Here is a 288,358-nt window from a genome sequence, read left to right as displayed (position 1 = left end):
CCGTGCATGAATTTTGTGCACCAGGCCTCTAGTATAGGATAATAAAGCATGACCTAGTTGTGTTTATCTCAGTAATTCAAGCATGGAATGGTTCAACATTTGAAAATCTATTAAAGTATACTACTTGAACAGATTAAAGAAGACAAACCCACTTAATCAACACAATAGATTTGGAAAAAAAAATATTTGCTAAAATTCAATACTCATACAATTGGATATGTTAAATGGAGTGTATAGTTAATAATGTAAAGGAATTATTGTTAAATTTCTTTGACAATGGTATTACGGTTATTTTCATTTTTTAAAGAATTCTTATCTTTTAGGGATACATACTAAAATATTTATAGATAACATGATGTAATGTCTGACCTTTGTTTCAGATAACACAGAAAGGGAAGAATTTAGCAGAGATATAGCTAAAACAAGACTGACGGTAAGCCAACAGTCATTGAGGCTGTGTAATGGACAGACAGGTTTATTATACTAGGTTGCCTACTTTTGTGTGTGCTTTAATTTTCCTATGAGGAAGACTTCAGAAAATTCAGACTCACTCAAGACTTTAAAAAAAAAAAAGAAGAAGAAGAAGAGAAGTCAATGCCCTTACCTTGACAAATGTCATGTATCAAACTTAGAGTTAAAATTACTTTTGTAGAGGAACTTAAAAACATTGTTATTAAATCAAGAACTAGATGAAGATGCTTATTATCACTGCTTCTACTCACCTCCTAGAGGTCCTAGCCAATACAATAAAAGAAGGAAAAGAAAGAAGACGTATAAGAAGTGAGGGTCGGGGACAGAGGGAAAAACTATCCTTATTTGCAGATAATATGATAGTATGTATAAAAAATTTTTTAACTGGCAAACTATTAAAACTAATAGAAAAGCTCAGCAAGTAAGTCTAATAAGGAAAAAAAAACAACAATGATATTTACAGTCACAACAAACTAATCCAGTATCTAGGAATAAATCTAATGAAGGATATGCTTTCTGAAGAAAATTATAAGACATTATTATTAAAGAACCTAGAAGAAGACTTGAATAAGTGGGTAAGGATATCATGTTTACAAACAGGAAGCTTCAATCTTGTAAAAATACCAATTACTCCAAATTTAATATATGAATTTAATGCAATTCCAATGAAGATCCCAACCAGTTTTTTCTTAAAACTTCACAAGGTTATCTGAAATTCACATTAAAGATCAAGAGTCAAAAAAAGCAAAGACAATTTTGAAAAAGAAAGAGAACTTGCCCTAACAGATGTCAAAGCTTCTTCTAAATCTTTAATAGTTAATTCAGTAAGATAACTGAGGAGGAATAGATAACAGACAATGAAATAGAATAAAAAGCTCAGAAACTTGCATATCTTTGGAAATTTGACATATGACAGAGGAAATAGCCCTAAACATCAGTAGAAAAAGAATAAATTATTTTGTAAATGGTACTAAGATATTCACCTGGGGAAAAAAAAATCAGATGTCTATTTCACACCATCTAGAAAACATAAAATCCAGGTGTTCAAAAGACATAAATATAAAAATTATAACTTTAAAACTTTTAAAAGAAAATATAAGAGGAAAAAATATATAGGAGGATATCTTTATGACCTCAATATTTAAAAGGAGTACTTAAATAAAACACTAAAGCCTAATCCATAAAAGAAAAGACTGATAAATTTGACTAATGAAATGTAAAACTTACATTTAAGATATAACTTATAAAAATTTAAAGCCAACGATCAGTATACCTATATGATAAGGACTTCTTAAATATCAATTTAGGAGAGTTTCCAGTTCCAGCAAGATGAAGTAAGCATGACCCACCTTGTCTCTCCCATTAAATGCAATTATAAATCTCACACAGACTGTATGGAGCAGCTAGCAATCAAAAGACACTGAAAAGTAAATGGTAATCAGCAGACTAGAGAAAGACACCAGAATTCAAAGTTCTATCCAACCAGTGGCAATGTTACCATTTTCTCCTCTTTAATATTATCTGGCCTGAAGAAAGCCCAAAATCCAGAAGTACGTAAAAGATGAGGATAGAAAAAGGAGACATATGTACTACTATTTGTAATACTTTAAACAATAAAAAAAAAAAAAGAATTAAAGAGCATATAAGACATGTAAAAAAATGGGGAATTATTTTGTGCAATAAAATAGATTAAAAATTAGAAAAGGGAGGTTGTTGACCTCAAAAACAAATGTCAATATAAGAATTTTGGCCAACACAACTTCTGATTAAATCTGAAGATAAAGCCATAAATGTTCTCTGAAAATAAACTCTTTGGTGGAAAATAAAAATAAAATAAAATTTAAAAAGATGAGGCTAGAAAGAACTCCAAGAGAAACCTACTATTTCTGGCTTGAGGAAGGGGAAAGAGGACTAATTGCATCAGAAAAGGTTCACTATTTTGTGTTCTCTCTCTCTCTCTCTCTCTCTCTCTCTCTCTCTCTCTCTCTCTCTCTCTCTCCCCCTCTCCCACTACAGCTCCTAGGCAATAATGAAGTGAAGGCATGCTATTGCAGGTGCCAAAACTCAGACGGACACAGTGGAGCTGTGGTCTCCAGAGTGTCGGGCAAGGTCCCATTTTGTGTTACTCTCTGGTTTAAATGACTGCAGATTTCTCATTAGAAACTATGGAGGCCAGAAGGAGGAGAAACGACATTTTTAAAGTGCTGAATGGAAAAACCTGTGAACCAAGAATTCAATGCATATTTATATCTATTTCGATATAAGCCCTATCAAAATACCAATTGTGTATTTTGGCAGCAATGGACAAACTGATCCTGGAATTCATATAGAATTGCAATGGACCCCTAATAGCCAAATCAATTTTGAAAAAGAGGAACAAAGTTGGAGGATTCATATTTCTCTATTTCTACACCTACCTCAAAACTACAGGAATCAAAACAGTGTGGTACTGGCATAAGAAAAATACATAGTTCAAAGGAATAGAACTGACAGCCTAGATATAAACCAATATGTCTATATTTAATTAATTTTTTACTGGGATGGAAGATAATGGGAAAAGAATCATCTTCAACAAATAATAACTAGATAACCAGATGCAAAAAAAATGAAGTTGGGCCTTTACCTCACATCAATGCAAAAATAAACTCAAAAGGGTCAAAGACCTAAATATAAGAGCTAAAACAATAAGTCTCTTAGAATAAAACAAGTGTAAGTCTCTGTGATCTTAGATTTGGTAATGGAGTCTTAGATATAACACAAAAGTATAAGATAATAGATAAATTAGACTTTATCAAAATTAAAACGTTTTGGACATCAGAAGATACTATCAAGCCCTAGCCGGTTTTGCCCAGTGGATAGAGCATTGGCCTGCGGACTCAAGGGTCCCAGGTTCTATTCGGTCAAGGGCATGTACCTTGGTTGCGGGCACATTCCCAGTAGGGGGTGTGCAGGAGGTAACTGATTGATGTTTCTCTCTCATCGATGTTTCTAACTCTCTCTCCCTCTCCCTTCCTCTCTGTAAAAAAATCAATAAAATGTATTTTTTTTAAAAGATACTATCAAGAAAATGAAAAAATAACCTACAGAATGAGAGAAAATATATTATTATATATCTAGTAGCTAAGACATATAAAGAACTCATGCAACTTAACAACAAAAAGAAAAACATTGCAATTCAAAAACTGGCAAAAGATTTTAATAGATACTGCCCCCCAAAAGTTATACAAACATCCAATAAGCACATAAAAAGATGTTCAGCATTATTAGCAGCAGGAAAATGCAAATAAAAAAAACCACAATGAGATACCACTTCACACCCATGGCTAAAATAAAAATAAATAAATAAACAGAAAATAACAAGTGTTATAAAGATGTGGAAAAATTGAAAACCTCATATATTGCTGATGGGAATATAAAATAGTGCAGCCACTGTGGAAAAACAGTTTGGCAGTTCCTCACAAAGTTAAACATAGAATTATTATATGACCTAGCAATTCCATTCCTGGGTATATATCCAAGAGAATTGAAAACAGGTGTTCAAACAAAAAACTTGTACACGAATGTTCATAGCATCATTATTCATAATAGCCAAAAAGTGAGAAAAACCCAAATGTCAGTCAACTGATGAATGGATAAACAAGATGTGATGTATTCATACAATAGGATATTATTCAATCATAGAAAAGAATGAAGTACTGATACATGCTATGACGTGGATAAACCTTGAAAACATTATGCTAAGTGCAAAAAGCCAAACATAAAATGTCACATTTTTTATTATCACATTTATAGGAAATGTTCAGAATAGGGAACTGTATAGAGACAACGAGCAAATTAGTGGTTTCCAGAGGCTTGGAGGAGGGTAAAATAGGGAAAAAGTGCTTGATGGGTATGAAATTTCTTTTGGGGCTAATGAAAATTAGATAGTGATCTGGAGTTAGATAGTGATGATTGCACAACGTTATGAATGTACTAAAAGCCACTGAACTATACACTTCAAAATGGTTGAAATGGTGAATTATATATTATGTGAACTTCACCTCAATTTAACAAAAAGAGTTCTATATTCAGTGAAAATATTCTTTAAGAATGAGAGTGAAATAGACATTCTTGTTTTTTGTTTTATGTTTTTTCTTTTTTTCTTTTTAATCTTTATTGTTCAGATTATTACAGTTGTTTCTCTTTTTTCCCCCCATAGCTCCCCTCCACACCGTTCCCACCCCACCCCATGCCCTTACCCCCCCACACACTGTCCTAATCCATAGGTGTATGATTTTTGTCCAGTCTCTTCCCGCAACCCCACACCTCTTTCCCCTCAAGGATTGTCAGTCCACTCCCTTTATATACCCCTGATTCTATTATATTCACCAGATTATTCTGTTCATCAGATTTTTTATTCACTAGATTTTTAGATTCACTTGTTGATAGATATGTATTTGTTGTTCATAATTTTTATCTTTACCTTTTTCTTCTTCTTCCTCTTCTTAAAGAATACCTTTCAGCATTTCATATAATACTGGTTTGGCGGTGATGAATTCCTTTAGCTTTTTCTTATCTGTGAAGCTCTTTATCTGACCTTCAATTCTGAATGATAGTTTTGCTGGGTAGAGTAATCTTGGTTGTAGGTTCTTGCTATTCATCACTTTGAATATTTCTTGCCACTCCCTTCTGGCCTGCATAGTTTCTGTTGAGAAATCAGCTGACAATCGTATGGGTACTCCCTTGTAGGTAACTAACTGTTTTTCTCTTGCTGCTTTTAATATTCTCTCTTTGTCTTTTGCTCTTGGCATTTTAATTATGATGTGTCTTGGTGTGGTCCTCTTCAGATTCCTTTTGTTTGGGGTTCTCTGCGATACCTGGACTTGTAAGTCTATTTTTTTCACCAGGTGGGGAAAATTTTCTGTCATTATTTCTTCAAATATGTTTTCAGTATCTTGCTCTCTCTCCTCTTCTGGCACCCCCATAATTCGGATGTTGGTAAGCTTGAAGTTGTCCCAGAGGTTCCTTACACTATCTTCATATTGTTGGATTCTTTTTTCTTTTAGTTTTTCTGGTTGGGTGTTTTTTGCTTCTTTGTTTTTCAAATCTTTGACTTGATTCTTGTGATACTTTAGTCTGCTGTTGGATCTCTATATATTATTTTTTATTTCAGTCAGTGTGTGCTTAATTTCTAGTTGGTCCTTTTTCATATCCTCGAGGGTCTCGCTAAATTTATAGGCCTTTTCTAGAAAATTCTTGAAAAACCTTATAACCATGGTTTTGAACTCTATATCCAGTAGTTTGCTTTCCTCCATTTCTTTCATTTGTGACCTGTTTCTTTATCTCTGCATTTTGGCTGCTTCCCTGAGTTGTTAGAGTGGCTTTGTGTGCTAGGTGTCCTATAGGGCCCAGTGGCTCAGCCTCCCCAGTTACTTGAGGTAGACACTCTTGGTGCACCCCTTTGTGGGCTGTGTGCACAGTCTTATTGTAGTTAAGCCTTGATTGTTGTTGTTGGTATCACTGACCTCCAGTTCCATTGGCTGTGAGGATCAGCTGTGTCTACTATGGGAGAACTTCTGTGCTGCAGACAAGACTTACTTCAGTGGGGCTTTGGTGCTCACTGAGTCTGCCCCGTGAGTGTGTCCCTTATGGATCTGAGGAGTTGTAATCTGGATGGTCCCACTCTGACCCCTGGGTACACTGGCTCTTGGATCTCCAAGGAGGTGCTAATTTAGCCTCTGCCTGAGGCCACCCAACTGGAGCTAGGGAGAGATCTGCAGATTCCTCTTCTTTGTTTGGGTTTTGGAGGTGCCCAGATGATGCCCAGCTGTGAAGCAATGCAAGCTGCTGTGGGGTCTTGGGCCTTCTTTTGGATGTTCTGGGTCTCACTGACTCAGCTGCAGTTTGTTAGGTAAGTTTAGAATTCAAGGGACCAGGCCATTCATATGCAAAAGCCTCTGCACTCAGCTTGGATGGGGTGGAGTCTCAGGGTGGAGCAAACAGCAATGGCTTCCCATCAGCCCTGCCCTAAGAGGCCCCCGGGTCTCAGTGTCCCGCGGTAATCGCTGTAAGCACCTCTGAGAGAAAGCTGCCCTTGAGTTTCGCCCACTGCCAGACAGTCCAGTTTCTCCCTGTATGAGTCTGGGTCCCCAGAGTCTCATGCAGAACTGGAGTTCAGAGCAGTCGGGAGCTTTTGTCTCCCACCAGCTTGAAAAAGATAGTCACGTACTCAGTTGCCAGCCCTCTCCGTGCACGCACCTCCATACCTCTGCAATTCCACAGCTCCTGTGAGTCTCAGTGTGCTTTTCTCTTTCCTTCTAGTTGTAGAATATCTACTCAGCCAGCCTTCCTGTGGTGCTGGATGATGTCTGTTTTGTCTTTTAGTTGTAGTTTTGAAGTGGTTGTGCATGGCAGCAAGTTCAGGTGTTTACCTATGCCGCCATCTTGATTTCTCTTTGACATTCTCAAATAATAAAAAACTAACAGAATTTGTCATCAACAGACTTGTTCTTAAATATGCTTTTTAAAAAAAATTCCTTCAACTGGAAGGAGAGTAATACCTAAAAGAAACTTAGACTATCAGGAATGAAGAAAAAGAACCAAAAATGGTAAAAATCTGGTTAAATATAACAGACTATTCTTCTCTTAAGTTCTTTAAAATATGTATAACAACTGAAAACAAAAATTATAACAAGTTTAGTGAATTTTGGGTGTATATATATGTAATACATATGACAACTACAAGATGAAGGGGGAGGATAATGGGACCTATGTCATGGTACGGTTTCTGCATTCTACATGTAGTGGTAAAATATTAATTCTAAGTAGACTGTGAAATATTAAGTATATATGTTATAACCCCTGAGCAACCACTGAAAACAATTTAAATATACAAAGAGATATACTGTAAAACTCAACAGTAAATTAAAATGGGGTGCAAAATATTAAAAATGTAGATCTGATTTCAAACACATTAATACTTATATGAAATGAAAGTGGTCTGAAAGACAGGGGTTATCAGATTAGATTTAAAAACAGACAAACTAACAAAACCCAATTATTTGCTGTCTATAATTTTGTAATATAGGCAGGTTAAAAGTAAAAGAATAGGAAAAGATATACCATGCAAACACTAATCAAAAGGAAGCTGGAGTGGCTGTATTAATATTAGACAAAAAAAAGAATGCATAGCAAGGATAATTTCCAGGAATAAAGCAGGGCAATACATAATAATAAAAGAGTAAATTCATCAAGAAGACATAGCAATTTTAAATGTGTATGTACCAAACAAAAGAGCTTCAAAATACACGCAACAAAGGCTAGCTAACAGAATTGAAAGAATTAGAGAAATCCACAATTATATTTGGGGACTTCAACACTCCTTTCTCAATAATTAATAGAATACGCCAACAGAAAATCAGCTAATAGATAGAAGAACTGAACTATTCCATCTACCAACTGGATTCAGTTGACATTTATGGTACACTCTCCCCGACCATAACATAATATGCATTCTTGTCAAAGAACATAGAACAGTCACTATGATAGATTATACCTAGAGTCATAAAACAAACCTTAATAACTTTAATAGACTTGAAATCATACAAAGTATGACTATAATGAAATTAAACTAGCAATCAATAATAGAAAGATAACTGGAAAGCCTCCAAACACTTGAAAACTAAATACCATAATAATCCATGGGTCAAAGAGACTCTCTCAAAGGAAATTAGAAAATATTTTGACCTAAATGAAACATATCAGAATTTGTGGGGTGCCGCTAAAGCTGTATTTAGAGGTAAATGCATACTATCAAATGCTTATATTTGAAATAAAAGTTTTAAGTCTAAACTTGCAATTTAAGAAACTAGAAAAAGAAGAGCAAAGTAAACCCAAAACAATCAGAAGAAAGGAAAGAATAAAGAAACCAATGAAATTTAAAACAACAATAGAGACAACCAATAATTAAATGAAAAGCTGATTTTTAAAAATGTCAATAACTTTGATAAATCTCTAGCCAGACAAATAAAGGGGCGGGGGGGGGGGGGGAACACATAAATTACCAATATCTGGAATGAAAGAGGGGATATCACTACAGACCCCACAGACATTAAAGAATAATAACAACTCTACACAAATATGACAACTTAGATAAAATGAAGCAATTCCTTGAAAGCCACAAATGACCAAAGCTTCCCTAAGAAGATAACCCAATCCATATCTAGTAAGACATTGAATTAATAAAGTATTTAATAGTTTCTTGGGATAATGAAACTGTTCTCTAACCCAATTGCTGTGGGGATTCCATGAACCTACACATATCTTAAAACTCAAAATTACCAGCGCCCCTCCTCAAAAAAGTCAAATTTACTCTCTTAAAATTGAAAAATAAATCAATTCAGGAAAAGCCAAATTAATTAATATCAAAATGGACAAAAGTAAATATGACCTGACCGGTTTGGCTCAGTGGATAGAGCGTCGGCCTGTGGACTCAAGGGTCCCGGGTTCGATTCTGGTCAAGGGCATGTACCTTGGTTGCGGGCACATACCCAGTAGGGAGTGTGCAAGAGGCAGCTGATCGATGTTTCTCTCTCATGGATGTTTCTAACTCTCTATCCCTCTCCCTTCCTCTCTGTAAAAAAATCAATAAAATATATTTTTTTAAAAAAGTAAATAGGAAATATACAGAAAAAACACACCCATATCCAAACTGGAAAGATACTAAGTTTCCCTAGTCCTCAGAGAATGCAATTAAAATAATAGTAAAAAGTCATTTGGTATCTAAAGTGTGATCAAAGCAAGTAATGGGAGGCTGCAGACAACAGGACTCTTACTGCAGGTAAGACTACAGCTGCCTAATCCCCTGGAGTGGAATTTCACAAGCTGAAGCTAAAAATGGGCCTACCCCCTCCAGCCCCCATCCTCCCACCCCTCTTCCCTACAACCAGCAATGCCTCCTAAAATTCTCATAGGAACACAAAAAAGCACATGCCCAAGAAGGATCATCTGCAACATCCTATCTAATAAAAGAGTGATATGCAAATTAACCATAACTCTGCCACGCCCACCAGGAGCGAGTATGCAAATTAACCCAACGAAGATGGCTGTGGCCACGGAGCAAGCAGGAGGCTTGGGTTTCCCCGGTAATGGAGGAAGCCACGCTTTCTGCACACCCTGGCTGGCCCAGGCCTCCACTCAAGGCTACAAAGTTTCAATTATAGAAAATAAATAAATCCCAACAAAAATGGCTGCAGCCACGGAGCAAGCAGGAGGCTTGGCTCCACTCAAGGCTACAAAGTTTCAATTATAGAAGATATATAAATCCCAGATACCAGGGCCTCCACTTGGGTCGCCGGGGCGCATGGCCAGCCTGCAAACCACCACAGGCCCCTCGCCCAGGCCGCCCCATGCCCCAAGGGAACCCCCACCCTGATCCGGGACACCCTTCAGGGCAAACCAGCTGGCCCCCACCCATACACCAAGCCTCTATCCTATCTAATGAAAGAGTAATATGCAAATTGACCATCACTCCAACACACAAGATGGCCGCCACAAGATGGCCAGCAGGGGAGGACAGTTGGGAGGGACCAAGCCTGCAAGGGAGGGCAGTTGTGGGTGATCAGGCCAGCAGGGGAGGGCAGTTGGGAGGGACCAGGCCTGCAAGGGAGGGCAGTTTGGGGTGACCAGGCCAGCAGAGAAGTTGGGGGTGACTGGGCCTGCAGGGAAGGGCAGTTGGAGGGGACCCAGGCCTGCAGGGGAGAGTAGTTGGGGGGGACCAGGCCTGCAGGGGAGGGCAGTTACGAGTGACCAGGCCTGCAGGGGAGGGCAGTTAGGGGTGACCAGGCCTGCAGGGGAGGGCAGTTAGGGGCAAACAGGCTGGCAGGGGAGCAGTTAGGCATCAATCAGGCTGGCAGGGGAGTGGTTAGGGGGTGATCAGGCTGGCAGGCAGAAGTGGTTAGGGGCAATCAGGAAGGTAGGCAGGTGAGCAGTTGGGAGCCAGCAGTCTTGGATTGTGAGACGATGTCCAACTGCCCGGGCCTAAACGGGCAGTCGGACATCCCTCGAGGGGTCCCAGATTGGAGAGGGTGCAGGCTGAGCTGAGGGACACACCCCCGTACATGAATTTCATGCACAGCGCCGCTAGTTGTCTATAATAGCAAAACATTCTTTAAAGTTACAGAATTAATACATGGTATATTATTTATACTGAAATACTATGCAATATTTTAAATGATATTTCATGATAAGCTATTTTAAATAAATGAACTTAGATCTATGTGAAATCAGCTTAGACATTTAGATACTGTTGATGGATATACACAAATGCTTTAATGTATAAAGCACGCCTAGGAAAAATAAACACAAACTCAGTATAGGTACTATCTCAGGGGAAAGAGAGGAATGTGTTCAGGGTACAACACACTAAATTGTAATTTCTTTTCTTTTTGAGAAAAACAAAGCAAGCAGGGCAAAATTAGAATTCGGTGGAGATGGATAATGGATTCATGGGACTTCATCATGTTATTCTTTGTATTCTTAAAAATATTTGAAGTATTTTGTAATCAAAATAATCGTTACCACAGCACACAGTAATACATACCAGTGGTGAGAGCCCTTAGAAGTGAGCACTGCAGCTGGCTGCCCAGGCTCTGCTCCCCTTTCTGCTCCTCTCTAGCTATGTGACTCAGAAAAAATTACTTCCCTTTTCTGAGGGAAAATTACTTCCCTTTTCTCAGTCTCCTTATCAGTAAAATAAGGATAATGATAATAGTATTTTTGTAAGGGTTGCACGAATTAAAACATAAAATGCTTAGTATAATGCCAGGCACATAGCAAATACAATATGTGTTCAAGTGTTAAAACGTAATTATTATTATTATCCCTCATCTTTTGAAACTCAACTGTCATCTCTGTGAAACTTTCCCTAACACTATCCCCATGCCTAACCCATCTATCAATCCTGGGCCAAGGAGAACCGAGCACGCCATCCTGACTTACCACCTTGCTTAACTGTAGCTTAACTATTTGTCTGTCTTTCTGACTATATTATTTTCTTTTTTATTTTTGTATCCCAAATGCCTGGTAAGATATGTACACATATAATACCTTAATAAAAATATATATTTAAAAAAAAGAAATATAGCCGAAACCAGTTTGGCTCAGTGGATAGAGCGTCGGCCTGTGGACTGAAGGGTCCCAGGTTCGATTCCGGTCAAGGGCATGTACCTTGGTTGCGGGCACAACCCCAGTGGGAGGTGTGCAGGAGGCAGCTGATCGGTGTTTCTCTCTCACCGATGTTTCTAGCTCTCTATCCCTCTCCCTTCCTCTCTGTAAAATATCAATAAAATATATTTTAAAAAAAAAAGAAAGAAATATAAGAATCGTTATGAATAACTAAAAGAGCAAATAAATGAACGGACAGGTGAATATCCTTCCTGCCTCCAATAAACCCACTAGTGTTTTCTCCTCCTCCTCCCTCCTCTTCCCGAGGGCCCTGGACTTATTAGACTGCCTTAAGGCCCTCTAATCACAGAAGAAATACTTAACAAGGAGTCATTACTCCAAACATACACTCTTTTTGGATGGGAAAAGAAACCCATGTGTAGAAATCAAGCTTAAAACAAAGGAAAGCGTCTCTAATGGTAGAATTTCAGACTCTAAGGTCACACACACACACCGTCTTTCTTTCCTCAGAAAGGGACTGTATCAACAAGTGAGAAATATTGGAAGATAATGTGGGAACAGAGTCCTCAGAAGAAAGTTTGAATATTCTCTTCAAAAGTGGTGTGTGAGTCACATTTTTTAGAAACACAAGCCATATTCTTAGTGAGCAAAAGAATGTTTTTAATTTACTGCAGAAGCTGGCTAGTTAAGTCTTATTGTGAATTATTTACTAAAGACTAAAGTAAGGAATTCTTTTGTTAAGTAAATATCCAGGCCCTTCCTTGCCAAAGAGCTTTTGAAATCGTTACTGTAATTATGCTGATGTTTTCTGTGTTTATATGTTAAATACCTAGAGCTTAATTGTTAATGGGTAAATAAGAGAAGCCCCACGGTTCTTGCCAAAAGAGGCCAAGAGCTGGGGCTGGGAGAACAATGGCTCGGCGGGACTCCCCTGGAGTGGGTTGGAGGCAGTTAGGGAAAGAGCAGCAGCTTCGCTCTATTCTCTCTGGACGCTGCTTGCTGGGAGCCAGGGAAGGGACAGACCTGGGCTAAGACAAAGGGGACTCCTCAGTTGTGGACCTGGGCCTGAACAGAGGTGTGGGGTGGCTCTTCGTTTCTCCTCACCACCAGTAGTCAAGCATCCCAGCTGCCCTCAAAAAAACTGACCAGAGAATCATGAGGCCGGAACAACTAACTGTCTACCAAATAGCAGGGAGAGCTGGGGTCAGGGGCTGATTTCCCAAGGCAGGTGGCCTGGGGTGGAACACCACACCCACCACCCATAAGCCCTGCATGCCATGTAAGCTCTTTCCTGGGATCCTCATCAATGTAATGGGGATAAAGGTATCTACCTCATAAGGGTTTTATAAAAATAAATGTTAATATTGTGGGAAAATGCTTAGAGCCCTGTCTGGCACATAGTAAGTGCTATGCAAGTTAAATATTTAACTGAGAGTTAAGTAAACATTGTGTTAGGTTTCCATAGATCACATTTCCCTGGAGCAGAGGTGCAAACAACACTTATGGCTGTGGATGGTTTGCCCCCGTTACGGTGGACGGACATACACGTTTGATTGGTCCTCCCCCACACCAATGCATGCTTAAGTATAGTGTAGCCTCTCTACTCTCTGCAACACGTCCTCTGGAGGATTACGTGCAGAGGCTAAGAATTTGAAAAGAAACTTCTGCCTACTTCGATTGAAAGCTCAACATGGTGTGTCAGAGCAACCCTGTCATCTTCATCCTAGAGCTTCTCCCCTTAGGGACTGAGGCTCTTGGCAGAGAGCCCGAGCCTGCCATGGTATCTCCAAGATAATCTAAGCTGTCCTAGGTAGAGTAACCTGAAATCCAAAGTCAGCAGATCAGTCAGAAGGAAGGAGTTAACGGGAAAGCTCTCTCAGTTTGCTGAGGAAGCCTTTTCTAATGTTGACACGGGGAGAGGAGCAGAGGATACTCCAAGGAGAGTACAGGCTCGAGGCAAAGACTCTGTCCGGTAAGACAAGACAGGGCCCTCTGGAATCTAGAACTTCAGATGACTAGAAGGTGGTCACACAAGTAGCGGGGGAAAAAACACTCTCAGGCTTACTAGACTCTTAAAATTTCAGCATTGAAAGGGGGCATTTCAGCCCTCAGCTAAACGCAGCCAGCCAAGAGCTAAGAGTTCCCATGTTTCCAGGCCCTGGGTCTCAGCATCACTGAACCAGCACCTCCTTAGGTGTGAACTTCCTCAGAGCACAGCTGTGGATGGGGCGATCTGCAAAGAAGGTGCCACCATCCTCTCTCCTGGACAGAGGAGTGTGTCAAGGAACAGTCACATCCATAATCCCACCGGAGTCCCACCACCACATCTGACAGCCAAGGAAGTCGTCACTAATGACACACCCAGGGCCATATAGCTATTAATGACTTAGGCAAATGTCTGGGCGTCCTGATCCAGGCCTGTGCTCTTCATCAGAATCCATTACATTCTCTCTCATCTTGGAGGGATCCCCAAGAGAAAGAGGAAGAAACAAGTGTTTTGCTCCTATCTTCCCATTCCCTGCAGGGGAAGGCAGGTCAGCAACCACCACACACAGATCTTGGTGGGCAGCAAACTCCTCCTTCCTCTGCAGTCTCCCCCCACCCCGATTTGTTCCCACTGTGGGGTAGGCACCTCGGAAGAACCAGGGCCTGCAGCCCATTATCTGCCTTCAGAATGGGCTTTTCTTCTCTACACTTTCAGAAGCAGCTGGGCCCAGGGATGGGTCCTCCAGAGGCCCCACACTTCCTTCTGCCCAGGCTCCTGGGAAGAGAAGGTGTGTTCTCAGAGACTATACTCCAGAGGTGCAGGCAGGTCCTAACAGGTGACCAACCCTCAGTTCCCCGCTTCTGTGAGGTACTGGAGACCCTCCTGCCAAGACCCTCTGAGGAAGCCAGGAGGAGATACACACCCAGGTCAGGGAGGGGATGACACCCCATGGGGAAAGGACTCCTCGCTGCTACAGTTTATTAAAAACAAAGAGCCTCAGACCTGGAAAGGGCCTTGGAGATGGTGGGGTTCTGGCTGAGGAGCATTGGAGCAAGAGAAACTGGCTGAGGAGCATTGGAGCAAGAGACCAAAACCAGCCAAGTTGGGGACGGAAGGGAAGGAAGGGGTTGAGCAGTGCACAGAAAGACAAAGAACAGGCAGTTCCAACGAGCCAAAAACGCAAATCATTTGCAGACGCCAGTGCGATCCTCAACCTCCAAGGCTCCTGTGGGAGTGCCTGTCGCTGTGGGCTTGGGCACGTCCACAGGTCCCCGTGAGTGTGAGCCTGCGTGTGTAAAGGTCCCCGGTGAGTCATTCCATGTGTGTAATGATCTGTCAGTCTGTGAGTCATGGAGCGTGTGTCAGAGCTGGGCCGTGTGTGTGTGTGTGTGTGTGTGTGTGTGTGTGTGTGTGTGTGTGTTCCAGTGTGCAGCCTGCCAGGGCTGCTCATGCCCACAGTGACGCTGGAATGTGAATGAAAGCCAGACAGCGCAGCGGAGGGCAGAGCACTCCCAGGGTGAAGCTGTATTTAAAAGGCACCAGGCTTCATTCACACCATACATCACACACCACATTTCTGAACCTGTTCCAGAGAAAGCCATCTGTCCCCCTTCCTGCTGAAACCCACTATCTAGGGAGCAGCAGTGTCAAATTCTTCAGGCTTAAGGGGTTGTTTTCAGAATCAGAGATAGCCACAATCTTAGAACCCTAAATTTCAACCCTTCTTTTAAAGAAAGAAAACTGGCAGAGAAAGCCAACACCGTGGTCCCAGAGTCACAGAGCTGGCTTATGGCAAAACCAGGTGGGGACACGATGTCCTGACCACCCACCCCCGCCCCAGACCTCTGCCTACTGGCACAGAGTGGGTCTGTTTTTCTTTCTCCTCAGGCATGTGATGAGATCACTTTTTTACTAAAATGCACCCACACCCTCCCATGGAATGAAACACTGATGTTGTGTTCTAGTCTGGGAATAACCTCATAGGCAAAGCTGGGGCATCTCTGGTGAGATGGCTGTAGACCTAGAGTCATCTCTTCTCCAAGGTCTCACTCTCACCCCACCCAGGTCAGGAGGAGCCCCCAAGGAGACCAGTTCTTAGGTCTTCATGTCGGTAACTGACCAGGCCCTCTGGCAGACTTGACATTTTGTGATTCACACGTTGCTTATGAGACATCTATGAATGTCTCACTCAGAACTCCTGATTTTTCTCTTCCACTTCCTGGTAGCTGTTTCACTGCTCTGTTTCACTTGTGCCACACACACACACACACACACACACACACACACACACACACAAAGCCTGAACATATAACTATGAAGATGAGGCTTGGGATTATCTATGAGTCAATTAACCATTCCATTCATTCTTCTCAGATGGCTCAGAGTTGACCAGAACTTTAAAGGGATCACTTCAGCCACTGGATTTATTGTTCTTATTTTATATTAATTAAGTACTTACTAGACACACAGTGCTGCTGAGCCCATTCAGTAGGCACAGCCTCTGCCCTGCATCCCTGGAGGGCAGAGATTGATTATCTCATTTATTTGGACTTCAAAGCCCTTTAACTCCAATCATCTCATCATGGACTGTGGAGGCTGCTGGGATGCAGAGGGCACGACAGGGCAGGGCGAATGGGAGGGACAGAGAAATCTGATCAGGGCTAGAGAAAGGCTGGTCTTACACCTGAGGCCAGGTTCTGCATTCACAGAATGGTGTTTTTTAAACAGAACTCTGCTAAACACCTGCCTTGGGAAAGAGAGTTAAGATGTTTTCTTGTGTGGTGAACAGACTGACAAACCAAGTAAATATCAATATAGTAAGTGTCCCTCACATGTAGCACCTGGGCCAAAGAGAATAACCAAATGTTTCCTTGAATATAAATAAATATATTTACAAGAGTATTTATTTCAGAATTATATGTAATAGCAAAAAAAAAGATATAAATAACCTGAAAAAAATTTTAATAGATTAGTTAAATAAATCATGCTACATCCATACAACGTATAACAATGCTGCTGTGAAGAAGAAAGAATTATATCTACATGCATTGACTTGAAAAGTGATTATTAGGTTAAAAAAAAAGCAAGTTACAGAATATGATCTTATTTTGTATTTAAAAATTTAAAAGGGGTAGCCTATAAGTAGATATATGTTTACATATGTTTGCATATATAAAAAAGTGGGGATAATATGTATGCGTGGAATAATGTGGAAAACTGTGTGTATGGGAAAAATGTAGAAGGACACACAGAAATTTGATGACCTTGGTTACTCCAGAGGGTGGGGTTGGAATGGGTAAGAAAATTAATTTTTTATAAACTAAGTATTGTTTTATTTGTAAGCATGAATTATTCTTATAACTTATAACTTCAATAAAGAAGAATAAAATATATTGTAAAAATAAAGAGGATAGCCCTGGCTAGGTAGCTCAGTTGGTTAGAACATCATCCTGATATGCCAAGGTTGTGAGTTCAATCCCCAGTCAGGATACATACAAGAATCAACCAATGAATACATAAATTAGTGGAACAACAAATTGATATCTCTCTCTCTCTTTCTCTCTCTGTAAAAAGTTAATAAATAAAAATATCAGGAAAAAATAATGACGAGAATGATAATGGGTCTGAAGACGATTACTGGCCACACTCACCATCGGAGCTTGCTCCGTGTGAAATGCCGTAGCTATAACGACATTCGGGGAGCTGGCAGCCATCACTTGAGAAAATATGGCATATTTGGCCTCTGCAGTAGCATCATGGAACAAAACAAGGACTCCAGCTGTCAGCTCAAAAGAAAAATACTGATTTACATAAACATATGTGACATAAATGTATTCAATGACTTTGAAATATCTCACTCTAAATAGATAAAATTAATTAAAACTAGTGCAAGTTTCTGGCAACTGTACTCCATCTCCCCATTATTTATCCAGGACATTGAAAATTGGAACACATCACAGATTCTTAAATCATATCCTGAATCAGGAGGAGGGAAGGGGAAGAGAAAGAGCGTTTGCTGTATGTGCCAGGCACAGTGCCTACCTCATCCCATTTGATCCTTATTCAGCCAGGTAGGAGGAAAGGGGACACACACACACACACACACACACTCAAGCATACACTAGAAACTGCAGAAAAACGCAAGAGGAGACCAACAGAGGGATAGTCTAAGGCTCAGGGAAGCAATATCTCCTATAGCCTTATGATGGGCACCGAGCAGCTACTCATTAGTCCAGGATAGCAGTAATTCTGGGGTCCCTTGGACACCTTGGCCAGGAGAGTATCTGGCTTGGCACTGCCTGGCTCTACTACTTTATCTCCCTCGAGAGTCTGAAGCTCTGGGGATGGGACTTAGCATGAAAGGAAGCTATAGTAGTCAGGACTCTTCATTGCAAGTGACTGAAACCAAACTCAAACCAGCTTAGGCAAAACATTGAATTATTTGGCTGTCATAACTAAAAATGTCCATGAGTAGATGGCTGAGTGGGATCAGGACTTAACTTAGGTCAATCAGGACTCATTCTGTCTCTATATTTCTCAGCTCTGTTTTCCTGTGTTGGCTTCATTTTTCAGGCAAGTTCTTTTGACATCGCAGCAAAGACGGTCTCAGAAATTCCGTGTTACTTGGCCCCTTGCAATTATCTATTCCAATGAAAATAAAGCGCTTGGTTTTCAATAGTTTCAGCAAAAATGCCAGGGATGACACTCGTGGGCCCAGCTGGAGTCACGCACCCATTCCTGAATTAATTACCATGGTGATGTGATTGACCAGGCTAAGTCAGCCCTTCCCAGATCACATGGATTCGGAATGGGGGACTGATCTCTCATCCAAAATTGAAAGATGCTACCAAAAGGAGAAGGAAGGGGTGTTGGGAAAGCAGAACATAGATACACATCACAATGTTACGTGGAAACCTACCAGCAAATTATAAACTGTAAGAAACTGGCAGGTGTTGGTTGTTTGTACCTGTCATCCATTGGGAACCATAAGGCCCTTGGAAATTGTTCTACACAATAATAAAAATTCTGAAGACTCTAAGGACCTTCTTCTCCATTGCCAAGGTGAAGAGCATGGTGAAATGCCCAAGAACAGCCTGAGAACTCTTGTCAGTAAACACAGGAACCATCAGTTCCAGGCTGTGGGGAATACCAGTTGCCTAAAGAGCTGTAAGGACACAAGGTTCCTCAATGATGTGGAGGCTGGAAACATCTTAGGGAGAACTCTGGACTAAAAGCCAGATCCCTGGGTTCCAGCTCAAGTTCTGCCTGTAAGAAGCCATAAGATATGATCTGGAACAAGTGCCTTAAGTTCTCTGGTGTCAGAGTCCTCATATATAGAAATAAAGGGACCAGGGCAAAGCATGTTATCTGATGTTATCTTCAGCTTTAAAATTTTGATTCAAGGTCAGGAAAAGTTGGAAGTTTACAAGTTGAAAAAAAGTTTATGGGTGTCTCTGTGAATAAACGAGATAATAATAGGCTGAAAAAACATAAAACACCCACTGGTCAAATCCACGGCAATTTGGTCAACAAAATAAATGATGATAGTAATGGAATATAATCCATGAATAAAATAAAAGTCTATGAATTCAAACTGATATACAGAGATACATAGATATATACATGCATACATGAGAAGGAAAAGTTCTTCTTTAGGGTAAAATGTCAACTAGAAGGAACAGTGAAGCTCGAAAACCATCAATGGATATTAGAGGGTGAAAGTTTGATGAAAAACAGGATATTTACAAAGTTTCAAGCTATCACCCCATAGATTTCTTACTAATTGCAAAGAGCCCGGCCAGCGTGGTTGAGCGTCGACCTATGAACCAGGAAGAGAGGGTTCAATTCCTGGTCAGGGCACATGCCCCAGTTGCAGGCTTGATCCCCAGTGTGGGGTGTGCTGGAGGCAGCCAATCAATGATTCTCTCTAATCACTGATGTTTCTCTCTCTCTCTCTCTCTCTCTCTCTCTCTCTCTCCCTTCCTCCCTGAAATCAATAAAAATATATATTTTTTAAAAATTTACAAAGGGGAAACAATAGTAACTTTATAGTGATGAAACCTGGAGGCCACTACCTTAACCAATGATCAAAATTAATATCACCAATGTTGGAATAAATCAACCTTGTGTGTTTCCGATATGGTGCACTGTGAAGGCCACAGCATCCCTTCGTGCCTATCTGTCCAAAATACATAACCTAATCTAACCACAAGAAATTGAGGGAAATTTTACTTAATGATTGACCTGTACTATTTTAAAATGACAAAGTCTAATTTGAAAATCTTTAATTAAAAAAAAAAAAGTCAAGAAGAGAAACCAAGGTGGTGGCATAGGTAAACACCTAAACTGCTGCCTCACAAAACAATTTCAAAACTACAACTAAAAGACAAAACGGACATCATCCAGAACCACAGGAAGGCTGGCTGAGTAGACATTCTACAACTAGAAGGAAAGAGAAAAGCACACGGAGACTTACAGGAGCTGCTAAAGGCAGAGATACAAAGGTGTGCGCGTGTGGAGAGGGCTGGCTTTCTCAATCAGGAGGGAGACAAAAGCTCCCGACTGCTCTGAACTCCAGTTTCAGGCAAGACTCTGGGGACCCAGACTCATACGGGGAGAAACTGGACTGTCTGGCAGCGGGCAGAACTCAAGGGCGGCTTTCTCTCAGAGGTGCTTGCAGTGATTACCACAGGACACTGAGAACCAGGCACCTCTTGGGGCAGGGCTGACGGGAAGCCATCGCTGTTTGCCCCGCCCTGTGATCCCACCCCACGAAGCCATAGCTGTTTGCTGTGCCATGAGACTCCACCCCATCCAAGCTGAGCGCAGAGGCTTTTGCATATGAATGGCCTGGTCCTTTGAATTCTAAACTTACCTACAGCTGAGTCAGTGAGACCCAGAACATCCAAAAGAAGGCCCAAGACTCCCCAGCAGCTTGCATTGCTTCACAGCTGGGCCTCATCTGGGCACCTCCAAAACCCAAACAAAGAAGAGGAATCTGCAGATCTCTCCGTAGCTCCTGCTGGGGGACCTCAGGCAGAGGCTAAATTAGCACCTCCTTGGAGATCCAAGAGCCAGTGTACCCAGGGATCAGAGTGGGACCATCCAGATTACAACTCCTCAGATCCATAAGGGACACACTCACAGGGTAGACTCAGTGAGCACCAAAGCCCCACTGAAGTAAGTCTTGTCTCATAAGGGTGTCTCCAGCACAGAAGTTCTCCCATAGTAGACACAGCTGATCCTCATAGCCAATTAGCCTGGAGGTCAATTCCCCCCAGTGATACCAACAACAATCAAGGCTTAACTACAACAAGACTGTACACACAGCCCACAAAGAGGTTCACTAAGAGTGTCCACCTCAGGTAACTGGGGAAGCTGAGCCACTGGGCCCTATAGGACACCTAGCACACAAAGCCACTCTATCAACTCAGGGAAGCAGCCAAAATGCAAAGACAAAGAAACAGGTCACAAATGAAAGAAATGGAGGAAAGCAAACTACTGGATATAGAGTTCAAAACCACGGTTATAGGTTTTTCAAGAATTTTTTTAGAAATGCCAATAAATTTAGCGAGACCCTCAAGGATATGAAAAAGGACCAACTAGAAATTAAGCATACACTGACTGAAATAAAAAATAATATACAGAGATCCAAGAGCAGACTACAGGATTGCAAGAATCAAGTCAAAGATTTGAAAAACAAAGAAGCAAAAAACACCCAATCGGAAAAGCAAAATGAAAAAAGAATCCAAAAATATGAAGATAGTATAAGGAGCCTCTGGGACAACTTCAAGCTTACCAACATCCAAATTATGGGGGTGCCAGAAGAGGAGAGAGAGCAAGATACTGAAAACCTATTTGAAGAAATAGTGACAGAAAACTTCCCCCACCTGGTGAAAGAAATAGACTTACAAGTCCAGGAAGTGCAGAGAACCCCAAACAAAAGAAATCCAAAGAGGACCACACCAAGACACATCATAATTAAAATGCCAAGAGCAAAAGACAAAGAGAATATTAAAAGTAGCAAGAGAAAAACAGTTAGTTACCTACAAGAAAGCACCCATATGACTGTCAGGTGATTTCTCAACAGAAACTATGCAGACCAGAAGGGAGTGGCAAGAAATATTCAAAGTAATGAATAGCAAGAACCTACAACCAAGATTACTCTACCCAGCAAAGCTATCATTCAGAACTGAAGGTCAGATAAAGAGCTTCACAGATAAGAAAAAGCTAAAGGAGTTCATCACCGCCAAACCAGTATTATATGAAATGCTGAAAGGTATTCTTTAAGAAGAGGAAGAAGAAGAAAAAGGTAAAGATAAAAATTATGAACAACAAATACATATCTATCAACAAGTGAATCTAAAAATCTAGTGAATAAAAAATCTGATGAACAGAATAAACTGGTGAATATAATAGAATCAGGGGCATAGAAAGGGAGTGGACTGACAATAGTCAGGGGGAAAGGAGTGTGGGGGGTGCAGGAAGAGACTGGACAAAAATCGTACACCTATGGATGAGGACAGTGGAGGGGGTGGGTAAGGGCAGAGGGTGGGATGGGAACCAAATGGAGGGGAGCTATGGGGGGAAAAAAGAGGAACAATTGTAATAATCTGAACAATAAAGATTTATTAAAAAAAAAAAAGTCAAGGTCATGAAATGCTAAAGAATTATCCTAAAGAGACCATGACAATTAAATGCAAGGTGTGACCCTGGATTGGATCCTGAACAGGGAAAAAATAGTTACAGAGAACCTTATGGGGATAATTGATGAACTGGAATATGGATGATGACAGATGCATACACAGCAACCTGGCTGGAGGAATCGCTTAGGATTATCCTAATGATGCCCATGTTACAACTGAAGAAGCCAAGGCTCAGAGAGATTTAAAAACTTCTCTGTACCTCACACTACTTTAAAAGATAAAATCCAAGTGATTATAGAAACGTTTAACCACTATGCTGTACCCTGAGACTAATATAATGTTGAATGCCAACTGTAATTGAAAAAAAAATTTTTTAATGAAAAAAAAAATCCTTTCAAAGCACTTCAAAAAAATAAATTAAATGAAATCCAAGTGGATTAGCAATTTAAATGTATTTTTTAAATAAAGAAATATAGAATATTTGTATAACCTCAGGACACTGGAGACCTGCACAGACTCTGTATTAGAAGACTTAAAGAAAAGATAGATTTGAACACATAAAATGTAAAATGTGGTAAAAGATAACTTCAATAAAGTTTAAAGTTGAAACACTGAAAGAAAATATTTACAACACATTTATAACATATATAAGAATGAATAACCCTAATATTCAAAAGTTGCCTACAAATTGACTAGAAAAAGACAAAGGAAAAGGGAGAAAGGTTATAAAGGCAATTCATCAAAGAGAAAATACAATAGACAATTATTGTATGAAAATACAATCAACCTTCCTTGTTGGCTATTGTTAGAAAAAGGCAATATGGCCGAAACCGGTTTGGCTCAGTGGATAGAGCGTCGGCCTGTGGACTGAAAGGTCCCAGGTTCGATTCCGGTCAAGGGCATGTACCTTGGTTGCGGGCACATCCCCAGTGGGGGGTGTGCAGGAGGCAGCTGATCGATGTTTCTCTCTCATCGATGTTTCTGGCTCTCTATCCCTCTCCCTTACTCTCTGTAAAAATCAATAAAATATATTTTTTTAAAAAAAAGGCAATATGAAGCAATGGTGAGCTATATACATAATTATTTAATACATTAAATATAGCAAAAAGATTGATACTTGCCAGGGTACAGGAGAATGGGTATTTATATACAAGACAAATAGAAAATGTGAATGCTAAAACATTTTTGAAATATTGTTGGGAAAAATTAAAATTATACATACACATTGACCTAAAATCCCACTTTAATGAATTTAAGCTACAGAAATGAGTACCAGTACATAACAAAATATGTAAAAATATGTTTATTATTGCATTGTTTGAAGTAGCCAAAAATAAAAAAAGAAATGACTTTAATGTTCATTAACTGAGAAATGATTGAATAATTTTATAGTACAACTAGAGGCCTGGTGCACGAAATTTATGCATGAGTAAGGTGTAAGGAACTCCTGGTCCCTAGAACTGGCTGACGATCAGGGCTGATCAGGTTTCCCGCTTCTTCCTTCCCTTGCAACCAGTGCAGTATCCCCCCCTCCCTGCCTCCTCCTTCCCTCTGTGCCCTGCCGCTGGTCGCCCACAATGTTCTGCACTGTTCCCTGGTGGTCAGCACACATCACAGTGAGCGATCGAACTCCTGGTCTCCCGGTCGAACTCCCAAGGGGACACTTTGCTCATTAGCCTTTCATATATATAGATTCTACTATGGATCATGTGGCTATCAAATCCTATATAATATCCTATATAATAAAAGGCTAATATGCAAATAGACCAAATGGTGGAACAACCAAACAACCGCTCACTATGACATGCGCTGACCACCAGGGGGCGTGTGTGGAACATGGCGAGCATTGGCCACAGCAGGATGGTGGAGCAGGTGAGCAGGGGCACCAGACCAAGGTGGGGTGCCGGTTGCTTTCATCGGGGCAAGCCTCTGGTGGTTACTGAAAATTTTTTGCTCCCATGCGCCATAGTCCCGCCCCGCGCTTGCACCTGCTGCTGGCGCCAGCCCCTGCAGTCAATGCTGGCACCCGCTGCCAGTGCCTGGTGCCAGTCCCGATCACTCAACGCCATCAGCAGGTTTGAGTGGCAGCTGCCGGCCCTGATCACCCCTGAGGGCTTCTCCACCTCCCCCTGCTCCTGAGGGGCGATCAGGGCAGCAGCCGCCACTCGCACCCACTGACGTCACCGGCCCTAATCACACCCACTGCTGGTGCCGGCCCCAATCACTCTGTACCGTCAGCATGTGGGAGCAGCAGGAGCGGGGCTGTGGCGGGAGGGGCCGGGTGGGGGCGCAGAGGATGGGCCGATACCCACTCCTGTGTCTACTGCAGCCTCGCAGGACACAGTTCCTTTCAAGGTGCATGAATTCATGCACTGGGCCCTTAGTATAATAATAAATGGATCTCGATATATTGGCTCAGACTCAGGATTTCCATGATATATTCTTTTTTTAAAAAAAAATATGTTTTATTGATTTTTTTACAGAGAGGAAGGGAGAGGGATAGAGAGTTAGAAACATCAATGAGAGAGAAACATCCATCAGCTGCCTCCTGCACACCCCCCCACTGGGGATGTGCCTGCAACCAAGGTACATACCCCTGACTGGAACTGAACCTGTGATCCTTCAGTCCGCAGGCCAATGCTCTATCCACTGAGCCAAACCGGTCAGGGCTCCATGATATATTCTTAACTTTAAAAAATGCATCTATATTATCATTCCATTTTGTTAAAACACTTAAGGAAAAAACCCTATGTATGTTTGTTTACATTTCCCTTAGCATTCGGAAAATAGTAAAGATATGAAAGCAAATAACACTGTTTAGTAGTATAAGGAAGAGAAGCAAAAGACAGAGAGGGTGATTGTTCAATTTGTTTTTATACCCTTTTATTTAGTTTCATTGGTTATAAAAGAGCATGTAACTTTTGTAACTTTTCAAATAAAAAATAATTTGAAGTACTTCTTTAAGTTCAAGGGGCACTATATACAGTTGTTCAGACTGAGCACTGTACAGGATCTGGTAGGGAGGAGGCAGTCACATTGAGGACGTGAGAGAGTGAAAGGAAGGGTACAGATCCCAGTCCCTGAGTCCTGAAGCTGCAGGGGAAAAGTCCTCTCCTACTTAAACCCACACCCATACGCTGGAACATGCACACACACAGAAGAACAAGTGCATGCATTGCTGGCACACTCTGATCTGTGTCAACGTCCGTGCCACACTCCAGGTGTTCCCAAAGATTAAGTCTCTTTCTTGCCCTCCACTCTTGGAGATCTCGTTCCTTACCCTGCCTTACTTTGAATCTGATATGACCCCTTTACTTAATGGGAGGATGAGGGTGGATGGAGATGGGCTGCCAGAGGGGAGTGGGGGTGGGGGAGGGGTGTCCTGGCAGTAGGAAAAGGGGTGGGCAGGGAATATGTGAAGGGTGGGCACATTAGTGTCTCTGTCAGACTGCTGCATCTGGGGTTCATCGAAGCTCTCTGCGGGGCACAGCCAGGCTAGGGCTGCCTTGTACACTGCTCAAGCTACGCAGTGAGATTCTAAAATGTAACTGAATTGTACTTGAGGAAGGGCACCTTTTTCTAATCCTCACAGAGATGCCATATGGGCAAGCAGAAGCCCTGCTAACAAGTGACAGAGACAGAATACAGTCACCAGGCCACACTCCTTTATTAGCTGTGTGACTTTGGGGATAAAAATATGATCATACATGTTACAGCACTTTTTGAAACAATTCTCCAGTTCACTAGCCAGCAGAGTGCTGGAGGTTATCTAATCTGTTCCCAGTCTCTGTGCATATGAGAACACAGGCCACTGGAAGAGACTGATGTCCATGGTTCCCTTAAAGATACCATACCCACAGCAACGACACATTTTTCCATTTCAATTACATTTGGGGCTGTATCAGGTACTTAGAAATTAATGTTTTATAATATTGATATTCTTTCTTTGAAAGGATATTGTCTATGGTGTGTGTGTATACACATAGGTGTGGGCATGTGTGCAACCATGTGCATATATGTGTCCACCCTCAGGAAGATTTGAAACTCTTAGAAGAAAGACATAGTTCTTCTTTGCACCACCCACAAGCCACTGTTTTCTTATGGTCCCTGTGTTAAGATTTCAACAAATGAAAACACATGTAATAGAGATCAAATTCAATAACACATAAATGATGGGCAGATAGTATGTAGCTTATGATAAATACTGTTACATATTTCTTTCCCCTCACTCCTGATGCCGAAAAAATAAGAATATTTGTTCAACAATATTAATTTGAGGTCATTTTTTAAAGGCCAGGCATTGTGCTGGGTGTTGGGAATACAATGATACATCAGAAATAATCTCTTCTTCTCAAGTTCTGTGGTCCATCTGCCAGAAAAATACCCTTGATTGTAATCTCTCACACATTATAAGGAATCGTGAACAAGGAGGCAGTCTTGAATGGAGGGTAGCAGAAGGATAATTTGGTGGTTTTGGTGATTTTCTGGGGTTGGAAGGAGGGTAGGAGATGCCAGTTTGGAAGGTGATGTTTATATAGGATCTTGAAGGATGCATAGGAGTTCACAAAGCCAAAAAACAAAAGAAGAGAAGCCACTTCCAATAGTAAAAGTAAGCTTGACTATAATCAGCTTCTTGAACAGAATTCTGATCCATTGCAACTGCTCAGGAAAAGATCTCACATCCAAAGTAGTTGATTGGAAGCAAGAACAGTGCTTCAGAGCTGGCTACACCATCAATCATTCACACTCAGGGCTCTTCGGGGCCTGGCACTTGGCTTTACATACTTTTATGTTCGGAGCTTTTTAAATTATGCATGTTATTAGATTCCATTATCTAGAGAGGAACTGTTTCTAACGCCAAAGACCTAAAGCTGCAACACCCAGGAATTAATTTTAAACCTAGGAATTTCCCTGAAGCCCGGAATTTGATGTCTGGGTTCCAGATTTGGGGGTGATAGTTGGGCTCCCTTTTCAGGCCTGCCCACATGTGTGTCTACAGCTTCCCTCCACCCCATGTGCACCATCTGTTCAGCAGGGCATAGCTTTCCAAAGCCTTAGGTCAGCCTCTCCTGGTAACTCTACCTGGGGAGAAAAGCAGCTCTGATGACCCACCAGATCAAAGATAAAGCCCTGAATGTTTACAGTATCAACTTTCACTCCCTGGAGGGAAGGGCTGTATCTTTCTCTATGGCTGCAAAACCCAACTGTAGCTTTTTGAATGACTGGCCCCGTTGGCACCTCCAGGCCCAGGAGCCCAGCTGCTGCTCTAGCCCAGCCCAGGGAGGGAGGCTGCTGACAGGCCGCCCAGAAGGAGAACAAAGCTATCAGCCCCATCTCTGCAGGGTACCAGCCTCGCCCTCACACCTGCCAGGCGGGCCTTCTCTTTCTTGGTAAACTTCTTTGTCCACTTAGTTCAGCATTGGGCACATGGGAGACTTTCAATTAGGGCTTGTGGTTTATTAGCAGCTCAGTTTTGTGGCGAGACCTGGAGATCTGGAATCAGGAGATCTAAGTTGACACTCTCCTTCCACCTATGACCACATGTCTGTCTGAGCCTCATGTTCCTCATCTTTAAAATGGCGATGAGAATCATGTCTGACCTAGCTGTCTCTCAAGGTTGTTCACTCATTTATAAGGAGTGCAGGAGGCAGTGTGGGATGAAGGCTAAGAGCTCAGCTCCTGCATTAAGCTGCCTGGGTTCACATATCAGTCTGTTATTTCCTCTTTATATAACCCTGGGTAAGTTACATAACTTCTCTGATGCCTCAGTGTTCCTCACCTGTAAAATGGGATTATAATAGTTCCTACTTCACTGGGTCATTAGGAGGATTAAATGAGTTAAGACTTATAAAGAGCTTAGTACAGTGTCTGGCTCATTATAAAGTGTATCCAGTAGCTCCCCCGCGGAACTTAAAGTGTGGTAACTGTGAAGAGAATCAAATATACACTAATAAAAGAGAAAGATGCAAATTGACCATACCTTCACGATGCCCACCAGCCAATCAGGAGTGAGCATGCAAATTAACCCAACAAAGATGGTGGTGGGTTAATTTGCATACACAGGCACTGAGCGGCCTGGGTGGGACGCTGGCGTATGGTGACAACACAGGCATTCTGCACCGCCCTAGCATCTAGGGGCCTCTGGGCAGCATGGGAAGACGGAAAGGCAGCTCTGGCTGGAGTGAAGGTGGTGTGGGCAGCCAGGGGAAGGAAGGCCCATTCTTGTACGAATCTTTGTGCATCAGGCCTCTAGTAAAATAATAAATGTAAAGCAAATCCTGTTGTGAACCCTCCCCACACACACCTCCCTTCAAAAATCTCGTGTGTGCTTGTGTGTGTGTCCTCACTACGTGATACGGCCCCTGCCTGCGGACCCAGTCCCTTGTTCTTTACCCTCCAGACTCCTTTCTAAGTCCTTGAACCCCACCAAGCTCTTCCTGCTTCCCGGCCTTAGCTGTCTGTCCCTTCCGCTTTAACAAGTAGTTCCTAGACTGGAGGCAACACATCCTCTGGGAACTTGCTAGAAATGATCATTCTCCAGCCCCACCTCAGCCCTCCTATCGGGAACTCTGGCCAGGCCCAGCAATCGGTGCACGCGGACACACACGAACGTTAATGAACCACTGGTCCAGAGCACTCTTCCCTCTGTTCTTCTCGAGCCTGGCTGTGTCCTCTCAGAAGAATGCCTGCCACCAAGAGGCTTGCGCCTTCCTTGTTGATTGATCATTTACTTCGAAAGAAAGGAGAAGTCTCTTTAAGAAGCCAGTGTGGAACCCCTGTGGGAACAGTTCTGGATGGATGAAGTTAGAGGCGCTGGGGGCAAGCACAGGGACACGTAGATTTCCTGGCCGTAGGGCCATTTCAGAAAGAGCAAATGGCAAGCACAGAGGGCTGGAGCAGGTGAACGGGCTGAATGTGGAGAGAAACTAAGTCACTTGGGAATATTTAGCACCTAATGTAAAAGCAGGAATGTTAAGGAGGTAATTAGCACCTGTATCCTAACCTCAGTAGCTAAGTACAGACTTATACATAAGCTTGAAAGTAACAAAATAGCTCCAGGAAGGCAAGAAAAATCTAGAAAGATGTTACTAAAAATAGTAAAGTGAGAGTTACCTAGAGTATGTGTTTTTTAACATATTGTCTCATTGTAGTTAACCAAAAAAAAAAAATCCAAGTTCATTAATTTATGGCTTTTGTCTAAATATTGGTCAACACAGAGGTAAGTATATTCTTGACATACCTCTGGTGTGCCTGACCCAGGCAGGCACGCCCCCACTCACCTGATAAATAGCACCGTCCTCCCTGTACAAGCAGAGAGAGAACCTGGAAGGTGCGAAAGGCTCCACAAGATTCCATTTTAGCGACAAGAATGCAACAAGGTCATGCACAGGGAGAGCAGCCCAGGCACTGATGTGCACGAACAGACCTCCTCATCCGGTGCACTTCTGCAGAAATAATGCAATTGTCAGGGGCCAGAGAAGCCACAAATAGAACAAAGGGAGGAAAGGAAAAATCAATATGCAGTCAGAGGAGGAAGGGAGCCAGCTTGATGTCTGAATCTTGCTGGCAAGAAAGGGGAGCAGCCCAGCTGGTGTCGCTCAGTGGTTGAGCATGGACCTATGAACCAAGAGGACACAGTTCGATTCCTGGTCAGGGCACATGCCAGGGTTGCAGGCTTGATCCCCAGTAGGGGGCGTGCAGGAGGCAGCCAATCAATGATTCTCATCATTGATGTTTCTGTCTCTCCCTCTCCCTTCCTCTCCGAAACCAATAAAAATATCTTTAGCCCCAGCTGTTTTGGCTCAGTGGATAGAGCGTCGGCCTGTGGACTGAAGGATCCCGGGTTCGATTCCAGTCAAGGGCACATGCTGGGGTTGTGGGCTCGATCCCCAGTAGGGGGCGTGCGGGAGGCGGCCTATCAATGATTCTCTCTCGTCATTGATGTTTCAGTCTCTCCCTTCCTCTCTGAAATCAATAAAAATATATTTTTTTAAAATCTTTAGACAAAAAGAAAAGGAAACAGGCGGTGGTCTGGGTAGATGGTCCTTCACCCCACATCCCGGGGTCTGGGCATGGACAGTGTTCCCAGGCCATTTCCTGGCCAATCTCCACAAATCCCTCCACAGGGGTTTGTGCAGGTTGTGCTGACGACTACCAGGCACTAGTATCCATCTTCCAAACACGGGGATCAAGAGTGAGGAAGATTACGTAACTTGCTCCAATTCCCATCATAAATGAAAAGCGCTGAGATTGGAACCCAGAGTCCCAAACCCTGGGGCCAAGCTCTTTCTCAGCCAGCACATCCGCCTGATCCGTGAGGACACGCATGGAATATGAGCCACGGCCAGTGTGGAAGGAGAGACGACCACTTTACCCGTGTTTATGGAGTTGGCTCCCCAAGGCCGATTCACCTGGGAAACAGCCTCTGGGGAAACTTGACTCCCTGCCTCTACCTGCGCTGCACACACTGATGTCTATCTCTCTGAAAGCAGCCCGTGTGAGACCAGCTAGTGGCCTTCACTCGGACCTCAGAAGAGGCACACCTTGCTGCTTGGGGATCCCCACGCAAAAGAGAAAGAGGGGCGCTCTGATGTGGCAGGTGTGGACTCCCTAGCAGGGACGACCCTTCATAGATCTTCACCCTGAGCTCTGAGGCCCGCATCAGCCCTCTCCCTCCCAACCACTCCGCAGTGTTTTAGTTAGAGAGTAAGGCAGAACTCGCTAAATCAAAGTGGTTTCCCCAGCAACAGTGGGAGAAGCAGGTTTACATATGCCAGGTAAATAATGCATGAGCCCAGGCTGGGAAATACAGCAACCAAGTTCATGTTACTAACGGGTTCACTGAACCTCGCAGCTCGGCTCCCGAGCCCGAGTCCCAGGGGATAAGGTTGCAATTTCCCACCCGCCCCGCCCTTCCAAAGGAATCCTTTCTGCATTCAGGTTGCTTTTTTTTTTTTTTTTTTTTTTTAATTTTTTTCTCTTGACTATTTTCTATTCCCTAAATCAAACTGTTTCTGCCTTCAAGAGCCAGAGACTAAACACCTATCCTCATGTGACTTCTCTCATTTTAAACACAGGGTTCTGGAAAAGGCTCAATTTTGCAAAGTCCCACAAAGCAGCTCGCACTGGCTCCCTGGTCTGCCAGACAATGGTTCATTTCCAAATCCAGGAGGTACTCCTGACAGGTCGGCCAGGTCCCCATGCTCCCAGGCACAGATGCAGTCTGCCAAGAAGAAATGTAAACTGAACCAAATTGTGAAGGAACAACTCGTGATAAAGACCGAGTGCTCCTCCCTCCCCCTGAGAATAACTGATACTGAATCTACATCTCTCTACCCTCCCAAGCGAGGTTGCACCTTCTCTGATTGGTATTCTGAATGTAATAAGCTTTTTAAATTTTATAAATGCGAAGTTATAGAATACTATAGGAAAAAAAGTTTCCAAATTACACAGCACCCTCCCAATTTGACATCCTTCCCCACCCCCACCCCAACCCCAAAGAGAATCCCTCATTTAGATGATTGAAAATTCAGTACAAGGAGAAATTTTACACCAATCATAATCAAGTGGAAGGTTGATGACTAGGGGGACAGGTGAAGATTAGTGCCTGCCCAGAAGGACTTGCTACCTCTTGGGTTCCCCTACGAGGGTAGCTCAGCCTCCAAAGTTGCGTAAGATAAATTGCTTACAGATGTGTATAGCACCTGATTGTCCATCTGTCCCAACAGATGTGCAGAGAGTGGCTGGGTCTTTATTTACCTGACATCCTTAGCACTTGGCACACTGCCTTGTGCACAGTAGATACCATCTAGATGAATAAGAGAGGAGGGAAAAGCTGATGAAAGCATCTAGTTCCCATGGAAAAAAATTAACAACTTGAAAAAAAATTAAGAACTTGCCTCAACTCAAGCAATGAGATTTAGGCAACATTTGCCATTTGCTGTGTCTGTTCAAACACATTCCTGGTATTATAAACTGGCCCAACGCAGACCTTGTAGAAAATGTCAGAGTGTTAATGAGTAACAACTATCCGTGGAAGCGCTCCTATTGAAAGCCTCCCTTTTTCTCAGGTGGAAAGGAAATAATTCACCCTGACAATAGATACCGCTCCACGATTGCAAAATTAGGCAAATTTTCAGTGTGTATCATAGCAATCTAGTTGGTCTGTGAAAATTGTGGCAGTTTTGCATTAAAACCTGAAAACTGAGCAGCAAAATCTATTAGGAAGCTATTTTTTTAAAAGACCCAGGAGGAAGGAGACTCTGACATATGCTGCAAACATGGATGAACCTGGAGGACATCATGCTAAGTGAAGTAAGTCAGCCACAGAAAGATAAATGCTGTATGATTCCACTTATACGAGATACTTAGAGCAGCCAAAATAATAGAGACAGAGAGTAGAATGGTGGTTTGCAGGGCTGGGGGTAGAGAGGAATGGGAAGCTGTTGTTTAATGTGTATAGGGTTTTACCAATTGAGAAGAGTTATGGAGATGGATGGTGGTGATGGCTGTACAACATTATAAATGTATTTAACACCGGTGAACTGTACATTTAAAAAACGGTTAAGATGGGCCCTGGCCAGTGTGGCTCAGTTAGTTGTCAACCTGTGCACTGAGAGGTCACTGGTTCAATTCCTGGTCAGGGCACATGCCCAGATTGTGGGAGGCAACCAATCAATGTTTCTCTCTCAGATCCATATTTCTCTCTCTATCTCCCTCTCACCTCTTCTCTCTCTGAAAATCAATAAAAACATATTTAGAACAAAAAACGGTTAAGATGGTACATTTTATGTTATATGTATTTGACCACAGTAAAACATGGGACAGGGCGTGGGGGAGACCCTGTAGCAAATATACACAGGACACCCTAAAACACCTTCAGGTGTCTATTGAAGTAGCTCAAGCGAAATTATACCGATAAAGCAACGTCTGACTTGTAACTGAACTACAGTGAAGTGTTTGGACTGAAAATTTGTTTACTTGATCCAGGGTCATACATTCACCACTAAAATTATGACAAGCACATAAGAAATGAAAACTTGCTCCATAACACCAACTGAGGAAATGACGGAAGGTTTAATGGGAGGGCACGCACCCTGTCTGCCGCAGATCATGCAGCAGGTATATAACAATTACACAGCAGCCGTCATCCCTCAAATGTGGGCTGATAAATGGATTGTGCAACACGATAGCACACACTGAAGAACGCTTTGGGAAATAACCACCACAAAATGTCCTGGAATTGAGCCCTAACAGCCCATCAACAAATCCTGTCCAACTGAGCAAACAGTCTGTCTATTGAAGAAAATGAATAATTACTGTGGAAGTAATTGACAGAAGCACAAAAGTCCTGGTAGAAACATCACAAAACCTATTTAGAAAAATAAAACAATGTATGTCCCTGGCAGAACAGCCCTAGAGCAACTGTGGAACCTGAGAAACACATAGAGTAAAACCTGCCTCCCCTTTGGAAACTGGAGAGGTACCCAGACGCTTACTGCCCATTTTCCAGGTTTCAGGCCCTAACACGCTTTGGCATCAAGTCAAAAAGCAGTACATGTAGACTAGGCATGTCAAACTTCCAGCCCACGGGCCGCATATGGCCAACAACGAATACTAATCAATGATTACTCATTTATTTCAGCCCTTTGTATTCAGCACGTCTCTATTGAAATAAACCTACGTTTCTATGGAATTTGAAGCTTTTGTATTTTTTTTTTTTTTTTTTTTTTTTTTTGCGGCCCACATAAACTTAAACCTTGCTTGATCTAAACGATGCTTGATCTAAACGATGGCCATATCAATATGACATTCCTGTCCCAACAACAGGTTATTCTCACATTCTTGGCTAATACAGCAGAGACTGTTATAAGAAGTTACATAAACACAGTAATGTTCTTCCTTAACATTTCACAGTAAATATAATACTTTCAAAGCACTATTGGCCCTTTTATAAAATTTATACTTTTGTTTCTATGTTGTTTTTCCCATTTACGACTCCAAGAAAGCTACAGGACGAGCTGAAATAGCATTTACCGGAGAGAGAGACCAGGGTCTTCCAGGGACCCCCAGCCTTGTCTTTGTGGCCGGTGCCATCATTGTAGCTACATTGGGACAGTCACCCCTTCATGGACACGTCCCCACAGGTCATTCCAAATGATACCTTCCCCTTGTTACCCAATAATTGAGAGGAAATGTCAGAAGTGTTCAGGGCCCTAAGTTGCTAGACAATTGCCAAACCTGCACCTCATTTAGTGCCATGGAAACCAAAAGATCTGTATGGCTCTGAGAGCTGGTAGAATGGGCACTCCCTCCCGTCCTGTCCCCGGCCCTGCCACATCACCAGTGCCATGCACATCCCCCCACGACGGCCTTGCCCTAGGCTCTGACTCACCTAATCACAGCCCTGTGCCTCTCCATGAACTGCAGGGAGTGACTTAGGAGTTTGGGCTTATGGAGTGCCAATCAACCCAGCCTCCGGGAGGGAAGGCCTCACAGAGCCGCTGAGGCCTCAGGTCAGGGCAGCCTGGACTGCACAGCAGAAGAGGAAAGGCCAGTGGTCAGCGGGACAGAGATCCCAACGGGAATTGGGCGGTGCTCACAAAAGGGCTCTGTCCTGCAGCACCGAGACCCTGCCCCCAAGCAGGTGAGGACCAGGTGAAGGCCTCTTAGGAGGCAACAGGTATGGCCTGTGTCCTAAGTCTCTGATGCGTTTGAGGGGGTCCTGGGAGTCCCCAGTTACTGTCAGCAAGAATGATCCACTCTGCTGTGCGGCCACAGAGCTCGGGCCTTCCTCTACTGGAGCAGATTGCACGCCACCCATCTCTGAGCCTGGCCCACCCAGAGCTCTGTCTGCTCTTAGCATATCAGAGCTCAGGCTCCTCTTCTGCTCCTGAAAGGGAAACTGAACTACTTTCTCAGATGGGCCCCCACCTCTTAGACGCCCCCCACCCCCGCCATGCTCCTTACCTGCCCCCCAGCCTCTGGAGGAAGTCTGAGGACTGATGGAAGCAGGAAGAATCAGAAGGCCTCCAGGAGGTTTCTGGCCTCCAGGACCGGGCACTATATTCCACCTCCCCCTCCCCCCCACCCACCCCAAACACACAATCTCACACACAGCCACATCGCATTTGGGGTTTGGAAAGCACCCTCAGTTCTGCAGCATCATAGAGTCTCAAATGTACTTTCCCACACGGGCAAAAGCCCTGCAGGGCAGGATCTATTACCTCTTCCACAGAAGGAAACTGAGGCTCCGAGGGTTAAGCCCGTAGGGTAGAAAGTGGTTGGGACAGTGAGTGGCAGAGCAGGAACTGAGCCGGCGCACTGGTCCCCAGCTCAGAGCTCTCTGTGACATCTTCTAACCTCTCCATGTTCCTCTCGCTGTCCCACGGCACCTGCCCTTGCCAGGAAGGACCCTGCTCTTCTTCAGGCCTCCTTTACCTCTTTGGAAACTGGGGCACTATGAATTACAGCAGTGCCAGGAAGCCAGGCTCTCCTTTGATCTTGCTTTGAGGAGCATGTGGAGGCACAGAACATGAGAAACACTGCCAGGATTGGGGCCCCAGACAGCACAAGGGACAGCTTGCGGGAGAGCCGCCCCTCCCGCGGCCCCTCCTGTGACGTCAGGTTCTATTGTGGGCCGCTGCCCCGGAGGGGTCTGGCCTCTGCTGGCGCAGGCACCCCCTGCTCTGGGTCCTTCTGTGGGAAGGCTTGAGAGGCACTGCTGGGCCTCTGAGACTTCAGCGGCCTAATGGGATGCAAATTAGAATTTGCTCCCATAAAGATATATTATGCATGGACTTTCTATTAGATTTCACTTGGAAACTCATCATCCATCACCCCGGCAGGGCCTGCACAACCTCGGGCCTGTGTCAGCAGTTTCTTTTCATCTAGTGAATGCTGCCAAAGTCCTCTCCTTCGCTGGGGACTGGGGGACTCCAAAGGTTTGGAACGTGGCCTGGGTAGAACGGGAAACCACTTCCTGGCATCCTCTGCGGTTGTCCTGCCCTTGCTAGAAGAGGGCAAGCCTGACCTGCACAGCTGGGACTGTCTCCATCGGGAGCAGATGACTTGAGGGAGAAGTTCGGGCTGGAGGGGAAGGGTGGGTGAACACTGTCCGAGGGCCCACATGCCAATCAAGGAGGCCCAGGACCACACAGTCTTGTACCCATGGGGGTAAATAAAGGCCTGAGTCTTCTAATAGGATCATCTGGAAGGTTCTTCCTCCCTTACATACACACACACATATGCCCTCACACCCACCCGCACATACATATACAACCCACACTCCTGTACCACACACACACAACCGCTGTACTTGCACACATACACCCTACCCACACCCTTACATATACATATGCACCACTCAGTCTCAAACACGTGCTCCCACTCTCATTCACATATATACAATGTACATAAATATTCTCTCACACATAGCCCAATGCTCATACATGTACACACTCATACCCACCTGCTTCCACACACTCACACACAAACACATGCGACATTGCAACACAAACACTCATACCCTCACACACTCACACTCACATAGCACACATCTTATATAATAAAAAGCTAATATGCAAATCAACCGAACAGCAGAACAACCGGTCGCTATGATGCGCACTGACCACCAGGGGGCAGATGCTCAACACAGGAGCTGCCCCTGGTGGTCAGTGCACTCCCACAGGGGGAGTGCCACTCAGCCAGAAGCCCTGAGCCGGCTCATAGCTGGGGAGCACAGCGGCGGTGGCAGGAGCCTCTCCCGCCTCCATGGTAGCGCTAAGGATGTCCGAATGCCAATAGTCGGACATCCCCCCAAGGGCTCCCAGACTGTGAGAGGGCACAGGCCGGGCTGACGGACCCCTTCCCCAAGTGCACGAATTTCATGCACTGGGCCTCTAGTATACTTATATACATGCACACTCACACTTCTATACATACCCACAATCCACATTTTATAACACATAATCCCTGATCCCACTTCCCACATATACACATGCAACACACACCCACCCCCTCACACACACTCACTCACACATAGTCATACATGCACACATACACACACGTTCAGTATTACCTCTGAGGCCACAGAAGAGAGCTTTTCTACATTCATGAAAGTCTGGGGGTGCAACTTTCCACAGTCGCTAGGAGACAGACCCTGTGGGTGTTATGGAGCAATGGCCAGTCCCCATGCTCCTTGGGAGCACTGCTCAGGGAAGTGGGAGTCATGTTCCCTTCTGCAGCGTCTTCCCACCACTGGAGGGGCAGATGGGCAATAAAGCACCAGAAACCCAACAGGAAGAAGCAACTGGGCATTGGAGATATGATACACTGCCACGTGAGAAAGAGCAGTTTTAGCCCCTGAAGGCTGTGAAACCAATAAACTCAATAGCCACTGTTGACTGAGCATCTACTAGGTGCCAGGGCTGAGCTAAGGGGCCTCTGAGACCACCGAGAAGACACCGAGCCAATTCACAAAAGAAAACCCACAGCCAAGGGCAGTATATGACATACCAAACAAGGTCTTTCACGCCATATGTGCTGGTCTGGGCAGTCAGAGAGGGGCAGAGTCACCATGGGCTGGAGTGATCAGAGGAGGAGAAGGGAAGAAGGTGTGAGTTAAGACTTAAAGGTAGGTCTATGGAAGGTATGGGATGAGGAGTCAGTCTGGAAAAATTGGGGGTAAAGGGTCTGGTCCCTGGGTTGCACTAAGGCTAGGAGCCTGGTTTTAAACTCATCTTTGCTTCACCTGAGGAAGGAGAAAGGCATCTGCGTGTCCTTCAGCCATTCTTCCAGGCTCACCTCCTCCAGGAAGCCACCGAGATCTCTCCCTCCTCAGAGCCCAGTCCATTTCATCTGTTGCCTTAAGACTGTTTTCTTGTCATCTCACATTTAGACCAACTCAGCACGCAGTCAGATTTCATGCTAATCCCCTGATGTAAAGAGCAGAATCCCTATCTACCAGGGCAAGTTATAACCATCAGAGCTACACTAGCAATCTTTTGTTGTTGTTGGTAATCCTCACCTGAGGGTATTTTTCCCATTGATTTTCAGAGAAAGCGGAAGGGCGGGAGGGAGGGAAGGAGAGAGAGAGAAACATAGATGTGAGAGACAGACACACTTGGATCAGTTGCCTCCTGCACGTGCCCCTGCTGGGGATGGGGATCGAACCTGCAACCCAGGTACGTGCCCTTGACTGGGAATCGAACCCATGACCCTTCAGTGTGAGGGCTGATGCTCTAATCACTGAGCAGCATCGGCCAGGACTAAGTGCCATTGCTTAACAGTCTTATAAGGGTTGAGAGAAGGAAGAGAAAATATCTGGATAGGAATCAGAAAAGGCTTCATAGAGCAGATGGTGTTCAAGGACAGGATGAATGTGTTATTTCATTGTTCATCAGCTTACATCTCTCCCACACTAAATTGTGCTTATGTCTCATACCTCTTCATCCCCTGTAATGCCTCGCACAGAATTATAAGTTCTCAAAAAAAAAAAAACTTATTATCTTGCTCATTCATTCAATATCTACATGCTTGCTCACTCACTGAGCTCCTAGACTGATTTTTCACTCTCAGAAAAGTCAGAGCCCACATCCAGCCTATTCCCAGCTATGTGAGGGTGGCATTTCTGAGGAAGGCTGGCATGCTACCCAGGCAGTCCGGTGGCTGCCACCTCTACAGGTCAGAGTGTAGTAATAGAGTGTAATTTAGAATCTTAGAACTAGGACCTCAGAGATATTCTATGTCTTCCTTTTACAGCCAAAGCCCAGGGATATTAAGTGGCTATGCAAAGTCCCAAAGGTGATTAGATGAAATCATACATTAAAAAATCAGCTTTTGCCCTGGCTGGTTTGCTCAGTTAGAGCATCGGCCTGCAGATGGAAGGGTCATGGGTTCGATTTCCAGTCAAGGGCACATAACTCAGTTGCAGGTCCCCCAGCCCCAGTAGGGGTGCGTGTGGGAGGCAACCGATCAATGAGCCTCTCTCATGTCGATGTTTTTCTCTCTCTCTTCCTTCCTCCCTCCCTTCCACACTCTCTAGAAATCAATGAGAAAAAAAATACCCTCTGGTGAAGATTAAATAGATAAATTAAATTAAATTTAATTTAAAAGTCAACTATGAAATAACTTTACAGTGGATAACAATAAATACTATCTCAATCACATGACCAAGATCAACACCAACAATGACAAGTCATGCTGATATTACATGCTCTAGATATGATATGCCGAACATGGCACTTTACTCCTGCATCCTTTCTCCCCAAACATAACTCCAGTCAAATCATGACAAAAACATCAGGAAATCCCAACAGAGAGACAGTCTACAAAACACCTGACCAATATTCCTCAAACAGCCAAGGTCATCAAACATAAGGAAATTCTGAGAAAACTGTCACAGCTAAGAAGAGGCTCGGGAGACATGACCAATAAATGCAATGTGAAATCCTGGAACAGAAAAGGAACTTGAAAGAGATCTAAATAAAGTTTAGAGACTTGAGTTAATAATAATGTATCAACAGTGGTTCATTAATTGTCACAAATGGACCATATTAATGTAAAATGTTAATAATAGGGGAAACGGAGTGGGGGTATATGGGAACTCGCTATACTATCTTTGCTTTTCTTCTGTAAGTCTAAACTGTTCTAAATGCAAATTTAATTTTTAAAATTATGCTTTGAAACAGTAAAAGCTACCCAGCTGGAGTGGCTCAGTGGTTGAGCATTAACCTATGAACCATGAGGTCAAGTTTCAATTCCCAGTTAGGGCACATGCCCGGGTTTTGGGTTTGATCCCCAGTGTGGGGTGTGCAGGAGGCAGCCAATCAATGGTTCTCTCATCATTGATATCTCTCTCTCTCTCTCTCTCTCTCTCTCTCTCTCTCTCTCTCTGCCTTCCTCTCAGAAATCAATAAAAATATTTTTTTAAAAAAAGAAAAGAAACAGTAAAAGCACACTACCATTCTTAGCTCATAACAGACTGTCCGTCCAGTGTGCATCCTGTCCCATCACGGTTTTGCTAGACATAGTCATGTCTGTCGCTTTAAGCGCCTCTTGGTTGTGACCCTTTCTCATACTTTCCTTGTTTTTGATGACCTTGGCAGTTCTGAGGAGTACCAATCAGGTATTTTGTAGAATGTCCCTCTGTCAGGATTTATCTGATGTTTTTCTCTTCTTCCCCCTGGGCAAGTACGAGGGGTGGGGCACTTCCATGTCCCTGCATTATGAGGACTCTGTGTCCAGGACACTGAGGAGCCGGGGCAGCTGGGTAAACCCATGCTTCAGGGAGCATTGGGCTGGCCAAAAAAACAGCCCTGGCATCCTCACCCCACCAGCACTGGGCCTGATATTTCCTCCAGCTTCACCTGGTCCAGCCTCCAGCCAAGATGGATCCAAGAGGGAGAGGGTCTTGGCTTGGGACTAGATATTTCAGAGGACTTGTCTCTGTTCGCATCTTTCTAGAGCTAGCCAAGGGTTCAGTGAGTCCACGGGGACCTATGAGACTGTGGATTCTGGGACTTACAGAGAAGTTGCCTTGACAACCCATCCTTCCAGGTGTGTGGGAGAGGAGAATGCCTGTGTGAGTTCTGAAAAAGATTCTAGGATGTAGAGCTGTTGTTAAGGGTGTTGGCATCTTTATTCTCCCCTGAGTCTCTTCATTATACAATTTCTTCACGTCAATCCTCCAGGACTCGGTCCTGGTGAGGGGGAGGCAGCCACTGGGTACTGAACGGCGTGGGTTTGACTTAGCTGGCAAGCAAACTCAGCATGCTAAATCCAGTGGACCATTCGAGATGTCTAGACAGGAAGCCAGGCTGCGAGAAAAGCAAGGACACTCCCCTCACGCTGGAGCCCAGAGGCTGCCAGGCAGGCTGCTGCCACTGCTTCAGGAGCCCAGAGGATCAGTCCCCTGGGGGCTGAGTGCCGGCTCAGGGCACATACTTAGGGAAGCAAAGGGTGTGCCTGCCCCAGCCCAAGTACAGCAGGGATGTGGCAGGTGGAGCAGACATACTGCCAGTGGGTGGTGCGCAGATGAAAGTGGCCCAGCATGACCTTGAAGTTGAGGCTGGGAGAGTGGGCCTGGCATCAGAGCCAGTACTGGGCATGCTCTGAATGTCACTCAACATCCAAGTGGGGTAGTGGAGGGAACAGAGTCTTGGGAGTCTAGCTCAGGCCAGCCAGTGCCAGCCAGTGTTTAGCACTGGGACCTTGAACAAGTTAATCTGTCTCTCAGTTTCCCCTTTTGAAAAATGGGGCTAATTTTATACCTGCCTCACCTGCTTGCTGGGTAATTATGAGGTGCAGATGAAATGATATATGGGAAAGGGCCTGTGTAAAGTGCTCGGCGGGCCTGACTGTAACAAATGATGTTTATATTGTAAGCTTCAAGGCTGTTAAGGTATTCAGGCCCATTGATCTGGGAGACTTGGCTTCCTCTGGCTGTCATGCACCGAGTTGCTTAGATTGAAAAGAGTTGTACAGGTTCTGTCTCTGCCAGCGCCGATTCTTCTGGCGCTAAACATCTTCATCTCATCTCCAGCACCAGCAACACAGCCCAACAGCCTTCATTTGCATTTTAGTGCACACCCACTCTCCACAGCTTATCCTATAACCCAGTGGTCGGCAAACTGCGGCTCGCGAGCCACATGCGGCTCACGAGCCGCGGTTTGCCGCTCTGTTGACTAATGAGTTTGCCGACCACTGCTATAACCAAACACCCATGCCAGAGTCTGGGATCTTTAAGGAAACACACTAGAGTGAAAGACACAACAGAAGGATGATAAGCAAGGGTTCCTTTGGAGCTCCGCCAGCGTGGATCGGCAGTTCGCCTCAAACTCCCGCCCTCAATCTGTTCACCAGCCTGTTTCTCTCCTCATTCAAGCTGCTCCTGAAAGCCTCTCCTCTGGGAAGTCTTCCCAGATCAACTAAGCTACTGGCAGCCACCAGGGGTTGGCCCTGTCTGAACCTAGTACTTCCTTGGGTGTTCCTCACCCACCTTCCACCTCCACAGGCCCTTGGCCTGGTCCTCCACTCCCAGCGGCTAGGCCAAGCTTTCACTTCCTCTCCTGGCTTCTGAGCAAGAAACTACCCGGTCTCTGCTGTTTGCCAGTCTGCCCTAATTCCAGTCACATCCTTGACATATATTTGATTTTGATTTTATTGTCTCTTGATGTATTCGCCTCCTGCTTTTATTTGGTCACGAGCCTGCCCTCCCCTTATTTCCTCATGTCTGTGTTGTCTGAATCACATCTAACTCAGGGGTCTCATTATCAAGAAGGGAGAATTGCTTGCCTCTGTCCTTTGGTTGATTCAATCAGGACTCCATCCTCTCTGCTTTAAACAGGTCCAAATCCCATGTCTCATCAGCCTTAGCTGCAAAGCTCAGATAGGAGTTCCTCCTGTCCGTACAGTCTCTGTACTGACATGCAGCAATTCTCTCTTTGATTTTTTTTAGCCTAACTACTGGACAGACAGAACAACTCCATCTTTTTCCGCCCCCTCAGACTTTCTGCTTACCCTGACCATCTACTATCTAATGATCGTGTTGTTTAAAAGGAGCCTTTGGAAATGCTGCCATTATATAAAAACCAGGAGAGACAGAATCTACACACACACACACACACACACACACACACACACACACACACGTACATGCATGTTTTGCTGTCAAATATGACTTATCTTTGAATGATATCAGTATAAATCATCTCTGTAAATATACATTGTCTCTGAATGATGCACAAAAATCTGAAAAGAAAAAAAAACAGATTTTGCCTTCAGAGAAAGATTTTCATTACATACTTTCTTCTACCTTTTGAACTTTTAAAACATTTTTATAATGAATTATTTCATATGTACAAAGAATATCTGAAATGAATGTATATCCTGAGATAGAACAATAATTAATTCTGCCCTGTGGATCCGCCATCCATCATAAGATATAGGACATTGCCAATAGTGTTGCTACTGCCTGCATCTCCTCCCTGATCCCACAGAGGTAACCACTATCCTGTTATCCTCTATTTTGCTTGCCTCCAGAGTTTTATCACAAATATGTGTCTCTCTAAGTAATACATTATTAGCTCATTTGACTTGTTTTGAATTTTGTAAAACTGGTGTCACACTGTATCTATTTTTCTGTAACAAGCAAATTTCCCTCACCATTGTTCGAAAATTCATCCATGCTGATGCTCGCAACTTTAAGTCATATACTTTCATTGTAATGTAAATTTCATTGGGTGAGTATACCCACTTTATTTATCTATTGTCCTGGTGTTAGACATTGGGCTTTTTCCCATTTGAGCTGTTGTGAACTTCCTCATGCTCATCTCTGGGTGCACAAGTGAGAGAGTCCTGGAGGGTTTGATCCTGGCAGTGGGACTGCTGGGCCAGTGATGGGCCTTCCGCTCAGCGACCATTTGCCAAATGGTTTCCAAAGTAGTTGTGCCAATTTACATTCCCACCAGCAGCATGAAGGGGTTTTGTTCTTTTGCATTCTCACCAACACTTAATATTAACAGATTTTCATTTTTTTTGCCAATCTAGTGTGTGTGACATGGTGTGCTATTATCAGCTTCATTTACATTTCTCTGGTTACTAGTACCTCTTCTTATGTTTATTGTCCCTTCATGTTTCCTCTTCAATGACTTTTTTTATTTTGAAACATGAATGTATTACCTGTTCAAAAAAATATATATTTATTAAAATGTGCCTGCAATATCTCATTTTCCATTTGCAAAGGGCTCCACCACTCTCCCCCAAAGCACACAATACTATCTCTGAACAGTTTTACAATAAGTAAAATTGCTAACAACACATTGATGAGTGTTATGAGCTGAATTGTGTCCTGCCCACCCCCCCTTAAAAAATTCATATGTTGAAGCCCTAACACCCAATATCTCAGAGTGTAATGTCTTTAAAGAGGCAATTAAGTCACCCTAGTCAGGTAGCTCAGTTGGTTAGAGGGTTATCCCAATATGCCAAGGTATTTCCGGCCAGGGCATATGCAAGAAGCAACCAATGAATGCATAAGTAAGTGGAACAACAAATTGATGTGTTCTCTCTCTCTCTCTCTCTCTCTCTCTCTCTCTCTCTCTCTCTCTCTCGTCAATTTTTAAAAAGAGTTAATTAAGTTAAAATGAAGTTTATAGGGTAGGCATTAACACAATATGACTGTTGTCCTTATAAAAAGAGGAGATTAGGACACAAACAACACAAACCAAGGGACAACCAAGTGAGGTCACCGGGAGAAGATGACCATCTGCAGGCTAAGGGGAGAGACCTCAGAGGAAACCAAACTTGCCAACATTTTGATCTTGGACTTCCAGCCTCCAGAACTGTGAGAAAATAAATCGGTGTTATGTAAGCAATCCAGTTTGTGTCATTTTTATAGCAGCTCAAGCAGACCACAGCAGTGAGCACATTACTGTTTACACAGTGCTTCCACATACTGTTCCATCTACTCACTCATCATCAAATATTAATCAAGCATGTCCTGGGTCGAAGGGCACATTTCATTGTTAAATCCTCACTGCCATCCTTTAAGTCAGGAACAAGTTTCCTTGATTTTAAAATGAGGGGTGTCGTATATGGGTGAATTCAGAGGAGGACCACTGGGAAGGCAAAGGGACTGTAGACCGTATGTGAAGGGCCAGAGACAAGAAAACTCAGGCAGATACGGTTATCATCTTTAGGTAGTGTAAGATGGTCTGTCATGAGGGCAAGGGAGTCCATTTTTCTTTATGGCACAAAGGAATAGAACTGAGATGCATAGGAAGAAACACCAGGAAGACAAATTTCACTTGAACAGAAAGAAAAACATCGTCAGAGTTGGAATTGCCTAAAGATGCAACAAGATGTTTTGAGTGTTTGAGTTGTCTCTACAGAAGCTGGACAGCCACTTCATGGGGGTTGTGTGTGTGTGTGTGTGTGAGTGTGTGTGTATGTGTGTGTGTGCGTGTGTGTGTGTGTGTGTGTGTGCGCGCGCGCAGATTGAAGGTCAAGCTTCAGATGTGTGGCTGGAGAACATGATATTGAAGGTACTGCCCTATCCAGAGAGTCCGTGATGTCTCTGAGACCAGGTGACTAGTAAGTGGTGGGCCAGGAACAGAGCCTGTCTTCTGGACTCTGATTCTCTAGTCTTTCCACCAGGCCAAGCTGCCTCTAAACAGGTTAGTGGCAGAACAATGACTTCTAATGATGATAGCATTCACTCAGCTGCCTGGGGACAGGGCATATATAGCTTTTGAAATGAGAGAATTAATTATTTACTTTTCTCTTTTCAGAAGTCTGATAATAGCCAGGTAGGTAGCAAGAAGCAGGAAGGAACAAGCGATTTGGAGAGCCTCCTAGGCACCAGGTTTTTCATGGGCCTTATCCTCATTTAAACTTTTGCATTCCCTCCAGCTGAAATATTATTCCTTATCTCCACTTTACAGATGTGGAAGCTGAGTCTCAAAGGGGCGAGGCAACTGTCCAAATTCCCTAACCTCAGTTTTTGAGCCAACGCCTGCCTGATTCCAAAATCCACATCTTGTTAACCTAATGGGTATTGGAATGTAAAAAGTTCGGCTTTTATTTCTGTAAATGCAGACTGCTGTTCTTCAGTACCAAACACAAGATAAACAAGTTGTTGTGAAAAGGATTTACATGCCAGAAGGGCATGGGAGTTGGGGGGTGGGGGGGGCGCACTGCCTTCATGGTCTTTGATTCGGAAAATGACCCTTTCTCGGCTTCAGTGTGATGCTTCAAGCCCTGGCTTCAGACCAGATTGCTGCCCTAAAGCCCCTCCATAATGAAACTCTCCACTAACGTAACTAACGCTTCCTTCTGCAGGGAGTGCTCTCTCCTCCCTCTCCGAATGCTTTTATTCCAGAAGACAGTAAGGCCCACTCCTAGCACAATCTCTCAGCAGAGGAGGGCCTACCACGGGACACAGCACAAAGGCCTGAATGATCTATTCAGCCCTCATTTCATCTGCAAACTGGGCTGAGAGCCCTTTAAGCAGAGTGAGGAGTGCACTGTGCTCCTCTTTCCGCTTTATTTTTTGCCCTAAGGCAAAGTGTAACTTCTGTTTTAGTGGAGCCCCACCCTCCTTGGTTAGGACAGTAAACACGAAGCCGGCAGCAGACAGCGGTTCCCGCAGTCGGTAACAATGCCAAGGGGAGGTACTGGACTGGATCATTGTTTTTTTGCTCGGGAGATGGGAGGACTGGGTGAATCCACTCCCCGCTTCAGTAGCCTGCCAGAGGGAGGAAGCCGGGAAGGTTCTACAACAGGCAGGAACCTCCCCCACTCTCTGCCAGCCTTGCTCTGACTTCTGGGACCTTTAAACTCCCTCCTCCATGTCCAGAAACCTTAGAACCTAGGTCCTTCCCAATACTCTGGGGTCTGCCAGGACTAGATTTTCCTCTCCTCTCAAGTTGTGCTTCCAGAATCCTTCCCCCCCACCTCCCAGCTCCAGCCTGCCTTATTATTCTTAATAATAATAATAAGCCCATCTTACCTTACGGAACTCAGAACAGAGTGCATGGCATTGTTAGAGATAATGGGCCCAAAGGGGTGGAGAGTTATAGAACAAAGAGAAGAAACTGTCCCTTCCCTCAGGAAGTTTAATTTAGTTTAGGTGAGCACAAAGCTAAGCCAGTTAAATACGGAATTTATGAGCCAGCGTCAGATCGACTGCAAGTCTGGCGGGGAGCCTTGCTCAGTGTGTCTCATTCCTGCCTTTTAGGGATGACTTTGTGCGGGAGCCCAGCTCGGAGCTGCCATGAAGGGGAGTGCAAGCTGCTGTCTGCTTTGTAAGGGGAGATGAGGTGCACCATGCAAAGGAGCCAACACAGAGAGAGCCGATGGCAGCTGGTTAGAAGACAGGGACTGAGGCTCTGACACCAGACCCAACATTCCACAGGCCCATGGCACAACCCCCCCTGGGTGGGGAACACTGATGACCACAGGCACAGCGTGGCTGAGGCTGCTTACCTGCCGATGACCTTGGACTAGTCTCTGGTGCTTGTTGGACTTCAGTGTTCCCACCTACATTGGGAAGGGGTTAGATTTGATCAATGATTCCTCAATGTGGGGCCAGTCCAATTTACTAAAAGTTTGCTAAAACAACCTTATATTGCCAAACAAGAATATTTTTAAAGTATCACCATCTAGCCCCGGCCAGTGTGGCTCATGGTTAGAGCGTCGGCCTGTGCACCGAAGGGTCGCAGATTCCGATTCCTGGTCAAGGGCACAAAACCTGGGTTGCAGGTTCAATGCTCAGCCCCAGTCAGGGCATGTGCGGGAGGCAACCAATCAATGTGTCTCTCTCACATTGATGTTTCTTTCTCTCTCCTTCTCTCTCCCCCTCCCTCCCTTCCACTCTCTCTTAAAAAAGGGGGGAAAATGTCCTCAAATAAGGATTAACAACAACAACAAAAACCAAAACACATGCATTTCAGTCCTGAAAAGGAGACGTAATCTTAGAACACTAAGGAGAGTCCCTTAAAAATATATATATGGAAAAATCCACTACACATAATCTTAGTTATTTCATTGCACACTAGTGAAAGCTTCCTCACAGAAGAAAACCAACTCCAGAATCTGGTAACTAGTAGATGAGTTCAGAGGAGCTTCCTGACTCTGAAAATTCCATGATTTGAATCCCACCTGGGCCAGGGACCCACCCTCCCTTTGACTCACACTCTATTTGACTCTGTGCAGGTGACTCCTGAGACCTGGAATGCAAGTTATCATTCCCCTTTTCAGACACCATTTTTCTCTGCTTCCGAAAAGCCCAGTGATGCCTCCTTTCCTCTTCCACAGGAGGCGGTAGGTCACTCAGGAGGAGAAAGGGTCTCACTCATCGCTGCAGTGCTTGCAGGTAAAGTCTTCCCCTGACTCGATACTGGATTTAACATCTGTACTCTGAGGCCCAGGGGTGCCGGCGTCCACACAAATAAAGCGGTTGTATGTGCACAGTTGCAATAGACCCCACCCCAAGGAGGCTGCAACCTCTGGAATTTAGCACCAGATCAGCCAGGGGGGAGGGAGACACTCTTCCCTGGAACTGTCATTTCTTTGGTCATAGAAACAATTCCCCACACAGCTCAGGAGCCTGAGGCAGGCCCAGGGACAGCTGCCCTGGCTGGACAAACCGCAGTGGGACTCTCTGGCGGGACTGTTGTCTGGAGACAATGCAGCCCATGTGACAGGCACTAATGAGCCCCTCCTGGAGCCCCACAATGGCCAAGCGGCAGAGGCTCCCTGTGAATAGGTCTCTCTCTTCTCAGCAGTGAGCACTCCTTGTGACCAACTTCTCTCTCATTCTGCGATTCTCTCCCTTCTTGTCCTTTCTTTCTCGTCATCTTTGTCTTTTAGTTACTTTAATTCTCCTGTTCCCTTTGACCTGTTTCTTCTCCTTCATCTCCCCACCTCCCCATTTCTGTTCTATCTCCCATCATGCCCTCTTAGACACAAAATCACCCTCCCCTATGCCATGTGGCCACACTACTCCTGGATTGTCTAGCTCAATGGCTATTCCTTTACGTGCATGCCATCTCTCCCTACTCTGCTACCCCCACTCCAAGGAAGCTGCTTTTAAATCATGCTTTCCCTTCTGCTGCAAGAGTGGGGGAGTCAGCAAGGTGATTGGAAATAACTTACTGTAATGTAAGTTAATTGTACATGTTGCCATTCCCTCAAGTTATTTAAAGTTCCCCCAGGCACAAGCAAGATGGCTTCCTTTTTTCTGCCATTAAAAAGAATCTCAAAGGTCTGATCCAAGAGGTGCACAATGAGGTACGTTTACCTTCCCATTCTCACTTCCTCGATTTGCCGCAAAAGGGGCCATCAGTAGCCATGGTTGACCCAAACATGGGCATAGGGTCACATTTAGGGCATCTCCTGGGTGCCTTCCCTACAGCCTGGCTGGCTGGCTTGGGGCTGCCAATCTGTCTGTACGAAGCCCCATTGCTGGGGAGGGTCAGCCTCTGTTACTTGGCTTTTCTTCTCTATTCACCCCTCAGCCTGCACTCCCCACGCCCACAGCACCTCTCAGGAACCAGAGCTGTAGGAAAATCAGCCTTGATGAATGGGGATTACAAGGCTCTGTTTCACAAAACGTGGTCAGGAAATACTGAGGGTCCTCCCTAGTTCACTAGTGGATTCCCTGGAGAAGGGTAACGCAATGGAGGAGGGATTGGAAGGGGCAAGAAGGGCAGCGGGCTGTGCCAGGGAGGTGGGAAGTGAGGCAGAGGGCAGGAGCCAGGGCTGGGAACACTGTGGACACTCCATACATCTCTAGCTTTACGTCATTCTGTTACAGCCTGGCTGTGAAACACGAAGAGAAGGAGAATCTGAGGCCAGAGTGAAAGAGAGAGATTGCCAAGGAGGTTATTGAGAAAAAGAAATTTGAGAACCCCCATCTGTTTCATTCTCTTGCTTGCTCACCGTTTTCTCTGCCTCAATTACTTTTTCTTTGATATCTGTCTTTACAAAACCTAGGTGCTGTGCGTTCGTCTCAGGATGAAATGCTGAGTGGGGACGGGGGCAGATGAATATCATTGATGGTGGTAAACAAGAATAAAGAAGGTAAAAGAAACGAGAAGGTCCCTGCCTCTTTAGATCCACACTGGGATAAATGTGGGTGATAGCTTTAAAATAGCTCAGTGGGGTGGCGGGCCTGATACCCACCCCCCAAATCTCTGAATGTTAAGCTGGAGCATCGTTCAGGGCTCCCTGCCTGGTGCTGACTATAGTGGCTCAGGTTAAGTCAGTCCACATTTAAGGGGCACCTGCTAAGTGTCAGGCATTGTTCAGGGTTTTCAATGGATTGTTTTTTTACAACTTCATGACCCTTATATATCCATTTTACAGGTGAGGAAATTGAGTCTCAGAGAGGCTGCTCAACTCGCCAAGGTGACAAAAGAAAAAACTCATGTGGACAGACCGGTGCTTACCTAGCCTCAGGGGCATATGGGAAAGGCAGGGAAGCAGAACGCTAAGGAGGACTCTGGTTAGCCTGTATTTTTGATCAAGGCTAGAGAAAGTCTCATTGAGATCCTCCAACCGGCTTTAGAGTTTAAATAAAAGGCCACCTGAAGCAGAAACAGGAAAAGGAGGGCAGGGAGGGGGCATGACTGCTCACCAGTCCCAGCACAAAGCACCTCCAGCCAGGGCCAGGGCAGCACAACCTGTGGTTGGACTAAGTCGGGTGTGCAGTCACTGTCCCAATGTGTTCCCAGCCGTTCCCGACCTGCCATCAACATTCTGTATGTGTGGGTTTTTGTTTGTTTTGTTTTGTTTTGTTTTGTTTGTGTGTGGTTTTTTTTTTTTGCAGCCACCAACACACGATAATCTGACCTGGAAGGTAAAAAGGGGAATGGAGGAATCTGTAGAAATAAACATCGTCAAATGTCCTGGCTCCCTTCCCAGAGTTTCAATAAAAATGCAGGAAGGAAGAAGCCACAGAACTGAGCCCGATCAGCAAGTAAGTCTTCCCTGAGTCTCCATTTAGTCATGAAGAGAGGGCTTTGTAGCTTCAGTGCCGATGACCGGGTGCTGCTGCGGAGGGTGGCCCTCCCGGGGGAGGGACAGGCTTGGTGACAGGTAGGGACACGAAGTATGAGCTTGGGTACTTGACTTCCTGGATTGCCTTCCTTCACCCCCATATTCAACTTTTTGCCATTACAAACTTTGATTGTTTAAATCATGTTCACTGCACTTAAAAACTTGGTTTGGAGTCACAGTATTAAGCACAGCTCCAATTAGGGCAACTAGTGACCCGAAATAGACTCTTGGGAAGGTGGGAGGCAGGGGCAGGGGCCTGCTTCTGGGATCTTTTATGGAGGTGAGGAAACACTCCATTCAAATAAGAGTTTCTGCTGAAGTGAAGCTGGCAGTGAAGTGAAACACCAAACCATGGCTCTAATCAGAATACTGCCTCTTGCTTCACTCCTCGAAACTTTGAAAGACAGAAGGAGATGGAATTATAAGCAGGCGAGGGTAGGGGGTATGGAAAAAGATTAAAATGAAAAATAAACTTGAAACATACCTAGCAGAAAGCACATTTATTTGAAAGATTCTTTCCATCTCAATTCTCTGTGGGCCTATTCATAACAGAGATATGGTTACTTAAAATACAGTTTGTGCACGGACTGGTTGAGTCTCCTTAAAAATGCCTTCCATATTTTCACTAGCCCCTGCTTTGGCATTAACTCATAATTCCCGAACAACACCTCCAACAGGGCCAGTTGAACTTGAGCAGAGTGATTCTAAAACTTACTGACACCCCTTAAGTGACACTGAGACTTGGGCCCACAGGTATCAGATTTCAGCTCTTTTTTCCCTACAACCCCACTCCTTATCCCCAGCGCACACACACACACACACCACACACACACAGTCACAAGATCCCACAAGGCAGAACTATTTTAGAAAAATGGTACTGGTGTTGATTCAAGCAGATCAGTAACAAGTTCTCTCAAACACACACTCAAACTGTTACAATTCTGTTTGGTGTGGTTTAAACTTTTTTTTAATGGTTGAATTTACAAAGAAGGAGTGGTTTTAAATTCCCTTCTTTAGACAATGTTAATCAAGCAGCCTCTTTTTCGAAGGTGGAATAGCTGGCACGAAGGCTCTGGAGTCAGACCGTCTGGACATATAGCCTTGCCTCCTTACCTAACCACTTGTAGGTCTATTGAGCCTCCCTAAGCCTCAGTCTTCTCACCTGTGAAATGGGAGCTAAAATAGTACAGGCATACCTTATTTTATTGCACTTCACTCTATTGTGCTTCATAGATGTTGTGTTTTTGTTTTTGTTTTACAAATGGAACCCGCAAAAAGATTTTGACTCACTTTACTGCAATGCTTGCTTTGTTACAGTGGTATGGAAGTTAACCTGCAATACCTCTAAGTTGTGCCTGTATCTATCTCATTGTGATGTTTAAATGAGATGACCTGTATAAAAGGGTTGAGCAAGGTGCCTGCTCATAGTAAGCATTCATTAAATTATCAGCTAGTGTGGCCTCAAAACAAAACATAAAAAAAAATTTGTTATTATTTTTTTAAATCCTCACCCAAGGATATTTTTCCATTGATTTTTTTAGAGAACATGGAAAAGAGAGGGAAAGACAGAGAGATATGTCAATGTGAGCGAAACACATCAATTGGTTGCCCCCTGCATGAGCCCTGACCAGGGCGTGGGCCAGGGAGGAGCCTGCAACCGAGGTACGTGCCCTTGACTGGAATCGAATCCAGGACGCTTCAGTATGCAGGCCGACACTCTATCCACTGAGCCAACCCAGGCAGGACACAAAACATTCTTTTAAAGCCTCAAGCAGAGAGATCAAATCTAACTCTATTTGTATTTTCTATACACTTCTTAGAAAATAAGCTCACATGCTTGGAAACCTATCAGAGTCAAACCAGTGGCTTTCGGAACACAGCAGTGAATTCTTAGCCTCTATCTCACCTTAGTAAGAAACTTCCTGGAAGACCTAAGAGGACCCAACACCCATCCACCCCACTGACTCAGCAAAAGCCACGCCTAGAGAACCCACCCCTTCAGCAGATGACCAAAGTCACGTACGGACGGCAGGGCACTGTGGGAGAGGCAGGCCTCTGGCTCAGGCAGGCTCCACAGAGGGGCCTCGTGAGGGCTCTCCACTGGGCTGGCGTGGAGAAAAGCAGGCTTCAGAGGCATCTCCAGCCCTTGCTGAACCCAAAGTACTGTCCAGTTAACTGAGATTCCAGACTAGCTTTCACACTGTCTCTCTCTCTCTCTCTCTCTCTTCAGATGAAGGGTCATTTTGCAGGCTGGTCGGGGTTGTGACACTATGAGTGAGGGCCCAGAAGTGCCTTGTGAAGGCTTGAAAGTGGCCACTTCACTGTTGCCCAAATGCACTTGCATGTGGCAGGGCCTTTCTTCATGATCTCTCTTCTTGCCGAAAGATAAAATCACACCACTCAGTGTATGTTTGCTTTTTGTAAATATGCAATTATTATTATTTCACTAATCATAAAAGTAGTGCATGGTCAGGGCCAGGGTGACTTTGAGCAAGTCGGAAGAAGGTGCCACTTCCTCTGGGCAGGTGTAGCTCTGAAAGGGCACACAGAACTCCAGCCCCTGCCACACTCGTACACAACCTGCTCAACCATCAGATGACGCTGTCAACATACTCCTTGCAAAAAACTCAAACGGAATAAAGGTATGTAAAAAAGAAAGTGTACGACTCGTACAATCACATCCCAAAGAAAATCACTTTGAACAGTTTAGTTAATAGACCTTTGTTTTGTTTAAAACAGAATAATGAAATTCAACTGTTTGGCTGGGAGGGGTGCGAGGGAGGGACAGAATATAGACAGCTACATGATGAAATTTTTAAATAGTGCCAAAGGGCATTGTCTAAAAGTCCCCTTTACATCCCTGAACTCCTATTGTTCAATTCACCAGCTGTGTATGTGTGAGTTTCCTTCCAGGTAGTTTATATATAGATAAATATATACGTATATAGGTATCTGTATGTGTGTGTGTGCGCGCCCCTGTCTTTTTTTACACAAGTCATCTCATATACACAGTACGAAGTTTCTTGCTCTTTCCCCTTCATATCAGGAGATCCGTCTTATTCCTTGTAACAGATGGGCAATTTTGCATTTGCAGATGAGCCATGATTTATTTCACCAAGTCCCCTGTGGACCAGTCAGATGGTGGACATGTATACTGTTTTCTGTGTTTTTCAGCTACACACAATGCTGTAACAATTATCATTGTATGTATATTATACACATAGTGTTCCTATATATACATGCAAGGACATCTGTATATTAAATTCCTAGAAGAAGAATTATTGGGTCAAACAGTCTGTAAAGTAGGTACTTAGGAAACGTTGATAAACATTTATCAAAAAGGCTATCCAATCACTATCCAAACATTATCAAAGAGGCACTCCCACCAACAATGGCTTTGAGTTTTCCCATAATCTCACTAACACTTTTATCTTCCAGTCTTTTAAAATGCATATCTGTCTTTTTTAACTTATCTGGGAGAACACTGTCTATTTTTAAATTGTCTTCCTCTCCAACCACACCCATTCCCATATCACCAAAAGTTCTTAACAACCCAGGAGATGTCATCTGCAACTTGTCATCTGCATATCCTTGGAAAGAATCCACTTCAAAGTTGAAGCCTCAAGTATCCCAGTCCAACCCGAAACTTTGATCTTTGTCCCTAAGCTGGGCAGAAGCCTAAGGGACTGGGTCCCCTGCTCCTGGGGGGTCCTCAGAAATGCAAATTGTCCACTGTTCTGCTTACTGCCACCTCTGTCACCTCTTCAGTCCCTAGCACAGTGCTTTGGATGAGTGGCTTTTACGGGGAAAGGGTTAGAAGTTGGGGTCAGAAAGAGGGGAGAGTTTGGGGAGCTCTGAAGAAAAGCAGAAGACAGAGGCTAGCTTTGCAGCGAGCATTCTGAAGGGAGTCTGAAACCTAGACCAGGAACCATGGTTGCAAGGATCTGCTGAGGTTTTATAAGCCTTCTTAGTTTCTCCATATGTAGTGTTGTTGTTTTCTTGACTCACAGTAAGACCTATAACAAAAGTGGCTGCTTATCTTGGGGCGTCAGCAAGGAAGGCGAAGATTAGTGGAAAAAATATATCCTTTTCTGTAGCAAGTCTTGGGGGACGGAGAGCCTAGAGGTGGCGGCAGTGAATAGATAGTAACACTGCAAAGATACCTGGAAAATAGGTTCCAAGAGAGGTGTCTTGGGCCAAGAAAAGTTCCTGAGCTAAATTGTAGCAACAGCGGCTACTAGTTATTGAGCACTTACTATGTGCCAGGCACTGAGTTCATCCCTTCAGAACAAGAGAACACAGAAGCTTCAACACCCCACATGCACTCTCCAGTCTTACCTTCCTCGATTGATCCAGAGGAGCCTGTGGATTTTCACATGCTCTTTGTCATCTTTTAAGACTCTGGCATCAGTTCCCCTGACTTGTCTCCTTTCCTGATCTCTCCTCCCCATATGTTCTGCAGGTGCCCCTGATGTGGCACGATTTGCAATGTTTGGTCTCCTCCACCAGGTTGTGAGCTCCCCAAGACTGCAACCTTGTTTTTTCCATCTTTGGATTCACTGTGCCTAGCCCAGTGTCTGACACATGAGAAGTGCGCTCCCCACTCCCAATGCTCAGTAAATAAATGTACTAGGGCCAAACAGAGTTGTCACTACTATGAGCTCCCAGCTCCCTTTTCCACTCCCAGTTGGTAGGAGAGGGTGAAATGTTATTTACAAAAACACCAAGCCAAACAAGGCCCTCCCTTTCCTGATATGCTGAAGCTGTGCTGAAAACAGCCAGGGGTCACCAAATGGCAGCCAGATGGTAATTGACTGCTGCTCCCTAACTCCAGGGGCCTGGGGCAAAAGGCTTGGTCGCCCACCTGCTCCCAGGGACCTGTGAACATCCACTTTGTAGGGACAAACCCAGACAGGTCCCTCCTCCTGAATCCCTTCCTGCAACAGCTCTCAGAGCAGCTGAGCCTCCGCTGGTTCCCACCAGTCTGAGGGACTCTCAGAGCTGGCTGGAGCAGCTCTGTGGCCCAGTCTCGCCCCAGCATAGGGATTGCTAGCCTCCCCCCACACACACACTTTTTCCGTAACAGGGAGTTGTTAACTATGTAGTACCAATCCAGTGTAGGGGGGTGGGAACAGCTGGGCATGAAATCGTTTAACTCAGATGGAGCAGAGGAGCACCAGAAGAGAGGAAGAACTCTGAGGACACCAGAGTCTGGAGGAAGAGGGAAGGGATTTTCTGCAGTGTTCCCAAACAAAGAGAACTGATCGGGCTTTGGGGAGAGCTCGGTTTCCCTCTGTTTCATTCAGCACAAGTCCCCTCCTCCCACAGATCCAGGAGGCAACAGGCCCCCAACTGGTTATCAGGTCCTCCAGCGTGAGGGCTTTTGTCTCCCCCTCAGACATCTAGCTGGCAGGGCAAGGGGCCTACAAATCCTCCCTGACCCTCCCAGCTCTTTGTTATCTCAGAGGGAAGATTACATTTCTGTGTGGGGAGGCAAGGTGCCAGGAGGCCTCAGAGCAGGACAGAGGCAGGCAGAGCGATTGTCTGACCCCCTCTGCCTGGAGCTGGTCAGGACTGCCTTGGGGATGCTCTCCCTCCACTGGCCTGGGGCCTATCCCCAAGTGGAGGGTCTGCATTTCAGAAAGAGGAGGGGGAGAAGCAGCACACAAGGGGAGTGGAGACTAGAAGGATAAAAGCAGGCAGCTCTCAATTATTCAGGAGCCATGTCTGTGGTCTGTGGATGGCCCATGCATTCTCTGGGTTTCTCACCTTCTCCATTCTCCTGTCTTTGGCTGTTTCCCTGAGAACTGGGGGAGGGAGAGCTCTCAAGTTGGCCACTAGCTTTCATTTCAGCTTCTTAGCTAAATCTATAGAGAAATTTGTTCAGTATCAGGTCTGGGCCCCTTAACTCCAAACCGACAAACATTTAGATCATTCTCTTTCTGTTTAAATCAAGGGTACATTCATCAACCTCCTCTTTTGGGTTCAAGATACTCCTAAAATGCTTGCAAATCAAAAGGAAAAAGAGCTGGTTTGAAAACCCCTGGTTGTAGAAGAATCATAGAGAGGATGAGTGATATATTCTCCTTTAGTAATAAAGAGGGAAATAGTAGTTAGGTGTTAATATTAAATGCTGCATTTTCCATGGCTTGTCTTTCTAATCATATTCCCTCAAATTGTATTTTCTCCTCTGGTCGCCCTCACCAAACTCACCAACAACAAATATATATGATACACCTCCTGAGTAGTCCTGAGCTAGGTCAGATACAGAGATGGGATCCTTGCCCTAGTACAGTTTAGGAGAAAGAGTTAAAAAGACAACTAACCACGTTATGTTTGGTATCAAATCAGTGAGACATAACAGACTGTCAGTAGGGGTTCCATGGACTGGGATTGGCAGGGAAGGCCTCTCCAAAAGAGAAGGGTATTAGTTTGCTCTTCTTACAGGCCTCGAAAGAGCATTCTTTAAAATAAAGGAGGCCTAATGGTTGGGCAGCTTAAATGGGAGGAAATAAACAGCCTGATCAAGAGCCGAATGGTTGAAGGATGGAGAGAGGCCAGGTCTATGGGGGAGAAAAACTCTAGAAACAATGGCTGGAATTCATTTATTCCACAAATATATGTGTTCCTGCTTTTTACTTAGGTTTAAACTTATTCATTCAATAAGTATTTATTGAATATTTACTCTTTGGTCAGTCAATAAACATTTCTTGAGCTACTACTATGTGAATGATGCTGTGTTGGTCACTATTCTTTCACCTGCTGGTCAAATAGAGAAATAACTTAGAGACTCTGCTTAATTTTAGGAAGAAGGGAGTTACCTTGTTCAGTATTCGAGATTCCACAACCTTATGAGTTTAGGCAGGGTGAGAATGAGCTAACAGGCCCTACCATTCACTTACATGGTGACTTCTATTTGTGCAACATTTTGGGTGCAGTGATATGTTATTTTATTTAATTTGATACTCATGACAACCTTGTGAAGGAGTCCTAACCAACTGGGGCTAATATGTAAATAAACGCTTGTTTTTTTTTCAGATGCATGACTCGAACAAAATTTGAGTTCATAAGTAGGGGACCAGAATGGAGGTATCTTTCATACCTACTGTGACATACCTCTTACCCTACCAGTCATCCCCAGCCTGGCACCACGGGAGCTGTAGAAAAGATACCAACTCTTTGCTTCTTCGATCCGAGCAGGTCCAAGAACTGTGTCTTTTTCAGAAGTTTCCCAAAGGACTCATGTCCATTAGAGAACCAGTAGTATGCACCACTCTGTGGAAGGATCCAGGGCAAAGGACGTTTTAGTCACTTTCCCTTCGGTTCCATAGAGTACTGGAGTGTGTTCTGGGTGGGTTCTGATTAACTTCCAAACCAACACCACCCAACTCCCCACTCACTCTTTGCTTCCGAATCATTAACCTCAGGCTGGAGGCCATGAATGGCGCTGCAAATTTTACAGGACCCCGCTTCCCATGGAACACAAAACCTAACCACTGTGGCTGGGGAAAATGAGATGGAAGGGAAGGGTCTGAGGATGGGGGTCGACCTTCGCGTGAATAAAAAATTTGCATTTATTAACTGTATGCCAGGCCCTCAACTCTATACGGAAAGTACTATTATCCCCCTTTTACAAATGAGAAAACAGAGATGTAGAGCAAGGAAATTATATCCCCCCCAAGCACACAGTCAGACTCCCAAGCCCGCGCTGCCACGTACAACCTCACACCCCAAACTGCTAATCGGTCCACTGCCTGAAATTCGGGCGCCCTCCCGGGCGATGCTCGGAAGGAGGGGCAGGCGCGCACTCGGATGCTGACCGGACTGCAGGAAAGGAGTGGCCGAGCGCGGGCAGCTCAGCCGGCTCCCACTTCTCCCGGCCGAGGCTCGGGAACTACAAAGCCCAGCAGGCAGCTGCAGGGGAGGAGGAGGGGGTGGGACCAGCGCGGGGTGGGAGTGAGAGAGCAGCCTCGCGCCTCGCCGGCGCACAGCGCTCGGAGCGCTCCTGCGGGCACTGGGACGGCGCCTCGGCAGCCGCGGCGGCGAGCGGGAGCCCGGACTCGGGTGCAGCGGCAGCGCGCGGAGGAGACCGGCTGGTGCCCGGAGCTGGGCGGCGACGCCTGGACAGGACCGACACTCTGCTTAGCGCATTGCGGCGACCTCGCCTTGCCCGGCCGTGAGCGCGCGCCGCCGCGGGAAAGCCGCGGAGACTGAGGACTTTTCTCTGGTCCGAGGGGTGCCCCGCGGGGCGCACGGTGCCAGTACCGCAGCCGGGCACGCCGCGGCGCCCGGGTCCCCTCACGGAGATGGAGCCCGGGCTGCAAAAAGCGTGAGACGCCGCCGCCGGGTCTGGAGAGGGGGCCACAGGGTCTGGAGACCCCGGGCGCGGACGGAGCCCTCCCCCAGCCCCGCCTCCGGGGCACCCGCTTCTGCTCCATTGTTCCCGCCCGGACTGGAGGCACCGGGCGCCGAGCGCCGCCGGGAGTCGAGAGCCGGCCGCGGGGCTGTCGCGGCCCCGCCAGGAGCCCGGGGGCGGCGGGCCGGAGCGGGGGACGCGGGCGCCCGCCCGCCCGATCAAGCCACGGCGGACTCTCCAGAGGCGGAACCGCAGCGCCGAGTGAGGTAGGAATCGCGGCGCCCCCAGATCCGGGGCGGGCTTGGCATCCCCAGCGACCCCGGCGCCGGAGCCTCCTGGCTGCGCGCTGCCCCTGCCGCCGGCGGCTCGAGTCGGGCGCCTCCCTCCGCGGGCTGCCCGCCCCCTCCACCCCGACTCCCTCTCCAGCGCTCGGCGCCCCCCTTTTGTCTCCCCTGCCTTCTCTCCGCTCGCGTCGCCTTCTGCGCCCCCTGCCCGCGCCCGTCCCGCCGCCCAACTTTTCCGCCAACTCGCGCTGGGAGCTGGCGAGGCGGCGGTGGCGGCGGCTCCTCGGTGAGTCGGGGGGGACGGCCGGGACCAGGGTGGCGGCGGCCCTCGACGTCCTTGGACTGGGGAGGCGGGTGGGAGTGGGCAGCGAGGTGGAGTGTGTGTGTGTGTGTGTGTGTTTTGCACTCCACTCCTCTCTTTAGTCCACTCACGGGGACTCACCCCAATTCCGCAGGTAGCTTTGAATGGAACGTTAAAAATCCGGGGTGTTTTTAAGTCCTTTATCACCTCGGGAAAGTCTCGGGTAGGGGTTAGGGATGGGTAGATGGGTGGGGGCAAGAAGAAGGAAAGATGTGGTGGGCCAAGTTAGCTTCTCTCCGAATTGGTTTAAGTCCTGTGTCGTCACCAAATGGCCGAATGTGCTTTTGCGGAGCGAGAAAGGAATTCCCTTTTCCAGAGGGGCTTATCTTCTGCGGAGTCCTTCTCGGAAAGGGCCCGAAGTTTGGGGAAGGGGCGGGCGCCCAGCGGGTGTGTGAAGTCCTACGCTGGGGTCTGGGGGAGGGGGACGTTCTATTCCAATCTGGTTCTAGGAGGTGGGGGAGGGGATGAGGGTTTCGTCCGGTGCGGTCCACTCGGCAGCGATGCTTGTTGCTTCTCTGGCCCAGACCCTTCTGCCCCGACCCTCCCCCCGTCGTATTTGGGGTTTTGGGAGAAGAAGGGGTAGCAGAACCCTCATTTGCGGAGGAATTTATTGACGTTGTAGATTGAGTTCATTTAGCACATAGCCTGTGAAGGCAGCCAGACCTTTAGGAGAAGGGGTGAAGCCTGCTTCTCCTTTCTGAGCCCAGAAGCGATTAGCCCATTTAAAACTTTCTGCAGTGTCCTTCTCCCCCAACACGTCCCCCCACCCCCCATTTTCCAGATGTAGCAGCCGCATCTGGTGGTTTCACCCCACATGGGTACACCGCAGCCACGTTATTAACATCCTTCTTCTTCCCTTTCCACTTCCCTCTTTAAAATTTCTTAAGACTTGGAGATGAGGCGTTGGGATCTGGGGAGCAAAAGAAGTTACCCTGGATCCTAAGTTACTTAGGATCTGATGGTGTTGGTGCTTTATAGATTGTGCGGAAAAGAGGCTTCGTAGAACATGGGGCCAAGGTTTTAGGGGGTGGCACCTGAAAACGGTTCATCTGCCGGCGGTGGACTTTTGGTCATAGGTCGACCCTGAACTGGCCCTGACGGAAGTTTCTGGAACTGAAGTATTGCTTCTTGTCCCTTCAGTTACAGCTGGGGCGGCAGGAGCATCTGACCCTGTCCGGCGGTGGCGTCCCTGCGGGTCCCTTTTCCGCCCTCCCGGGAGCAAGCCCCGAGTGCAGTGGCTGGGGGCGTTGGGGAGGGGCTGTAGCTGTTGCTGCCAGAGGCGCTGCCTGTGTGTTTTAAAGGAGTTATTTGGGCTGCGGCCCTGGAAACTAAAGTGGGACATTTTACCATTGAAATAACAGCTACAGTTTTGAAAGTGGGGGTTGGATTGTTAAGGGGTGTGTGTGTGTGTGTGTGTGTGTGTGTGTGTGTGTGTGTTTTGTAACGTCCTTTGAGGTAGGAAAGCACCTTGTGGTCCACAGTTGCAGGAGGGTGGGGAGAGTTGTTGGTCTCTCTCACCCTCTCCTTTCCAGTCTCTTTCAAATTGAAAACACTTCTCTGGTTTCTCCTTTGGGCGGTAGTTTTGGAGGCTGTAATGAAATCGCACTTTCTCTAGACATGGTAATTAAGGTGACTGTTTCCTCCACAGATGTGCCCTGCCCTTTGCACCTCCGGGCCAGTGCTTTTTTTGGAATACCATCTAAATTGTAGAACCTTAGCCTTGAGACTGTTTAGCAGAAAGTGGCCATTTTCTCCCCTTGGCCCAGGCTCACAGTTTCTCTCTGAGGCTTGTTGAAAAGCTAAGTAGTAGGACCCCATGGGACGTGCTGTGGTTAATTACCCCCAAGCCTGGGTCATCTCCTTTCCTTTCAGTGACTGGAGAGGGAGAGGGAGAGCCATTGCCCACCGAGGCTGTCCTGGTGGCCTGCTTATCTAATTACTTATTTACATATCTCCCTCCCCCCCACACCCCACTTGGTTGGGAGAAGTTCCAGGGCTGCTGCTGACCCCAAAGGAGCACAGGGTGTTGGGGTCAAGGAGGCTACTGGGGCCTGGCTCCAGCCTGGATGGTTGTATTCTGACTGCATCAGTGACCGGCTCCTTGAACTATTTGTTGCATTTACTCTTCTTAGTCATAGCTGAGTGTCAGCTTTTTATTGGGGGCCGTCCGGATGGATAGCCACTGGACACGTGTGCTTTCACTGCCTGTTCTTATCATGCTTGTAGAAATGCTCATCTTAGAGGCATTTTTCACAAATGGGATTTGGGCCAGAGTGGACACTACTTCTTCTATTGGTTCTCAAGAAGACAGTCCTGGATATTTCTCCATCTTTGCCTCTGGCCACGGAGGATGTTAGGTTAGGCACCCTTAGAATAGTAAGGGAAGCAAAAAGCACAGGAAGAAATAGAGAAGGAACCTCACAGATGCTATTGTTCCACCTCTCCAGAGGGAGAGGATCAGAGTAAGTACCTCCAGGCACTGTCAGCCTGGGCTGGCTTTCTTCCTGGGGGACTGCAGGGAGGTTGAGTTGAGCCTTGAGTAGGCTGACTCCAGGCATGGAGACCAAGGCAAAGCCATGGGTTTTTGCTTTGAGTAAGCTTTTTTTGTTTGTTTTGGATGTTGACCTGAAACAAGACTCCTTAAAATAGGCGATTTGTTCCTGTGAGCGTAGGGTTTTAGCAGCCAGCTCCTCTGAACGCTTTCTTCTTGCCTCCATTTTTTAATCTTTCATCAAAATGGCTGTTAGTTAAGAGCTCCCTAGGAAAGTTGGAGCCTGTTGCTGATGCAGGAAAGGGCGGTAGAGAGAATTGATTCATAGGTCTTATTCACATCACTGGAGTTTAATTTCCTCTTGGGAAATTTGTCTTGCATTTGTTTTCCCAAGAGCTTTGTAAAAGGTCTGAATGTGCCAGGGACTGGTGGGAGTCCAGATGTAGAGCTTTAGAGAAGATTCTGGTGCTTCCAGAGAGGATTAAATGCCAGACTCAGGCTAGGATATTTGCCTTCCCCCCTACACTTGCATCTACCTTAAACAGAAATCCTCTCCTTACCACCATTCCCCCTTGCAATTAAAGGAACTATGTTTGGTCCCCAAGTAAATAGTCCTCACTGGGTGAACAATGCCAAGAATATGGTGGCGGTCCACTAATCCATCCTGTCTTCAATTGCAAGGTTTCCTAGTTTATATACCTCACTCCCAAGGACATTTTGTTGTTAATCCTCACCTGAGGATATTTTTTCCATTGATTTTTAGAGTGAGTGGAAGGGAAGGGGAGAGACAAAGAGAGAGAAACATTGATGTGAGGGAGACACATTGATTAGTTGCCTCCCACACGCACCCTGTCGGAGGCCTGGGATCGAGCCTGCAACCGATTTGTATGCCCTTGACCAGGAATCGAACTGGAGACCCTTCAATCCAAGGGCTGACGCTGTAACCACTGAACAACCAGCCAGGGCCTCAAGACATTTAGATACTTTTTTACAGGAACTCAAAAATTTAAAATTCGTGTTTTCCTTGGATCAACTAAAATTCCGCAAGCTGAGCTGCATAAGTTTTTTCAGATGTTTAATGAGTATTTGCTCTGCCACTCTCAACAGTGAGCAGAAAATGCTCACTTTTGGGAAAGGCAACCATTCTGTTAAGAAGTGAGTCTTATTCCCGTCTAAAGGAATTAATGTTGTGGTGTTACTTCCTCAAGTCTGAGGAATTGAGAGGTTTACAAAATGTCCCAGTTGGTGTATTTTGAGCTTGGCTGGCTAACAAGGAGTACTTGACTATTGCTTTTCTCTGGCATTCTCAACCTCTTTTCTGCAAGAGTATCTATATCCGTCTCTTTTCAATCAGCCTTTCTTTCTTTTATTCATTTATTCATCCAGTTAATAAATGTGTCGGCATCTGCTGTGTACATGTTAGATGCTAAGGGTATTAACAAAGGCTAGTCAGGTCCAGACCCTGCTCTTAAGGAGCTAGGGATCCCATGGTGCTTTTTGGAAATTCAGAGGGATGAGACCCTCAGTTAGAAGGCCCAAGAAAGGGTTGTAGCTTTTTGAGATGGGGCTCAGAATGTGAAAGGTAGACTCGTGGAAGATAGAGGAAAAGGCAAAGAAACAACTTTGGCAGTGTATGGAGGTTGCCTAGAGCTGTGCTGTCCCATAGAAATAAAACATAAGCTACTTGTAATCTTAGATTTTCTAGTAGCCAAGTTAGAAATTAAGTAAAAAGAAACAAGGCAGAATTAATTTTTATTAATTAATTTGTTTAGCTTTTGAGAATATACTTAATTTAGCCCAATATAGCCAAAATATTATAATTTAAACACGTAATCAATATAAACATTATTGAGATACTTTACTTTTTTCTATACCAAGTTTTCATTTCTAGTACACCCCAGTTCCCACTAGCCACGTTTCAGTTGCTCAGTAGCCACAAGTAGCTGGTGGCCATCAGATGGGACAGCTAGGTTTAGAGTATGGGGCTTGAAGATGGCTAGTGAGAAATCGCTTTGTAAAGGTAGGAAGTTTGTCCTACTGCTGCCAATTACCAAAATATCCTGAGAGTGCTGTCTAGGAGTGACTCCAAGCACAGTGTTTGTAATTCTTTACATTTGGTTAGAACTTCAGAGAGGAGAGAGCAGGTACTTTCACCCATGCTGCCCATTTGATCCTCATAACCTGTGATGTAGGCAAGGCAAATATTTTAGCCCCCATCCAACAAGTGGGAAACTGAGGCTCAGAACAGTTCAGTGACTCTCTCAGGGTGGCAGGGCCATAAATGGAAGGGTAGTAATTAGTTACTTTTTCCAGAGTACAAAGAAAAGGCCTGGAACTCATAAGCTAGTTTTCCTTACATCATTTTTGGACAAGGAGATCTGATGGTCATACAATCTTTACTCTTAGAATTCAAGAGAAATGCAAGGTCATATATTCTAGCCCCTGCTTTCTCACCAGCCACTATCTCATTTTACATTGAATTAGTACTTAGAGAGGAGAGAGCAGGTACTTTTGCCTGCGCTGCCCATTTGATCCTCATAACCACCTGTGGTGTAGGCAAGACAAATATTTTAGCCCCTCCAACAAGTGAGATGTAAGTGTGTCTCCTCCCCGCCCCCACTCCCCCTTCGATAGTGAGGAGCTCTGCACCCAGGCAGAGTTGGCGGCCAATCCCAGGAGACCTGACATATGGGGAGCCAGCTGTACGGTCTCTGAGGAAGCTGCTGTGTACACCTTCACATCTGTCCAGCAGTGAAGGAAGGAGACTGTTTCTAAGGGATTTTAATAATGCATTAATTAGTAGAATGAGAAGAAGGTGAGGTGAAGGAGAAGGTGGCAAGTACCTAGGGTCCTAGGCAGTGTGTGGATTAGTGGTTTGCATCATTGTGTTTAATGCAATGGGATGTGTGCCCATGTACCTTCTCATTCCAGGAGTTGGTGCCAGACAGAGACTGAGTTTTCTTAACATCCTTTGTTTTACAGATGTGGGATTTGAGGCCCAGAGGGGAAGCAGAAGAAGAGACTTTTGTAGGGAAGCTGCCAGATTAGTTTGAAGTGCAGTGACTGCACAGCTGAACGAGGACAGCCGACAGCCAACTCACACATGTGAGGAGGTGGGCAGGCTTTTCAGGGGACAGAGTGGTCAGGTGGTGGTGAAAACTGCCTGTCTGCTACATTTGAAAACAAGTTTAATCATCTCAAGATGATACCATGCTTTCCCACTGGATACTAAACATTCATTGATTACGCTGATGGTACCTGTGGGACTTGGTTCTTAGTTGGGAGTACCTTCTTGGGTGATAGGCCTGCATCAATTTGGTGTGTCTTTGGGAGGTAATGAGATGTGGAATGTCGTTTAGGGATGTCCTCTGGCAAGCATCCCCTCAATCCCAGGCCAGGGACCATGCCCCATCCTATGTCCTAGATGGCACATCGGTGAGCTGTTTCCAAGGGTCTTTCAACCGATGGAATTGAAAATCAAGGCTCTCTCATTTCTAGAGTTACCTGGGATCTGTCCTTACCTACTTGGTTTCGCCATGGCACAGGGATAGATACTCTTCAAAGAAAATGAGTTTGCATCAGATAGAGCCAGATAGGATCATCCTGTAATTTGCTTCCTCTCACCTTGTTCTTCAGCATCTGAAAACCTGGGTGATGGAAGTTTTGGTGCTATTGCTTACCTGCTGCACATCCTTGGGCAAAAACACTTAACCTCTTTGAGTCTCCGTTTTCCCATGGCATAAAAGGGAATAATAATTCCTGCCCCCCTTAAGTTTATAGTGAAGAAGCAATGAAGTTGTTTTTTTTGTTTGTTTTGTTATTGATTTCAGAGAGGAAGGGCGAGGGAGAGATAGAAACATCAATGATGAGAGAGAATCATTAATCCACGCCCTCCACTGGGGATTGAGCCAGAAACCCAGGCATGTGCCCTTGACTGGAATCGAACCTGGAACCCTTCAGTCTGCAAGCCGATGCTCTATCCACTGAGCAAAACCGGCTAGGGCTGAAGTTTTATACTTACAGATTTTACCTACTACATGCTTGGCATGTAGTGGGTGTTCAATAAACATTTGTTCTGGTCTCTCTCTTCTGGTCCCTTTCCTAAATTTAGAAAAATAAAAATGTTCACTACTCCTTTGATTTGAAATCATTAAAAAAAATTTAGGAAAGCCTTCGGAGGGAGGTGGTGGGTAGTGTATTTGTACTCCCGCTGGCAAACACATGTGAACGAAGCCAAGAATCCGGGGGGTTTCTGCCAGCCCAGACTGACTCACTCACAGGGGCCCTGTCTGGCTGAGAGGAGGCAGGGCTGAAGCACCACATTAGGGCATGTTCCGGGGAAGTGGATTCTCTGAATAACTTGGATGGTTCCCTAGAGTATTTAGGACAAAAGCCACCTGGACGATGGAAATGGTCACTCCGATATAGCCCAAACAGTGCCCAGAAAGTCTTATCACTTGGTAAATGTTTATCAGCAACAATCCCTTGTTCCTTAAGACCCCGGGGGGTTGTCTTAGATTTTACCACTAGAAAGGTAAAGGGCTGTAGATTATGCTTTTAACCAGGGCTGACATGAGCCATCTTTGGTCAGCCCTTACAAGAGCCCTTTGACTCTTCAGCACAACCTTTTGTTTCCCACTTCTGGATTCATTTCTATTGGCCATCAGCTGTCACCTTCACATATCAGAGAAGAAAACTGGACCCACCTCACGGTTCCGCACTCTAAGGCTCTTTTTAAGGAGTTGGTGAGAGTTGTGTTCTCTCCCTGAGGGAAGCTGATAGAACCTGAGATCCCTGCGATGCATACAGTTCTCAAGACAAAAAGAAAGCACCTTGGAGATCTTTTTTTTCAGCTTCCTCATCACATAGGTCGAGAGAGGGTCAGTATCTTACTTGGCTCCCATTTCCTAGTCCTTGCCTTAATGCTTGATTCTTCATATATATCTCTCTCTCTCTTTCAATCTCTCAATCCTTACCTGAGGATATACTGGGGCGGGAGGGGCGGGGGGGGCGGGAGATGTGAGAGCTGAACATCAATTGGCTGCCTCCTGCACGCCCCCTACAGGGCATACTGAAGGCTCCAGCATACTCCGTGATGCCATTGCCTATGAAGCGGCAGACTTGTTTGGGATTTTCATAGTCATTTGCTTTCCCAGCACAAATGATCTTAGTGCTTATGCCTTGGAGAACTTCATGACGATTTTCGCAGCAAAGCTTGTACACAGTCCACACTCAATAAATAATTGAGAACTGAATGAAAACACTCCTTTCTCTGAGTAAGGCCTTTAACCTTGAACTCAACATTGGGTCAGACCACAGTTCTCTTCTCTGTGCTTAAAGGAGTAAGGTATTGCTTCAGGCATCCTCTGGACAGGGTGACTGTGTGCCTGCTTTAACTTCTTTTGCTCCTTGCTCTCCCCCCCACCAATGCAGACCCTCCTAAGTTTTCGTTTTTTTCTTTCCTCAGAGTCAGCTTGAAAAGGAGGTTCAAGCTCAGGGCGGAGTCTCCATGGAGGTGTGGAGCCTTGTCACCAACCTCTAACTGCAGAACTGGGATGTGGAGCTGGAAGTGCCTCCTCTTCTGGGCTGTGCTGGTCACAGCCACACTCTGCACTGCCAGGCCAGCCCCGACCTTGCCTGAACAAGGTAAGGCACCGGCTGAAAGCCTGGACTTCTGGCCCTCGGAAACAAGGCAGGCTGGGACGGAGGTGATGTGTTTGGAGGTGATGTGGAAGGCCCATCCCAGGTGGAGCAAAGAGCTCTTTTCCTGTAGGAAAGACTCCCAAGATACCTGGGCTGGTTCGGGCCTGATTTTAAACATAACCAACCTCACGAGAGGTTGGGTCATGAAGGCTGGTGACATCATTTGTCAGAGGTGACATGCTCTAGGTGGGTTTATGCTTTTCTCTTCTGAAAAAAAGAACTCTTGATTGGGATCCAAGAGCCAGCTCTCTAACCTAGGCGATTAATGAAATGGAGTTGGGTGATGCAATGGGGAGTGAATGACCTATGAATTTGGAGTTAGAACTTACATCAGGCTACAGGGGATGTTGAGGGATGTGGGAGCTTGATAAAGACCTCTGGCTTCTAAAATTGTTCCAAAGACACATCTTCTGTGAGGGTTGGCAGCTATGGCCACGTGCTTGCCATTTACCTTTCTTGACCACATCTCACAGGCCCTGTTTGGAGGTGGTCTGAGGGTATGTACTGCTGGAGAGTTTTGGAAGAGATTGAGAACCAGGGAGCATAATGGGGTCTGGGAGCTGGGAGAGATCTACAGCTTGTTGGAAATGCAGAGAGCTTATTACATTAGTAATGGGAAGGACTTGCCCTGCTGCTCATGGGATTTGCTGGAGTTATACAAATACTTCAAAGATACCTGGTGACTTTCATGGATCTCTAAGAATTAATATGTGAGCTTTTCTGCAGCCAAAGGGTATGTGGCTTGTGATTCAGTGGCTGATCACATAAATAGAGAAGGTTGGCAGGCAGTGGGTAAAAAGCTCAGTGTGCCCATGGCATGGTGACTGCATTTAAAGGAGTTGTCAGCCTCAGCTGTCAGGACCTATTTGAATCATAAATGATGAGTGAGAATATTTGTCTGCTTGTGTAGTGATGGGAAAGGAGGAGGGAAGGGTGGGTGAGACTTTCTAGAGTGTGCACTGGCTGAAGCAGGCAGATTAATGTTGCATTCAGCAACAGAACTAAAGACAAGACCTGAGCTAGTACATGACAAAGACCCAAAGCAGGAGAGACCTTCTCCACCATCTGGTAGTGGCGAGATAAGTACAGAGGTTATCTAAATCCAAGGTAGACCATGTTTAAAACCACACAATGGAGTTACAACAAAATGCAATGGGCATGCAGAGGACGAGGGGAGCAGAGAACATCTGAGATGGGTCCAGAGGGATGGGAAGGGGTTTGGAAGAGCGAACTAATAGACATTCCAGGTGGAACAGCATGAGTGAAGGTACTGAGGCAGGATGTATAAGGTGTACAGAGAATGATTTACCTGGTAAGTAGGTAGGTAGGTGGGAAGTAACACCCAGAAAAATTAGATTGAGTTATGAGCATATGGAAGGCCTTAATGCCCTGCTATATTTAATTGGTAGATACTGGGAATCTTGAAAACTTTTATACTTTTAGAAAACTAACCTGGTAGCTGAATTTGGATGGATGGGAAGAAGAAGATGGACTTGTTTGAATTCTGCTCCAGCACTTAATAGCTGCATTACTTGCTTTGACAAATTAGTCAAACACACTAAGCCTTGGTTTGCTCATCTTTTTTTTTTTTATGTTATTTATTGATTTTTAGAGAGACACATCGATTTGTTGTTCCACTTGTTTATGCATTCATCTATTGATTCTTGTATGTGCCCTGACCAGGGATTGAACCCACAACCTTGGTATTTTGGGACGACATGCTAACCAACTCAGCCAGGACAGTTTGCTCATCTTTAAAATGGGGACAGCAATAAAGGGTTAAGTGAGCTAATCCAGACAAAAGCACTTAAATGTAAAATGTTAGGAGCTCCGGAAAGAGAGTTAGACGTTTGTTTTTAATGTTTAGCTAAATGAAGTGAGGGTATAAACTAGCTTGGGGGCCCTGAGGTTGTAAAGGAAGGAAAAAATAGTGGCGACACTATAGAAATAGAATCTATGGGTTGGTTTAAGTAGGTTGGATGGCAACTCCAGTGACTAGAGACACAGACAAGGTGAGGTCAGGGCAGTAAGTTAGGTGGGGAGGTTTGAGAGGAGTAGAGACGATTTGGATCAGCCACAGTGAAGATGGTGATAAGAGAGTCCAAAAGCAAGGAGGGCTTGAATGAGGTTTGAGAATGTGAGTTTATAATGGACCCTAAAGTACTTTTAAACAGAAAAACACCTTTCTCTAAGAAACTCTTTTGCAGCCCCCAAATGGAGGGTAGCCTGGGCCCTTATAAGCAGAAAGGGGATGTGTAAGGGTACAAGCATTGGAATTTTAGGGGTGGTGGTAGAGGTGGTGGAGGGGGGATAGTGAAGCTGCTGGCTGTGGGTCCAAGCAGGGAAAGGAAGCTGGGAGAGTGAGGAAGGATGGAGCCAGAGTGCTGAAGGTCCTGATGAGGACAAAGTACAGGCCCCCTCAACAGGAAGGAGGGAACAGGAGAGGTGGAGGGGGCATTAGGAGGCTGTGCAGCAGTAAAGAGTTAAGTCAGATGGCCACTTAAAAAAATCAACTTGATTGAGGTATAATTTACATTCTGTAAAATAGATCATTTTAATTGTATAGTTCAATGTCTTTTGATAAACATAACTACCAGCCCCATCAAGATATAGAACATTTTTATCCCCCTCAAAACTTCCCTCAGGCCCCTTTGTAACACAGACCCCTGGCAACCACTGATCCACTTACTTTTTTTTCTTTTTCTTTTCTTAAAATATAGTTTTATTGATTTCAGAGAGGAAGGGAGAGAGAGATAGTAGCATCAGTAATGAGAGAGAATCATTGATCAGCTGTCTCCTGCACATCCCCTACTGGAGATCAAGCCCAAAACCCTGGCATGTGCCTGACAGGGAATCGAACCCTGACCTCCTGGTTCATAGGTCAATGCTCAACCACGGAGCCACACCGGCTGAGCCTGATCCACTTTCTGTCAGTACAGCTTACCTTTGCCTGTTCTAGAATCATATATAATGGAATTATATGGTGAATATGTATTCATTCACCTGTTAATGGTCCTTTAGGTCAGCCGTCGCCAACCTTTCAGACCTCATGCACCACCAGTGGTCCACGGACCATCGGTTGGTGACGGCTGCTTTAGGTTGTTAACAGTTTTGGCTATCATTACTAAAATTCCTGTGAACATTTGTGTACAAATCTTTGTGTGAGCATAAGTTTTCTCTGGACTTCCTTGGTTTTGATTTTGGCTCTATTTCTGACTGTTGGCTCTTGGGAAAATTCTTCTTTGCACCTCAGTAACTTATATTGATAATGAACATCTACTCCTAACATCATAGTGAACATGAAATGAAACTGTATACAAAGCTCCTAGAACAGTGGTCGGCAAACTGCTGCTCGCGAGCCACATGCGGCTCTTTGGCCCCTTGAGTGTGGCTCTTCCACAAAATACCACGGCCTGGGCGAGTCTATTTTGAAGAAGTGGTGTTAGAAGAAGTTTAAGTTTAAAAAATTTGGCTCTCAAAAGAAATTTCAATCGTTGTACTGTTGATATTTGGCTCTGTTGACTAAGGAGTTTGCCGACCACTGTCCTAGAACAATAAACGGCAGCTGTGGGTACCATTTCCTGGGACCCCTCCCCCCAGGAGACAGCACATGATGAGGGGCTTGATTCATGAGTGGACTTGGAATGTCTGAGGACACAGAAGTAGAAATCCACTGTACCTGGAGAACAGTTCTCTGTTTGATTGCATAAGTCCCTCTCCTAGTGCAGCCCTTTCACACAACTTGGCCCTCTTTTTTTTTTTAATTTAATTTAATTTTTTTAATTGTTTGAAGTATTACAAATAGTAGTACATATGTCTCCTTTTTTTCCCCCACATTGACCTCCCCCCGGCCTCCCCTATCCCCCAGTACATGCCTTTATCTGCCCCCCCGCCCAGTGTCTTGTATCCATTGGTTATGCTTATATGCATGTGTACAAGTCCTTCGGTTGATCTCTTACAGCCCCCCCCCCAACCTCCCCTGCCTTCCCGCTGTAGTTTGACAGTCTGTTCAATGCTTCATTGCCACCATGTGCCCACCATCCAGATATCATTGCTGACATGTGCACATAAGGAACTGTTGGACATTGAAATTGGGACTCAAACTTTTTTTGTTATTATATGTTTATTTCTAGTCTGCAGAGGCAAGATTTTTTAAAGGAAAGAAATGGGGGGGAAAAATAGATACAGAGGCAAAGAAGCATTGAACAACTTGGCCCTCTTAAGCTTTGTGATAACGGGACACATGCCCCATCGTTTTCAGAGAACTATTGTGAAGACACAAGGGACAGTCTGTCTTCATGCTTTGTAAACTATATGGTATCTCACAAATAAATGTAAAATATTGTTATATAGTCTTGGCCCTTCTGATTGTTAAATAATAATCCTGCCGTTGTCTTCAGAAAAAGAGTGTAATCCGTGTGTAAAAAGTCTGTGCAAAGGTTTAAAGCAAACTACCCAAAACCTTACTCACACTGAGAGCTTTTCCTCTTTAGAAAGGCTTTGCTGTGAGTGTGAATGTGTGTGCGTGTGCATGTGTGTGTGTGTGTGTGTGTGTGTGTGTGTGTGTGTTGAAAACCCCTCCCCCAGTCTGCAAATGCTCCTGAGGGAGTGGGGAGGGCCTGGAGTTTCTGGCTGTCTTTGGAAAGTTGATTTAATAAGGGTTCCAGGAAAACCAGCCTCCCTCCCTCCCTCTCCTTTTTCTTCTCCGGTTTAGGAACTTAAAGACTCAGCTTGTTTCAGATCAGGCTTTGAGGGAGGGGGCGTTGTGTGGATAGACTAAAGCTGGGTCATGGGTGGAGCACCCCTTTAAAAAGATAAACGCCATTCTGAAAGACATTCTGAGCTTGAGGAGGGTTGTGTTTGTGTCTTTTTCTCTTTTTTTAGAGTAAGACTTGGGGAAAAGCAAGTAAAACGTTTGCAAGGCCACTTCTTGCAATTGGGCATGGGGGTCCTGCCCCCTCTTCTGCATAACGTGGTTAAATACCCCAGACTCTGTGGTTGAGGGGACAGTATGAGACTATGCAGTCTCAAAAATACTTGCCTACATGCTTGGAAATCTGCAACTAATAAGCAATTTAATGGGCAGGGGCTTACAGCTCCTCCCACCTCTCCAGATTTGAAGGAGTCTGGTGGCCGGTTGAAGGGGGAGAGGTTACACTTAATGGAAAAGCTGCAGTTTCCAATTCTGGCTGCAAGCCCCCTGGATGCCGTGCGCTACAAAGCAAGGCTTTGTCTTCGTGTTCCGCAGAAACCTGCGACCATGGGGGAGAGGCTGCAAGTGGTACCAGAGACATGGCTCCAGCCTCAAGTTTATGCCCTGGCCACCCCAGGCAACCCCCTCCCCAGGGGTCCCATGGCTGCCTGTGGCCCAAAGAGATATGCATTTCAGCCTATCTGCAGAGGAGCCCTCCAGTAGGTGCTTGAGGCTATCCCACTCCCAGCCTCCGACAGGCGCTGATCCCGCTGGCTGCAGCCCATTGGTGTGGCCCGAGGACCAGGGTCCAGTGGCTCCCCTGGGACACATGCAGGAACGCTCCTCCACCCCACCGCGCGCCCCGACATCATCTCTTCTTGCGAAAAGAACCTGTTTACTTCTGACTCACACACTGTGTGTACGAGAGGAGTTTCTTCACCCCAAGTGGGATTACGTGGAGCAAAAGGTGATGGTGGCTGACCCACTTGAGAACAAGGGCGGTGGATTCAGGACTGAAGAAATCTGCAGGGTGCTGAGCCTCCAGGTTTTCCCAGAGGATCTGCTCTGTCCCACATCCTTCTCCCCAGAGAGGGGTGTCTAGAGTGCTTTTGAAAGAGTGTTTGCAAGTGTTTTGCTGAGCTGAGCAAGGTGGGGGTGGGGCGGCCAGCGCTCAGCATGTGAGAGAATGTGAGGGAGGAGTGCTTGACCAGGCCGGCGAGTGCAGCAAAGCCACTCCAGAGCTGTGTTCTTGGCTCTTGCTTCTGCATTGCTACACCATTAGCTCCACTGATTTTCCACTCTGGCTTTGCCAGCCAGCTCCCCGAAGTCTGTGAGGAGGAATTTCTCAGGGAAGAACAAATGGCTGTCCAGAGCCCTTGCCTTTGGTGGGGGAGGGGAGGGAGCCCAAACAAAGAATCAGGCCAGGATTCTGTCACCCGGATTCTGTGACTACCTGGAGTCTGCAATGGCAGGCAGGAACCCGAGAGAGAGAGAGAGAGAGAGAGAGAGAGAGAGAGAGAGAGAGAGAGAGAGAGAGAGACCGACCGAGAGACCTCGTTTTGGCGTGGCCCTAGCACAGAGGTGGGTCATCAGGGCTCAGCCAGGGTGCTTGCTCTGGTCCAGCAGAAGCAGTGAGTGATGGCTTGTGTCTGGGGTGCTGACGGATGGCCTTGGGAGAAGGGAGTCCTAGGGAGTCATTATCCCGGGAGGGCGAGGTCCAGGGTCAGAGAGCCTGACCAGCAGCTGCGCCCTGTTTTTACAGTGCCTTGTTCCTCTGGGGCCGCTGGGGACTCCAGCTCACCCTGTAGACACCACCTCTGCCTCTTCCTTCCTTCCCTAAAGCCTGGAAATGAGACAACTGTTTCCCTGCTGACTGGGGAAAGTCCAGCTGCTCTGAAGCTCCTGGCCTCCCCAGTCCAGCTGCCCAGGCCTCCCTGTTCATTCTGGAGTCTGATTGCAAACATTCTCTTCTCTCTACCTCCTACCTCCCATGCCAGGCCCCAAGTGATTGAGCTAAAAGTTAACTGCTCTACCTGAGTTCCTAAGGACCTGGAGTAAATCCCAAACTGTCCTCTTAGAAGAAGCCTTAGGGTGCTCCTGAACTTGGGGGGAGGGGAGTGCTCTGACTTCCAGCTGGTGATGGCCAAGAAGAGGAGCAATTGCCTGAAGCCCCCCAAGGTAGGTTTGTTGCCTCTTAGACATTGCGCTCCTGCCCTCAGAGTTCCCCTCTTATTTCTTGGTTCATGCAGACTCTTACCTTTCCACTGGCCAAATGAGGTGGCCACTGCCTGCATTTAAAGGGTTTGTGGTCCTAACCAATTTGGCTCAGTGGATAGAGTGTCGGCCTGTGGACTGAAGGGTCCCAGGTTCAATTCCAGTCAAGGGCACATGCCCAGGTTGCAGGTTCAATCCCCAGTTAGGGGATGTGCAGGAGGCAGCAGATCAATGATTCTCTCTCATCATTGATGTTTCTATCTCTCTCCCTCTCCCTTTCTCTCTGAAATCAATAAAAATATATTTTAAAAAGATAAAGGGTTTGTGCCCTGCTCTACCTAGTGTGCCTCAGTTGTTTGGAGCATCATCCCATGTACCAGAAGTGACAGGTTTGATTCCCGGTCAGGGCACATACCCAAGTTGTGTGTTCGATTCACATTCAGGGCACATACAGGAGGCAGCCGATCTATGTTGATGTTTCTCTCTCAAATCAATAAAAATATATCATCAGATGAGGATTTTTTAAAATAATAATAAAAATAAAGGGTTTGTGCCCTGTAAACTGGGGAATGCTGGGGTGAGGGGTCTGTCCAGTGAGATCAGGCACGGAGAAAGATTGGCTCCTGCAGAGCTTGAAACTCAATGCTCCTTTCTCATCCCACATGTTGTGGTGTGGCTGAGCCTCCTGGGATGGGTTGTGTAAAGGGAGGTGAATGTTGGGGCAGCAGACCCTGCCATTTGAGTGAATGCCACTGTGTTTCCCAGGCCTTGGATGTGTAGACCCATTGAACCTCTCAAGGGTCAAGGAGTTCAGCAAAGTGTGGACTTCAGTGGTTGTGAGCTGGACAAGGAAAGAGATTAAAAACCAGCAACACTGAAGTTTCAATTCTTAATCAACAAAGAAAGTTGAATTTCGCGAGACCTAGCCCCTGGCTAATGGTCCTTTCTTTTTTCATTCACTGGCTAACCCAACTCTTCCTTTTTCCTTTTTGAATGCAACATACACATTCCTACCTAACCATTACTTAACCTGGTCCCTTGCTGGAAGTGACCATCTCTATCCTTTGATCCTTTCACTTTTTTGGTAATTCCCATTCTTAGCTTAAGGTTTAACTTGGGTTTAGCCTAAGGCTGTGGTAGGCAAACTGCGGCTCGCGAGCCACATGCGGCTCTTTGGCCCCTTGAGTGTGGCTCTTCCACAAAATACCACGGCCTGGGCGAGTTTATTTTGAAGAAGTGGTGTTAGAAGAAGTTTAAGTTTAAAAAATTTGGCTCTCAAAAGAAATTTCAATAGTTGTACTGTTGATATTTGGCTCTGTTGACTAATGAGTTTGCAGACCACTGGCCTAAGGCATAGTTTAGGGCCATCTCCTTGAAGCCTTCCTTTGTCTCCAAACTAATCATTTCTTTTTTCCCCTTTCTGTTTAACTTTACTCTGCTTTACAGTATATGTAGTTTTTAACAGAGCTGTTTCCTCCACTTAGAGTAATCAGAAAGAATACTTTTATTGCTCTGTTAAAACATGGACATTTTGATATATAATCTAGGGTCATTAGAGGAAATTCAGAAAATACTGATTTAAAAAGAAAAACTCATTCTTATCATCCAAAAATAATCACTGCTGTGAATATTCCTTTAGACCAGGAGTGGGGAATGTCTGGCTCGAGGGCCGTATAAGGCCCACAAAATCATTTGGTCTGACCCTGCCTAGGCATTAAGGGTGAGTTAATTAAATGTTTAACCAAATACAGCAGGCTAATTTTTAAGTTGAAAATTTTGTATGGCTTGGGAATGATGTTATAAAATATATAAATGGCCCTTAGCAGAAAAAAAGTCCCCCACCCCTGCTTTAGACTATTTTTTCTTGCATTTATACAAATGTAACTTTTCAACAATGGGTTTATATGCTTGTTTGTTAAGCACATATTTATTGCAGAGAAAAATTTTTCATCATGCTTAATAACCACGTATAACTCCATTGTATGGTTGTGCAACGTTTATTTACTTACCAGTCCTCTACTGCTGGGTGTTTAGGTTATTTTCAATATTTTCACTTAAGTGAATAGACTTTTACAAATAAAATTTGTTTATGTATCCAAGGATACTTACATTTCGAAATTGTTGATTACATAGTGCCAAATTGCCCTTAAAAGCCCTGCCCTTGTTGCTCAGTGGTTAGAGTGTTGCCCATGCATCCAGGAGTTTCAGTCCCCAGTCAAGGGTACATACCTGGGTTACAGGTTCGATCCCTGGTGCCAGTCTAGGTGCATTCAGGAGGCAAGCAATCAATGTGTCTCTGTCTCTTTCACATTGAGGTTGTTCTCTCCCCCTGCCCCCCTCACCCCTACCTCTCTGTCTCCCTCCCTTCCACTCTAAAATCAATGGAAAAATATCCTCCAGGCCCTAGCTGGTTTGACTCAGTAGATAGAGCATTGGCCTGTACACTGATGGGTCCCAGGTTCGATTCTGGTCCAGGGCACATGCCTGGATTTCCGGGTGGATCCTCAGTGGGTGGAGTGCAGGAGTGGGTGGAATGATTCTCTCTCATCATTGATGTTTCTATCTCTCTTTGCCTCTCCCTTCCTCTCTGAAATCAATAAAAATATATTTTTTACAAAACGAAAAAAAGAAAAATATCCTCGGGTGAGGACCAACGACAACAAAAAAATTGCCCTAAAAAAGTTATACAGTAAAGAAAGGTATTTTACAATAATAATTAATAAATACTACTTATTGCATCTTTACAACCTGCATGCTTTACATTTCTGTATCTTTGCACTGATCCCATAGCCATAGGTTTATTCCCATAATCGGAAAAGGACAAGGAGTTAAGTAACTTGTTTAAGGTAATATAGTTGGTGCAAAGGTAGAACTGGGATTCAGACTCAGGTAGCTCTGATTCCAGTGTTTTTTTCCAGTCCATTACATTATATCCCTACATTAGACTACGTTTTCCCTAAAACTTTGGGCAGACCAGCACTTCAGTTTAAACATTGCTAGGTCAGTCCCCTTGACCTCACAGGGAGCAGGCTTCACCTCCCTTCCTGGAGCGGTATGTACCTGTGTGGGAGGTTGGGGTAAGGGCCGCTGGAGATGCAGCCATTTCTTGTGTGATGTTCTGCTGTTAACTTCGAAGTGATGCATCGGTCATAGGTCTGTGAGCTGCCCTAATGAAAAGTGGTTTCCTAGCCCAGAATCATCAATAGGAGAAAAACCCCATTGAGGCTGCCTTTTGCACTGTAGCCAAGACCTCCTACATGGAGAAGGTCTAGGGTCAGAGGTCCCCAAAGTGTCAGGTGCTACACCCAGGTTTTCTTGGCGGGTCACACTTATTCTAGAAGGCAGTGGGGTTGCCGGGACACATAAACCACCTAGATTGCTTCTGAAATGGCTGTGGTCCCACGATGTCTGATGGATGGAGGTTCAGAGAGGCTGTACCATTGGCATTGTTTTAAGGCTACCAGTTACTTTTTAAAAAACTGGAAGAAATGCAAAAAATGGGGGAACAAGAAAAATTTTGTTTTTCTTAGGCTTTACATTTAACAAATTAATCGTTTTAAAGATATATATTACAGTGTAGTTGGCCTGGTCATCGAATAATTACAGGATTTTAAAAGTACATATTAGCTTATGGTATACTATCTGAAGTGTGTGCCCAGGAATAAAACAAGGATTTACGGGAGTTGTTCGGTAAATGTCTTCTTCCAGGTCTGTCCGTAACTATCTGGGTAAACTTTTCGGGGAGAAACATCAAGAGTCTTGGAGGCCCCTCTTGAATGGGAAGCCCAGAACAAATGCCATCATCCCTCCGCCTAGCCTCGCCATGGGTTAGGGCGGCCAGCCCTGGCAGCGTTACTCTTAGGAGACTTACGCAAATACAATAAGTGACTCATTTACAAAGTGTCATCCAAAGACTACATCAAATAAGGACATAAACCCAGGTTATAAGAACATATGAAAACACAGAGAGGGCCTCTTTCCTTAAGTGAAATGACAAATTAACCATTATTTGTGGGCTCTGATGAGGTGTCTGTGTGTGTCTGTGTGTGTGTGTGTATGTGTATGTGTGTACGTGTGCATAAGCCATGTAGGAAAGGTTTTGTTTTGTCTTTTATTCACTACAGCACCTTAGAATAATTTATTGTTTAATATATATTAACTAATACTTTTTGAATAAATGAATTCATGCATGAACACACAGTTAAGTGATCATTTTCTTTTTTTAAAAGTACCTAAATTTTCTAGTTGTGAAAAGGAAAAGATAGGAATAAAATCCTTTTCAATAGGAAGGTAAGGGAAATAGGTGATAACTAGTTATTGCTACCACATATTGAGCTCATATTATCCAGTGCAGTGATTCTCAGATTTGCTTTTTAAAGCTTTTATTTTTTTATTTTTTTATTAATTTCTTTATTGATTAAGGTATCACGATTCTCAGATTTTCACTGCACAGACCTCACTAGGCCGGCTTGTTAAAACCCATGGGTGTGTTCCTTCCCAGAGCTCTTGAATCTGAAGCGGGACCCCGAGCTTGAGGGTTTTAACAAGTTCCTAGAGAATGCGTATGCTACCCATCCAGGGGCCACACGTTGAGAATCTCTGATGCAATTAATTCTCCCCCGAAAAACATCTATAAGGTAGATGTTATTTCCACTTATCAGTTTTAGGAAACTGACTCAGAGAGAGTGCTCCAACAAAAGCTTGCCGAGGTTAAGCAGCAAATAAGTCAATCTCTGAACTCCTGTGCTGGGGAGAGATGAGGCAAGTGGAAAGTCTGAGAGCTGAGGAAGAGAAATACAACAATAGGTAGGGAGGGAGAGGGGAAAGGTAGAAGAAGGCTAAGTCGGTTAGCCCGGGGGTATTGAGGAGGGAGGGAGGACAGAGTGGGAAGGTGGTCTAAAGCTTTCCTTGGAAAGTAGGAGACCCTCTTCCTGGAGCTTTAAGTCAATTATCACAGCCTTTGGAATGCTGATCAGCTCTCCAGCCGGTTAGAAAGAGTCCAATTGCATTCAGAAATCTCTGCTCATTTATTGTCAACCTTCAGAGTTTACATTTGGAATTAAGGTTTATTTTCCTTAGGTTTTAGGAATTAGCTTTTGAACCTTAGAAGAGTCAGGTTCCTTGACTAACTACTGAATGAAGTTCTCCCTTCGGCCTTCAAAACTTTTATCAATGTTATCTGAGCAATCAAGGCTGTATTACTGCCTGAAGGGTACATTTGGAGGCTGCACTTATTTTATGCCTGCCCTTCACTATCCTCAGACTCCAAATCCATTTTGAAAATTTATTTACCTTGCCAGGTCTCCGTGAAATAAATCCTTCTAGAATAACTGGGCTCCGGCATTCTGCCAGGCACAGCCTCTTGGCCACTCCATATTTTCCATCCTAAAGCTTCTGGTAAGAACGGGCCAGAGAGAAGAGATGAAGAGAAATATTTATTGAAGGTGCTGATGTCTGGAGCTCTGTGAACAAAACAGAACCCCCTCTTGCCTTCCTTCACACCCAAGGGAGCTTTGTGCTAGGTGGGGGTAGGAGGGGGCAGCGGTGAGTTATGCTCAACTCGCAAGGCCCAGCTGAAAGTTGGAATGTTGGCTAGCGCTGGAGCTTGTCAGGTCCATCAGCCTTTCCATGTCACACTTGAGGCCTGAGTGTGGGGGGCGGGGGGACTTGCCTGGGGCCACACAGGCAGTGATGGCACCAGTCATCTCAGTGATTTCTACTCAGATGCCCTTTCTGCTGCACCCAGCCAGTTATAACCACCTGTGGCCAAGCAGAGTTTGGAACTAAGGATTTCAAACGAGGCTCTCATGCTCATCCCTCAGGTCCTTGCCATCCTGCAATTCTGTGGGACAGACCAGTCATCCCAGATTTTTAAATGTCATGGGCCAAAGTGTCCCTCCTCCTATATTTTAGAAACTACATCGGGTTGACAACTTATTTTGCCAAGTAAAAACCTGTTTTAAAAACCAACACTACCACTGCCACTTTTTTATTGTGATAAAATATACATTACATAAAATTGACTGTTTTCACCCTTTTCAAGTGTACAGATATGTGGCGTGAGCACATTGCATTGCTGTGCAGCCATCACTCCAGATGGTTTGTTCACCTTCCCAACCAGCTCTTCCCCCTACCCCTTGCCCAGTCCTGGCCACCACCAGTCCACACCTTTCATTTTCAAAGGATGTTTAGCACCTTTATTCTCATAATGTAAAAGACAAAGGGCATTTCTTTAACATTGAGCCCACTCCTTTCCCCGCTGCAGTGGGCAGTGACCCTTCTTACACAGAGCTCTGTGACCAGACCCTCCATGGCATTGATGGGATCCGATTGGGAGAGAAGACGGCAGGCGCCTTGGGGTGCTGAGAGCCCCGGTGAATTGTGCTCTCATGCACCCATTTTTGTTTTGGGGGGCTAAAAGGCAAATTCTGACACAGCTGAAGCCTCTACTAATTCATCAGCAAGTTTAGGGAGCAGCAACTTTTTCCTGCCCAGCTGCTAGTTGTGTTTCTTTCCCCAAACTATCTCTGCTGGGCGTGGGGGAGGGGACGCCCTCCATCAGAGAGGCCCTCGTAGGGGGTGGGGTGGGGGGAAGGCAATACATTCCTCTTCTTTAAGGAACCTGACTGGACTTTAAGGTTAGAGCACAGCGGAGTGCGAGCTGCAGGGTTACCTTTTCCTCGTTGATTCATCTCACTCCCCTCCCTCCCCCACGCTTAATGATCTTTCCATTACAGAACCCAGACCAGGAAGTGCATGACAGGTCGCAGCTGCAGACACATGGCTGGGAGGCCTGGGCTCTCGGCCAGTGGTGGGAGGGTCTGCGGAGGGTCTGCACTCCGCTCTAGCAGCAGGACCATATACATACACACACACAGCATGCACACACGTGCACACAATACACACGCGCATGCATGCACACCCTTCAGCTGCTTGTCCAGCTTTTCCCTTACAACTTGGTGGAAGGTGTTTTTACTTCTGTGTTGTAACAGTTAGCTGGTGGCCAGCTGTACTTTTGATTTGACTTTAGGATGTGATTTTTAATAAAGGCAGGAGAAGACCCCCTAAATTTCAGCCTATACAAGTGGCCCGTACTGGGCTTGGGGTTCTTCTGGGGGAGTTTTCATTGATGAACAGAGGTGCTCTGGCTTCTTTTTCCAAAACAGGACCCGCCTACGTGGCTTTAGAAGCTCACAAGTGTCCAGGGGAGTTGTTGGGCACAGTCTTAATGCCTCCTAAAATCCATTTTCCTCGTCAGGATTCTGTCTGTAAATGCCAGGTTCAGTAGTACATGTTTTGGGGGGAGAGGTCTAGATGCAAGGGCATGAACTTTGCAAACATGAAGCCCTGGGTTCGAATCACAGTGAATGAGTAGAGCCACCTTCATTCTTGTGTTGATTGGGGACAGCTCCTTCCACATACAAGTTTGCTCAGGAAATGTTAATTTACCCTAAACTGTGTCCTAGGGGGCAGTTGTCACACAGGAGTTTCTGTCTCCACCACCAGCTGTGTTGTTGGCTTTCTTCCCTGAATCTGCCAGGCCAATTCCTCTGGTGCCAACTGTGAGGTGGTGACACAAACTTCTAGGAACTGTGAGCTCAGACCCTTCCCCTAACTGTAGGGCATCCGCCTTTGCCTCTACCGTTGCTCTCCCTGGGCCAGAGGGTTCTACACCTCCTGCGCGTCTCCAGTGGACTTTCCTCTCCCCAGGGCACCTCTTTCTTCCTGGGAAGGAGGGAAGCAAAGTGTACTGGAAATCCTTTCGGGAAATGGATGTAGAAGAGGTTTTTATTCCGGATCTGTGGGTAGTGCGTCAGTAAATAGTTGGGGTGAAAGCTTTTGCTGGGGAGAAAGGAAGAAGGGGGATTTCTTTTAAAACAACTCCTGGGCACATTCCTTTGTTAATCACTTAATTACAGTCTTTGTCCCCAGCGTGCTAGCGCTCTCCCCACAGTGGGAGGTAGGGAGAGGTGGGGGACACCACCCCTAGTTGGGAAAACAGTATGCTATGAAGGTATGAAGGAGGCCTCAGGTGGAACCCAGCACAGGGACTTGAACCCAGGCTCCATCTGACGCTATGTTACCCCTCGCAACATCTGTTTGAAGGTTCACACCAAACTCTCTGGGCCCCAGCTACCTTCCGCCTGGGTCTCCTGAGTGGGGTTCTGCGTGCCTGGGCCTCCTCTTGCCCAACTACTGGGGAGCTGTATTTGGGGGGTCGTGCAGTGGCGCGGGGCCCCGGCTGCAGCTTTGGCCCTCGCAGGTGGCTCTGCACTAAATTACAGTGATGAGGTGGGACACACAAAAGACTGAAATCTTTTTTTAATAAAGACAAAACAAAACGCCGGCCCCAAGCCTCTGGGCTGCTGAATGGCGATGGCTTCCTGTCAGGATTAGCCGGGCTGCCTGGGCATGTGTGCACTGCTTTCTCCTCAGGAAATACCTTTAGTAAGCCCCGGTGGGGTCCCCATGGCAACACGTGAGGGGACCTGCTGACAGAGGCCATTCAGCCCGCCATTGTTCCTCAGCCCCTTTGTCGGGAGCTGTATTGCTGCCCCTCTGGCAAACACAGCAGTTTGCAGTTTTGTGGGGCTGAATGTGGAGTTTTTACATTTTAATGGGCTCTTCTGGCTGTGGCCCATTTGCATGCAGAAAGGTCCTTCTTACTTTTTTTTCCCTTTTTCTATTAAAGAAAACAACACACCCTACACTCCAAATCCCCTGGGTGGGGACGGGTGCGGGCTGCTGGATCAGGGTGTCAGGTCCCGCTAATTGATTTGGTGTTCCTGTCTCCCACGCTCCCCATGTCCTCAGCTTTCCCTGTATCTTGGGGACCTCATGAATTCAGGGCATCCTGTATCTTTAGGGCATCCTCTCTGTACCCCAAGCCTTGTAAGATAATAGTTGTTCCCGGGATTTTGGTGAGATCCCCCCTCTGGCCTGGCCTTGTCAGACCAAAGTAAGTTTTCAGTTCCATTTCAAAGCCAAAATAACATAATAAAAAACCTTCGCAGAGGTCTCCCAGAGCCCCGCTGGGCTGTTCTGTGTTTCTTTTAAGTTTGCTTTCAAAGCCACCCCTAGTTCCTCCCCCACCCACAATTGCCCCCTCATTTATCTCTGGAGAGTTTGTGCCAAGACTGTAAACATTCCTGGACCACCAGTCCCCCCGCGTTACTTGAAGAGGATGGCGTTCTCCCTTAATTTTCTTAACCCAGAAATCCAAAATCAAAAGGATTTCAAAGGGATGACAGAAATTGCGACCCTGAAACATCATTCCTGGATTTTGCTGGGGGCTGAGTATTCAGGCCCTGCCAACTTTGGAGTGTGGAATGTAGAGACACGCTCCTGACTTAGAGTGTAGATAAGACACACAATGTCCATGGACTAACCCACAGCCAAGCAGAATGAATAAGCACAAGATAAAGCCATGAAAATGCGTAAATCATATTAAAAATGAGATGAATGTAGTTGGGGACGTCTTAGGGAAGTGATGGAGCAATAGGAGGAGAAAGACATTCTAGTGGAAGCGAAGTCCTTTGGGTGGGAGAAAGCAAAATAAAAGGGGCAGTGAAGGCATTGGCTTGGCTGGAGAGGTGGGACCTGGAGACTGGACAGCTGCGGTGGGGGAAGGGAGGTAGTCAGAAGCTCCAGATTCTGGAGGAGGAGGAAACGGGCTCTCAGGAGTGTGAGGGGATGCGATGCAGAGTGCTGTGCTGAGTGGTGGGTCTGAGGACGTGTGATCAGGAGAGCTGGCCCCAGGGGACGGTTGATGAGCCCCTTTGCCTAATGTTCTTAATCTTCTCAGTGGAGTCAGGCAGGGGTCATCAGAGGTCATCAACTCAGCTGTAAACTAATCAAGGGTGAGGGGCTTGGGACATGGCAGGGTATCAGGTGACTGATCCAAGATTGAACCAGGGACACAGGGAGGGAAGGAGGAGCTGTGCTGTCTACCTGTGGCCAAGGCAGAGCTGTAAGTACCTGAGTGGTCACCTTGCTGTCCCGTGTGCTGCATGAGAGTGAGGTGCTATGGAGGGGCCCGGAACCAGCATCTAGAGCCAATGCTCTCCCCTTTTGTGGCTTTGGGAGAAGTTCCTCATACCCTCCATTGTCTCGTGTTTGAATGGGAATGAACAAAAATAACAGGAACATGAATTAACATGCCTTGTAGAGTACCAAGTGTCATACCAAAACAGGGCATTGTTACTAGTCTGCCACTGTCACACTGCGCTCCCTCTCCCCCTATTTCCTCACCTGCCAGATGTGCACAGTCCCATCTGCTCAACTTTAAAGGCCTAGAGTGTGGACAGGAGCGTGCTTATATAAGTTAAAAGCCCCAAGTTGTAAGGTCATGGTTGTGGGGCTGAGGAAATTTTGGGAATGAAAAAGGGAGGGTCAGGCCAAAGCAGCCAACTTGAGAATCCCATGTGTGAGCTAAGAGACATTGGTGCCATTAGACAGGGTCAGACGATTGAACAGAAAGGTTTTCAATCTTTTTTCTGAAGTCAAGGATTGCAAAAGACACGGTGAAGGTAGAGGCTGTCTTTCAAAGCGGTGGCCCTGGGATCTGGATTTGTGTGGCTTCTGAGAGCCAGGCCAGCTGGGTTTGAACCACTAGCGGGTGGCCAAGCTAGGTAGGCTGTCTCGGGCACATACTGAACCTCTCTGTGCCTCAGTGTCCACTGTGTAAAATGAGGGTAATAATAGTGTCTACTTCACAGGGTTCGTGTGAGGCTTACATGAGAACTGTGCTCAGCACATAGTAAGTAAGTGGACACATCCAGAGGGTAGAGATAATATAGTATCACCATCATGGAAGTGGTGTGTGGGTTAAATGATAGTCTGGGGTAAGAGCCATCACAGTATATGGGCTATAGTAAGCAAGCTATAAATTATTAGCCAATATTAGTTTTACCATTTTCAGAGTTATTTAAGGATCCCAAACCCAATATATGGGAAGGCACGTGCTAAATTGCAGAGTGCCATGCAAATATATTGCTATTTGTCACTGGTTTCAGGTTAAGTTGTGGGGTTTTGGGGGTGGATAATTTCCAGACCAAACTGGCTGTTAGGGGATCAGGGCTGGTGAAGTGGTATTTCAAAATACATGTTCAGGTATATTTGTCTATGTGGCATGAATGGCCTGCATTCATAGTCTACAGAGAATGTGCTCCCTGGGACTTTTTTAGTGGTTTTATTTGTTTGTTGTTTTTTTTACTATTTTCTACCATGAACCTTCAGTTCCATGCTGGCCATAGAGTCTGACCTCGTGTCCCACCCCGCCTCATCCCAAGGCACTACCCTTCTCATAAGCACCTTACCTTTTCTGTTGCCCTCCAAGTTTTCATCCTCACTCTAAATCATTATTTAATTCCCCTTTTTCCTTACCATTATGTCCATCCTCTGCTGTGAATACCACTGTCTGCCCTGACCACCAATATTTAAGTTCTGTAACCTCAGAGCTTCTACTGGGCTCTTACATTCTTCAGTTGTCTCATGTTGCAGACAAAGTGCCTTATACATATCAAGGTGTATTGTAAATCTGATCACTCTGGGTAGGGCCAGACATAGGTCTGCTGTTCCTTTGCTTAAGCTGTTTCTTCTTACAAGGGCTCACAGAGGCACCTAATTAATGATAGCCATGTTGAAGAAAGTTCCCATCTTCTTGGATTTGGGGGAACTGGGGTCTCATCTCTAAGAATAAAAGGTTTGGGCCTCCTGTGACTTCATTCCCCCGCCCCACATGACACCCGTGGCTGGTAGGAGACACAGAGATTTAGAATCAAGAACTCAGATCTGATCGGATGTACCCAAGGCAGAACTGCCTGCTCGATGACTGTGGCAGGTTTCTGGCTAGTGCTGTCATAGCAAAATGCTGCATCCTGATGGCTTGTTAGAGATGACAAAGCTATGGTATTTTGGAGGAAAGTAGGAAGGGAAAGGGACTTGTGGGGCCCTGTTAACATTTATCATGTTCTTAGACTTGAGAACACCATGCTAGATGCTTCCATGAGGATTATTAAAAAGTGTGGGTCCCCGATCTAGATTCCTTTGAGGGGATAGAGAGACTTCATTAGAGAAGCATGTGGGATTGGTGATTGCTCTATGACTCCCTTTCCCTCACACTGAAGGGGTACCCATCCAGCCTGCACAGCCTTCCATGGGCAAATTGCCATCCGCACTGTCCCAGGAAACCGCCTCAGGGCTAGAGGCTCCTGGGCCTCAGATTCATGCAGCTAAGCAGGAGTCTTTGTTTTCTCCTGTTTTCTGGAGCGTTCTCTAAGGCATTGTCAGCCTTCATCCTCTAAGGATGTTCAAGTCAAGCCTTAGCCCTAACCCTAAACTCCCTGCTGCCAGTGAAGATAATAGTGACTCTGTGTTGTGCGCCTCGAAGCACAATGCACCTTTTTTCCACAGTGCACTTTGAACACATGGCACCTAGAGTCTGTGAGAGCGAATTTGACTCACGCCAAACATTTTCAGCCTCCTACTAGGTCACCATGGAATCCAGATACCAAATATCCTCCAGCTTCCATTCCCCATCTCGTCTCTCAGGAAACAAGACGCACAATGCAAGTGCTTTGGTCTGCCACTTACCTCCCAGTATCCCTGTTGCAATTAATCAGGTTCTCTTAGATTTGGAATGCTGGTTTCAAGTGGCTGAGCAATAAACTGGCTTTCTTTCCTTCATCTTTCATGGCCAGCCTAATAAAGGTGTCAATTAGCTCCTTTCTTGTTAGCTAATATATAACAACAGCATAGCCCTGGACCATCGGTCTTGATCAGAGAAAGGCCAGCTCAGAGGAGATGGAGCCACAGATGCAAGAGCCTTTCAGTGAGGGCATAAATGGGGACACTGGGAAGACCAAAAGAGAATGGAGAGTAGTGACTTGATTGCTGTGGCTACCAGTGAGCAGTGATGCCCTCACATCTGCCACCTTACATAGGGACTCCCTAAGGTCAGGACCTCAGCTCTGGGCAGTGACACAGGTGGGTAAGGCCTGGTAAACCAGTGGTTGGTTACCTTTCCATCATCTCCCAGAAAAAAGTGCATTATCCTTGCTTTGTAAATGGAGACTTTGACATCCAAGAGCACTGTTAGCCATGAAAAAATCCACTGGAGCCCAAAGGCCATAGGATGATCTTTTGGTTCCTCTAAAAATTAGCCTTGGCCAGATGCTAAATTCAATTCAAGACCCATTAGGCACTTCCTATGTTTCTGACTTTGTTGGGCACCGTGGGAAAATTATAATAGTCAATTCTGCTCTGAGTTGCTTACGCTGTTTCTTCAGAGAGGTGAGACATGGACACTTTTGGCAGGAAACAATACACCCAACTATCCATCAATCAGTGAACGAATAAACGAAATGTGGTATGTCCATATAATGAAATATTATTTAGCCGTTAGAAACAGTGAAATACTGAGCCATGCGATAGCACAGAAGAACCTTGAGAACATGCTAAATGAAAGAAGCTGTCACAAAAGACCATACATTGTATGATTTCATTGACATGTAGTATCCAGTATAGGCAAATCTGTAGAGCATATCAGTGGTTGCTTAAACTGGGGGAGGGATAGTGACTGCTAACGGGTACAGGGTTTCTTTTTGGGGTGATAAAAATGTTCTAAAGTTCATTGTGGTAATGGTTGCATAACTGTGGATATACTAAAAAACATTGAATTATACAGGGGTGGGCAGAAGTAGGTTTACAGTTGTGAGTACATGAAACAAGAGTTTATTCTTATATTATTATTTATTAATTATTGTATTATTTGTCAACTACAAACCTACTTTTTCCCACCCTGTATGCTCTAAATGGGTGGATTTTATGGTATATGGATTATATCTCAATAGAGGTGTTTACAAAAGAAACCATACAAGATGCTATGCAATTGAGTGCAATTTTGTTCAGTTCAGAGAGCACCTGTTTTACAGAAAATGAGGGTTGAGACACTAGCACCAACAGAAGGCTTCCTGGATGTCTTTGATGATGCGCTTTGAGTAGGATAGGGTAGGAGGACTAGAGAGATGGCTGACAGGGTTGAGCAGAAGTAAGTTTTGTTGTGGGGGAGAACGCATTCGGTGAAGAGAACAGCCAGACCTGGAGTGGAAGGTAGGGAAAAGAAGGTTGCATGGAGAGGTGGGAACAGATTGTAAGGAACCTTGGGTATCAAGCAGGGCTTTAGGTTTTATCCTATATACACAGTGTAAACTTTTAAAAACGTTTTCATTTATTGATTTTAGAGAGAGAAGGAATGGGGAGGGGGCGGAGAGAGAAACATTGATTTGTCATTCCACTTATTTATGCATTCATTGGTTGCTTCTTACTCTCCTCCTCCCCTCCCCCGGCACACATGTCCAGTCTCCCTCACCTCCCTTTCCCTGGAGCCCCTGTGGTTCACAACTCCCAAGATCTGATAGGACCCTGTCCATACACCCATCCCTCTCACCAACAACTCCACACTCACACTGACAAGAGAGCCTGAACCTTGGCACATTTTTGTGCCCTGACCCACAACCTTGGCATATGGGGACAATGCTCTAACCAACTGAGCTACCCGGCTAGGTCCCCACAATGTAGGATCTTGATGAGGAGTATAATGGACACAGCGCACCAAGGCCTGGAGCATCAGGGTGAGTTTGAACTCCAGAGGCAAGAAAAAGAAAGCAGGTTTGGAGGCTTTTTGTAGATCATGCAGAAGAGGTTTGTTTGCACATCCTGGTTGGGATGAGTGGGAAGTTAGGAATCCAAGCTAGAATCAGCCAGAGCCAGTCTCAGCAGGGCCAGTGTCCCTCTCCTGCTTCCTCTTAGGGACATGCCCGTGTTCTCCTCACTACCTTTTTGTCTCTGGGGCCTGTCAAAATAGGCTGTGATGCCAGCGACTAAGAATTTGAGTTTACTGAGTTTACTGTTTGACCAACGGCTGGTACAGATCACGAGCTGCAAAATGTTTAATCTGTGAGGTCACTGAAGGGAAATGAGATTGGATCAATAGGAGTGTCTGCTGTTTCCTTAAGGGTCAAGTCTGAACTGCTTTTCTTCTACTTTCTTTTGGCAAAACCACAAACCGTTAAAAATGGAAAGAATCACATTTTTTTTAGGACCCACAAAAGCTTATTTTTAATCAGTTGTGTGGTCTGCTCACCTTTGTGGTTGGTGTTCTTCTTGACCCGATTCACAAAAATAAATGATTGCTAACCTAGTGGTTTCCAAACCCTTTCAAAGCAACACCCCCCTTTTGATGACTCAGTATTTACCCAATATTTAAGATAGAGCCCTTGGGTTGCAGCCTTGGCTCCAAAGCCTGCTTTGAGGCCCCACTGAGGAAAATTGCTCCCTGGTGCCACCTGTCTTCTTCGTTCGCAAGGTTTCTAGTGGACACCTGTTTAGCACTTCAGAATGAGTTCTGTAAAATGAGGGTGGTGAAGGAGGAAAGGGAACTTACAAAGGAATGCAATGAAGGGACAGTGTGGCTGTGCATGTGTCATTCTTGCATTATCCAGCAAGCATTTATTGGGCAATTCTTGTGTGCCAGGCGCCATACTACGTGTTGGGGATTTAAAGGTAAATATGACATGTCCCTACCCTCACAACTCAGTTGAGAAAGGGACTTTGCTTCAGTGTGATAGGTGTGATGGGAGGGCCCCTGACCCCAATAGAGTTGGAAAAGGCTTCGGGACAGAGTTACCAGCTGGGCTGAGACCTGGAGGGTGAGTGAACAGAACTAGGTAGAGACATGAGCCCCGCAGGGGGAGGGAGTGTGTGAGGAGTCCCAGGTGTGAGCCTCTGATGGTGAACCAGTGGTGAGAAATAAGGCTTCCCCAAACAGTGGAGACCAAGTCAGGTGGTAGATTTGAGCTGCAACCAGCACCTTTTTGGTGGGGGTGGACACTTGCAGAAGACGCCAGGAGCATACCTGCAGCTCTTGAAAGGAAGTAGAATCTGCATTTCCCCCTGGTTCGTGAAGAGAGGGGTGCTCAGGAGATGGGGAACTGCCCTGCATGGTGGACTCCTAGGTGTGTCTAGCTTCAGGCTCTCTTGTCAGTGTGAGTGTGGAGTTGTTGGTGAGAGGGATGGGTGTATGGACAGGGTCCTATCAGATCTTGGGAGTTGTGAACCACAGGGGCTCCAGGGAAAGGGAGGTGAGGAAGACTAGACATGTGTGCCGGGGGGAGGGGAGGAGGAGAGGAAGGTGGGGGGGCTCAGAGGGGGGCGCCCTGCAGTGGGGAGGAGAAAAGAGCTTTGTGTGCACCAGCTTAGGCTGCCAGCACAAGTGTGGGTTTGGTGGCAGCTGCAGGCCTCCATTCCTAATATAGGCAAAAGCTCCGAGTCCTCTGGCCTGACACCTGTTAGCTAGAGGCTCCCCTGAGCTGACCTCTGCTGGGCTGTCTCTCCCCCGTATTCATCTTATGCATCTGACTCATTGGGGGGCCAGAACCACACCCCCCAATCACTTGAACCAAGAGCGGCCTCGTTGATACATTGCCTTCTCTCAACTTGGGTGGGGTCTGCTAGATGTTTGAGGGTTTGGGGTTTGTTCAACTGTTACTTGGGGAAAGACTGACCTAGCCAAAAGGAAAGGCGGTGTTTCTCTGGGAAGTGGCCATTCTTGGCAGGGAACTGAGTGTGTGGGGAGGGGCCACTCTGGACACAGAGAAGTCCTGGGGAGGGCTGGCTGTGTCCCCCTAGGATGGAGGGAAATGAAATGTGAACCGCTTAATGCTGCTGCAGCTGCTTCCTAACTTTTCCTCTTTCTACCTTTGACCTTTGGAGGAGGGGGGTAGAGAAGAAGAGATGGGGGTTCCCAGGTAGCCAGCCATTTCCTGACTGACCCATATTCCAGTCCCCATCTCCCCAGCTCTGTGGCCCCTGGGATGTGGCAGCTCAGTGCCTCTAGCGTAATTCCCTTTGTCTCTCCCTCCTTCCCTCTCCCTCTCTTCCTCTCCGGTCCCTTGGTTCCTCTTCCCGGCCCCTGTGGTGGCTGCAGCCCAGCCCTGGGGAGCCCCTGTGGAAGTGGAGTCCTTCCTGGTCCACCCTGGTGACCTGCTGCAGCTCCGCTGTCGGCTGCGGGACGATGTCCAGAGCATCAACTGGCTGCGGGACGGGGTACAGCTGGTGGAAAGCAACCGTACCCGCATCACAGGGGAGGAGGTGGAGGTGCGGGATTCTGTGCCCGCTGACTCCGGCCTCTACGCTTGCGTGACCAGCAGCCCCTCGGGCAGCGACACCACCTACTTCTCCGTCAATGTCTCAGGTTGGTAGCCAAGCCCTGCCCTCACCTTCTTCCTGGTTCCCCCCTTCTACCCCTCTCTGCTAGTCTCAGGGGGAGGTGAATCTCCTCCCCTTCCATGACCTGCCCCCCATTCTGCTTCAGAAACTGCTGCCCACTAACATTGCTCCCTGCCCGCGCGTGGCTTAGCTCTCAGAGGGGTGACCAGGGGGTGTGGGCCCCAGGCTTCTCAGATCTACCTGGGAGGTGATTGCTGATACTCTGGGCGCAAACACTGACTTCACCACAGCTTGCCCAGATTCCAGGGTGCTGCGTAGGGCTCAGCCAGCTTCCACCCTGTCATTCCCTTGCCATTTGGTCTTGTTACTTGGTTTAGTGATTAGAGCCCCAGAATACGTTGTGAGGTCCCTGCTGTGATGGGGAAGGATCCAGGTGCACCGCCACATCCACAGGGTTTGCAGAAAATATCCGTCCCCCAGCTTCTGGAGCAATTAGGGCAGCCAGGGAACCCTAGAGCTCTGTGACTTTGGGAATCTGTCACATTTAGAGTGCAACTTTCACAAAGCAGGATGAAACAAAATAGAACTGAAATTTCCTTTATGCCATTTGTGGATCTCCGGGTGCACGCTTGGCACCTGCCCCACTTGGGCATCCTTTAGAATCTGCCCCCAACAGGGACTTGACACCTCTATTTCCCTCCAGACACCAAAAGCGCTAGCAAGGACTAGAGAAAGATCTGGCATAAGCCCCGATTGGTGGTTACATGTGTGTCAAACCTCTTAAAAGGGATGGATACTTGTTGGGGAGAGGTGATGGCAGCTGTGGACTGGTGTATTAGGCTCCCTATCTGCTCTGGCAAAAGGAGCAGCTTCCAGACTTTAGCAGATGCATGCTGGGAAAATTCCACTATAAGTTGTTCAGCTCATGGCTTTGGAAATAGCTCCCGGCCTCAGTGTGTCTAGATCTGTCTGATTTCCCAATGGTTAGCAGGCCAGAGGAGGATATAGGTTCCCTGGGTGCTAGTTCTGGGACCCAGCACATCCAGTGGTACCATTAGGGGGGAGAGCCTCTGAATGCGGGGTGGTATTAAATTAAAGAGGCCCACTGCCCCTGAGGAAGTGTAAAGAGCTCTGGGCAGAGAGGGGCAGTGACTTAGGTTGGGGAAGGAAAGGGACAAGCATAGAGCGTGCAGTTCTTAGTGAACAGTTTCTCTCCCACTGACAGAGAGAGAGTCGATAAGGGCCTGGGGCTCGGTATGGGGAAGGTGTCTGCGTTCATCTATCACTGGACTGGCCTTTATGTGTAGGGGATGTTGATATGGATGGAAATCTAGAGGAACCTCTCCCCCTGGAGGGATCTCAGAGCCCCTTCTCCTTCTCGCAGATGCTCTCCCCTCCTCGGAGGACGACGATGACGATGATGACTCCTCTTCAGAGGAGAAAGAGACAGATAACACCAAACCAAACCGTATGCGTGAGACACTGTTTCCTACCTTACTGCCCTATGGGTCTGGCTGTTGGGTTGGGTGGGAAGGGGGAGTTCAGGTGATTGGAGCCCTCGAGGAGGAGCGGGCACATGGAGTGGTGATGCTTGGCAGTGGGATCCCTTGGGCATCCTGATGAGTGCAGGCACTGTTCACAAGTGTTGGGCAGGTGGGCAGGGTGTCTCCAGGTCCTGGCCTGGGCCCTTGCTCCTGAGCCTGACCAGCCCGCCGTCTCTCTCGGCTTTTCCTGGGCAGCTGTGGCTCCATACTGGACGTCTCCAGAAAAAATGGAAAAGAAACTACATGCAGTACCAGCTGCCAAAACAGTAAAGTTCAAATGCCCTTCCAGTGGGACTCCTAACCCCACACTGCGCTGGTTGAAAAATGGCAAAGAATTCAAACCTGACCACAGGATTGGAGGCTACAAGGTATGTGTGTCTGTATGAGCATTAGAGTAGAAACGGGAGAAGCTGGTTAAAGAAATCCTTGTTACATGCCTTTACTTGTTTCAAATAAAGCTTTCTAACTATAGAAGTAATACATTTTATAAACATTTCAAATACAAAAATGTGCAAATGAAGTTGGATTTTTCAGCCTTTTTTCTCTGTATATGGTTTTTAGTTAATTACACCGTGTATGTACTTTCTTATCTTGTCACGTGTTAACATTATAGCATGAGTCTTTTGCCATGCATTTTAAAGATAACTTTTCACAAGTGCGTAATATTCCATTATTAAAATGTCCAATAATTTGATGGACTATTTTGTGTTACTCGTCTTCTAGTTTTTCAATATTATAATTAATATTATAATTAGTATCTTTGTACTTAAATGTTTGTCGGCATTTTTAAATGTTCTTCCTTAGGACGGATTGCTAGAAGTGAAATTACTAATTCAAAGTGCTAGCATTTTCTTTAAGCCCTTGACGCATATTACTCAGTTACCTTTTTCCTGGTAATTAGGTTATTTTACTTATTTATTCACATTCATTTATCACATGAACATTTCTTTGAACACATGTCTTTCCAGAGAGTATACTAGGCAAGAGAGAGTTCAAAGTACAATGGGAAGGTATAACATTTTTATTGTGACATTTGCTCTAATGGAGGATGATGATGTGGGTGATGAATTGAGTATAGCCTTATTTTATTTTTAAATTTTATTTTATTTTACTTTCTTAAAAAGAGAAAGTAATTTGCCCTCCAATAACAAAGCATGAGAATAAGCTCACTATACCTTTGCCCCAGATTTGATAAGTGAAAATAACTTGTTTTCTTGTGTGTTATTTTGCTTGTCAACAGACTTAGAATTTTCTTATGTTAATGAACAATTTCCATTTCCTGTTGTGTAAATTGTCCATGTTCTCTGCCCATCTACGTTGTAGGAAGAACATTTTCATTGGAACCTCTTTTTTAGAGTCTCTGATCCTCCTTATAGTCCCTCTTTTTCTCCCATCCCACCTCGCTGCTCTTTTCTCATTAATCTTATTAAGAAAAGCACAGGAGGGCAGGAAAAACAGGGGAACATTTTAAATTTTGCTATGTATAAGACACTGTGCTGCGAATGGTACAAGACAGCGCTCCTGCTGTAAAGAATTTCAGTCTCAGGAGGGCAGCTGTCCATGAGCACTGTCATGAAAAGCAGGCTGTGATCAGTGCTTCATTAGAGGGACAGTGAGAACAACTCTGACCCCTGATCAGGCTGGAGGAGCCGGTTTTGAAGTGAGACATCAAGGGCAGACAGGGCCAGACTCATACCGGGGAGCCAGACCCGCACAGGAACAGCCTGGATAGAGCGCAGCATTTGGGAAACTTCCCGGTGTATTTGGGGGGGTGCAGAAGGCACATTAGTCCAGGTCATGATGGCCTTGGTTGTTGTGGGCAGACATGAAGAGTTTGAGTGTGAATGGGCTGGGGTGGGCAGACCTGCCTTGTCCTGTCTCACGGTGCTGCATTGGCCCTGTGCTCTGCTCAGATTGGAGGGTAAGTGCCACAGGGCGCCAATGCCGCCATGCAGCTTCTGCCTGCATTTTCCTCCACACCCTCAATGGAGCCCTTCGGCATGTTTCCCCTCAGGTCCGTTATGCCACCTGGAGCATCATCATGGACTCCGTGGTGCCTTCCGATAAGGGCAACTACACCTGCATTGTGGAAAATGAGTATGGCAGCATTAACCACACCTACCAGCTTGACGTTGTGGGTAAGAATGCCAGTGGCGACAGGAATGGGAGCTTAGAGGAGAGAGAGCAGGGGCGTTGAGACACCAGCCATGAGATCCAGCTTTAGTTAGGGATAGAGCCAGGATGGTGGAGGCACTTTATAGCTCTGTCACTTTAAGCAGGTCACTTTCCTCTTTGTGCCTCACGTATCTGTAAGTAGAGTCAAGAGGATCAGATAGTGCTATGACTCACTACAAAGTGAAAGGTGCTGTTGATAGTCTCTCCTGAAAGAGGTGACTAGAGTAGTGATGTGAAATTCAGCATAACAGTGGCTCTTGCTTCATGAATGACAGCAGTGTGCTACACACTTAAACACATCACCTGCAATTCTCCTGGCACCCCTGCAAGGCAGGCACTGTTATTCCTGCTGTACAGAACAAACTGGGACTCAGAAAGGTCCATGCTGACTCAGAACCCCAGGCCCATGCTGACTCCAGGGCATCGCATGAGACCCGAGGGGCTGTTCCTACTACCTATTCCTTGTAGCCAGTCTGAATCTCATTCTAGGAATCTTAAGGTGAAGAGTTTCACAACCAGCGTTCTGTCTTGGTTTTGAGGAGATGGTCTAAAAAGAAGCTTCTGGGCCATCCAGCATTTCCAACAAGCTTGTAGGTGATGCTAGTCTGCTTCTTTGGACCACACTTGTAACAGCAAGAGTCTAAGTGACTTCCCTTTGTGGCCTTTGGGATGCTGTCTGTCAGCATTCCTGACAAGCCTGTCCTCTTCCTTCCTCCACAGAGCGGTCCCCTCACCGGCCCATCCTGCAGGCAGGGTTGCCTGCCAACAAGACCGTGGCCCTGGGCAGCAATGTGGAGTTCATGTGTAAGGTGTACAGTGACCCACAGCCCCACATCCAGTGGCTAAAGCACATCGAGGTGAATGGGAGTAAGATTGGTCCGGACAACCTGCCTTATGTCCAGATCTTGAAGGTAACCTTGACCCCAGTCTCCGGGGGCTGGGTGCTGGGAAGGAGACCAGTATTTCCTGGGACCCAAGGATCTGTGATCTGGCTCCATGCCCACGATTGGGACTCATCCTTTACCCTTTCGGCGCACATGCTCCATCTTAAATAGGGACCTCGCCACGTTCCCCAGGACTAGTGACAGGTCACAGAATGGAGGTGTGATGGGAGGTGGTTGGGCATTGCTGGTTCCTAAGGACCTTTGACAGTGACTTCTGGGTCAGCTACTCAAGGAAGGCCTTTGGAGGCCTGCTTTCCCATTGCTCAGGACCATAGCCTTTCCAGCAAGCATTTCCCAGCCTCGGTCCTCTTTTCCAAGTCACGTTCTTTCTGGCAAGTAGGGTGATTGATAAGGGCACGGCTTAATTAGAGTTGAAACAGCAAATGCCACAGGTAAATTCTAAGCAGTATGAGGAGTAATGGCATTTTCTTCCTTTTTCCTGTCACTCCCAGACATTTGATTGTCCCTGAATGCTCCATTAATCCAGGGAAGGTAATTGCCTAATTCTCCAGTGGATCTTGCAACAGGAAGTAACCAGAAGCTGGGAAAGTGGTTTACCTCCTGGTCCCAGAGTTAGACCTCATCCTCCCCTCACTCGGCTGTCCCAGAGATTTACTGGCCATCCCTTCTCTTCACTACCGGTGCTGAAACTGCGGTGTGGGAAACGGACTGTCCTTGGCCATTCATAGTCCCTGCCCTAGTCTTGGAGGAAGGGTTTCAATATAAACAGAGTTTGATTGGGGGCAGTGCTTTTTTTTTTTTTTTTTTTTAAGTTTATTTTGCAGTCAAATGCTTCAGACCTTTGAAGAGTACTTCTTTTGTCCTCCTAAAAAGGGAAAGATGATAAATCTCAATGTCTCCGTTGCCTTAGCTCCCTGTCTTCACATTACATGGGAGCAAAGTATGGCCACATCTCAGTGTTTGCCCAACTGACTGGCGTGTCGTTGGTTTGTTCCAGCATTCGGGGATTAATAGCTCGGATGCGGAAGTGCTGACCCTGTTCAATGTGACAGAGGCCCAAAGCGGGGAGTATGTGTGTAAGGTTTCCAATTATATTGGTGAAGCTAACCAGTCTGCGTGGCTCACTGTCACCAGACCTGTGGCAAAAGGTAATGGGGAGATGGATGGGGCCCTGTGCTGGGAATTTGATTTCGGCCCCAAGCTGCTGGGGCCGGTGGGGAAGCCAGCACCCAACTCTCCCTGTTATCCTGCTGTGTTCCTAGTGCCCAGAGCCATGGAAAAATACCCGGCCTGGGAGGCTGGTTTGGTTTGGTGCTGTGTTGGTGTCTGCTCCCTCTGTGCCTTCTGTGTGTCCCTTGGCTGTGTGTGCGTTCACAGGACAGTCTTGCTGCACTACAGTCATGCAGACTGGAGGTTTGAGTGGTGGGTATGAGAAGGGACCAGGCATTCCCTAGGGAACCACCATCCTCAGGCCGTGTGTGTGTGTGTGTGCGTGTGTGTGTGTGTGTGTGTGACTGCAGCACCCTTTCCATCCCTCCTGTGTGTGCCCTCTGACTTTCTTTACCTGAAACCAAACAGCCCCCCCACCCACCGGGCCCCATTTCTCCATGCTGCCCACCGCCCGCATGCTTGGATGGGCCAGGGGCTGCCAGCGTCTGGTGAAGGGTCGTAACCAGCCCGCGGCGTCGCAGGTCTGCGGAGTTCCTCCCTCAGGGTCTCACTCTCTTCCTCTAACAGGTCTCGCTGCCTGGTGGTTTTGTTTGTTCGTTGTCGCAAAGGAGACGCTGGGGAGCATCTCTTCCTCTGGTTATCCACCCCCTCTTTCTTCCTCTCTCTGTGTCTCTTAGAGGTCTCACGTCCGGTGCTTGTCCATTTTGCTTCCGTTGTCTCTTCTAGACTGCCGGAGTTAATACCACCGACAAAGAGATGGAAGTGCTTCACTTAAGGAATGTCTCCTTTGAGGACGCGGGGGAGTATACGTGCTTGGCGGGTAACTCTATCGGACTCTCCCATCACTCTGCATGGTTGACCGTTCTGGAAGGTATACACTGTACTTCTCCTCTCGATGTCCTGCCCTCGCCACGGGCACGGGGGGACCATGCATTGCGGGGCTGGGGGAGACACAGAGGCAGGAGAGGTTGAGGAATGGGCTCCAGGGGGCCGGTAGGCGGCTCCAGCCATTAATCCAACCTTGAGAGTCGATTCCTCAGGCTCCCACAGGAGCTTTCCTCGTTTGCAAGAACGCGGAGGCCTCCCACCTGTACACCTGCATCTGGCTCTCCCCTGGGCCCACGTAATGCATGCATGAGATCTGGATTTAACCTTGGCCGGGCTCTCCTCCAGGGCGGGCTCCTTCCATCCTTCGGTCCAGCGACTGTCCCTGACTTGTCTGGCCCTTTTTGTCCAGCCCCCCAAAGTCTCAGAGAGGGCCCCACTTCTCCTCTAACTGAATGTACACACTCTAAAGGGGGGCTTGCTGCTTGCTAGCAGTGCTAGCCCAGCCTCCTGTACGGCCCCCCTCTGATCTCAGGAGAGGTTCTACCCAGTTGAGTGGACTTGAGCCGAGTGAGGCCTAGTCACATGTATCCTCTTTGAGTCTGTGTGTTGGGCCAGGAAGGAAGGAGCCTGCAGCCTGTTCAGGGTGGTGGGCTGGTGACTGCAGGGCTGGAGCTGGTTGTCGCTGCCTCTCTGAGGGTCCTGCATGTGGGTCTGGGCGCTGTGCTGTTCCTGTTGCTGCTCACGCTGCCCTCTCTTCTCCCTCCTCCTCTGCCCTGCTCTGCCCTGCAGGGTCTGATAACGCCCCTGCTCGAGGCAGAGAAGTGTTCTGTTTTTGTCATTGTCACTGTCTTTGTCCGCGTGTGCTCCCACTCACTTGTCTTCGTTTCTCACTGCTGGGGAAAGAGAAAAACAGAAACACTTCTTGTTATCAGCTCTGCAGTCTCCTTGTCAGGCCCGGGAGTTCTCTTGGGGCTCAGTCGGGGTCACACCAGAGCCTCTTGGGGGAGGTCCCCAGTGGGCTTGCCTCTGGGCTGGCTGGAGTGTTTTAAAGGGGAGGGTCGGGGGAAGGCTGTGGAAGCAAAAGGGACGTGCACACTGGTGAGGATGGAGTGTTCTCCGCAGCCAGCGCTGTGGGTGTTGGGTGTAACCCATTCTCAGGCGGGAGGGAACGGTGCATTGAATGGATGGGCCTCTGTGGGAACCGGGTTTGAATTCTAAGTGGAAGATGGGAGAACAGAATAGAGTATGCCCCCTCAGCTTGAGGAGTTAGGGGCTGTGGGTAGTATTCCTAAGAACTGCAGAAACATTTACACTTCTCATCTCGAGCAGTGCAGACACGTTTGGAAATTAGTTCTGCCTGTGGTTTGGCTAGGTGTAAATATTTACACATCTGACCTGAGACAGGTGACAGAAGTGAAAGGTGAGATATGAAGTCAGGACACAGGCACACTCCTTCCTCCCACCCTCATTTGTCCTCATCCTGCAAGTGCCACTATAAGCCAGGCACTGTGGACTACAGAAAAATAAACAAGGCGCCATCCCCACCCTCAGACCATCAGAGACAAGATGGTCGATCTGCCCCGGGTGATAGGTGTGTGCATGCTGAGCTGAGGCGCTTCAGAAAAGGACCACATGCTTTCATGAGGAGGCTGAGAAAGGCACCCAGAGGAATGTCATCCGCCCCTTGCAGGGTACCTGGTACCCGTGTAGCCCAGCAGTCCAGCTGAGTGAATAGGGCTCCTGAATTAATGAGGATGGGCCACGTGCAGCAAGATGGTTCTAGCTCATCCCTCCTGGAGGATTCGGGTCAGGATCAGCAAGCTCCAAGGAGCACAAGATATCTGATCTGCCCCATGCCAGAGCCCCAATCCTAGCTAGGATTCTTCTCTTCCCTAAAGATTCCCAGAGGAAAGGAGATGGGTGTTGTTTGTCTTATGGAGCTAGGAGCTAGGGACACCAGTGGGCTGGGCCCCCGGAGCTTGCTAACACCCTATTCACATGACTCAGCCCTGGAAGAGAGACCTGCAGTGATGACCTCGCCCCTGTACCTGGAGATCATCATCTACTGCACGGGGGCCTTCCTCATCTCCTGCATGGTGGGGTCTGTCATCATCTACAAGATGAAGAGTGGCACCAAGAAGAGCGACTTCCATAGCCAGATGGCCGTGCACAAGCTGGCCAAGAGCATTCCCCTGCGCAGACAGGTAACAGAAAGTAGATAGGGGATTTGCACTCTCTGCCTCCCTTCTCTCCCTGTGCCCCCAGGGGCTTCTCTAGGAACCCCTAACTGCCTGCCTCCCCACTGTCCCCAGCCTACTGCTTCCAGCTTTGCTTTCTGGCTGTGGGCCAGGGGCAGGGGGGATGTCCTGACCCAGGTGCTCCCTTGTCAGGTGCCCAGCCCATGAATTCCATATGCCCACCATGCCCCAGCTGCAAGTCCCCTGCTCACCTGGCACGTGGATCGGGAGAAAGTCCTAGCTGGGGCAAATGTGCATTGGCTACTGCACGTTAGAACTATCCCCAAAGGCCAGTTAGAGGTGCAAAGATACAGAATAGAAAGGAAGACCTGAACTGGGTCCCACGATGCCCTCTCCTGTGTGCCCACCCTCCCTTCCTCCAAGGAACTGGAACAGAAGGTGAAGGCTGTGAGAGGAGGCAACGTTCATGCAGAACTATGCTAAGTATGGGAGGCGCTTTGGAAGTTGGAAATCCATAACTAGGGGCAGGGTTTTTACAAAGAGTCAGGACAGAATAGAGCTGTTGTTGCAATGATCATTTCTGTCCGTTTGGTAGAGGTATGTAGGGTATGTTCGTGTTAAAGGTGAGTAAACTGAAGCCCAGTAAGGCTAGTTGGTGGCAAAAGAAGTCCGATTTAGAACTTCAGTCTTCTGACCTCTTGTGGTCTTTCCGCCGCTCTGCCTGGGAAGGGACATCAGGTACTGGTGAAAAGCCCTGACTGGTAGCTGGAAGAATCTGCGTCACTCCCCGCCTCCTTGCTAGAAGGGTGACCTAACGCTTCCCTGTAGGTGTCGGCTGACTCCAGCGCATCCATGAACTCTGGGGTTCTGCTCGTGCGGCCCTCACGCCTCTCCTCCAGCGGAACCCCCATGCTGGCTGGGGTCTCTGAATATGAGCTTCCCGAAGACCCTCGCTGGGAGCTGCCTCGAGACAGGTGTGAGGAAGTCCCCTGCTTATAATTCTGATGGTGGGAGTTGTATGTACGGAGACCTCCTAGGGGGTGAAGGTGCACCAGGTGTATCAAGAAGCAATTTCCATCCAGCTGGGTGAAATATGGAGAAGTAGTGATGGGGTGTCCTCGGGTTTGAACTTCACCAGCCCCATCTTACACCACCCTTTGTTTCCCCAAAGGCTGGTTCTAGGCAAACCCCTGGGAGAGGGCTGCTTTGGGCAGGTGGTGTTGGCAGAGGCCATTGGCCTGGACAAGGACAAACCCAACCGTGTGACCAAAGTGGCTGTGAAGATGTTGAAGTGTAAGTGATGCTTCCGTCCTGGTAAAAACGGCCCCTTCCCTTGCCAAGCGAACTGTGGGCCTTGGGCCAAGTGGAACACCCTCTCTGGTGCTCTTTTCCTTGCCCACACCTGCTACACACCTGCCTAGGGTGGCCTGGGAGTGGAGGGGGCGCTCTGCCTCCTGAGATTGCCATGACCTGGAGCCAGCCTGGGTTGTGGTCAGGTGTTTATTCTAAATTCCATTGCTAGCTAATTGTCCTTACCGTATCCTCTGCCCCACTCAGCGCCACGTATTTCCACAACGGCTGTCATGAGAGGGAAGGGAAAGGGGAGGAGGAAAGCCACTCGAGGAGAAAAGGGACTCCTCAGGCATACACCTCACCTCATACCCCGTCCCATGGCTTTTCTCCTATCGCCCTCCCTCCCAAAGTAAATGAGTCTCCTCCCCTTCTCTTGTTTGTGTGCAAAGCGGATGCAACAGAGAAAGACCTGTCTGACCTGATCTCAGAAATGGAGATGATGAAGATGATCGGAAAGCACAAGAACATCATCAACCTGCTGGGGGCCTGCACGCAGGATGGTAGGCACTGAGCCCGGCCAGCTCTTCCACCCGCTCCGGGGGAGGGTCTCAGATGGGAACCTGGGCCTGCTGCTCCCATACAGTATCTGCCAGGGAGAAGATACTGAGCTGTTAGCCATGTTAGGGAAGCGGCATACGGAGAGAGGCAGGGCTAGCAGTAGTTGGAATGTATGGGGTCTGAGCTGATGCCCATTTGTATTCATCTGAGAATACAGGTACCTAGATTCATAGACACTGTGTGGATAGGAACAGGTGAGTAGTAATAGTGGTCTGGATTAGGGCTATGAACCCCAGTTTTGCTTGGTAACTTTCTGGACTATGCTGGAAAGAATTAGTTCCCCGATTCTCTCTCTCTCTGAGCAGTGGAAAGAATTTCCCTGGTTCCCTAAAGGGGAGCTTAGGTCAGGGTGTGCCATTGGGTGTGGGGTTTTCTCCAGGTGAAGCGAAACCTGCGTACTGGCCTAATGGCCTGGCCTGATGGCCTCTCCATCCACACATCTCACCCTCCCGCCCCCAGGTCCTTTGTACGTCATCGTGGAGTATGCCTCCAAGGGCAACCTCCGGGAGTACCTGCAGGCCCGGAGGCCTCCTGGGCTGGAATACTGTTACAACCCCAGCCACAACCCCGAGGAGCAGCTCTCCTCCAAGGACCTGGTATCTTGTGCCTACCAGGTGGCCCGAGGCATGGAGTATCTCGCCTCCAAGAAGGTATGGCACCTGCCGGCTCCCCTGGGTGATGTCGGGGTGGGAACAGATGTTATGACTTTCTGTCCTTGGTGGAATGGTCAGTGAGCACTGACTCACTCTATGTGCTGTCTTAGGCCCTCAGGGAACACCAAAGTGAGGAGAGCCAGTGTAACCTGTGTGGCCGGGGCTAGGTTCCAATCTGTGCACTGTCACTTTCTGAGCAACCTCGGGCAGCTACTTAACATTTTCTGTTTCTGTTTCTTCAAATATAAAGTAACGATTATGGGAGAAATATGAAGAGTGAGAGTGTTAAGGACAGTTGTGGCTGCTCAGTAAATGCTGGCTTTGGGCCGGCCGGAGTGGCTCAGTGGTTGAGCGTCGACCTATGAACCAGGAGGTCACAGGTTCGATTCCGGTCAGGGCATATGCCTGGCTTGCGGGCTCCATCCCCAGTGGGGGGCGTGCAGGAGGCAGCTGATTCATGGTTCTCTCTCATCCTTGATGTTTCTGTCTCTCCCTTCCTCTCTGAAATCAATAAAAATATATTTAAAAAAAAAAAATGCTGGCTTTGGGCCCCAGCCCAGTGCAGTTACGCTGGGCCTGGGGAGATAGGGCTTGTGAGCACACTTCTGTATAGTTGGGACAGAAGCATAAAGGTTCAGCCTTTCTGGGTACAGATCCAAAGCTAAGAGTTGGAAGGACCAGGAGAGGAGGCAAATGCAAGGGGGTTTGCTGAAGTGATCGAGAGGCCTGGAGCTGGAGGTGTTTGAATGGCTGAGTGTGAAGTGGAGAAGAGGGACCATCTAGCAGGGAACTGGAATGTTTAGGAGGTGAGCAGTGTGGCAGGAGAGAGCCTGAGGGTAGCTGGGCCTGCCAGCTGCAAAGTGAGTGCTGGCGTACAGTGTGACTCAGACAGCTGGACGTGGATACATGTCTACAGTTTTATGGCCTCACCTGCATCCCACCCTCCTCTCTCCCATCCCTTTTTCCCCCGGCTTCCCCTCCTGTCTCCACAGTGCATACACCGAGACCTGGCTGCCAGGAATGTCCTGGTGACGGAGGACAATGTGATGAAGATCGCAGACTTTGGCCTCGCTCGGGACATTCACCACATCGACTACTATAAAAAGACAACCAATGTACGTCCTCTGCCCTAAGACTCTGCTGTGCTAGGCTTTCTCCCATGTACACTTTTCTGCTGTAGCCCAGTGAGGTGGCTTTGCCTAGAAACTGTGGTGGGAGGAGCTGAATGTGTGCATTCCTTCCCACGTCCAGTTCCTCACATACCCCGCCTCCCCGCTCCCTATTCCCTCATTGCTCTGCCCTGGGCCACTCCAACTTCCCCATACTGCTTGCAGGGCCGACTGCCTGTGAAGTGGATGGCACCCGAGGCATTGTTTGACCGGATCTACACCCACCAGAGTGATGTGTGAGTTTGACATGGGCAATTGCCAGGGATACTTGGGATAGAAAATGTCTGGTACAATAGGGTCCTGTCCTCCTCTCTGAATTGAAGAGGGTCTCCTTCTATTTTGAGGAGAAAACAAAACAATATGTTGTATATAACCATTTACTTTGTTCCTGGCGGTGGAAGGCTTGTCTGTCTTCTGCTCTCCCCTGGTATTCCCCTGGGAATTAAGGGTTTTCATTGGAGAGGGTGGGTTCAGGATGAGTATCTGACATGTTGGTGAAGGAGAGATGGAAAGGATTCTAGGTTGGCCCAGCCCTGTGCCCACAACACCCATGGGCTCTGTGCTCCTCCACAGGTGGTCTTTTGGGGTGCTCCTGTGGGAAATCTTCACTCTGGGAGGCTCCCCATATCCTGGAGTGCCTGTGGAGGAGCTTTTCAAGCTGCTGAAGGAGGGTCATCGGATGGACAAGCCCAGCAACTGTACCAACGAGCTGTAAGCATGAGAAGATGCCAAGGTCCTGAGTTAGGCCCTGGAGGCTGAGTGGGTTTGCTGGGAAGAGGAAGAAAGGGGTGTTTAGATGGAGAAAACAGCCACTCCTGGTCACTCCTCCCACAGTCCCTCCTCCGTAAGCTGCTTAATCTCTCCACTTAGGTGTTTCCTCCCCTGACCTTACAATCCTGCCACAGGTACATGATGATGCGGGATTGTTGGCACGCAGTACCCTCTCAGAGACCTACCTTCAAGCAGCTGGTAGAAGACCTGGACCGCATTGTGGCCTTGACCTCCAACCAGGTGAGGCTGTCCCGTGCTAGCCCTTCAGTCGTCGTCATTTAGGTACGTCTCTGTGAATTAAGACTGCCGCAGGGAGGAGAGTGCCGATCCGTCACTCTTCTGTTTTTCCCATCACAGGAATATTTGGACCTGTCAATGCCCCTGGACCAATACTCGCCCAGCTTTCCCGACACCCGAAGCTCTACCTGCTCCTCGGGGGAGGATTCTGTCTTCTCTCATGAGCCGTTGCCTGAGGAGCCCTGTCTGCCCCGACACCCAGCCCAGCTTGCCAATGGCGGACTCAAACGACGCTGACTAGCACCCCAGCACTGCCCTCCCCAAACTCCATCATCAGCTGTAACTCACCTGTCACTCCCCACAGGACTCACTGCCTCCCCTTTGCCCCTTCCCTGCTGGCGGGAGCCAGCTGCCTAGCTGAGGCCTTCACCCCACTGAGTTCGCCTCTCTTCCTCCTCCTCCTCCTCTCAACCTGCTTATGAGAGAGAGGAGTAGAGAGGCTGGTACTTGCTGATGGCCACTCTGTTCCCTCCCCAATGGTGGACCAACACCCCTCCCCGCCACCTGGCACTGCCTGGAGGGGTGGGAGTGGGAGGTAAGCGTGCTAAGCAGGCATGCTAGTGAGAGCTGACTGAGCTTACTTGTGTTGGTTTTGTCTGCTTCACCGTCACCCATAAGCCCTTGTGTTCCGGTAGCAGGTGCCTCGTCCTCAAGGCTACAGTAGTAGGGAGGGGAAGTCTCTGCTTCGGGCCTCAGTTGAAGGCAACTTCTGCTCCAGAGAGATGGTGCCGTTGGCTTGTTAATTCTGATACTAATTTGCTTTGCTGACCAAATACTTGGTACCAGAGGACAGGGAGGCAAAGGCTGGGAGCAGTGTCGTGGCCCTGGGGCCCAGCCCCAACTGGGGGCTTTGTACATAGCTATGAAGAAAACACAAAGTGTATAAATCTGAGTATATATTTACATGTCTTTTTAAAAGGGTCATTACCAGAGATTTACCCATTGGGTAAGATGCTCCTGGTGGCTGGGAGACATCAGTTGCTATATATTAAAAACAAAGAAAAAAGAAAAAAAAAAAAGGAAAATGTTTTTAAAAAGGTCATATATTTTTTGCTACTTTTGCTGTTTTATTTTTTTAAATTATGTTCTAAACCTATTTTCAGTTTAGGTCCTTCAAATAAAAATTGCTGCTGCTTCATTTTTATATGGGCTGTGTGACGAGGGAGAGAATGTCAACCAAAAAGGAGCAAAAATGATGGGCCCTGGGTCTGGGTCTCTCCAGAGGGCCCTGCACATTCCCTGCAGTTTCCTCCTAACCTCTTCCTTTTAGGTCCTGGACTGATACCCCGGACAAAACTCCCACCTCTTGGATGCTTTTGGAAAGCAGGAAAAGAAGACATCTGCGTAGTGAGCAGGAACCGCCTGTCAATGCACCAGAGGTGCTGGGCCAAAGCCAAGACCCCTCCCCCCTGCAGCCCTCAACCACAAATTGTTTCCTCAGGGGAAACTGGTGGGTTCGGGTAGGTCAGAGGGTCAGAGAGGGAGCAGGGAGCCTCTCTTGGAATAGCCAAGGAGTAGAACTAAAGAGGTGGAGGAAAGCTAAGGATTATTCCGACAGGGGCGTGCAGAAACTCGAACCCAGATTTGCATCTACGCCCGCTGTGTGAGTGTGGTTTTGTCTGTGCTGCTGTGGAAGGGGAAGCTTGTCACCTAAGACGAGGTCTACATTAAGGTCCCTTGCTTCATGTTTTCCAGCCTGCTCTGTGTTCGTGATCCTCCCCCACACCAGTACCCACGTGATCAAACTGCATGCGTTGGGACTATCACAGATCTTGGCTTCCTATAGGTCTTCCTGTACAAACCCCACCCCCTCCCTCAGGAAAGGGAAAAAAATGCCCTAAATGTTTGTGGCAGCTTGGAAATTCACTTCCTCTGCCACCTGCTGGTTGTCACTGCACTCACCAAGCGTGTCCTGGCTCCTCAGAACTCAGTGCTCAACCTGCCTGTGCAGCCTCTAGACCGGAAGCTTGCTTTTTTGCCGGATTACGGCTGAATGCAGAAGAAAGTTCACTATGCTTTCATTTCTGTAGGAAAATGGGATTGCTGCTTTACATTTCCTTTCTGAGCTAGCTGGTTTTTTGGGGCAGCTGCAGTGTTGGCTACTATTGTAAATTAGTTCTTTCTTTGTGTCTTTGTAAATATGCAACTGTCAATCTATTACAGTTTGTGTTTATGTTTAATGAAGGCATAATTTGGTGAACAGAGCCAGGAAATGAATTTTAGCTCTTAAAAACATTTGCTTTCAGACCTAATAGTGGTATCTTTCCTTGTAAAATAGTGATGATCGTTTCTGCCTTGGCCCTCGAAACAATGTTGTGAGAATGGATGATCTATGAAGGGCTTTATATCCCTTCGGGAGAGGTGCTAGAAAAATATATAAGGCACTATTATAAGTGATGTCTTTGTTGTTACTACTCAAATCACCCATGAATTTCCCCAGAGAGTGAGCTGGCTGTCTAATAAAAGATAGTGAAATTGACCTGAGAGAAAATGAAATGACCATTTTACTTAGATAACCAGATTGGGTCTCCTGAGAAAAGGAATCCAGTTTATCTAATGAAGGCGACGTGCTGTCAAGGCACTGAACTTGTCTGGTTTCCTGAGAGTTAAAAGAGTAGGGCCTGGGATTACCACAATATTAATCAATACTGCCTTTCTGCCTTTTCTAATTGCCATAGACTGGGGATCAGTCCCTTGGTACCGCTAATGTAATGTAATTGATCTCAGGTAAGTAAGATGGAACCTCATGAAACAAATGTATCTCAATGACAATGAAGTCGCTGTGGAGCAGTGGCCACTGGGAGGAGCCAACAGGCCATTATCTCAGTCAAATTAAGTAATATGCCAGCCTGCTTTGTTAGGTGTGTATTGGTGGTGACTGGGCGGGCGGTCTTTAGCCTAGAATTTAGCATTACTGAGCATTTATTGGATATCATCAATATGACATGTAACGAAGTACAGAATTAGACACAGCACAAGTGCAGGTCCGTGGATGTCAAGTGCCACCGATACCTACCTGGAACAGAATTCTCAATGTCTAAGATACAGGCCATGTCTATAATCACCACTGAGATTGGGTTTCAGAAAGTTCCTAAAATTATACTCAGTGGGTTTAGTAGCAGCTGATACACTGAGGTATATGCATCTGCAGGGAAGAGTAGAGAACCAGGAAGGGAGAGAGCTTTGCAGCAACCTGGTACAGCCTTCCACTCCTTCAGTTGAGAGCCAGGGAAAGGGAAGGTCAGCAAGAGCCCAAGTGTTAAGGAAGACTCAGTTTTCGGCAGGTAACAGAATTTAGAACCATTTATGCTTCTGGTGCACAAAAGTGATGCATTTAGTGAGCATGACAACTAGAAGTTTGTTTCTTATTGCTCCGGTAGGCACTAAAGTTAGTAGTGTGCTGGGACTGGTTCTTGAGCCAATTGTGTACATCTTTTCCCAACTGGTGTTCAGTGACCTGTTGGTAGCTTGAAATCAACCATATGGGAGTATTTACATCACTGGAATTTGCAAGTGTTACAAATCAGCCACCCTCCCCCTCCAGTTAATCATTTCTCTGAACACCACTAACTCCATCTCAGCATGGGGCTAGGTCTAACAATCATGGAACCCAACAGCCACGCCCTCTAAGTGATGAGAACAAAAGGAACTATCTTGACTTCTCTGAGCTACTGTCATAAGAAGGGAAAGAGAGGTGTATCATGTGTCTTAGATGCCTGTTTATGAAGCAAAAATGGGTGAAGGCCAACTGGGGCCAAAAGTGACCAGGGGCCCCTTGACCTACTCATTCTCACTCTGCTAATAATCCCACTGACCAGGGGCCCCTTGACTTAATCATTCTTAATCGGCTCATAGGGAAAGCTAGAAAGATTGTAGTTCAATAGCAGATATGAATCATTCAACCTGAACAGGATTCAACAAGTTAAGTAGCTAATCCCTTTCCCACAGTCAACACTTGAAATGCGAACTAATTAAAATAAACACCCATCATTTTAAAAGGGGGGACATTTATTATGAATCACCTTGTTAGTCCAATGGGGAGATCCATGGAATGCTGCATAGTAGGGATTCATTCTTCTCAAGGAACAGGGCGGAGTTCATTAGCAGGACGTGGTGGGGCTTGTCTTCTCGTGGAGAGGAGGTTTAAGAAGCTTATAAAAGCACATATCCTTGCTGTGAAATGCTGATGACGGTCCTCATTTAGGTGATCCCAGACAAGGATATTTGCATTTTATTTAGTTTGACTGATTCCCATCCAACTGCTTTCAATTTCACAGCAAGTAAAGAGATCTAATTTCATCACCCACAGGCCGAAATACCTTTTCCCTCCTAAGCGCTCCCCAAGGGGAAAAGGCTGTGGGTCAGCTGCACAGCAATCTATTATGTTTTTTTTTTTTTTTTTCCGTTTTGACAATACAGAAAACACCAAGCAAATATCTGAACATAGTATTTGTTACTGGGTAGCACAGGGATTATATCAGACTTAAACTACCTCTATGACTAATAAATAGTCTTGTTTGTGAAAGACAAACAGACCAGAAAAACACACACCCAGCATAAACAAATGGTTAAGTCTTAAACCCTTAATTATGCTTCCTAGCAAAATGGTGGCTAATGAAAGCCATATGTGCTAGAATCATGGCAGCCTCCCAGATTCCTGCAGACCCAGAGGGGAAGTCTCAGAACAGCCGAGCAGCAGCCAAACCTTTTTTGATTGCCAGTCTAATTCCCCATTTTATTCTCCAGGAAGTTTTTTCTTTATATCCAGAAAGACCTCACTGAGGAATATCCATTCCATCTCATAAGCACTGTTTCCAGAGCACTGTTCCTACCGGTGGATCACTAAAAGAGTTGGTGAGGTGCTCTTACAATGGTTTTTGGAGTTTCCAAGTTCTTACTCAGGTTGCCAAGTCATAGGAGGCAGAGTTATCTAAGGACTAAGCAGATTCCATTATGCAAAAAAATTTCCTTCCCTAAAGGGAGGAAATGGGCACAAATATGAAGCTGTTAAAAACATTGGATTGGGGGGGGGGGTGTTTTACACAAAGTTTAGTGGGATGACATAATGATACAGAGGAAATGGGCTTTGCAATTACAGTTTTCTAAATGGTCTGAACTTGGTCTGACTGCTGACATCATCTGGAGTGTTTACAAGATCTCAAAGGACTGCCCCTGATCCTCTATTCAAACTAGACCCAGTCTTAGCTGGGAGGTCCTTTATGAATGCCACTGCTGAGGGCAGGAAGTTGAGAGTGTGAGCTTCATCCTCCAGGGGTCCTTATGCTCCTTTGGAATTAGTGGTGCTGCTCTGGGTTGTCTTGTGATTTGGCCTGGAGCGTCTAGGTACAAAACATAAGGACGTTAGCCCCTGGTCACAATTGGGTGTTTAAGTTCTTTAGGAGTTACTCTTGGTTTTCTTAATCAAAATAATGACAGACCACAAGGTCAAATCTGAGTTTATAATTTACCTTGGTAATAAAAATAAAGACTTGCAAACCAGGCCTCGATGCAATTTGCCCCATCTGACTTCACTGGTGCTCTTTGGTCCTCAGGAGCCAGGAGAGCCGCTCACTACACAGTTCAACTCTCCCATGACCCCTCTCTACTGTTTACTTGTATTATGCTTTTTTCTCTTGCCCCAAATTCCTTTATCCAAATGGAAAAATAGATAAGTAATTTGTTATTTACGAGCATTTCTCCTAAGATTTAAATTGCTTTCCTGCTAGTATCTCCTGACATGAATCCTGTGTGAAGTATACAACATATGGGAACTATTTCCATCTGGCACAAAGGAAAATAAGAATCTGCCTATATTGTAATTAGCTTCTAGACTTAACATGTTTAGGTCTGATCCACAGTTGCATTGGTTGATTTTTTTTTTTCACTTTTGGATAATTGAGTTTAAAAAATGTAGTGGTTATAAGATGACTAAAATTCAGCCTACAGCTTCCTGTTTGAATGACAGGAAGAACTGTGCAGAAAACAAGGACTGTGCAGTGTTTTACAATAGTTATGATTCTAGATTTTCACTGCCCTTAAAAAGAACTAGAGGGAAAGGGGTTTTCTTTTTCCTTAGGTAATACTTACAGCTTCTTTAGCAGAAGTCACGGATCCTTTAGGTAATGAAATAGGTGTTGATGGTGTTACGGGTGATGATGTAATTGGTGGCAGTTGCATATATTTTTCATCCTTAAACATCAGAATTGAGAGTTGGTTTACTGATTTTAAAACAATGTTCATGAGATCGATAGTCCTACTGCCATGACTACCAGGAACCTGCAACAACTACTTCAGATTCTGGCACAGGACTCAAGAGGCAAAATCTGGAACCTAATTACATATAGCCAAATGTTGAACTTTCTTAGAAACAGCGAATAATACAACAAATACTACTTACTAAAGAACACAGTTCCATTATGGGGTTACAAATAGAGAAATGAACTTATTTTCATGTTTAACCTAATTAATCATATGAAAAGTAATGGTGTAACCTTAGTTCCCTTCAACTGAGGTGCTAAGTCCACCAAGTTCTCTTTAGATTCAGGTGAAGTAGGTGATTCCACAGGACTATCTGTCTTCGGAGCCTAGGGAGAGAGATGTTATATAAGCATGAACTTTCTGCTCTTCCTGAAACTCAGAAGCACTTCCACAGTAAGTAGTCAATGCTTTCTAGAACAATTCACTTTCCACTAAATCCCTAACTTGCTCCAACCATATAACCTTTATGAGTAACATATGAAGTATGTCCCTGAAATAGCAACTTAGTATTATTTATCTTGCAGTTTTGAACACAAGTTGCACTCTAATTAGATTCTAGCATTTAAACTCAGTCATTAACAAGCTACTGGTTTGCCAATTCTGGTGGTATTCTCGTCTCAAAAAAGGTGCCATTTCTCAATTACTCATCTATTTCTAATGGCATGGATATAACTTGGTCAAAATTGACATTTATCATTGCTGACTTCTAATAATAAAAATTATTTAAATGGTAGGTGCTGCTTAATAGAAGTTCCTATAAAACAAGGAAAATGGAGGGAGAGGGTGGCATTCTTGAATAGATAGCTAACTTGTCTTTAAGAATTATATTAATTAGATTTGAAAAATTTATCACTGCTCTTTGGAAATAAGTAATTTCTTTGTGTACTTTGGAGGGAAAAGGGCTACGTATATCCAAAATTATAGAATATTTGAAGTCTCTAAATTTTTATAGAGCCTAGCATGCTACTTGTTTTCATTTTGTACATATGGAGAATAGAAGTTTTAAAATTGGATTTTTTTAAAAAGCAACGCAATAAAATGCCTAGGAGCTTGTCATTTTGTCCTTAATTCCTAGGTCTTTCTTAATCATTCCAGAAAACGACATCTGGATAAAGAGTTTCTGACCATCTACAATAAGTCTGAGAAAGCAAATTTAGCTCTGAGACATTGTTCTATTCTAAGATTTCCTTGCTCCTGCCAGCAGTCAATGAATGACAGATAACTCTGATCTGTCTTAAAGACCAAAGATAGAGTAAGAAGAAGAACCCAATAGCCTGCCTTTTTTTGAACAAGGTCTATGCTCCAAAATTGCTCCTACCTAGTCTCCCTAGAATCTTTCCTGGACAAAGCCCATATCCAGATTAGTCTCTGGAACTCTGCAAAGGGAAAGCAAGATGGGGTCTCCTGAAGTGTATTTTTCATGCTGGACTTCATATCATTTTCCTTGGCTTGTCCAAAGAGTCAACAGCATAACTAAGATTTAAAATGGTTGGTCCTCACTCCAGAATATTTCATCTAATCTGCTAAACCACGTGTGCAGCATGCTCTACAGGTCTTTTCCTTTCTCACCCATGTAGGTTCTGATTAGACAAGAAGCCACAAAGTAGAACAGTGAGAGGCCCTTTCTGGTGGACCCAGAGCAAGATGCTCTAGTGATGGGGCCAGTCCTGGGTTCCCAGTAAAATACCAGGAGAAAAAAAGGCTACTGAGTTAAAGGCTACAACAAAGATTACGACAATAAGTTGTAGAATGACCACAAGTTTAGATTCTAAATTGGCCATTCACTGCTTAAAAATTAATAGGAATCTGGACAAATGAAATAGATGTTATAGAACCAGAACCATTCAGTCTCAAAGGAGAAAGTGGTGAAAACAGTCTGAAGACTAGATAGTTAATGAGAAGGAATGATCTGGACACCTATGAGTAAAACCAAACCAAGCTCGGATCAAAGGCAGTAACATCCCTATAGCTAGAGATAGTTTCAGTGATCTTAGTATTTTTTAGGAATTTAAAAAGGATTTTAAGGCCAGTTGGCCAAAATTCCAAAAGAAATGCCTACTCTGACTACAATAGGAAATAAGAGATTTTGGGAGAGGCCGCTGAGCCCAGTTACTCACCTCTCCACTTAGTGGGATTTCAATTGGCTTTGGCTTCACATCTATCAGATAGAAGGTTCGTGACAGGAGCAAAAGAGAAGGGGGGACGTTCTCCTTCAGGTGGAGGTCCTGCCACTGGGGAATAAAACATGAGAATCACAGAATGGGAGACCTGGGTGTGACCCAGGATCACCTACTGCTTTCCTGGCTTTACAGCTGCCCCGGGCTCATGCTGATAGCTCATGGCAGAATGAGGATAAGAACGTCCGTCTCCTGGCTTTGGCACCAGTAGTTGGACAGCAACCCCCCACCCCTCCGGTGAGATCCTCTCAGAGTCAGAGAAAGAACTTCTCATTAAACTCTCAAACCAACTGTGGATCAAAGAAGCTAAGTATCTTCTCTTGGACACAAAGTAGATGTTAAAAAATAAGTCAGCCTCATTCATAACCAAAGAAATGAACATTAAAATGCGAATGAGACATAAGTTTTCAAGTACCAGATTGGCCAAGCTTTAAAATACATATATTTTTTTGATCAATAATATATGCACAAGACAAAATTCAAAAGATCAAATGAAATCAATAAAAATAAGCCTGCCTTCTACCCCTCTTGCTATCCTGTTTCCCTCCCTAGAAGCAATTCCTAATACTGGTACCAAATTCCTAATACAACCTTTCAGAGATATCCTACGCCCATACAAATATATCTTTTTTATCTTTACACAAAGGGTGAGATACACACTTTTGTCCTTGCTTTTTTTTTTACTGAAATATTTCATCTTGCAGATTGATTCATGTAAGTAGATATAGAGCTGCCTCCTTTTTAAACATCTGTAAAGGATTCCACTGTATGGAAATGCCATGATTTATTTGATTATACTCCAGATAATTAATTTTAGGCAGTTTCTAATCTTTTGCTGTTACAGACAGTGCTGCAATGGATCATCTTTTAATATGTCATTTTGCACATGTGCAAGAACATAGGATAAATTCCTAGAAGTGAAATTGCTAGGTCAAAGTAAACGCATTTTTAAGATTTGAAAGATAATGCCAAACCCCCATGGACATTTTTACCAACAATACATGAGTGTCCCTCTTCCCACAGCCTCACCAACATGGTATGTTATCAAACTCTGGTCTTTGCCAGAGTGGATGTGGAATCTCATAGTTTTATCTTATTATGAAGTTAAGATGTTTCATGTTTACTACTTTTATTTTCCTTTCTAGGAAATGTATGCCCATATTCTAACACAGGATTTTTAAATAATAATTCATAGTGCTGCTTATCACGTGGTTGGATTAGTATCTTCACTCCCTTGTAGTGGGATTGTAAAATGACACACCCCTGCAAGAAAGTAACTTGAGAGTTGAACCCACTTAATGCACTCTGTTCAAGAAATAATTTATTTTACTAACTCTCTACAATATGTCCATCTGCCAACCAGAGCAGGTCCAACATGTAAGAGGAAAAAGTACCTGACATGGTTTCAAAGTCACAGCAATGGCTCATGTCCCAAAATAACTTGTGTACACTTTATAGCACCTTTTACAGTTATAGGAATGAGAATCTTAATAGGAGTTACTTCTTTATTTTAAAGCATTACATTTGGGTGCACTCCCCCCCTCAGGAGCACACCCACACCTTTCTCTTCCCCTCATCCCCCCAGGTGTAACCTTTGCTTTTCTCTCGCCTAAGCTCCAAGGGCCCTTCTGCCTCTGTAACCTGTTTCCTGAGCCTACCCAGCCCAGTTGGTTCACTTCTACTCCCTCTGTAACTTTCTAAAAACACTTTCTCTTGTAACTTGAAAAAAAAAAAAAAAAAAGCATTAAATTTAGTTAACATACATGTTATCTGAGGGAAAATGTTAAACATCTGATACCAAAGCTAACAGTTTACATTGGTTTGGGGCACTAACTGGGGCAGCAGTCCAGGTGAGTCACAGGCCAAGGCTACACCTCCAGACAGAGTCACACACATGGCAGGCCTTTATTAAAGCGTCTGCCCAGGTCCTTACAAGACCTGGAGTAGGCAAAATTCTAAGGTGGCCCCGAGATTCCCAGTCCCTCATGCACCCACAGCTTCCCCCAGTTATTCATTCAAACACTAATTTGGTGCTGCTATGAAGGGATTTTGCAGATATAATTAAGGTCCCAAGTCAGTTAACCTTAAGATGGAAAGATTATCCGGTAGGCCTCACCTAATCACATGAGACCTTTAAATCTGGAACTAGAGATCAAAGACAAAGGAACTCCTAGATTTAAAGCATGTAGGAGATTGGCATATGAGAAGTTCTTTGCAGATGGAGGAGACCTAGAGGTTAAGGAATGCTGGTGGCCTCCAGGACTGAGTAGCCCAGGGCTGACAGCCAGTGAGGAAACAACCACCTCAGTCCCGCAGCTAAATTCAGAACTAAATTCAGCCAACAAGTGGAATGAGCTTGGAAGTGGGGTCTCCCCACAGCCTCCAGAAAGGAACGCAGCCTGCACCTCTGACCTACAAGACCAGGAGCAAATAAATGGGTGTTGTTTTAAGCCAGTAAATGTGATCATTTGTTATGCAGCCATAGAAAACTAATACTGTACTTTGTCTCAGTCCAAAAATCTAGCTGCTTTGGTATCCCACCACTCAATTAAATAAACCAAATTAGGTAAGACGGTTCACTTGCAAAGTAGAAATCACAAAAGTCTTCAATGTGTAGGGAAGAGAGCTAGTGAAAAGGCCCAGGAAAGCTGCTACTTGCCTCTGTGAGCTGTTGTATCAGTTGTTCCTCAGTGAGACCCAGTGATCTCATCCCTCGGGCCCTACAGGCAGCTTGTAGTTCTGGCACACTCAAAGCACTCACCCCTTCTTTGGCAATTACCTGAAAGAAATGTAAGGAATGGTGTTGGATCTTTTGGTTCCGATTTCACCTAACTCCAACTAGTCAGGGGAAACACAGGATCTGATGCTTCCAACACTTAGTGCCCATACTGACTGCTGCAAAGGCCAGCCACCTATAAACACAAGGTGACTTAGGAAGGTGTGGCAGTTGAGATGAAGGGCATCCTGCCAAAAGGTATCCTATATAATAAAAGCCCAATATGCAAATTGTCCCCTCAACCAGGAGTTTGACCAGGGGGCGGGGCTGGCCAGCCAACCTCCTGCAGCCCCTCCCCCTTGCCCCCCTCACCCTCCCCATCCTGATTGGGGGCAGGGCCAGTCAGACCCCACCTGTGCACAAATTCATGCACCAGGCCTCTAGTTAATATGAGATATTTACATAACTTCTCACACTCTGTCACCAAAGTAATTATCTTCCCTCTTGATTTGCATTTGCCTACTTGTGACGTTTCTACTCTTCCCTTTCATGGCAGCTTTCGGTTTCATTTAGAAAATATTTCACTTGAAAAGCTTTCTATGTACCATGTGTTGCCTGTCCCAGTGGTATTCTTTCCCTCACTGTCCCCCACCAACACCCCAGGAATGGCCTTAACTCTCTGGTCCACAAAACTCCCTCAGTAAATAACACCGTTTCTGCTTGGTGTGACACAAAACTATGATACTCCTGGGACCAGTATTGTTTATTCTGAAGTTCTGAAAACAACTGAAATCTAAATGGGGCCGGTGGGATCGTGCATCTCAGTTCTGAGAATCCTGCTCCCGCAGGCAGAATGCTTTTTTTTTTTTTTTTTTTTTTTTTTTTTTTTTTTAATTTCAGAGAGGAAGGGAGAGGGAGAGAGAGATAGAAACATCAATCATGAGAATCACTGATTGGCTGCCTCCTTCACACTCCGTACTGGGGATCAAGCCCGCAACCCAGGCATGTGCTCTTGACCAGAATTGAACCCGGAACCCTTCAGTCCACAGGCCGATGCTCTATCCACTGAGCCAAACCAGCTAGGGCAGAATGCTTTAAAACAGCTGATACAGATTCAAGGAAGATTCTTTCCATTTTTTAAAGGAGTCTAATTAGTAGTTATAGTCCAAATTGTGCCTTTCTTTCACAGATGTCTAGGCGCTGCTTTCCCTCCCTGTCTTTGCCACCCCTTCTTACCAAGCCAGCTCACCCAGCAGAACACTTACTTTGGCACCAGCTTTTCGGGAAGGGAGCAGAGGTGTGGGGGTGGAGTCCTGTCCTTAGAGGAAGACTCAGGAATCTGCTAGGATGCCGTTCCTTCTCAGTGGGTCCTAACTGCTTTAGATTAGTCCCAGCTAAGACTTCCAAATTACTAATTGCTTATAATGGCCTTCTCAAGAAAATGGGTCAGAGTACAGTAACTCCTAAAATGAGTAATCAAGGTTCAGGTTGTCATGGTAATGGTTGTTAAAACCACTCCTTTTCCTAGAACCGGTCCATGAGCAGACCTAACAGAAGATACTGCACTTTATCACAAAGCCATCCTAAGATATTTCCCAAAGCCTTGCTAATTCCCTAGAGATAGAGTTAAGCTCTTACTTCATCATCTGCCTTTATAGACTTCAGTTTCATCTGAAGCTGAAAGCGGAGCAAATTGTTGGTTCCAAAATATTGCAGTTCTAGCAGTTTGCAAAGGGCAACCAGCTGTGGTCGATCTAAGTGCTTCAGGGTTAGCTCATCTTCAAATAGTTTGGAAAAGCGAACTATCTCCTTTGTGCTGGGCTTGTGGCCTATTTGGACCTAGGCAGTGGGACAAACGGGCTCAATTAAACAATTAAAATGTGTTTCCTACTTAATTTAACTTTCCCAGTAGACTATTTGAAAGACATATCAAAGCATTTATAGATTCCATCTTAGGTCTAGAAATGGGCCCTGTGGTACAAAGAGAAGTAAAGAAATCTGAAGTCAGCCTAAATCAACTGAGAAATCAGGAATAGTTCAAACATTTGCCTAATTCTGTTCTTTCCAAGAAGTTATTGTCTTCAGCACATTGGCTGCTTTAAGATAGACATTTCTGCAAAAAAAAAAAAAAAAAAAAAAAAAAAACAAAACACAAAACTACAAACATTTGCAATATTATATTCTATATGACTTAGATTTACAAATTCAAAGATTGTAAACAATTTGGAAGATCCATGATAACATGCATTTTTCATAAAATTCCCAGCCCAGAGTTGTTTGGTATTATATCAAAGACTGACACCTGTTCGACATAGGATGAGAACTGCGTTGAGGCCTCTCCCAGTTTGGTCCTGTTCCTCTTTGCCATTTCTGTAATTGTTTCTTGAAGAAATCTTGCTAGTTTCAACTTTGCAGCCATTTTCTTTTTCTGTTTTTCTTCCTTAATAATAGAAGAGGAAAAGTTAATCAGTCCTTCATGATTACAACTTGATAGATAAAGATGCAAGAAAAAGAACTGTTACCTTGTTCTTGTTCATCCCTATTTCATGTATCAATATTATTCTCAAACCTAATTGAATGTTTTCTGTGAGAACCAGAGCAAATAAAAAGTAGTCTCTGTTTGCAACTTATCTCCTTAATTTTACCTTTTATTTATTGCTAATACAATGATCATAAATATTTGATAGATCCAAAATGTCCCCTCAATTGTAGGCATTGTCATTATTTAGAATGAGATACTATTTCCTTTTTTACATTTTATTTTTCAACTACAGTTTATAGTCAACACTATTTTGTATTAATTTCAGATGTACAGTATAGTGGTTAGACAATCATATATGTTACACAATCTTCCCGATATTTCAAACACCCACCTGGCACTAAAATAGTTATTACAATATTATTGATTATATTTCCTATGCTATACTTTACATCCCATGATTATTCTGTAACCACCAATTAGTAATACTTACTCCTTTCACCTTTTTCACCCAACCCCCAACCTCTCTCCCCTCTGGCAACCAGCAATCTGTTCTCCGCATCTATGGGTCTGTTTCTGTTTTGTTTAATCATTTATTTTGCTCTTTAGATTTTACATGTAAGTGAAATCATATGGTATTTGTCATTCTCTGACTGACTTATTTCACTTAGCTTAATACCCTCAAGGTCCACCCATGCTGTCACAAATAGTAACACTGCATTCTTTTTTATGGCTGAGTAATATTCCATTGTATGTATGTACCAGTACTACAGCTTTTTAATCCACTTGTCTACTGACAGACACTTGCATTGTCTGAGTTATTTATAAATGAGATACTATTTCTTGCTCTAGCTGGTTTGGCTCAGTAGATAGAACCTCAACCTGAAGAGTCCTGGGTTCGGTTCTGGTCAAGGACACATGCCTGGGTTGTGGGCTCAATCCCCAGAAGGGGCATTCAGGAGGCATTCAACCAATGTTTCTCTCTCATCATTGATGTTTCTGTCTTTCTCTCCCTTCATCTCTGAAATTAATAAAAATATATTTAAAACTAGAGGCCTGGTGCACAAAATTCGTGCACGGGGGTGGGGGAGTGTCCCTCAGCCCAGCCTGCACCCTCTCCAATCTGGGACCCCTCAATGGATGTCCAAATGCCCTCTCACAATCCAGGACTGCTGGCTCCCAACCGCTCACCTGCCTGCCTGCCTGATTGCCCCTAACCGCTTCTGCCTGCCAGCCTGGTCATCCCCTAACCACTCCCCTGCCAGCCTTATCAACGCCTAACTGCTCCCCTGCCGACCTGATTGCCCCTAACTGCCCTCCCCTGCCAGCCTGGTCACCCCTAATTGCCCTCCCCTGCTGGCCTGGTCCCCCACAACTGCCCTCCCCTGCAGACCTGGTCCCCCCCAACTGCCCTCCCCTGCCAACCTGGTCCCCCCCAACTGTCCTCCCCTGCAGTGTTGGAGTGACGGTCAATTTGCATACTACTTTTTTATTAGATAGGATAATAAAGAGGTGATATGCAAATTGACCATCACTCCAACACACAAGATGGCCGCCCCCATGTGGTCAAAGATGGATGCCCCCACGTGGACACAAGATGGCCACCACAAGATGGCCAGCAGGGGAGGGCAGTTGTGGGCAATAAGGCCAGCAGGGGAGGGCAGTTGGGAGGGACCAGGCCTGCAAGGAAGGGCAGTTGGGTGCGATCAGGCCTGCAGGGGAGGGCAGTTAGGGGTGACTGGGCTGGCAGGGGAAGGCAGTTGGGGGCAACCAGGCCTGCAGGGCAGAGCAGTTGGGGGGAATCAGGCCTGCAGGGGAGAGCAGTTGGGGGGAACCAGGCCTGCAGGGGAGGGCAGTTAGGGGTGACTGGGCTGGCAGGGGAGGGCAGTTGGGGGCAACCAGGCCTGCAGGGCAGAGCAGTTGGGGGGAATCAGGCCTGCAGGGCAGAGCAGTTGGGGGGAATCAGGCCTGCAGGGGAGAGCAGTTAGGGGGAACCAGGCCTGCAGGGGAGGGCAGTTAGGGGCGATCAGGCTGGCAAGGGAGGGCAGTTAGGGGTTACCAGGCCAGCAGGGGAGGGCAGGTAGGGGCGACCAGGCCTGTAGGGGAGGACAATTAGGGGCAATCAGGCTGGCAGGGGAGGGCTGTTAGGGGTGACCGAGCTGGCAGGGGAGCAGTTAGGCATCGATCAGGCTGGCAGGGGAGTGGTTAGGGGGTGATCAGGCTGGCAGGCAGAAGCAGTTAGGGTCAATCAGGTAGAGGCAGGAATCGGACCTAAACGGGCAGTCGGACATTCTTCAAGGGGTACCAGATTGGAGAGGGTGCAGGCTGGGCTGAGGGACACACCCCCTTCCCCCCGCCCCCGTGTACAAATTTCATGCACTGGGCCTCTAGTATAGGATAATAATAAAATAAATACATAAATAAATAAGATACTATTTCTTAATCTGGTGTAAACAATCTAGACTTCTAGTTGAACAAACCCCTGGTCTGAGTGGTCCTGGATTTTGCTTGAGCCATAAACAAAGAAAACTAAGTAATTAACTCTACCCTAAAGTAGCTTATAGTTTAAGTAATGTAAAACAAACACAATTTATGAGTTAAGTGCTATAACAGATATGAACAAAGCACTATATAGAAGAGAATTGAGTGTACACTCTTAAGACACTATGTTGACCATTATTTCTAAATACTTGTTCATCATCAGAAATGCAGTGTGGCCCAGCCAGCATGGCTCAGTGGTTGAATGTTGACCTATGAACCAGGAGGCTACGATTTAATTCCCAGTCAGGGCACGTGCCTGGGTTGCAGGCTTGGTCCCCAGTGTGGGGCATGCAGAAGGCAGCCAATTAATGATTCTCTCTCACCATTGATGTTTCTATCTCTCCCTTCCTCTCTGAAATCAATAAAAATATATTTTAAAAGAAATGCAATGTAGTGGCATTTTCAAAATAACTATGGTCAGGATTCAGGGCAATACTGGGAAGCAGGAATATATATCTTATATATACATATTTTTAAGTTGCCCAAGAGATTCTAATGATCACCCAATTATGGCAATCTTTGGTTTTTAGAAAGATCTTAAAGGACTCAGCCAAAAACTCACACAATGGCAATACCATGATTAGTCATTAACATTAGTCAATACCATTTTTAGACATCCATTAAACTCAACTGTATCCATATCCATATACACATCCATATAGAGCATCGATCTATGAACCAGAAGGTCATGATTCAATTCCTGGTCAGGGCACATGCCCGGGTTGTGAGCTCAATTCCCAGTGTGGGGTGTGCAGGAGATAGCCAATCAATGATTCTCTCTCATCATTGATGTTTCTATCTTTCTCTCTCTCTCCCTTCCTCTCTGAAATCAATAAAAATATATTTTAAACACATATCCATATCCATCCATCTGTCCACTTATTGAGCATCTACCATGTGCTAGAGAAAAAATTAGCAAAAACAGTTATGGAACTTCTAGTCTAATGGGAGAGACAAACAGTGACTAACGATAAACTAGTAACTCCACAAATGGATGTAAAAGTATAACTGAGAAGTACTATGAAAGAGAAATGCATGGTACTGTGCTCCGATGTAAACAGAAAGCAAGCACTCTTGTTTGCTTGTTGTCTCTCTTTTCATGGAACAAAGAAAACAAGAAAGTATTTTCTAGGACTGTGTCCATGATGTGTATATGTGTATGTTCAGGAATAAACAGTGTTGAGGTAAGAGGAATATTTAGGTAAATCACTTCTATCCCTCTCTCCATCCCCCCCCCATCTTCCTGCATTCACTAACACTTTCCTTAGAATCCCATAGTATTAATTCTAGATCCTAATTACTTTTAATATAAGTAAATTAAATCACTCCCGAGCAGTTATATATTGCAATTTGATTCTATGCTTTCAATGTCCATCAAATCTATCTTCAAGTTTTTATTTCTAATGCCATGTTCATAATTCAGGCTTGGTCCTCTCTCTCACTATTACAATAGCATTCTAGCTGATTCCCTCCCCCCACCCACCCTCCCCCCTGGCTCTGCTCTCTTCAATCCTTCCTGCCAGCAAAATTATTTTTCTAAAACACAGACCTAATCATGTTACCCACCATCTGCCGAAATTTACCTTCCATCACTGACCACCTAAGGTAAAGTCTGAATTTCATAGGGTGGTAGATGCTGTCCAACCTCATCCAACATATCACTCTTTTCTCATCTACCATTGATCCTCTTGTATTCCAACCATAAACAACCAACCAGTGGTCTGCAGTTATGTCATACTTTTACACCATTAAACCATTTTAAGTGCTATTCTTCCTATCCAGAACACCTTTCCAACACTGGGTTCCACAGTTACCTCTTCTGTCAAACATTTCCCAGTCTGGTTTAAAAGTTGTCCTGTTTGTCCCCTCATGTTATTGTGTTCATATCTTCATACCACTGTCTAGTAGAGTGGCACAGAATAAAGAGAATGAAGGAGCTGCCTCTCTTTTCTAGCTCATTGCCTTCCCAGTGACCATCAAATGAGGACACCCTTTTCTCAGAGACTATTCAAAAGCACTGAAGGATCTGTTCGACTGAATCATCATACCAGTCCCTGAAATAACAGTTGGTTTATGTTTGCTCTTTTGTTTGTTTGTGATTGTTTGCTTGTTTGTTAGTTCTCATCTGAGGATATTTTTTCCACTGATTTTTAGAGAGTAGAAGGTGGGGAATCTCACTTCGGTTGGTTGCCTCCTGCACGTGCCCAGACCAGGCCGGAATCGAGCCAGCAACCGAGGTAAGTGCCCTTGACCGGAATTGAACCCACGACCCTTCAGTCCACAGCTGGATACTCTAATCACTGAGTCAAATAGACTAGGGCTGCTTTATTTTTCAACAGTTATAAACAAATTAAAGTTCAATGGAGAAGGGTAGTACATATAAAAAAAAAAAAATGACTCTTGACACTGAAGTCACACCTCGTCTTTGGCCAAGAGGAGCTGCCGCCAGGTCTGCCCACCTGTAATGGATGGTGTACGGAACTGCTCCAGCTTCCTGATCAAGTGGAACAAGCAGACTGACAGCAGGAAACCCAACAATCTGAAGGCCCACAACTCCTTCCACAACAGTGCAACAACAGGCTGATTCACAGCAAGACGGTGGATGTGGAGCCAGCAGGCCCATGGCAAGGGTGTGGTGGTCATTCTGAGGCGGAGATGCGGCCAGCAAAAGCCAGCCACCTACCTGTGGACCACGGTCAACAAGAGCGCCCAGCGCCCTGAGCAGCATCCAGTACATGATGCAAGAACATGAACTGCCCAGATCTGCAGATCTGGCAAGGCGGCCACCCGCCGGGCAGCACCATCCTGCACAGCCAGAAACCTGTGATGGTGAAGAGGAAGTGGCTGCTCCACCCCAAAGCAGTAAAGGTGTTATACAACTTTTTTCCTCAGGAAAAAAATTAAGTAAATTAATTCAACATGGATCATAGACTCAAAACTATAAACACCTAGGAGAAAATCTTAGATGACCTTGGATTTGGCAAGAGTTTTTAGATAAAACACCAAAAGCACGATCCAAGAAAGAAAAAAAATCAAGTTGTGCGTTATTAAAATTTAAAACATTTTTTTCTGCAAAAGACACTGTTAAGGGGATGAAAAGACAAGCCACAGTCTGGAAGAAAATATTTGCAAAACAGATATCTGATAAAGAACTTGAATCCAAAAATATACAAAGAACTCTTAAATCCCAACAATAAGAAAATGAACAACCCCACTAATAAGTGGGCAAAAGATTTGAACAGACACCTTCCCAAAGAAGATATATAGGCCTGGCCAGCATGGCTCAGTAGTAGAGTGTCAACCTAAGAACCAGGAGGTCAGGGTTCAATTCCCAGTCAGGGAACATGCCAGGGTTGTAGGCTTGATCCCGGTGTGGGGCCTGTAGGAGACAGCCAACCAATGATTCTCTCTCATCATTGATGTTTCTCTCTCTCTCTCTCCCTTTCCTTTCCTCTCTGAAATCAAAAGAAATATATTTTTTAAAAAATATATATAGATGGCAAACAAACATATGAAAAGATGCTCCATATCAGATGTCATTAAAGAATTACAAATTAAAATAACAATGAGATTCCACTGCACACCTATTAGAATGGCTAATACTCAAAGCACTACAACACAAATGCTGATGAAGATATAGAGCAAAAGAAACTCTCATTCATTGCTAGTGGGAATACAAAATGATACAGCTATTTTGGAAGACAGTTTATTGATTTCTTTCAAAACTAAACAGTTTTACTATACAATCCAGCAACTGTTCTCTTAGGTATTTACCCAAATGAGTTGAAAGCTTATGTCCACACAAAAACATACACATGGGTATTTTTAGCAGTTTTATTCGTAATTGCCAACAATTGGAAGATACCAAGATGTCCTTCAATAGGTAAATGAATAAACTGTGGCATATCCATACAGTGAAATATTAAGCAGTGATAGAAAGAAATAGGCATGAAAAGACATGGAGGAAACATATTGCTAAGGCAAAGGAGCCAGTCTGAAAAAAAGCTACACACTGTATGATTCCAACTATATGGCATTCTATTTTATTTTATTTTTTTAATATATTTCATTGATATTTTTACAGAGAGGAAGGGAGAGGGATAGAGAGCTAGAAACATCGATGAGAGAGAAACATCGATCAGCCGCCTCCTGCACACCTCCCACTGGGGATGTGCCCGCAACCAAGGTACATGCCCCTGACCGGAATCGAACCCAGGACCCTTCAGTCCGCAGGCCAACGCTCTATCCACTGAGCCAAACCGGTTTCGGCTATATGGCATTCTAGAAAAGGCAAAACGATGGAGACAGTAAGAAGATCAGTGGTTGCCACAGGTTGAAGGACAGAGGGAAGAGGGACAAACGTGAACCACAGGGGATTTTCAGGGCAGTAAGACATTGTGAGGGTGGATACATGACATTATGCATTTGTCAAAACCAATAAAACTATACCACACAAAGAGTGAACCCTAATGTAGAGTAGGAGCTTTAGTTAATCATAATGTATAGATATTGGTTCTTCCAGTTGTAACAAATGTACCACACTAATGTAAGATGTCAGTAACAGTGGGAAAGGGGGAAGAGGTACCTGGGGATTCTCTGTACTTTCTGTTCAATTTTTCTGTAAACCTAAAAACTTCTCTAAACACTGAAGCAAACCTATGGATTTTTTAAAAGTTAAAAATTCCTACATACCTTTTTGGATTCACTTTCAAAAGTTGATGGCAACATCTCTGGGAAGAATTTCAGAAACACTGGTAATAAGAATTCCATGAAGGGTACAATTATGAACACCATAAATGGAACCAAGCGGAAGAAATCAACACAAGTCCTCAATAGCTAAAGAATTAAATGCATATGCAATATTCATTATTTTAGAATGTGCCAAAAACAAAACAAAACAGAAACCCCTAAAACTAAAAAGGCTGCTTTGGCTCTGAAAGTCTGCAGCTGTTTATAAAATGGAAAGGTGGGATTTTCCTCTTTAACATAGCTCTGAAGTAACATTTATGGGATATCCTCAAGGAAATCTGTAACAATCAAAATATATTATTGGTATCTTGTAGCTTTCATCTAACTTAGGGGTCTGGACTTTAATAACATAGTATCTGTTAAAATTGTTTTTTAATGAATATACTTAATATATTAACAAGTTTGTATTTCAGATGCACAGATCAAACCTGCAGCCTTTCAACTCCTTGAAGAGATTAGAGAACATAATTATAACCATTCTATAGGCAAATATATACAAATTAAAAATTTTGCCTAAAGTTGTACAGTAAGTCAGTAGCAGACAAGTAAGAAACTCAGAAATTCCCAATCTTATCATCAGTTACTATTCCTACTTTGGGATATTTTTAATGAATTTTAAGTTGAGTTTAAAACTTGGTTCCTAAATAGTTCATTTTAACTTTACATTTTCTTTTTTTAAATATGATTCTTGCCTACCCTTCGTCTGTCTCGTCTGGTCAGCATCTGTCCATGCAACAGCCTCCAAATCATTTTGACAGCAACTTTGGTGTCAATCCAAAGAAAATAGAATCCATTGTAATAATACTTAAGTTCATCCATAATTCTTTGTCTATAAGATCGCTTTTCTTCCTTAGTCTTCATACCAGTTTCTTTTGTGGGCTGAGAGCTTGTCTCCTGTGGTTTTGTGGGGGGTTGCTCCAGCTGAGGTTCACCAGGGACCTTTTGTAGCCAGCAAGTTGATGTGTGTAGTTTTTGTATTATCCTAGTTCGTAAGTGATGTCCTTTATTGCCTGACTGACTAGGACAGGAGTACTTCCTGCTTCCATAGTTCTTCATATATGTTTTATTTAAATGGGAATCTGGCAAGTGAAGAAATGCAAGTGATGGGAAACAAGAAGAGCAGGTAGGATGTACAAAATGGCTAGGGAATCTGGAATAAAGAGCAACATCCTCTGAGTTGAGCACAAATGATTACAAACTTAAAGTTAAAAAAAATAGATACTGTATCTGGTTAAAATAAATAGTTTTAAAGCCTGTATTTTAAAGCAGATGATGTTTGTTAGTGAATGAAATATAGCTTTTTATCCCAGTTGAAGAACAGTAACCTTTATGGTGAATAATATACTCTACGAGAAATATTAGTAAGTTCATTCCAAGAATAATTGCTATATTAGAAGTTAGAAAATCTGCAACTATTCATTTAAAAACCGAATAGCAAATATTTTCCCACTAGGGGTTATATTTGAAAGTTCTTTCTCTTTCTACTACCAGAAAACAGGTGGAAGACTTATGCTGTCACCTACTCTACTGACAATAGGAATGTTATTTGAACAAAGCAGTTCAAGGTCCTTTTGGGGGTTAACCAATCACATAAGATTGCCTTGTCTACGTACTGCCCATAGATTCCCTCAAGCGAGAGACACTTACAACCCAAATGGCCTTCACCTAAGATACCTGAAGAACCTTAGGAATAAGAACTAGAATTGGGGCCCTAAATGGTTTGGCTCAGTGGATAGAGCATCGGCCTGTGGACCGAAGGGTCCCAGGTTTGATTCCAGTCAAGGGCATGTACCTTGGTTGCAGGCACATCCCCAGTAGGGGGTGTGCAGGAGCCAGCTGATCGATGTTTCTCTCTCATCGATGTTTCTCTCTCATCGATGTTTCTAACTCTCTATCCCTCTCTCTTCCTCTCTGTAAAAAAATCAATAAAATATATTTTTTTTAAAAAAGAACTAGCCGAAACCGGTTTGGCTCAGTGGATAGAGCGTCGGCCTGTGGACTGAAGGGTCCCGGGTTCGATTCCGGTCAGGGGCACGTACCTTGGTTGCGGGCACATCCCCAGTAGGAGGTGTGCAGGAGGCAGCTGATCGATGTTTCTCTCTCATCGATGTTTCTAACTCTCTATCCCTCTCCCTTCCTCTCTGTAAAAAATCAATAAAATATATTAAAAAAAAAAAAAAAAGAACTAGAATTGGGCACCCCAGTCAGGGATCTCTACATTCTACTTTTGCCATAGCTCACAGTCTTCAGTTAGACCAGCACATCAGACTGTTTGAAAATTAAAATAAGATGATCTAGGCAAAGAAAATTCCTGGCAAAGAGCCTTCTTTTGGCAAAGAGATGGCTTTTTCCATTCTTTGTTTTTGAAGCATGCCAAGATTTAACACTTTTTGAATGGCTAAAAGGGAATATGTCCAATGTATCCAGCACATAGTAAGTTCTTGGTGAATATTCTTTGTAATAAATAAGTGATAACAGATCTTGCTGGGGCAGGTATAGGCCCCAGGACTGGCTTGTTTGCCAATCACTTGACTCCTTTTTATATGTAAGGGCCTCATGTAATATTCATCAATGACATTCTAAAACCATTACATCTTCTATCTTACCTGTACTACACATCTACAAAATGACTCAGCTGAGTTCTAAAGCATATTGAAAATTTGGGATAAGTTTAAATACATTAAAATGCCAGCTTCCTAAAAACCAACACAGTTAAAAACAACAAAGCTTTAACTGTGTACTAAGCGTATCTTTTTACATATACTTTTCCATCTAGAAGAATAAAGTTCACATTAATATTGGGGGCAAGAGAGAAATTCCAAGGCTTACCTTGTTCGGGCAATAACTAAGACTGTATTATAACAGTAGACAGCCATATTTATATTTGTTTCAACTAGTCAACATAGGGACCTAGGCAGAAGGAGTAAGTAAACAATTCAGTTTTTGAAAAAACATTAATTATAAAGGCATCAGGATTTAAGTGTTTTTAACTACTGCGAGGGTAAAATATTTGCATATTCTATTCAAGGTGTAAAGTACTGCCCTGGCCAGTGTGGGTCAGCTGGTTGACAGTCCTCCCATGCACGGAAAGGTCACCGGTGGATTCCTGGCCAGGGGCCCGGTCCCAGTTGGCATGGGGAAGGCAACCTCACATCAATGTTTCTTTCTCTCTCTCGGTAAAAAGATACTTTTCTTTTTTTTAAATATATTTCTTTATTGATTTTAGAGAGTAAGGGAGAGAGACAGAAATATCAATGATGACAGAGAATCACCAACTGGCTGCCTCCTGCATGCTCCCCACTGGGGACCGAGCCCGCAACCCAGGCACGCGCCCTTGGCTGGAATCGAACCCGGGACCCTTCAGCCCACAGGCCAACACTCTAACCACTGAGCCAATATTTTTAAATATAAAACAAACTAGTGGCCCGGTGAATGAAATTCGTGCATGGGGACGGGGGTGACCCTCAACCCAGCCTGCACCCTCTCCAATTTGGGACCCCTTGGGGGATGTCTGACTGCCGGTTTAGGCCCAATCCCTGTGGCAGTCGGACATCCCTCTCGTAATCCGGGACTGCTGGCTCCTAACTGCTCACCTGCCTGCCAGCCTGCTCACCCCCAACTGCACCCCACCCTTGCCAGCCTGATTGCCCCCAGCTTCCCCCCCCCCCCCTCCAACTGCCCGCCCCTCCTGGCCTGATCGCCCCTAACTACCTCTGCCTCGGCCACCACCATGGCTTTGTCTGGAAGGACTTCCGGGAGGTCTCCCAGAAGGTTTCCTGGTCTAATTAGCATTTTACCCTTTTATTAGTATAGATTATTGCCTGGCCAGCATGGCTCAGGGGTTGAGCAGACCTATGAACCAGGGGATTCCTGGTCAGAGCATATGCCCAGGTGCAGGCCCAATCCCCAGTGCGGGGCATGCAGGAGGCAGATAATCAATGATTCTCTCATCATTGATGTTTCTCTCTCTCCCTTCCTTTCTGAAATCAATAAAAATATTTATTAAATAAATAAATAAAACGAATTATTAAAAAAAAAAAGATTGAAAGTATTCATTTAAAGTAGCAGTGCAGATGTACATGGTACCTGCTAATAGTTCAAGTGGAGGTAAACCCGTTTCCTGCGCTAGATTCTCGGCAGAGCTTTCTACTTTGAAAAACGCTTTACAGAAACCTTCCTCCATCCTGTGGCGCTGTTCAGCCAAGGGCAGCAAGGAGCCTTAGTATCTATCTTAGCATCAACTCTGCTTTCCTGCAGCTGGGGAAAAAGTACCAGGGTCTTTCGTGGACGGAAACCTCAACCACAGAACAGACATTTTGGTCAAGGGTTCAAATAATACTTTGGATTCCAAAGTTTGGAACATCCGAACTCAGACTAAGAACGGGCGTCCTCATGCTGGAGGGAGACCAGACCCCATCCGGCGGCCAACCCGCTCTCCGGCCCGGGGGCCCTCGGGCTCAGGGCTGCGGGCAACCACTTCCCAGGCGGGCGGCGAGCCCCGCCTTCGCCCACGCACCGCCCACGCCCGCACGCAGAGCCGCAGCCGCCGGATACCTTGGCTTCCGGCTCTGGAGGACCTGGGGCCCCAGGCGCCCTCGCCTGGCTCGGCCGGTGGACAGGCTGTTTACTGCGGTGGGGTCTGGAGTGTTTCTTCTGGAGTATTTTGGTGCGGGAGTGGTGCAGGCACCAACCTTGTTGGCGATCCGGGTTTATGGAAGGTAGACGAGAAGCAGGACGCGGGGTACAGAAGAGAGAGGAGGAAGTGAAGCACGAAAGAGGGGGACCGAGGCTGAGCTCCAAGGCTGTTGGGCGGGCAAGGGGACGAGGAGAGCGCGCTGGGCAACTGGAAGCTGTCGGCAAAACTGGGCGCCGAGGGGGGAAACCAGAAGCCGAGGGAGCGGACTCTGCCGGGAAAAGGCGGGCGCGGTCCACCGGGTCACTGCCCGAGGACTGGGCCGGCCCACCCCTACGTCCTCGGCCGGCTCCCGCGAACGGCCGCCTCAGTCCTCCAGCCCCTTCCCGATGCCCCCGCCCCAGCTCCCCAAGCTAGAAGGGCCCGCGGCCGTCTCTATGGCTCCTCCTCTTTCCTCGCGGTGACGCCACCCTGAGTGACGACATCACTCACCAATGGGCTCTCAGATTCCGCGGAGCGAGCGTGTCCTTCACTGTGGCATCCCTGGAGGCTGCGAAGCCTAGTGCCCACCGCCAACATGACTTCCCTATTGGGTTTAGTTTAAGGAGACTCTGTGTTCAGGGGTGGGAGGAAGGCAAGACCGACATTTTTCTACCTGTCCACAGTCTCTAGGTTGTGGACCAGCCCTCCCCGGAACCCTTCGCTCAAAGCTGGGTTAAAGTAGCTCCTACCCTCGGGATAGCGCAATATGCCTGATAGTCGCCATGGTAACCATCTTGGACTCATGAATTACATCACTTTTATGATTTTCCTTCCTTTCCCCCACCCCCTCCAACTGCGCAATTGCGGGGGAGGAAGCAGTGGAAAGAGGGAGTGGCAGAAAGGGCGGGAATGGTAAAGAAAACATCCCTCTGGACCAAGACTGGAATGCTGTGTAATCTCAATATGCATTATAAATGTTCTCTTAACCGGTATTTTCTGCTCAGTATTTTCTTTAAAAATCTCATAATATTTAAAATATATATTATAGTAGCTGTGAAGGTTGGGGGTGGGGGGGACTTCAGTTTCTAGGATGAGCAACTGAGCCATTTTGGGCAAGTGAAAGATCTAGAAATGTTCTCGCTCCCTGGTTATCTCTACCCACCCATTTTATCTGGCTCTAGAAGGAAGAAAAAAATTTTAGTGGCTCTCCTTTGACTAACACCTGACAGCAAGGAATACCTTTCTCACGGAGAACACTTCTCTTAACATGTTGGCTGACATGTGTCATCTGGACTGCACATTTGAAGAATGAAAGATGACGGATATTAAATTTCAGGGGTTTTTTTAGCTATTAGTTTTGTTTTTAAATACAGAGCTGCTTTTAATTCACAAAGCATTTTTCAGCTAGTAACTAAATGAATTAACTGTTAACTAGGCAAAACTTTTCAGTTTGGCCACTAGAGGGCACTTGGTGCATGTCTGATGCCCAACTTTCCACATAATGGTTTCACTTCACGTTCTATGTTTACTAGAATTAACACATTCTACAAAGCTTTGGTCTTTTTACCTTTGCTTTCTTTGCCTGAAAATTCCCGATAGTAAATTATGAGCTCTATAAGGCTAGGGTATAATTGTCACCTTAATTTCATAAATTAATTACTGCACAACCATGTACCCATACTTTTCTGGAAAAGATCATAAAGGATACAAAAATATTCCTCTTAGTAGTTCCCCGGGGGACATTTTATATCGGGAAATATTCTTATTCATGCATTGTATTCACTTACAACCAGGCACAGTGAAAATCATTAAGTATTCATAAACCAGATGCATGATTCTAAGATCACTATTTGAAAGATGAGCTAGATTTTCTCCCATGGCCATATGTTGGCAATCCTATTCTGCAAAGGGAAGGGTTAAGAATCTTTCTTATTGAAATTCATTTGTTCAAAGCAATGTCTGCCTTCTCCTGTTATTAGTACTGGTGACGTTTTTACTTTCAGGGTAAGTGATTTATAACAAAAGGAGTTTTTAGTTATAATCTTTAAACAGGAAACAAAATGTTTTTCTCCCTAACTCTGGCCCTGATTGTTAGATTGCTGTCTTAATGACCTGTTTGCTCATTTTCTTTGGAGAAGAGAAAGCATGTTCTGGCCTTCAGATGTTAGATGTTAAAAATATAATTTTTAACGGGCATGTCCCTAAATGTGGCTTCAGATAAAATATTATTATAAATATAATGTATTTTCTAGTGTTTTGCAGAAACAGACTATGCATCTTCCTCATATAACTTTAATTTCAAACTTTTGTCAGCAAAGTTTTAGAAGAAAATAAAAATAAAATCCCTAGGGACAACCAAATTCTTCTCAAGGGGAAAATCCAGGTGTCCGGTCAAGGCAACAGTTTATCAACAAAACAGGGTAAATATGGGAAGGTGGAAAAGAAGGGTGGAGGTGGAAAGGATCATAGGAATAAAAAAACAATTTAACCTTTCTTCCCAGGAGATAGAATCAAGCTAAAATAAGCTCAGGTGGCTCCTGTTGGAGGTCTGAGCTCCAAAAAGACATCTAGGCATTTAAAGCAAACAAAAATGTGATTTTATTGATTCCTTTAGCTTTTGTTGCTACACAAAGCATAGATACTACACAAGCATAGTTTTAGAAATAGTGATTAATAGTAATGGGAATGCTTAACTTGAATATCATCCTTAGTATTATTAACAGGGTTATGCTTTTAAAAACTAATACATAATTAGTAGTCATTAAAATAATTGATCTGTCGGAATGCTTTAATTCCTTATTTAAATGGTAAAGATATCAGGAATTTCTTGCAACTGTATCAAGTAGACCCAGCACTGTAACGTCTATGGAGAGGCTAGTAGCGATATGGCTTTATTAATCTCAGAACAGAGAGCAGAGTTTTGGTTTTCTCATCTGATTGCTGCCTGTGGTTCCTTTATACATTCTCTGTGCTGCAACGTTCTGGTCATTATCACACAACCCCCAGGAAATATCACCAAATCTGCACACTCCAGCAAGAACAGTTTACTGTGGCACACCTCCCAGGACCTTCCATTGTTTAGTAGAAATTTCCTAGGATGGGGGCCTGGGAGGGGGGTGTTAGAGGGTTACAGAGAATTTTGACTCTCTTTTTCCTCTCATGCTTGCGTGGACTCCGTCTAGTACAAATGCCCTCACATCCCTGAAAAGAAAGATCTAGCAGCAAGCAGAAGGCCCAAGCACGTGACGGGCTCAGAGCTCTCTGGGTCCCTCGGGGGTCTGGGGTGCACAGGCCCCTACGTCCTCCTAGTTACCCACAAGCCTCCGGGCCCGCAGTGCTAGCAGGAAGCAGGCGTGCGGGGCCCGGCCCCTGCGAGGGAGGTGGGCGCCTCCCCACAGAAGTTGAGAGGCCGCCAGGGCCTTCCAATGCTTGCCGTGGGGAGCCTCCGGCTGAAAACGCAGGGGTGAAAGAGAGACTTGCCCCCGAGGATCCAGGAGGAAGTTGCTGCCATGGTGTCCACGCGCAGACCCAGGTGGAACGGACAGCTCTCCTCTGACAGCTGTCGGACATAGGACAGCCAAGGAGCCACACACGTTGTTGTCCTTTCCGGTCGCCGGGACGGGGCACCCGTCAGGAGGTTAATCGTTAGATCTGGGGATTGGACAGCAGTGCCACTCGGCGGTATCCCACCTGGTGTTTCCTATACGTGCTGTGATTCAGTATGTAACACGCACGAGCACGGTTTTATCTCACAGACCCGACCTTTCCCCGGCCGTCCCCACCTCCCGGTTTTGTTTTGGTTTTGCTCTCCGCCGTCTCTCTCTCCTTCCTGTCCCTCCGCCTTCCCCGCCCGCGGCCTCACTTCTGGTCTGGACTCCCTCGGGCTGCTTACAGTTTTGCTTCTCGCTCTGGCCCCTCCTTCCCGCTCCGCACTAGCCTCTTCCTCCTCCCGCGCCCCGCGCCCCAAACCCGGGACTGCATTTCCCGGTAGGCGCCGGGGCAGCCAATAAGCGGCTGAAGATTTGGCGGCGGCGGCGGCGCCCCGAGAGTCGGGGTGGGGGGGCTTTGTGCGCGGCGTCGGTGGCGGCGGCGGGAGCGGGCGGCGGCGGCGGCAGCGACGGCCAGAACCGAGGCGGAGGCCGCGGGGAACTGTCCACTGGTGGCCGCGGACAGACGTGCGAAGGCCGGCAGGAGCCCGGCGGACCCTGCTGCCCCCGTCGGCCGCCGGCCACAGGCTCCTCTCTGGTAGCAGCGGTTCCGCGGCGACCCCCATCCCTCACCGCCCCTGCCCACCCCGCCTCCGGTAGCCTTCCTCCTCCCCGCTGCCGGCCTGGCCTGACCGGCCCGGTGGCCTCCTTCCGTGCTCGCCGCCATGGCAGAGGCATCCGGCGCGAGGGAAATCTAGCGCGGGGATTTCATGCGGCCTAGCTCGGTTCCGTCTCCTCCCCCCGCAGCCCGGGCGGCTGCCCGCACCCCACTTCCACTCCGGGCCTCCGTGTCTCTCCTGTGATCCTACGGACACGGCTGGGGGTTAGAATGGAACAAACTGAAGGTAAAGTGAATGCGTGCGTGTCTGTGGGTATGTGTATTGGAGGGGCCGACCCAGGGATGGGACCGGGGTGGGGAGAGAGACTCCAGTCCGAGTGGGAGGACACGCGAGTGGCCCGCCAGGGTTCGAGGGGAGCCTGGGAGGAGGAGCAGATGGCAGGGTGGGGGGTGTGAAGGGTATTGGGAGGTGGGGCAGGGGAGGTGGGATTGGGGTAAGAGCTGGAGTGGCGCTGAGCTGGGAATTGGGAGTAGAGGTGGGATGGGGGCGGGGATTCAGAGGGGACCGGGGGAGGGGCAGGCCCCGAGGAGCGGAGTTAGGTTTCGAGACCTGGGCGGACTGAGAAATAGGTTTGGGGGTGTAGGGTGGGGACTGGGACTCCGGGGGAAGGAGATAGAATTTGAAGGAGAAATGGGCATCAAGGGAGAAACGAGGAAGTGGAGGAAAAGGTGGGTTAGGAAAAGAGAGGCGAAATGATTGAGACAGGATGCAAGAGGAAGGTAGGAAAATAGACTCAGGAAACTGGAAGACCTAGTTTTGGGATAGGGAAGGAAATTAACTGAATGTTGAAAATGATGGGAACTAGCCGACCAAACATCACGGAGTGGGAGGAAAAGACGGGGAAGGGGGTTATTAAAGTGTTAGGAAGGGAAAGCCTTTTGTTCCTCTATTTGTGTGTATTCTGTGCCTTTTCTTTCAAGGCTGGAGAATAGAGAAGCAAGTGGTTATGCTGTTATGGTGGTTGTGAAATGGGGAGGTGTGGGTTTTACCATTTTGAGGGAGAAGTGTTAGTGTTATGGTAGCAAGACAGGGAGAGACATGGCCACAATTTGATGGTCTTGGTGAGGGAGTGAAGACTCTTCAGATTTAAAGGGGGTAGGGGCAGCCATGTTTGCTGCCAGGCACTGCAGTGTAAATAAATTCTTTCTCTCCGACATCAGTACGAATCTGGAAGGGGCCATTTCAGATGGTTAACCCCCTTTCTTTCTATTCATGAACTCTTCGCTTCCATCTTGAGGTCATTTAAAATTATTCTTAACCACCAAAAGGAGGTAGTGATGTTTTCCATCTTGTGTGTTTTGCTGCCCCCACCCCCCACCCCCTTCCCTCTTCCTTCTGGTTGCAAACTAGGCATGCTAATGAACCGCAGTGTAAAATTTAACCCTTTTAATAAAGTTAAGACTGTATATTTACTAGCTGAAGGAATCATTAGTACTCTCTTATTTCAAACATGACCATGAAAGATCTTTTAAATATTCATTGGCTTCAGAGGCCTCGGAAGCAGTCAACATGTTTTCTGCAATTCTTTAAGTAAACAAGGAAATTGCATCGGTTATTTTACTTGGACTTGTGCTCTTGGCAAAGCATTGTGTGGGGGTGAGAAGGAATAGGAAGATCTGCTTGTCATAGATTATCTGCTTGCTGTATTTTGAATATTAGAAAATGTGTGTAGAATTTTTAAATGTGTGTTTCTGATAGCTCTTGCTTATAGGTTAAGAAGCATTTTCTTTCTTTTTTTTTATAAACGCTGTTCTCCTTCACTTTCATGTAGCTAGCTTAATACAAGCTTCAACACCAGTTCAGCATACTGCAATAATCTATGAAGTAGGCATGCAGTTCTCAGAGCCTCATTGAAGTGCCAATATTTTTGGTGGGAACTTTAGGTTACTCTCAGGAAAGCTACAGTAACTCCTCAGTATATTCAAATGTAATTATTTGTGTGCTATGAAATTCAGTTTAAATCCTGACAAATTTACAGTAGATAAATTAGGTGGAGACTCTTATTTTCATATTGGAAAGGATTAAATGTGTGTGACCTCTTGTTTTATAATCATAATTGGAGTATTCTAAACTTTAATTAATCATGTCCATATTGAAACTGTTCGTTAATACCAGGAAGGCTTGTTAAAATTGTAATATAATGGCCCAAATTGATTTAATCTACCTTAATGCAACATTTTTTCAGTTTTTATATAGAAGTTTAGGATGTGTTCTTGATCTTTAAAAAAAAATGAAATTGAATATTGTTAGAGTGGTACTTTGTGAGAGTGCGTTTAGTATAAAGGCCAGGTTTACAACTTGGGAGTATTTTTATTTGATAGAATTAAGCCCAAATTTTTGAGAAAAAGTTTCACTCAAAAAGCCATTCAGTAAGCTTTTTTTGGAATTTATTTTTATGCAGATTGCATTTTTATATTTTCACTCATTTGACATGTTATTTGTAATTAAATTGCAAATTATGTGCATGAACTATTAGTGCCATACATTTTTAGGAAAATGAAAATTGCATATTAAAATAAATAACTCACATTGGCAACTTGAATTACTAAAAATAAAGTGTATTCCTATGTATGCAGCATTTTGTAAAGATCAGGGTCCCTTGCCCAGTTGTCATGTCATGAGTAGTTTGGTATCTTGGATAGGTATCGGTATAATGAAGAAGACTATTCTAGTTAGATAATACTTAATTAAAACCCAAACTTTACTCTGATTACCATATCCATCAGCCCACCTGCTACCTGTGAGAGCTTTTTTTTTTTTTTAAATCCTCACCCAAGGATATTTTTTTCCATTGCTTTTTAGAGAGAATGGAAGGGAGGGAGGGTGGGAGAGACAGAGAGACATAGATTGGTTTCCTTTCCCAGAAGCCCCAACAAGGGCCAGGGATCAAGAACCTGTGACCCTGGGAATTGAACGTGGCCCCTTTGGTGCATGGGCCAATGCTTTGACCACTGAGCAAACCGGCCAGGGCTGTGAGGGCTTTTTTTTTTTTTAACTTTAAATTAATAAATATGCTCTTATGTGGACCCGGTTGAATGTGTTTTGAGTTTTGGTTAAGGAAATTGGTTGTCTTTGAGATTGATCATTCTTGAGTGAACTGTCAAATCTGATTCTAAATACTCTCAGTTTATGGAGTTTATAATAACATTCACAATAATCATAGTTATAGTTGATGATAGTTGTCCTCTTAAAATATGCTATGCTGAGTGTCTTACATGCATCGTTTTCTTTACCCTCCAGACAGTTGTGTGAGGTTAGTACTATTAACTCCCTTTTACAAATGGGAAAATTGAGGTTTAAGTAGCTTAACAACATTACACACAGTAAATAGCAAAACCAGTATTTGAACTCACGTCTTTTCTAATTATATAACCTGAATCAGTAGATTTTTACTTTTATTTTTTTATTTTTTTTTAAATATATTTTATTGGTATTTTACAGAGAGGAAGGGAGAGGGATAGAGAGCTAGAAACATCGATGAGAGAGAAACATCGATCAGCTGCCTCCAGCACACCTCCCACTGGGGATGTGCCCGCAACCAAGGTACATGCCCTTGACCGGAATCGAACCCAGGACCCTTCAGTCCGCAGGCCGACGCTCTATCCACTGAGCCAAACCGGTTTCGGCGGTTTTTACTTTTAGGTTTTTTAAAAATTCACTAAAGTATTACATGTTCATTATTTTTTTTCAATTATTATAAAAGACTAAGAGGTTTAAAAGAGTTCTCCTATTTCCCACTGATGATCATTTGAGGTTTCTTGTGTGTCCTAGAATATTTCTGTACATACATGTATATCTGTCTTAAAGTGCATATAAATTGGGCCATACTATCTGCATTTTGCATTTTTGTTTTAGCAGGCTATCTGGGACATCCTTCTAAATGAGCACTTATGAATCTATAGCATTTTTTTTAAAGGTCATATAGTATTTCATTGTTTGGAATGTTGGTTCACATTAGTGTGTTAACAGGTTTTTGCTCTTATAAGTCATTGAGCAGGTCCCTAACAGCCTATTTAAGTAGAAAAGAGATACAGTACAGCTATTTTATTTTACAAGAGAGAAAACTGAGGCTTTGGAGACATCCTGTTACCTGGCTCTTTACACCACATCACATTACATCATTATTATGAAAGTATTTGAGCTTTCTGTGAAAGCTCAAGGTGAGGGGGAATTCTCAAGCTTAAGCACATTTAATATAATGAATGCTAGAGGATTAAGTTGTAGTGAGCTAAAGGATTATGCTTCTATTTTTTCATATTTACTATGTTTTACATATAGCATATGCACAGAATATTTTTGCATACATAAATTAATCATGTCCAAATATCTTTTTTAAAAATATATATTTTTATTGATTTCAGAGGGGAAAGGAAATAGGAACAGCAATTATGAGAGAAAATCATTGATTGGCTGTCTCCTGCATGCCCCTTACACCCTGCACTAGGGATGGAGCCTGCAACCTGGGCGTGTGCCTCAGTGGGAATCAAACCATGAGCCACACCAGCCAGGCATGTCCAAGTATTTGGAAGTTTGTGTTTTGTGTAATGAAGTGGTTTGGGGCAGAATTTTTCCTATTTTAATAAAATTAGCAATGAAATAAGATAGCAATGAAATAAAAAAATAAGAGGTCCATTATGGTCCTGCAAAACAACTTGGAAAGAAAAATGAGACACTGGTAAATTTTTAAAAATGAACTAAAAATACCTCATTGAAAAGTTTTTTAAAAATCTTAGCAGGTACTGTTGATTATTATTTATTACTTTTGTCTATCAGGAAGAAAATAAGTTATCATGGGTTTTTATTGGGTTCTTTAAAAAACGAAAAGGTAGTCTATTTTATTTTATTTATTTTTAAATATATTTTACTGATTTTTTACAGAGAGGAAGGGAGAGGGATAGAGAGTTAGAAACATCGATGAGAGAGAAACATCCATCAGCTGCCTCCTGTACACTCCCCACCGGGGATGTGCCCGCAATCAAGGTACATGCCCTTGACCGGAATCGAACCTGGGACCCTTCAGTCTGCAGGCTGATGCTCTATCCACTGAGCCAAACCGGTTATGGCAAGGTAGTCTATTTTAGACACTTAAAAAATTAAAGTCATTAAAGCTTTAAAAAGGTTTAGAATTTAGTATCCATAAAGTCTGCTTCTTGATGAAATGCTGTGTTTAGTTTTACTTTAAGTGGAGTCTGTCATATTTGAAAGAGCAGCTAAGGTGATTTATTCCTTTGTTAATAAATATGTCCAGCGTTTGAGTTTTCAATGAATGATGAGCTTTATTTCTTCAAGCTAATCTTTTTATAAATATTAATAATGGTAAATTTAAAAAAATGATTATACAATGGCTACCTAACACACTTTTTTAAAAGCTTACCAAGTTTTGTTTTTGGTTTTTATTGTTGACCTTACTAAGTGCTTAATAAGTACCTTTAAACACTTCTGTTTCATGTCGTGCCTCTATAGTGTGGCATGAACAGAAGGTTAAAGGCATATTTTCAGTTTTGTGAATTTAGAGAATGTTCAGTTTTTTACTAGATGGATGTGTGTTGTTACTCCTAAAGTACATCTGTTTATTGACAAGATTTTGAATTTGAAAATGGGTTCTTGGCTTATTTTTAAATTTCAATGTGAATCTGTGTCATAGTTGATTCATCTACAAATGATAACTCTTTCCTTACTAGGTTCCCTTTTTCATCTAGATTTAGGGCTGTAATGAGGAGAAAGTGAAAATGAAAATGAAAATTTTTTATATTCATAGTTTCCATTTTTAACCATAGAAATATATTATTATCTAATAATAATACCTCGAGTTTATATTATACCTTCTGAAATGTTGGATAGAATTCCCACATAATAACTCAGCTCTTTTCCTTTGGATGTGAAGTAAGAAAGCACAAGAATTATTTCACCTAAGTGACTTGAGGAACTCCTGAGGCCTAATAGACTGTCATGTTAAGTATAATTAGATTTTCAGATTTCAGTCTGAATACTTTTTAGAAGCTTAAAAATATATATGTGGGTGTGTGTTTCTTGACTTTTTCTTCATAGCCTGCTTATCCTTACCTTGATAGACAATTAAACATTAATTTTTAATGTAAGGATAGAGCATTTTTCTGCCATAGAACATGCTATTTCTTATTTTGGTATAACTTATATTCAAGGTTCTTGAAATGTAAGTAGATATTTTAAATTTAAGAACTGTGTGGCTTCCTGAGATTTTGTGGGTAAGCAAAATTTAGCTCATCAAATTGATTTGAGATGAAGAAGAAAATTAAGAAGTGTCATATGGAGACTTGTGCAGTGGCATTTGGCCATAGCCAAGATAGTATTGCATCTATTGAGTTTTGTGTTTCTGACATCTCTTAGCTGTGGAGTCTTAAGAAAGCTGTACATTAAAACAAACAAAACAAAAAAATACCCAAAAAAATTAAAAAAAAATAAGCATTTAAAAAACTTTTAAGCTGTGAAACATGTTATAAAGACCATAAAACCGAATGTACAGTACAAACAAATAATTAGAAAGTGAACATGTAGTTACCACCAAAGTAATAAACTCTTTAAGAAAAGCTGCAGAGATAGCCCCATTAGAGTAGCTGGTATTGCCTTCCTGGTATTTGGACTTTAGGAATAAAAGTATGCTGAAAAATAACCTAAAAATTAATAGCCCTGAGGATTCAGCAGATGTAAAAACTGAATGACCAGTTTTTGTATGTTATCAAAAGGATTATCTAGACAATTAAACAAGAACAGCTTTCTTGCCCTAACCAGTTTGGCTCAGTGGATAGAGTGTTGGCCTGCAGACTGAAGGTCCCAGGTTCGATCCCGGTCAAGGGCACATACCTTGGTTGCCGGCACATCCCCAGTAGGAGGTGTGCAGGAGGCAGCTGATCGATGTTTCTCTTTTTTTTTTTTTTTTTTAAATATATTTTATTGATATTTCACAGAGAGGAAGGGAGAGGGACAGAGAGCCAGAAACATCAATGAGAGAGAAACATCGATCAGCTGCCTCCTGCACACCTCCCACTGAGGACGTGCCCGCAACCAAGGTACATGCCCTTGACCGGAATCGAACCCGGGACCTTTCAGTCCGCAGGCCGACGCTCTATCCACCGAGCCAAACCGGTTTCGGCTCGATGTTTCTCTTATCGATGTTTCTAACTCTCTATCCTTCTCCCTTCCTCTCTGTAAAAAATCAATAAAATATATATATTTTTAAAAAGGAACAACTTGCTTGCATTTAGTGTAATCATTTAGTGATTTGAAACCTTGGGCTTTATTAATAAATGTGGAACAAAAATAATACTGAATCCTGCCCTGGCTGGTATAGCTAAGTTGTTAGAGCATAGGGCCCTCCCACGTTAAGGGTCTTGGGTTTGATTCCTGGTCAAGGGCACATACCTGGGTTGCAGGATCATCCAGTCTAGGTGCATCCGGGAGGCAACCAATCTATGTGCCTCTCACATCTCTCTCTCTCTCTCTCTCTCTCTCTCGCTCTCGCTCTCGCTCTCGCTCTCTCTCTCGCTCTTCCTCCCTCTCCCTCTTCCTCCAACCCCCTCCCCCCCTCTTTTTCCCTCCCTCCCTCCCTCCTTCCCTCCCACTCTCTCTAAAAATCAATGGAAAAAAATATCCTTGGGCGAGGATTAGCAACAACAAAAAATTCTGAATCCTACAAGATTATGCCATTTTATGCAAAGTACTATTTATTCAGAATTCATCTCTTTTGCATTCAAAAATAGATTTTTTAATTGATTTCAGAGAGGAAAGAAGAGGGAGAGGGAGATAGAAGCATTAATGATGAGAGAGAATCATTGATCAACCACCTCCTACACGCCCCACATAGGGGATCGAGCCTGCAACCCAGGCTTGTGCCCTGACCAGGAATCTAACTGTGAATTGAACTGTGACCTCCTGGTTCATAGGTCAACACACAACCACTAAGCCCACGCCAGCCAGGCTCTTTTGCATTTTATTATAGGATTTAGTGACTTGGCTTTAGATTAATGTGCAAACTCTAATCTTTTAGACTTTTGCTTAGAACATGTCAAATTTGCCTGTCTATACTAATAATAGAGGAATATGCAAATTGTCTGGGACGCCGTCACATAACGACTGATAGGCAGGCTGCATCCCGCCCCTTGCTCAGACAGCTGCGAGGCTCGGGGCAGGTAGGATAGGATATGATAGGAGGGGATAAGAAAGGAGAGGGAGAGGAAGGCAGGCCTGCATGCAGACAGGCCAAGAGGAGAAGAAACAAATTAGAAAGGGAACAAAAAGAGACGCAGGAATGGAAAAGGGAAGGAAATGCGGGGTTGCATGCGGGAGGGGGTGGTGACTGCGGGGGGGCAGAGCACAGGCGGCGTGGAGTGGGGAGCCCCACCCAGATGTGGGAGGAGGGCGCAGGCCGTTGGGACGGAGGGGTGGATAGTCTGAGGGCTTCCTGGCGGAGGCACTCCTGCTTTATGGCAGCAGCGCCTGGGCCACGCGGGACTCAGCCACCCTCGCTGGGCCGGGTGCCCTGCGCTGTGAGGGGAGGTACAGCTTAGCTGGGGCGGAGTCGGACACTAAGGAGGGTACTGCTTTCATCCCCAAGGGCTGGACCCCAAAGACACTGGCCAGGGTTAGGTTGGTGGCGCGTTAAGTGTACTTTGTTGACGAGAAGTTGGGGTGTCCCGGGCAGGGAATGGTAGAAGGATGGCAGCAGGGAGGCCGGGGAAAGGAGGGTGGTGAAGGCCTGGTCAGGGCTGGGCCCTGGGCTGCAGGTTAACACCCCCGAATGGAAGCTTTAATATCAAAGTGTGCTCAGGAGGGCCTGGAAGCAGGTCCCAGCAGGGGAAGGTTTAAAAGAGAAACCAGTGAACATGGCAGGGGAATGGGGGGTAATAATAGGGAAGGAGGTAGGGTGGAAGGGTTCAGGCTCACAAGGGAAAGGTGAATGGGGGGAGGGTAGGAGGAGTAAGAAGGAGACAGATACAGGGAATGAAGGGAGAGAATGGAGGAGGGAGGGAGGAAGAGGGGCTGCGGGAGGTTCAAAGGGAGGGAGGGAAAGAAAGCAGGAAAAAGAAGGATGCTAAAATGGGGTGAGGCCAGGAAAATAGTTAAATAAAAAGAAGAAACAGAATGTGAGAGTGAGGGGAGTTTAAAAGGAGGAGTTAGTAAGAAAATTAAGTACAGGGTGATTTTTTTAAAAATGTAGGGCCCTCAGACTGTGAAAGAGTGCAGGCTTGGCTGAGGTGCTCCCCCCGACCTGTGCACGAATTTCGTGCACCAGGCCTCTAGTCTATATATAGAAAAGCCTAAGCCACTGTCCGACTGTTTGACAGGTAGCTATGACGTGCAATGACCACCAGGGGGCCGACGCTCGACGCAAGAGCTGCCGAGCAGCTGCCGTTTGGGTGACACACTGGAACCAGAAAGGAGGCAGCCCAATTCCAGGGTGCATCTCCCAAGAACCTCCCTCTTGCAATTAGGGACCCCTTGGGGGATGTCAGAGAGCCGGTTTTGGCCCGATCCCCGCAGGCCAGACCGAGGGACCCCAACAGTGCACGAATCCATGCACCAGGCCTCTAGTAGTGCTAATAATCTACTAACTTAAGTATCTTATTTTACAAAAACAAGTTTGACTTTCTTGCTTTCACATTAAGTAATCAGTAGTGACAATCTATGTTTGACTCTTCATCCTTTGAGCCTCTGCTGGATTCTTACCTTTTCTCTATTTTGGCTAGGTGAACCAAATTTCTTTTGAAACTGAAGAAACTTACTTGATTGGGTTTTCTAGACTATTTTTTTAAATATGTTTGGAAAAGTTCAATGTTGACTTTTAAGGATTTTGATAGAAAAAGTTGACAGTTCGTGCCCCCCTGGCGTTGCCCCCCCCCCATACAGTCTATTTGCATAAAACTCTGCAATGTAGACTTTGAGAAATACATTTTTATAACACTTGTACATACATAAATTTAAAGCCTTTATTTGGTTATTATAATTTTGTCAGTTTAAGCTGTCTTTGTGTTTATGATTTCTGCAGGATCCTGATACATTAGGATGTAGTGTTTCATGTTTGATTGTGGTGAGAAACTTCTTGCTGTGCTTTACTGAAAACTTGAATTCCTTTCTGTAACGCAATAGAATGTTATTCCTTTCTATTCTGACTGAAGGTTAAAGATATGCCTTACTAATTTTCCCCCTGAAAAGATGTTGAGTTTTCCTAAAAGTGGAAGCTAACATGAATTGATATACTTATTTTTTAAATCTAAATTAGGTAGTTTACTTGGTGTCTGAAAAAGTTATCTTAGGGTTTCTGTATTGTTATCACCTACACAATTTTGCATTGGTCATTAGAATATGTTTTTTTTGCCCCACTGGTATGGCTCAGTTGAGTGTAGTCCCATGCACCAGGGGGTCACCGGTTTGATTGCTGGTCAGGGCACATGCCAGGGTTGCAGGCTCAATCCCCAGTAGGAGGTGTACAGTAGGCATCTGATCAATGTTTCTTTCTCTTCGATGTTTCTGTCTCTTTCCCTCTCCTTTCCTATCTGAAATAAAAGCATATTTTTAAAAAAAGAGAGAAAAGAAATTTTATTGGGTGGCCGAGGTATTGTTGGTTAAGGTTAAGGTATTGCAAACATATTGCATACATGCACACACATACATAATATCCCTAAGAAATGTTGATGGCCCTGTTAGTTTATATCTTTTAATGGAAAATTTGCACTTTCCAAAGTGGCCAGTAGTTTAAAAATGACATTTATTATGTTTAAGTTATGAAAGGATGTTTTATTGTAGAGAAATTGAAAACCATTTAAAATCACCTAAAACCTTACCAACTGGAAGTAACTAATATTAACACTTTATTCTATATTCTTCATGGTTTTTTTTTTTTCTTATCTCTACATTATATGTATTTCTTTATAAATTGGAATTGTACATTTATATTATTTTGTGACATGCTTTATTGTGAAATAATTTTTTGAGAATGTAGTTTTAAAAATTGTTAACATTTCATTGTAAAGAATGTTTACCCTTCTTCTGTTGATGGTATTTTAGGCAGGTTAGAACTTGGGGATATTATAGTTTGAGACATCTTTACACATTAAAAAAAAATACTGTATGACTGATTATTTTATTATAGTCAATTCCTGGAAGTAAAATTACTTTAGAAATATGAACATTCCAGCCTGGCCGGTGTAGCTCAGTGGTTGATTCTCTCTCATCATTGATGTGTCTGTCTCTTTCTCCTTCTCTCTGAAATCAGTAAAAATATATTTAAAAAATGAACATTTCAGAAGCTTTTGACATACATTTTCAATTTGTTCTTCAGAAAGTTTTTTTTAATAAGTTTTATTGAGAAATAAATCACATACCATACAATTTACCCATTTAAAGTGTACCATGCAATGGTTTGCATTGCAATGGAGAGAGTGTTGTATGCAATTTAAAATATATTTTTTCATTCAAATTTTATTTAGAACTACTTTGTTTTAGAAAATGTTTATAAAAATTATGCTATGCCTGTATAATTAATTGTTGCAACCTTGTTACCATTTGCAAAGTATGGTTTTGTTTTTTTAAGAGAGGTTTGCTTTGCTCTAACTGACCTTTACCCTGACAGTTGTTCTATTTGCCATAAGACGTTTAATTAAACATTTTTTTTTTTCAACTCAGTGGTCAGTGGAGTGTAGGCCAAGAGCCAAGGAAATCTGAGTTCCTATCCCCACTGAGGCTCAGAATTCTTGTCTCTGAAATAGAGATGAAAATGACTATTTTCTGGAGTTATAGGGATCCAAATTAGACGTGCTAGAGTGTGCCTAGATCTTTGTTCAGTGGCAGTGTCATAACCGTGGGGTTTATCTCAGGTACGATAGAGTAGGTGATAATAAATGACTTTTTTTAATGTAAGAAAAAGAATACATGCAAAATGAACTAATCTTTAGTTGCATGTTTAATGGGTGAAGAAATAAACTCAGTTGACTCAAACTCACTTTCATAGAACTTAAAAGTTGAAAGTTAACTAATGCATGATCAGAATGTTTGCATGGGTTATGTGGGCGTTTCTCAGTTGTTAAGAGAATTCGTGCTGGTACAAGTATAAACATGAAGTTAACTTTCCAGTCCAAATTTGCTTACACTGTTGTTATAACAACAGCATGAAGGCTACAGCTTCACCAACACTTAGTCTTCTGATTAAGCAAATAGGTGATAATGTAAATTTTGAATTTATAGTATGAAGTTACTTATGTTCTGACTTTTATTGCTTATTTTAAAATGAAATGTTGAATACAGTTGAACCTAAAACACTAAAGTGCTAAACCTGGTGAAACAAAAAAACCTGGTCTTTACAGGAAAGATAAACTTAGTATATATTATTTTAGATATTATGATAAGTTGCTTAGTACTTTAAAAATACATATAATGCACTATTTTTATATCTTGCTATGGGGAATGAAAACTACAAGGGAAAAGAAAGTAAAATATGAACATTTGCAAAGTTTTAAGAACCAAACTGAGAAAACATCTATATATATAAAAGCCTAAGCAACCTTTACGACGGGTCAACTGAACGTCAACCGAACGACAGGTTAACTGGTCACTATGACAACACATTGACCACCAGGGGGCAGACGCTCAATGCAGGAGCTGCCCCTTGGTGGTCAGTGCGCTCCCACAGCCAACCTCCCATGGTCTCTCCCCCTAGTCGGCCAACCTCCCGCGGTCCCTCCACCCAGCCGGCTGGCCCTGATCCACTGGCCAGGCTGGGAGACCCCACCCATGCACAAATTCATGCACCGGGCCTCTAGTTTTATTATAACTTAAGTGTTTTGGGGAAAGAAGTAAGACAATATGTGGATGACCTTGTTAGTTTACTAGGTTTCATAGTGAATAGAACAGGATGACTGATGTGTTACTTAGTTTGTAGTAATTTTCATTGTGAGTACCTTGATGTAAGGGATTGGAAAATAATGTAAATTTTCTTCAAGTGGTAACACCACGTTTGTTCTTGATGGGTGTGGTCAAGAATAAAGTGAAGAAAGTTGAGGTTAAGCCAAATAGATAAGGAAAATAGGGTGTTTTACTATTAAGTTTTATATTGATACAGGTAGTTCAATAGTAATGTGGTTTAGTCAGGAAAAAATAAGATTGACAAAGCAACTTAAAATGGTGTGTAACTTGGTGGAATCATAGTCAAGTGAAAATTATATGATTGTATTTAGTGACAGTGTTTCTGGTTTACCAAAATCAGATATAGATTTTTGAATTTTGTAATTGTGTTTCATTTCATGCAGGTCACTTCCTCATATAGGATATTTTAATATCCTTGACCATTATCCTTTTTTAGCACATTTTTAGTAGAAAAATTTTATGTGTAAGTTTCAGAAAATACTTGGGGTGACAATAATAGAGTTAAGCAGATTCTGGAGTAGTACCGTTATGCTTTTAAAAATAGTGTTGCTCTAGCCCTAGCCAGTGTAGCTCAATTGTTTGGGTGTTGTCCCATGCAGTGAGAGGCCACTAATTCAATTCTCAGTCAGGGCACATACCTAGGTTGCAGGTTCAGTCCCTAATTGGAATGTGTACAGGAGGCATCTGATCTCTCTCTCTCTCTCAGATCAGTAAAAACATATTTAAAGTTTAAGCTATTTAAATCACATGGAATACTTGACAAAACTATTACTTAAATCATTTTACTATAGCCATACCTCAGAAGCCTCTGAAACAAAGAGAACTTGATAGAAAATAAAAGACATGTGTGATGATTATGTCTTCACTTCTTTTCCTCCAGTCTTTCTATATGATCAATTCCTGGTTTTTATTCCATTAATCCTTTTTATAACAACGTGGCCTCCTGTCATTGTATTGTATTACCCTGTTTTATTAGCTTACCATTGTCTGAAATTTTCTTGTTCATGAGACCAGAATCTCTTTCCTTTGATTTCCTAGGACGTAGAACAGGGTCTGGTACATAGTTGGTCTTCACTAATGAACTATGTCATAAACAAAACCAAAAAAAAAAAAAAGGGGGAGGCTCTATGAGGACTAAGATATATATCTGGAGTATCATGCCACTTGGAGACTGGGAATAGGCAAGGTGAGACTTAGCCTTTGATTATTTACTTAGAGAATTATTTACTTGGTGATGTTGATTTGAGTAATTTAAGATGACTAGTTATGATTTCATAATAGAAATGTTTCTCTGGGAACTCTTTTATTTTAATAAATCTTTTGTCCAGACATACACACATGTACTAACTAAATCCTATCCACTTAAAATGCAATAGAGTTGACAAAATGACACAGATATGAGAATATGTATCCATGGTCAGTTTTTGAGCTTCATTTTCTAATCTCTTAGGGCAGAGATTAAGGAATTTACTGAAAGTCATTTGTATGCCATTGGTTGGAATAGAAAGGAGAACTTCCAAGTCCTTATTGTCCAGTGTATTGTTTTGACTTATGATCTATGAATGAACATCACTGTGTAGCAGACATAGTCACTTTAACTGATATAAGCAATATTTGGCTGATACTTGTTTGAGTTATCTGAGAGTAGTTGGAGATCAAATTTTTCTTCTAGTAAATATTTCTTATAGTAAACTAGTGGCCTGGTACACAAAATTCATGCACATTAAAAAGGAATTAATTAGAGGAAATACTTTAATACTGCTATTTGCCCTTTGCCGGGGGCAGGGATGCGAGCCTCATGTCCCTGGGCCTGTTGCTGGGGATGGGGATGTGAGCCTCACATCCTGGGGATCCCATTTACGGGGTCAGGGATGCGCACCTCATGTCCTTGGGCCAGCACAGGGGGTGGGGATGTGAGCCTCACATCCCCAGGCCTGTTGCCAGGGGTGGGGATGCAAGCCTCAAGTCCCCAGGCCAGCGCAGGGGGCAGGGACACGAGCCTCACGTCCCAGGTCCTGTTGCCAGGGGCGGGGATGCGAGCCTCATGTCCCCGGGCCCATTGTCGGGGTTGGGGATGCAAGCCTCAAGTCCCCAGGCCGGCACAGGAGGCGGGAATGCAAGTCTCATATTCCTGGGCCCGTTGCCGGGGTCGGGGACATGAGCCTCATGTCCCCGGGTGGCGCAAGTCCCCACCCACTGATGCTGCAAGTCCCTGCCCACCGGCTCCTGCTGTGCAGGCAGCCTGCTGATTGGTCATTATGTGATGGCATCCCAACCAATTTACATATTACCCTATTATTAGATAGATGAGTGGTTGAATTCTGATTTTGAAATGCCAACATGGTAAGTGTAGAAAGGACTTTATTTTTACTTATCTATTGCTACACATATTTTAAAATAGCTAAACAATGTTTTAAGATGTGAACAAAAGCCTTTTTATTTTTGTAAAATAAATTTCCACTTAGAGGTAATTCATTAAGAAAAATACTGGCTTAATATAGTTCTTTTGGATAGTTACAAGGGCTTTTCTTTTTTAACTGTAACGACTATATGTTTTAAATGAACAGACTTTGAAAAGTGGTTCTTATTATAGTGCTGTCTTTACCACTGCAAATTTTCTCTTCCCCTACATATTTTTGTGAAAATCAGCCAAAAATTCATGTGACCCAGAGATTTCAGTTGTTAGGAATCGAAAATCTTAAATATTTTAGTAATAAAAGGACCCATAATCTTTTTTTTTTTTTGCTTGGCCAATAAGTTTATTATTGTCTTTATATGAAAAATCATCATAGAAAATGTGGTTGGTTTTTTAGCTCTCAGCAGCTCATTCCTGAGCTCTGAGGAAGCTTACCTTCTGAGCTACCCAGTCTTTCTTCTGCTAGTTTGGTTTTGTGTTGGACATATAAATAATCAAAGTGCAGATATTTTCTAGCTTTATTCATGGCCTTTCTTAAGAATGAAAAAGCAAATCTGTACAATTAGTTCTAAATGCATAGTGTTAACAAACAGCCCATGGAATTTCAGCAATACTAATTACATCATATTTAAATACTAGAGGCCCGGTGCACGAAATTCATGCACGGGGAGGGTGTGTCCCTCAGCCCAGCCTGCACCCTCTCCAATCTGGGACCCCTCAAGGGATGTCCGACTGCCCGTTTAGGCCCGATCCCTACTGGGATCTCACAACCCAGGACTACTGGCTCCCAACTGCTCGCCTGCCTGCCTTCCTGATTGCCCCTAACTGCTTCTGCCTGCCAGCATGATCACCCCCTAACCACTCCCCTGCCAGCCTGATTGATGCCTAACTGCTCCCCTGCCAGCCTGAGTGCCCCTAACTGCCCTCTCCTGCAAGCGTGGTCACCCCAACTGCCCTCCCCTGCAGGCCTGGTCTCCCCCAACTGCTCTCCCCTGCAGGCCTGGGTCTCCTGCAGCTGCCCTTCCCTGCAGGCCCAGTCGCCCCCAACTTCCCTCCTCTGCCAGCCTGGTCACCCCTAAATGCCCTCCCTGCAGGCTTGATCGCCCTCAACTGCCCTCCCTTGCAGGCCTGGTCCCTCCCAACTGTCCTCCCCTGCTGGCCATCTTGTGGTGGCCATCTTGTGTCCACATGGGGGCAGCCATCTTTGACCACATGGGGCAGCCATCTTGTGTGTTGGAGTGATGGTCAATTTGCATATTACTCTTTTATTAGGTAGGATAGAGGCCTGGTGCACGGGTGGGGGCCGGCTGGTTTACCCTAAAGGGTGTTCCGGATCAGGGTAGGGGTTCCCTTGGGGCGTGGGGCAGCCTGGGCAAGGGGCCTGTGGTGGTTTGCAGGCTGGCCACGCCCCCGGTGACCCAAGCAGAGGCCCTGGTATCTGGGATTTATTTATCTTCTATAATTGAAACTTTGTAGCCTTGAGCGGAGGCGAGGGCTGGCCAGGGCAGGTCGGAAGCTTGGCTTCCTCCATTGCTGGGGCAACCCAAGCCTCCTGCTTGCTCCAGCTCTGTGGCTGGCCACCATCTTGGTTGGGTTAATTTGCATACTCACTCCTGATTGGCTGGTGGGCGTGGCTTGGTGTAGCAGAGTGATGGTTAATTTGCACGTTACTCTTATTAGTGTAGATTTCAGTTGTTAATCCAGTCCTATGGCCCCTTAACTATTGTACTCCATTCTGTTTATGATTGATTCGTTTATTGATAATGTGCCAGGTATTATAGTTGGCCTGGGGATGCAGAGATGAAGTAGTCCTATGTCCTCAAAATAAACTTCAGTCTTTCTATATTCTCTGGCATCTAAGTTGTTTTTATTTTCCTGAATTAAGTTGTGTGCTTTCATTAACTACTTATAATTTGGTTTTGTAACATATCAAGAAAGGCCTTTCTAATAAACTAGATCATTTGGAAGCTGTGATATTAAGAAGCCAAGAAAGTTTTTAATGGAATTGAAAATGCTTTTAGTTTAATGTAGGGAAGACACTCCTCTCCCTTCTCACAGGTTAGGACTTTTTGCTTCCTAAGGCTGGAAATGTTGGAACTCCCTTGCATCCTCTCTGTTCTCACATCCCCTAGCTTCTCAACCCGAAAGTTTTCTTTTGTCATCCAGGGCACTTGTCCCTTTCTGTCAGCAGGGCCTCTGTGTTGCTTATCTTTTATCTCTAGTCCTTAGGATTAAACATAATACAGACACTCAATATGAAATGAATAAACAAACCTTACCAGGAGCAATTTCTGAGCCTCATCTCCTGCACTTTTCCTTTATTGCTTTCCTGTCTCCAGTAATAATGTATGATTGTAGGAAGCATGCCTAAATTTTCATCCCTATAACTTTTGTGCTTAGTCCAGTGTCTGGTAAATAATAGGTGTTCAATAAATATTTTATTAGAGAAGCCTGTGTTAGATTGGGATGGGGACAGCCTGACTTTGGTCTCCTTCCCAAAAGTTAGCAGCAGCAGAATGAGAAGGAGGGAGGAGCTGGCATGAACCTTGGCCCAACATTGCCTCAGCCTAGAGAGGGCAATTATCAGACAGCAGCTGGTATCCAGAATTGATGTAATAAAGTATTTTGCTTTTATTTCTTACAGATGTTTTAGGATCATGTTCATTTACACACACGTGCACCGTTCCTTTAGGTCAAGATGGCCCTGTACACTGTATTAAGTGCTATGGTAGAGTAGAGGTAGAAGGCTATGCCAGCAGGAGAGGGTACTTGACCTGCCTTCAGAGGGTGTGTGATGTGTGAGGGGGCAATCTGGAAAAGTTTCTTGGAATATTTTAACACATCTAAATAAACTCTTAAAGGATGAGTGGTTGATGAGAGGAAATGTTTGATTGGTGGAGGGCAAGGTGGGAAAGCTAAAGCAGCAGGAGAGGAGGCTGAACAAGTTCACAGGGGCCAAATCAAGAAAGATCTTCTGATTTTGGATTTTTATGCTAAGGCATGGAGAGACATGGGAGGTTATTAAATTTGTGGGGGTTTTTGTTTGTTTGTTTGTTTGTTTGTTTTCTTTTTAAGTTCTGTTAGTGCTCTACAGAACAGATTGGAGGTGGACAATTTCGGAAACAGGCAGAACACTTTGGAAGCTGTTGCTCTTATCCAGATGAGAAATGATAAGGCAGAACTGATGAACATAGTACAAATTGGGAACATTTGCAAGAAAGTTGGGTAGGGGCCCTAACTAGTTTGGCTCAGTGGATAGAGTGTTGGCCTGTGGACTGAAGGGTCCCAGTTTCAGTTCTGGTCAAGGGCATGTACCTTGGTTCTGAGTTCAATCCCCAATAGGGGGCTTGCAGGAGGCAGCTGATCGATGTTTCTTATCAATGTTTCTAATTCTCTGTCCTTCTCCCTTCCTCTCTGTAAAATCAATAAAATATATATTTTTTGAAAGTTGTGGGGTAGAACTTGGCTTTTTTTAATGTATTGTATTTATCTTCTCCCAGTCTGGGGGCTTGTCTTTACACTTGTTTGTGTTGTCTTTTGGCATACAGTTTTAAAAATTAATACTGTTGAGTTTATTATTTCCTTTGGGTCGTACTCTTTATGTGTTGTTTAAGAAATCCTTCCTCACCTTGAGTTCGTAAAGATGTATTCTTGTTTTACGTTTTTGTTTTTTCTTAAAAGTTTTTAAGTTTTACTTTTCATGTTTGGTCTTTAAACCACTTGGAGTTTGGCATATTATATGGTGAAGATCTAATTTTTTTCTATATTGGCAAGCCATTTTCTAGTATCATTCTTTGAATCTTCTGTCCTTTCCTCACTAATATCTAGTTCTTCTGTTATATACTAAATTCCTATATAGGCTTGGTCTTTGTCTAGGATCTTATTCTGTTTCATTGTTTGCTCCTTTACCAGTACCTCATATTTTGTTTTTATGTGTGTGTTTTTAAAAATATTTATTTATTGATTGATTTTTACTGGTTTGCTTTTTTTTTTTTTTTTTTTTCTTAGTGTTACAGACTTTATTTTCCCCCACACTATTCAACTACTGGCTTAATTTAATTTTTTAATTAAATGTATTGGGGGTGACATTGGTTAAAGGGATCATACAGGTTTCAGGCATAGATTTCTAGTATACAAGATCTGTATATTGCATTGTATGCCCACCACCCAAAGTCAAATCATCTTCCAACACCATATATTAGGCCCAATACCTCATATTTTAATTACTGTAGCTATTTAAGTATAAAGTTTATTTTAAGTACATTTAATGTCTGTGTTGACACCAGTACTTTTTGAATGGATATTGTGCACTTTATTGTTGAGAAACATGTAACTGCTTTCTTGATTTCTTTTGGAGCATTTTTTAAAAGCTATAATTCACACATAATTACTATACAATTCACCCTTTATAGGGTACATTTCTGTGGTTTCATCACCACAAAAAGAGATCCTATATCCATTGGCAATCACCTTCCATTTCTCCCTCCTCTAGCCCCTGGCAGCCTCTAATCTTTTTTCTGTCTCTACAGATTTTCCTATCCTGGACATTTCATATAAATGGAAATATACAATATGTAGTCTTTTGTGAGAACATTCTTATTTAAATTGAGTAAAATTGGTAGATTAGCAGGGCATTCTGTAGGAATATTACTGTGTCTTTTAGAAAGTATGACAAAATACTGTGCCTTAACAGAAGGAAGAAGAAGAGTAAATACCACCAATATTTATTTCTGCTTTGTTTTTATTGTTTAAGCATCAAATCCACATTTTATTGAAGAGAATGGTCAATTTTATGCTTTTGCTTAGTTCCTCAGTGAGCAAATGTCTTATAGCAAATCCTGTTGTAGAAGAATATCTTCTATTGATACCTTTTGGGTTTATTATATATAGACAGAGTGAGAGCACTTTGATTTGGATGCATGCTGTTAGTGATTATATTAAAGTGACATGAATTGCTTTATGTCTTGTGGATAAGTGAGTACAGTCATGTGAAAATATAAAGGGAATATATTCTCTCCTGAATTATTTTTAAAGCAAGCAGATTTTCCACTTTAATGTAGAAATTAGTCAGTAGCTTAGAGTCCTTTTTAAAAGGCTACCTCGGAAAGTACCTTTAAGTCAAGATACCCAGATAAGGTTTACTAATATAGAACATTTACTTAACATACTAAAATACTATATGCCCTTTGTCATTTGGAGAATTGATATTTTATTAATATAAATGCTGAAAATAGCTCAGAAAAGAAAATGTTTTCCCCATAGCATTAATCTTTCAAAAAGCCTCAACCAGAATGTAAACCACTTTAAATGATTCAAAAGTTTGTCAAGCCACCTTTTCAAACCTTATAATTTTGACTCAGATTTTCATTTAAAAAGTAATAAGGCCCAACCAGTGTTACTCAGTGGTTGAGTGTTGACCTGTGAACCAGGAGTTCGCAGTTCGATTCCCCATCAGGGCACATGCCCGGGATGTGGGCTCGATCCCCAGTGTGGGGCGTTCAGGAGGCAGCCAATCAATGATTCTCTCTCTCCCTCTCTCTTCCTCTCTGAAATCAATAAAAATATATATTTTAAAAAGTAATAAGGAAACTAAAAATTTGTTAAGTATCTCTAGAGTTAATATCATTACACAATGGTCTCAAAGTCTCAGAAGTCCAAGCATCTGTATTACTATGGGAATTAAACAAATTTGGGGGAAGAAAATGCTCAAATTTTATTCAGAAATAATTAGCTTCTATACCACTGTGGTTAAAACTTTTATGGATAATTGTAACTAGCAACTGTATAGCACTTGGATGCTGTTAAAAGTGCTTTCTTTTGTTTGTGGATAAAATGGCAAATATTGTAATCTGATATGGTTTTTGTCCCCTCAAAGGATAAGATCATCTGAAGACAAATGGAACAACTGCTAACATTTGTAATGTTGTTTGTATTTCCTTGACAAAGATTTCCAAGCAGGATCCTTTTTGTTTCAAAGATTGACATAGAGTTGTGTAGTCACTGTACCAAATTCAGTTATTGCTTTTGGTCTATAGCAGAGGTAGATTAGATACTATCAATTCTAGCTGCTTTTAGTGATTAAAAGGTAAACATTGTTGTTCATTTCCTTTTTGGTACTCTTTAGGCGTGGTCAAGTTCTTAGAACCGAGTGGTTGATTTTTTTTTTTCATAACCCTACCCTCACCCAAAATTTTTGTTGTTAAAATGTAGAAAGGCCTGCTCTGGAAGAATATTGATTTTTTTTTTTTTAGTGTAATTTGCATCCTGTTCATACTTAATAGCAATTAGTATTTGCTGATTTTTAAATGTGTATGTTTGGACTCTAAAAATATTCATCTCGTGTGTGTGTGTGTGTGTGTGTGTGTGTGTGTGTGTGTGTGTTAACTGTGCTTTGAGTCAGGCGACCCTATGAATGAGTGATGTCAACAGTGTTCTCTCCTGAACAGCTCTGCTCAGCTCAGCTCTGGTAGACTCACGCCTGTGGCTTCTGTTATGGAATCAATCCATCTCAAATTTGGCCTTCCTCTTTTCCTGCTGCCTTCTGTTTTGTTTTGTTGTTTTTTAAAAATAACAGGGTATCTTGATTAACTCCCACCCACCAACCCTCCCCCACCTTCCCTCCAAGATTCCACACTCTGTTCCATGCTTTCATGTCTCTGGATCATTCGTTCATCAGTTTATTTTGTTACTTAGATTCCACATGTGAGTGAGATCATGGGATACTTGTCTTTCTCTGACTGACATTTAACTTAGCATAATATTTTCCAGGTCCCTCCATGCTGTCTCAAAGGGTAAGAGATTCTTCTTTTTTGCTGTTGCATAGTATTCCATGGTATAAATGTACCACAGCTTTTTTATTCACTTATCTACTGATGGGCACTTGGGCTGTTTCCAGATCTTAGCTATTGTAAATTGGGCTGCTATGAACATAGGGGTGCATACATTCTTTCTGATTGGTGTTTCGGTTTTCTTAGGATATATTCCTAGAAGTGGGATCACTGGGTCAAATGGCAGCTCTATATTTAATTTTTTAAGGAAACTCCATACTGTTTTCCATAATGGCTGCACCAGTCTGCATTCCCACCAGCAGTATACTAGGGTTCCCTTTTCTCCACATCCTCGCCAGCACTTGTCATTTGTTGATTTGTTGCTGGTAGCAGGGCTCTATTCTCCTCCTCCTCCTCCTCCTCCTCCTCCTCCTCCTCCTCCTCCTCCTCCTCCTTCTTTCTTTTTTTTTTTTTTTAATAATACACTGTTGTTATTACATTACTAACGATTAAATGATTTCTAAATTGTGAAAGTCAAATGTTCAATACAGATTACTCTGATCATATAATTAGATTAAAATGTGAGTAGAACACAGAACCAAAAAGAAAGGAGTCTCTTTTCAAACCCTGGCATGAGGGGATTTTAGCGTTCTTCCTATAGATTAAACATTGTTTTCATGTTTTTACTTTATAGAGCCTCTGGTTTCACCCTTGATAACCTGTGTATTGAAAATAGTGGACCATATTTTTTTAAAAATTAGCCCTGGCTAGTGTGGCTCAGTTGATTGGGTGTCATTCCATGCACTGAAAGATTACTGGTGTGATTACCGGTCAGGGCACATGCCTGGGTTTCAGGCTCCATCCTGGTTGGGGACATGCAGTAGGCAGCTGATCGATGTTTTACTATCACATTGATGTTTCTCTCTCCCTTTCACTTCATCGCTCTCCGGGGGGCGGGGGGGGGGGGCGGGATTTTTAATTCCTCCCTCCACTTTTTTTCTGTGTAGATTTTTGGGGAAAAATAATAAAATGAAAATATCCCTTGATGCTGTCTGTCATTAAGAAGTCTTCATATTCAGCCTTGGCCAGTGTGGCTCAGTTGGTTGAGCATCATCCTGTGCACAGAAAGGTTACCGGTTAGATTCCTGGTCAGGGTACATACTGGGGGGGTGGGTTCAATCCAAGGTTGGAGTGCATGCAAGAGGCAACTGGTTAATGTTTCTCACCTCTCCCCCCCCCCCTTTATCCCTCCCACTTCTTCTCCCTTTACTGCTCCCTCTCCTTCCCTTTCCCCCTCTCTAAAAAAATCAATAAATATTTCTTAAAAAGAAATATTCACATTCAATAGTTAAATATGAGTCATGGCTGAAGTTTTCAGGGGGCTTATATGTGTATGTATTAAATTATTTTCAATACTAGAGGCTTGGTGCACGAAATTCGTGCACAGGTAGGGTCCCTAGGCCTGGCCAGCGATCAGAGCCAATCGGGGCCTTCTGGCTGCCTGCTGGGGCCTTCCTTCATTCTGCGCCACCCCCTGGTCATCAGGGCATGTCATAGTGAGCGATCGAACTCTCGGTCTAACTTCCGAGGGGGCACTTTGCATATTAACCTTCTATATATATAGATAGGATCTGATTTTCAAATGGTAAGTGATCATTCAGTTAGAAATCAGTACATTAACATATTTGATAGCTTTATCTTGTAATACCTCAAAGAATGTATACTTAAACTTGCCTTTGTATATTGAATTTAGACTTTTTGCTTTAAAACTACCCTCTTAATTTTTCAACAGTATGTGTCTTAAAATTTTCTTTTTAAATGTTTTGCCACATAAATCTTGAAACAGTAAAAATGCCAGGTTTTCAAGAACAAGCATAGCTGGTTCATTACTGCAGAATGTATGCATGCATTCTTTTCTTGTTACTATAGAAACATACAGACTGTGGATTTATCATAAACCATGAGAAATGTTCCTTGCAACAGTTCACAAAAAGAAACATCTGGATCCCTTGTTTATTCTGGGGTAAAGGAAGACCACCCTTTTCCTCCGAATTGTGGAAATCACATGATATCTCTTGGGGATTTTTATTGGATTAATAGACTCTCTCTGGAAATTTATTTGACTTCATGTCAGTCTCTTGGTGTTTTAAGCCTTGAAGGGAAAGTTAGCCGAGAACTAAGGAGAATCTCAGTCATTAGTGGAGAGGTAAGCAGTCAGATTTTGCCAAGGATAGTACCTGAGGAGACTATAATTGCATTTATATTACCTTGCATTCTCCTCGGAAAAATCCTCAACAACTCTTTAAAGCATTTCATTTATATGTAATAACTCCCTTAAGTTTACATAGGTCAGTTTAAAAGATTATTAAGCCTCTCCTCTGAGCATTGGCTTTGGGTTCCTGGAGCACATGGATGAAAAAAATTACTTCCTGCTCTTAAGAAAACCACATAAACAGGTTGTTTCATGATTAATTCTAAGAGGCCTGCATAGTATATCTTAGAAACACAGAGGAAAGTTACTCAGACTAGCTTACAGCTTAAGTTACTACTTGGAGATGACTTTTTGAGCTCAAAAGTTGGTTAAAGGTCAAGCCAAAAAATTTGTAAAGGGGTATATTAGGCATCAGGGATTACATAAGTGAAGGCACAGTGGTACAAAATCATAGTGTGTGCAGTAATTCTCAGAAATTTGACATTACTAGTGTATAGAAGTGACGTTAGGTTGGAGATGTAGGTAAAGACCTTGCTTGGAGGGTGTGCTCTGTAAGCCAAGGTTCTTCAACTTTCTCTAGGAGTCATTGAGGAATTTTAATAAGGAAAGTATTGTGGTTGCATTTATAAATTAAGTAACCTAGGAATGTATTTAAGGGGTAGATGGGTCTGAAAACAGAAGTAGGCAATTTATATGACATCTTAGAATGATTGCTGATTTCTAAAAGCTTGAATAATGGTACCAACATGAGGAATTTTGATGTATAATCTATATATATAAAAAGCCAGAGACTGTAACACTGTCACGACCATAACAACCTAATGACTGGTCACTATGACACCCATTGTGGCCAGCGAACCGGCCTGATCTAGGCCGGATTGCCCCCAACACCCCAGTCAGGGCAGCCAGACTCCGATCAGTCGGTGGCAGTGCCAAGTAGCAAGTGAGCGAGCAGAAGGCAGACCTCTTGGTCCCTCCTCCCAGCCCTCAGGCTCTGATCAATGGGTGGTGGCGGAGGGGCGGAACTGGGGACTGGCGAGTGGGAGGAAGGCAGACCGCTTGGTCCCTCCCCCCAGCCTGTAGGCTCCGATTGATCAGGGGATGGCTGACAGGGGAACCGGGGTGAGTGGCACGGCGGGGACTGGTGAGCGGGCGGAAGGCAGACCTCTTGGTCCCTCCTCCCGGCCCTCAGGCTCCAGTCGATTGGTGGCAGCAGCAGGGCGGAACTGGGGACTGGCAAATGGGCAGAACATGGCCCTGATCACAGGCTAGGTCTAGGGACCCTAACCGTGCATGATTTCGTGCACTGGGCCTCTAGTAAAATATAAAGTTTTCTCTTATTGAGAAACACTGGTGTTAAGCATAGAAAATAAGTATATACAGTATAACATATAATTCTATAAGATAGAATCCAGCAATATGTATGATCTATCAGAGAATTGTTCATTTTGAGATTCTTTAAACTGACCTAAACTATACATTTAACATATCATGAATAGTTAATTGATACTTATAGTCTCAAGCTGTTCATCTGAATCACGTGACATGCTTCCTTTTTTTTTAACTCTGTGTCTAAGATTTCACTTAAGAATTCTATAAACTTTCCTCTTAGACTACCCTCATGAGTAAGTTGGTAAATAAATCAGAGCCTTAAATCTTTAGTTGATAATTTTCAACTTTTTTCCTTTAAAACTATTTATAGACAGCTTTAACAAAATTAAGAAAAAAAGTATTTATTGATTTATTTGTCTTTAAAAAAACTAGAAACTGTCTAAGGAAGAATTTGTCATAAATTGTTTGCCTGTGATGGGATCATTGACCTGGAAGACTAGTATCATTATGGTATCTCCCACCAAATTGTTAACTCTTGAGCACACCTGAAGTATAAAGTGTGAATATTTGTGTTTTTGTTGCTATTTACTTTACATAATTATGGATTGTAGGAAATTAGCTTACTTAACAAGCCAGTGCTGTGGAACAGAGTGCTTGTGTTGGAATCCTCCATTTACAAGATGTGTGCCTATGGGCAAGTTACTTAATTATGCTGGCTTTCACTTTTCATTTGTAAAATGGGGTAGTAACAGTATTTCCTCAAAGGGATGGTATGAGGAGTAAAATAATATAACTATTGTGAAGCAGTTAGGATGGTATTGACACATAGTGAGTCCTCAAATGTTATCTATTATTATTATTACTACTACTTTAGTAATATAAAAAATTAAAATACACCATCTTTATCAGGGATTTATTGAGGACATAGGTGTGAGACTATTTGGTGGCCTGTACTGAGTAGTTTTAAAATTAGTGGGTTAAAAACACCTAATTCCACATCCTACCTGTCTTTTGTGGTCTGAATGCCTCCTTTCCTGGTGAACATTGTTCTTCTCAAATGTCTTTTATAATTATAACTAGAGGCCCGGTGCACGAAATTCATGCTCGGGGGTGGGGGGTCCATCAGCCCGGCCTGTGCCCTCTCCAATCTGGGACCCCTTGGGAGATGTCCGACTGCTGGTTTAGGCCTGATCCCTGTGAACATCCCTCTCAAAATCCGGGACTGCTGGCTCCTAACCACTCGCCTGCTTGCCTGATTGCTCCCCTGCCAGCCTGATTGATGCCTAACTGATACCCTGCTAGCCCAATCACCCCCAACTGCCCTCCCCTGCCATCCTGGTCGCACCCAACTGCCCTCCCCTGCCAGCCTGATCGCCCCCAACTGCCCTCCCCTGTCGGCCTGATTGCCCCCAACTGCCCTCTCCTGCCAGCCTGGTCACACCCAACTGCCCTCTCCTGCCGGCCTAGTTGCCCCCAACTGTCCTTCCCTGCCAGCCTGGTTTCACCCAACTGCCCTCCCCTGCTGTCCTGGTTGTCCACACTGCCCTCCTCTGCCGGCCTGATCTCGCCCCCAACTGCCCTCCCCTGCCAGTCTGATGGCCCCCAACTGCCCTCCCCTGCCAGCCATCTTGTGACAATGTGAGGGCAGCCATCTTGTGATGACATCACGTGAGGGCGTGATGCCACCTAGGCTTTTATTATATCGGATGGTCACACAGTTTAATTCTTAGTTACCTTCTGTTCCACAGGTTCACTATAATTTTATGAGTCTTGCCCATAAAATCTTATCTGGTCTATTATACTATTTTAAACAACTTTTAGGTCATAGTTTAAGTTTTTCACAAGCTCTTCTGCCCAGCATTGCACTTCAATAATACTAGCCAATAGATATTGAGCTCTTAACTATACTCCAGGCACTGTCCTAAGTACTGCTCATGGATTAACTCTTAATTCTTACAACACAAGGTAACAGAAAATTATAAGTATCTACAGTTTCTTGATAAGGAAACTGAGATTTAGGGAGATTAAGTTGCCTAAAGTCAGCATAACTAACAAGCCTTGGATCTGGTTTTTTAATAAGGCAGTTTGATTCTGAGCCTATGCTCACTAGAGAGCCCCCGTAATTCTATAAGTTCTTTTTTTTTTTTTTTAATATATTTTATTGATTTTTTACAGAGAGGAAGGGAGAGGGATAGAGAGTTAGAAACATCAATGAGAGAGAAACATCGATCAGCTGCCTCCTGCACACCTCCTACTGGGGATGTGCCCGCAACCAAGGTACATGCCCTTGACTGGAATCGAACCTGGGACCCTTCAGTCCACAGGCCGACGCTCTATCCACTGAGCCAAACCAGCTAGGGCTATAAGGTCTTAACTGTGATGTCAGTCAGTATGTCTGCTCTTTGGAGGCTGGCTCCCAGGTTCCTGTAGTTATAAAAATCATTGCAAAGGAATTTAGTTATAGTTCTAAAATAGCTTTTAAAAAACAATCAAAACTGCTTTCTTGATTGCATTATTTTATTATTTGGAGGAATAATATGAAAATGTGTGGTTCTATTAATGCTTGGACTTTCTAGAAAATATAATACTGTGGACCATTTGGCTTAAAGATTTAATGCAAGCTTCACCACTTTACCTTAGTCAAATTATTGATTTATTTTCCCAACATTTTACTTTTCACATTTTCAAACCTTTAAGAAAGTTAAAAGAATATTACAGTTCACACTTGGATTAGCCAGTTGTTAACATTATATCTTCTACGTATAAGTACTTTTAAATATTAAGTCATTTGAAAGTTGTGTATCCCATGACCCTTTAAATATTTCAGCATGGCTCTCCTAAGAATAAGGACATTCTCTTATATAAACAAAACACTATTATTGTCATACCTTTGAAAATTAATAGCTCCATTGTTTAATAGCCGGTCCATATTTAAAATTAACAGTTTTCTCCAAAATATGTATATTTTATCTGTGGGTGTGTGTTTAAATCCAGGATTTAATCAAAGTTCGTGCATTGAATTGGGTTGTCTAAATCTAGTCTTTTAAAATCTAGACTACTCTTTTATTTCCACCTGTAGTTTTTGAAGAGCTCAGGCCAGTTGTCTGAGAGAATTTTTTTTTAAATATATTTTATTGATTTTTCACAGAGAGGAAGGGAGAGGGATAGAGAGTTAGAAACATTGATGAGAGAAACATCGATCAGCTGCCTCCTGCACACCTCCTACTGGGGATGTGCCCGCAACCAAGGGACATGCCCTTGACCAGAATGGAACCTGGGACCTTTCAGGCCACAGGCCGACGCTCTATCCACTGAGCCAAACCAGTTAGGGCTGAGAGAATTTTTACATTTTGGATTTGTCTGATTGTTTCCCCATTTTGAGATTCAGTTAACCTCTGTATAATTTGGGAGGTTAATCTGGAAGCTGATCTCGTATATGACAGGAATGAGAACCAAAAACATAGGTTGCATCTTGTCCAATGTCAATATTTAACTTGCCTTCCTTCAAGTTGGAAGTTTGAAGAACTTTTGAATTCCACCTGTATAGTTGCCCCATGTGTATTTACAGAACTTTAGAGCATACCTCCATGTCTATGAGCGATACATTTTTGCTAAAGGTCTAATTAGGGTAATGTTTCAATTTTAAACTATATATAAAGAAATAATTTTTAATATCAGCATTATCAGTATTGTATGGTGGTTAGGATCAGACTCTGCAACCAGACTGCCTTGATCGAGGCCCAGTTCTGTCATTTAAGAAGAACCAGTCTTTCGCATTTAAGCAAGTCATTTAACCTCTCTGTTCTCTATTGCCCCATCTATAATGGAACTAATATTAATATCTACCTGAAGGTTGTTGGGAGGATTAAATGTAGTATTGTATGTAAAGCATATATGAATGGTTCCTAAGCATATACTAAGCATGATTTAAGTGTTGGTGATGGTTATTATAGAATAATTATTTTGGCAGTGACTAAGGAATAAAGTACGGAACAAAATAAATTAATCTCAGAACTTATAGCTGAATGCCACCTATTTTACAGAGGTGTTATGAAAATTAAATGAGATAATGTATAAAGCGCTTGTCCCAGAGTAGCTGCTAAAAAAATGAGCTTACTCTCTGATACTTCCACCCCCTGTTCCACTATAGAGCAGTATAGGCAGTTTGATTTCTTGTTTGCTCTCGTATACATTTGTTTGAAATTTTAGAACTTCTAAAAACTTTTTTTTCCATTTGCTAACAGAATAAACAGTTGTTTAATTGGATACATCTTTAAAAGTGTATTGTCAGATCCCCCTACCCCTTTTGCTTTTTGGGTTACATACCTTATTATGGTAAATCCTTCTAGAACCAAGATGGTAGACATTATTATTATTATTATTATTATTTCATTGTTTTTTTCAGAGAGAGAAAGGAGGAGAGAGAGAAGAGGAAGAGGGAGGCAAGAAGGGAGGGAGGGAGGGAGGGAAAACTGGTGACGCAACTGGGGATCAAACCTGCAACCTGGGTGTGTGCCCTGACCAGGAATCGAACCTGCCATCTTTTGGTGTTCAGGATAGCACTCCAACCAACTGAGCCACACTGGGCAGGGCAAGATGGTAGCATTATTAATCAGTCAGAGTTGAACTGAGCTATAGCATCAGAATCCTTCATAGTATCCCAGGTATCTATAATCAGTTCATAAGACTTCGTGCAGTAGTGAAATCCTCTCTGCTTTAGAGCTTTCTAGAATAAATACTTATGGAATTACCAAATAATATCTGACTCTGTTAATCCTCTGTCTCAAGATGTGGGCTCATCAAACCTTATGAAAAAGCAGTGTGGTCTTAGTGCATTTCCTAACATGATTTTCTATATTATAACATTCTTACATAATATGGTCATCTTTAGACATCTTCTAGATGGGATACATTAATTTTAAGAGTATAATTAATGACTATAATGCAAAGATTATAATGCAATGACTCGAAAAAGAGTGTGAATCGGCTGGAATGTAGTCTTAAAAATACTCATGCTCTATAGCCCTAGCTGTTGTGGCTCAGTTGGTTGTGCTTCATCCCATGCATCAAAAGGTCACTGGTTCAATTCCCAGTCGGGGCACATACCCAGGTTAGGTTGTAGGTTCAACTCCCGGTTGGGGTGCTTGTGGGAGGCAAATGGTTGATGTCTCTTCCCTCTCCCTTTTCTTTGCCCTCTCTCTTTCCCTTCCTCTTCCTCTAAGAAAATAATCAATAAAAACATACTAAAAAATACTCATGCTCTAGGCCTCATCTCAGATTTATTGAATCATATTTATCAGTAGATAGACCTTGACATATGCATTTAGTAAAAGTATCCCAGATGATTCTGCTATTTATATTACTGGTTAAAAACAACTAGATACTGGCAAGAGAATCAGATATCTTCATATACTGTTGGTATGAATGTAAATTGCTATAGTGCAAACTACAGAATATTTTTGCAGTATCTCTCAAAATTTCAAATCTGTATGATAGGAATACATATGTGCACAAATATACAGTTTTAAGAAAGTTTCTTGTAGACCTGTATATAATATCAAACAATTGTGAATAGTTAAATGATTGTTAGTACACAAATGGTTAAATACATTATGGTAGATACCACGGTTGTTTACTGTACAACCCTTTAAAGAATGAAGTATGCATGAAATTTATACATGCTGATGTAGAAAGATATATAGGATATATTAAGTTGAATAAGCAAGTCACAGGATAAACATTTTTTTTTTTAAAAAAAAGGTATTTTTATTGATTTCAGAGAGGAAGGGAGAGGGAGAGAGAGGTAAAAACATCAATGATGAGAGAGAATCATTGATTGGCTGTCTCCTGCATGCCCCCTACTGGGGATTGAGCCTGGAACCCAGGGCAGGTGCCATTGACTAGAATTGAACCCTGGACCCTTCAGTCCACAGGCCGATGCTCTGTCCACTGAGCCAAACCAGCTTGGGCCTAAACCCTATTTTTTAAATTTTGTATGTAAATGTATGAAGAAAGATTTGGAAGAATACCCAGCAAGGTGTTTGCAGTAGTTTTTTATGACAAAGAAGAATGGGGATGATAAAGTGGAGCAGTAGGCATTTGTACTTTTACTAGAGGCCCGGTGCACGAAAATTCATGCACTCGGTGCGGGGGGAGGGTTCTCTCAGCCCGACCTGTGCCCTCTTGCAGACCAAGAGCCCTTGGGGGATGTCCGACAGTCTAGCCTTCCTCTGCTGAAGGTGACCCGCGGGCTGATGGGGGACAGCGCTGGCAGGCGAGCAGCCGGCCCCACCCCCATCGCCCTGCTGCCACCCCAATCGCCGTCCCCTTCCTCTGCCCACTTGCTGGCCCTGCCCCCCACCTACCGTTCCATTTGCATATTAGGCTTTTATTATATAGGATATTTAAAACTAGGGGCCCAGTGCACGAATTCATGTACCTTGAAAGGAACTGTGGGCTACGAGGCTGCCATGGGCAAAGAGGCGGATCTCAGCCCATCCTCCACACCCCTGCCTGGCCCCTCCTGCCATGGCCCCAGGTCCCCTCTCTGCCAGCAGCCCCGCTGACGGCGCCAGCCCTGCTCTCACCTGCTGATGGTGCAGAGTGATTGGGATTGGCACCCAGCGCCTGCAGTGGGTGCCCGGCAGAGGGTGCGAGTGGAGCCGTCGCCAGCAGCATGTGTGAGAGGCGGCTGCCGGTCCTGATCATCCCTCAGAAGCAGGGGGAGGTGGAGAAGCCCTCGGGTGATCAGGGCTGGCAGCAGGTGCGAGCAGGGCCCGCACTAGAAGCAGGTGAGAGTGCCAGGCGGGACCACGCACGTGGGAGCAAAGAATTTTCAGTAATTACCACAGGCTTGCCCCAATGACAGCGACCAGCACACTGCCTTGGTCTGGAGCCCCCGTTCACCTGCTCCACCATCCTGCCATGGCCAATGCCCGCCATGTTCCACGCGCACCCCCTGGTGGTCAGCGCAGGTCATAGCGATTGGTTGTTTGGTTGTTCTGCCTTTTGGTCTATTTGCATATTAGGGTTTTATATATACAGATACTTGTAATAGATTTTAGTCTTTTTGTAATAGCAAAAGACCACTGGACAGAACATGAATGATTTAAAGGAAGCTTTGAGGGACCCAATTTATATGTGTCTGAACTGCTTATATTGCAAATACCAGGTTTAACATTAGAATTATGATCTCTGACTTGGGAAACAGAAAGCTATCTTGCATGTTTGCAAAGAGAATAAAAATTGTACTGAGATTATTGTGAAAGTAATTGAGATTTTTAAGCATATAAGACTTTAAGATAAAAATGTATTTGTGTTGTGTTACAATTATATCGGCTACTGTTTTAACAATATTTAGTGTTTCTGCATATCTGGAAATGAAAATTGGGTTCAGAATATTTTAGTTTAATACTTTTTCAATTGATTAGCTTTTAGCTTGTGAGGATATTAATACCTTTTAATTTCCCCTTTTAAAACTTTAGGCCCGATGAGAAAAAGGGAAAGTTAAGGATGCTGGAGCAGAACAATGGATTTCTCTTTCTCTTTCATGCAAGGGATCATGGGAAACACAATTCAGCAACCACCTCAACTCATTGACTCCGCCAACATCCGTCAGGAGGATGCCTTTGATAACAGCAGTGACATTGTTGAAGATGGTGGCCATACACCATATGAAGCTACCTTGCAGCAAGGCTTTCAGTATGCACCTACAACAGAAGATCTTCCTCCACTCACAAATGGCTATCCACCATCAATCAGCATGTATGAAACTCAAACCAAATACCAGTCTTATAATCAGTATCCCAATGGATCAGCCAATGGCTTTGGTGCAGTTAGAAACTTTAGCCCCACTGACTATTACCATTCAGAAATTCCAAACACAAGACCACATGAAATTCTGGAAAAACCTTCTCCTCCACAGCTACCACCTCCTCCTTCGGTACCACAAACTGTGATTCCAAAGAAGACTGGCTCACCTGAAATTAAACTGAAAATAACCAAAACTATCCAGAATGGCAGGGAATTGTTTGAGTCTTCCCTCTGTGGAGACCTTTTAAATGAAGTACAGGCAAGTGAGCACACAAAGTCAAAGCATGAAAGCAGAAAGGAAAAGAGGAAAAAGAGCAACAAGCATGACTCATCTAGATCTGAAGAACGCAAGTCACACAAAATCCCCAAATTAGAACCAGAGGAACAAAATGTAAGTTGAAACATCTTTTTGAAAAATTTTGTAATGTTTCATATTTACTGGAAATCCTAGAGCTATTTTTCAGTTTTTATCTCTTTAAATGTATATTTCTGATAACTTCTTCTAATGTCTAATAAGGAGCTTAGGCTATTATAATAAGTGCTGAGAAAATATTTGTTGAATAAATGAATGGACATCATTAGAGTGAAACAATATTATAAAACATGTGGCACTAAGAACTTGCTTTTTATGTTTCTTTGTCTGATGCCTTACTTTATTTTTATTTGCTTCTAATAAACTTGTTTCTGAAGATGAAGAGTAAAGGCAAAGAGAAGATGTTTAATTATATTGTTTATTTTGTTTTTTAGACCAACTTTTGCCAGTAGATACTAGATTCCTAGATTTAGCACTCACGACTATTGTGTTTGCTACAAAATAACCTAAAGCAATAAAGGACGTCATTTTATTAAAATCAGAGTTTGATTTTGTATATATTGATTAAAACTCCAGGCACAGTTTTTAGAAGGGTTACCCTTCTTAGATAACTTAAGGTGTATGCTTGCTTTTCAGTTGATAGGTTTAAAGCAGAATTTAGACAAAGCCCATACGTTGCATCTGGTAGATATGTTTCTTAGGACTTCTTAAATCAACAGGTTCCCCTCACTGCTTTTTTTCTTACAATGTATTTATTAAAGAAACTGGGTATTTCTCCTTCAGAGCGTTTCATATTCTGGATTTTGTTGATTGCTTCCCAATGGCATCATTTAACAAGTTTTGTCCCCTATATTTCTTGTAAACTGGTAGTTAGGTCTAGAGACTCACTCTCGTTTAAGTTTTTGGTTCATATTTATTCACATTCTTTGTTTTAGTAATCAGTGTCACAGGACAGTGGAAAGAACCATGGTAACACCTAATCTTCTGATCCCTCATGTGGGTTGGGCACCTTCAGGCATGATTTTTTTTTTTTTTTACATTATTTTTTAGCCACATCCTCCCATCCCTTCCCTTTTGACAACCCATCAGCTTGTTTTCTATATATTTGGGTCTATTTCTGCTTTGTTTTATTTATACATTTATTTTGGTGTGTTTTTTATAGTCTACATATAGTGAGACTAGAGGCCCGATGCACAGAATTTGTGCAAGGGGCTTAGCCCTCGCAGCCGCAGTGGCTGCCTCGGCCCTTGCAGCCCCGGCTTCATCCGGAAGGTCATTCAGCTGTCCGGTCTAATTAGCATATTATGCTTTTGTTATTATAGATTATATGATATGTCTTTCTTTGTCTGATTTATTCCACTTAGCATAATACCCTCTGGATCCATCCATGTTGTCACAAATGGCAAGATTTCATTCTTTTTTGTTACTGAATAATATTCCATTGTGTGTGTGTACCACATCTTCATTCATCTTCGATGGACATCTATCTAGATTGCTTTCATATATTTGCTATTACTAGTAATGCTGTAGTGAACATAGGGGTGCAAATATCTTTTCAAATTAGTGTTTTTGTTTCTTCAGATAAATGCTAGGAAGTGGAATTGTGGGATTGTATGGCAGTTCCATTTTTAATTTTTTGAGGAATCTCCATACTGTTTTCCATAATAGCTACACTAATGTACAATCCCACCAACAGTGCACCCAGGTTCCCTTTTCTCCTCATCCTCTCCAGCACTTGTTGTTTATTGGTTTATTGATTTATTGATGATAGCCATTCTGACAGGTGGGAGGTGATATCTCATTATGGTTTTAATTTGCATTTCCCTGATCATTAATAATATTGAGCATCTTTTCATATGTCTGTTGGCCATCTGTATGTCCTCTTTAGATAAAGATCGATTTACCCTAGCCAATTTGGTTCAGTAGATAGAGCATCGACCTGTGGACTGAAGGGTCCCAGGTTTGATTCCAGTCAAGGGCACATAACCTTGGTTGCAGGCTCGATCCCTGGCCCTGGTCAGGGCATGTGTGGGAAGCAACCAATCTATATGTCTCTCTCACATCGATGTTTCTTTCTCTCTGTCTCTCCCTCTCCCTTCCACTCTCTCTAAAAATCAATGAAAAAATATCCTCGGGTGAGGATTAATAACAACAAAAAAGAAAGAAATCTTATTCAGATCATCTACCCATTTTTTAATTGGAATGGGTTTTTTTTTTTTGTTTTTGTGTTAAGTTATATGATGATTTCTTTATATACTTTAAATGTTAATCCCTTATCAAATGTATCATTTTCGAATATCTTCTCCCATTCAGTAACTTGTCTTTTGTTGATGGTTTCCTTTACTATGCAGAAACTTTTTAGTTTGATGTAGTCCCATTTATTTATTTTTTTCTTTTGTTTCCCTTGCTCAAGGATTTATATTTAAAAAGATATGGGTAAGAATAATGTCAAAGAGTTAATGGCCTATTTTCTTCTAGAAGCTTTTTCAATATCTCTGAGATTTCAGTATGAATTTCTTAATACTGTAATAATCATAGGCATATAACAAATCAATTATAGCTTGAGTGAAGAGTTTTTAGTTAGTATTCTAATACATGGTATGAATTGATGATGTTTTCCAGACATTGATTTGTGAAGAAATGAATATCTGTTTTTTGACAGTTGACTGCTTTTACGTCTGGTATGCCTGAAAAGTTAATTTTATCTCCTGTTCAAAGAAATTTTTACTTCTTACCAACTCACCCTTTCCTTGGTAGGGTGATTCCAGTACTTCATACAACTCAAATGTGATCTTTCTCCAGAGTAAAGGTCACATTGGTTCTACACTCTCACAAGTTCCAGGGTGGTATTTCAATACGCTTTTCTTTTCCATTTTTCTATAGTTTTCTTACTTACTCATTTAACAGATATCCATTGAGTACCTACTGTGTGCTAGACACTTAGAATTAAAAGTAGGGCAATGAATGAAAAGATGCCTGCTTTTTGTGTGCTTCTATTCTAGTGTGTACATATGTAAGTTCAGATGAAGAAAATAAAACCAGGTAATGAGATAAAGAGTAATCAGGGACACTAGCTATTATGGTTTCTTAGTTTTGTAAGAACTGTAAAATGAAGGCTTTGGAACTAAATAGTTTCTGAAATGCCTTTTAATTTTTTATTTTATTTTATTTTATTTTTAAATAAATCTTTATTGTTCAGATTATTACAGTTGTTCCTCTCCCCCCCCCCATAGCTCCCCTCCACCTGCTTCCCACACCACGCCCTTACCTCCCCACCCACTGTACTCATCCATAGGTGTATGATTTTTGTCCAGTCTGTTCCCGCACCCCCCACACCCCTTTCCCACTGAGGATTGTCAGTCCACTCCGTTTCTATACCCCTGATTCTATTATATTCACCAGATTATTCTATTCATCAGATTTTTTATTCACTTGATTTTTAGATTCACTTGTTGATAGATATATATTTGTTGTTCATAATTTTTATCTTTACCATTTTCTTCTTCCCCTTCTTAAAGAATGCCTTTCAGCATTTCATATAATACTGGTTTGGCGGTGAAGAACTCCTTTAGCTTTTTCTTATCTGTGAAGCTCTTTATCTGACCTTCAATTCTGAATGATAGCTTTGCTGGGTAGAGTAATCTTGGTTGTAGGTTCTTGCTATTCATCACTTAGAATATTTTTTGCCACTCCCTTCCTGCCTGCATAGTTTCTGTTGAGAAATCAGCTGACAGTCGTATGGGTGCTCCCTTGTAGGTAACTAACTGTTTTTCTCTTGCTGCTTTTAATATTCTCTCTTTGTCTTTTGCTCTTGGCATTTTAATTATGATGTGTCTCGGTGTCGTCCTCTTTCGATTCCTTTTGTTTGGGGTTCTCTGCGGTTCCTGGACTTGTAAGTCTATTTCTTTCACCAGGTGGAAGAAGTTTTCTGTCATTATTTCTTTAAATAGGTTTTCAGTATCTTGCTCTCTCTCTTCTTCTGGCACCCCCATAATTCTGATGTTGGTATGCTTGAGGTTGTCCCAGAGGCTCCTTACACTATCTTCATATTTTTGGATTCTTTTTTCTTTTTGCTTTTCCGGTAAGGTGTTTTTTTTTGTTTTGTTTTTTTTTTTAAATATATATTTTATTGATATTTTACAGAGAGGAAGGGAGAGGGATAGAGAGTTAGAAACATCGATGAGAGAGAAACATCGATCAGCTGCCTCCTGCACACCTCCCACTGGGGATGTGCCCGCAACCAAGGTACATGCCCTTGACCGGAATCGAACCCGGGACCCTTCAGTCCGCAGGCCGACGCTCCATCCACTGAGCCAAACCGGTTTCGGCCGGTAAGGTGTTTTTTGCTTCTTTGTATTTCAAATCTTTGACTTGATTCTTGTGATCCTCTAATCCAGTGGTCGGCAAACTGCGGCTTGCGAGCCACATGTGGCTCTTTGGCCCCTTGAGTGTGGCTCTTCCACAAAATACCACAGCCTGGGCAAGTCTATTTTGAAGAAGTGGCATTAGAAGAAGTTTAAGTTTAAAAAATTTGGCTCTCAAAAGAAATTTCAATCGTTGTACTGTTGATATTTGGCTCTGTTGACTAATGAGTTTGCCGACCACTGCTCTAGTCTGCTGTTGGATCTCTGTATATTATTTTTAATTTCAGTCAGTGTATGCTTAATTTCTAGTTGGCCCTTTTTCATATCCTCGAGGGTCTCACTAAATTTATCGGCCTTTTCTAGAAAATTCTTGAAAAACCTTATAACCGTGGTTTTGAACTCTATATCCAGTCATTTGCTTTCCTCCATTTCTTTCATTTGTGACCTGTTTCTTTGTCTCAGCATTTTCGCTGCTTCCCTGAGTTGATAGAGTGGCTTTGTGTGCTAGGTGTCCTCTAGGGCCCAGTGGCTCAGCCTCCCCTATTACCTGAGGTGGACACTCTTGGTGCATCCCTTTGTGGGCTGTGTGCACAGTCTTGTTGTAGTTAAGCCTTGATTGTTGTTGGTATCACTGGGAGGAATTGATCTCCAGGCCAATTGGCTGTTAGGATCAGCTGTGTCTATGATGGGAGAACTTCTGTGCTAGAGACACCCTTATGGGGCAAGACTTGCTTCAGTGGGGCTTTGGTGCTCACTGAGTCTGCCCCCTTAGTGTGTCCCTTATGGATCTCGGAGTTGTAATGTGGATGGTCCTACTCTGACCCCTGGGTACACTGGCTCTTGGATCTCCAAGGAGGTGCTAATTTAGCCTCTGCCTGAGGCCACCCAGCAGGAGCTATGGAGAGATCTGCAGATTCCTCTTCTTTGTTTGGGTTTTGGAGGTGCCCAAATGAGGCCCAGCTGTGAAGCAATGCAAGCTGCTGTGGGGCCTTGGGCCTTCTTTTGGATGTTCTGAGTCTTTCTGACTCAGCTGCAGTTTGTTAGGTAATTTTAGATTTCAAAGGACCACGCCATTCATATGCAAAAGCCTCTGTGCACAGCTTGGATGGGGCGGAGTCTCAGGGTGGAGCAAACAGCAATGGCTGACGGTGCCCTGCCCTAAGAGGCTCCCGGGTCTCAGTGTCCCTTGGTAATTACTGCAAGCACCTCTGAGAGAAAGCCACCCTCGAGTTTCACCCGCTGCCAGACAGTCCAGTTTCTCCCCATATGAGTCTGGGTCCACAGAGTCTTGCCAGAACTGGAGTTCAGAGCAGTCGGGAGCTTTTGTCTCCCTCCGGATTGAAAAAGCCAGCCGCATACTCAGTTGCCAGCCCTCTTTGCGCTCGCCTCCATACCTCTGCGCTTTACTTCCGCAGCTCCTCTGAGTCTCCCTGTGCCTTTCTCTTCCCTTCTAGTTGTAGAATTTCCACTTAGCCAGCCTTCCTGTGGTTCTGGATGATGTCCGTTTTGTCTTTTAGTTGTGGTTTTGAAGTGGTTGTGCGAGGCAGCAAGTTCAGGTGTTTACCTATGCTGCCATCTTGGTTTCTCCTCTAGGCTATTTTTCATATCTACTTTTTGCTTTATTGGAATCTAGAAAAAATTCAATGCAGTGATATTTCTAGTAATCACTCTGCGATGAGATTTTAAAGCCAATTCTTCTGTCTTTGTTGGATATCTGCTGTGCTTTATATCACTTAAAACTTCAGTCAATTATTATATCCAGGCATTATAAAGGTTGGATATAATTTAAGAGTTATGGTTATTTTCTTTTTTAGTAAACCATGTGAAGCATAAATTAATATTTCATTTTTTAGGATCATATATCTTCACGTAAGAGAATGTCAATTTGTAGATGTAGAAACTAGCATTGATTGCGTTAAATATTAACAAGGCCATTGCCTGAAAGTTGAGTGTTTGGGGGGAAAATGTAGGTTTTTTTCTTATTTCTCTCACTATCCTCTCTTTTCCTCCCCCTTTTCTCCCTTGCTCATCCTTTTCTCCCTCCCCCATTCTTCTCTCCCCTTTTCTTTCTCCCTTCCTTCCTACCTTTTCTTTCAAAGAAGTGAAAAGCTAAGTTCTTGTAAGTTGAATTTTGATTAATTAAAATTTTATCACATGTGGAGGGCAGTTAGAAACTTAAGAAATGGCTGCCATAAAAATTGTACTTTATTCTGACAGTAGAACTTTAAAGCTAGAGCTCCCAAGGCTCTTGCTTGTTGTTGGTATCATGCTTTTGCTAAGCTGTATAGATAGCTAGTGATGTGCACAAATTAACGTTTTGTAACCTTATATGTTTTTTAATGGCATTTCCTTAACTAGAACATCTGTTTTGCTTCATTCAGGACAGTTTTAAAAATTGTTTTAGTTTTTGATACCTTTGTGCCTCCTGGTTGTCACTAGGGGTCCAAACCTTCAGTGTTTAGCATTATAAAGGGCTTAGGAGTGAAAGCGAAGCCCCGGTAAGAGTGTTGACTCCACTGGACAGTTGACTCCAGTACCTTAGGGAAGCATAATGAGAACTGTGTGCCTGCATGAAAAGTTTGGTATGTTTTTCCTCAAGCTGATATATATTCATAGGTTCTTTTTTGAGCAAACAAAATCTCACTTTAAGATTTCACTTTTTCTTTTTCTTAGTATTTGATCTACAAGTATTTCCTCCCAATTCTGAGCTGTTTGGCCTTCTAAAGAATGGCTGTTATTTAGAACAACCTAAGTATATCTTCTCAACAATGAAAAAAATGTCCAAACATCTAGGCAGCAGGAGACCTCAGATCACTATTGAAGTTGTATATTTTTTTAAAGCTGCTTTAGCTGTTTTTCCTCCCACCAAATTAGAAACATGTGGAAGTGTTTCTGCATTTCTTCCTCCTTGGCAGGTGTAATGCTTCAGGCATGTGAGTGAAGGCCCTGTTCAAACATTGATCTTCCACTAGCACCTCTGGGCTTATCCACTAATGCTAGTCTCATTAACTTTTAGCTTGCCATTTTCACTTGTAAAAAGCCAAATAGCTGACTCAGTCCCATTAGCACTGCGTTAGGGGTTATATTTGGTTTGCCTCAGAGTATTAGGTCTTAAAATTCTTAGAACCTGTTCATATGTAAAATGTTCTTTTTGTACATATTTTTTAGTTTTTAAGATTATGAACTTAAGCAGTTATTCAGAAAATTTAAAAATGGACAATTTATTTTGCCTTTAAACTTTTCTTTTCGCCTTGGCCAGTGTGGCTCAGTTGGTTGGGCGTCATCCTGTGCACCAAAAAGTTGTTGGTTCAATTCTAGGTCAGGGCACATGAGTGGGTTGCTACTGGATCCCCATTGGGAAGCTTACAGGAGGCAGCCAATCAATTTTTCTCACATCGATGGTTCTCTCTCTCCCTCTCCCTTCCTCTCTCTAAAAATCAGTAAAAAGCCCTAACCGGTTTGGCTCAGTGGATAGAGCGTCGGCCTGCGGACTCAAGGATCCCAGGTTCGATTGCAGTCAAGGGCATGTACCTTGGTTGCGGGCACATACCCAGTGGGGAGTGTGCAGGAGGCACCTGATCGAGGTTTCTCTCTCATCGATGTTTCTAACTCTCTATCCCTCTCCCTTCCTCTCTGAAATAAATAAATAAATAAATAAATAAGTATCAATAAAAATATTTTAAAAAATTTTTCTTTTCACCTTAAAATATTGACATAAGTTTTTGGTTTTTTCAGAAAATATGATTTTGCTTAATGTTTTGAAAATTATTAAGGGTTTCAAATCTGCCAAATTTAATGCATATTATTCATATTAATAAATTGCTTGGGTTTGAATAAAAGTAGTAGACCAAATTTTTAAAGAGTATTTAGGATAATGTAATTTTGTTTCAGCTGCTCTCTTAACATTTTTTTCCTGTTTAAGAAAATTCCTGTGATTCTTTCCTAGAATATAGATCTTTCCATGTGGAATCAACTAAAATGGGAAAAGGGTTATATACATAGTCATAAATTTAGTACCAAAAAGGTATTTTCTGTCCTTACTTGATTTTAATTTCTCTTAAGCTTATCCTTTGAATAACTAAAGAAAGTGGATTTTATTTGTTGACATTTTCTGACTCCTTATTTTTTCTTGAATTATATGTTTGATTTCTGTTGACCATTTTGCCTTAAAAACTTCTCTCCTTAACTTTTGTGTTACTATGCTATCTCTTGATTTACGTTTTACCTTTCTTTTGAGCTCATTAGAGATCTCTAAATACCTCCTAGATAATTCTATTTTGCTCATGCATTAGCACATTTTCCAATGTATGTGCAGAGTATTCCCTTTCTATCATTGCAGCATCTTTATTTAACTTCTTTGTCCTTCTTTTAGTTATATGGTTTTTAAAACTGGAATAAATCTTCTTGGGTCTCTTTCACTCCCTTGCCATTTGTTTTCTTTTAAAATGACTGCATAAAAAAAAAAATCAATTCTAGGAAAGCAATTTTAACAGTATTTCAAGCCAGTCTGAAGGAAACACGAATGATCTGGAACAAAACAAAAAATCAAATAAAGACAAGACATTTGAGTAATGTAAAAGTTTTGAAGGAAATTCTGTCTTTAATCCAGGAAGGGAAAAAAAGCTAATGGGGTTCAGACCAGTTCTTACGATAGTAGGATTCTGTTGTTTGGCAAAGATTAGTTACTCCTTACCTATATGCCCTCAAAAAGAGTTATAGCGATTCCTTACACCCAAACATCATGAAAATTAAATGTGGGGAGGATGACTCACTTCCTTAACTATGTTTTTGCTTCCTCAAGTGGCCCTGTCTTCCTGCTATAGCTTGAGAATGAGAAACTGAGGTTAAGGTGTAAGCTACACCTGTAGACTGAAATGAAGCTACCTAATGGGCCTATGCAAATATGAACAGTATTTCTAAACTGCTTTATTATTACACTAGTGATCAGGCAAAAATTTTTTTGTTTCAACATAGATCTTTTTTTCCTTGCTTAGTTGAGTGTGTCCTATTATATTAGGTATTTATGGTACTACCACAAATGCATCTGACGGAGCTAATTTTGTGCAATCAACAAGTTGCTAGTACCTTCTTTCACCTGGGCCATTTCCTTTATTTTTCTTAACCTCCTATTACACATTTTGCTTCTCCTCTTACTCCCTTCCAAAATATTCTCCATATAACTGCTAACATGATCTTTTAAAAACAAATTGGCATGTTACTTCTCTACCTAATCCTCTTCAGTGGTTTTTCACTACACTGATAATAAAACATTTGAACATGGCTTACAAGGTCCTTGTAATGTAGCCTGCCTCTCTACTTTCATCTTGTACCCTCTCTCCTCTTTGGGGCAGTTAAGTCAGTTGTAATGGCCTTCTTAAAATTTCTACCTTTGTTTTTTAACCTCAGGGACCTCACATATGCCACTTCTTTTGGAATGTTCTTTCCTCCATTTTCTACTAGACTAACTCCTCTTCCTTTGATTTTCAGATTATAATTTACTTTCTGAGGCCTTTCCTGAGCTTTGCATCTAAAGATATACACACCCACATCCAACTCCTTACACTGCTCCACACACCATTATTTTTCTTCATACATTTACATTGTATTAGTATATTGCTTGTGTTTTTGTTTGTTTAATGTCTATCCTACACAACTGTAGAGTTCTGTGAGGTCAAGGATCACCATCTGTTTGTTTCACTATTGTATACCAAACTTATAGAACAGTTCCTGGAAAGTTGTGGGCACTATTGAATGAACAATTAATACTTGGGATTGGGGATATAATATTAGTCTAGCTTATCATTTCCTACCAATTAAAAATCTTTTTATAATTAGCTTTATTTAATAAAACTTTGTTTTTACAACAGTGTTTTAAATGTCTTTAATTAATTGAATGAGAATTTTGAGTAGCTTCTAAAATTAGCCATATTTTTTGCCCTGGTCAGGTGGCTCAGTTGGTTGGAGCATCGTCCCATACACCAAAATGTTGTGGGTTTGATTCCCTGTCAGGGCACATAACTAGGTTGTGGGTCCAATCCCCAGACAGGGCGCATACAGGAAGTAACTAGTCAATGTTTCTCTCTTACATTGATGTCTCTCTCTCTCTCTCTCTCTCTCTCTCTCTCTCTCTCTCTCTCTCTCTCTCTCTTCCTTTGTCTCTCTCTCTCTAAAAATCAATAAATATATCCTTGGGTAAGGATAAAAAAATAAAATTAGCTATATTTTTTAATGGAGTTAAGACCTTATTTGATGGATATATTCCTCTTTCTAAGCCATCTAAATTAAATTCTGTTCTTTGACAAGTGAAAAATTTTTTAAAATTTACATTACAAAAGTAATTTGCTTTTTTACAGAAAATGCAAATAATATAAAAGTATAGCTCTTTCCTCGTGTTTTCCTAATCCTATTTCCCAAAGATAACTGCTCTTATCAACTTGGTGTACAATGCATCAGATAAAAAGTAGGAAGATGTTGGTAGACACATAGATTACTAACATGATACACTTCTGTAGTTCCCATCCCTCTGCTTAGATTTTCTCATTTTTTGTATTTCTGTAGAATAGGTTTCTAAAATATAGGAGATTGAAGAGTGTACATATTTTGAATTTTGGTACTTTTAAATTACCTCCCCAAGGATTGTAGAAATTCATTTTTAAATAACAGATGTTACTAGAAAAGCAACGTGATGTTTATTATAGACAGTTTGACAAGTACAGAAAAGCACACACGCAAAAAGTCACTTATTCCATCATGTGGTGTCTTTTTTTCTGTGCACATAAAAAAGTTATTTTTCCAAGATTGGAATTATACTATACAAACTGCTTTGCAATTTGCTGTTTTTAAGTAGCATTATGTTTTTATTTTCCCATGTCATATTAGAATTTATTTATATTATTTTGCTGTCTAGTTATACCACAATTAATTTAACAAACTACATTTTGAACATCTAGACTTTTTCTAATGCTCACTTTTACAAATAGCACTGGTGTGTATATCTTCATATAAATGCTTTTTCAATATACATTTTTAGAAGTGGATTTGTTGGGTCAGAGTTTGAAAATTTAATGCTTTTCATACATTTTGCCAAATTGTTCTTCAGAAAAAATCCAAGTTACATCTTAGCAATTTTCAGAGTGCTCATTTTCCTGCTCCCTGCTAGGTTCAAAAACAAAACCAAAACAAGCAAATTAAGAAATTCAGTTTTTAAAGTAATAAAATAAATGGGAGGTATAGCTATGGTGTAGAATAGAAAATGACTGTTAAGACATAGCATTAAGTACTACATAAGTTGTATTCTTACTCTTTACATTATCCAGTTAATAAGTGTACTTTATTCTCTGTGCTATACTTAGTTTTCTTTGATTCTTACTCTGTATGTCAGTATTCTTTGGTTTACCATTTTATTCTTTTTCCCTATACCTTTTCATGTAGAGACCAAATGAGAGGGTTGACCTTGTCTCTGAAAAACCAAGAGAAGAACCGGTACTAAAAGAGGAAACCTTGGTGAGTTACTTTATTGAATACTGTCTAGTCAAATATGGCATAAGAAGGTGAAAATAGAATGATTAGATTACAACACATTTAACACATTACAGTCCATACTTCTTTATTTTAGAAGTTATACTGAAATAAATCTTAGAACTGGTTTAAAAGAAAGATATTTTCAGTTAATTATTTTCCTTTTCAAAATTATAACCACTTTTTAATAGATTATGTGAATTCTCAAGGTAACTTATAATGTGATAATAGAAATCATCAATCCTATTTTTAATATTTGGAGTTGGGCTTATTATTTTTCTCTTCTCTTCCCTTTTGCTAGTTATGAATAGCAGGTATCAGATAAAAGTATAATTGAAGATAAAGTTACATGGAGAGCATGTTAAATGTACTTTGTACATAGTTTCTTCTTTAAAATTTCTCTGCTGATGAAGTTTTATGACCTTTTCCTTTAGGTTCAGCCAATATTACCTTCTGTTCCAACAACAGAAGTGTCCACTGGTGTTAAGTTCCAGGTTGGCGATCTTGTTTGGTCGAAGGTGGGAACCTATCCTTGGTGGCCTTGTATGGTTTCAAGCGATCCCCAGCTTGAGGTTCATACCAAAATTAACACAAGAGGTAAGAAAGGGTATAAATAGATATTAAGTAGAAGGTTGGAAAGGAAAAAGTGAATCTTAAATGTTGTATTTGAATGTAAGAATACACACATGACATACGATCTGACATCAAAATACGCATATCTACATCAGTTTTTAACCAGTGAAATACTTATGGACATCTTAACTGACAGAGGCTCTATAAAAGATATAGTCCTTGTTTTCTCTTAAAAGGACTATGTCAGTTACAGAAGCTCTACCTTAGGAATCTATAATAATAAAAGCGTAATATGCTACTTAGACTGGACAGCTGAATGACCTTCCTGACGTCATTCCGGATGAAGCTGCCACTGCAGGGCCGAGGTAGAGGCAGTTAGGGGTGATCAGGCAGGCAGGCGAGCAGTTAGGGGTGATTAGGCAGGCAGGTAGAGTGGTTGGGGTGATCAGACAGGCAGGCAGAGTGGTTAGGGGCAATCAGGCAGGCAGGCAAGTGGTTAGGGGTGATCAGACAGGCAGGCAGAGATGGTTAGGGGCAATGAGGCAGGCAGGCAGGTGGGTGATTAGGAGCCAGTGGTCCCAGATTGTGAGAGGGTGCAGGTTGGGCTGAGGGACCCCCCCACCCTCCATTCATGAATTTCATGCACCAGGCCTCTAGTGTTAAATATGAAGAAAGAAATTTTTATAATTTCTTTCATACAAGGAACACTTGTTTTATAATTTCTTTCACACTTTTTTTTTTAAAAAGACCTTAATCTGACCTCTCATATGAATTCTAAAAGAAAGCAGATGGATAACTAATAAGATGTCTTACATGAGTTTTAATAGGCATTTTTAGCCAGATAAGTGCTTTTCATCCTCATAAATTTTGCAGGATTATTTTTCTTCCTCCACTCCATTTTTGAATATATATTTACTGAGATATTCTTATAAATTCAATATGACATAGAAGTATAGCTTGAATTTAACTATGTAGCATAGAATCCTACCTTAGGAGTCTATAATAATAAAAGCATAATATGCTAATTAGGCCGGATGACCTTCTGGAGGAAGCTGTGGCTGCGGGGGCCAAGGCAGAGGACCCCGCTGCGGCAGGGACCCCGCTGCGGCAGGGACCAAGTCCCTTGCACGAATTTCGTGCATGGGGCCTCTAGTATTAAATATTAAGAAAAGATGTGTTCTAACTTTTCTCCACTCCTGCTCCCAGATTTGACCAAAACATGGAGATTAGGTTACTGATGGCATTTGGAATAGACTTGCTTAGTAGCCAGAGCCCTGTTCACTGTTGCGAGGAGAAAAAGTGTCTGAATCTAAGTCTGGCAAGTCAGATTTGTGACAGGAGCAGTCATATCTGTAACTCTTGTGCTGCACATCCAGGAATCTGTCCTGGTAAGGAAGGCAATCATCTCGTCATTATAACCTGCCTTTTAAAGGTTGGGGTAACTGAAAGCATCAGTAGGGCAGGAGCAAGAAAAAAATTGTTGAACATCTACTTCTGTGTAAGGCACTGTGTTAAACAGTTCTCTTGTATATTTTCTTATGCAGTCCACTTAGCAGCAGCATTATAAAGTACAAAGCATTGTTATTCTTATGTTCCAGATAAGTAAATAGAGTCTCAAATCTTATTGTATACCCTCTACTCTAGTACCATCATTTATATAAAAAGGGTGTTGGACTAGTAATCTCTGCAGGTTTAATAATCTATAACTGACTCTATGAGGGAGATTAAAGGGACAAGTATTTTCCAAGAGGGCCAAGCCTTCTTTAATAAAACAATGCCTGTCTATATCTGTGCTTCCAGAGGATGCTAAGATATTATGTGATGTGAGATTTGTGACTCTTCAGTTCTCTCCCCTTAGAAAAGCATCCTTTTGAGATTATATAAAGACCTTCACATTTAATTACTATATGAGAACCTGCTAATTTCACCTTTTTATAGGATGCAAATGAAAGCACAATTTATGCCTCATCTGTATTTCAAAGGATATATTTAAATTTAGTTTTATGAATTAATCTAGTCTGGTTTGGTACCCCCTGAGCAGTCTCCAGGTGAAGTAAAAAATGATTTTGTTTGTATTTTTTGTGGCAACCAGAAATCTCAGAATTTAGCTTTTAAAAATACCTATTCTGATTATATTTCAAATTTTCTCTTTTTCTTCAGTAGTTTTTAAAATAATAAGCTTTCTTGAGAAATGATTTACATACTAAAAGATTCACCATTTTAAAGTGTGCAATTCAGTGATTTGAGTACAATTATAGAATTGTGTGGCCACTATCTAATTTTAGAACATTTTAATCAACCAAAAAGAAATCCCATATCTCTTAGTAGTCACTACCCATTCCTTCCCTTATCCCCCAAGCAGCCACTAATTACTTTCTACTGCTACAGATTTGCCTTTTTTGGACATTTCAGATAAATGGAATCATACACTATGCGACCTTTTGTGTTTGAGTTCTTTCACTTAGCATAATGTTTTAGAGGTTTATCTATGTTGTGGTGTGTTTTAGTACTTCATTCCTTTTTATTGCCAAACTAGAGGCCCAGTGCATGAAGTTCATGCACTGGGGAGGGGGCGGGGGGGGTTCCTCAGCCCAGCCTGCACCCTCTTGCAATCCCAGACCCCTCAGGGAATGTAGTTGAACATCCTTCTTGCAATCCAGGACCGCTGGCTCCTAACCACGCTGCCTGCCTGCCTCATTGCCCCTAACCACTCACCTGCCTGCCTGATCACTACTAACCACTCTGCCTGCCTGCCTCATCACCCCTAACCCCTCTGCCTGCCTGCCTCATCGCCCCTAACCACTTGTCTGCCTGCCTAATAGCCCCTAACTGCTCGCCTGCCTGCCTGATTACCCCTAACTTGCCTCTGCCTCGGCCCCCGCCACCGCGGCTTCATCTGGAAGGACGTCCGGAATGACGTCCAGAAGGTAATTTGGCTGTCTGGTCTAATTAGCATATTACACTTTTATTATTATAGACTAGGGGCCCGGTGCACAAAATTCGTGCACTGAGGATGGGGGGGGTGTCCCTCAGCCCAACCTGCACCCTCTCACATATTGGGATCCCTCAGGGAATGTCCTACTGACGGCTTAGGCCCGCTCCTCACGGGGTGCGGGCCTAAGCCGCAGTCTGGCCTCCCTTTGTGGGAGGTGACCGGGCTGATCAGGGGAAGGCACCAGCTCCATCACCCCGCTGCTGCAGCCACTGCCAGTCACCACAGCCACTAAGGTGCTTTCATCAACACTGACTCCAGTCCACAACTTTCTTTAGGCATTTTCAAGATGTGTCTTTCATAGGATATGACATTTCTTTCTTTTTTTTTTTTTTTTATCCTCAACTGAGGATATGTTTCCATTGACTTTTAGAGAATGTGGAAGAGACAGGGAAAGACAGAGAAACATCAAAGTGAGAGGAACACTTTGATTGGTTGCCTCCTGCATGAGCCCTGACCTGGGTCCCAGCCAGGGAGGAGCCTGCAACCTAGGTACATGCCCTTGATCAGAATTGAACCCAGACCCTGCAGTCGGCAGGCCCAGGTATTACCCACTGAGCCAAACCGGCTAGGGCAGGATATGACATTTCTTAGCCCTCCAGCAACGGACCTTCGTTTTTTTCTCCAGAAGTGTAATGGAAAAACCCTAGATCACCTTTTTGGATTCTTATTACCCAAGCTACTAAGAATATTACCAGTGGTATACAGGAAGCTTAGCCAATGAGCAGTCAGAAAAGGTGTTTCCTCTGTAGTTCACACCAATCGCAGGCTGGGCCCTGCACAGGCCTAAAGTCTCTGGCGGAAGCTTTAGGCCTGGGCAGGGGCCCCCCCAGCTCCCTCTGATCGCGAGCTCCACCTCTGCCCAAGCCTAAAGCCTCGGAGCCTGGGCAGGGGCCCCCCAGCTCCCTCCAATCACCAGCTCCACCCCTGCCCAGGCCGAAAGCCTCAGGGCCTGGCCATGAGACCTCCAGCTCGCACCAATCACCGGCTCCGACCCTGCCCAGGCCGAAAGCCTCTAAACGAGGCTTTCTGCGTGGGCAGGGGACCCCCAGCTCCCTCGAATCGCCGGCTCTGACCCTGCCCAGGCCTAAAGCCTCTGAACGAAGCTTTCGGCCTGGGCAGGGGCTTTCAGCCTGGGCAGGGGCCCCCCATCTCCCTCCAATCACCGGCTCCAACCCTGCCCAGGCCGAAAGCCTCTGGCAGAGGCTTTCGGCCTGGGCAGGGGACCCCCAGCTCCCTCCGATCGCTGGCTCCACCCCTGCCCCGTAGGCTCTGATCGCAGGCTTGTCCCTGCCCAGGAGCCCCCTGGCTCAGGCCCTTCCCAGGCTGCTCAGGGCCCATGTGGGGTTTACCTCAGAGTGACCTGGGTGCCAGGATGTTCCCGGGACCCAGGCCCTGGGTGCCTGTGTATGCAAATTAACCACCATCTTTGTTGGGTTAATTTGCATACTCACTCTGATTGGCTATGGGCGTAGCGGAGGTATGGTCTATTTACATGTCTGTCTATTAGGTAAGATAACATTCTATTGTATGGCTGTGCTGTACAGTTTTAAATGAAGTAGTTTTCTGACAGTTTTTCTGAAAATCAAAAAACACAGCATAAAATTTAATTTTGTTATGTAGCACACATGATGCCTGTGAAGCCATTTTGTGTTGCTTATTATCTAAACTACTTTAAAATTTGCCTTGATTTTATATAGTAATCATTGGTTTCCATATTATTATTAGTCAGATTCTTAGCATTGGAAGTGTATTCTCAAAGGTTTTCACCCTTAAAATTCTTTGCAGGAGCATGTTGAAAGATGTTTGGCCCTAGCTGGTTTGGCTCAGTGGATAGAGTGTCGGCCTGTGGACTGAAGGGTCCCGGGTTTGATTCTGGTCAAGAGTACATGCCCGGGTTGCGGGCTCAATCCCCAATGGGGACATGCAGGAGGCAGCTGATCAGTGATTCCCTCTTATCATTATCTCTCTCATCTATCTCTCCCTCTCCCTTCCTCTCTAAAATCAATAAAAATACATTTTAATAATAATAAAAGTTAACTTAAAAAAATATGTTTGGATCACATGTCTATTTTAAGTTGTATTTCATTGTTTAGGTCTCATTTTAAATTGAAAAGTTAAAAATGAAATGCTTTTTCTGTTTATAACAATACAAAAATATATATGGTAAGAAGTGAGAGGTGTCCATAGTTTGTCCTTCAGATATGTAAGTACTATTAAGAGTTTGAGAGTAATTCTTTTTCTCTATGCATAGTGTAAGTGTAATTAATAGATAAGAAAATAAACATTTTTATTGAGTTTTAAATGGTATCACATTATACCCATTGTAACTTTTGATCATAACATATTTTTTAAGTTTAAAACTGGATGGTTTTACCTTTATATTATTTTTCTTATATAAAAACATTTCCTCAACATTTTTCTATTGGAAATTTAGGCCATTATTCAGAGAGAGATGTGCTTATTTCTTAGTCTTTCAGGTCTTTCAGTTTTACACTTTTATTTTATGGTTTTCCAGCCAGCAGGAAGCAAAGTGCTAACAAAGAGGCATATAGTTTCATCCATAGTAAATGATTTAATCAGTGAAAAAGTTGAAAATAAAGAGTAAAATGAGTTTGGGTTATATATTAGTTTTAGTTTTTAACTATCAAGTCATTTGGGATTGTCTGTTTGCTTCTGAATAAATAATTCTGAATCTTGGAAACAGATTATGTCCTGTGATCTTTCAACCCTGCTACTCACCACCCTATCCTCCAAACTCACCTACTAGTTTAGGCTATATTTCTGTTTTTGTCCTTCAATACATTTGGACTTTTGATAAACCTTCTTTGATTAACTATAATAGAATCTGTGCGTCACTCTTCTTTCTCAAATTAAAAGATACAGAAATCCGAATTGTGTGTATGTTTTCTCTTAGAGGCTATTTTTCATATGAAATTTTAATTTGGTTTCAAAATTCCTTACATAATCTCCTGTTCAATGTCTAATAAAATTTTAAAAATTTTTAAAATATATTTTATTGATTTTTTACAGAGAGGAAGGGAGAGGGATGGAGAGTTAGAAACATCGATGAGAGAGAAATATCGATCAGCTGCCTCCTGCACACCCCCTACTGGGATGTGCCCGCAACCAAGGTACATGCCCTTGACCAGAATCGATCCTGGGACCCTTCAGTCCGCAGGCCGACGCCCTATCCACTGAGCCAAGCCAGTTAGGGCAAAATTAAAAATTTTCAAATCTAAGGTATAATAGATTTCAAATAACTTAGTTTAATTTAGGCTTAATACCTACATTTTTCTAGTCAGGATCTGCTTGTTGTCTTTCTCTCTACCTGAATTATCTTGGATTCCCCAAAAAGATCAGTTCCTATGTTTCTCAGTTGACCTGAGACTTTCTCTAGAATAGTGTTTTTCAAACGATGTTTGGTAAAGGACTAGTTTTTTGTTGTTGTTGTTTTTCATTTCTAGTCTACCATGGACCAATATTTCTATCAAATACAATAAAATCAACTATTAGAGAAATGACAGGCCTCCCCCTCCAAAAAATACAGAGAATAAGATCCCTAATTATGTGCCACAGCAATGTCAAATTATCATAGGTTCTAGATGCCCACGTTTAACTTTCTTGCTTTTTTTGTCACAGACTGGCTTATTCTGGGAACCACACTTTCGGAGTAGCACTACTCTGCAGCAACTATTCTCAGATGTTTTGGTCCCAGAGTCCCTTTTATTCTTAAAATTTGAGGACTCCAAGAAGCTTTGTTTACATTGGGTTATATCTATTACTATTTATTTTACTTTAGAAATTAAAGCTGAGAAAAAATTTAAGTGTTTACTAATTTATTTTAGAAGAACTCACTGTATGTTATCATTATGTTTTGATGAAAAATAACTGTTTTCACAAACTAATGAGAAGAATGGTATTTTCCCTTTTTAAAAAATCCTCACATGGGGATGTTTATTGATTTGAGAGAAAGGAAGGGAGGAAAATATGAGATAGAAATATCCATCAGTTGACATGCACCAACCAGGGATCAAACCTGCAACCTAAGTATGTGCCCTGACTGGGAACCTGCAACCTTTTGGTAGTATGGGGCAATGCTCTAGTCAACTGAGCCACCAGACCAGGGCTATTTTACATTTTTATAAATCTCTTTAATGTCTGACTTAAGTAAAGACACTAGATTTTTGTATCTGCTTCTTTATTCAGTCTGTTCTGACTTTTTGTTTTGGTTCAAGTATTTAATGTTAATTTGGCCTCACACAGATATGTACATGTAAATGGAAGAGTACTTTATTATTTAGTAGCCTTTTCAGATAATTGTTTCAGATATATTTCTTTGTTTTTATACCAAAACTCAACAGGTGGTGGGTTAATTACAATGTGGAATTTGAAATCATATTGATAAACTTTTTGTACTTTGTTACATTAAAATCCATTGGTTCTGTCTTGCACTTTGAATGGATCTTTAACCTTTCACGATTTTGTAACATCATATATACACTGAGTGGCCAGATTATTATGATCTCTGAACACATAATAATCTGGCCACTCAGTGTATATCCTATATAATAAAAGGCTAATATGCAAATTGTCCCCTTGACCAGGAGCTCGACCAGCAGGTAGGCCGGCCAGCCGCCCATATCCTCCCCCCTCCCCACCCCGGCCAGGCTGGCTGGACCTCACCCATGCACGAATTCATGCACCGCCCCCCCCTCTTTCTCTTTCTCTCTCTTTCTCTTTCTCTCTCTCTCCACACACACACACACACACACACACACACACTAGGGGCCCAGTGCACAAATTCGTGCACCTTGAAAGGAACTGTGGGCCACGAGGCTGCAGTAGGCACAGGGGCGGGTCTTGGCCCATCTTCTGTGCCCTGCCCGACCCCTTTCACCGTGGCCCCCAGGTCCCCTATCTGCCTGCAGCCCCACTCCTGCCGCCGCCGCTCCCATGCACTGACGGCGCCAGCCCCGCTCACACCCGCTGACAGCACAGAGTGCTTGGAGCCGGCACCAGCAGCGGGTGCAAGTGGGGCTGGTGATATCAGTGGATGCGAGCAGCAGCTGCTGCCCCGATTGCCCCTCAGGAGCAGCAGGAGGTGGAGAAGCACTCAGGGGCGATCAGGACTGGCAGCTGCTGCTCGCACCCGCTGATGGCACCTAGTGATCGGGACCGGTTCCAGGCACGGGCAGCAGGTGTGAGCAGTGGCTCTGGTGCTGGCTGTGGGTGCGAGTGGGGCCAATGTTGGCAGTGCGTGTGAGCAGAGTCTCTGAAGCCGGCAGTGGTTTCAGACGCCAGGCGGGATGGCGACGTGCAGGAGCAAAGAATTATCAGTAACCACCAGAGGTGCACCCTGGTGACAGCGAATGGCGCCTCGCCTTGGTCTGGTGCCCCCGCTCACCTGCTCCACCATCCCGCCACGGTCAATGCCCGCCATGTTCCACACACGCCCTCTGGTGGTCAGCACATGTCACAGTGACCAGTTATTCGATTGTTCCGAGTGTTCGGTCTATTTTCATACTAGCCTTTTATTATATAGGATACACTGAGTGAGTGGCCAGATTATTATGCGTTCAGAGATCGTAATAATCTGGCCACTGAGTGAATATTGGCCATTTAAAAATATTGGTTAATTAACTCATACATGCCTTTCAAATGTTGGCACATTTTTCCTAGATATTTTTTTAAATCACATTAGTTAACATCAGAAATTTTTATTTCATCAGAAAATTATTTGATCATTGGGAAGTTGGAAAACTAATAGGGGCAGAATTTTTTCAAAATTCCACTTTTTACTTGAAAGACCAACTTTTATTATTGCCAACAAATGTTGTCAGTTGCTTTCCTTGAAGTGACAAACTTGCTTTTTTTTTCATTTTTGAAGAAATACCTGCGAGATGCTCAAGTTCAAATAACCATAGTTCTTCTGTCAGTCATTCTTTCAAGTAAAAAGGTTATTCAGTGTAAAAGTGACCAGTTCACCTTGCAGCAACTCAAAACAATCATACAAGTACTTTTCCTCAAGATAACCGTCATATATGCAAAAATACTTTATGCCTTCTTCCCATTTCGTCACACATAATATTAAAAAGATAGGTATTCAAAGGTTGAGATTTAGTAAAACTAATCATTTGTACTGCTTCATGAAAGACATGAATTAAATCTGGCTTTTTTTTTTTTTTTTTTTAACTGCCAGTATATGGCTGTGAAGAATATGATACTAGTTTGGTGTCACTCATTGCCTCTATTTGTGCTAAGATGCCAGCACTCTTATCTGCCATTGCTTTTGCAATATAGATGCAAATGTCAGAATAGTAAAAAGATAAGTAACATCTTAGTATTTTTATGAAGATAATTTGACTTCACAGGATCCCTGGAAGAGTCTCACTAGCCTCTCCTATTTTAACCCCAGGTCTGTATACCACACTTTTACACAGCTAGAAAAGCAGTTTGACCAGCACTTGGCTTTAGAAGTCTAGGAAAAGATGTTATACATTTTTTGAAGGAAAATTTATTTATTTAATTCAGATTTGTTTGTAAAAAGTTTTGAGGCAAGTAAAAATAAATTGTGCAACCAACATAAATCTGATAATTAGTAGAATTTATGATTTTCTTTCTTTTAAACCTTGATATACTAATTTTAATCATTTGGGGTGAGTTTTGTAATAACTATTAGTTGTATAATTGGTCAATATTGGATTACATCTTTGGGCAACCCAAAACTACAGCTTTTGTGTGTGTGTGTGTGTGTGTGTGTGTGTGTGTGTGTGTGTGTGTGTTGACTCTTGTCATTTTTTTATTTGATGATCTAAGGGAAGACTAGTTACACGCTTTAAAAACTTTTGCGACACATGGGTTGAAAATCGCTGACCTAGGTTATAGACAAGATAAATTGTCCTCAGACATGAGCTGCGTCCATGTGAAGGCATTTTCCGTACAGCTGGCGTGTTCGTAAACATGAGGCCCCCTCCTACCTAGCCACCACTAGATACCTAGAATGCTGGTGTCAATGTTCCATCCCAGAGTTGGTGGGCAGTCTCCATGCCGGCATCCAGCTCCCTCTGCACGTATGCCTGCCGGGGTCCGAGAGTGGGCCTCCTATGTTGCCTCCAACAGCACAAATCCTCCTGTATAATAAAAGCCTAATATGCAAATTGACCAAATGGCAGAACAACCGGTCGCTATGATGTGCACTGACCACCAGATGCAGGAGCTGCCCCCAGCCCACAGGCCCCAGGCCAGCCAAAGTGGGTGCCAGCAGGGGCCCCCAATCACCCTGCCAGTTGCCCCGCAGAGGGAGGCGACCAGCGGCGGGGGCAGGGGCGGGGCCAGCGAGCAGGAGGCACAAGGCCAGCCAAGGCGAGTGCCAGCGTGGGTCCCCTGATCGCCCCGCTGGTCGCCCTACCGATTGGCCCTGATTGCTGACCAGGCCTAGGGACCCTACCCATGCACTAATTTTGTGCACCAGGCCTCTAGTATCTACAGAAGAGAAAAGGATGTGCTTGAAATGTGTGTGAAAGTTTTACAGAAAGATGTTTGAGGAACAGACATGTGTTTTAACTACTGCCATTGAAAGTATGCTAAGTTGTCATGTCAAGCCAACATTTCCTGTTGCAAAACTACAACTTTTAATGGGAATAATACTAGGGAACCAGCTTAGGTTCATGTTTTTTGCATGCTTATGTTCTGAAATGGTTAATAAGGATTTTTACTTTCAGGTGCCCGGGAATATCATGTCCAGTTTTTTAGCAACCAACCAGAGAGGGCATGGGTTCATGAAAAACGGGTACGAGAGTATAAAGGTCATAAACAATATGAAGAATTACTGGCTGAGGCAACCAAACAAGCCAGCAATCACTCTGAGAAACAAAAGGTAATTGACAACATGTTAGCATTATCAATCAAATATAGTTTTTAAAGGACTTCATAATTTAGTAGAACTTTTAATACTTGATTCAGATAATTGTTAGAATGACTTGTTCTTTTAATTCCTTATATTCCAATTTAATAACTTATTATGTCAGTAATTTTGTAAGTCATATGTATAGTGTTATAGTACTATTAAAAACTTTACCTGTCTGCTCAGTATAATGTTGGATTCTAGTTTGAATTGAATTAATATATGTAAGTCTAGTAGATGCTAGTGAAATATGGATTTTGCCAAGGATTTTTGTTATTTTTCCTATTTTAACATCTTTCCATACTTGTTCTTCATTCTTATTTAGCAAAATTTTTATGAACATAAAGTTTTAAAAATATTGAGTATCTATTGTGAGAGAGCAATGCTTGTATTTAATCTTCATAAAATTTAAATGAAGTAGATACTATTATTCTTGTTTCTAGAGATGAAGAAATTGAGACAGAAAGCTTAACTGGTTCAACTCAGGTCACACAGGTGATGAACCAAGAAACATGTTTGATGTGGTGGTGGATATTTTAGAATTTTGATATAAACTCGTGATACTCTGTCTGGTTGAGATATTTAAATATTTTTTTAAATATTTTTCATTGATTTTTAGAGAGAGAGAAAAGGAGAGGGATAGAGAAATAGAAACATCAATGATAGAGAAACATCATCCATCGACTGCCTTCTGCATGCCCCCCACTGAGGATCAAGCTTGCAACCTGGGCATGTGCCCTGACCAGGAATCAAACCAGTGACCTCTTGGTTCCTGGGTTGATGCTCAACTGCTGAGCCATACTGGGTGGGCTGGTTGAGATTTTTAAACTCAACTGATTAATTTTAGTGTGGGTCTCTTGTGATTCAGAAATTTGTCGTATTTTTACACTTTAAAAGCTAAAATTGATCACAGAGGATTTTGATTAATTTTATCCCACTTAACATTTTACAGATTTATACATCAGTGTTTGACATACACAGTAACATTTCATGGTTTCATTAGCTAATTTCTGGTTACCTCAGTCAGAAATTAACCCCCTGGATAATTCTTAATTGCTTTGGTCATCTCACATGGCTGTTTAGAGTTTTCTTATCTGTCTTGCCAATCCAAAGATTTTTTTTTTAATCAACCCTGGACATAGATACCTATGAAAACTCTGATTCATATTTACTTTTTCTCTCATACATTTCTGCTTTACTATGTCTTATCAACTTACATTTCTCTCCCCATTCTGCCTCTGTGTGCATTATGTTACAAACTAGCAGCACAGCTTCAAATGCTGGCTCTTCAAGTGCCGGTAAGCTTTGTTGTGGTCTTTGTAGACCCTGCAGCTGTAGAAGTATCATTCTTTTAAAAAATACACACATACACACACACACACACTAGAGGCCCGGTGCATGAAATTTGTTTACTGGGGTGGGGGGCTGTCCCTCAGCCCAGCCTGCACCCTCTCCAATCTGGGACCCCTCAGATGTCTGACTGCCAGTTTAGACCTGATCCCTGTGGCATTCCTCTCACAATCCGTGACCGCTGGCTCCTTGCCACTCGCCTGCCTGCCTGCCTGATCGCCCCCTGACCACTCCCCTGACAGCCCGATCGCCCCCAACTGCCCTCCCCTGCCGGCCCGGTTACCCCCAACTGCCCTCCCTTGCCAGCCCAGTCACCCCCAACTGTCCTCCTCAGGGAGGGTCTGGGGTGCAGGTGAATGGGATTCCTGGCTGATAGCAAGCTGACCAACTGCCAATTCCACAAGGAATGGGGCTCACTCCTCCCTCCTGTCAGGTCCAGGGTGCAGGGGAATGGGATTTCTAGTTCGCAGGCCGCTGACAGCAAGCTGTCCAACAGCTGATTCTGCGAAGAATGGGGCTCCCTCATCCCTCTTGGCAGGGTCCAGTTTGAAGGCCCGCCATGCCCCTGATTGTGTGAGACCCAGAGTTATGCTGCGCCCTGGCCAGCCAGGGCCCACAGCTCCCTTCTGCCGCCGCTCGCTCCCTCAGCTCCCTAACCTGCTGTTTGGTTGTCCGTCCAGTTGTTTAGGTTGTGACGGCACCTGGCTTTTTATATATTAGGATATGTATAGATATGTATATATCTATATATGTAAAAGGCTAAGCAACTGTCCAGCCATCCGACCAGTAGCTATGACATGCAATGACAAATGGGGCAGACGCTCAATGCAGGAGCTGCCGAGCTCTGGTGACTTGACAGCGGCGGTTCTCAGGTTATGCACCCTGGAACCAGAGGAGGGAGCCCGATTCCAGGGTGCATCTCCTGAGAACTGCCCTCTCGCAACCTGGGACCCCTTGGGGGATGTTGGAGAGCAATTTTGGCCCGATCTCCGCAGGCCGAGCTGAGGGACCCTGCCCACTCCACAGATGCCTTTCCAGCCACAGCGCTGCCCCAGGTGTGGCCGGACCACGAGAGGTTAGCTTCAGGGCGTGTCCTGCCCATCTCGCCCAGTCCCACCCTGTTGGCCACTTTCTAAATAATTTCCTTTCCATGTGCACGAATCTGTGCACCGGGCCACTAGTATATATATAATTGATTTCAGAGAGTAAGGGAGAGGGAGAGATGGAAATATCAATGATGAGAGGGAATCATTGATGGCTGCCTCCTGCATGTCCCCTACTGGGGATTGAGCCTGCAATCTGGGCATGTGCCTTGATCAGGAATCTAACCGTGACCTCTTAGTTCATAGGTCAATGCTCAACCATGAGCCACACTGGGGCATTACTGCTAACTTTTTATGAAAAGTGGTCAACAAAGGGGGATATATAAAAGGGAATAGACCTGCATGGCATCCAGTAGTATGGTTTAAATGCACTTGTTGGCTTGAAGTGTGTCTGATAATGCCTATGTCTCTCTTTAAAGATTCGGAAACCCCGACCACAGAGAGAACGTGCTCAATGGGATATTGGCATTGCCCATGCAGAGAAAGCATTGAAAATGACCCGAGAGGAAAGAATAGAACAGTATACCTTTATCTATATTGATAAACAGCCTGAGGAGGCTTTATCCCAAGTGAAAAAGAATGTTGCCTCCAAAACAGAAGTTAAAAAACCCCGGAGACCAAGATCAGTGCTGAATACTCAGCCAGAACAGACCAATACAGGTGAGGTGGCCTCCTCACTATCAAGTACTGAGATTCGGAGACATAGCCAGAGGCGGCACACGAGTGTGGAAGAGGAAGAACCACCTCCTGTTAAAATAGCCTGGAAAACAGCAGCAGCCAGGAAATCGTTACCAGCTTCTATTACAATGCACAAAGGGAGCTTGGATTTGCAGAAGTGCAACATGTCTCCAGTTGTGAAAATTGAACAAGTGTTTGCTCTTCAGAATGCTACAGGAGATGGGAAATTTATCGATCAGTTTGTTTATTCAACGAAGGTAACTCCTTTTTTCATATCGTTGTGTGATTTTTTTTTCCCCTGGGAAATGGTATTTAATAAGTAGTTAACCTTGGCATTTAAAAAAGACACAACACCATGTCATAATTTAAATATCCACTGCATTTGAAATGTACAGCCAGTTCACTCTGTTGCAGATGGGGCAAAAAAAATAAAAAAGACAGGCAAAAAGACTATGATTTTCTCCTCCCCACCCCCCCCCCCCCCCCGCCCACATCTTTTGTAATATCCCTATCTGAACTTGATTAATCTTTAGCTGTGCAACCAAAATTTAGCCTAGCTCCCTAAAGTCGTGGAAAAAAACTGGGCAATTTGCCTGTTTCTTGTTTGTATAGTTAATTTTTCTTAGTTGAAAAGTGTACTTCTTATTAAATCATTTTGTCAGTTATCTGAATTAACCTTTCTAATAATTGTACCCACTGATCAATCAGTTCAGCAAATCTCAATACTTGAGTTCAGCAAAGAAAGAATTCAGAGCTAAGAAACTCAAATTATAGGAGAAACTTCATTTGGAAAGTCACAGAGGTAGAGAAGGTGAGTCAGGTGGGCTTCGAGGGCTCAGGAAATGAGTTACAGAGGCAAAAGAAGGGCCCTTGGAACTTAGCAAAAAGAAAGGTGGAGAGCAGGTGCCTGGGGGAAGGAGAGCGTAGGGAAAGGAGCTGGGTGCTAGGTGCAAGCAATCTGTTTGGTTGCACCAGCAATTTTGTTAAGCTCATGTTGACTTGGGATAGCTAATATATTTTAGAGAAATACCAGAACTTACGTTAGTTCTTTAACTGTGGTGATAGCTTGGGTATGGGGTGAAAATAGCTTCTTGGAACTGAATGTCTCTATCAGCCAGCTCCAGGCCTCCATTTAATGCACTTATACTTTAGTTTTACTACTTCAAAACTCTTTCATAAGATTTATAATACTTATTCCATAGACCTTTTCACTACCTCCCACCAGTACCATAATCATGGGCTTGTGAATTCGAATTAGTGGCACCTCATGGGTGTGTATATATATATTTTTTAAAAATATATTTTGTTGATTTTTTACAGAGAGGAGGGGAGAGGGAGAGAGAGTTAGGAACATCGATGAGAGAGAAACATCGATTAGCTGCCTCCTGCACACCTCCTACTGGGGATGTGCCCACAACCAAGGTACATGCCCTTGACTGGAATCGAACCTGGGACCTTTCAGTCCGCAGGCCGATGCTCTATCCACTGAGCCAAACCGGTTAGGGCATGGGTGTATATTTTTAAAGAATTCTCTATTTTCTAACATTGTTATATGGACATTGAAATAATTAAATATAGGTATGCTTTATTATTGATATGTTTCCAGACAGAAAAGTGTAAGGTCCTCTGCCTGTTTCTGCCTTTAGGTGCAACTGATTTCATTAAGGCTAAACTGCTTGGAAAAACTTAAGTTACAGTTCAGTTCCCACTTGGTTCTACTGATAGCTTTGAATGGCAAATGAGTACTCTATATCTTTTTTGAATGCAGATTGACTCCATTAATGGAGCTAGTTTTTTATCTTTTAGATGCACAGTTCAAATTTTTGTAACCCCCTCCAAAGAGTGCTGTGTAAATGAAATTAGAGATAAAACTGACCTTTTATAAATGAAAGCTTATAAAAAATATATACATATTTATAAATCACTCCTTTATTTCAATGCATTAAAAATACCTAAACCTGTCAGTTCCAAATTGCTTATTGGGTGCACTTTTTGGTCACCATGAATGGCATGTTTCTGTATCTATGGATGTTCTTGTCTTTCAAGATGCATTGAAAGTTTCAGCTGTGTAGTAGAGTACTTTGCCAAATGAAGATGCCTAGAGTTCTCTTACTGTGACATGAGTAAAGGGAGAGACTGTTCAGACCAGAAAATACTTCGTTTTTTTACAGAAAATTATGTGATACACATTCATTTTTTAGTGATATTCATCATCTGGACTTAGACATATAGATTTTTTTCTACATTATCTCTGTACATTTTGGAATACAACCTGATGACTTTTAATAAAATTGTTCTGATAATGACTCAGATAATTAGCTGCAATTAAGGCCATATAAAATTCAAGCAAATTATAATCTTGAGCTATTTTTATAAACCAATGATACCTATTTTCTAAAATCTTTATTGTTGAAAGTATTACATATGTCCCTAATACCTATTTTTTATTTGCCTTATTTTGAAGGGAATTGGTAACAAGACGGAAATAAGTGTCAGGGGACAAGACAGACTTATAATTTCTACACCAAACCAGAGAAATGAAAAGGCAACTCAGAATATATCATCTCCTGAAACAACATCTGGTGGTTCTGCAGGTGGGTATGAATGAAGAGTATATTGATCCAGTTTGAGGTCATAGTTCTGCTCTACTATAACATGGTAGCTATGTTCCTAAGAAACTTGGTTATCAAAACCTAATTTTATTTTTAAAAATCAAACTGTAAAAGCAATTATTTCAGTAGGAAAGAATGATTTAGGGCCGTGGTCAGCAAACTGTGGCTCGCGAGCCACATGCGGCTCTTTGGCCCCTTGAGTGTGGCTCTTCCACAAAATACCACGGCCTGGGCGAGTCTATTTTGAAGAAATGGCGTTAGAAGAAGTTTAAGAAATTTGGCTCTCTAAAGAAATTTCAATCATTGTACTGTTGATATTTGGCTCTGTTGACTAATGAGTTTGCCGACCACTGGTTTAGGAGCTAGAGAGCTTATACTAACAGTTATTTTTCCTACAGGAATTTAAATAATAGTGTTACCAGCAAGATGACAAGAATTCAGTTCTTGTCTTCTTGAAGGAAAGAGCCTAGTCAGAGAAAAGGGGGCCTTGGAGACAGGTTCATAGGTTTAGCCTGAGCTGCTGCTGCCCATTGCTCTCCTAGTTACAAGTCTCATGGGGTCCCTTAGAAGTTAGGTGAGACATGCCTGTGGGGGAAAAGAAGGGGAAGGGAGTGGCCCAGACTATGCTCCCTGGAGAAAGAGCTCCATGGGACCTTCATTTTCAGGGGGTTACGGGGAAGTCTTAGGTAGGGACAAAATAGAACCAGAATGTTACCAGACCTCGGGTTCAGCAAATCCCAATACTTGAGTTCAGCAAAGAAAGAATTCAGAGCCAAGAAACTCAAATTTTAAGAGAAACTTCATTTAGAAAGTCACAGAAGTAGAAAATGTGAGTCAGGTGGGCTTTGAGGGCTCAGAATGAATTACAGAGGCAAAAGAAGGGCTCTTGGAATTTAGCAAAAAGAAAGGTGGAGAGCAGGTGCCTGGGGGAAGGAGAGGGTGGGGAAAGGTGCTGGCTAGTGCTGGGTTTTTATCTGCTCTCTAATGGTGGGGATCTCAGGGGAGGATCTGGATAGACCAGCCGTGGGCAAACTACGGCCCCCGGCTGTTCTATCCGGTTCTCTTGCTCTCCCCTCCGCTTCTTTACTTTGAATTTATATTAGTTCACACAAACACTCCATCCATGCTTTTGTTCTGGCCCTCCAGTCCAGTTTAAGAACCCACTGTGGCCCTCAAGTCAAAAAGTTTGCCCACCCCTGGGATAGACTATTCATCAACTTTCCAGGTGTGTCCTTTCTGGGTCAGTCTCCACTGATTTTCAGCGCAAGGGCCCGGGGTCATTAGTCATTGCATCTGTTCATGATGTCAGATATGGCATAGCTTAACCTGGTTTTGCTGCTTTTCTGGGCTTGGAGCTGAAACACAACTGAGGCCTAAATATCATCTCTAGTTTAACCAAAGCTCTGACTCTGTGGTCAGCAGAATCAGAGGCTCTGCCTCTAAGAACATTTGATGCAGATTAGAACCTCATTGTCCTGAGGGCTTAATGCTTAAGGGAGTGGTCGCACAAGGGCTTGTATGGGAATCATGTGAGGCTATCCTCTGGCCCCCTTGTTCCTCCTCTAAAGAAGTCTACCCCATGACTAGCAACGTGCCAGGAGAGGAAAGATGGGGGAGGGTCCGAACTGCACGACAAGTGATATGAAGGTCAGAAGGTCTAAACCTCATACCAGTGCTTGCTGGGAGAGGAGAGGTTACCCTGGGGGCAAGGTCCTACTCTACAATAATTGTTTTTCCCACTTTTGCCCATTGCTAGGTACCTGGGGCTTTCCAACCTGGTGACCTACCATGCCTGGTCTATCATCCTTGCTCTGCTCATGCCTGTCTAACTGCCTACTACATATTTCAAAATACTGTGTAAAAAAATGAAATTATTATGTTGAAGTAATGAATAAATGGACTTAGATTTTACATTAATTAGCCATAATTAAAAATATTTGTTTTCTTCTTTGAATATTAAAATACTCTGTTGGCCTCAGCCCTCCATAATCAGTTTTATTGTCTTTCTTTACATTAAACTGTTGGTGATTTATCTGAATTTAAATGTGATACATAGACTAGGAGGGTCTTTATTTAGACATCTAAGTTCTCCTAACTAGGGAGAAAGTAAATTCTTCATATAATATTAGACTGATCTTAAATATACTTTTTTATTTTGTTATTATTATTATTATTATTTTTAAATCCTCAATCAATGATATTTTTCTCATTGATTTTTAGACAGAGTGGAAGGGAAGGGGGGGGGAGAGAAACATCGATGTGAGAGAGTCACATGCATTGGTTGTCTCCCACTCTCACCAGGGATTGAGCCTGCAACCGAGATACGCGCCCTTGACCAGGAATCTAACCCAAGACCCTTTAATTCTCGGGCCAATTCCCTCACCACTGACCCAAACTGGCCAGGACTTTTTTTTTTTTTTTTTTTAATCTCATCTGAGGCTATTTTTCCGTTGATTTTAGACTGGAAGGAAGGAGGGTAGGGAGAGAGAGAAAGAGGTAAACATTAAAATGAGAGAGACACATCGATTGGTTGCCTCCTGCAATTACCCCAACTGGGCCAGGGTAGAACCTACAACTCAGGTATGTATGTGCCCTTCACTGGGAATTGAACCTGAGAGCCTTTGGTTTGCGGGCCAGTGCTCAACCACTGAGCAACACCGGTCAGTCTATACTTTTATTTTTAATTGAGCTGTTTTTTTTCCCTTCTCAGCTACTGAACATTTTATTTTCATTGTAAGATTTAAGTTCTGCAATGGACTTTTTCTCTTTACTTTCTTGTAAGTGAAAGGTAAAGTGGAATTTTTTCATTCTTTATATCTGGAAAAAGCCCAGTTTCCTCCTTAGGCAAGCGCATATAATTAGGCTGTAAATTAATGTTGGGACCTTAATATAGGGATGAGTGTTCTTTTTTTTTTTTTTTTTTTTTTTGGTAATCCTCACTGGAGTATATTTTTCCATTAATTTTTGGAGAGAGTGGAAGGGAGGGGGAAAGAGGGAGAGAAATATCGATGTGAGAGAGACAAATCCATTGGTTGCCTCTCGCACCACACCCTGACTGGGATCAAGTCTGCAACCAAGGTACATGCCGTTGAGTGGAATCAAACCCGGGACCCTTCAGTCCATGGATTGATACTCTGTCCACTGAGCCAAACCATCCAGGGCAGGATGAGTGTACTAAAGCTTTGACCTTGGCTTAAATGTGGTTACCAGCTGTGGTTGATAAGTGTATTTTGTCGTTTTAAATGACCATTTTGCTTCTTATAAAAATAACTTCAGTACAGGCATACCTCGTTTTATTGTGCTTCATTTCTTTTTTTGCACTTCACATATGTTGCATTTCTTCCAAATTGAAGGCAAGACCCTCCACCAGCCAAAAGATTTCGACTCACTTTGTTGCGATGGTCTGGAACTGAACCCACAATATCTCTGAGGTATGCCTGTAGTTGAAAGTCAGAAAAAAGATTTTATTTTCCTTCAGAAACTAATTATATCATCATCTCAACTGGTATTAACTACCTAAGGAGAATTCCTAAGCCTTTTCCTAGTAAATTTAGGGGATACACAGAGTGTGTGGCACAGCTGCATTTCTGTGGTTTGCAGAATTGTATTTGCATTTATACTAGATTCCTAAGCTGTTTTCCAAATTCAAAGATGGTTACCTCCTTTATCTTAGAATGTAAACATAATACTTTTTAGTGGTTTTAAATGTAGTGGAATTTATGTGTTCTATGGGTAGCTTTCAGAATTTTAAGAAGTCATGTTGCCTTATCTTCTATAAGACAGTACCTCAAACATCTGTACTTGATGGAACAGTTATGTTGTCATCCTCAAAACAAGTAGAGATTTTTGTTTGTTTTAAGCAGTCTGTTTTCATTTTCTTCTTCCTTAGTAGGTACTCAAACATTGATAAGTACACTAAAGTATGGATTTCTGATATACTCAGGTGTCTATGAGGGCAGACTATCTGTTGTTTTGATAAACATTTTCATCAGTAAGAGTAAAGGAAGGAGCTAGCGCCTTCATTTGTGACTTCTCTGCTAGAAATGATGAATCACAGCTCAGAAACAATATGTTATTATCAAACTACCTACTCCTTCCCAAAAAAAAGGTAGTGGGATCCTTCTTTGTTTTGGCCTTGAACTAAGGTGAGGGAATCTATTTACACATAGGCAAGAACAATGAAACCAATGAATCTATTTACACATAGGCAAGAATAATGAAACCAAATAATATACAGGTGATCTGAAGGCTTTACTGAAGCAGCTTCTGCCTGATTTTATAGGAAGTCTTAGCAACTTTCTCCTGTGGTAAGTGAAAGATGATTATTATGTAGGAATGACCATTTAGGTGGTCCAGGCACTGAAAAGATGGAGAATAGCTGCACTGAAGGTATCATTCCTTCTCAGGGTCACAGAATGAAATCATTCTTGACATAGTACCGTGTTTTCCCGAAAATAAAACATCCTCCGAAAATAAGACCTACTTACATGTTTCCTTCTGAGTGAAATATAAGGCACCCCCTCGAAAATAAGGCCCCAGGCTCTGTCTCAGAATGAAAATTAATTTACTGTAAACTGGTCGCTAGGGCCGCCCCGACTGGCGTCTAGCAACCAGTGACGTTATGCGGAGTCCTAACGTCACTGCTGTGTGGAGGAGGAGTGGAGGTCGGAGTGAGCGGTGAGCGCGGGGGCGGGAGAGAGGAGGAGACTTTCGCAGATGCATGTTAGAAGAACAGGAGGATTAGAGCAGACGGGACGCGGCGAAGGTGGTGAGTGCTGGTCTGTCTCTGGTGACACTACCTGATGCTCGCGGCCGCCTTCATGATGACTGAAGGTTCTCAGTCAGTGGCAGACCCTGCTCCAGCCCAGATCCAGGCCCAGCAAGCCCAGTGACAGTTCCAAGGCAGGCCCCAGGGGGTAAATGTCTGATAAAGGAGTAGGGGGGATGTCTGGTGAAGGTGTTCAGTGGCACAGGGGTGGGGGCAGGGGGATCACTTAAAATGACACAGGAGGATCAGAGGGGGCAATCAAAATGACACAGGAAGATCAGAGGGGACAATCAAAATGACACAGGAGTGTCAGAGGGGTCAATCAAAATGACACAGGAGGATCAAAAGGGGTTACTAAAATGGTAATACCCCCTCTGATTCTCCTGTACCATTTTGATTACCCCCTCTGATCCCCCCTGTGTCATTTTGAGTGATCCCCCTCCCCCCACCTTGATACCCCAATTCCTTTTTTTTACCCCTAGAAATGAGCACAAAAAGAAAAAGCTACTCCGTGGAGTACAAGAAAGGAATTGTGGAAGACTCTTGGGGCCAAAATCTTACTGCTTTCTGCAAAGAGAAGATGTTGAGTATCCGATTGGTCCGAAAATGGCGAGCAGAGTATGGTAACCTCATTGAACAAGTGGACAAGGGAAATGCTAAAAAGCGCAAGTGTGGATCAGGTCGGCAACCATTATTTTCTGAGCTGGAAGACCTGATCTGTGAATGGGTTGTTGACAGGAGAGCAAAGGCTTTGGTTGTGAATAGGGCTCAGATTCAAGAATTTGCCCTTGCAATGGCACCACAGTTTGACATAGCCCCCGAAGACTTCAAAGCATCACAACACTGGCTGGATAATTTCCTTCAGCGAAGTGAACTGTCTTTAAGAAGATCTACCAACATTGTTTAGGTTGGAAGATACTCAAGTTATTAAGCGAGCACTTGCATTCAAGTCCTTTATTGATGATGCTGACTTCTCTAAATACAATCTTTCCAACATGATTGCTATGGATGAAACTGCAGTGTTTATGGGCCAATCATCTCAAACAACAATTGAACAGCGGGGTGCCTCCTTGGTGTACATTCCCTCCACTGCTTACGAAAGTGCACGTGTTTCCTGTATTTTGGCAATTCGTCTGGATGGCACTAAAATCCCACCTTTAATCATTTCTAAGGGCAAGAAGGAAAAGATTGAACGTGTTTTGGGCGTTTTATTCTTGAAACTGAAAAAGCCTGGGCCACACAAGCAGTTATAAGGAAGTGGGTCGATTTAATGCTGCCGCTTGTTATGCGAGGGAGCCAAAGAGGTCTGCTAGTCTGGGATGCAGCCAGCACTCACCGCGCTAAAGACATGAAGACATTTCTTCACGAAAGAAAAATAGATCAGATAATGATTCCCGCAGGAATGACGGCCTATCTCCAGACTCTTGATATTGCAATAAACAAGCCATTCAAAGACAATTTGTGCATGGGAATTAATGACTACATTGAAAATAGAATGGAGAGAAATCAGCGTGGAAACTTTGTGAAACCTAAACTGCAAGAAGTTGTGACTTGGGTGAAGAATTCATGGGAGAAAATCACTGACAGTTGCATTGCAAATGCACTGCGAGCAGGCTACCTTGACAAGAAGTACTCATTTAAAGACAGTGCTATTGCTAAACATGAGAGATTTGGTCCACTGATTCTGAAAGAAATGGAGTCACAAGAAATTCACCAGGAAATTCAGGAATTGGATTGTTATGATGATGTTCCAGAAGATGATGACATGATTGTCATTGAATAAATGAGTAAATTCTTGATACTGTAGGATTCACAGTTTGTCTGGTTTGTGTTGACAACTACCGTACTACCGTACCGTATATAGGTAATAAATTTCCTTTATTTTCATTTAACAATAAATGTGTACCGTATTCTTCTTTATGGAAAAATAATACATCCCCTGAAAATAAGACCTAGCGCGTCTTTGGGAGCAAAAATTAATATAAGACACTGTCTTATTTTCGGGAAAACACGGTAGTCTTTCAAGTTGTGATCTTCAATCTAAGTTTTATCCTTTCCAAAATGGGTCCATGTGAGTCATCTTCTGTTTTTTTTAAAGAATTTTACTGTTTAAAAATCTCAGTAGCTTCTTGTTTTACCATTTAACATGAAAGCACTTTAAAATTTGTTTCAACTAGTTTTCCATGATTAAGTATTTCTGTTATAACCAATCCCTTGATAGTCATGTTAATAATTTGGTTTTGGTCAGCATTTTTTGTTCATTTCCTACCTTTTCCCCTTTTGTTGTTAATAATATAACAATAGCAATACTTGTATAAGTACACTAAGCACTGTTAAGCACTTTACATATAGAATACATTTGTTAAAATGCAAAATATGTAGTACTGATTGAATTTTGAATCAGTATTTCCTAATGTCAACTGAGAATAAAGTCACTGTCATCCATCTCAATCCCTTCATCTCTTCAATTATAGATACATAAATGTGTTCATCTGCTTTCAAGAAGACTAAACTATGTCTCTGCAACTTAGAAAAGCAGGGAATTTGGTCAAATCTTACATAATTGTCAAGCCATCCTTAAATGAGTTTTTATTTATTTGTTTGTTTAAATTATCTTTTAGGCTCAGAGAAGAAGCAACAGAGAAGATCAATTAGAACTCGTTCCGAATCAGAGAAATCCACTGAGGTTGTGCCAAAGAAGAAGATCAAAAAGGAGCAGGTTGGCTTCCTACATGTAGAGAGTTAAAGCATTGTATTTGTAAATGTTGTGGCTTAATACTGGTACCTTAAAGAAAGAAAAACTTTCCCCACCCTGGGTTTCCTTTCTGGACTATCTTATGCTTCTGTCCTAGTGAATTCCACAGCCTTGCTTTAATCCAGCCATCCCTGTGATTCTGCTTCAAGCATTTTCACAGAACACAGTCAGGCTTCGGGAGATGGGAAGCCAGTGGTGCAAGACTTAAAGAAGTCCTCACATTTATTTTGAAATTTCTGTTATAAGCAAAATGATTTCATGTTTTCTTGATTTTTATTTGGAACCATCAGTGAGTTCCCTTTTTTTAAAAAAAATTTTTTTTAATTTTTGTTTTAAGCTGCTGGTATGTATTGTTTTTATTTTTTAAACAAATCAAATTAATTTAAGTACAAGAATCATATTTAAGAAACAGATGATCATAGATGATCTGGTTTTTCTGTTGGTATCACAGATTTTTTGGAATGTTATTTTCCCAATGGAATTGCACTCATCTGTTACTGGATTATCAGATAAACATGTTTCAAGTGTGGCGGGGGGCATTTTGAAGGGGTTTAAACCAGTAATCAATGTAGTGATATTCATATTAAATTACCTTTTCAAAGAAATTTTTAGAAACCATAATCCCTTTAATTAAACTTACAATCAGAATTTTTTTAATTTATTAAACTGAAAAAATATCAATTCTTACAGCCCAGATAGCTGTTATTAAAGACAATTCTGAATGATATTAGTTCCAATAAGCTTTATATTTTTAAAACCACTTAATATGGAAGAGTGTGAAATTTCCTATTTATTTTCTTCATAATTTTAAACTTCCAAACTTAAAAGGTGACTTTGTGGGTGCTCTATGATATCATCAAGCATGTAAAACAATTTTCCCAGAAAGAGGTAACTAAAATTTTCAATAATATACTAATTTGTCATTCATTTATCATAATTAACTTTCGTACTTAAGAAATCATATTCCAAAAAATCTTTCTAAGCTCTTGCAAACCTACAGTATTCATTACCAAAAATGAAGTTGTGATTTTGCCAGCTGGTTTCCAAATTCAGTCTGTGACCAGTCAGTTTAAAATTAATAAGCAGAACGAGTACAAAATGGGACAAATTGTTAATGCCACTGTGTTATAGTTAGTAGTAGAACAATACCAGTGATTGTTTAGAAGATTTTATATTTGTATTACTAATTGTATCTTATAAAAGCGCTTCTGTTGTATGTTTTTTTTACCTGTTGTAAAAAAAATAAAAATATTTTTTAAAAGCTTAGAACAATCCTTAAATATTTACAAAATGTGTTTCAACATGCATATTTCACCACATCTTTAAGAAACATAAAATTCAATTCATAGCTTAAACAGGAACTCCTCAAAACAGCATCCTTTCTTTAATTCTAATGGTTCAATCCTCAAATTACCACGTGTTTTACATATACATTGGCAGAATAACTTCTGATCTCGCTCTCCTAATGTAGGATCAAGACACTGTTCATAAGACACTCAAGAAAGTGCTTTTGCAATATCACAAACTTATTAAGTTTGTACTAGCAGCAAAAGTATTGAGCTTCCAGCTGTATGGAGCCCTGTAGCACTCTCTACAGAGAGGGTCCTGATTCCCAGCAACTTAGCTGTGAGTGCAGGCGCGGAAGGGTCTTAAAGTGGCGTGAGTTACATTAACCTGAGTATCATAGTAAGTAAAAATTTATCCTAACGTCTTTGGGGCGGGAGGGGTTTAGAGCAACATCGGGCTGGTTGCAGAAACAACCCCTCTCCTGCCTCCCAGACACTGAGGAAAGTATTCTTGTTCTCTTAATCTACCAAGGGAATGGTGGGAAAGTCTATGCTAGAGAGCATGTGGCTGTGTGTTGTCACTTGGTATTCAGCACAGGCAGCTAGGATTTAAACCCTCCCTGACCTTGAGACAGAGACTTTTTACCCAGCAGATGGGACTGAGTTCGGATTTCAGATACATTAACCACTCATCATTACTTAGATTGATGGAAGTATTATTTTTTCCCTCTGTTAGTTAAAAGTGAAAAAAAAAAAATCCTCGTTAATGCTGAATTTTCTGTCCAAACAGGTTGAAACAGTTCCTCAGACTACAGTGAAGACTGGATTACAGAAAGGTGAGTTTTATAATGTTGATTTTCATTTCCTTGATTAAAACCAGTTTTAAACAATTATTTGTACTTCATGTATTTTTGTTTGTCTCTGTAAATCATTGTTGTTGCTCTTCAGTCAATAATTTGTGTGAAATGGAAGTATTTCCCGGTGTGTGTGTGTGTGTGTGTGTGTGTGTGTGTGTGTGTGTGACTTTTAGAGTTGATACTATTCTGTACCTCCATGTGAAAAGTCTATTTGTTTTATGTAAATTGGAGAACACCACTTAGACTTGATACTGTTGCCAACTTTTCTCCATAAGGTTCTGGGGTTTCACTGGTTTATAAACTAGGGATGTGACGAATCCACTTTTTTTGGTATTCGACTGAATACCGAATAGTACCTATTAATGTTTGTCAAACATGGACTATGACAAATCAGACAAGACAACCTGATTGAAAAAATATCTTGCCACATTTATTTTTACAGTGCTGTAAAATCTTTTTGTAAATTAAAATGATTCATAGCATATATATGGCCATTATTAGATGACCTTAATGCAAATCTATTTGAGATATGCACAAAGTTTAAGAAACCTTAAACTTATATTTGTATTTTCTGTGTGCAATTTGACTACAGTACAAACTCCATAGCATGATTCGTGCGTTTTTGGTGAGATCATTGAGACTGTATTTAATACCTGTAGTTTACTCTGGGCAAATTGCATTATTAAAAAATAAAAAACACCAGCCTCTCTGCATTCTCGGGGAGAAGTCTGCAGCGATGGTCTCCGTGGAGATCCTCAGCAGAACTGAACAGCCTCTCGGAGGGAACACTGCTTGGCGGAGCTCCAAGAAAAGACATCGCGATCGCTGCGAGATTAGGAGGCCTGATTGCGTTGTGTTTCCACCATTCCACAGGGTCGGCGGACCGGGGAGTGCAGGGCTCTGTCAGATTCAGTGACAGCTCCGTCTCCGCAGCGATTGAGGAAACTGTGGACTGAGATTCCTGTACAATTTCATCCCAGAAACTCCAGACTTGTAGTCTCCATGCAAGATTTCTTTGTCGGCGGCTCGATAAACAGTTTCTTTGTTTCCAATTTTGATTTTGCCAATCATCATTATTGGCATTTTCCTGACTGGTTTCTTCTTCAAGACTCTGAACAATTGCTTTAACATTCAAATGATTTTTTTTTTTTTTTTTTGGTCTGAGCTGGATAGGTACAGCTTAAATCGTGGGTCCAGCCTAAAAACCACCGTTTAACTTACACTGATCAATTTCAACATGGACTGTTTTTGTTTTTTGTTTTTAAATAAAGCATCATTAATGCACATCTGCAGGGTTTTGCCAAACAGCCCAAACTGTGTACATTACAATAATTAAAAGCTTTTTTTTTTTTTTTTAATGTTAGTGCTGTTATCATGGAGAACAGTATGGCAGCTGTCTTTGGCAGTCTGTCATTTTTCTAGCATTTTCAGAAACTCATCGGACATGGCGGTACCTGTGTTTCCCTTCGAAAGCCTCAGTACAGCACTCCTGTTCCTCTGTTAAAACTCCTTGTTAATCCAGTGATCTTTTAGGCCAAGGAAATATTTTGTGGTGGTGTTCTGGGTCCATACACCAGCAATGAAGGAGATAGATTTGTGTACTTGTGTTTTTTAATCAGCGTTAACATGGGCAGGCACCCTCATTTATAGATGTAAGGAAACATTCAGTGAAAACTTGTAGACTGGGATGTGATAACGAGGTTCCAGTAATCTGAGCAGTCTAAAGAGACCCACATCCTCCACCACAGAACATGGCTATGTACCAAGTGCTACTCTCACTCAGCCTGTTGCGGATCTTCATGGCCCTGGGAGACTTGTTTCTCCATGGTCTCTTCTGGACTGCACACTTCCACCATAGCTTGCTGGGCTGATCTAGATGTCTGTTTGTTGTATGGAAAATTTGGGGGAAATATCCAAAACACAAACTGTGGGTTGAAATATTAACCGTCTCCTTGGTTCCTTGGTATTCACCGTGCCTGATCTGCACATTTCATCGTGGCTGTTTCTGTATAGCCTATACTGCATTAGCCCAAGAGATTGTTGCTTTGTAACTTTTTGCACTATTGTTTTGGCTGGATTTGTATTACACACAGTTTTAAAAAAAATTCCACACTATTCTCTGCCTTTTTTTTTCCATATTTATTTCTTCCCGCACAAATTCCACATAGAGGCCTCTCATCCAGCTCTTCGTGATTTGGCTGCATTTGAACATTGATTGTGTGTTTACAGCCCTCAGCAATGTGCCTCCTACATGGCATGACGTGTAGATGTGCTGCAGCACTTGTTAATGGTCACAATAAATGACACTTCACCAAGGAAGTCTCAGATGAACAATTATGAACATCCAGAATTTATTTGGGGGGGAGGGGCAATACTCAACTAAATTGCAAAATTGGGGGAAAATGGCACTATCCGTGTACGAATCGAATACAAATCAGAGATTTGTCACATCCCTAATAAAAACAATTTGGAGATGTCTCTGCGACCATATTTGTAAGCTACATAGTGTGTTGGGTTTTATGTCTTCCCCCTCCAAATTGAATGGTTCTTTGGATTGCTCCAAACAAATCAGCTATCCTATAGTTTTGGTAGAATTGGTTTTTAGGTTGGAACTGGGGCTGTGTTGACTGAAAATAGCTTTAGAACAGGAGCACTGCATTAAATGTTTTAATAGAGCGGTTGTAAATTAAATCACTGTGAGGAAAGTCAGAAGCTTATGAAGTTTTGACTCGTGACTTCAGTGTTACAAAGGGAGCTGTGCTTTCTTCACACTACAGATGAGTTTGGGGAAAGAAAATATTCTCCCAAAAAAAGTTAACAGAACAACCTTTAAGCACTATTTTAGGATTAATTTCGGTGTATTGTATTAAGGTGCCAGCGAGATTTCAGATTCCTGTAAACCTCTAAAGAAAAGGAGTCGCGCCTCAACTGATGTAGAAATGACTAGTTCAGCATACAGAGACACATCTGACTCTGATTCTAGAGGCCTGAGTGACCTGCAGGTAAATATGTTCAAGGGTCTGAGCACAGTGCTCTTCTTTGCTTTGCAAAACCAAGTAGCATACATAATTGCTTTACCCAACTTCTTTGGGAGCATGGGGATTTTTTAAATATTCACAGTAAAGAAGTCATTTGGGTTATTTTGTGATGATGAGCATCTTAATTTTGCTAGTTTCTTACATAACAGAAGCATAGCTTATTTTTTATTTTAACTAGAGTTTCTCTCAAAACACCAGACATGTTATCCAGGTGTTTTAGAAAGAAAGGAAAGAGGTCGTGTCCAGGTTTATTTGAGCAACTCCTACTAGGATCTTTATAGCACCTAACTTTGAGGAAATTTTTGTTTTGTTTTTCTTTAAAATGTGCTATGTTTTCCATGTAGGTAGGCTTTGGAAAGCAAGTAGATAGCCCTTCAGCTACTGCAGATGCAGACATTTCTGATGTGCAGTCCGTGGACTCAAGTTTGTCAAGAAGAGGCTTTGGAACGAGTAAGAAGGACACTGTGTGTCAGGTAGGCAAGTGGCCTATCCTATAGCTTGAAAGAATTGCTATCATACTCTGCCAATAATAAATACATTTACCTTCTATTGGAGAAGGTAGTATCTTTCTAAATTATGATATTGGCAAGATCTAAAAGCCATTTTGGGCTCTTCGCTTTCTGAGTTGGAATATGTACTATTTATATGCAGATATAAATCTCCATTGTGAGATTGTGTTATGAAATGGAAGTAAATGGCAAATGACTGATTTTAAAACCATTTTCTTAAAATTAAATTGTATTAAGTTTTTAATGTATATTTACCCTTTTTGAAAAGTACTGCTTTGCCCTGTGGAAAAAAAGTTAAAGTATCCAGATTCCAAAAAAGGAGTCATAAAAGATTAAGTATGACTTTTAAACTATACCATATTGGGTCTGGAAGTAGTTATCTAGTTCAATGGTTCTCACTGTGAGGGCCAAGGACCAGCAGCATCAGCATTGTCAGGATACTTGTAAATGCATATTCTTTCCCCCCACCCCCATACTTACTGAATCAGAAACTATAACAGAGGGAGAGACCTTGTGATCTGTGTCTTAATAGACCCTCCAGGTGAATTCTGATGGCTGCTTTTAAATTTGAGACCCACTGCTTTTTGCTCTGTTGCAGATCTGTGAAAGCTCTGGTGACTCTCTGATTCCTTGTGAGGGAGAGTGCTACAAATACTTTCACCTGGAGTGCCTGGGGGTGACATCACTCCCCGATGGGAAGTTCATCTGCATGGAATGTAAAACCGGTGAGCTTCCTTGTTTTGGTAGATATGAAAAGATGGATAAGGAGGAATGTGCAAGCCAGCACCTCTCATGATATCTAATTTTCTTACCGCTGTTATGTAGCTCTTATCCTTCTCTCCCATAGGTATTTCACCAAATGAAGATCATTTGGTGTTTAGGCTTCCTAAAATCAAGAGTAGTTAGCAATATTATTACCAAATTTCCTCCTACCTGTGCCTTAATCATAAAAATCTATCAATTCATCTAGATATACTTGTATTTTATCTAAAGAGCTATACAAAGTATATAGAGTAAGTTATTTTTCAAATGGGTTTAAGATTTTTATGCTCAATAAATTGGTTTAAAGTCCCTTGACTTTAATAGACTGGAGTAAGTGCCGATTGCAAAGCGTAACCATGGTAACAGTACTTTTAGTGGAAAAATGGGGCTACTGGAAATTGTTTTTAAAACTTGTGGGTTTTGGCCCAGCTGGTGTGTTCAGTGGTTGAACATTGACCCATGAACCTGGAGGTCATACACAGTTGGATTCCTGGTCAGGGCACATGCCCAGGTTTGCAGACTTGATCCCCAGTAGAGGGCGTGCAGCGGGCAGCTGATCAGTGATTCTCTCTCATTGATGTTTCTACCTTTCTCTCCCTCTCCCTTCCTCTCTGAAATCAGTTAAAAATATTAAGAAAAATAAAATAAATAAAACATGCGGGTTTTGGATTCACCATTTATTTCTCACCACCCCACCCCAATACAGACTACCATCTATCAAAATAATTTATAGAGAAAGAAATAGACAAGTTTGTATTTCTTCCCTTTGCAGCCATGATTCTATTTAAAGTCATGGAAAGCTGGAAGTAGAGTTGTTTAGTCTGTAGCAAGGCATGTGAAGAGTCAACTGAAGATAGCATGGTAGTGCATCCAGGAACTATGTACAGTTTTTTGTTTTATTTTTTGCTGTGAGGAACTATGAGCCAACTGGTTATCAAGTATTTATGATATGCTCATCTTACCTGTGACACTTTATTTTCCTACTCCTTTTCCCTTTTTCTTTGGATTCTCATAAATAATTTTATCCTTTATTTGATTTTATCCTTCTTTATTTGAATCTGTGCATGCTAAAATCATTAGAATGGTAATTTTTTTCTGAACACCGACTAAATGCCGGGTGTTGTTAGTACTAAGCATTTTATCCTATTTCTAGAGGCCCAGTCATGAAATTTGTGCACTGTGTGTGTGTCTCCCTCAGCCCAGCCTGCGCCTTCTTGCTTACCGCTGGGCTCACTGTTCCTTAGTGCTGCCACCACCACTGCGCGCCAGCGGTGAGCCCGGCTTCTGGCTGAGCGGCACTCCCCCTGTGGGAGTGCACTGACCACCAGGGGGCAGCTCCTGCGTTGAGCATCTGCCCCCTGGTAGTCAGTGCGCATCATAGTGACTGGTTGTTCTGGTTGTTCTGCTGTAACGGTCACTTAGGCTTTTATTATATAGATCTCATTTTACCCTCATAATAAGATAGATACTGTTATTATTTTCATTTTGCAGAGGGTGAAACTAAGGATTAGAGGGTTTAGTGTAGTACTTTATCCAAAGTCATGAAAACAGAAGTTGATGAAACTGGCAGTTGAGCCCAGGAGGCAGCTTGACCCCAGGATACTTGCTGTTTACCATTGCCTTTTACCACCTTGATTAAGTAGGATGGAGATCATGTATCATATATTTTAACACACACGTGCTTTCTCACTCTCGCTCTTGCTCTCTCACAAACATACACATGCAAAAATCAAGCTGTTAAAGCTGTTTTGAACATATAACATGTTTTTTCTTACATAAGGTATTTTATTCATCACATGTAGACTCTACAGTAAAACATTTAAACAATTAGCTAACCGGCAGGCTTGGGGTCAAATTATCTGCACATTGTTTTATTTGACCTTCAAAATATGTTTTGAATGTGTGAAAATGGGTCAGGCATGTACTCCTGGTTCCTCACATTCTCTATCATTCCCTTTTTCTAAAACCCTGTCACTCCAGCCATTTATATAACCTGTCCAGTCCCTTTAAACACTTAAGTTTGCAATCTCTGATTCCGACTACTGATAGGAAGGACCCAGTAGTTCCGTATTAAAACACTCTTTTGAGGCTTCTCTCCTAACTTTGGAATCCAGCTGAATTCTGCCAAGGTTAGATATAAACTAAATTGGTACACATCTATTAAGAAGGAAATTTGCTTTAAAAACAATTAAATGGAACAAAGTTGGAGGATTCACATGCCCTGATATCCAAATTTACTAAAAGCTACAGCAATCAAAACAGTGTGATACTGGCATAAAGACAGACATATACCGAATGGAACAGAATTGGGAGTCCAGAAATAATATTTACATATACAATAATGATTTTTTGAGAAGGGTGCAAAGACCATTTCATGGGGAAAGGACAGACTTTACAGCAAATGGTGCTGGGAAAACTGGATATCCACATGCAAAAGAATGAAATTAGAACCTTAACTAGCAACCACATACGAAAAATAATTCAAAATGTATCAGAGTTCAAACATAAGAGCTAAAACTATAAAACTCTTAGAAAGAAACATAAAAGAAATGTTGTGACATTGGATTAAGCAGTGATTTCCTGAGATGACATTGAAGGCACAGGCAACAAGAGAAAAAATGAACAAATTGGACTTTATCAAAATTAAAAACTGGCTCAGTTGGTTGAGTGTCATCTTGTGCAACAGAAGGTTGCTGGTTCAATTCCTGATCAGGACACATACCCAGGTTTCCGGTTCCATTCCTGATTGGGGTGTGTGCAGGAGTTAGCCCATCAATGTTTCTCACATCAGTGGTTCTCTCTCTTCCCTCTCCCTTCCTCTCTCTAAAAGAAAATTTAAAAAAATCAATAAAATGATGTCTATTACAAAAAACAACACAGTGTACATCAAATGACACTATCAACTGAGTGAAAAAGCAACCTGCAAAATGGGAGAAAATATTTGCAAATAACATATCTGACAAGGAATTAATATCCAAAATTATACATAAAGAACTCCTATAACTTAACAAAAAGCACACAACCCAATTCAAAATTAGGCAAAGAACTTGAATAGACTTTTCTCCAAAGAAGTTATACATATGGCCAATAAGCACATGAAAAGATGTTCAACATCATTCACTAGTAATCAGACAAATACAAATCAAAACCACAATGAGATGCCACTTCATGCCTATTAGAATGGCTATTACCAAGAAAACAGAATATGGAGAAATTGAAACATTTACACACCGTTGGTGGGAGTTTAAAGTGGTATCAGTGCTGTGGAAAACAGTATGGCAATTCCTCTGTTAAAAATGGAATACATATGACCCAGTAATTCCATTTCTGGGTATATACCCAAAATAACTGAAAGCAGGGTCTCTTAACAGGTGTTGGTATACCCATGTTTGTTGCAGCACTGTTCGCAACGGTTAAAAGGTAGAAACAACCCAAATGTCCATCAATGGATGAATGGGTAAATAACATGTAGAATAGTAAACAATGGAATATTATTCAGCTTTAAAAGAAATAAATACTGATACATGCTACAACATGGATGAACCTTGGAGACACTATGCCCAGTGACATAAGCCACTCATAAGGACAAATATTATATGGTTCCACTTACTAGTATATGAGTTACCTAGAGTAATTAAATTCATAGAGACAGAAAGTAGAACAGTTGTTACCAGGGGTTGGTAGGGAGAGAAGAGTGGTGGGTAGTCAGTATGGGATGATGAAAAAATTCTGGAGCTGGATAGTGGTGATGGTTGCAAAATCATGTGAATGGATTTAATGTCACTGTATACTTAAAAAATAGTAAAAATGGCAAATTTTACGTTTTATGTATTTTTAATATGTTTTTAAATTGATTTTTAGAGAGGAAGGAAGAGGGATAGAGAGATAGAAACATTAATAAAAGAGAAATATCATCTATCAGCTGCCTCCTGCATGTACCCCTACTGGGGATCGAGCCTACAACCCAGGCACGTGCCTTGGCTGGGAATTGAACCTGCGACCTTTTAGTTCCTGGGTCGATGCTCAACCATTGAGCCACACCAGCCAGGCTTATGTTTTATACTACAATTTAAAAAACAAAAACAAAAAACAGTTACTGCCCTGAGCCAGTTTTCCTCAGTGGTTAGAGCATCAGCCTGTGGACTAAAGGTTACCAGGTTCGATTCCCTGTCAAGGGCATTTACCTTGGTTGCAAGTTCCCCAGCCCAATAGGGGCGTGTGCAGGAGGCAACCAATTGATGTGTCTCTCTCTCCACCTGCCTCCCTTTCACTCCAAGAGTACCTTTTTTCCCTACACCCTGATCAACAATTGGTATTATCAGACTTTTAAAGTTTTTTTCCTATTGATGAATTTTTACAGTAAAATGTAACTTGTGGTTTTAATTAGCATTTATCTGATTACTAGTGAAGTTGAGCATTTTTCATGTTTATAGGCTGTCTTTCTGTTTTCTGTAAATTGTTTATTCCTTTTGCCTGCTTTTATTAGGCTATTTTGTTTCTATTTTGATTGATAGTTCTTTATAAGTCTTTGCTTATATAGGTTGCATATATTTTCACTATATTTGAACTTTGTGTAACAAAACAATCCTTTATCATCTTTGTTGCATATATTTTTCCACATCTGTTTGTCTTTTACGTGTTCCTTCTTTTTTTTCCATTCTAATTGGCATTATTTCTTCCTTTAAATATTTGGCAGATTGACCAGTGGAGCCATCTGGGCTTGAAGTATTTTTTTGTTGGAAGATTTTTAACTATAGTTTCAATTTCTTTAATAGTTTATATAATTAATCCTATTTTCTGTTTGTTTTTGTGCCAATGTTGGTAAGTTCTGTTTTTCTAGGAATCTGTTTACTTATTTAAATTGTGAAATTTATTTGCAAAAATGTAGTGATCACTACATTTGTAGGATATGTAGTGATATATCATTGCTTATTTCTGATAGTTATATGTATTGCTACTTTTTCTTGTGTGTTTTTTTTATTATTTATTGTCAGGGATATCAGTTATTGTTTTTAATATGTTTTTATTAATTTTTAGAGAGAGAGGGAAGGAGAGGGAGAGAGAAATAGAAACATCAATGAGAGAGAAACAGCAACATCAATTGGCTGCCTCCTGTTCACCTCCTATTGGGGATCAAAGCCCAGAATCTGGGCATGTACTCTGACTGGGAATCAAACTGGCCAGCCACCTCCTGGTACGCAGGTCGATGCTCAACCCTTGAGCCACACTGGCTGGACAGGGATATCAGGTTTATTAATTTTTTTTCTAACTGCCAATTTTTTGTTCGTTTTAATATTTCCCAGTGTATATTAATTTCACTTCTTTCTGAATAATATTTTCAGTGGTTATAGAATTCTGGCTTGGTAACAATTTTCTTTCAGCTTTAAAGATAGTATCCTATTATTTTCTGGTTTTTATTTTTCAGTCAGCTATTTGTGTTACTGTTGCTTCATTGAAGATACTTGTCTTTTGTGTGGGTAATTTTAGTATTTTCTCTTTTGTCCTTGATTTTGTACAGTTTGAATAAGATGTCTAGCTGTCATTTTTTTGTTTTTTGGGGGTAATTTTGAGTTTTCATCTTATCCCTGTTTCATATATGTAAATTTTAAGTGATTATCTAATGGAATCTGCCTTTTCTTTGGTAGTTTCTTTTACTTATTCTGTATTGGAAAGACCTTGACACGCTCACCTCTCAGGTGTTGAAAAATTCTGGTCTGGGTTTTCTATGGAAATAAGTTTAGTGTAGAGTAAATGGAGTTCTAAATTATTTATAATGCTACATCTCCAAATCCTATATAATAAAAGGCTAATATGCAAATAGACCAAAAGGCAGAACAACCAGTCACTATGATGCACACTGACCACCAGGGGGCAGATGCTCAGTGCAAGAGCTGCCCCCTGGTGGTCAGTGCACTCGCACAGGGGCGAGTGCTGCTCAGCCAGAAGCTGGGCTCATGGCTGGCAAGCACTGCGGCGGTGGTGGGAGCCTCTCCCACCTTTGCTGCAGGCAGACATCCCTCTAAGGGTCCCGGACTGCAAGGGGGCACAGGCCGGGCTGAGGGGACACCCCCCCCCCCCCCAGTGCACGAATGTCGTGCACCTGGCCTCTAGTCAATTATAATAGCAAGTCAGTAATTCTTATTAAATATTTTAATTTAACCATTTATTTTCCATGTTCATCTCAGTAGCTGCTTCTATTTAAAAGGAATATGCTTTAACCAGCTTTTATTTAATCTCTGTTCCTCACCAATTTTCCAGGACAGCACCCATGTTTTTCATGTAAGGTGTCTGGTACAGATGTGAAGCGTTGCTCTGTCGGTGCTTGTGGGAAATTTTACCATGAAGCCTGTGTCCGCAAATTCCCCACTGCCATCTTTGAATCAAAAGGATTCCGCTGTCCCCAGCACTGCTGTTCTGCTTGCTCTATGGAGAAAGATATCCACAAAGCAAGTAAAGGTAAAACAGAGCTAAGGAAGGGGTCAGAGTGTTTTCTTTTAAGTTCAGTAGCAAATAATAAGCATATTGTTATAAGGAGCATCAGGCATTCTCCCTCTCTTTGTCTGTAGATATCTGAGCTCAGCCACAGTAGATAGTATAATAAGTAGAGATTAGGTTCTCATTCTGACAATGAGAAAAAAATTCCATATATTCAAAATTACCCTTGGGAATTCCTTAAACAGCTGCCATATTGGAGACCACCATCTCTCCAGCATCGGAGCAGACAAATTTTTCTTTGACCTCTAGATGGGTGCTGCATGTAGGGGCCATATAGCACAGGAATGACAGAGCCAAACAAGTGAAGAAAATATTTTTATCTTACTATGTTTATATTCAGTATCACAAGGGAACCCAAAAGAACCCAACTCCAAAAATTTCATTTTATATATCCAGCTGATGCCTTATTATGTAGATTCCTTTTTGACTTTAAACAGGTCGCATGATGAGGTGTTTGAGATGTCCAGTAGCCTATCACTCTGGAGATGCTTGCATTGCTGCCGGAAGCATATTCGTGTCCTCCTACATTCTCATCTGTAGTAATCATTCCAAACGGAGCAGTAATTCATCCTCTGCTGTAAATGTAGGCTTTTGTTTCGTTTGTGCAAGAGGTGAGTGTCAATCCTTTCTCTTAGTTCTTTCTGAGTTCACTGGCATTAAAATAGAGTTTCAATAATATCCCCAAGAGGAATGAAAATTTCCAGTAGCTAGTCCCTTTTATATCATTAGACATTCAAATTGTTAGAATACTAATTCTTCCATAAATTAAGCTAAAGTCTGAATTTTTTAATAACTTAGAATTACACATAAGTTCTTAGCATTTCTACTTGGAGCATCAAAAGATTAATCTATTTCCTTCTGCAAACAATTTTTCTATTTGAAGCAGGCTGTTCCCGTGTCATATTCTTTAATTCAGAGCTTGCAACCGATTGAGATTTCACTTGGAAGGCAAAATGAGCACATTTATTTTTTAGTCGTTTATGTCATATTTTATCATGTTTTGGTCTGGCATTGAGGAAGGCCTGATGGGATACAGCCAAAGCAACATATGTGGTGGTGGTAGTTAAGAGGCAGAAGTACAGGCTGTTGATATGTAGGTATGTCAAGAGATTGATCAACTAAAAACAATAATTAATTGTGTCCCTCAGGGGGTCAGTGAGCTTGAGTTTGTGACAAATATAAAATAGAACTTCATTAGTTGAATATGATACAGAATATTTATTTTTTTGTTTTTGTTTTTCTTTAGGAGACAGTTCTTTTAATTTGGTGAAAGTACCATAGAATATTTTTAAATATAATTTAGGAAGTATTATAGATCTTGAGTTGCTTTACTTTTGTGTCTCACATTTTTAAAATCATTACTAGAGGAAGTGGGCATTGAAAGTTTAAATAAATGGTATCCTTTCTGGAGCAGCCAGCGTGGTCCATTGTGTGTACTGCTTTCAGTATGCCAGAGTTTCATAAGCACTGGGGGCTGTCAGCCATTAGAAGGGAAGCATTGTTTCTTTCCTCACTAGAGCAATTACACAGTTGTATCCTTCTTTGAAACCTGGCTGGTACATGGAGAAGTAGGTCTGACATATTTTGTGCCTCATTGTAACAGGTGACTGAAATGATTCAAATAGTCAAAAGAAATAAACCCCGTCCCCAAGAAAATAATGATAGGATGGAAATACTGACTTATCCAATTGAGTGGCTAGCTTTAGAGACCTTTAAACAGATGAGTGTCAATGAGAACATAAAGTCTCTATCGCTTTCTTAGTATTTTATTCTATCTAATTACTTACTTTTCTCATTTTTACCAGGAGTATGTGTTTCTTTTACTAGTTTGTGTTTCTAGTAAAAGTGAGTAAAAGCACTTAATTTTACTTTTACTCACTTTTACTAGGAGTGTGTGTTACTTTTACTCACTTTTACTAGTTTGTGTTTCTGTTTGTACATGTGTAACTGAGCCAACATTTTAAATATCAAGTTACTAACTCTCATGTTGACGTATTTGGGAGTACATTTTGAATCAATCAAGAACCATCAGTATATTAACCAATATTTTCTTTGGCTCTATTTCATTCAATAATTGGGAAACCTTTAAAACAGGTATTTTCAATTTAAGACAGGTAGAAAATGGCCCATTGTCAAGGAACCTTGTTTTGTAGAAAATCTAGCCATTTTGTTAAGTTTAACTTTATGCCTTGCTTAAAAGCTTGAGATAATGGAAATAGGGAAAATCCATGTTTTACTATTAGGATCTGTATTTGCATCGTATCAATTTGGCAATTATTCTAAAGTATTACTACATTTAAATGCCTACTTAAGCAAGATTATTTAATTCCCCAAGTATTTTAACTGGGCCTTTGTCCAGTAAACAGTAACTTTCATTTTCCTTTCCAGAATTTTACCAAAACTTATTCTAAATCGATCAAATGTTGGGATTTTGAGAAGGCTTAAAAGTTTTTCAGAAATACATAATATGTGTTCTTTATTCATTATTTGTAGCAGTTTCCTTTTTAAAAAAGAGACCTAATTGTAATAAATCCACACATTAAAAGGAGTACTTTAATCTTTTATTTTTGCTATTAGAAAACTTAGCTTGTTTTGTTTCTTGTCTCATACAGTTTTTCCCTCCTCTGAGAGGATTTTTCTTAGTTCTTGGTTATTGCTTGTTTAAAATCATTAAGCTAATTCTTAAGGATACAACTATCTAGAAATATTTTTAGAAATGTTTTAAGGTTTGCAGGAGTGAGGAACGTACGGCCCAAGAAATCATTTGGTCTGGCCTTGCCAAGGCATTAGGGGTGAGTTAATTAATGTTTGACCAAATATAGCAGGCTAATTTTTAAGTTGATAATTTTATATAGCCTGAGAATGGTGTTATAAATATCCAAATGGTTGGCAGAAAAAAGGTTCCCCACCCCTGGTTTAGAGGAACATTCCTCCCTCGCCCTCCCCATGGTGCATAGAAAATGTTCAGTTATATTTTAGTGTCGTAAACAGGGGTGGACAAAAGTAGGTTTACATAATACAACAAATAATACAATAATTAATAAATAATAATACAAGAATAAACTCTGTGTTTCGCATACTTCCACTACTTAGCCCACCCCTGAATATTACTCAGCATCTTTCATCTGGAGGTTGGTATAAAATAATAGTTAGCTAACTTCTATGCCTTTCTTTGTAATGGTAATTTTAAACGGAGAAGTTAGATTAGGGTTTTCTTTTAATTTTAATAATAATAGCAATTTATTTTGCATCTGTAAATCAAACTCTACTAGATACTATCTGAATGAATTGCCACAATTGCCCTAAGACAATGGTCGGCAAACTCATTGGTCAACAGAGCCAAATATCAACAGCACAACAATTGAAATTTCTTTTGAGAGCCGAAAACCGACTTCTGCGCATGGGCCACGAAGTTTCAATCGCACTGTACCTGCACGCCCGCATCTGGTATTTTGTGGAAGAGCCACACTCAAGGGGCCAAAGAGCCACATGTGGCTCGCGAGCCGCAGTTTGCCAACCACTGCCCTAAGAAGTTATTTCCCCATCTTATGTGGATGAGAACACTGAAGCCCAGATGAAATATTTACAAGTTGTTAAATAGAAGGACCATGTGTACCTGATCTTTCTTATTTTAAAACCCACGGTTTTTTATTTTACACCACTTTTTTCTATTAAATGTATGAAATTCATTTGACATCATATGCCTTTTATTACCAATGAGCAATTTCAAGTTCCATTCTGTCATCTGGATCAGACATCTTTCTTGAATATCTCAGTGTACAGTAGCACTAATGAAGATAAGATCCACAGAAAAAGTAAATGGTATCCCCTTATAAAACAAAACAACACTTTCCTCTTCTCAAAATGATCTCTGTGAAACTGTTGTCATGATTTTATTATAAAGTGCTAGATCATTATAAACTGACCAATAACCAAATAGAGAAATTTTCCCTGGTCACACAGTTCCCCAGATTTAGGAGTGGCCTTTATTTATGTTATGAACTTAACTAAGTTAGGGGAAGGGAAATGGGAGGGAGAGAAGTGGATGTCACAGGTGGGTTAGAGAAGATCTTACTTCCTCCAAATAAGATAGCTGTATTGGTAGATCAAAAGGGCTCTTTATAAACCTTTAAAGTTGTTAATCACTTTATATCGTGGCAGAGAAAAAATGGTTTGTATTACCATAGTAAAGTTCAACGAAGTATGACCCCTTTAAAATCACATATTGTATTGATAGAGAAAAGCTTTATTATCTGGCAGAAAAAGCTAGAACCTGTTTGAGAATATCTAAAACATGAATAGGGAAGAGGAGAGACTCAGTTCTTCCTTTAAGTGCTACTTGATATGACGGTAGATCAGGTTCTACTATATTATGGATATAGTTCTTATTTCTAGCAGTTAAGTGATATGTTATTTTGTTCTCTGGATTGTCATTATAGTACTTCTAAATATTAAGGAATGTGGTTTTATTTTTCATAGAGAGTTTTTCATATGATGTTAAATGCAGTTTACATCTTCAAAATTAATTTGGCGTTTTCTTCTGGGTATATAGGTTTCTACGTAGGGAATAAGGCATTGAGTTGCTTAAACCCCCTTTAATAACTAGATAGCTTTTTCTGTCAGATCTTTTTCTTCACACTTTCTTTTTTCCTCCCAACTTTAAGCACAGCTACATAATAGGGGTTGGTTTATTTTTTTCTCCTCATGGAATCATGGGTAGTTTCATTGCAGTTCATTTCTTTCTGTTTGTTTCGTATAGGGCTGATAGTTCAGGATCATTCAGACCCCATGTTCAGTTCATATGCCTATAAGTCCCACTACCTACTGAATGAATCAAATCGTGCAGAGTTGATGAAATTACCTATGATTCCTTCTTCGTCAGCTTCCAAAAAGAAATATGAGAAAGGTAATAATCAAAATAGTTTATCTCTTGCTTTCTTTTTGCATTTCCTATTTTTTTTTTTTTAATGAAGGGGGGAAATGTATGCCTGTCAAGCACCATCTGTTGCTTTTCTACCTTGGTGGTTATAACTATCTTCATATGGCTGCAAATTCATTAAAAAGGGCTTAAAATAATTCCATTTATTGCAAATTTTTACTTACTCTTCTCCTTGAATAAATTTTCACACATTTCATATATCTATGGGTTATTAAAATTGAAAGATTCAGATTTTGCTTAATGTAGAGGAATATTCTAAGGGCTCTTTCTCTTTTGCTGATGTAGTACTAACATTCATGTTAGAATAGAATAGACACAATATCACTTGTTACTGACTTTTAACTAAATAGTAAGGTAGGTTGTTAAATAGAGGGAAATAAATATACTGATACTTAAAGGTTTTATTTTAGAATACATTCTACCATTTTGTTTCTTAAATGTTTTGTTCAGTTGCTATGAAAACTAGTTGTCCTTCTGGAGGATACCCCAAATATTGGATATTGAAAGGCAGCCCAGCTGAGCTGAAGAATTGCTTATGGATAATCTATTATCCACAGAGAATCAGGAGCTACATGTATATTTATATTCTCCCAGTTAATTTAGTCTGTGGAAGAAAATCTTACTCTGTGTTTAGCTTTACATAGCATACTTATAATAAAGGTGAAAAGTGATTTAACAATAATGTATTATTTGGGAAGTTACTATCTCAGCGAGTAAATTAAATAACCTGGAAGGTGAACGCCTTTTCCTGTATGCATTGCCATTATGATCTGGGGGCCAAGTGCAGATTCTTTAAGGAAAAATTAATTCATACCTAATACACTGTGTACATTGGAAATGGGCCTCTTTTTTTATTTTTTCCTTTGTGTTGCCTGCTTGATGTATCTTTGTTCTTTGTCAGAATTCTTAAGTGGCAACCCATGACTAAAAGGAAGTATAATTAAGCAAGCTGATTAGAACCTGGAGAAGTAGGTTGAAGAGGTATTAGGTTTTTTTGTTTGTTTTCCATTGAAGTCACAGTTTTCCATTGAAGTCACCTTACTGGTGACACCACCTACTTCCAAAACAAAGATGGGCATAGGCTTGACTAACTCCATAATGCAATAAAATTAGACTGCCTGAGACATTTCAGGAAATGCCTTATATTCCTGCTGGTGCCACTGAAATGAGATTAATTCAATTGTTGCTTATTTTGTTTTCAGTACTTGGTATTGACCTTGACATAAATTGAAATTATTTTGAGCCCTCTTTTTGCTTAGCTTGAACCACATCCTTTCTTGCATCCTAAAGCAGTTTTCTTGCATAGCACCAAGGTGGATTGTTCATATTTTTATTTTTCTATTTCCTTATTTTTCTGTTGTTTGGGTTTGTTGTTTTTTTTGTCAAAAAATCGTGATGATTTTCACTGATGACTCTCGGTCTGTATTTCCTCTGAAATAAGACTTAAAATTCAGGACTATTCCATAACATTAAATATGGCCAAGCCTGACTTTCCCCATCAGCTCTAATAATGACATGCTCTCTAAAAGCTATTTGCAAAGGCTGCTCTCTCTATTGGATATTTCTTTCTGTTGTAAAAATGGGCTTTCTCATTTTAGTTTAAACTTACAGAAGAATTCCTAGGCTAAGAGCACTCAGACAGCTAATCTCTAGGTTGGGGAATTGGAACTATTAATCCATATTGAGATTTGCAGACAAAGGAACAAATCCCAATGATTGAAGAAAAAGCTTTTAAGCAGAGGAAATATAGTAATTTAATTCATCACTGATTGTATATGGATTTTTCTTTTTGTTATTATGTTAATCAGAAGTTTGAACGTCTGCAGTAAGATAAGATTTTCTGGAAAATTGATAGCTAACCATCAAAAGGTTGGAGCATGTGATTTGATAAAGTTGTATAGAAGGCTCCTAACCTTTAGCTAATGAGACTTTAAATCTTAGTGTACTTGTGGGTTATAGACCTGATTTTCCAATGGGAAGATGATTTTTTTTGCAGTAAATGTCTTTATCATATTTCATCTTCAGTAGTTAACATTCTTCTCCATCACTTGTTGAAATGCCTATTAGAAATACCTAATCTTCCCCTCCCCCATCTCTTTCATTTCTTTGCATTTAGTAATATTATTTTGTTTTGTTTGCCACACCTGTTTTGGTCTTAATCCAGAGATCATTTTATGTATTTAAAAGGAGAGGATTTTCCTAGGCAAGTTGGAGGGATCTCCTCGCGTGTGGTACTTCATTCTACACTGATATTACTTTTTTATACTATAAAGCAGTGGTTCTCAATATGAAGTCAGAAAAGACTTATGTAAATAAAATTTTTGAACTATGCTTAATATTTCAGAAAATCTAATAGAAGCACACAAAGTATAGCTGCATGAGTTTCTTTATATTTGGCTATGATTTAAATAATATAGTGTGATAATGCTAGTTTTGTTATTGGATTCAGAAGCTCTGATTGGCAGTTATATATTTCTTTGGTTAATAACATCAGAAAAATGTTATCTTTTAATGTAGGGGTTTGTTTTGGGGTTTTTATTTTTGGTTGGTAAAATATTTGGAAGCATATGGGTTCATGAGGGAAGGGAAGGGGATCCTTGGTGATGAAAAAATTGCAAACCACTGCTCTATAGCTTGTTTGACTTTGTTTATCTTCACTAAAAAGGTAATGATGATGTATGTAATCATCACCTTGAGCAAGTGCAATCGTTTTGTGTTTTTGTATCCTTTTATGGGAAGTAAAAAGTGCTGATCAACCTATTGCCTATTTTCATTCTTGCTAATTTTATTATAAAGTGATTTTAGTTGGCTATGGCACTGGATTAAAATACAAAGCTGACCATTGCTTGCTTTCTTAGCTCTCAAGGAGAAAAGAAAGTAAGCTGCTACATATTGAGTTTTATCTTCCTACTAAACTGATAGCTCAATAGCCCACGTTTTACAGGGGTAAGGAGTACAATAATGTTTCTCTTCCTATTCAAAAGCTGAGTTTCTGGCCATTGAAGTTCTGAAAAGGGAATAAACTACATCTGTTCATTTGCTTTCTATTTTAATCCATCACCATAGATATGACTCCATCCTTCGTTATTTTTCCCCAATTTGAATCAAAGTTAATGCACTTAAATGATAATTTGCTCCTTTTTCTTTCTTTTTCTCTTTCCTCTTTCTCAGTTATTAAGACTGTTTATTTGTTTCAAGGTGGAAGATTGCTCTGCTGTGAATCGTGCCCAGCTTCCTTCCACCCAGAATGCCTGAGCATAGAAATGCCAGAAGGCTGCTGGAATTGTAATGACTGTAAAGCTGGCAAGAAACTGCATTACAAGCAGATTGTTTGGGTCAAATTGGGAAATTACAGGCAAGTTTTTCCAAGGACAATGAGGAAGTATTCAGTCATTGTTTAGACCTAGGTTCATAAACTGTGTACAAACTGGCTAGCAGACAGGTGGAACAGCAGAGCTATTTCCTTAAAAGAGAGAGAGAGAAGAAACATATATTTATTTTATTCTTAAAATATTTTTATTGATTTCAGAGAGGAAGGGAGAGAGAGAGAAAGAAACATCAGTGATGAGAGAGAATCATTGATTGGCTGCCTCCTGCACACTCCCTACAGGGGATCGAGCCCACAACCTGGGCATGTGCCCTGACCGGGAATCAAACCGTGACCTTCTGGTTCATAGGTTGACGATCAACCACTGAGTCACACCAGCCAGGCAAGAAACATATTTTGAGTCGGTTTTTACAAGATTGAGAAGGTTAGTTGTAGAATTTTTTTTTTTTTTTGATTGGTTGGTTGGCTTTTATTTTTAAGTTCCAAAAGTTGTTTTATACTAATGAACTATGTACTACTAGATTTTGGAATTAAAGGTCTTATGTGGTTAATGGAGAAGATGTTTTCTTTGTGCCCTAATTAGCTTTATATCGATCTGTTTATAATAAAATCAAGTTTTTCCCTGGCCAAAATAGCCCTCTTTGCCCCTTAATCTGGTCCATACTTTAACCTTCGTGCAAAGAGAGAGATTTTTAGGATTTAAAGAGAGAAATTGTTTCATTAAGAGCCTTTAGCTCTTAAGAGAATGAGTAAGAAGTATGCGTGATTACTATTATTTAATAAAACTTTCTCCTTTTAAGAAGCCTGTTTTTTTTTAACATGCCTTCACTGCATAGGAATAGTGATGTATTTTTAAAACTCTGCAATCTGCATTTTGAGGTATAAGTTTATCATTTTACTAAGAAAATAGATACTGTTCAAGAGAACACAATAGAATTCTATTTTTCAATTAGAATCCTAAGTAAGATATATTTCTATAGAATCTCAAACATTCTGTAATTCTTTTTAGGAAGGGCTATGTTGTTTTCTCTGTTTTAAATATGCTGCTTGCTTACCTGTTTAACTTTAAAAACTTTGTTATTTAGCTGAGATAAGTGGCATTGAGGTTGAGAAGCCCTCCCACTATTTTTTTAACATGACAAGAAATCTCCAAGTCCTAAAAAGATGGACAATTTGAATACATAAACAATTTTATACTGTATGGTAAACGATATTATAAAGTTTTAAAAAGCAGATGTCAAACCAGGATAAAGTGTTTGCTTTTCTACTTTCAATAAGAAAAGACAAATACCTTACCTCGGAAAAAAAAGGACAAAGAAGAGAGCCAGTTTGCAAAAGAATAGCAAATGGAAAATAAACGTGAAAAATGCCAGCCTCACTAAAAAATAATGTTCATTAAAAACAGGTTTTTTTCCTCTCTCTTAACAGATTGGCAAAGATATAAAAGAGTAATAATTTTGCGGCTAGGGAGGGCATAGGGAAATGAGTATTAAAAATGTAACTGTGTATACTCCTTGACTCAGCACTTACCTTTCAAGAAATTTATCTAAGGAAAAAATATTGGACAAACAGGCAAAAATGTATTTGTTGGGGCATTCATTGTGGTGCTATTTGAAATAACCCAAATGCTCAGTCCATAAGAGATTTGTCAAATAAATTATACTTTATCCATATTGTAGAGTATCTTGAAGCCAATAAAAGAATAATGCAGGTCTGTATAGTAACATAGGAAGATATCTGCTATATAGTTGAATTTAGAAAACATGTTAAACAGTATGTACATTATTTTTCCATGTATTTATACAATTTTTAAAAATTGTAGCTCTATATGTATTATGTTTTTAATACCTGGAAAGAAACACATCTAATGTTAATAGTTTTAGGCATGAGATTATAAGGAGAGGCATTTTCAGTTTTTCTGTTACACATTTGTGCATTGTTTTATTTTTAAAAGAAACACTGCTTTTATAATTTAAAATATATATATATATATATATATGTATGTATATATATATATATATATATATATATATATATATATATATATATATATATTTGGGAGTGGGGAGGCATGGGTTTGACAATTACTAGATACATTCCTGGATAACAAATATCTAAAACAATAAGAAACCTTTAACTCTTCAAGTAAATTTCAGAATATTTTCTTTATATTTAATTGGGGGGGGGCTTTTTTTGAGATATTGCTGACATATTAGTTTCAGTTGTACAACATATTGTTTCAGTATTTGTATGTAGTATTGTGAAATGATCACCACAATAAGTCTAGTTAACATTCATCTCCATACATAGTTATAATATTCTTTCTCCTGATGAGAATTTTTAAATCTACTCTCTTAGCAACTTTCAAATATATAATACAGTATTATTAACTATAGTCACCATGCTGTACATTATATATTTTCTTTTTTAAGAAGTTGTGAGTGTGAAAAGATCTTTGCCTTAACTTAAATACTTAAGTTTTAATTACATTGCAGTTAAAGAACCCCAAAGCAGTTCTCTTGTATGTTCTGCAAAGACTTCTATCCATGAACTAAGTCTTAATGTATTTTTTCCAGTCAGGACTAGCTGGGCCACATGAAGCTGTTTCTTTTCAGTAACTAGTTGCTCCAGTGTGCAGCTTCCTGGGGGAAATATGAGGACCTGGAACAACCCCTGGCACAGAGTGTGCCTCTTCCTGACCCCATGAATGCAGTCCTCATGTACATACTTAAGTGCCTTTAAATGGTTTAGAAATAGCCATTTCCTGGTCCACTTTAAGGGAACCCAAACACTGATTACACAAAACGGTGGTTTGTTTTGTTTGAACAATTTGAGCACAGGCTCTTGCCCGTGTTTTTCATTAATTAGATGGACAGCAGGTACCGTTTAGATGAAGCGTATTCAAGTTCTGCATTATAACCCTGAGAGTGTAGCCATGCTGTCATTTATCTTCTAAATAATACAATTGTTCATTAGATAAATGGTTTTATTAGGCACCTATACAATAAGTGACTGACAAATTTTAAGTTTTTGTGTGTTTACTGTTCATATTGATGGTTTTACATACTACAAAAGCTCCACCTTTCAATTTCTGACTTGCCCAGTTGCTGGAAATTGTCACGTGTGCCTCACAGATGGTTTCATTTAGAGATTGCTGTGGTTTCAGTCATCATGGCATGAAACAGTTCTGTTCCATTCTGTCCCAAAGTCCACGTTTATTGTGATCCAAGATGAATTAGATTCTGAAATACACACTGATATAAGCCTTTTTGGTACATTTGACCAAAAAGTATTTACCCTGAGTGAATAGAGTCAGAAAATGCTAATTTGAATGGGAGTGGTCATTCTTTACTAGAGCATCAGTTTATTCTGAAGTGAGCCCCTGGACTACTAGAAATAAACGTTTACACCTTGGAGGACGATGTTGATTTAAGAATGCCAAGTTTGGAGAAAAACAACTTTTCTAGGATAGATTTTTGGTTTGGAATGATATTGGTAATTTCTAATTCTTAAGGTGGGTAGTGGGTTAAGTATTATTTTATTATGCTTTATAGCTTATATTTCCATGATATATATTCTTTTACAAATATGAGATACTTTTAAAAGAAAGTAGCTAGATTGGGTGTTTAGGGCCTAGTTTGTTTAGTCTATGTTCACTATTTCATTAAGGGGGGGGCTGTAAGAGATCAACCGAAGGACTTGTACGCATGCATATAAGCATAACCAATGGATACAAGACACTGGGGGGGTGGGGGGAGCAGGTAAAGGCATGTACTGGGGGGAAGGGGAGGCCGGGGGGAGGTCAATGGGGAAAAAAAAAAAGGAGACATGTACTACTATTTGTAATACCTCAAACAATTAAAAAATAAACAAATAAATAAATAAAAATTTTTTAAAAAGAAAAATAAATAAATTCATTAACCAGTATGATTTTAAATGCTGTGTGGTTTGAGCAGGATTAAAGATAATCAAGGTATTTTGTGTCCTTAAGAGTCTGAATGAAAATGTCACGGTACAAAACCTCTTATTCCATCCTGCCAGCCATGTAAAGAATAGTCTGTTTTTTATCCCCTGGGCCTAAAATTGTTTTTGTTTTCAGATGGTGGCCAGCAGAGATCTGCAATCCCAGGTCTGTGCCACTGAACATCCAGGGCCTTAAGCATAACTTGGGGGACTTCCCTGTGTTCTTCTTTGGTTCTCATGACTACTATTGGGTGCACCAGGGCAGAGTGTTCCCTTACGTTGAAGGAGACAAAAGCTTTGCTGAGGGACAGACTAGTATTAACAAGACCTTCAAAAAAGGTAAGTTGGATGATGTTTACAGTGGCTCAAAACTAAGACTCCAGTGTTGATTTCTCAACATCTTCCACCTCGCATATGACATACTTCTGGTAGTAGAGCATTTTCACCAGGTTAACCCCATTAGAACCATGTCAGAATCTAATCAGTTAGAAAAATAACATTTTCAGTTTGGTAGGCTCTGCTGTGCAAGTGAATGGAGTTTCTTCAGTGATCTTTCTAGACATAGATTTTTCTGGGAACAGTTTCTTAATCACTGAAGCTCCTTTACCACAGAAGAGTAGCAGAGCTTCCCATGGAGAGCCTTACAACTGGTTTTGCAACAAGGTACCAGGAAGTTTGGCTTTCTGGGCGAGAGCAAAGCGAATTTAAAGCTAGTACCAGGTGAAAGGTCCCCTTGGGTTCACGTGGAAGCCTCTGATCATGGAAGCAGAACCTCATCTCTGAGGCTGCAGCTTGCATAGAGCAGTGTTCAGCCAACAGTGAGTCATCCTATTTCAGTGCTACCCTATCCTGGTGGTAAGTGGTTATTTCCAGGAACGATTTTAAAAAGAAAAAAGTGGCCCGGTTCAGTGCATTGGGAAGGCAGAGTAGAACTGTTCTCGTAACAGGTATTGTTTGTTTGTTTGTTTGTTTGTTTGTTTGTTTGTTGGCATTTATATACTTTGTTTGGTCTTATTGGCAGCTCTGGAAGAAGCTGCAAAACGTTTCCAGGAGTTGAAAGCACAAAGAGAAAGTAAAGAAGCACTAGAGATTGAAAAAAACTCAAGAAAACCTCCTCCTTACAAACACATCAAAGTGAGTCTCTACCCTGAGAGATTGGTTTTGGACAGGCAAGATGAAGTGCAGTATTCTCTTAGGGGTCCTCAAACTTTTTAAACAGGGGGCCAGTTCACTGTCCCTCAGACCGTTGGAGGGCCAGACTATAGTTTAAAAAAAAAAAAAAAAACTATGAACAAATTCCTATGCGCACTGCAGGCCTGGGACGAGTCGGCTGCTAAGCAGGACAGGCAGCAGTACCCGGCGGGCCGGATAAATGTCCTCGGCAGGCCGCAGTTTGAGGACGCCTGCAGCAGTGAGAATCTTCTGTAAAACAAACAGAGCTTTCGTTAGCAGTGTCTTAGTCAGATGGGAGCGAGGGAGCTGGGAGCGGGAGCTGTGTGCTGTGGGGATGAGGTCTCAGATAAGCCCTCTGGCACCTGGGAGCGATATGTTTGATGGGAAATCCTGTTCCTGCTCTACCAGGTTATTCTGCCACCAAATGAGAATAGAGAGATTTGCCCCTTTCGTCCAGACAGTCCATAGTTGTTTTTAGTTATGAGATTTCCATCAACTAGTAGAAGGAGAAATACACAGAACAGATAAATGAGAATTCACATCAGTTTTTGTATTTTTGCCAACTAAGAAGAGGCAGTTCTTATTCTTAGTTTATTTGTGGGGAAATTGCTATTACGATAACGAGCTTTTCTTAGTCATGCTACAAGGCAGTAGCAGAGCCAAGAACAGCATGGAAGTTTCGGGTGTTCTGTTTAAACTAGTGGCCCAGTGCACGAAATTTGTGCTCATTAAAAGGGGATTAATTAGAGGAAATAATTTAATATTGCTATTTGCCCTTTCTCTATAATAGAAGTGTCAGAGATGAAAGAAAATTAGTAAAATATATATGAAAACCTTCCTCCTGTCAGAGTGGGGCACACCACGGGACCCAGAGTCAAGTCCCTGCCCATCCACATGCGCCTCAAAATCGCGTGAGACCCAGACCCGGCCGGGCCGCCCCCCCCCCCCCCCCCGCCCCTTATTGGGATAGATCCAGACCTGGCCAGTCCCATCCTTGTCAAGTCCCGCCCGGCAGGGAACGTAGCCTCAGGTCCCCTGGCTCGGCACCAGGACGGGGGGCGTGGCCTGAGGTCCCCCATCCCAGACCGGGGTGGGGGGGCGTGCCTTGAGGTTCCCTGTCAAGCCCCGCCAGGTGTGGGACATGGCCTGAGATCCCCTGTCAAGTCCCACTGGGTGGGGGGCATGGCCTGAGGTCCCCCGGCCCGGAACTAGGAGGGGGGAACAGACTCAGGTCCCCTGTCAAGCCCCATCGGCAGGGGGGTGCAGCCTCAGGTCCCCCCTGGGTGGGGGGCACGGCCTGAGTTCTCCTGACCCAGCAATGGGGGTGCACCTTGAGGTCCCCTGTCAAGCCCCACCAGGCAGGGGGGCACAGCCTCAGGTCCCCTGGCTCAGTGCTGGGGTGGGGGGGTGCGGCCTGAAGTCCCCTGGCCTGGTGCCAGGGTGGGGGGGCGCAGCCTGAAGTTCCCTGTCAAGCCCCACCTGGTGGGGGGCGTGGCCTGAGGTCCCCCAGCCTGGCGCTGGGGTTGGGGGAGCAGCCTGAGGTCCCCTAGCCCAGCCCCAGGATGGGAAGTGCACCTTGAGGTCCCCTGTCAAGCCCTGCCAGCTGTGGAAGGCAGCCTGAGGTCCCCTGTCAAGCCCCGCCTGGTGGGGGGTGTGGCCTGAGGTCCCCTGTCGAGCCCCACAGGGGCGGGGGAGGGCGTTGCCTCAGGTCCCTGCTGATTGCTTGTTAAGGCTTCTTATGGGAACTTGGCCTCAGCTGTGGGTGCAGCCATCTTTGTGACAGAGTGATGGTTAATTAGCATATCCACTCTTTATTAGATAAGATTCCTCCCTCTCATCTGTGATTTTGTTTTCTAGGCTAACAAAGTCATAGGAAAGGTACAGATCCAGGTTGCAGACCTGTCAGAGATTCCCCGCTGTAACTGCAAGCCAGCCGATGAGAACCCTTGCGGCTTGGAATCCGAGTGCCTGAACAGAATGCTGCAGTACGAGTGTCACCCGCAGGTGTGCCCAGCTGGAGATCGTTGCCAGAACCAGTGCTTCACAAAGAGGCTCTACCCTGATGCAGAAATCATCAAAACGGAGCGAAGAGGCTGGGGTCTCAGGACCAAAAGGAGCATTAAGAAGGTATTGTGAGATAGGGGCACTGGTGGTCGGAACCAGATCAGGGCCTGTGCCTCTCAGAGAAGTTTCAACGGGGATGAAATGTATGGTGATTCCTGGCGGAATCTTGAAATTTCCCAAGTTGAGAGTTTGGCACTTCTTAAGCAAAGAAGATATAGGAAGTGGTAGTGATAAAACATACATAAACTTTGGTTGTCTTATGATCAGTCATAAAAAGGAGAAAGGACATTGGTCATTTTCTGTCTGAAGTATTTTTTACTTGTTAATCAAAGTAGACCTAGAAGTAAAAGACCTAGTAAAGGCAAAAGCCAGGACTTTGCTCCAATGTCTTAATTCATTAGCTGTGAAACTGTGGCCAAGTCAGTCAGCCTCCCTGAGCCTCAGTTCCCTCATCTCTAAAATAGACATAGTATTCCCTGCCCTACACATGTCAGGATTGCTGCTAGTCTCAAATTAGATTATATACCCAAAAGCAACCAGAAAAAGTTTAGTACTTTGAGGCAGTTTTTCAAAACAGTCCTTTTGTTTAACACAGAAATGCATTGTCCACTACAGAACATTTTCTAAATACAAATAACTCAAAGAGAAAAAAAGAAAATCACCAGTATATCATACTGCTCAGATGCTCTCAAACTTTAGAGATTCTGAGAATCTCCTGAGGTTATTATTATTATTATTATTATTCCTCACCTGAGGATATTTTCTCATTCATTTTTAAGGAGAGTGAAACAGAGAGGGAAAAACAGAGAGAAACATCGATGTGAGAGAAACACATCGATTTGTTGCCTCCTGCACGAGCCCTGTCCAGGACCCTGCAACCAAGGTACATGCCTTTGACTGAAATCAAACCCGGGACCCTTTGGTCTGCAGGCCGATGCTCTATCCTCTGAGCCAAACCAGCTAGCGCCTGGGGTCCTTAAAAACAGTATCACCCAGAAATATCTGGGACAGTATATTCTGCATTTTATAACAAGTTCCTGCCCTGCCCCCCCATGTGCCCCCTACCCCTGCCAAATGCCAATATATAGAACTTGGAGATATGTTCATTGAGAGAGATGGACCTAGTGAGAATTTGTAATTACTCTTCTTTTAAAATATATATATATTTTTTTTTATTTCAGAGAGGGAAAGAGATAGAAACATCAATGATGAGAGATAAATATTGATCAGCTTCTTCCTATACGCCCCCTACTGGGGATCAAGCCTGAAACCCAGGCATGTGCCCTGACCGGGAATCAAACTGTGACCTCCTGGTTTATAGGTCCGTGCTCAACCACTGAGTCACACCAGCCAGGCTGTAATTACTCCTGACATATTTCTACCTTTTAAAAAATCACCTTTGTGATTAAAAAATACCGCATAATGTAGTAAAGAAAATCAATACAAGAAAGATATTCTTCCTTCATCCTTCAATTCTTGGTCTCCTCACAAAAGATGACCATTGTTAATAGGTTGGTATGTAGCCTTTTAGAACTTTTTCTGTGCAGTTGTAAGTATTAACACATATGCAAATACGTAATCATATATTCTGTATTTGTAGGGTTTTTAAAACAAATATGATCATACATATTTCCCACTTAATATATCATACATATATTTTTATAGCAGTACGTAGAGATTTCAACTCATTCTTTTTGTTAAACAATCTCACTGTATTCCATAGTAAAATGTATCAAATTATGTACCATAATTTATATAACCTATTTTCCAATACATTTATATATATGTGTGTGTGTGTGTATACATATACACACACATATATATACACACACACACTTATAGATTTTTTAAAATTCTGTAGTGAACATGCTTGGTCATCTCTCTTTATGCACCTGTTTCTATAGGTTAGATTGCTTGCGAAGAAACTCATTCATTTGGTACATATTTGTGAAGCTTCTATGTGCCAGGTACTATTCCAGTACCTGGAAAAACAGTAGTGAACAAGACAAATAATGAACAGGTATCTAATGCTGAGTACCACTAAATGCTGCAAAGAAAACTAAGCTGTCCGAAGGAATAGCTGGTGACTGGGATTGCTACTTTAAATTGATTAGCTAAGGAAGGCCTGAGGAGGGGACATTTCACCTGAAACGTGAGGGAGAAAGTCACGAAGATACGTATCGAGAACAGTATTTCAGACTAAAGTAAAACAAGTACAAATGCCTTAGTATGTTCCAGCAACAACAAGAAAGCACCAGGAGAAGAATGGCAAGGAGAAGAGTGGCAGGTAGGGGATAGGAGAGAGGCTAGAACAGGGAGCAAACTTTTTGACTCGAGGGCCACAATGGGTTCTTAAACTGGACCGGAGGGCCGGAACAAAAGCATGGATGCAGTGTTTGTGTGAACTAATATAAATTCAAAGTAAACATCATTACATAAAAGGGTACGGTCTTTTATTTTTTATTATTTCAATAGTTTTATTCATTTCAAACATTTTAACAAGAAGAATGTAAACACTAATTATTATAATTTGAAACTTCAAAAAATGGAGGAATCATAGCACAATAACATACCTTATATTGAAGATGGCAAAGGCAAAATAAAATTGCCTAACAAAGGAAAGGTACAAAAGCCTTTCAAATTAAACTTAAATATAATAAAATAATTTAAAACTAAAACAAATAGAAAAGAACAAAATGTGTAAACAGTAAATTAAACATTTTCTTTAGTGCAACTTCCAAATTATGCCCGGGACGTAGATGTAGATGGCAATGTAGACTGGGTTGAAAGGTTTTTGGTCTTTAAAACATCAACTTCAGTGGGAACAGTGTTGTTGGTCTCCTTTTTAGCTAATGCTCTGATACTGTGCTCTCCAGGGGCGTGCCTCCCTACATCACCACGATAACGTGTCTACGCATTCCCAGGGTGATGTCGGGGGACGCATCCGCGGGCATTACAAGGAGCCTCTGGAAGATTGAGAGGTTCTTCCTTCTACTGAATGGGTGGATGGATATAAATCCGCCCACTCAGAAGAAGGAGCTGCGGCCGTGTTTCCCGACGTTGCCATGTTAACACTGCTGCTGGTGAAGGAGCGGAGGGGAGAGCAAGAGAACCCTCCACTCTTTCAGCTCCGCGGGCCGGATAGAACAGCCGAACGGGCCGGATCCGGCCCGCGGGCCGTAGTTTGCCCACGGCTGTGACGGTACTTTATGCATGGTATTAAAACAGCAAATGAATGAACTTTGCTAGCTATTCTAGTGACTGGCGTATTGTCATTCTTCAGAGTCAGCTCTAAGTCACTTCTTCAGAGAGGGTTTCCCAGGCCATCCTCTCTAGCCACTCTCTTCTGTAGCTACATTCCCTCTCTTCATCATATACCTTGCTATCTTACTTATTATTATTATGCCTTTGTACTAATCATAATAGGTTATTTTGTTTGCCTTCCTCCACTAGGAATATAAGTTCATAAGGTTGGTGACTTTCTGAGTCTTATTCTCTACTGTATATCTAGGCCCCAGAACAGTACATAGCATCCAGTAAATATTGTTTTATTTTTGCTCTAGCTTATTATCAGCATCCTCCTTTTACGTGTCTGAGACATTGTTTTTATTTAAAACTTCCCCTGATTCCTGGTTCCAAAATGTGAAATAGAAACTTCTCTAAGTGCAGGGGGGAAAACAATCCTAGAATTAAGATCACAAAGATCATGCAGACTAAATTTCTCAATTTGCAGATATAGAAACTGACATGGCACTGGGTAGGCATGGAGGAGTAACTCAAACATGAGTGTCTAGAGCAGGGGTGGGCAAACTTTTTGACTCAAGGGCCACAATGGGTTCTTAAACTGGACCGGAGGGCCGGAACAAAAGCATGGATGGAGTGTTTGTGTGAACTAATATAAATTCAAAGTAAAGGAGCGGAGGGGAGAGCAAGAGAACCCTCCGCTCTTTTGGCTCCGCGGGCCGGATAGAACAGCCGAATGGGCCGGATCCGGCCCACGGGCTGTAGTTTGCCCACGGCTGGGCCTGAATCATATGGGCGTTACAGGCCACAGGATGGGAATTTCTGGAGCATTTTAGTAGGACTGACTTGATCTGAGACTTGATGTATTCGTTTTCTATTGCTGCATAACAATGTTACCACAAACTTGGCAACTTAAAATATAATACATTTGATTATCTCACAGTTTCTGTGGGTGAGGGGTCCCACAGAATGCTTAGCTGGGTCCTCTCAGGGTGCAGTCAGGATGCTGCCCAGAGCTGGATTCTCACTCATGTGCCTTGGCTAAGGAAGGATCCACTTCCCTGCGTGCATGGCTGTTGGCAGAATTATGTTCCTTGCAGATGTAAGCTTGAGAGCTTCAGGTGTTTTTTTTGTTTGTTCCATTTGTTGTTACTGTTTTGTTGTCCTCTGGAGGCTGCCTACAATTGCTTGTCAAATGAGGTTCCCCAACATGGCTCTTTGCTTCCTTACAGCCAGCAAGATGTATGCTAAAGTCATAATGTAACAGATTCATGTAATCACATATGTCCATCACCTTTGTCAAGCTCTATTGCAAGTCACAGGTCCTGCTCACTTGAGGGGAGAGGATCACAGAGCCATGTGAACACCAGGAAGCAGAGGTCATGGGGGCCACCTTCAGAGTCTGTCTGCCACACCTGGGTTTCAAAAGGATAATTTTGGCTGTAGTATGGAGAATTTATGGTAATGGGGAAAGTGATAAAAAGGAGACCATTATAATCCAGGAGAGAGATGATGGTGGCATAGACCACTAGGGTTGTAGTTGTGCAGGAGAGAGGAGGTTGGATTTCTGACATTTTGAAATTAGAGGCAATAGGACTTGCTAATGCCTTGGATATGTGTATTGGGCTGCTCAAGTCAAAGGCCATCTGCATGTAAAATGTTACGTGATTCAAATTTTTTAATATTACTTTAATGCCATGCATATCACACATACAAATTTTTTTGCCTATGATTTCAGGGGAATGTTTGGAGTCATCCTGAAAACTGTCTAGCTTAATATCTTTTTAACACTTTTTAATAGTAGTTGTATTTATTCTAAAATGTGTTTTAATTTACTTAATTCATGATATACAGTTGACCCTTGAATACGCACAGGTTAGGGACACTGACCACACACACAGTTGAACTTTTTTGACTCCCCCAAAACTTACGTTGTGGCACAGGGATTGGTTCCAGGTCCCCTCCAGACACCAGAATCTGAGGATATTCAAGTTCCCTATATAAAACGGTATACATCTGTGCATATAGTCAGCCTCCATCTGTGGGCTCCCAGCCACGGATGGAAAATAGTACAGGTATTTATTGAAAAAATCCATGTGTGAATAGACCTGCGCAGTTCAAAACCATGTTGTTCAAGAGCCAACTGTAATCAAGAGAAAAGAAGATATAATCAGGATTGTTCTGCCCTTTAGCACTTGAGGAATTGCTAGTGTAAGATAACTGATCTTTTACAAAACAGCTAGAAATATATGGTCTCTGAAAAGCACAATCATCAAGACTTTGTAGCAACATGGGAAAGATTTTTGGTACATTAAGGGACAGGTGCCAAATGTGAAACTGAGAGTACACAGTGCGTCCCCGCTTTTCACACCTAAATCCTGACAGTGTGTGCCAGCGTCAAGCATGCACTTCTTGCTGTAAGGTGGCTTCTTGGAATTTGAAAAATATGTATAAACACTGAATTACACCCGCTCTTTTTACAGTCTTTAAGGACAGATTTCTAGCACTTTTTAAGGTCTTTATTTTCTTTTAGTTCACAGTTTAATTTACAGCTCATGGTGCAGTAAACAACTCTCTGAGGTTAATGGTGTGTCACTTTGGACATCAAAAGTATTTCTTTTACAAAATAGCTAGTAATATTTATTCACAGTGGTATATCAAGTTTTGGCACATGCACTCCTCATATTTGATATCAGCACTTTAATTTTTCTATATTCATTCATTTTCATAGAATAATAAATGTAAACCATAATAAATGGTTTATAATGTTGTAGTACAGTTTCAGAGGCTCGAGGTTGCCTTATCCCAGGGCCCAATGATGGACCATAACTGTGTCACTTGGACTATGGACATAATATTGTCAGCAAAATAGACAAGCAGATCATTATATTTTGCAGCACTGGTACAAGAAAAATAGTGCCACCTGAATGCGCATGAATAACAGCAACTATTTGTTTTTATGGTTGAAGTTACATTCTTTGGTTCTTTTTGGTTAATTCTCTTGGATCATACATGTTGTGTTAAGGAACGCTTTCTAATATAATACACTGATTTCACATTTACATATTGCATGCTTCCCTGTAGGGTGAATTTGTAAATGAATATGTTGGCGAATTAATTGATGAAGAAGAATGCAGATTGCGAATCAAGCGAGCCCACGAGAACAGTGTAACCAATTTTTATATGTTAACTGTCACCAAGGTAAAATTACTTTGTTTTTATTTTCATGATCTTAGGTTGAACTGTTTCCTCTAATTTGATTTTTTCAGGCAAAGTATAATGATCAGCAGTAGCCAGTGTGCTCCCCACTATAATGTGCTAATTATACCAGAACACAAAATGAATGCTTGCTGCAGCCTTGCACAGGTCATGTGAGACAGCATTGCGAGTGAGAGGGAAGCAGGAAAGGTTGACACCTGGATTCTGGTCCCAGCTCCTCTTAGGCACTGAAAGACTTGCCCTCAGTTGCTTTATCACTGAAGGAGGGAAGGAGTTATAAGCCACCACTAAAGTTCATATTTAGCAAAAATTCTAACTCTGAAAATTGTTCTGCACATTTAAACTTTTTAATGAGTTAGGAGAAATGGATGCTGTCATAAGAGAAATGATGGAACTGCTGGTTGTAAGTCCTACTTGATGCACACTGTGTCCATTATCTCATTCGATTTCTTCACTCGTCTTCTGATTTACAGAGGACAAGAAAGTGGGGTCTAGCCATGGTAAATGGTTGAATACCTTGTTACAGTTTAATGAAGAGCGAAGATTAGTACCCATGTTTCCTGTGTTCCAGGCCATTCCTAAAACCGAGTCAGAATGTCATTAAAGTTAAGAACTGGAGATCATGTAAAAGAAATGTTATTTTAACCCATATGGTATTGTTTGAAACTTTTTACAGCTTTCATGAATATATATTCCATAAACATACAATGCCATTTATTTATGACTAGAGGCCCGATGCATAAAATTTATGCAAGGGCGGGGGTTCAGCCCACCTTGCGCCCTCTCGCAATCTGGGACCCCTTGCTCCTAACTGCCTGCCTGTTTGCTCCTTACCACCTGACGGCTCGCTCCTCACCATCTGACTGCTTACTCCTAACCACCGCCTGCTTGCTCCTTACCGCTTGGCTCACCGCTCCTTTGTGCTGCCGCGGAGGCGGGAGAGGCTCCTGCCACCGCCGCTGCACTCGCCAGCCATGAGCCTGGCTTCTGGCTGAGCATGCTCCCGCTGTGGGAGTCCACTGACCACCAGGGGCAGCTCCTGAACTGAGCGTCTGCCCCCTGCTGGTCAGTGCACTTCATAGCGACCAGTCATTCTGGTCATTCCGCCATAACGGTCACTGGGCTTTTATATATATATATAGATTGTCGATTGGCTCCTAAATCCTATCTTCACTGCCAGTGACCCCTCCAGCCATCTTTTCAACACTCAGAGGATCCATCTTATAGGACTTATCCAGATTATCAGAATTTAAATTTAGGGGCCCAATAGGGAGGTTTGTACTGAATTTCAAGTAAAATTAGAACAAATAAAAAACTATCAGCTTTTCACAGTGGCAGTATCATAGCCAGTGAGGCTTATCTGAGGTGTGATTATTGCTAATCGAAAAGGAAAAAAAAAAGGAAAACCACTCGAGCATGTCAAACTCAGGGCCGGCGGGCCACGAGTTTAACATGCTTGAGTACATCCTTTCCATCAATCAAATCTGCAAGTCTTTATTCAGAAGAGAAGTTTCATTTTTCCTACTTGCTCTTCATGGCCTGACCCCTGAGCCTTCTAGCCCTCTTCTAGTTGTGCTTCTTGCTCAGAACAGGAAAGGAGGGCCGACAGCTCAGCACCCTTGTTCCCAGCACAAGGACCTGTCTGAACTCGGAGCTCTCTTAGAAATACTTTTCCTAAACGGAAGACCAGATAATCTTCTAAGCATTATTCTACGGTCTGTTTGTTTCCACTTTATCTTGATTGTTTTGACTTGAAAGTCATGAGAGAAAGTAGATAACTTATTAAATGTACAGAGAGCACCACATTTTCAGATTTGCATTTGTCAGGCATCAGCTGGTAGCAAAATGCTGCTGCCTGGTGGCTCTTGACTGCATTGGATGTTTCTAAGATCTTTATATTTAGTTTTATGTCAGAGGTCCCTTTCCTTTCTTTTCTTTCTGAAGGACCGTATAATTGATGCCGGCCCAAAAGGAAATTACTCTCGCTTTATGAACCACAGTTGTAATCCAAACTGTGAAACACAAAAGTGGACAGTGAATGGAGACGTTCGAGTTGGACTTTTTGCTCTTTGTGATATTCCTGCAGGTAAATAAAGTAACTCGCTCCCCATGCCCCCCTCCCTAGGAAGCAAGTATATCCTTTGAAAGCAGGAAATTCTTCAAGGTTTGGTGCTCAAATATTTATTCAAATAAATAGTTATATTTAGAATTGTTATCTGCCAATAAGAAGTAAAAATCTGTGTTCTGCAAAGGGGAGCTTAGCAAGAGCCTTTCTGTAAGAGAGGATATTACAGAAGTCTCTGTATCCACAGTCTTTCTGAATTAATTCTCCACATTATCGCTGTCTATATAACGTAACCAGATGGGTAAGCTTTTGTTTTCTTTTTTTAAAGTATTAAAAGCCTATGTTAACATCACTGGGTTTCTTGGTTTGTTTGGGGGGTGGGGGGAGGTTGTTTTATTTTGAAAGATCATTCAGTTTCAAATTAGACATAAAACACTTCTGAAGCCAGAGTTTTCATTTTTCCTTACCCATCCAGCATCTTAACAGCAAATCTTAGTTTCTCCTTTGTTAAGTTTGTAGCAAAATGAGTGTGAAATGCTGTAGCTAAAAGGAATTTCAGTTGTATTTCTAGACTCATGGTAGATTGTTCAAGCCCAGTAAAAGAAAGCTGGGGCCTCCTAACTTGAATCACTGGATCTTTGGTGTAGATAGTAAACCTGCATTTTGAACTCTTTTCTGATCATAATACAAGGCATTAATTACTGGAAACGGTATGGTCATCATAATTCCACAGACATATTGTTCATTTAGAAACTAATATAAATTAGCTTCAGAAAAGAAAACTAAACTAGAACTCATTTTTCTTAAACAGAGATTTCAAATCCTGGTCTCTATTATATAGTTTTTGACCACTTCAATGAAAAGGATGTGACAACTTTTGTAGAATATTTATTTTTGCTGTAATTATGGGTGGGTTGGGATGTTTTCCTCTAGTTATTTTTTTTTTTCCTTTTTTCTTTTTTCCATCACTGTCTTCGATGTAGAATGTGGGGGAGGGAAAAGTTGATGTCAGAATTGTGTCTCGTTTTTTCATTACGAGGGTTTCTATGACAACAGCTTCTTCCCCATGACTTGAATATGAATAATTATTTCTCTTCTGTTTTAGGAATGGAGTTAACTTTTAATTATAACCTGGATTGCCTGGGCAATGGCAGGACGGAGTGCCACTGTGGGGCAGAGAACTGCAGTGGTTTTCTTGGAGTGCGGCCCAAGGTCAGTGTGCAGGGGCGTGCCCTGAGCCAGCAGGAGTATGGAGGGGCTACTGCAAAAGTTTGCTTATGACCATCTCAGGAAAATACTGGCAAATGGGTACCTGGTTTAGTTCACTGATCTTCAGTGGTGTTTACCCAGAGTTTAGACTGACTTTCCAATACCTTAGTAAGACCTATTAGTTTCTAAAAATGTATTTGTATTTCTGATAGAATTTGAAGCTAGCAAAATCCTTTTAGAAAACTTTTTTTTTAATTCACAATATACTAAAAACCACTTAATTATATACTGTAAAATGGTGACTTTTGCCCAGGTAGCTCAGAGTGTCGTCACAACATGCCAAGGTTGTGGGTTTGATCCCCAGTCAGGGCACATACAAGAATCAACCAGCGAATACATAATGAGTGCACAGCAAATCGATGTTTCTCTCTCTCCCTTCCCCCCTCTCTCTCTAAAAGCAATTTTTTAAAAAAGATAATTTTTTAAATGGTGACTTTAATGGTATGTGAATTATATCTCGGTGTCCTTGTAATTTTTTTAAAACATTTTTTATTAATTTTAGAGAGAGAGGAAGGGAGAAGGAGAGGGCGATAGAAACATTGATCAGCTGCCTCCTGCATGCCCTCCACTGGGGTTTGAGCCATAACCTGGGCATGTGCTCTGACCGGGAATTGACCTGGCCACCTTTTAGAGCATGGGACAAAGCCCAACCAACTGAGCCACACCAGCTTATTTTAATATTCTTATGGGATGAGTCCTCCTGGTGTTTTTAGTTAATTGAACAACAGATGAAATTAAATGAATGTGTTGTAGGATTTTCCTTTCTCTGTACAGCTTCATGCATTATGATCATTAAACTGTGATCCTTTTTCCTGCCAGTCGGCATGTGTGGCAACAACTGAAGAAAGGGCAAGAAATGCTAAGTTAAAGCAGAAGAGACGAAAAATCAAAACAGAATCAAAGCAGATGCATGAAGATTACTGTTTTCAATGTGGAGATGGTGGAGAGCTGGTCATGTGTGACAAAAAGGACTGTCCCAAAGCATACCACCTCCTATGCCTTAACCTGACTCAGCCACCATATGGTAAGCGAGATCTTTAAGACCTTTTCTCAGACTTGCATTTTTGCCAACTATGTGTAACTCAGAATATAGTCCACTGTCCTTAGTGGAGCGGTGGAATAGGAATCATTGACTAGGACAAACAACCATAACAAACAAAAATTACGCTAGCGAAAATCTGTCTGTTTGCAAATTTGGGATACCTATGAGCCAGCAAGGATTGGTTTCTCCTTTATATTACCACTAGAGGCCTGGTGCACGAATTTGTGCACAGATGGGGGTCCCTCGGCCTAGCTGGTGATTGGGGCAGATTGGGGCCAGCCAGCAGGGGGTGGGGGGTGCGCAAGGGACCACGGGAGGTTGGCCCGCAGCAGGAGGTTGGCTGTGGGAGCGCACTGACCACCCGGGGGCAGCTCCTGCATTGAGCGTCTGTCCCCTGGTGGTCAGTGCATGTCATAGCTACTGGCCAGTTATTCGGTCATAACAGTCACTTAGGCTTTTATATAAAGAGATAGGTATTATGGGCAGTATCTCACATCTGTACCTAATGGTTCACCCAGCCAGACCAATGTTTGGCTGAAATTTGGAGTTGTATTCAATTGATCAGTCTCCAGAGAAGGTGGGATCCTGGGTTTTTTGTGGGTAATCAAGACAGGCACTAACTTGGGCTCTTCTCCTCCTATCCACCCCGTTAGGAAAGTGGGAGTGCCCGTGGCATCAGTGCGATGAGTGCAGCAGTGCAGCTGTTTCCTTCTGTGAATTCTGTCCACGTTCCTTCTGTAAAGATCATGGGAAGGGAGCTCTGGTCCCCTCTGCACTGGAAGGCCTTCTCTGCTGCTCCGAACATGACCCCGGGGCTCCTGTGCCACCAGAATACTGGAGCAAGATCAAATGTAAATTGGAATCACAAGATCATGGAGAAGAAGCAAAAGAATGAATAGGTGGTGATTTCCTTTTTCTTTGAACAAAAAGGAAAAGCAGAACATAGATAGATGGTGTGTTAGTAAAAGGAGAGACTGCTGCAGTGTACAAGCCTTTGACATCAGTGCTGCCTTATTAAGAGACTGGGAGCCTGGTCCTGCAGGCAGAAGCAGTTGGTGATATCTGGATTTTGTTTGATTTTGTTGGTTTGGTGATTCTTGAGTGGAGGGTTTGATTCCCTTGGTCCTTTCTTGCCCTTTATTTTGCTTCAAGGCCTTGCAGTTGGAAAAAGAGATGTCTTTGCTTTTAAAATAAGAACAAAGAAAAAGTTTTGTTAATGAAATAAGTGTAAAGTCCTTGGGTGTAAAAAGCAAAAGTCACCATCATTCCTTTATTTATTTTCATTTTTTAAAATGTTGAGAAGTATAGTTCAGATAGTCTAATCAGTGTATGTGTGAGTGTGTTAAGTAGGAATTGGAGAAAGCCCTCTAGCAAAGGATATGATGATCTTTATATACCTCTTTACTGTGTAGTAGGTAGGCTAACTTATCTTTCCCTTCAAAATGTCTTTCATAGCCTTGGAGAAGGGTTCTATGGAAGCATTGAATCTGGCCTCTTGAAAACAAAATGCTTCCGTGGATTTTACCTCTGTGGTCTTAAACTATGTGGGCTTTGTGATATGATAACTTTACCTAGAAAGTTATATAGTGTGATTTTGGTTTGGGTTTGGAGAAAAAAAAAATGGATGCACTTACTGAGTTTGGAATGTTTTCCATTGATAGTGGATATTTTTGATGAAGTGCATTTATGTAGATATGAATGCAGTATTAGAATGGTCATTCCTATTTCTTTTATATATATATATATATATTTTTTTTTTAATTGATTTCAGAGAGGAAGGGAGAGAAAGATAGAAACATCAATGATAGGAGAGAATCATTGATCAGCTGCCTCCTGCACGCCCCCTACTGGGGACGGAGCTCACAACCCAGGCATGTGCCCTAACAGGGAATTGAACCATGACCTCCTGGTTCATAGGTTAACTTTCAGCCACTGAGCACATTGGCCAGGGTCATTCCTATTTCTTGACACACAGGTAAAGGCAGCTAGAGGGAGACGAAAGGCACAGACCAAAAAAGTTGGATGATATAAGCACCATTTTCTGTCATACCCTAGTTGACTTGGAAAGAATTAAGGGTATTTTATTTTGTCTCTGCTTCCCTCTCCTAATCAAACATTCCCTTTATCAACTGACTCCTCAAGTTTCCTGGTGAAACTACACAGATGAATTTGAATTGTTTTTGAATAGCTCTTTTTTGTTTAGTTCCTATTTGGGGTGGGAGGGGGGCACATCTCAAAGTTATATGTCAACAATTGCTATTATCTGGTACTTAAGGGTGTCCCCATAGAAGAAGGGAGGGGAAGCACTTCTACGGGGTGTATAATAGCCACACAAATACACTTCATCTTAGGAACCACTTAGGAAAAGCTCCCAAGGAAGCAGTGTTAGCCAAAACGATTGGCTGTGGTGCTTGCATCTCATAGATGCAAGAGTTCCAGGATGTCTGCCCACAAAACTCTCTTTCTTTTCACCCCTAGGAATATGTATATTCCATTATTCGTTGTATGAAATAATTAGTAATGTCAGACATTGTTGTAACACTGTACTAAGTAGAAGTCTAGAATTAGCTTGAATGAACGTTAACTTTCTCTGTGAATTTTGACTGCTTACAATTAATTGCTGGTACCTGGTAACATTTATTTTCCCTCAAGAAGTACCTAGTAACCTTATGAAGGTAGGGAGGGTAGATGCTCTACCACACTCCTTCAGTTGTGTTATGTGTGTTTCTTTTTCTTACCAATTTAGAGCTCTTCTCTGGAAAAAAGAAGAAAAGCTGTTTTGTGCCTCTCTTTTTTTTGTATGTAAATGTGCAATGATACTGGATTTTGTGTTGTTGGGGGGGGGGGCAAAACAGGAAAAACAACACTACAGTTCCTTTACTTAAGCTCCTAAACTGCCACTTGCCTGATTCTGGCAATTTTGAGGTAACTTATTGGGCCTCCGATAGTTCTATTGATTAGATATGGTCCCAAAAGAAAGAGCAAAATGGAAAATGCTATACATGTTAGCAACTGTAATTGCTACAAGTAACATGGGTTACATCTCACCAAAACACTAACCTTTGCTCTTGAACAATTATATAGCTTGATGTCCTTTTAAAAAATAATTTAAGAAAATCTAGGTTTTATCATACTAAAACTTTATTTTCTATATATATATGATAAATGTTTGCTTTTCTAAACTTACTAACATGAAGGATTTCCTTTCATATTCAAAATGTAACTTGTTAAAACAATATCCAACATGAAATCTTATCTCCTTAGTGCTATTTGATATCTGATGACTTTTATATGGTAAGCCAGGGTCTAGTCTATAAACTACAAATACCTTAGGTTTAAGTATTTTTATGCAGTTCTTCATTGTGTCACATTTTGTTTGTGTATCTATAACAGAGCTCTGCTGAGCCTGCTTAATTTGGGGGGCGGGGTGGCTAATAGGATTGTTCTGTCATTTCAGAAATCAGGGCAGAAAACAAAATAGCTAACCCTAGCTCTGGGTCTGTGCATGAGTGTTCGTTCGTGGTGTAAAAAATGGCTTTAGTCATGCCAGTGCCAAGGAGCTCTTACACCGCCATCGTGTCACTGTTGACTATTGAATACATTGTGAAGTTGCAGGTTCTGGAAGCAGAAAAAGAGTAAGTTGTGCTTTAAGTGTGCATAGTATACATGCACTGTGCTTGCCTGTGCTTCCCCAGTGAAATATTCCACACACACATTGCTCACTCAGTCTGAGGCTGGTATTTGTTAACTTTTAAATCTGTATGTGGTCAGAGCATACATGGTTGGTTTTTATTATTGTCCAAAATGAAATAACTTAAAGCAGCTTGGGATAATGGTGGTATTTTTTTTAACCTCATGTTAATTCTTGGGAGGAAGAAGTGAAGATAAGATTTTTCATAATCAGCATAAAGCATCAGAAATTGGATCAGTAACAACTGAAGATGAAACCCTGATTAAAAGTTCCAGGCGCTGAGCAGTGGGGAGAGGGGCTGGGCCATGCGTGGCCGGCACGAGAAGCAGGAGCGGCTGGGAAGGCTGAAGCAGCCCGAGGACACAGTCACTTCTTCCGTGTTGGACCAGGGCTGGAATGAGGGTGAGGGGGGTTACTTTATGTTTGTGAACAAGCTCCCATTCCATCCTAACTCTCCAAAATAATCTGGCCTAAGTTACAGAATAGGCTTACTTTTAGAACCATCGAAACTTGTATGTTCAAGGCAGGAACATACCTCAAAACTAAAATAATAATGGGGGCAGGTAAGACTGCTCCAGTTCCCTTCTGCCATTCCCAAATATTTGTAAATAATGTTGTGCAATTCTGAGGTGATCATGTAAAGGACTCCCCGACGGGGCAGGTTGTTGGGCAACTTTCCTGGTTCATGAAATAGGGTCTCCTTTTGGAGTTGTTGGTTGCATGGTATGTGTTCCAATCAGGGTCCAACCAGATCTGCAGTTTGGAAACAGATACATAGGCCACTGTACAGAATGTAATCTCTGGACTACCCAGCATTGGTTGCTTGTCTTTTGTTTCATTTTTAAACACAAAGCTTCCTTTAACGTTCACCTTAAAGTCAAGGTGCTGCCACTTGCTATGTCCCAGCAGGATAAGAAGACAGTCACCACTTGGGAAGCTTACGAGTGCTGTGCTTGTACATGAGGTATGATGGTACTGGGAAGCTGCTCTGTGGGCAGTGTCCGTTAGACTTGTAATACTTCTTACAAGGCTGATGTATCTAGCCACCCCCGAGTTGTCCAAGTTGCTGCAGACATGAAATGACCATTTGGAATAATTTCCTTTGACCTAGGGCCACATAGAATTGGTCTGTGGTTATTTGTCAACAAAGAGGAGAACTTTCTCCCATTTTCAGATTAGCTAGGGCATAGATATAATTAGACAGCTTTGTCATGTATTAACAAATATTGAAAAGTTGGAAATTTGTATATACTGAAATCTATCAACTTTTATCTGGGTTGGGGCACAGGGAGAAGAGGGGGTGGGGCAGTAGGGTAAGGGAGGGGGACGATGATGTTTACCACAGGTGCGAAGTAGTCACTTTAACTTTGAGACCTCTGCCTCATGAATTCAGGTGTTTTAAGTACTTGAAATTGTTCAGATTCTCCTTATTTTAACAGTTACTTTAAAATTTATGAAGTAGAAAGCATTGTTTTATACACTGTTTTGAAAATAGCCTAGTCTCTCATCCTCTTTCACACGAATTAAAGGTGAAGTTCTGCAAGTGGGAGATCTGTTCACAGCAGGTTTCTCAGATCTAATGTTCACATCTGAGGAGAGACTCCTGCAGGGGAAGCCAGCAGCTTTTTGGTGAATATTTCCCTTGTATGTTCTTTATCATTTTGTCAACCCAAGCACCTCTTCTTTCTAATGTATGCCTGCCTGGGAAGGGGGTGGGGGAATTTGCACTTACGTTACACTCTTGAAATGCTGGGTGTAACCTGTGTGTTTAAAAACCATTTTTTTTTTTTGTCCATTGCTTAAGTGACCAGTTGAGGTGCTCGTGGCACATACGTATAAAGGGGGAGGAGAAAGAGAGTTACCTGTTTTTTGGTAGCCTCTGAAAGTCATTAACAGTAAGTAAAAGGAAAAGATGAGTAGTTGCCAAAGTCATGTATTCAGTCCTTAGTTTTGTTATGTGACATCACTCTGTCTGCATATTGGCAAGAAGCACCCTCAGGTTCCAGTACTCCCTTCCCTGCCCACCACAGACTTCTGATATGTGTGAATGCAGATTATCTGGATTAGGTATTGGTATGGTATTCTTGTCAGTTTGGAAGTGGAGTGGATAAAATTTGTTTATATCTCTCTTTATTTCATTTGTGCTGTCACATACTCTATGTTAAAAAGAAAATAATTATTGCCACAGACAACCAAGTTGCCAAATGATTATTACAACTGGCTAATAATAAGATTCTTTTTATATACAAGGGTGTGTGCAAATTTGAATTGATATGAGAAATTCATTTTTACCCACTTGTGATATTGCACAAACACAGATACCAACAGATTCTGTTTTCATTTTCTTGTGATCTTTATCTATGATAACAACCTTTGTAGATTGGTTATTTCTGTACTTTATCTGTAATAAACTTTGTAGATCCTGTGAAATGTTATTTCACCTAAATCACTTGAGACTTGAGTCTTTAATAACAAAGCACCAATATTCACTAAAGTCAATCTCTTCTGAGTTTCTGTGACTTGGCTAGAAGCTCGACACTAAAGGATTAGTGACCATTTTCCTGGGGGTGTTTCACTAGGGCATTACTGTATATTGACTTGATGTTGCCACACAGACTTCAAGATATATATTTTGGGGATTTTGTTGATTGGCCTATGTTTTACTGCATAGTGTGAAGTGTGCAAAGCTTGGTTAACCTGTATATAGATAGCTTATTGACTCGTTATCGTATATTTAGGATTGCCTGTAATATTTAAGCTGCTTACTGCTGTCTGTGCTGGTAGAATATACAATTTTTGTATATTATATTTACTGAGATGTTGCCTTTTTTATTTTATAAATACTTTGGAACTCAAATGTGGTTTGTTTTGTTGGGGTTTTTTTGCTTCCATGAGGATTAATTCGGAAAGGTTTTTAATGACATTCCACTGATTTCAGATTTTGCTTGAGATTGACTTCAATAAATTGTCCTGTATGTTCCAAATTAAATATGTGGACTTGTTCATTGCCTGTATGTAGTTTCTTGCTATAGTCACTGGGCCAGAGGCCTTCCTGGGAGGGAGGGCACTGGCTGCGGTGCTGCCCCACCCAGTGTGCCAACCCTCAGTCAGCAAGGCCTGCAGCACAGCAAGTTCTGTGAGAGTTAAGCACATCTTCCTTCAAAATGCAATGCTGCTGATAAACTGGGACCCGCAAATGCAAGGGTTTCGTTTTGTGTTCGTGGAGGAAAGGGCCTTGGAGAATGACTGGGAGGTTGAAATCACTTTCATTCCACTGGTTTATCAGACGGGAAGGTAGCCTGCTGCGTGGCAGGGCACTGGGAACTAGCTCCTTGCCGACCGTACCATGTACCGGAGAACAGCACTGCTTGCCTTCCATCCCTCTTGCTAGGTGATCTGAGAATACGCCAAGCTGCCGCTGACCTGGCCAGGGTAAGGGGCTGAGCGACTCCCCTGCCTGCAGTTCCCCGAGTGCCCACCAGCGGGCGCTGACGGCCGCTGAGACCCGGCCTCAGGGGCGGGCTCGCGTCCTCGCCGCAGCAGCTGCCACGTCAGCGCGCGTCTGGGCTGAGCAGCGGCGGCGGCAGCGGTGGCATGGCTCGGATGAGGAAGGCAGCGGAGGCCTTCTGGGCCGAACTGGGCGTGCGGATCGCACTGTTCACGGCCTTCCTGTAAGCGGCTTACAGATCGGACCCCAGGGCCCGACACCCTGTTGCATGGACCGGGTAGGAGGATCCCCCGAGGTCGCGGGGAGCCAGAGGGAAGCAGACCAACGTGCTCTGCACTTTTTGTTTCTCTTCAGGGTAACAGAGCTTCTCCCGCCCTTCCAGAGGCTTATCCAGCCTGAGGAGATGTGGCTGTACCGGAATCCGTATGTGGAAGCAGAGTATTTCCCTACCAAGTCGATGTTTGTGCGTGGAGGACGAGCCCTTCCGCCTGCCCCTTGGGACTGCTTACTGAGCTTTAATGCTGGGAAGCCAAAGTGGTCATTCTGGCTCCGAAATGGTCTTTGTGGGAGGCGTATTACTACCTTTGTTGATGTGCTAAGATGTTGCTTCCTCATGTTGAAGAGCCAGATTTAGGGTGCCCTCGCCAGTGCGCTCCCGAGGGCGCTGGGCCATTAGAGAGGCTGAGTTTGTCTTTCCTGGGAAGCAGTTGGGTCTCACATATGAGTTCTGTCACTTCCATCCCTCTCCCTGTGGAGCTCCTTTACCAACTGGTTTTGCGGTTTTGTTTGATTGTTAACCTTTGACATGTTCTGGTTCAGGTCATTGCATCTCTCTCCCCACTGTCTCTGATCCTCCTGGCCAAATGTCTCAAGCAGGCGGACACAACGGACAGCAAACAAGCCTGCCTGGGTAAGAGCTAACCCTTTCCAGCTGGCGTCTTAGTGCTGGAATGAGAAGGCAGGGTTGTGGCCTCAGTGTGGAAGCCACTGAGTTCTACATTCCTGAAGTACTTGTATCTGCCCTGGACCCCACTTGTTACCCTAGGAGACAGAGAAATAGCACTGTAAGAACTTTCAACCTCACAGATGGCCTGCATGCCCTGGATTATGTGTGCCTCAGAAACGGCTTCAGCCGGCACAGAACTTCTCCCTGTGCCACAACTGAACGGTCAATTGTTGAGGGCCAGAATAATGTTGTTGTTATTGTTAATCCACATCTGAGGATATTTTTTTCCACTGATTTTCAGAGAGAGTCAAAGGGAAAGAGAGAGATAGAAACATCGATGTGACAGAGACACATCAATTGGTTGCCTCCGGCACACGTCCCAACAGGCCAGGGATCGAAACTGCAACAACCAGGATAAGTTGAACCGAGACCCTTTTGGTACGCCGCTGGCATTCACCACTGAGCCACGCCGGCCAGGGCCAGAACCATTTTTATAGTCAGCTTGAGCCCGACCATTCCTCCATCTCAGAAAGGCCATGGCTTGTCACTGAGACCATGCACAGTGACCATGCAATTCCTTCGAGACGGATGCCACTAACGATAGGTTTCTTTGTCCTCCAGCTGCCAGCCTTGCCCTGGTTCTGAATGGTGTCTTTACCAACACAATAAAGCTGATAGTGGGGAGGTAAGTGACAAGAGGGAGCACCAGTGCCTGCCTCAGCCTTCCCTCGGCAGGAGAGATGGTTGATGGCACTCCGGCACACATCTTTCTCCTTATCCTTCTTTATTCTCAGCCTGTTCTTGCTCCCTTCCCTGCCCCTCAGTCCTGCGGGTGACACTGGGCTCTTTTCGGCCCCAAACAGCATTTCCCATTGACACCCACAGCAGTGTTCAGTGTCCTCTAGAGTACCCCCCGAAGCTGCACTGTGACTTGCTCTTTGCCCTAAAAGGTAACCATGTGCCAAAATAAAACCACCTGTGCTGGCTTGGCTTCCTCCCTCACTCCCCCCATCCCCCGAATTAAATACTCACCCTGGAAATAAGGCTTTTCTCTAGTGGTGACTATACTAATCCAATCTCATTATTTTGCCTGGACACTATTTAACCAACAGTTAACAGGATTATGGATGTCTGATACACTAAGATATAATTTCTGGAGTTGTGACCGGAAATGACATCTGCTCATTTCTTCCAGGCCACGCCCGGACTTCTTCTACCGCTGCTTCCCTGATGGGCAAGCCCATTCTGACTTGACGTGCACGGGAGATAAGGATGTGGTGAATGAGGGCCGTAAGAGCTTCCCTAGTGGACATTCTTCCTGTATGCCCACCATGTGGACTCTACTTCTATGGTTTGGGGGATCATTGCAATTAATGTAGGAAGCTTGTGAGGATGGAAACATCATACTACTCTTGTTCTTGTATCTAGAAATTGGAGACACCCCCCATCTTTAAGAACCCCAAGATTTCACAAGCCTGAGCCTCAATATTAGGGTAAATATTCAAGAATAGGGGAGGTAGTTTACCTTCCTGAGATTTGAACATTTTATTACTAATGTATTATTTGTTCGATCCTACAATCTGGTACTAGTCATAGAAATATTAACTAACCTTTGACACTATGTGTCAGCTGTTTTGAAAAGCATTTTATTTTTTAAAATACATTTTTATTGATTTCAGAGGGGAAGGGAAATAGATAGAAACGTCATTGATGAGAGAGAATCATCAAGTGCTGCCTCCTGCATACCCACACTGGGGATTGAGCCCCCAACCAGGAATCGTACCGTGACCTTCTGATTCATAGGTTGACTCTCAATCACTGAGCCACACCAGCCAGTAGAAAGCATTTTAGATTCTACCTCATTTGACACTATACTAGCCCAATGAAGTGGGTACTACTATTTTTATGATTCCCATTTATACATGAGAAAACTAAGGCATTGAGAAGTAAAGTAACCTGCCCCAAGTCATACAACTAGTACTCCAAAAACTATTCTTAGGATATTAGCTTTGGAACACAAAATAAAGTGTTTAATTTTTCCTTTAATTTCCCTCTCCCTCATAATCAATGTGTTCTACTCCAGAAATATACAAAAAAAGGGATAAAATATGTTCATGTCCCCTGGCCTCCTACCTGTAGATTAGTGAGTAGCTTCCTTTAAAAGACATACACTTACAGGTTTTCCCTCTTCTAGTTGCATTTGCTGGGCTGGCCTTTGCTTCCTTCTACCTGGCAGGGAAGTTACACTGCTTCACACCACAAGGCCGTGGAAAATCTTGGAGGTTCTGTGCCTTTCTGTCACCTCTGCTTTTAGCAACTGTGATTGCACTGTCCCGCACCTGTGACTATAAGCATCACTGGCAAGGTAAGCAGTCTTCATGCCCTGGAAGCTTCCATGTATCTATCACTCATCATTTTATCTCCAGCACCTGGCACAGAGGAGACACTCACTAAGAGTCTGTTGAATGAATAAACCCGTGAGTATGGGATGGTCTGGGGCCTATACTAAGAGAATGCATTTATAACTACATGGAAGATGAGAAAGGAGACTGGACCTTTTAAGCAGATAACTAAGAATTAATGTCCTAATTTTTTCATTATTTTGAGGCATCATAAATTTAGAATAAACTATAAGAAATGTTTTACAACAAACCTCAAATTTATTTACTGTCTTAAAATAAAAATCAAATTGTCATGAGATCTTGTCCAGAAATGAAACTAAAATTCAAGGAATGTAAACTAATTTTTTGAGAAGAGAGACAACTCCTGAAGAGTTTATTCCTTCCTCTAGAACTCTTTAAGTGGCGAAAACAATGAAAATTAATAGCATGAAGTAAACCTGTTATTCTTCTGAATTTAAAAAAAAAATCAACCTAATGTACTTGAAAAAGCCTTCTTATACTTACTTAACTAAAAATGTGTTTTGCTTTGGTGCTTAGAGAACAATCTGATAATCCTGTAAACTTTCTGATCAAACTGAGAAAGCCCTAATCCTGGGTTTTTGCAGCCCAAACAATGAGAATAACCTGGAGGGCCAAGTTCTCTATACTGTGTGCTGTCTGGCATGATTGAAGAGTCTAATATGATTAAGACTTCATCTTCTCTCTCTTCAGATGTACTAATTGGATCCGTGATTGGCCTGACATTTGCCTATGTCTGCTACCGGCAGTATTACCCTCCTCTGACTGATGCAGAATGCCATAAACCATTTCACAACAGACTTGTACTTCCTACTGCACAAAAGAATTCTATGGATCCTTATCCTCTTGATATTTAGAAATTGGAGCTACCTCCATTGAGAAGAATAGGTGAATCAGCCCCTCCTCTCTGGATCATGGGAAGACAAGAATTTCCTACCTTTTGACCTGTTAAAAGATACAAGTGAGGACATCAGCATTTCATTCTGTTCCGTATGATTATGCAGTTTTGCCCCTGCTCACATGAATTCATTATGAGGAGTCACAAGGTTCCTTTTCACTACTGTATGCCACACATTCTCATGAGAGAGCTTTCAATACTACTCCAACAGCGTACGAATCTGGTTCGTAAGATTGGTATCCTAAGACCTACAGAAGTGTTTCTACATATAATGCCTTTTGTTGTTGTTGTTAATCCTCACCCAAGGATATTTTTTGTGGGAGGGAGGGGGAGAGAAACGAGAAACATCAATGTGGGAAAGACACGCACTCCAATCCTGAGGATTGAGCCTCCAAGCGAAGTACGTACCCTTGACTGGAATCGAACCCGAGATCCTTCAGTCCATAGGCTGACACTCTATCAACTAAACTGGCTAGGGCATAAATGCCTTTCTTAGAAGGATCTTGTCACAAAGAAGCCTTTACATAGCCCTACTTTATCCTAAAAGCTAGAGTCAATTCTCAAAACTTCATTTCTCATACCTCAAAATCTTAAAATTTAGGGCATGACCAACTAAATTATTTTGTTTCCATTTACTTTCTCTGGTGACAATTCCATCAAGTCTTAACTAGGGGAGTATCCGTTTCTGGCTGGTTTAACACTGCTTTGCATATCTTATCCAAGTTCAGCTAGATAGTGCTATTTTTAATACTGTGGACATAAATGATTTGTCAAATTACTAAGTAAACACAATAAAAAAGAAAATGGTTAGAAGTGTGGTTTCAGTGCTAATAACTGATGACTGTTTCTACCTCATTTGTCCTTAACTGTGCTCATGAGCTTTCTCTTCCTTCATGACTGAAGATCTTCCCAAATGCATCAACTTTGCCAACTGGGAAAGGCAGGAAAGAAAAATTACAGAGATCATTATCTGAAGGACAAATCTTTTTCTGTCCCTTCTTCACAGTGAACTAAAAGGAACAATTACAGGATATCATTAGAACGGATGCTCTAGTACCTACAACTAACTTTCTCTTTATTGAGATTATATGTTAAATATGACCTCTTCTTATACATTAATTTCTATAACATATTTTCAGTGTATCTTTTCCCTTTAGTAAATGTGATACTCAAATAAAATGGTGAATGTGTGTTTTTTCTACTTAAGTGTAGCATTTGGGAGCTGGAACATTTTCAGAGTAAAGCATTGGTTTCCCCTTCTGACATAAGTGATTCAACTACAGTAGTGGCTGATTTCTGTAAACTTCCAAGATCAGTCTCAGTATTTGCCTTTAAACCGCCATGCTTTCAACTCTAAACTATAACTGCCTATAACAATGAAAACACCAGGCAAGGGAAAAGAACTTATATGTTAGTTTTTTGCTCAAACGTTTTATTTTTTAAAATGTGCTTAGTAATCCACAGGGGAAGAGAAAATGGTTATTATACATATTTTCTTTATGGTGAATGAATCAGGTAATGGTAGGCAACGGGTCAATATGGTTTTATTTCAGTATTTACTCGAGTTTTAAATATAATCATGTAAAAAAACAGACATTTCAAAAAGTGCAAAATATTACAAAGCTAATCAGTGCTATTAATCTTTCCATGCAAACAATACCAGTTCTGGAGTTGGGACTATGTATAAAATGGTACTCTACCAGAGTTTTAAAATAGGCTTGGTCAAGAGATTGCACATGACACAAAAGAAATAGTGCAAATAATACACAACTAAAATTCCGCCCATTGACGTGCCAACAATAATCAAGGCTCAACTACAACAGGAAGGTACGCAGCCCATACAGGGGATGCACCTGGAGTGCCCAGCTTGGGTGATCGAGGAGGCTATGCCACTGGACACTACAGGAAACCCACTGCGTTAGGCCATTCTACAAAGCCTGAGAGATGCAGCAGCTCTACTTAATACACAGAAACAAACACAGGGAAACTACCAAAATGAAGAGACAAAGAAATGTCCCAAGTGAACAAAACTCCAGAAAAAAGAACTAAACAAAATGGAAACAAGAAATCTAGATGCAGAGTTCAAAACACTGATTATAAGGATGCTCAAAGAACTTAGAACTTCAGCAGCATAAAAAACGACATGAAAACCATAAAAAAAGAACCAGTCAGAAATGAAGGATATACTAACTGAAATGAAGAATAATTTACAGGGAATCAACAATAGAGTAGAAAAGCTGAGAATCAAATCAGTGATTTGGACTATAAGGAAGCAAAAAACACCCGATCAGAACAGCAAAAGTAATAATCCAAAAAAATGAGAATAGTGTAAAGAGCTCTGGGACAACTTCAAGCATACCAACAGTCACATCATGAGGTGGCCAGAAGGAGAATAGAGAGCAAGAAATTGAAAATCTATTTGAAAAAATGACAGAAAACTTCCCTAACCTGGTGAAGGAAATAGACACACAAATCCAGGAAGTCCAGAGAGTTCCAAACAAGATGGATCCCAAAAGACCCACACCAAGCACATCATAATTAAAAAGCAAAATGTTAAAAACAACCTTAAAAGCAGCAAGAGAAAAATAATTACCTACAAGGGAGCTCCCATAAGACTGTCAGCTGATTTCTCAACAGAAACTTTGCAGGCCAAAAGGGATTAGCAAGAAATATTCTAAGTGATGATCATATAAAGAAGCGCTCTCCAGGCCAGGAAAAGCTGAAGAAGTTAGTCACCACCAAACTAGTATCACATGAAATGTTAAAGGGTCTTCTGGGGGGAAGAGAGGGGGAAAAAGACCAAAACTGAACAATAAAATGGCAGTAATACTTATCTATCAACACTTGAATCTAAAAAAATAAACCAACAAGCAGAACAGAAACAGACTCATAAGTAGAAAACATTTTAATGGTTGCCAGATGAGAGGGGGTTGGAAGGGATTAACAAGTATAAATTGGTAGTTACAGAGTAGTCATGGGGATATAAAGTACAGCATAAGGAATATAGTTAATAATAGTCTAATAACTATGTATGATGTCATATGGATACGAGATTTATCAGGATGGTCACTTAGTAAACTATAGAATGTCTAATCACTGGGTTGTACACCTGAAACTAATATTGTATGTCAACTAATTAAAAAATAAAAAATGATTAAAAAGATATACAACTAAATAAAGGATTTAAATCAAGCTTATTGGGGCTTCCAGGTTGAGGAGTCAGAATTCCTTCAGGGGCCAGCATGCCAGAGCCCCAAGTTCCAAGACAACAGAAACTTTGTTCAAGACCTGGCCCTATGAAATCTCTTCATCTGGCTGTTAAATGAACAAGAAATAAGCATATCTGATCTTTCTGGAGATTTGGGGAAGTTGCAAAAAATACAAAAAAGAAAAATGGTCACGTTAATAAGACCCGAGGCTTTGTACCCAAAGCTGATGCTGACCAGAACCTAATTGTCTTTAGGGCTTAATGATTAAGGGAGTGGACATGCAAGGAAGGAGAGAGGCAGGTCTGGATGTTCTTACGTTGACAGCTGAATGCAAAATCAGCCAGATGGAAACGATGCACAAGGCAAGGTATGGGAAAGGGATGTGGAACTTCCATGCCCTCTCCTGGCGCACCACTCCCTGCACTGCACCTCCCAGAAGCTCTCCGAATTGAGTGAAACTTGCTATGTTAGATGTCATTTACGAGTATATTTGACATCCATTTGGTCATCATTTTTTAATGTTTCATTGTTATTTACAGCCAGAAAGGCATCCATTACCTTATTACATTGCTTCATGATTAGAATGCTTATTTGTATTACCCTCTAGATGTTTCGTAACTTTTAGAATAGTTTTTTTTAAATGAAATATGTTCCCTAAAATGCTAGTGAATTAAAATGTAAATATGGTAACTTTGTGTAATTACAACCAGTACAGAGAAGACTAGTACAGAGATGACTGGTTTCATATACAGTCCTGTGAAACAACCTTTACTGACAGTATAACTTTGTTAAGGATATCCATTGATTCAATGACTAAGGACAGACGGAAACTAAGAGACAATTTTGCTACCCACTCAAGCTTGCCTTATTCAGCAGATGTTGAAATTGGTAGATTCTAAACATACTTAGGAATTTCTAGCTCTAAGTTATTTGCCTTCATTACTTTTTTTATAAAGCTGTACAATTACATAAATAAATACCTGTTTCCAAAGTGAAAAAAAATCAAGCTTATTACCCTCTATAATATATAATCATGACAATACCATAGGTGAATACACAACATATAAAGCTCTTCTACAGTTACGGCCCCACACCAGCAGGATAGAAACATTTCTTATAACAAGCAGTGGTTTATCCAACTATCCACAGTTATGCCGTTCATCTTTGGTTATAGTCACTCTTGTTTGTTCTTTGGTTTACTCCTAAATAGTACCAATTCTGCTAATATGAAGAGCAAAAGCTTCCCCTCTAATATATATTGAATGCTACTTAGTTCTCAACCCTTTTTCAAACTCAAAATTTACATACAAAGGAAGTAAAGTATTCAATATTATCTGAAACTACTTAGTGGATTAGTCATCATTAGTCTATAAGCAGATGGGCAAAGAAAGGCCAGGCTCTGACCTATACCCTGACCCCACCTCTACCATCTCTAGATGACAGTAATTAACTTTCCCCTTCCTATTTTCTTCAGAAAGGGATAAACACTGCTTTCCAAGGGATGGCTTAAGTGAATGTTAAATGCCAGTGCTTTCACAATACCTTGCTACATTTATTAAAAACAAAAAAAAACCAGCTTGCCTGGCCATGCCACTCAATGGCCTGTGGAAATCTGAGAGGAGTGTATCACAAAAAAACACTGCGAAGACAATGACAAACTGATCAATGAGAGAGAAAAAACCTATAGCACAGTGTGAGTAGATGCCTTGGAAAAAAATCAGTCACATTCACTCATTTTCTTCAAGGTGCATCTCGCTTTGCATGTTCTGACACTGAATCTGGAGTAGCTGTTCCTTGGCTACTGCATAGCCAAACCTACCTGCTCAACCAACACTGCCTGTGCCACGATCTTTTAAATAGGCAATGATGTTCACAAAGTTTTCAAAGAGGACACACAATACTACCTTCGCTCAAATTAATATGCAGGTGACTTACACAAATTATATTTCACCATAAATGCAAGACTAAGATTTTACTTATTCAAGGCTGCATAATTTCAGGTTTGTCAGCATTTATAGCTTTACCCTCAACTTAAGAATAGAAGCTACTACCAAATAATAAATCAGACTTCATCTAGATATATAATATCTTTGCTTTATAAAGGTGCACCTAATGTGAACTAAATTGTCCACTTTAGACTCAGAGGAATCCAAACAGCTGGAAAAACAATGAACAGCATAGCATCAGTGATTCCTAAAAATAAACCTGTCACTCAGCTGTAGAGAGTAAATAATACTTTCTTCAAGTTACATTTTAGTCTTTCTTCATACAGAATTCATAGAAAAGATAGCTCAACAGAATTTGACTGCCCAACAGTCTTTTCCATATCCATTTAGACGCAGCCTTCAATGCAGAGAACACTAGTGAGAGAAGAATGTATCCCAATTACCTGCTGAACAGTCTGCTTCCGAATGAAAACATTTCCTAGAAAAATTTCTACCAACCCAAAACAAATCAAACTCAAAGCAGATTTACTACCATCTCACGTGATAGGCAATAAAGTCTGGTACCTATATACTGTCATCAAAGAATTAAGGACGCAAACCACCCCCAGCTATGAAGAAAGAATGGCAAGTATTTATATGAAGCCAGTGGTAAAAAATAATAGGGTGTCTTCCCTTTGCTTTTCCACTCACTTCCAAAATGGAAGATTATCTTCCAAAGCCCCCAATGGTGAGTGACAGGCAGCATGCAAGAAATGATGCAGCCGAGGAGAGGAAAACTGCAGCAACAAACAGGTGGATTTTCTGGAGAAGGACCCCTCAATGTCCATCTAGGGAGAAAGGGGAAAAGAGGTCACCATGCAGGCACAACTGGAAGGCACCGAGGGAGAATGCCAGAGCCTAATAAATACATATATACATATATATAAAAGCCTAAGCGACAGTTACAACCCAACAACCGGAAAACCAGTTGCTATGACGCACACTGACCACCAGGGGGCGGATGCTCAACGCAGGAGCTGGTCCCTGGTGGTCAATGTGCTCCTACAGCCAACCTCCCATGGCCCCACCCCACCCCCCTGGCTGGCCAACCTCCCACAGTCCCTCCCCATGGCCAGCCAGCCCCCCAATAGGCTTCAATCACTGGCCAGGCCAAAGGACCCCACCTGTGCAAGAATTCGTGCACTGGGCCTCTAGTTAGATATAATACACATCTAAAAGACCGAGTAAATCTCAGGATGGGATGTTTGTAATTAAAATTGTAACGGTTGCCATGGTAATTCTTAGATGATCAGAACTATTAAGATTCTGAGTTTGGATCCTAAAAATGACAAATATTATTAGGCCAAATCACTAGCAAAGCCCGTGCGCACACATGCACGCTCACATACACACTAATCACAGCACTATAGACCTTTTCCCCATGAATGTTAATCAGAGACCCTTTAAAAATGAATAATAACTAAAACATTTCCTAGAAAAATTAGAGTTTAGTGACAGGCAACAGAAAAGTATATTTATAAAGAGCCCAACTCCTTAGTTCTTTTTAACATGTTAATATGTAGGAATTATGCTGTATACATGACATTTAAAAACTTACATTAGGCAGCCATAGAAGATTCATTTTTACTGTAAAGGCTGATCAAGGAAGATACCCTGGGTTTGGTAGATTTCTTTGAGGACCAGCAATACTGTATCTTCAGACTCCCTGTAAGGAGAAAAAATTATGTTGTAAAAAGAAGGAACTAACATTTACATTAGATGCTTTACATATATTAACTCATTTAATCTATGCAACACTTTGCAAATTCATCTTTTCACTATTGCAAGAAGATTCAAAGGTGATGTAATTGGCAGTGGTTTGGAAGTCTAGCATTATGCCCAGTAATATAAAAAAACAAGCAGTAAATAACCAAGAACTATTCCCTTTTTAAAAAATATATTTTTTTATTGATTTCAGAGAGGAAGGGGAGAGAGAGAAAGAGAAACATCAATGATGAGAGAGAATTATCAATTGGCTGCCTCCTGCACATCCACCACCAGGGATCGAGCCCACACCCAGGCATGTGTCCTGACCAGGAATCGAACCGTGACCTCCTAGTTCCATGGTTGGCAAATTGCGGCTCGCGAGCCACATGCGGCTCTTTGGCCCCTTGAGTGTGGCTCTTCCACAAAATACCACGGCCTGGGCGAGTCTATTTTGAAGAAGTGGCGTTAGAAGAAGTTTAAAAAATTTGGCTCTCAAAAGAAATTTCAATCGTTGTACTGTTGATATTTGGCTCTGTTGACTAATGAGTTTGCCAACCACTGTCCTAGTTCATAGGTCAACACTCAGCACTGAGCCATACCATCCTTGTTTGTTTGTTAACTCTCACTGAAGATATTTTTTCCATTGATTTTTTTTTTTTTTTTTTTTTGAGAAGAGAGAGAGTGAAAAGAAGAGAGGGAGAGTAGGGAGAAGAAAGAGAGAGCAACATCGATGTGAGAGAGGTATCAATTGGTTGCCTCCTGTACGTGCCCTGACCAGGGCCAGGGATCAAACCTGCAACCCAGTACATGCCCTTGACGCTCTAACCACTGAACACACTGGCCAGGGCAAGTGGGGATTTTAAATGGTGTGATCCTGGTGCATAAAAAAAAAAAGAGTATCAATAGAAAAGAAGAGGAAGTTCAGAGATAGTCCTAAATATATGTAGGAAGTTAATGTAATACATATAGGAATTTAATAAAGTTAGAAGAATCTCAAGTCTATTAACTGTTCTAATAACTAGATAGCCATCTGGAAAATGACGTGGATCAAACCACACCTAATTAGGATAAATTTGAAGAGAATTAAAGATTTACATGTAAATGAAATGTTAAAATAACAGAATAAACTGTGGTAAGAAATTCTTTGGAAAGTAAGAGAGATCTAAGTATAACACAAATTCCACAAGCCAAAAAGGAAATAACAAAATTTGACTACATAAAAATGAAATTTTCTACTAAGCAAAAACAAGTATATGCAATGTCAAAGACAAACTGGGGAAAGGGTATATGCAACTCATACTGCAGACTAATCAATAAAATAAAATAAACCACCAACATTTCAATGTAAAAGAGAATAAAGGGCATAGATAACTCCCAGAAAAGGAAATTAAAAGGTCCTTAAGTATATGTTAGGAGGAATGCAATTTTTTTGGATTTATTCAATCTGAAGAGAAACAGGATCATAGGAGAAATGCAACATAAAGCTATTGTGTATACAATACATACACTGAAAACACTGCTGAAAGTAAAAATTAAAGTACACTGAGAGATAATAAAGATATCAATTCTCCCCAAATTGATTTACAGATAAAATGCAATCACAATCAAAGTCCCAGAAAACTTTTTGGTTGAAATTAACAAGTTTTTTATTGTTTTGTTTTTTTTTTAGAAAGAGGAAGGCAGGAGGAGAAACATGGATATAAGAGAGAAACATCGATCAGCAACACCCGGACTGAGGATCAAACCCACAACCTGAGTATGTGCCCTGACCGGGAGTCGAACCTGCCACCTTTTGGTGTACGGGATGATGCTCTAATCAACTGAACCACACCAGCTAGGACACAAGCTCATTCTAAAATATATCTCTATGGAAATGCAAAGGACCTACAATAGCTAAAATAACTCAAATAACAAAATTGGTGGACCCACATACCTGATTCTAAGACTTATAAATCTATAGTAATCAAGACTGTTTTACTGGCATAACGATAGATAAATAGATCAATGGGACAAAATATAGCCAAGGCAATTCAGCGGTTTCTCAATAAATTTATCAACAAATGTTACTAGGACAATTGCAAAACAATGAACCTTAATCCTTAACCTCACACCATATTAAAAATTAACTCAGTCAAAATGAATCATAGACCTAACTTTAAAAGCTAAAACGATATAACTTTTATAGCACAGTAGAAATCCTAAAGGCTAGATTTGGCAAAGATTTCTTAAATATGTCCAGAAAGCACGAACATTAATAAATTGGATTTCATAAAAATCAAAAACTTCTGCCTTTAAAATAAAATGAAAAACAAACCACATCCTGAGGAAAAATATACCTGAAAAGGACTTGTAACTAGAACACAGAATTCTTGCAACTTACTAAGATAATCCAATTTTTAATGGGGAAAAGATTTGAATAGATAGTTCACCAAAGTAGATGTATGGATGGCAAACACATGAAAATATGTTCAATGTTGTTACGCGTTACAAACATGCAAATTAAAACTGTAATGAGGTGCCATTACAACCCATTTAGGAAGGTTGAGAGACAAATCATAAGACCAATCATACCAAGTGCTGTTGAGGCTATGGAGCAACTGGAATTCTCATACTGTTAATGAGAATGGAAAATGCTGGCAGAAAATCCATTTGACAATTTCTTTTAAAAATCATTTTACCCATCACTCTACTCCTAGATATTTACCCAAGAGAAGCTAAAGAATATGTTCATACAAAATCTTGAACATAGCAGTTCAGTAATAGCCAAAAACTAGAAACAACCCAAATGTCCATCAACAGGTGCATGAATGGCTAAACAAACTGTGGTACATTCATATACTACTCAGCAATAAAAAGGAGAGAACTACCGATACAAACAACACGGTGAATAAAAAAGCCATACACTGCCCTAGCTGGTTTGGCTCAGTGGACAGAGCATCGGCCTGCGGACTGAAGGGTCCTGGGTTCGATTCCAGTCAAGGGCATGTACCTTGGTTGCGGGCACATGCCCGGTAGGGAGTGTGCAGGAGGCAGCTGATCAATGTTTCTCTCTCATCAATGTTTCTGACTCTCTATCCCTCTCCCTTCCTCTCTGTAAAAAAATCAATAAATTAAAAAAAAAAAAAAAAGCCATACAAAAAAAAGAGTATATAGTATGATTCTATTTATGTAAAAGTCATGTGCAAACTAGTCTATAGTGACAGAAGCAGATCAGTGATTCCCTGGAGACTATAAAACAACTAGTGGCCTGATGCACAAAATTCCTGCACAGGGGGTGAGGGGGTGTCCCTCTGCCCGGCCTGCACCCTCTCCAATCTGGGACCCCTCTGAGGGCCGTTTTCAGGCTGGCCACACCCCCTTCAGGGTGGGGGTTCCCGCTGGAGTGCGTGGCCAGCCTGGGCAAGGGGCTGATAACCATTTGCAGGCTGGCCATGCCCCCATTGCGGGGGAGGGACCCTGCAGGGGGCATGGCCGGCCTGGGCGAGGGACTGAGGGCCGTTTGCAGGCTGGCCACACCCCCTTTAGGGTGGGGGTCCCCGCTGGAGGGCGTGGCCAGCCTGGGCAAGGGGCTGATGGCTGTTTTTAGGCTGGCCACGCCGCCATCAGGTGAGGGTCCCCACTGGGGGGTGTGGCTGGCCTGGGCGAGGGGCTGAGGGCCGTTTGGGGGCAGTTTGCAGGCCGGCCAAGCCCCCGGCTTTGTCTGATAGGACTTCCGGAAGGTCTCCCAGTCTAATTAGCATATTACTCTTTTATCAGTATAGACTAGAGGCCCGGTGCACAAAATTCGTGCATGGGGGGGGGTCCCTCAGCCCAGCCTGCACCCTCTCCAATCTGGGACCCCTTGAGGGATATCCGACTGCCCGTTTAGGCCCGATCCTATGAAGATCGGGCCTAAACGGGCAGTCGGACATCCCTATCACAATCCAGGACTGCTGGCTCCCAACTGCTCACCTGCCTGCCTTCCTGATTGCCCCTAACCACTTCTGCCTGCCAGCCTGATCACCCCCTAACCTCTCCCCTGCCAGCCTGATTGATGCCCTGCCAGCCTGTTTGCCCCTAGCTGCCCTCCCCTGCAGGCCTGGTCACCCCTAACTGCCCTCCCCTGCAGGCCTGGTCCCCCCTAACTGCCCTCCCCTGCAGGCCTGGTCCCCCCCAACTGCTCTGCCCTGCAGGCCTGGGTCCCCCCCAACTGCCCTTCCCTGCAGGCCCGGTCGCCCCCAACTTCACTCCTCTGCCAACCTGGTCACCCCTAAATGCCCTCCCCTGCAGGCTTGATCACCCCCAACTGCACTCCCTTGCAGGCCTGGTCCCTCCCAACTGCCCTCCCCTGCTGGCATTTCTTGTGGTGGCCATCTTGTGTCCACATGGGGGCAGCCATCTTTGACCACATGGGGGCAGCCATCTTGTGTGTTGGAGTGATGGTCAATCTGCATATTACTCTTTTATTAGATAGGATAGAGGCCTGGTGCATGGGTGGGGGGCCGCTGGTTTGCCCTGAAGGGTGTCCTGGATCAGGGTGGAGGTTCCCTTGGGGCGTGGGGCAGCCTGGGCAAGGAGCCTGTGGTGGTTTGCAGGCCGGCCACGCCCCCAGCGGCCCAAGCGGAGGCCCTGGTATCTGGGATTTATTTATCTTCTACAATTGAAACTTTGTAGCCTTGAGCGGAGCCAAGCCTCCTGCTTGCTCCGTGGCTGCAGCCATTTTTGTTGGGATTTATTTATCTTCTATAATTGAAACTTTGTAGCCTTGAGTGGAGGCCTAGGTTGGCCAGGGTGTGCGGAAAGCTTGACTTTCTCCATTGCCGGGGAAACCCAAGCCTCCTGCTCACTCTGTGGCCACAGCCATCTTGGTTGGGTTGATTTGCATACTCGCTCCTGATTGGCTGGTGGGTGTGGCTTGTGGGTGTAGCAGAGTGCTGGTTAATTAGCATATTACTCTTTTATTAGATAGGATTAGACCAAAAACACAAAAACAAATGAAACAAAAAAAATATCAAACACTTACCAGTAGCATAGATGGCTTTGTAAAGCAAATAAATACTCATTGAAACTCTCAATGGGTTTCTCCTGTAGCACGTAGTCAATGCGCTGGCCTCCATTCAGCATTCCCACATTGATGGGGGGGACTTCTTCTTTAACTGCCTCAGAGGTCTCTTCTGTGTTAACATCTGGATATGGAAGAACCACAATAAGATTCTAAAGCCTCCAAGCTTCCTTACCTCTCCTCAGACTCCAAGTTTACTGTAAGATGAGCTACTCTCTCTTCAGAAAGCTCTCTCCCATCTTTCTTCAAAGGCTCTCAGGTCACATTGATTTTATCTAATCCCTTTTTTCTTTCCTACACCTTTGGTAGCTAATTCATTTACCTTTAGTTTATAAACTAAATGCAAGCAGGGATAAAACTCTTTAGACATTTGAAAACTAAATAAAAAAATACAATGTTAACTGTAAAACTAAGAGTAGAGTATCCTAGCTAGTCCCCAGCCAGGGAAATAAAACTGGTCCATGAATACACTGACATTCCCCTGTAAAAGGTGCTTCAGAGAGTAGGCTCTTAACATTACCCCCATAGTTCCCAAGTTGGGGATGTTTTAAAGTCTCATTATCAATGCTTGGCTTCTCTTGACATTCTTCTTCACAAATAATGTTCTTCCATAATTTGTGGCTATTAGATGATAGAAAAGGCTAGCAGAAATGAAGGCCCTTCGTGACTCATAGTATGGGTCCTATACAATAAAACAGGGTCAGTAAGAAGTCCCTTGGAGAATAAGAATTACACACCATGGAGCCCCTCATATCAGGCCTGATGTAGGAAATCAATATATATGGTGTCACTGACCACTAGGTTTCTCTGAACTTGACACAGGTTCTGCTTCCGTTTCTTCTGTAGTTTCAGAAGTTTGTAAGGCAGGTTCTGGAGTTCTGGTGAAAGACTTCCAGGCCATCCGCAGTGAACCTAGCAAGTTGTTCTTAAGGTCCATACTCATCCTGGTCAAGCCCTCTCTCAGTTCTAAAACACATATGAATAAAGAAAACTACATGGCTTACAATGAGTTTAGGGCCCAATACAATTAAACAAAGTGAATGAGGTCCCGTCAGTTTGCATTGACCAGAAGGTCTCGAATTAGCAAGTTCTGTATTCAGTCTTACCTAAGTGCATCCGCTTCCTGCCTTTATGATGTGGGATCAGCATTGGCTCAAATTCCACTCCTGGGACCACCATTGGTTCAATCCTATAGGCCACAGGATCAAACTACATAGGAAAAACAATAGCTACATATACCTCTGCTGAAGAGAGTTTGAGGAACTGCTAATGTTTATCAGGCAAGAATGATTATAAGCTTATTTTTTAAAAATGCACAGTTGTTCTGCCACATCACTTCCGAATTCATACTATTTATGTTATCTCATTACTAGAGAAGAGTACATAAATAGTAAATCAACACAACAGAAAATTGTATGCTCTTTACCATAAACCCTAATATTCAGGTAAACCACAAGAGCTGTCCAATGCTTACAGGGTGATAAATATTGAAGAAACCTTTGCATGTTGGAAATTTGTAGTTGGGATCAATTCTTTTTAGTCCTCGGACGGTAAGGAACATTCCAATGGGAGATCCAAAGGCAAAGAATATTTCTGGTTTATAGATGAGCCGGGGGTATTTTACGGATACCTGGAAGGAGAAAATAAAAGCCTCTCTCTTACTCTATTTTTTTTCCCTTTTTGTTAATCCTCACCTGAGGATATTTTTCCATTGCTTTTTCAGAGAGAGTGGAAGGGAGGGAGGGGGAGAAAAGGGAAGAGAGAGAAAGAAACATTTGATGTGAGAGAGATACATCGACTGGTTGCCTCCTGCACCCAACTGGATTGGGTTGGGGAGCGAACCTGCAACCCAGGTACATGCCCTTGACCAGGAATTGAACCCGAGACCCGCTGTAGGCCAACGCTCTAACCACTTAGCAACACCAGCCAGGGCTAAAAGCATCTCTCAATAACAAAATTACATCTGTTCTTACCATATGAATGGCAGGCGATAAAATGAACAAAGAGAATTAGTACTGTTACCTGCCCAATGCCAACATCCAGATAGTCATTTCCAGTATCATCAGCACTACTGCAGAACTCAGATTCTTTGGGGATATTAGACATATTCAACCCTGAAGCTGATTGTGGAGTTGGTCTATTAATGCCCTAAAGAATAAAGAATAGTTTTGTGGAACTATGCAGTAAAAATATCCAAAGGATTATATAGTTTTTTACTGGTTTGAAAAAATGTGTGGGAAAGTTCTGAAATGACAGCCAATAATTCCAAGACAAGTCTCTCAGAAAACAAGATAAAACTGATGAAAACACAATAAAGTTGATAAAAACAAAAGTTGGCTTGAATTATGAATTGACATCCCTATTTGCTCTAAATTGATGAAAGCGGTACACAGCCATTTGGGCAATATATATTTATATAATTATAGAGTCTAGGCAACCATCATGAGAGGAAACAAAGGCAGAGCACTATGGAAAAGAATAGTGAGGATTGCTAAGGAGTTCAATAAAGTGCTATACCTTTCTGATTAAAGCAAGTAGAATGTCTCTATGGGTGTAGAAAATTATGCAAATACTGGGCCTTAAATAAGAACTGAGCAACCTGCTAAAAAAGTTGAAAAATAATTAACTACTAAAATATGGAAAGGAATTTAGGGGCCAAACAGAATGTATTAGTAGTGTTACAACATGGATAAACATTGAGTATGTTAAGCTAAGAGAAAGAAGACAGTTATAATAGGGCACATATTGTGTGATTCCATTTATATGAAAATACCCAGAATAAGAAAATCCATAAAGACAGAAAGCAGATCAGTGGTCCATAGCAGGGAGGAATAGGGAATGACTGCTAAGGGGTATGAGGTTTTCTTTTTTTGGGGGGGCGGGGGGAGAGTAATGGAATTAGACAGTGGTAATGGTAACACAGCTCTAAATATACTAAAAACCACTGAATTGTATATATTTTTTTATTTATTAGAGAAAGAAAAACATCGATTTGTTGTTCCAATTATTTATGCATTCATTCATTGGTTGATTCTTATACTAGTATGTGCTCTGATGGGGGATTGAACCCGCAACCTTGGTGTATTGGGATGATGCTCTAACTATCTGAGCTACCCAGTCAGGGCTAAACTGTATACTCTTCAAGGAAGAATTTTATGGTATGTGATGTAAATTGTACTTCAATAAAGCGGTTATAAGACAAAAATGAAAAAAGGGAATTGTAGCAGGAGTCTAGGGGAGATATGACTTTTGAAGCTAATAATACTGTTAAGGCATCAATAAATGTGTTTAATTTCTTAAACAAAGCCAAAAACCAATTAACAAAATTATTTAGCTCTCTAGACTTCACAAAGCAAAAGTATACAAGGATGTAAAAAATTGTTTACTGCTAAAAGCTATATATATTAAGCACATACCATTGAATTTTCTCTGGTCCTAAAGTAATTTAATATCTTCTTTCTTGGTCCTAAGGGAATTCCTATTTTCTGAAGATCTTTGTCTGTACATAAAGCCTAGGCATAGAAAATCAAATATCTTTCTTATTTCTAGGTATAATAAAATCAATTAAATGCCCTGTTCTCTTAGAAGGATAAGGTTTAAGTACTCTGCTGTTCTTTGCTTTATATTACTAGGGCTCCCTAGTAGTATAACATTAATAACTTAGAAAAGGAAATAGTATTTTATTCATAAAGGAGCCTAAAGAAGAATTTAAAATATCAATACTACAGTATCAATGCTATAGTAATATAGATAACATTGTATTATTTTTAAAAATCAACAGAAGTAGGTATCTAACTTCATGACAGAAAAACCCTCCTTGATTTCCATGCTCACTTGGATGTCACATCCTTAGAAAGATTATACTCCTACTCCTGGACACAAGCAGTAAGAACATTAAGCAGAGAGCATGAAACAGAATAACAATCAAGATCTCAGCTGATGTGCTACTCACTTGACTAAGGAAGTCTTCCTTCATCCTCGCAAACTAGGTTAGTTCACCCTACTATGCATTCTTATACCACTGTGTACTTTTCCTACTTAGAACTTATCACAATTGTAATTTAATTATGTTTTCGCTTACTTAATAGGTGTCTTTAGCCATAAACTATAAACACCATGAGGTTAGGGACCATTTCTGTCTTATTCACCACTCTATCTTTATTTGGTATAGTATGCTTGATCATAGTAAACGTTTACTAAATATCCACTGAATTAATCAAAACCAGAGTAAAAACACAACATAAGTGGCAAAAAAACAAACAAACAAATAAACAAGCAAATATCTATAATACTACTCTTGAAAGTATAATAGAAAATAAGAGTTAGAATAGTTACTGGTCATTTCTTCTTGCTCTCATGTTTTGTGAGGTGTGCTGTTTTTTAGTCTTTGCTCTATTGCTATATGCATATCAATATGACTTTTCTGAACTTTAAACTTCCACAAAGCAAAGATCACTTGATATGATTTTAAGACACATAAATAATGCTAAAGAACATTACTAATGATAACAAAGTATTTATGACTAAAATGTTTCCAAAGGGCAGGCTCTTACTAAGCAGTATGATGAAACAATAAAAAATATTAAAAATGGTATGGTGTGAAGTTATAAAAGGTTTTTTTTACCAGAGCTTTTTTATCTATTTTCTCCTTCTCAAAGATACTAAAGAATTCAGAGAGTTGAAGTTTCTTCAGATCTTCCTCTATTGTCAGTGTGTCTCCTTGATCCATATTTAGCGAATCCTAAAAATTAAATTGTAATGCTCATTATCCTCCACATTCCTTATATTTTCCTTTAATACCATTTTACAATAAATATATATATATATACTAACTAAGATTTCCACATAGAGATGTATCTTAACTTTAAATTGTGATTCATACAAAATATAAATTAAGAGGTGCTGATCTCTAAATTTCTGCAACTTCATTTGAAACTTAATGTTTTAAAATAAATGAATGAGTGAATAATTATCAGAGCATTGTTCACTATCATTAACAAAACATTTACTGAGTTCTTATTAGGGATACAGTCTAAGACGTAAAACAATCTAAGGCAAAGCCCCTGCCCTGGGAGAACATTTGCATCAAAAAGAGAAAAAATATAAGACATTTTGCTAAGTACTAACTCAGCACTAGAGATAAGTGTTCGGAGGACTTTATTTTACTAAAAGATGTTTAAACATTAAGTCCTCCCACTGCTTTCAAACAATTACTGTAAATTATATCAATTTGTATCTAATTCATTCTTCATTTTATCATATGCAAACTCCATTTCAGCTCAATTTTATAATTCTAATAATAGATTAGTAGTACATACTTATAATGGAAAATAAGATATGTATAGCTATTTTAGATTCTGGCAAACATTTCTAGAAGTGTATTGCTATCTTGCTTCTATCATCAAAGAATGATAGAGATAATTACAAGTCTATAAAAATACATGTAAATTTGAAGTTATGGAATGAGACTAAACTAAGTGAAAAACAAAAAATAAGTCTAAAATCTAAAAATCCTTACTAAGCACAGAGAATCTATCTAAACATCTAAATTACCTTTTTACTGTCAATTTCCCCCAAAGAATCTTTCTGATTTGTTAGGATATCAAACAATATAAGCGAACCTATAAGTAAAATAGAAGAAAGAAGGGACAATTTCTAAATAGTTGTCTTTTATACAAAAAAATAATAAGTCAATTACCCATGTAGCAAAATCTATGAAGCAGGGAGTCTTCTTTCCACTCCACCACCACCCTTCCAACCCTTTCCAAATTCTTCATCACAGACCAGTTCTAGACCTCTGCATCTGATACTGATAAAAGACATTGTTCTTCAAAAATAGGTGTCCTAAAAGTGTGATCGTCCTCTCTGGTTACAGAGAATTCATTTGTTACCTAAACTATGACCAGCAATGGATACACCCCCTTTGAAATCAGGGTTTCTCTGCAGAAAAAGTGTATATATTCGGTTCATTTCAGAAGCAACTGTGTCCACAATAGTCTGACAGTAGGTGGGGCTATTGTAGAAGAAGACATCCAGAATTGTGTCATTGGTGAAGTGCCTTAGGCGATTAATGCTGGGCAGGGTTATTCGCTGTAGATCTCTGAAAAAAAGGAAAGATATTTTAAGCAGAAAACCAAAATACATCAAGTCGGTGTGCTCAGTGGTTGAGTGTCAACCCATGAACCAGGAGGTCAGGGTTCGATTCCTGGTCAAGGCACATGCCCAGGTTGCAGGCTCCATCTAGGTAGGGGGCATGCAGGAAGCAGCTGATCAATGATTCTCTCTCATCATTAATATTTCTCTCCCTCTCCCTTCTTATTTCTGAAATTAATAAAATATATTAAAAGAAAAAAGAAAACCAAAATACGTTCTGTAACTTCCTCTAAGTTATCTAGCTTAGCCTCCCAAGTTTAGACTTAGATATTTAAAGATACAAGAGGCAATTATCAACTTATAGGAAATAGAGGACAGAGAGAAAGGTTTAATGAAGCAAAAGGGACGTGATCAACAAAATTCAGAGACAAACAACTCAGTTTCTTCAATACATAAATTGCAAGAAAATAACAGATGGAAAAGTAATCAAGAAATTAAAAGAGACTTAAAAGGCATCCTTGGATTCTAGCTTAAACTATGTTATGTATGTATGTATGTGTGCATTTGTTTATTAGAGAAAGAAAAACATTGATTTTGCATGTATGTATATATTATATGAGTATGTATAAATCGTAAGATTTATTATAAAATTGGAAAATTGAACTCTGTATATTTGCTGATATTAAGAATTTTTAGGTGTGAATAATATTACGGTTATATTTAATTAAAAGTCCTTTAAAACATACAAACTGAAGCATTTACAGAAGAAATGATATATCTGTGATTTGACTCAAAAACAATATAATGGAGGGATGGGCAGTAGACAAGGGCATGTTAACAGGGATAGGACCAAACTGGCCATGTGTTGAGGTTTGTTGGGAATGGGTAATCATAATCAGTACAGGAAAATTCATCATATATGCTACTTTTGTGTAAAGAATTCTCTGTAATAAAAAAGATTTTTTTTTTTTTTAAAGACAAAAGGGCTCTGGCTGGTGTGGCTCAATTGGTTGGGCATTACCCCATGCATCAAAAGTCTGCCAGTTCTATTGCTAGTCAGGGCACATGCCTGAGTTTCTGGCTTGATCCTCAGTAGCGGGCTGCAGGAGGCAGCTGACAATGTTTTGCTCTCACATCTATGTTTCTCTCTCCAAATCATTTTTTTTTTTAATGTTAAAAATACAAAAGATACAAGAGGGTTTTCCCAGAATCTTCAGCATTAAAGTTGTTTGATCACAAGCCAAATGACAAATTGGATCAGCTCTCAATGTAGAATTTCTTAAAGTTGAAAGAAGCCAAAGGCAAACAGAACTCATGTCTTGCAAAGGAAAACGATGCTGACATTGTCTAAATTAACTTCCAGTTAAAACTTTCTCAAAATTCCCAGAGAAATTCCTCAAAGATTCAACGGTTTCTGTAGTTTAGAGAGGGCTAAATGACCTTAGTCACCTCTGAGCATCAGCTTAAATATGATATGAATGCCACACCTATTAAAATAAACACTATAGCCCTAACCGGTTTGGCTCAGTGGATAGAGTGTCAGCCTGGGACTCAGGGGTCCCGGGTTCAATTCTGGTCAAGGGCATGTACCTTGGTTGCGGGCACAAACCCAGTGGGGAGTGTGCAGGAGGCAGCTGATCGATGTTTCTCTCTCATCGATGTTTCTAACTCTCTATCCCTTCCCCTTCCTCTCTGTAAAAAATCAATAAAATATAAAAATAAATAAATACATAAATAAACAAACAAACCAACAAACACTACTGTGGAGCATTTGACACATGGAATATGCTCAAATCCTAGGTCATTAAGAACTGAGAGACACAGAATCAGGGAAGTCATTTCCAAGACCAGCATGGAAAGAATGCTGACTACTTTTTTTATCTTCTAGAGAAGCATCTCCTAGTTCTATCTTAGAAGTATATGATGAACATACTACTTTAGCTGAATATCCTTAATACTAGAGGTCCGGTGCACGAAATTCGTGCACGGGGGAGGGAGGTGTCCCTCAGCCCAGCCTGCACCCTCTCCAATCTGGGATCCCTCTCACAATCCAGGACTGCTGGCTTCCAACTGTTCGCCTGCCTGCCTTCCTGATTGCTCCTAACCGCTTCTGCCTGCCAGCCTGATCACCCCCTAACCACTCCCCTGCCAGCCTGATTGATGCCTAACTGCTCCCCTGCCAGCCTGTTTGCCCCTAACTGCCCTTCCCTGCAGGCCTGGTCACCCCTAACTGCCCTCCCCTGCAGGCCTGGTCACCCCTAACTGCCCTCCCCTGCAGGCCTGGTATCCCCCAACTGCTCTCCCCTGCAGGCCTGGGTCCCCCCAACTGCCCTCCCCTGCAGGCCTGGTCACCCCCAACTGCTCTCCCCTGCAGGCCTGGGTCCCCCACAACTGCCTTTCCCTGAAGGCCTGGTCTCTCCCAACTTCCCTCCTCTGCCAGCTTGGTCACCCCTAACTGCCCTCCCTTGCAGGCCTGGTCCCTCCTAACTGCCCTCCCCTGCTGGCCATCTTGTGGTGGCCATCTTGTGTCCACATGGGGGAAGGATCTTTGACCACATGGGGGCAGCCATCTTGTGTGTTGGAGTGATGGTCAATTTGCATATTATTCTTTTATTGGATAGGATAGAGGTCTGGTGCACGGGTGGGGGCCAGCTGGTTTGCCCTGAAGGGTGTCCCGGATCAGGGTGGGGGTTCCCTTGTGGCGTGGGGCGGCCTGGGCGAGGGGCCTGTGGTGGTTTGCAGGCTGGCCACGCCCCCTGGCAACCCAAGTGGAGGCCCTGTATCTGGGGTTTATGTATCTTCTACAATTGAAACTTTGTAGCCTGAAGCGGAGCCAAGCCTTCTGCTTGCTCGGTGGCGGCAGCCATTTCTATTGGGATATGTATCTTCTATCATTGAAACTTTGTAGCCTTCAGTAAGGCCTGGGCCTGCCAGGGTGTGCGGAAAGCTTGGCTTCCTCCATCACCCGGGGCAACCCTAGCCTCCTGCTCTTTCCAGCTCCCTGGCTGCCGCCATTTCTGTTTGGGTTTATGTATCTTCTATCATTGAAACTTTGTAGCCTTGAGTGGAGGCCTAGGCCGGCAAGGGCAGGCGGAAAGTTTGGCTTCCTCCATTGCCGGGGAAACCCAAGCCTCCCTCCTGCTCTCTGTGGCCGTAGCCATCTTGGTTGGGTTTATTTACATATTTGCTCCTGATTGGCTGGTGGGTGTGGCTTGTGGGTGTAGCGGAGTGATGGCTAATTTGCATATTACTCTTTTATTATATAGGATAAGGCAGCCTTCTCTGACATTACCATAAAATTTACAAACAAAACTATTGGGCTTGTAACTTAAGAAAGCCATCATGTATAAGTGGTTGTACCAATTATACCCCAAGGTATAAATGCTAATAATTTAATGTTTGGGGATTTCCTTTTTTCCCAAATTAGGACAAATATTATCTAAATATGGTTATAAAAGAAACAACAAAAGCCCTAGCTGGTTTGGCTCAGTGGATAGAGCGTAGGCCTGCAGACTGAAGGGTCCCAGGTTCGATTCTGGTCAAGGGCACATGCCCAGGTTGCAGGCTCCATCCCCAGTGGGGGGTGTGCAGGAGGCAGCCAATCAATGATTCTCTCTTATCAGTGATGTTCCTATTTCTCTTTCTTCCTCTCCCTTCCTCTCTGAAATCAATAAAAATATATTTAAAAAAAGAAAGAAACAACAAAATACTATATACATCTTAAGGGAGGTGGACTTTTGACATCTGAAGATGGAAATGTTTATACTCTATAGGAAGAAAGCAATGTTTGGCTTTAATGCTAAAGAAATTAAAAAAGCTGTAATGGTAAATACTAATGAGCCAGTAAAGCATACTAGAAGAAAATACACACAGCCCTTTACTCCTAACCCGGACTAGTTAAACCAAGGTATTAGTTAGCATTTATTATTATTTTTTAAATATCTCTAGAATTGATTTTAGAAAAAAGGGAGAGGGAGAGAGAGATAGAAACATCAATGATGAGAGAGGATCATGGATTGGCTGCCTCCTGCACACCTCCTACTAGGAATTAAGCCCACAACCCAGGCATGTGCCCTGAACAGAAATTGAACAGTGACCTCCTGGTCCATGCGTTGACACTCAACCACAGAGCCATACCAGCCTAGTGGATTAGTTAGCATTTAATAATGTACCTCTAAAAAAAAGAAGAAGAAGAAGACAGAAGTACAAAAATCTTTTCGTTGAACAAAATTTTAAATATACAATCAGTTATTGCAGGAATGTCCCTAAGCATTTTAATGATCAGAGAACACATTACAATCATGGTTGGTATTACTTACACATCCACACCAGTAGAATGCAAAGGACTGTGCCAGTTGACTGGAAGAAATTCTATCCTCCCAATCTGCTGATTTTCTTGGGCTTTCTTAAAATGCGTTTGTAGCAGGTTCAAGGAAACACTGCGAAAATCATTAACTAAAAAGAAAATTAACTTATGCATCAATAGTGAAGCAATGAATTTGCAATAGATCACATAAATAGAATATCTACATTTGCTTAGAACATGCATTTACTTGAGTCAAAAATAGCAACGTGGTATTCAGAAAAATTATGAATGCATATAAGAAAAGCTATTCCTTTAATACTTGCTTTTACTATACATTTCCATCCAAGAAAAAGCTAACTTCAAAATTTCTAATGTGTCATGGGAACCGTTTCAATTTTAAAAAGAAAAGAAATATATCACATGACTTGCAGTCAGATTCCGATTCTAACTTTCTAGTTCTTACAAACAACCACTACCCAATATTTTAGATTTTTAAAAAATACACAGCTGTTTGAAATTCATATTATATCAATCTTAACCTTCTAAGAAGGGTTATGCTTAGAAGCATCAGCCAGTTGGATAAGACTCCCAAATTGGGACAATTAGATTTTAAATACTATCAAGTTTTAGAGGACATTACCTTTCAAAATCCAGTTATGCTAATGATCTAAATAGTCCAATTAGAATATCAAGAGGTTTATCACAGTATGAATTACAAAAATGACTGAAGTTTCTGTTATTCATTTAAACTATGTCGTCTTCATAGTTTCTTTAAATTTGGAATGGTTAGACATAGGATTATCACATCATAAAAGAATTTTAAAGGATTAAGGGTTTATTCATTCAAGAATTATTAGTTAAGAGTATAAACCAGTGGTCGGCAAACTCATTAGTCAACAGAGCCAAATATCAACAGTACAACGATTGAAATTTCTTTTGAGAGCCGAAAACCGACTTCTGCACATGGGCCACGAAGTTTCAATTGCACTGTACTTGCGCGCCTGCACATGGTATTTTGTGGAAAAGCCACACTCAAGGGGCCAAAGAGCCGCATGTGGCTCGTGAGCCGCAGTTTGCCAACCATTGGTATAAACTATTAACCTACGGAATTCACTAGTACTTTATGTCTCAGATGGGAAGCTTTACTATCTTGTCACCTGTCTTTAGCGCACCAAATGTTTTTATGCAGCTGAGATAACAGACTAAAGACAACATTTTATTTCAGCTCACAGGAGCACTGACTAATATTCCCCTTAAGTGACCTAATCTTACATGCTTTGCAAACCTACCACATTGTACAATGCTTCGAAAGCGGAGATCACAAGCTGGTCCAATCCCATGGACTACAAAAACCAAATGGTCTATTTGTAAAGGTTCCCCTTTAAATGAAATTAAAAAGAAAAATTATTCTACAGAACTAGTCCCATATTCTAAAATCAAACATTCACAATGAATAGGTTATAAAAATAAGCAAGTTGAAATATGAGCAGATAATTTAAAGGACACAAAATAATCCTGCATATAACTACTTAGTAAAAGCACAGTGATTTTACTTTGTTTCTAATTTATCTTAAAATAAGTCTGTGAAAAAATCTTCACGTTTTTAAAACTTTTTACTTTGAAATAACTGCAATCTTACAGAAAATTTGAATGAATAGTACAGAAACTCACATGCACTTTTTACCCAGATTCAACACTCTAACATTTACCAATATGCTTTATTATGAATACTAGTACATACACATTTATTTTTCTGAACCAGTTAGAAGCAGGTTGCATACATCAGACTGCACACATCACACCTCTTAATGCTTTAATATTTTAATGTGTATTTCCTAAGAATATTCTCTTACATAACCACAGTGCAGTTATTGAATTCAGGCAAATTTTAACATTAATAAATAATTTTACTTAATATTCAATTTTTATCAATGTGTACCAGTAATGTCTGGCATGTATTTGAAGCCTAAAATTATAAACCCATCTTTTTAATTATAGTAAATTGAAGATTTTGTGCAAGAGACAAGCTATCACGTCTGCAAGATAAAAAGAATTTTGTAATCCAGTTAAATACATTATAAAACTAAACATAAATGACCCTAGATAGCAATGGATAACTATCAAGGTTGTACTGGAAAATACTCTTCCTTAGTTGAAAATCTTCAACAACAAGAGTTACAAGTACTAAATTTCTAATCAAACAGGTGGAATCATATTTCTTAGAATTAGGACTAAGTCAGTTCATCTGTACTTAATGAATTCCTGATTAGTACTGCAAAATTTTATCCATCCTACCATACATACTTAGCAACTTTAAAAGAGATTTCTCTATTAAGATTCTTAGAAGGTGAAGTGATGCTAATATTAACTCCAAATAAGCTCATATAATTAAAGATCATTTTTAAGCATTGAGGTACTCCAAATCCATAGAAAAAGGTCACAATTTAAGCCATAAATAAATCAGTATATCAGAAGATAAGAAAAAAAAATAATAATTAACATTACCACAATGAATGTCAACAGAGATGTTCTCAACCCCTCTCTTCACTGTTCTTGGTCGACCCTGCTCGGTGGGTGTTGAACCCCATTCATCAGACCCTGCAACTGGCTGGTAATGCACCATAAGCTTAAATAGAAAAGATGCCAAAAACTGTTTAATCCTATAAGCTATTTTAAGCACATACCACTGAATCTTTTCTGGTTCTAAAGTAGTTTAATCAATAAAATAAAACATTCACAATGAATAGATATAAAGATATTCTACATTAAAGACATCTCTATTTATACAATGAGGGGCAGGAACATGTTTTTCAAAACATAATACATAGTCAAATCTCAAATGGAGTTTTGATATGCAATTACTACAGTTGGAAATGAGAACCCTGAAAATATATTTGGCTAATGTACAATTTAAATATCTTATGCCTGGTTGGGTCGCTCAGTTGGTTGAGCATCGTTCTGCACACAAAAAAGTTATGGGTTCAGTTCCCAGTCAGGACAAGTACCTAGGTTGTGGGTTCAATCCCCAATCGGGGCATGTACGGGAGGCAGCCAATGGATGTTCCTATTGCTCATCGATGTTTCTCTCCTCTCTCCCTCTCTCCTTTCCTCTCTCTCTCAAATCAATAAAAATATCCTTGGATGAGGATTTAAAAACTAAAAAAATCTTATATTTTTGTCAATTCTATCTCAATACAGCTTAAAAAAAAGAAAACAAACATCAAGCTAACAGATTTCCAACAATATCCTATACATGGAAAAACATGCCACATAATGTATTAGTGATAGTCTGAATCTACAGAGGCATAATTTTCCCTAAGAAAATTTTTTGTATAAACTGAACAGGTAAATAATAGTAGTGGCTACAAGTTTTAAGTTTCATAATTGTTCACATAATATAAAATTCCCAAAGATCATCCAAAGTAGAATTCCTAAGAAAAAGAAACCAATGAAGTTCTCCTTAGTAATGCAATTTACCTTTAGTACCAATATGAAAGAAAGGCTTTTAATTCGCTTTACCTTTGGATTGTGTAATACAATAATTTCTCTGTTGGGAGACTCCAGTTTCTTTTTCCATTCATCCAGAGTTACAGCAAGCATGTAAGTTTCCTTAAAAGAAAATACATTTCATTACATTTCTCTTATTGCTTTCCTATTAAAACTAACCTTGTTCAAGAGGATACTACTAAACAATTACAATAAGAATATCCTATTCCAATTAATTGAATTCATTTTTAAAATTACAACAGGTAATAGTATGGAACAAATAAAAAATCACTCCTACTTCCATCATCTAGACTGGAGACAAATATTTTTCACATTCTGATATATTTCTTTCAATAATATTAATGCATGTGTATTTTCCATAAAATTAGGAATATATTACACATATTGCTCTTTTTCTTGATTTATCAAATTTATTTTAAAATTCTTTTTAAATGCAACATTAATAGTGTAGGACAAAGAAAAAAATCAATCCTAATTCCACCATCTAGACTAGAGATAATCATTGTTCACATTTTTATATATTTATTTCAATAATAATAATGTCCTACTTTAAGCAAATTTCAGGCAGTTTTCAGAGCAAGAAAAATAAAAGGCAAAAAGACAATCCTGTGGTCATAGTTTAAATATTAACAATAATCACCATTAGGGAAACACTTTTTCATTTAAGGGCGTAACAATTTCCATAGTATATTTTAAAATCTGGAAATAAAAACTACTTTATCCTGAAACTAATTTGCACAAAGAAAGACTATAAACTGTGTGCAGATAGAACCAAACTCTTCCTGAAATTTTCAAAACAATGTAAGTCATAGAAGGAAGAAAAGATTAAATAAGAAAAAAAAAAAAGAAAATTAGTTTAAAGGGGTCAAAGGAATACCTCTAATACTTGGCTGAAGCTCTCTGAGTAAGGAACATACTTATTATCTTTGTCCCCCTTGTAAAACCAGGTACATCGTCTCACTTCTGATGCTTGCTCATCCCAGTACACAGCATACCGCATCCTCTCCCCCAAATGAACGTCATACCGGCCCCCATCAGTGGGGACAACTTTCCCATTACAATCTTTTCCTATCAAGAATTGAGAAGAGGAAAAGAAGTACATTTATAAAAATAAATCTCCCAAAATACAGTTCTGAGTTATACTCTAAATAATGTCAAGAAACACGTGAATGAACATTTTCTACATGATTAAACATTAAACAAAATAGAATTTAATTACTAACCTTCCACTGTTTTACAAACCATCAAAACCATTCTTGGTTTTAATGAAACATGAAAAAAATAATACCCAAACATTGTTCTGTTCCTTTTCTGAGGAGATAGTAGTGTCCCTTAAAAAAAAAAAAAAATGCATATAGCCCTCGCCAGTTTGGCTTAGTGGATAGAGCATCAGTCCACCAACTGAAGGGTCTTGGGTTCAATTCTGGTCAAGAGCACATACCTCAGGGGCATGTGTGGGAGGCAACCAGTTGATGTGTCTCTCTCACATCAATGTTTGTCTCTCTCTGTCTCTCCCCCTCCCACTCTCTCTAAAAATCAATGGAAAAATATCCTTAGGTGAGGATTAACAACAACAAAAATGTATTTAAGCCTGGCCAGTGTGGCTCAGTGGTTGAGTGTCCACCTATGAACTAGGAGGTTGCGGTTCAATTCCCAGTCAGGGCACATGCCAGGCTGCCAACCAATGATTCTCTCTCATCACTGAGGTTTCTATCTCTCTCTCCCTCTCCCTTCCTCTCTGAAATCCATACACACACACACACACACACGTATGTGTGTGTGTGTGTGTATATGTATGTATGTATATATATATGTGTATATAAGACAGCTTTTCTAAATTTTTTCTTTGAGGGACCAAAAGGTGAATTAATGACCATGACTATCATGATGATAAAGTAGTAACTAGCATCATGTTTCATAAAAGAAGAAAAAAAAACAAGTGACAAATTAAAGAATTCGTTCTGTTACAATGTGAATGTGACCTCCCACACACACACACACACACACACACACACACACACACTCTTTATAAACAAAAACTGAAACATAACCTAGAACTAAGAAATATTATTGGATAACTATGCAGAAATTACAATAGGTACTGAGATACAGACCAAATTCTTAAACATTATCAATTGTCTGGGTAGTAATGCAGAGCTTCTGTATAAAAATGCTATAAGGGTAACTAGGAAAAAAATCTAAAATTTACTTTTAATAGCATTCACTATAAGGACTAATATTATAGTTTGAGAGAGATGACCTTAAGTCTTTGTCTATGATAAGTCATCATTTTTCTCCTACCAGAGCCATATGCTTCTTCCAGCTGCTGTGAATCCTCAGAGTTGAAAGGAATCCATGTCTCCTTAGAATCTATTACTTTACAATAAAACCAATGAGGAGAAACTGATTCATACAAACTGCCAGCATCCATGTCTATTAGCTCAAAGGAACTACATGAGTTTGGTGATGGGGATGGATCTGACAAATCAACTGTTTCTGGTGTGATTCCACTGATGACATTTCTCTCTCTAAAACACAAGATAAAAGAAAACTATCAGAAAAATTATATTCCTCCTATTAACAGTCATTTCTGCAAAACAACAATAAAAAAACCAGCAATCTAGGGGGGTTACATAATTTAAAATAGCTATTAATTTATTTTATATTAATAGCTGGATGGAGGAGTGGAGAGAGCTTTAAACAAAATGCTTCTTGTAGTCAGAGCAACCACTTTGTACTGGTCTCCCAATTCTCTCAGAAAATTGCATGGTTTTAGACAAGTTATAAAACAAACCCAGAAGCACAAGAAACACGGTCAAAAACTTGATTGCAACAAAAACACTTTAACCCAATTTCCAATCTAAGTCTGGTGCCAAAGGCAAAAATTTTGCTCCCTCTTACGCCTAGGTGGTAGGCTCCAGGCCCCCATCATTACCCACTTACATGATAACTGGAATCTTAAAATATTGAAAATAAAACTATTCACTTAAGAACCAGTTACTTTTCATTGATCCTTGAAGTGTGCTGATTTAGGGACTATGGTACAAATTCTGATCGCGAACACAAACTCTTGCTTGGGGCCACTGTGCGCACGCGCGCGCGCACCCACTGACACGATCTGCGTCTCAGGTAAAAAGTAACAGGTGACCTCAAGAGCCTCCATCCCTTAAAAACGTGACCCATGCGTTTCTACCCCTTCAACACTCGGACCACTCAGCACACCCAACAGTGCAGACGTGGGAAGTGTACTGCGGCTCCCCCGGGCGGAGCGCGCACCACTCCCCTCACCTCGGCACCCGGCGCAGCGGGATGACCAACACCTGGCCTCCTGAGCGGACGCTCTCCGGGCGGTCGGCCGCTCCAGCTCCTTTTCCAACACAAATTACCCCAGCCACCTGGGCGTCTCTCTTCTCCCCCACGACCCTGGACGCCTGCAGCCCAGATGTGGGACCTTGGAGCTCGGGGACCCGTCTCCGACCCCGCCGAGAGGAGCGGGGCCACCAATAGAAACAAGGCAATTTGGGGCACAGTGGATACAAAGGGCCACTTCCCTGGAACCGAAATCACCCCCACCCGACCGGGTCCTCCCAGCACCTCCATTCCCTGCCTCGGGCATCGCATCCTCCTCTGCCCCCGCATCTCCATCCCCGGTCTCCATCCCAGTCGGGCCTCCCTCGGTCCACCGGTCCAGCGCCGACCCCAACTCGCCGTCACGTACTCACCTGGCAACCCCGCTGCCTTTCACGCTCTCCTTCCCTCGAGGGGAACACGACATATCCCAGCACGGCGGCCTTTATCGGGAGCCCGGGTGGGGTGGGGCGGGGCGGAGGAGGGCGGAGCCTGTGGCCTCGCCAGGTTCGCGCCCTACGCTAGGCTCCACCGCGCTCCCTGCGGGCGAGGAGCGGACCAGGCTGCGGAGAGCAAAGGTGAGGTGGTTGTGACCCCGGCGTGTACACGACGCGTGGGACGAGGAGGGCGGCAGGGGTACTGCCAGGAAGTGTCGCGAGAGGTGGAGGGAATCGCGCGAGATGTGGCTCCTCCCTGCGGGCAGAGAGCCGGAGTGCTGGGCCGCTGGGCATGCGGGTCGTAAGCGCGCTGTACCCTCCGCTTTGAGCCCGCGGGCGGTATGAGGCCGGTCATTAGGAGGCTGGGTTGCCGAAGACCTCATAGCTGTAAGGCAGCCCTTGGCATTTCAGTTAAAGGAAGGAGGAAAGCCCAGCCCTCTCACTTAGTACTTGGGAAAACAGGCCGCCTGACCACTGATACTCTAGCTAACCCTTACCCTACTAATGGGCCCCAGGAATGGTGCGGGAAGCCAAGGGAGACGCAGGGTGCCACGCCCCTGGTGAAAAATAGGGCAATAGGGCGCCAGCAGCAATGTCTATCCAGACCCACATCTGGTGCTGGGGAAACGGATACAATTGGCACTTGCAAGGAAAAAGGGTTATCTCTAGGGCTTTGCCCCCTCCCTCTTGCATTTATTTGGATTTAGGGGCTGCCAAAAGAAGGTATCTCTAATAGAGGTAGAGGTGAGCTTGACAGGATTTAAAAGCTGCAAGGGAGGTTGGAGACTAGATATTTTTGTTCAAACAAGATGACATAACTGAAGTGAAAAGTTGAAACGAATTTCCCACGGTCATGAAGCTGAGCAGTTACTTTTCTGGAAGACCTCAATTCCTTTGGGGTAATAATTGAGTATTATAGGGCAAGGGTTTAGGTAATGTTTTTCAGTTTTGTTTTGTTTTTAATATGAGAGGAAGGGAGACATCAATTGGCTGCCGCCTGCATATTCCCTACTGGGGATTGAGCCTGCAACCCACAACCCCGGTATGTGTCCTGACTGGGATAGAAACAGAGACTTCTTGGTTCATGGGTCCACACTCAACCACTGAGCCACACCTGCTGGGCATCAGTTTTGTTATTTCTTCAGAAACTAAGAAAAACTGAAAGAGGAAATTTTATAACATTAATTATCCTATAGGTTAACATATATATCAAGTTTATTTATACCTTCTCAAATTTATAACACCTAAATAACTTCTGTTCTCAAAAGAGAGGATGAAAAAAGCAAGGACTGCGCCCCATTCTCTAGATCTTATCAGATGATTGGCTAATATAATAAACAAAAATAGTAATGAGCATTTACTGAGCTCTTACTATGTTATAGGCACAGGTGTAAAGTAAGCATTTTACAAGTATAATCCCATTTAGTCCTCAGAGCAACCTGATGAAGTAGATACTATAGCTTCCCTATTTGCAGAGGTAAAATGACTTACCAAGTCATGCTACCAGCAAATATAGAGCTGAAATTATAAACTCTTCACAGCCTGCACCTAAATAACTTACCTAAAATCAGAGTAACTAAGTGACAGAACTGGATCCTAAAGAGTGATGTTTATGTAGGCTGTACCTATAACTACTTACTACTAGAGGTCCAGTGCACGAATTCGTACACGGGTGGGGTCCGGCCAGCCCATCCGGATCGGGGTGGGGGGCAATCGGGGGCAGGGCCAGCTGGCCCCGCCCCGTGGTCAAACTCCCAGTAGAAGGGACAATTTGTATACTAGCCTTTTATTATATAGGATACTAGAAATTAAAACTGAGAAATTTAAAATTTATTAATTCATTTTAAAATAACATTTTGTGTAAATAGTTTTATAGAAAAATAACTTTTACAAGATAATTTAAAAATCATAGAAAAGAATGATGTTGCTTCACATTTTCATAAATTTCTTTAATGTTTGGCTTAACAGAAAACCATTGAATTCTCAAATTTGCTTCTGCACTTAATCTATTACAATTTTAGTTTTGAAGTATATGAAGACAATCCAGTCTCAACTATGTAGTTGG

General features: G+C 42.5%; 5 protein-coding genes across 15 annotated transcripts; 3 read left to right on the top strand and 2 right to left on the bottom strand.

The window, feature by feature from the left end:
• Window positions 1-58,992: 58,992 nt before the first annotated feature.
• FGFR1 (fibroblast growth factor receptor 1) lies at window positions 58,993-106,922 on the top strand. 4 transcript variants are annotated; one of them, XM_080662237.1, is made up of 18 exons: window positions 58,993-59,448; window positions 67,786-67,964; window positions 91,916-92,182; window positions 93,542-93,631; window positions 93,897-94,069; window positions 95,716-95,839; window positions 96,597-96,787; window positions 98,678-98,822; window positions 100,787-100,990; window positions 101,807-101,951; window positions 102,149-102,270; window positions 102,720-102,830; window positions 103,348-103,538; window positions 104,534-104,656; window positions 104,876-104,946; window positions 105,284-105,421; window positions 105,616-105,721; window positions 105,839-106,922. In XM_080662237.1, the coding sequence occupies exons 2-18, from the start codon at window positions 67,874-67,876 to the stop codon at window positions 106,013-106,015; spliced, it is 2,469 nt and encodes an 822-aa protein (XP_080518363.1). In that variant the 5' UTR covers window positions 58,993-59,448; window positions 67,786-67,873; the 3' UTR covers window positions 106,016-106,922. The 4 variants fall into 4 exon arrangements, with proteins under 4 accessions (XP_080518363.1, XP_080518362.1, XP_080518361.1 ...); XM_080662236.1 differs by having other exon boundaries at window positions 59,317-59,448; window positions 93,542-93,625; window positions 100,787-100,983; window positions 101,806-101,951; XM_080662235.1 differs by having other exon boundaries at window positions 59,317-59,448; window positions 100,787-100,983; window positions 101,806-101,951.
• A 2,850-nt stretch (window positions 106,923-109,772) lies between these two features.
• LETM2 (leucine zipper and EF-hand containing transmembrane protein 2) lies at window positions 109,773-135,273 on the bottom strand. 5 transcript variants are annotated; one of them, XM_080662240.1, is made up of 11 exons: window positions 135,206-135,273; window positions 131,824-131,942; window positions 131,253-131,389; window positions 127,395-127,848; window positions 126,642-126,785; window positions 119,232-119,369; window positions 116,873-116,992; window positions 114,154-114,267; window positions 112,270-112,362; window positions 111,866-111,967; window positions 109,773-111,117 (listed from the first exon to the last, which is right to left on the bottom strand). In XM_080662240.1, the coding sequence occupies exons 2-11, from the start codon at window positions 131,908-131,910 to the stop codon at window positions 111,073-111,075; spliced, it is 1,434 nt and encodes a 477-aa protein (XP_080518366.1). In that variant the 5' UTR covers window positions 131,911-131,942; window positions 135,206-135,273; the 3' UTR covers window positions 109,773-111,072. The 5 variants fall into 5 exon arrangements, with proteins under 5 accessions (XP_080518366.1, XP_080518367.1, XP_080518365.1 ...); XM_080662241.1 differs by lacking the exons at window positions 131,824-131,942; window positions 135,206-135,273 and adding exons at window positions 118,568-118,768; window positions 129,528-129,608 and having other exon boundaries at window positions 127,395-127,777; window positions 131,253-131,741; XM_080662239.1 differs by lacking the exons at window positions 131,824-131,942; window positions 135,206-135,273 and adding exons at window positions 118,568-118,768; window positions 129,528-129,608 and having other exon boundaries at window positions 131,253-131,362.
• Window positions 135,274-135,290: 17 nt separating this feature from the next.
• NSD3 (nuclear receptor binding SET domain protein 3) lies at window positions 135,291-246,868 on the top strand. Of its 3 annotated transcripts, XM_080662232.1 has the most exons (24): window positions 135,291-135,865; window positions 168,746-169,464; window positions 181,182-181,253; window positions 181,703-181,865; window positions 192,558-192,712; window positions 195,612-196,127; window positions 198,335-198,464; window positions 205,872-205,969; window positions 208,082-208,127; window positions 211,020-211,150; window positions 211,531-211,659; window positions 212,294-212,420; window positions 218,716-218,913; window positions 219,390-219,563; window positions 223,712-223,858; window positions 227,090-227,246; window positions 231,319-231,521; window positions 232,204-232,316; window positions 234,213-234,482; window positions 240,747-240,863; window positions 242,826-242,967; window positions 244,052-244,158; window positions 245,035-245,239; window positions 245,911-246,868. In XM_080662232.1, exons 2-24 carry the CDS (start codon window positions 168,790-168,792, stop codon window positions 246,150-246,152), a joined length of 4,317 nt encoding a protein of 1,438 aa, XP_080518358.1. In that variant the 5' UTR covers window positions 135,291-135,865; window positions 168,746-168,789; the 3' UTR covers window positions 246,153-246,868. The 3 variants fall into 3 exon arrangements, with proteins under 3 accessions (XP_080518358.1, XP_080518359.1, XP_080518360.1); XM_080662233.1 differs by lacking the exon at window positions 223,712-223,858; XM_080662234.1 differs by lacking the exons at window positions 211,020-211,150; window positions 211,531-211,659; window positions 212,294-212,420; ... (10 more) ...; window positions 245,035-245,239; window positions 245,911-246,868 and adding an exon at window positions 209,022-210,856.
• Window positions 246,869-252,426: 5,558 nt separating this feature from the next.
• On the top strand, window positions 252,427-257,850 carry PLPP5 (phospholipid phosphatase 5). Of its 2 annotated transcripts, none has more exons than XM_080658559.1 (7): window positions 252,427-252,619; window positions 252,751-252,859; window positions 253,216-253,306; window positions 253,964-254,027; window positions 254,538-254,662; window positions 255,537-255,707; window positions 256,456-257,850. In XM_080658559.1, exons 1-7 carry the CDS (start codon window positions 252,543-252,545, stop codon window positions 256,617-256,619), a joined length of 801 nt encoding a protein of 266 aa, XP_080514685.1. In that variant the 5' UTR covers window positions 252,427-252,542; the 3' UTR covers window positions 256,620-257,850. The 2 variants fall into 2 exon arrangements, with proteins under 2 accessions (XP_080514685.1, XP_080514686.1); XM_080658560.1 differs by having other exon boundaries at window positions 254,538-254,632; window positions 256,456-257,835.
• Window positions 257,851-258,182: 332 nt separating this feature from the next.
• Window positions 258,183-285,028, bottom strand: DDHD2 (DDHD domain containing 2; the record flags this gene model as incomplete). The annotated part of the gene is given in 18 exon segments (XM_080658558.1): window positions 258,183-262,642; window positions 263,413-263,520; window positions 268,564-268,726; window positions 269,398-269,568; window positions 269,709-269,811; window positions 270,077-270,232; window positions 270,625-270,750; window positions 272,019-272,114; window positions 273,227-273,343; window positions 274,156-274,223; window positions 274,494-274,702; window positions 279,015-279,150; window positions 280,291-280,380; window positions 281,507-281,627; window positions 282,521-282,610; window positions 283,386-283,576; window positions 284,810-284,995; window positions 284,998-285,028. Coding segments are annotated over 17 exon segments (2,136 nt in total). The 3' UTR covers window positions 258,183-262,642; window positions 263,413-263,438.
• Between the last annotated feature and the right edge of the window lie 3,330 nt (window positions 285,029-288,358).

The sequence above is a fragment of the Plecotus auritus genome (genome assembly GCF_963455305.1).
Source record: "Plecotus auritus genome assembly, chromosome: 3".
In the NCBI taxonomy this organism is placed as follows: Eukaryota; Metazoa; Chordata; class Mammalia; order Chiroptera; family Vespertilionidae; genus Plecotus; species Plecotus auritus.
This window is presented reverse-complemented; position numbering and strand designations above follow the sequence as displayed.

Bases quoted from the DNA above. Each gene is read 5' to 3' on its own strand.
- FGFR1 (XM_080662237.1), top strand. From the start codon at position 67,874: ATGTGGAGCTGGAAGTGCCTCCTCTTCTGGGCTGTGCTGGTCACAGCC. The intron at 101,952-102,148 runs GTGTGAGGAAGT...GTTTCCCCAAAG, and splicing joins TGGGAGCTGCCTCGAGACAG to GCTGGTTCTAGGCAAACCCC. The intron at 102,831-103,347 runs GTAGGCACTGAG...TCCCGCCCCCAG, and splicing joins GGGGGCCTGCACGCAGGATG to GTCCTTTGTACGTCATCGTG.
- LETM2 (XM_080662239.1), bottom strand. From the start codon at position 129,574: ATGGCTGTCTACTGTTATAATACAGTCTTAGTTATTGCCCGAACAAG. The intron at 126,786-127,394 runs GTAGGCAAGAAT...TTAATTCTTTAG, and splicing joins CCAGACGAGACAGACGAAGG to CTATTGAGGACTTGTGTTGA. The intron at 111,968-112,269 runs GTTACACCATTA...CTGATGTTTAAG, and splicing joins CTCAGTTGAAGGGAACTAAG to GATGAAAAATATATGCAACT.
- NSD3 (XM_080662232.1), top strand. From the start codon at position 168,790: ATGGATTTCTCTTTCTCTTTCATGCAAGGGATCATGGGAAACACAATT. The intron at 227,247-231,318 runs GCAAGTTTTTCC...TTTTGTTTTCAG, and splicing joins GTCAAATTGGGAAATTACAG to ATGGTGGCCAGCAGAGATCT. The intron at 232,317-234,212 runs GTGAGTCTCTAC...TTTGTTTTCTAG, and splicing joins CTCCTTACAAACACATCAAA to GCTAACAAAGTCATAGGAAA.
- PLPP5 (XM_080658559.1), top strand. From the start codon at position 252,543: ATGGCTCGGATGAGGAAGGCAGCGGAGGCCTTCTGGGCCGAACTGGGC. The intron at 252,620-252,750 runs GTAAGCGGCTTA...GTTTCTCTTCAG, and splicing joins GCACTGTTCACGGCCTTCCT to GGTAACAGAGCTTCTCCCGC. The intron at 252,860-253,215 runs GTGCGTGGAGGA...GTTCTGGTTCAG, and splicing joins TCCCTACCAAGTCGATGTTT to GTCATTGCATCTCTCTCCCC.